The following is a 236,078-nucleotide window of genomic DNA, read 5'->3' on the forward strand; positions in this document are numbered from 1 at the left end:
AACTTAAGCCACAGAGTCAAGTCGAGCTTTATCGACTTCGTTAGACGAATATGGTGAAAAGGTTTTGTCAATCCGCAAATTGCATTAATGAGTCTCCTGCAGAACGGCCGCCCCAATGGAATCGCACGACAGCAAAAATTAAGCGACCCAATCAATGACTGCGTCCCCCTCAAGGTCGCAGATTTGTTTTTCAGTATGTCTTGAATGCATAATACTAATTTATCAATTTTATTTTGAGGAACTCGTACCACCATGTTTTTTGAATCTAGTTCTAAACCCAAAAATACTAATTTTTCCGTCGGGCCTTCGGTTTTCTCTTGCGCGAGTGGCACATTCAAATCTTGTAATATATTTTTTACGAAGAGCAAGAGTGCATTTGCTGACGCCAAATCTGTATCTCCCCCTAGATAGTCGTCTAGATAATGAATCAATTTCCCAGATGAGGACTTTGTTGTTACGCAATGTTCCAAGAACGTTGCGAAACGTTCGAATGTGGCACAACTTATAGATGCGCCAAACGGTAAGGTTTTGTCAAAGTAGTATTTATCTGCTAACTTAAAACCCAGTAATTCGAAATCATCTGGCCTGATTGGTATTAATTTGAATGCGTTATGTATGTCAAGTTTAAATAGTTTATAATTTCTGCCCAATTCTTGAATCATACGAATGGCTTCATCAAAACTAGTGTACTGAACTGATGCGTTTTTGGGATCTATCTGGTCATTGACGGACGAACCAGTCGGGAGGACAAATGATGGATCATTCTAAGTTGATTTGGCTCCTTTTTGGGTACCAAACCTATGGGTGATACTATCAGATTTTGAAAAGGTTTTTCAGTAAAAGGGCCTGCCGCGCGACCTGCCTCAACTTCTTTGTTTATTTTTTGTTTAATTATTTCGTGATTTTCGTTAGCGGATTTCATTTTTTTGATTCCCTAGCCTGTCGTGGGCCTTCATATTGTATGGAGAAACCGTACTTAAACCCTTGACTAAGAAATACAGCATTATGCTGTGAGTTATCCCTTAAATAAAATTGTAGCGCCTCTTGATTGATTGGGGAGGGCGCTATACTGTGAATGTTTGTGTTACATGGGACGTTTATTTCCGCGCCGGAAGTTGTTTGTGCGGTTGACTGACTGTAGGCCACGAAAGGGCTGATGCGTAGCATTAACTTGCTGAGGCTGTGCGGGAAGTGCACAAGAAATGGCTGCTGCGTGGCCCTAGCCACAGGATGAGCAAGCATGTTTGAATCTACAGTTTGGCCATGTACATTTACCATTATTAAAGAAATGACACGTTTTGGCGGGTCGATAGCTCTGCGCATTTGGCAAACCAGGGTTGTATTGGGCGGGTGTGGGCGCGATTTGCATACAACGCCACCATAAGTCATTATTTATGTGGCTCCACGATAGTTCCTACCTTTTCCTTACACACTTTTGGCCTAGTTTGCAGCTGACCGTCGGGTGTAATATGGAGGTTGGACCCTGTGCAGAATTCGGACAGCTCCATTGAGCCTTTTAACAAGAGAGAGAGATTGATGAACTCGCCCCGCCCGATTTGATTTCTCATTTGCTCGGGGATATGGGCGGCTATATCATCAGGGGAAAGTCTTATTGGACAAGGGCCACCAGGAGCTCTTTGAAGGGAAGATATTGAAACCTCGGTATTCACCGAAAATGCATTTTGAGACGGCGTGTGTTCTAAAAGGGGTTCCGCGCTGGGCGAAGCGTCTTGTCCACCACGCCCGTTAGAATCAGGCAGTAGATTAGACGCCCTGAAAATGTTTTCGAAGTCTATTACTTCGGTATGTTTAAGTTTTAAACTACGTTTATTACCCTTGTTCCCTTCTTCCAGGGGATTTACTGCCTTCCCTCGCCCTGGCATCTTAATTTCTCTTTGTTAAACTGATTAACCCGGATAAATATTAAGAGAAATTTCAGTAGGCCACGTCTCGTTAAATGATTCCGTAAAAAGGAAGCGGAAGTTACGACACGACTTCTTCCCAGAGTTCCATGCAAAGTTAGTTACGTCATTGTTTATGCGTATCTAGGAAGTTAACTCACGATAAGATATAGAACCTAACACAGTTATTTTTTATTTTCACGCAATAAATCAAATTATTTGCATACGAAAATAATTATTATTATTCTATTCCTGGCCGCCCTCAGTGTTCTGCCATGTGTTCTTTAATGACCCATTTTTCCGATAATCAAAAACATATCGCCCATTATGGAACAATAAAATTACTTCCAAATCGATACAATTAGGCAATAGAATGCCTTTTATGCCGTGTGTCTGTTGTTCCGATGCATCGTCAGTTGGTGTCATTTATTATGCACATTTATTGGTGTATCATGCCATCTCCATGCCTACCTACCACAGTGCGTAACAAAATACAACTGTGGGGAGAGTCTCTGATCCGGGCGAGAAAGTCGAACAAGGTGTCAGTATGTTAAACAAAAACGTAACTACGGCAGATTATAATTTCATCAATTTTAGAATATTTGGCCAAAACCCACCCATGTTTGCTATAAAAACGAGAAGCATGGTTTGAACAAACTTGGAAGAGTATCACTTCATTGGTTAGTGTTTTCTTCCCAGTATTTAAGGTCTGTGCCGCTTGGTTTCAAGTATGAATATTTGTTAATTTCTAATATCATTTTATATTCGGACAAAAGCAATGAGCCCCAGAATGGGACATAGCTGTAGGTACACTATCTGAGTGGTTTAGAAAAACAAAATGGGGATATAATATATTGTGACTACATAACAAACATGGTTCAAATATGAACGCAAGATTGAGAAGTGACTCTGAATTCCCTGTTTCGCTGACAATTTCAGGTAGTAATCAAACTATTTAGCAACACCTACAGCTATTAGATATCTAATGTATCATTCGAAATTTTTGACAAAGATGTTTGATTGCATATGTTATCTGTCTTTGCTGTATTTTGACGGTGTGTGTTTAACGATAAGTGTTTGTTATGGCATGACTGTATGCCTTTTAGCACGGTTAAAGTTTACATGTATTCTTCAGGGCTTGTCCCTGAAGATTCCGTCGCATTATAATTGTATTTTTAAGAATATTTCTTAAAAATAGAACATCAGGTTTTGTTTTTGGCTTTTCTAAATTATTGGTCATTTACTTTTTTTGCCGATTTCTACGTTCTTCCCAACGAAAACAAAAATATCAGTATGAAGTTCATGTTCTTAATCAATACACATCACCAATAAACTTTTCATTTATCATAATAAATGTCAATGCGGTGCAGCGCCAAAATAAACCAGTTTTCATTGCTTGTATCTGCTTTATAGTTCCACGCCAAATGCTTTAACAATAGCTTGCAGTTGTTATTGCATTAATGTTTGGATGATTGAGGACGATACACGATATAATGTGGCGTCCAAAAATGATCTATATTGATTTAAAAATGCGTGATTTAATATACTGTGAAACGAGTCCATCAATAGACGGCAGGCACGAACAATTTTTTTCGTGGTAAGAAAAATCACGTACTCTATAAGTATTTAAATTTGTTAAAAAATGATTCTAATATATAGTTCAGCACAATTTCACGATATGTATAAGTGCATATTCCTTGTTTAAAGACTGAACATAATAGCACTGTATTTAAAAAAATATATATCATAGACCCTGTGCATGGGAATCAAACGTAACAAAGGAGTGGTTGCGTAACGCTGGTTGTACTTCTACTTGTATGCAAGTAGAAATTTCCTCGTGATCTTGTAGATGACATTACCGATTATATCCCACGAGCGTGTTTTATACCTGTGCCAGATCACTACATTTGTCAAACAAGAATCTTAAGCCCTGCATGGATGTATATAGTAAAGGGGTTACGGAAACAATACGAGAGACACAAAACAGCACTAAGCAATAAAGACAAATTACTACATATGCATCAAAAGATATTTACTATAAATGTTGGAGTTTCCGCCGAAACATGGGTAAACTAGTTCATGGGTACTCAGCCTAACACTTCTCCCAAGTGTATTTATTAAAGTATTTTAAACGTCGAAATCAACCACATTAGGCACAGGAGCATCAATGCATGTTAATCACTTGGGGCGTAAACCAGTTTATGAAAACTTCTTTATAAAGCCAATAGCTAAACTGACAAGCCCACAAATTTTGAAGACGATCTACACGGTAAACATCAATAGCTACAATCGGCACGTGAGAAAATTACCCTTTGCTCTTATAACAGTCGAGCTAGGTTTGTGTCAAAAGATATGTCCATTTTGTTCTCTTAAACCAAGCAAATCGTCCATGAAGTAAGACTGTATGTATGATATTGTTTGAGAACACGTTAATTAAGTGTCAGTCATTATTGATTGAAACTTTTACTTAAGGGTCCCTGACAATATGAAATTGGATAAAGGCATCAGAGAAAGCACATGTATAGTTGCATACGCCGGGTATACGTCCCAAACAAGGTTTTTGTTAATATTTAGACCATTTGTGCTAACCGCCCCCACATCAAGAACTGTTTTGTCAATTGATTAGCCTGGCTAATTACTTCATACAATATTCAGCTGTTTATGCTTGCTCCATTCAAGTTCGATATCAAGATAAATTACATTATTGGAAATAGAGGCTGTTTTAAATGATACATTTACTATTTCCGGTGCTACATTTTCATCTACAGCTGACGTAAGCAGGACCCACATTCAAAGACGTCTAGACTTTGAATTTGAATTTCACATTTAGGCTCAAAAACATTCCTAAATGTTTCAAAATATCTATAATGAATTGGTGTGTGTCTGATTGTTGAACATATTGTTGTAATAAATGAAGCGATTTTGACTGCCAATGTTCATGTTATAACATTTTTATAACATTACTTACGGCGCATAAGTGATATAACCCCATGCAATAATTTTCATACATAACTAATGTAATAACTATGCAAATTAGGTAACCGCATCACAGAAAAATGTATTCATACGCGCTGTCAAAAATAAATAAAAACGAACATTAGAAACGATGTTTCAAAAGAAATCATGTTGGTGTCAACAAACTCAATTCCACGATGAAACAAATGGTGATGAAGGCTGGGCTTAATCCAAACAAACACCTCCCTGATCACAGCGCCAGATAATACCTCGTCTAGAAATTAAATGACAACAATGTTCCTGCAAACCAGATTATGCAAAAATTGGTAGACAAGAACATCGCATCTATAAATAACTATACCCACATCAATCCAAATCAAAACAAGGAAATGTCCAGCATCCTGTACTCAAGTGAAAATACCCCATCTACTTCCTTGCAAAATGCCCATTCTAGGCAGTTCACCAGCAATGCTCAAGTTCACACACTGTCACAGTCACTGATTCCACATCAAATCTATTTTTTTCTAGTGTTTTTTACATTTATGGTGCTCCAATTCACTGAGGTAACGTTCTTGAGCACATTCATCAAAATGACAAAAATCCAAGCTGTATTGACTACTCGACCAGCTACAAAGCGATTTTGCACTATTGAAACCGACTGTGACGCTGACTTATGTTCTTTTTTAAACTTCAACCGCTAAATGACATGTACACATTCGCGTGATTACTTATGACGTCACGCAGTTATGACATTGCTCTTTTTATTGATTTCTTTGATTTAAATGGATTGAAATATGTCTTTTTGTTGTTTCTAAGTAAATCCTTTGACTATCGGTTGATAATTGACCATGATTTATGTATTTTATTATTTATAAAAAGTTTTTAAGTCGGGCTATTTTCTTTCCTGCGAATGAAGCATCCTAATAACACACAATGTAAATACTTCGCACTATGGAAAGAGAAGTGTATTGAAGAAACTTTGACCTAGATTTCGACCGTAAATGAGTAATGTAAATAAAATCTTTAATTCGTATTTATTTTGTATCAAATTTATTAAACTCGTCATTTAAAAAACGATTAAAACTCGGCAGAGCCTCGTTTTCATCGTTTTTTAAATGAACTCGTTAAAATAATCACACATTTGAGATCCTCTATTTAAAACACTTGCCAAGTCTGAGTCTGAAACTCAAAATTCTAGACGTAAGTTTATATGGGCTCAACTGTAATTTCCCATTTGGCCTAGGCTTTCCTTTCATTTATGTTTATATCAATCAGTCAACATGAATATCTAGCTGGTTTGTATCGTTATCAGTACAGTTTGTAAACCGGAATCCTGGTAAAGAAACTAACATAGAATATTTGACTTCCCATGGCGTTATATTTTTTTCCAAAACTGCACGCAAATTTAAACAAACGAATAAAGATATGTATATATATCTAATGTAAATATTAATATATAGTAGTGTTTTCACACGAGAGTCCACGTGTTGAAATGTAAACACAATGTTGCTCATATGCATTGATACAATAACTTACCGCTGAATTGCACGTGGTATTGTAACAGCAGTGTCAAATGTATTGCTAATATAAGGCGATCGTTCTTTTCCAGACATGAGTCCCTGACGTAAAGAGCAACCGTGATCTTAATCAATATACTCAGACAATAAAACACTTCCATTTATCGTTATTACTGTCAATTCCTTACAATGTCAATGTAAACTGTTGTTTATTTCTCGATATCAGCTTTATATTGCTGAAGATCGACTTTGGAACGATCTGCAGGTTTATTGCATTCATTAAATATACTGACCGATTTTATATGCAATTGAGGAAGTCAGGAATGCTTCTGAGGAAACATTTTCAAATTATACTGTGGTGTTTTCGAAAATACAACCATTTTTTATAGAATTGCTTTGCATATATAGCTCATGTTAATTTGTAAATACATGAAAAGCTGCTGATAGTTCTTATGTTATACCTCTCCTCGACCGGCAGGAAACAAGTTTCAAGATAACACACAACTTTAAATACTCAAGACTCAGACATAATAAATTGTTGTTTAAAGCTTTCATAATAACAAAAACGATGACATGTTGAAAAATGCACAACAGTATTTTGCCTCGGACATTGTTTTCCTTACATCAATAACCAATCTATTCCGACTGTAAGTCTCTCTCTTTAGGGAGAAGTAGCAATAATATTAACTTATAAAACAAACTAACTTAATAATGAAACATACTTCTCGAGATACGAAATATTCTAGATTCCTTTTTTGGCTTGTAAAAGATGTCAAGAGATTATGGAAACATGAATATTTTCCATAAATAAAAGCGATAGACACGATTTTGTGCAGTCAGCATATCCAAATAAGCACTTGCGGTCAGTTTGAAAAAGCTAACAGTAAGACGCTTACAAGAGCGGTTCCGCGTGAATATCAAAAACGTTATACTTGTGTTTCATTTTTGAATTCGCCAAAACCCTTGAAATGGTTTTGGTTAACATGAGAAATATTTTATACAAAAATGAAACAAAGACAAATAGGGAAACTGAATTTAACTAATGTTCTACCAAGATGACTCCAAGTTAAATTTGATTGATTAGTTGCAATTTAATTCAGTTAACAAGAAGTGAATTTATTCGTAACTGATCCTAAGTCTCTCTTGTTGGTACGATGTTGCACTGGGGTGTGGTCTTGTGTTGTTGGGGATGGATAGGCTCGAGCGTTTTACAAACAAAAAAGCCGTCACTCTCAATTTTGCTCGTTTTCTAGTATATAAGTATGCAGAAAAATGTACTGAAAAACTATACCGATATAATCATGTAGATTTTTTCCGGACTCCAGAATTGTCGTCATTTTGTCTTTGAAAATGCAAAATACAGCGTAAATTGTCAACGGTTGGCCTTGATGTTTGTCTTTTAAAGAAGGTTCAGCCATTTCGATATTCCGTTACTCATCCGGTATCAAAAAATACGCAGAAGTAAGATCGGAAGTTAATAAGCTCTAATTACATAATGGTTTCGTTTCGAAGAGACTACAATTTCGTATTCCGTACAACTAATTTGATTAATTTTATTTGATTGCATGAGTATTTAAAAATGAAATAATCAATACAACAAATATTAACAGGTTATATAGCATTTGGAAAAAATACTAATCTATTATCAAACATGCTCTGGGTCTGGGGCCACAAGATATGCTAACATCTGTTACGGCCCTTTCCCAAAGCATCGAAATAATAACCAAGCAAAGGTGTTTTTATTGCAAATAGTTTATATCAAAACATATTGTTTATCTGCATATATGTTAAAAGAGTAAATGTAATGAGAACATTTAAGTGAAAGGTGTGAGATAAAAATATTGAAAGAAGAGCGAAATAGAGAAATGGTCTCCCGCTACTGATTTTGTAACTTAAAACGATGGGTATTTTTATGAAACATTGAACTTCTCTGAAGAAACAGACATTTTTTTTCTCATTTATTTTTCACATAGATACATATATCAGTACAGTTTTAAATTCTCAACATATACAACATATCTATGTATGTTGATAGGAAATACATATATTCAGAAACAATAATGCTCTCACACATGCACACGCACAAACACTCGCTCCCACACGCGCACACACGCACGCACACATACACATTTCATACACACCCGATCGTATGATGTTTATACGATCGGTGTCCCCTGTATTAGATTCCATTAATGTTGTTGTTGTTTTTTTAAGTCTAAGAGTTCTTTGTATGGCTAATTGTGTCTTTTTATTGTTGAATTATATTGTATGTTTAAGTACTTCCCATTTTTTGTTGTGGGTTTCAAGTTTGTCATTGTTCAACGCAATTTGTTCTTCTATTTTAATCCTTAATCTCAAATACGTCAAGTATGCATCAAAGGATAGTGTTCTTTTATTATACTTGGTTGAATGTATATATAATTTCATAAGAATAATAAGAAAGTTGCATATGTTGTTGTATTTGTTTTTTGTCACTGTTCCCAATAAAGCTTCGCGTTTACCTATAATTATGTTAATTGTTGTTGAAGCTATGAAGTTGTTTAATTTATTCCATAATTGTTGTGTCTTGTAACATTCCCAGTATAAATGTTCAATAGATTCAATACCCGAGTTACAGAATGTACATAAGCTACAATCGACAAGTTTCAATTTAAAAAGCAGTTTGTTGGTTGGTATTGTCCTTAAAAGAAATTTGTAGTAAAAGCTACGTAACGTAGTATCTATTGTAGATATGTATATATTACAGTATATTTTTTTCCACTCAATGTTTTCTTCCAGGGCTTCATTCCATTTTAATTCTGAAGCTGGCGATGAAATTGTTGCTTTGTTCAATATTAAGTACAGGATATTATTTCTTTGCCTAGATTCTACCATTTTTTCTCGAAGCGACGTGCCGTTTATGTGGTTAATTCCATCTTTTATCAGCTGTTGTTTCGTTTCTGCAGAAATAGATTTAATGAGGGTCTGATATCTTATGAAATCGGTGTTTACTATGCCGTATAGATATTCAATTTCATTAAAAACATAAAAATTATTGGTTCTATAATCGAAAATGTGTTCAAAAAGTTTTATACCCTTTTCATACCAATGTTTGTAGAAAAGTGTGTTTCCTAGGTTTTGGACGTTTTTGTTATTCCATATAACTGTTTTGGCTATTTTTATTTTATTTAGATCGTAAACTTGTTTTATTTTGCTCCATGCTTCAAGCACATTGTTCAGAAATGCACATTGTCCTGACACTTTATCAATGAAATATTTATCCATTTCACATTCAAATATTAGTTGGTTGCCATGTGCTTTCAGTTTATTTTTAAAGAAGATTTTCCATTGGCTTTTATTATTATTATCCAAGTATCGTTTAACCCATAACGCTTTTATTGAGTCAAGAAAATGTTCAATGTTTGTTAGTTTTAATCCTCCATATTCGTAATTTTGATACAGTATTTGTCTTTTTATTTTGTCTGGCTTCCCATCCCATATAAATTTGAAGATAGCCCTTTTAACATTTTCAATAACGGGTTTGCTTGGATTCGCCAGCACGGTAAATGGATATATTATCTTTGGTAGCGCATACGTTTTTACAACTGTTACTTTACCCAACAAAGTTAGTTTTCGATGTTCCCATTGTTTTAATGTCTTATGTAGTTCGTTTAGCTTTTTGTTGATATTTGTGTCGATTGTTTGTTGCTTGTTATTGTAGAATGTGATATTCTGTCGCATATTCTGAAGTCCATATAAAGGATTTAGATTGACATAATTTAATTGTAGTATTCTTTAACGTTCCCACTCTTAGGATTATACATTTATTAATGTTGAGGTTTAGGCCAGAGCATTTAGAAAAGGACTCTAATGATTTGATCAAGGATTCGAAAGATTTCTCAGAACCATCAATAAAGTAAGTTGCATCATCAGCAAAAAGCGATTGTTTGATTTCCGTATTGATAACTTTGATTCCCCTAATATTGGTATCTTGTTTTATATTGCTAGACAGTATTTGTAAGCAGATAATAAATAAAATCGATGAGAGTGGACATCCTTGTCTTACCCCTTTTTCAATTTGGAATGTTTCAGACAAATGACCATTGTTCGTTATAATGCTTTGTATATCGTTGTAGAAGAGTTTTGTCCATTGTATTATATCCGAGCCAAAATTCAAAGTTTTCAAACTGTCTAATATAAAAGAGTGGTCGACGCTGTCAAAGGCTTTTTGAAAGTCGGCGAAAAACAGGAGTCCGGGCATATTATTCTCTTTAAGGTATTGCATGACCTCAACTATTAGACGAACGTTTTCACCAATATATCTGCCTTTGATAAAGCCCGTTTGTTCGTTATCAATAAGTTCAGGTAAAACTTTTTTTATTCTGTTCGAAATTGCCTTCGTTGCTATCTTATAATCAGTGTTTAATAAGCTGATTGGTCTCCAGTTTGAAAGGTTTTCTAAGTCTTTATCTCGTTTTGGAATAAGAGAGATTATACCTTGTTTTTGAAGTGGTGTTAAATGACCATTTCTGAAGGAGTAATTTAAAGAGTCTATTAAAACTTTCTGAATATCGTTCCAAAAAATCTTATAGAATTCTGCTGTGAGACCATCCGAACCGGGGCTTTTATTATTTTTCATGTCTTTTAGTGCATTTCCACATTCATATATTGTAAGTAAGCCTTCGCAGGAGTTGCTGTTAGTTTCGGAAAGTTTGTTATTATTATCGTTAAGAAATAAGGCTCTGATATTCTCATCTAAGGTTGTGTCTTTTTTATATAGTTGTTTATAAAATTTGACTTCTTCTTTTAGTGTATTTGTTACGCCTGTGACTATTTCATTGTTTACCTTTAATTTATACACTGTTTTTTTCTCTGCATGTTTTTTCTCAAGGTTTGCGAAATATTTTGTGTTTTTCTCATTATTTTCAACGTGTATTGCTTTTGCCCTTAAAATATTTCCTTTTATTTGATTACTGCGAATATCTAGTTCTTTCTTTTTTTGTATCATTTCTTGCGTGATGATGTCGATATTGTCAGATGAACTTTTGTCTAGTTTTGATTCAATATAACTTATATCGCTTATTAGTTTTTTTTCTTTAGATTGTAATATTGATTTCTTATGTGATGCATATTTTATTGTTTCATTTCTGATTGAACCTTTTGTTATTTCCCATAGTGTATTTGGATTTGCTTCATTATTTAAGTTTATTGTTTCACGGATACAATTTCTTATTTTTGTTTGATATTCTATATCTAATAAAAGAGAGCTATTTAATTTAAAGTACCCTGGGCCTTTTTCACTTTTTAAATGATCTATCGTTAAAATAACAACGGAGTGGTCCGTTCTAAAACCTGGTTTTATATAACTATTCTTTATGTAGTTTAACATATTATCTGATATTAAGAAGTAATCAAGTCGACAGTGTATATGAGGTTTACTACTCGAATGCCAGGTATATTGCATTTTTGAGGGATGCGTTAAACGCCATATGTCGGTTAATTCGCAAGAATCTATCATATTTGTTAAAGTATTTCTGCATTTTTTGTGAGTGTCCATCTTACCGTTTTTTTTTGTCTAGTGTACAGTGTAGAACAGTATTGAAATCACCACCAATGATAAAGGTTTTTTCATCATTCTCTAGCAGAAATTTTTGTAAATTTTCAAAAGGGGTCGGGTCGTCGTTATTAGGTCCATATACATTTATTATGGTGTATTCCTTTTCATTTAAAATTATGTCTAAGGCTATGATTCTACCTTCTATAATTTCTGTGTATGTGTGTATGTCTATGTTAGCTTTTGGATTTATAAGAATTGAAACTCCTTTACTGTTTGTACTATTTCCACTGAAAAAACAGGGTCCCTTCCAATCATGTTTCCATTTTGAATTAGATAATTTGGAACAATGTACTTCTTGCAACAATATGATATCATAGTTATTATTAATAGTCCATTCGAATATTTGTTTTCGTTTCTCTATGTTACCTAAACCTCGAACGTTTAATGATACTATTTGTGTTTCCATTTAACCAATTTATAAAAAAGTCTTAGTCCTACGACACAATCTAGCCATAACAGAGAACAGGTTAATATGTAAAAAACAGATACTAATGACATTTGTAAAGAAATATAAATAGAATGGCAAACTCATTAGATCGATAGTTAAGTTGATTGTTAACACGTGCTATACATACATTTTGTTAGTATTGCAGTATGTTCTATGTGTAATGACATTCGTTTATGACATAGTACATTATAATAATGCATAATAGAGGTAATGCAATACAAAGTTACAGACATTATAATTGTTGTGGGTATCAACCCCATAGGGTAGTAGCAATATGTTTAAGAAGCAAACAACTAAAAACATCGTCAACTGTCAAACTAATAATTAAACCATCAACATCTCAAGGTAAAGTTAAATTGTACTGGAAAAGGCATTTTATAAAGTGACAGTGGTAATATTGCCTCTTGGCATTTAAGTATGAGCTTCGGAATCAACAACAAGGTAGTGATATAATATTGACGATGATTCATCAGCACTACATGACTTCGTCTTCATTTATAAGCACGTATTTAGTGAGTAATATTATATAACTGATGGTTCTGGTATTGTCGATGTCTTTAAAAAAGAAAGACTCTATTTTAGATTGTCAATATATAAAGGTGTAATACTCTGTCTGAGGGCATTTCCGAAAAAGACCAAAACGAAATAAAATGTCCCTCTGAAAGTATACAATTGTTAATTCATAATTTAATTAAGCTATCGAGACCTTGTCAGTACCAATCCCTTCAAGTAATTTCCTTATAAAGGTTTTCAAACCCTTGAATCATGATATGAAGAGACTGTACAAGGCCGTGAGAAAAATAAATACGCTTGTATTATGGTTGTGGTATTGTCGATGTCTTTAAAAGTGAAAGACTCTATTTTAGATTGTCAATATATGAAGATGTAATACTCTGTCTGAGGGCATTTCCGAAAAAACAAAACGAAATAAAATGTCCCTCTGAAAGTATACAATTGTTATTTCATAATTTATTTAAGTTATCGAGGCCTTTGTCAGTACCAATCCCTTCAAGTAATTTCCTTATAAAGGTTTTCAAACCCTTAAATCATAGTATGATGAGATTGTACAAGGCTGTGAGAATATATAAATACGCTTGTATCATTGACCAAGTCGTGATTTTCTCCGATGACCGACACGGTCATGCAGGCAGTTAACGAATTATTTTGATACAATGTGATGTAATCAAGCTATTACTTACTAATGTGCTGTCGCGTGAAAATATATATTGTTAAGTTGTTTTTGTTTTGTTTTTGTTTTTTTTCTGAAAGTAATGATAATAATCGTTTCGTGAGAAAACAACATGATTATAAGCAATGATCAGTCTTAACGCAGAAACAGACATGTTGATCTTCGGAAACGCTGCCAAGATCAAAAAGTAATTTAGTTTTGCTTACCGGGTGAAATTGTAATCTGTTTTGAAAAAGTTTTTATCGTTGCTCTGTGAATAGAAGAAATGCTCAATATTTTAGAGTACTTTACGCTCACCACAAAGATTAAAAGACGGTACAGCTGTTTGTTTAAATTTATTTTTAAATTATGCTTGAATCGCGAAAGAGTTGGTTATTGCTTTATATTAATATCAAGCAAATTCCGTAATAAAAAAGGCGACAGTAACGTTGAGCGGTTATATATTTCTAAACACTATAGGGTAAAAATTGTTTACAATTGGTAGGAAAAACTCTAATAAGTAGGTAATTCGCCGTGTGTTTGTTTAAATAATAAAAAAATCCATTTATCTTCTGTCCGAAAATGAAATCCATCCATTTCCGTCATAAGTCTAGCAATTAATACTGGACGTGTTAGTCCGGTAACAATTCGAGCAGCGTCGTATTGGGGTTTTTCTATTGTTTATTTCCGTATATTGTAATTTTATCCCTGTCGATTGAGATGTGTTAAGATAGGTTTTAGGTAGGATGAATAATTTTGATTAAGGATTTTATGATTATAATAATACAACGAAAACTAAAGGGATAAGACCAGTCGTCTAAAATTCAAAATATAGACTATTTATAGGCGCACAAGACAAGGGCCAAAACGATAACGCCTATACAGAAATTCATTTTACTCCTAGCAGTTCGTGTGCAAATCTGTACAAAACACTTCCTATATACCTGTTTGTGTGGAGTCTTTACTACAAATCTCTACATAACCACTCCTACATAGCTGGTCGTGTAGAGCCTGACATACAAATCTCTACATAACCAGTCCTATATACCTTTTTGTGTGGAGTCTTTACTAAAAATCTCTACATAACCAGTCCTATTTACCTGTTTGTGTGGAGTCTTTACTACACATCTCTACATAACCACCTCCATATAGCAGTTTGTATTGAACCTTACATACCAATCTCTACATAACCACTCCTATATAGCTGGTCGTGTGGAGCCTGACATACATATCTCTACATAACCACTCCTATATATCTGTTTGTGTGGAGTCTTTACTACCAATCTCTACATAACCGCTTCCATAATAATAGCAGTTTGTATTGAACCTTCATACCAATCTCTTCATAACCACTCCTATAAAGCAGTTTGTGTGCAACCTTACATACTAATCTTTACATTACCACTCCTATAAAGCAGTTTGTGTGCAACCTTACATACCAATCTCTACATAACCACTCCTATAAAGCAGTTTGTGTGCAAACTTACATACTAATCTCTACATTACCACTCCTGTTAAGCAGTTTGTGTGCAATCTTACATACTAATCTCTACATAACCACTCCTATAAAGCAGTTTGTGTGCAACCTTACATACCAATGTCTACATAACGACTCCTATAAAGCAGTTTGTGTGCAACCTTACATATCAATCTCTACATAACCACTCCTATAAAGCAGTTTGTCTGCAACCTTACATACTAATCTCTACATTATCACTCCTATAAAGCAGTTTGTGTGCAACCTTACATACCAATCTCTACATAACCACTCCTATAAAGCAGTTTGTGTGCAACCTTACATACCAATCTCAACATTCCTACTCATTTATAGCAGTTTGCATTGAAACTTACATACCAATCTTATCATTACTCTGATCATATTTATAGTGTGAGTTTCATCAAACATACAACCAACAACATAAGGCAGATACTTTAGAAATCTTCCGTAGTTTAACCAATCAAATATATATAGTCCAGTATGTGCAGCGATTTAATAAATGGCTAGAGGGGCATACTGCTTTAGTCTTACTGTCGCTTTCGAAAAAGACAGGAAAGCAGTATATTTGACGGAACATGCTGTGTTGTCTACTACGGAGTTAGCTAATTGCAGTTATTAATTTCTGGTATTTCGATGTCATTGAATAAAACTCAGTGACTCTTGAAAAAATCATTTCCGCTCAAAACAATTCAAGAAGGTATTTATTCTACCATTCCGGTTATCAGACCGAGATTTCCTCTGTGTGAATGTATTGACAAATTATTATTCTATTCCTGGCCGCTCTCAGTGTTCTGCCATGTGTTATTTAATGACCTATTTCCTGATAATCAAAAACATATCGCCCATTATGGAATAAGAAAATTAGTTCGAAATCGATACAATTAGGCAATAGAATGCCTTTTGTGCCGTGTGTCTGTTGTTCCGATGCATCGTCAGTTGGTGTCATTTATTACAGGGTATCATGCCATCTCCATGCCTACCTACCACAGTGCGTAACAAAATACAACTGTGGTGAGAGTCTCTGATCCGGGCGAGAAATTCGAACAAGGTGTCGGTGTGTTAAACGAAAACATAACTACGGCAGATTATAATTTCATACATTTTAGAATGTTTGGCCACCACTCACTCCTGTTTGCTATATAAATGAGAAGCATGGTTTGAACAAACTTGGAAGAGTATCACTCCATTAATTAGTGTTTTCATCTCAGTATTGATGTCTGTGCTGCTTGGTTTCAAGTATGAATGTTTGTTAATTTCTAATATCATTTTATACTCGGACAAAAGCAATGAGTCCCAGGATGAGACATAGCTCTAAGTACACTATCTGAATGGTTAAGAAAAACAAAATAGGGAAATAAAATATTGTGTCTACATAACAAACATGGTCCAAATATGAACGCAAGATCGAGAAGTGTCCTTGAATTCCCTGTTTTGCTGACCATTTCAAGGTGGTAACCAAACCACTAAGCAACATCTACAACAACTACAACAACCTTAAATGCTTTTACTCCATTACATCGTAACAGAGTGACAAATTGTACAATAGAGTAAGCATATGGAGATATCAAGTTATCGAATGTATCAATCGAAAATCTTGACAAAGATATTTGATTGCTTATGTTATCTGTCTTTGCTGTATTGTGACGGTGTGTGTTTCTCGATAAGTATTTGTTACGGCATGACTGTGTGCCTCTAGCAGGGTTAAAGTTTACATGTATTCTTCAGGGCTTGTTCCTGAAGATTCCGTCGCATTATAATTGTATTTTTAAGAATATTTCTTAAAAATAGAACATCAGGTTTTGTCTTAGGCTTTCCTAAATAATTGGTCATTTACTGTTTTGCCGTTCTGCATTTTCTTCCCAAAGAAAACAAAAATATCAGCATAAAGTTCATGTTCTTATTCAATACACATCACCAATACTCTTTTCATTTATCATGATTAATGTCAATGCGGTGCAGGGCCAAAATAAACCAGTCTTTATTGCTTGTATCTGCTTTATAGTTCCACACCAAAGGCCTTAACAATAGCTTGCAGTTGTTATTACATTAATGTTTGGATGATGAAGGACGATACATGATATAAAGTGGAGTCGAAAATGAACAATATTGAATTTAAAAGGTATGATTTAATATATTTTGAAACGAGTTCATCAATAGACGGCAGGCACGAACGATGTTTTCGTGATAAGAAAAACACTTACTCAGAACAACAATTATTTCAAAATCTTTAAAAGAAATATTGTTATACATTGTAGAGCACGATTTCACAATTTGTGTAAGAGCATATTCCTTAATAAAAGACTGAACATAATAGCATTGTATTTAAAAAAACACATCGTAGGCTCTGTGCATGGGGTTCAACAAATGAGTGGTTGCGTAACACCCGTTGAACTTCTACTTGTACGCAAGTAGACATTTCCTCGTGATATGGTAGATGACATTGTCGTTTATATTCCACGAACGTGTTTTATACCTGTGCCAGATCACAAAATTTGTCAAACAAGTATCTTAAACCCTGGGGGCATTTAGTAAAGGGGTTACGGAAACAATACGAGAGACACACAACATCACAAAACAATAAAGACGAATTACTACTGATTCATCAAAATATATTAACTATAACTTTTGGAGTTTCCACCGAAAGCTGGGTAAACTAGTTCATGGATACTCAGCCTAGGCATCAGAGAAAGCACATGTATAGTTGCATACGCCTGGTATACGTCGTCCCAAACAAGGTTTTTGTTAATGTTTCGACCATTTGGCTTGTTTCTGTAGATTATATTGTATTATAACAACGTAATTGTTGAACATTTCTGCTAACCGCCCCCACATCAAGAACTGTTTTGTCAATTGATTTGCCTGGCTAATGACTTCATACAATATTCAGCTGTTTGTGCTTGCTCCATTCAAGTTCGATATCAAGATCAATTACATTGTTGGAAATAGAGGCTGTTTTAAATGATACATTTACTATTTCAGGTGCTACATTTTCATCTACAGCTGATGTAAGCAGGACCCACATTCAAAAACGTCTAGATTTTGAATTTGAATTTCACATTTAGGCTCAAAAAACTTCATTCCTAAATGTTTCAAATATCTATAATGAATTGGTGTGTGTCTGATTGTTGAACACATTGTTGTAATAAATGAAGCGATTTTGACTGCCAATGTTCATGTTATAACATATTTAAAACACTGTCCAAATCTGAGTCTCCCATTCAAAATTCTAGACGTAAGTTATATGGGCTCAGCTGTAATTTCCTATTTGGCTTAGCCTTTCCTTTCATTTATGTTTATATCAATCAGAAAAAAATGATATCTAGCTTGTAAGGGCACAATTGCATTCCCGTGATCATAAGATCGGTCATACCTGTTAAGGTGTGTTTCTCTGACTACCAAGCTTGTCTGTCCTGTCACTTAGAATTCGGTTTTTTTATATTAACTTTAAAGGTTGTTAAGATACTGGCAAAGTTATTACAAGCAATTGTCGTGGTGTTGGTTGGATATGTCTCTTCGGTTTGTTAGTACAGCTAGTAAATCGGAATCCCGGTAAAGGCATTCGTATGAAATATTTGATTTCCCATGGCATTATATATTTTCTTCCACGCACGCAAAATTAAACAAACAAATAAAAAAATATATAATATAGTAGTGTTGTGCATATGAGCAAGTGTTTTTCTTTTACATTTCATAATTAAAAAATATTGCTCATATGCATTAAAAAAAATAGCTTATCGTTGAATTGCACGTCGACATGTTGCTGGTATTTTAACAGCAGTACCAAAATGTATTGCTTTATATATATAAGGCGATCGTTCTTTTCTAGACATGAGTCCCTGACGTAAAGAACAACCGTGATCTTAATCAATATACTCAGACAATAAAATACTTCTATTTATCGTTATTATTGTCAATTCCTTACAATGTCAATGTAAACTGTTGTTTATTTCTCGATATCAGCTTAATATTGCTGAAAATCGACATTGGAACGATCTGCTGGCTTATTGCATTCATTAAATATACTGACCGAGTTTATATATAATTGGTGAAGTCGGGTATACCTCTGAGAAAACATTTTCAAATCAACTGTGGTGTTTTCGAAGAAGAAGAAGAAGAAGAAGAAGAAGAAGAAGAAGAGGAAGAAGAAGAAGAAGGAGAAAACTCGGGCACTTAACCCCGTACCGTACATTGTCTTCCATATACATGCCCTAAAATAAATGTTAATTGAAATTTAACTAAATAGATTTAACTTAATGATTGTAAGAACTCAAATCAATATTACTACTAATTTCATAAGTGTACGGTATGGCTGGATATGGCTCGGTATGGCTCAACAGTATGCAACCCAAGTGATGTTTTTTTGGCGCCCGGGTTTAAAAAATAATATTTACGCAGAGGAGGCAGTGAATCGATTTGTTATTATCCTCCATATTCAATTTTGAATCTTTGTCTTTCATTTATCGTTTGTATGTTGCAAACAAAATGCGAAACGTAAATACTCAACTAACAATGCTGCGGTTTTATTCAATATTCATTTCCATGAGAAATAGAAAAACTGTTTTCCTAATAGAACATCATTCACAATATACAATGCCTTTTAAACGACTAATAAAAGACTGACCAATGAGGACTTATTTTACCTTTACCACAACGTCTATAAAGGTTTAAATCTATAGAGCTTTATTTCGAGGAGTGAACGAGAAAACGTTTTAAATGGCATCAAAACTAGAACCCCTTATAACTCTTTGGCTTTCAACCCACCGTGCTACTTTATGCTCTGTCGTCTGAGGTTTTCACAAAACTGGTAATCCAGAACGGACAACGTAAAGCTACCAGTATTGGCAGCTATACTATTTTAGGCATGCAGGTCTATATTTGGTGAATCTATGACCGTATATCAACAGACAGCAGCACTGAATATTCTCGATACATTTTGCTTCCGTTTCGCGAGTTCGTAGATATAGTACCAAGAATGCTAGATTCCGTTTTATTATCAGCGAGATACAATCTCATTGTATATAATGTAGACAATGCTTCAGAAACATTGCAAATAAAGCAAAATACCCAATGGATACGTTAATAGTAGACATTCGGAGAGATACTTCAAAACCTTTCTATTGAATTACAGTACTCCCAAGTGTATTTGATAATAATCATAACTGTTTGGTTAAATAGATATCAGACATTGAAAAAATAAAGCGCTGAGAGTTCCATCCTAGGATATGAAGACAGATCTATTATACTGGATTGTGTAACGTGAATAATAGAGAATCAAGCTTAATGTGTCTTTATCTTTGTATTGTTCTCTTAAAATGTGTTACTTATACCTCAAAAAGGTTACCATGCTATATTTCCCGAAAACGTTTAATGTAGGTTGCAAGCCGTCGGTATGTCTTCAAAGCCACATAGTCTACGAAATGTTGCATATATAACGTTAACCACATTAGAACGATTGCCTCCGTAAACAAGAGGATATGGTACCAACCAGCTAATCTAAGATCGTGAGTTCGTATCGCAGTGCAGGCAATTGTGTTATTTTGACTCCTGATTGTCTGCTGTTGTTTTATTGTCATTTGTATCAATAAATACGTCCGTTTCTAACGTAAATATTGAATGTAACCTTCCGTTGCCATTGTGGCTTTAATGCAGCATGATAATATTTAAAATCCTTGATTATTTATTTTCTTAAAAACCGACAAATAAATAAGTTATACAAAATATGACAGCGAGAATATTCAGAATGATTATCTCACACTTGACATAGTAATCTAGTTGTTTTCTCCATATGCACTGTTGCCAAGTTCGAAGATGTACGGTTCCGTGAGTTCGACTTCCCTTCGAACGCACCAAACGATCCTGTAGTAATCATAGTACGAACTAGCAAGTAATATATTACAACAGCCCACAATAGTATGCAATGATTAAATATAGTCTCAGTCAGACAAATTGATTGCCTCCTTAGCCGCCTACTCAGCCTTCCAGCATTTCTCCCAATAGCTGTTGTTCAGAGATCATTATCAAGGTATTGTGTACTGTAAGTCACTCTGGTCCCTAGTCTGAGGTCATAAAGATCTCCCAGTTTATAGTAGTTCTAAGTACGAGATACTTGGTTCATGTATAAAAATAAAAGCCAATATCTCCTATTGTGGGCTTAGTATCTCTGGTCATATACATTGTTGGGGGAGTTGTTACATTGTGGCATTTTTATACCCAACTTAATTTCAAAACTATCGTTTGTATCGCAAAATATTTGAACTCAAACCCGTTGTATATATTTTGATCACTCATTTGTTTATTAAATGACATATTTAGTTCAAACACTTATTTAACCTGTTAAAACTAATGAACTTTAAACCTACAGCAGAGAATGGATGCATATAGAGAATTAACCAATTTGTTTAAAATGTGTTCTTGGGGTTAGTATCTAGATCCCACTTAGCGGCTCGTTGCTTTAAAGTTGATTTCTAGAGGCAGTTAAAATACTTTAAATATCTTGATTGAAACCAAATGGGACAGAAATTAGATAGTTGGTATACTGCCATCGTGTCTAACACCAGAGCATATTAAGTTTATAGAATAAGTGCATAGAGGTCATTTAATGAGCACTGTTCCATGACATTTACCTGGTGTAAGGGTTGGTCCTGCACGGGAGCTATTATTTTTCTGTAAAAGTTTAAATAGAAAATATTAAAGCAAACTAGGTGAGTACCTACATCGGAACACTTTCGGCACTATTTTTGAAATAATTTTAGTTATACTTGCACCACAACAACTAATTTTCCTTCAGCATACTAGGATTCGGAGTACCTAAATGTGGAACAGTTTTAACTCGTTTTTTTTTTTTTTATCTATCCTTTAAAAAATATTTCTACATGTTTTGTTTTAGTACATTTATAATTTATTTTATTTCCAGCTTGTTATTTTTTGTCATTTTTGTCAGTTAAATATGACCATTTAAATAAAAAAAATACAGACTGTACCAGTATCCGGCGATTGAAGCAAGCATGAAGTCATTCCCCCACGTGCCATGTGAACATGAAAAACTTTGAATGAGGTATCGTGTTCTTTGGAACTTGTATCTAAGGCAGGCATCTTTATTGATTAAAATCGTAAGTAAGCCGATCGCGATCGGACAAACGCTTTTATAACGGGTGTTCCATATTTAGGTACTGTTCCGATTTAGGTACTCATCCAGTCCCACTTCTTCTCTGAGACTGCTTATCTCAGTGTGTATTATAATGTAATAGTGTGTCCTTAACCAGTTGTGTTTGAGTCATGCCCATGCAAATAATGTTGGTCCTGGAAAGTATGTGGGTCGCATATCCTATCCTATCGAAATCCTAAATCAGGATTTGGTTTAAGCATGCATACACCATGAGAAATAAGACCATTTAGATTTTGTTAATAACGCTTATATGGAGCATATTCAAAAAGAAAACTATGTGTTATAATACGAGATGGCCCTTTTGAGTGCGTCCAACTCCTCATGTGAATAAGGGAGTACTTGTTTCTTTATAAGGAGAGACCCGAAGGCCACACCATGTTTACAATTTTCAATGCACAAGTCAAATTTTAGACTGTAAGAATGGTCAAAACTTATCATTTCTTATAAATAATAAATCTATGTCGTAAAGGAACCGTTTTGATGTCCGTGAAAAGTTAAACAATCGATATATAACATGTTTTATAGAGAAATGTTAGCCAGACGGCTATATTAAACGAAAATTTACAAAATAATTCCCTGCCTTTTCATCAGAGTTGTTGCTGGTAAGACGCACAGGTTATTTCCCATTGTCAATAGAAACAACTGCGCTTGGAAAATTCGTTACATATGCACGCGCATGCCTGTCGGCATTTCTATCGATAAGAAAACCAATGTACAAATCTGTAGAGCTGTGTGAAGTTAGCTAAACATACGACATTGGACATTGGACATTCAAAATCGAATGTTGTGCTGGCACGACATTGGACATTGGACATTCAAAAGTGAAAGTCGTGCTAGCACGACATTGGACATTGGACATTCAAAATCGAATGTTGTGCTGGCACAACATTGGACATTGGACATTCAAAATCGAATGTCGTGCTAGCACGACATTGGACATTGGACATTCAAAAGTGAAAGTCGTGCTAGCACGACATTGGACATTGGACATTCAAAATCGAATGTTGTGCTGGCACGACATTGGACATTGGATATTCAAAAGTGAAAGTCGTGCTAGCACGACATTGGACATTCAAAATCGAATGTTGTGCTGGCACGACATTGGACATTGGACATTCAAAATCGAATGTTGTGCTGGCACGACATTGGACATTGGACATTCAAAAGTTAAAGTCGTGCTAGCACGACATTGGACATTGGACATTCAAAATCGAATGTTGTGCTGGCACGACATTGGACATTCAAAAGTGAAAGTCGTGCTAGCACGACATTGGACATTGGACATTCATAACCGAATGTTGTGCTGGCACGACATTGGACATTGGACATTCAAAAGTGAAAGTCGTGCTAGCACGAAATTGGACATTCAAAATCGAATGTTGTGCTGGCACGACATTGGACATTGGACATTCAAAATCGAATGTCGTGCTAGCACGACATTGGACATTGGACATTCAAAATCGAATGTTGTGCTGGCACGACATTGGACATTGGACATTCAAAATCGAATGTTGTGCTGGCACGACATTGGACATTGGACATTCAAAAGTGAAAGTCGTGCTAGCACGACATTGGACATTGGACATTCAAAATCGAATGTTGTGCTGGCACGACATTGGACATTGGACATTCAAAATCGAATGTTGTGCTGGCACGACATTGGACATTGGACATTCAAAAGTGAAAGTCGTGCTAGCACGACATTGGACATTGGACATTCAAAATCGAATGTTGTGCTGGCACGACATTGGGCATTGGACATTCAAAAGTGAAAGTCGTGCTAGCACGACATTTGACATTGGACATTCAAAATCGAATGTTGTGCTGGCACGACATTGGACATTGGACATTCAAAAGTGAAAGTCGTGCTAGCACGACATTGGACATTGGACATTCAAAATCGAATGTTGTGCTGGCACGACATTGGACATTGGACATTCAAAAACGATTGTCGTGCCGGCACGACATTGGACATTGGACATTCATAACCGAATGTTGTGCTGGCACGACATTGGACATTGGACATTCAAAAGTTCCTGGTTGTCATAGATATTCGGGCAGTGATTCAGATTATGTTAATAGTCAAATCGTTCTTTAAATAGTTCTGGATGCAGCAAAGTGAAGGCAATAAAAAAGAGTTCCATACGGGTACTTGTTTATCTTTGCCGTTGGGAAGATAAGAATTTCACGCATGGACAAATGTTTGAATCTACTTTTCTGAGGTGGCAGAAATATATATATCCGAAATCTTGGACTGGTGATAAGGCTGCAATTCTAATTTGTCCATTCAAATTATTGTGTTAAATAACGACATTCAACTTGGCTTTTATTTTTTAAAATATGGTTTATAATAACGTATATCTGTCTATTCATAGTGACCAAATATTATTTAGGCATCCAATGGAAATGGTAAATATTAAGAGAAAAAATATAATGAAACGACAACCAGTATACAAATAATAATTGTTGGACAACGGTCATTTTTACTCATTAATTATCTGTCAGGAGTACCCTTTAAAATAATACCAAAATTATATGGGATCCCCATGCATCAAAATGTAGCATTATCGCCAATGGTTTATGCATTGACAAGTTTAGCTGTGTGTGTATGTTGCCTTAAGTCACATCCATGTCCGACAATATTATACATTTGAGGTACCTAACACATATTTAACAAAGAAACTTGTATTTGAAAGTCCGCAACATTGTTATTGAGAGTTGTATTAAAACAATCCTTTCGATTGATATACATACATATTTCCATGTAAATGCAGACACATTCATTAATGTAATATAATTATTCTAAAGCTCTGTAGATAAACACATACTGAAGTGCACATTTGTTGGGTTTATATAATTATTTGCGCTTTGTTTCCTTTCAACCCTTTCAACCATTGTCAGTTCTGCCCAAGATGCCATTTCCAATGGCGCTGGTGTCACATTTTACATGTATAAATTGTATATTCTGTAAAACCTATAAGAGCTTATGTCGTATGTGATGAAGACGTCATTTTGAATTCTTTAATGTCGATGCGATTGATTATAAAACGCTTTGTGTAATTCTGTCGACTTATCAAAAAGGTTTATCGAACACAATTATTTCATATAAACTTTACCAAATGAAGACGACGTAGCATGTTCGACTAACTGAGTCGATAAAAAAACAAGTCGACAGGCAGGAATAGGTTACTTTATCGACTCATTGACAATATTTTTTTTGTGTTTACGTTAAACCAGATAAAAAAGATGTACGGACGATTACATTTATACTTGTAGGAATCATCAATGCATGTCTATATTTTCCATATGTCATTATATACTGTGGATATAATTATCTTCACTTCCTTTATAAATGGTACTAGATGTGTAGCAGTGATGTGTAAACAATTAAGCTTATTAAAAAAATGCCATTTTGAAAGCATTATCACTGTTTGTCTACATATAATCCACGACCATTCATAAGTATATTCATTTGAATCTTTCTCTGCATATGTGACATCATATATATCTGAATCATGCTTAAGTTTCAAATATTGCGATGGAATCGTCATGACAATGCTCTCTTGGTGTTAATAAATTTTATAATGGTTCATTGCTTTGTGATCTCTGACCCTTTTCAAATAATTTCAAGACAATATCTCAAATAAACAAAATATCCGGATAATGCATGCAATCAAAATTAATTTAAAGTCGGTAAAAAAAAAACATTCATTCATAAAACATGTCATACATTGATTTAAATGTGCTAACTGCTAGCACGACTTTCACTTTTGAATGTCCAATGTCCAATGTCGTGCTGGCACAACATTCGATTTTGAATGTCCAATGTCCAATGTCGTGCCAGCAAAACATTCGATTTTGAATGTCCAATGTCGTGCTAGCACGACATTCGATTTTGAATGTCCAATGTCCAATGTCGTGCCAGCACAACATTCGATTTTGAATGTCCAATGTCCAATGTCGTGCTAGCACAACATTCGATTTTGAATGTCCAATGTCCAATGTCGTGCCAGCACAACATTCGATTTTGAATGTCCAATGTCGTGCTAGCACGACTTTCACTTTTGAATGTCCAATGTCCAATGTCGTGTCAGCACAACATTCGATTTTGAATGTCCAATGTCCAATGTCGTGCCAGCACAACATTCGATTTTGAATGTCCAATGTCCAATGTCGTGCTAGCACGACATTCGATTTTGAATGTCCAATGTCCAATGTCGAGCCAGCACAACATTCGATTTTGAATGTCCAATGTCCAATGTCGTGCTAGCACGACTTTCACTTTTGAATGTCCAATGTCCAATGTCGTGCTAGCACGACATTCGATTTTGAATGTCCAATGTCCAATGTCGTGCCAGCACAACATTCGATTTTGAATGTCCAATGTCCAATGTCGTGCTAGCACGACTTTCACTTTTGAATGTCCAATGTCCAATGTCGTGCCAGCACAACATTCGATTTTGAATGTCCAATGTCCAATGTCGTGCTAGCACGACTTTCACTTTTGAATGTCCAATGTCCAATGTCGTATGTTTAGCTAACTTCACACAGCTAATCTGTAGGGTTTTTTTAAATAGCCGATTCATTCCAGGCGAGTACGCACGATGAAACATGTCTCCTTAATTTGTTCCGCAGACTTTTACTGCGGAATGACAAATTGGCTGCCATTTGTGGTTATGGTACATGTTTCGCTTAATCTTTAACTTCATTTCTGCTTATTTTAAATCACTTATTAGAATGTTTAAACGTATATTTATCCATACTTAAACCGGATCAGCCGCGTCTTCGCCTTGCGTATGTTTAACGAAGTACATTGACTTACTCCGCTGGCGGTCTAGGCCTCCTTTTCTATATGCAATAGTTCTACCACTAACGAACGTGTGTAAATGTTTCTACGATTTCAGTTTGGCAAATCACCACTACTGCAATTTATGTTTAACTTTTGTTTGACGCTAGTTTCATATTATGTGTATGGCAAACGATACAAAAAATTATGGCCAACAATTACGCCCCTTTCGTTTGTCAAGAAACCGGTTATAGTTGATGATTATGTTTGACACTAATTGTCTAATGTTGAACCTCTTGTACTCCTGATCTCGGAGTGGATGCACGTGTTGCCAAAAGCTTTTCGAATTTAAGGCGATGGATTGTCCCGGATGCGTGGTAGTGCCAACTTCAATAATGCTGATGAAATGTTTATTTTAACACGCTGGTTATTCCTGGAAACTTTAGGGAATGTTATGTTAAAGGATGCCAACGCTAAACACAATAAAACACGAGTTATGGAATAAGATCTTCCCGACGGTGCCTCATGTTAGCCATTTGTTTGCACACTGTGTATGCATTCCTGCAGCAAATGTTACTGACCGCAGTACAATGTAGCAAGAGCCAGGGTTTGTACCGTATATAGACCAGGTCTGGGTCTGTCTGTTAGCATTATAGAATCGCATGTAGCAAAGTAAGTCAGTCATGATATGTATTACTCGGATAAGAAATTCTCCAGACCACCTCGTAGCAATAAACGAGAATGGATGGCTTGCCATGCCAATTCTGAATAAAAGAAAAGTAAATGAAAACGGAAAGCTTAAGAAAATAATGCAATGGAGACGACAGAGAAAAGCCGATTTGCAAACACTGCATATTCATCCGTAGTTATTCAAACACTGCCTATCCATCCGTAGTTATTCAAACACTGCCTATCCATCCGTAGTTATTCAAACACTGCATATCCAGCCGTAGTTATTCAAACACTGCCTATCCATCCGTAGTTATTCAAACACTGCCTATCCATCTGTAGTTCTTCAAACACTGTCTATCCATCTGTATTCTTCAAACACTGCATATCCATCTGTAGTTCTTCAAACACTGCATATCCATCTGTAGTTCTTCAAACACTACATATACATCTATAGTTCTTCAAAGACTGCCTATCCATCCGTAGTTATTCAAACACTGCATATCCAGCCGTAGTTATTCAAACACTGCCTATCCATCCGTAGTTATTCAAACACTGCCTATCCATCTGTAGTTCTTCAAACACTGTCTATCCATCTGTATTCTTCAAACACTGCATAACCATCTGTAGTTCTTCAAACACTGCATATCCATCTGTAGTTCTTCAAACACTACATATACATCTGTAGTTCTTCAAAGACTGCCTATCCATTTGTAGTTCTTCAAACACTACATATACATCTGTAGTTCTTCAAACACTACATATACATCTGTAGTTCTTCAAAGACTGCCTATCCATCTGTAGTTCTCCAAACACTGCATATCCATCTGTAGTTCTTCAAACACTACATATACATCTGTAGTTCTTCAAAGACTGCCTATCCATTTGTAGTTCTTCAAACACTGCCTATCCATTTGTAGTTCTTCAAACACTGCCTATCCATCTGTAGTTCTTCAAACACAACATATATCTTTTTAATTCTTCAAACACTGCATATATTTTTTAAATTATTCCAATAGAGTTTTACATTTTCTTGCATGGGTGAAATAACGAAAACGCCAAGACTTCTTTCCCGCAAACAATTAACCTCATCTCGCCTGTACGTTACATATTCAAGTAACATGCATGAACATTTTAAACCTTTATGGATACGTACATTTACTTTATCAAAGGCAGTTTCAACATTTAACTGTAGAATGATTATTTGCATCAATTTTATTATGGTTTAAATAAACAAATACAAACATTTAATAAATGCGATGATTTCCTCATTTAACTATTTCAATCTGGAAACACTTCTACCGAAAAATGGGAACACTCCTTACCTTTGTTTTGCTGTACGATCATCTTGGTAAAAAAACATGACAAACGTAGGGCACGACGTAAATAGACACCCTTTACTGTGAAAACGTTGGTGAACACTTGCACACATTAAGGGCTTGTGACAGCGTTTTAAAACGCCTTACATTAGGAAATCACCGATATCATTAGACACGCTTGAATCATTCATATGTTTGATGACTATATAATCAGATCAAGACTGGAAACATATCTGACCAAGAATATGGTCGAAAATTACACCTTACAATGATGGAATCAAGATCTATATTTCGAGTAGTAAACAAAACATATTTAATCCACTAAGAATTTATTCCTCGAGTTACTTTAAGATCTGGCATCTGAGGTTTTCACAACATTAGTGATCCAAAGGGAGGGTGTGAAGTTACCAATAGAACTATGATTGGCTTGCACAAGGAGTTTATTTAAAAAAAATAAAAACATTATTATGTGTAAAATTTTGAAAAGAACATCTCATTTTAAGAACAGAAGTTTTCACATATTAATTCCATGATATGCATTAAGCATACCTCTTTTACCTCTGGAATAAGACAATTATGGCATTTGTTGAATTTAAGGGAAAGGGAATTTTTAACTTTAGATGATTCGTTAATACAGCCCCTGTCTATGTATTTGGTGTATCTGTGACCACATACAATACATAACAGCATTTACAATGTTCGATGCAATTCGGTTTCGTATGGGAATAAGTAGATATAGTACGCTGAGTGTCCGACTCCATTTCACACTCCGCGAGATACAATCCGTCTGTACTGGATGGCGACACTGCATCCGAAACAATGCAAATAAAACAAAATCTCCAATAGAAACGTAAGTAATACACATTCGGAGAAACTTCAAAACCTTTTTTATTGGATAACAGTGCTCTCACGAGTATTTGATAAAGATGATAACTGGTTTCATTGAACATAAAAAAATATATGAAGTGCTAAGATTTCAATCATATTTATGTGGGACGTGACTGATCCATATAATGACCGAAAATCGATGCAATGGGGTTACATGAATAATAAATAGATAACCAACAACAACAACAACAACAACAACAAATATCTTTATTACACTCAGGTCATACATACATGGCAACAAGAGGACAAATAAGTTTAGTCAGCAGTGTCAATAAAAGCTTAATTATACTAATACGAAGAACAATGGCTTTGTCTCGAGTGGCGGGGATAAAATGGTTTTGTATTTTTTTCATGGTCATACATGTATCGAATATATATCTTATCATGGAAAAGAGGGAGACAGTTATTTTAAATATATTTACAAAATATGAGGGATAAAGGGATATTCAATATAGTGCCAGATTTCAAAGGCTGTGCCTTGGACAAGCATATCGTATAAATAAATTACAAACGTTATTGGGGAACTCAGTATAAATAATTCAATTTAACAAAAAAACCTAGAGAAGTTACACTGGCTGACATGCGTTGCGTATTAAATGTTTCACAAATAAAGCTACTCTTGTCAATAGTTTAACGTTTGTGCAAGTTAACAGTTCCTTGTATTTAATTGTATTTGGTCTATTGAAATGATAGGTTGGTAGGTATTTTCTTCTGACATTTGAAAAGGATGGGCAAACTAGTAAGTAGTGGTATTCATCACCAAGGTCTGTCCTACAAATATGACAATATCTTTCTGCGTAGTCAACATTATTATACCTTCCTATTTCTATCGGGAATTTGTGGTTTGCCATACGGAATTTACTCATAAAGAGTTTCAAATTAGGAGCAAGATTTAAAAAGTATTTTTCTAATTTGAGGGTTTCCTTGAACAGTGAGTAGTTTTTGCCTTTAGACGAGTTATTCATTACAGGGTGCCAATCTTGTTTAAACTGGTCGATAAGGACTTGTTTAACACATTTATGTAAATTAGGGTTTATATTTGTAGATTGTTCAAACCAAACATTGGAAAACCCAGTACATGTATTATCTAAAATTGATTTGATGTGATCTGTCCATTTTAAAGATCTGGAATTATCAATTTGCATAGACTTATAGCAAATATGTGATAATTTAGTTTGTTTACCTCGAAGAATGGATATCCAGAATTTTATCATTTTACATTTAATGGTTATATCTTTTTCTGAGAAAACTAAGATGAACTTGCTCAATAATTTTTAAGTTTTCATAACCCCATACCTCAGCAGAGTATACTAGTATTGGCAATATTGTATGGTCAAATAATTGTAATTGTAAGTCTGTCGGTATATCTAGATTGTAAATACGTTTATATAGTAAGTGCATTGCCTTTTTGGCCTGTTCAACTAAATGGGGGTTTTTTGCGTTAAGAAAACTTCCAGAACTTGAAAAGAATACTCCTAGGTATTTATATTTAGTAACCATTTCTATTATATTTTCTCCTATTTTGAAATTTTAACGAGTCGGCCTATTAGTGCCAAAAACAACTACCTTTATTTTATCGATATTGACCTTTAAATCAAAAGTACTGCAATAATTATCAAAATCATCAATCATTTTTTGCAAATCTGTTTCAGTTTCGCTAAGTAGCGCTGTATCGTCAGCGTAAAGTAGGGCGAGTATTTTTAAATAGGTAACCAAATTTTGTTCGTTGCGTACACTTATTTCGACTCCTGTATTGTTTAGATTGAGAAGGTAGGATGCCAAATCATTTAGAAAAATTGCGCACATTACCGGTGACAAATTTTCTCCTTGTCGGACCCCCTTTTTACTTTCAAAGAATGGTGATAGTATGTTATTATCACCGGAAACACAGGATTTGATATCGCTGTACAAATTGTATATCATACGAATGAATTTGCCTGATATGCCATACTGGAGTAGTTTTCTCCACAAATAAACTCTGTTAATATTGTCAAATGCAGAGGAAAAATCGACATAACAGCAGTATTTATTTTCTTTCTAGCCCGTAGTAGATCTATAAGTTTATACAAAACAAAAATATGACCAGCCGTTGCATATTTTGCTCTGAAACCAGCTTGATTTTCTTCTAGTATAGAATTTTCTTCCAAATATTTATTTAATCTATTATTTAACAGTGATGTGAATAATTTTCCAAGATGACTTAGAATTGTTATTGGTCTGTAATTTTTACAATCTTGCGGGCTTCCTTTATTTTTATAAATGGGCCGAATAATACCCGCTGTCCAAACTTCGGATATATGACCGGTCTCCAAGATAATATTAAATAATTTTAAATAAATTGGCATAAGTGATGAGCACGTAGCTTTAATGTGTTCGTTAAGGATGCAATCAAATTGAGACGGGCATTTTCCGTTATTCAAATTGTTAATACATTTTTCAATTTCACAACGGGAGAACGGCCGATTTAGTATGTCATTATTTATTGTGCGGTCTAAGGGAGGCAACTCGAAAACTTCTTGATTGCTACTATCATTCAGATTTTTAAAATGGTTATACATATCTGATAAGGGGGGTAGAGCACTGCGAGTTTTTTATTCACTCTGTTAAGATACGACCAGTACTCTTTGGGTTTGTGGGTTTTTAAATTACGAAGTTTACGTGCTGTTATTTCTTTATGCTTACTTATAAATTTATTCATCGTACTTTTATAAGCATGACTAGCATTTCTTAAGGAAAGTTTATTGCGCAAAGAACGGTTTCCTTTATATTTCGATTTAGCCAATTATATGTACATCTTTCAATTTCAGTATGATAATATTATTGTTTTTACATATGTTTAATAGTCTATGTCCTATATTGTTCGTTCTCGAATCTTTTGATTTTCTTTTTTGTGTTAAACTTTTATGTTTATATTGAGAAAATGCGTTGAAAAAATTCAATGTCTCATAATCAAAATGAAAATAGTTTGTTAGAAAATCATCAACCATTAAATAATCGTCAAGGCACGCTGTCCTACCATTAGTATCTCCAATTAATAGGATGTATTTTTTATTCAATGAAAAGTTACTAATTTGATTTTCCATAAGGTCGAAAATTTCATGTGAAAAATAAGGCGAGCTTTCAGGTGGAATGTACATAGCTCTGACATATACATGTTCCTCAAATCGAGAACCTAACAGAGATTTATCAATATTAAACCAAAATATGTATTCAGATTCTGATTCAATGATTGTTACATATTGTGCTATAGAATCTTTAATCAAAATCGCAATACCACTTCAGAAGCATATAGTTTACGATACTATCGTTTTCCGCAAACTTCCAAGACAACCATCGTACATGTTTAAGTGGTAACATTAAAGTTTTGTCCCGTTGAAAAATGAACCAAGGGGTCATTTTTCCACGGATGCCGGATCCTTTTTAATGTTGAAAAAATGACCCCGACCGTTCATTAATGATCATTGCTGTATTAAAAGTTGATCATCGTTAAAAAGTTATCAAAGATGGTGGTTTTCAATACCAAACACAATCAATCGTATGGTGATATTCATGGAAATTGTGATTTGTATATGTTGGTTATATTTATACCACAAAATCCGATTGGCTACATCAATCTCAAATCCAATTAAGAACAATATTGAATATTGACCAGTCATTTTTCAACGTTGGAATTGGACCCTTATAATCGGATGCAAGATACAAATTTCATTTGATTAACAATTTTTATTAAAAGCAATACTTTTAAGTGAAAAGTATGCCCCAAGCTAAAAATAACATGGTTTTGCTTAGTCTATGGTTATATCTCTGCTGATCTCTGCAGATATTAGTCTTAAAAGTTGGATTTATGTAAGCACGTTTTTCGAATAGACACTCAAATATAGTATAAACGTTGTTTGATATGTTTGTTTGTTTTTGCTGTAGCTGAATAGATAAAACAATCGTTCTTTGTAAAAAAATGAATAAATCGTATAGTCCCATGGCCTAAAACATTCACTTTTTTGTATTCCCGGGTCCATACATCAAGACTTATACATCAAGATAACAGCTCGGACCAATATCACTGGATCGATTAGATGTGGAAAATCGGGTGCAGCAATTATGTACAAGAAATCATTATCTAATTGTATAAGGTTGAATGAGTATACTTCTAGTGAATTTCATAGGTATAGAAGTTATTTAAAATCCAAGAATGATTTACTTATTTAAACGTATCCAAATGTCTTGTTTTAACCCATGCCTGTTAATACAATGGTTTCTGCATACCATTTTGAAGACAATTAGTTTTCTCATTGTACATTACATTGTTGTTTGTTGTTGTTGTTTTTTATGTTCGGAAGGGTTCTCTTTTATCATCACTAATATAATACGGTTCTTTTTTATGTTCATTTTTTATATTCAATATTGTAACTTATTTCTTATATGTTTTTTTTTAGATATTTAAACGCAATCTTTCTTTAAACTGTGTTATTGATTTCATCATTTTGAAGCTGTTTTTCTGGAAGTGTGTATATTAATTATGTATCACGGAATGATACTTTTTTTGTATTTCGTACTTTCATGATATGGATTTCACATTAAGACTTGTAAACCCGTTTAAAATTGGCAGTTGGTACTGTTAAAAATTTAACACGCCTTATCAAAACTCAAAAAATATGTGTTATTTGGAAGCTATTTAATACAAATAAAAGCCAGCTTACATTGCGACGTAAAATGATATAAAAAGCAGAATTGATTTTTGGCTCATCGACCATAATTTTACCACTCAAGTATTCAAGACAGACATAAGGCCTGCAATTATACAAACAACAGACCATATGGCTATTTCACTTAAGACAAAATTCCAAATACACGTGATCCTGACTATTGGAAATTAAATAATTATCTTCTCGATAATAATTATTACAAAAGCAACACTAGAAATTAAGTTAAATGGGAATTTTGTAAATTAGAAATACGAGATCAAACAATTGAGTTTTCTATTAAGAAGACATACAAAAGAAAAAAATATCGTGTATATGAATTTCACGATCAAACTCTTAATGAAGAGATAACCATGAAAAGTAACTGAATTAAATCAGAAATAAAGGGTATGTATGATATAGAAGACTTCAATGAGAAGGGTAAAACTAACTCTTAATTAATCATTTCTGAGTCTAGAAGAAATAACGACATAGCAAAGAAGTTTTTCATTCATTAACAGTCGACTGGGCGAAAGTCTTTAAAACTATATTACAAGCAGTAATCATTTTGTACAGCCTTATACACTAATGAATTTAATGACGGCGAAGAATGTAACCAATATGAATAGTGCTAACCTAGAAACTACTTTAGAATCCAATTTAGCTGATAAATGCGAAGGAGAAATAACTTACGAATAAGCGACAACAGCACTCAATGAAATGAAACTTGATAAAAGTTCTGGGCTCGACCGCCTTACTGTAGAGTTTTATGAAGACTTTTGGAATATTATGCTCCACTTATACTAGCACTAAATAAAAGTTAGGACAAAAGTGAAATGTTCTTCATTCAAAAACAAGGAGTTCCCTGTTGTACAAAAAAAACGACACCGAAAACCTTGAAAATTGGCGTCCTATATCTATTTTAAATATCGATCATGATTTAGCAGCAAAAGTTATAGCAATACGTATGTAACTAGTTTTACCGAATATTATAAGTCTCGATCAACAAGGTTATGTAAAGAATATGAATATTGTTTTAACATCAGGGTAATCGATGTTTTTATCGAAACTACTGATCGTTTCAACCAAGAAGAAGCTTTTCTATTTTTAGGTTTAAAAAAGCATTTGATACAGTTGAATGGCCGTTTATGCTTGATATCTTTGGCTTTAGAGGTTCCTTTATAAAATGAACGAAAACCTTTTATTCTAATATAACATCCAAAATAGCAAATAATGGATGGATCTCTGATTACTATTTATCTGCAACGTGGTGTTCGTCAGGGTTGCCCACTCTCTGTTCTACTTATACTTATACTTAAAGTTGTTGAAGTGTTATCAACCCAACTGAAAGAAAGTAATGCATAAAATTATGAAGGTATAAAAATACACAAATAACACATTGAGCTTACCCAGCTCGCAGACGACACTATTTCTAAAATTAATCAACTAAAATCATAAGAAATTCCAGTTGTCTAAAAATAATAGTTATTTTTGGAAAACATTCAGGTCTCAAATTTGACAAGACAAAACACATGGCCAGGACAAGTTTCTCGAAAAACAAAGATAGAGCTATGATATATGAGTAAATTTGCAAATTAATACGTTAAATTTCTTGATGTTGATTTTGGCAAAGATAAAGTTGAATGTGGGAATCTTAAGCTGGTCTGACAAAATTGAAAACAGCTTATAAACGCATGGAATAAACTAAAGCTTACATTCTTTGGTAAGAAAGCTGTTATAAAAACCCTACTTTTTCCAAAAACTTGTATACCTAGCCCCAAATATTGTAACACCCGATTCAATAATTTAAAAAATAAAGTAATGAATTTGGAACGAAAAAGAGACGAAGTAAAGCGCACGACAATGACTCGAAACAAGCTTGAAGGCGGCTTAGAAATGCCAGATTTCGGGTTCTTTTCTGGGTAACGCACCTGAACAATACTGCCAACATCAGCTGGAAAACAATATCACCGTTACTATTTGACCAGTTCGGAAAGAACTTTCTTATCTTTAAAATGAACATAGATTCTATCGATCTACACCTCCAAATTTAAATAGACTAATGAAATTCTATAAACATCTTCTTTTAATATGGATTCATTTCACGTAAATGGCTGTCAATCAAAACAAAGTTTCTAACAACTTATGTAATATTAGGAAGGAAATTATTTGGGGTAAAACATTTTTAAAATACAATAGGAAAAGCTTCTTTTTTAAATTGGATTGACTCTGATCTTATATATATATAAGCGGCATTATTTATTTAATTATGTTAATATGAATTTAAGTCAAATTGGCTACTTTATCTATAAAACATATTTTATAAGTGATCAAAACACATTAATAATTTTAACAAGATAATAATGTGGTGTATATTATGATTTGCTTGCCATACAGATATTGAATGAATGTGTATTTTCGTTTTTTTGTATGATGTGTAATAAATGCATTATTGAATAGCATATACAAGAGCACTTATTATTCATAGACATGATATTTTTTATATCTTTGTATTATTTTGTTTATGTACACATTGTATGAAATCGTGTTTTTTTATGAAAAGGTAAACGGATTGTCAGCCTTTGGTAATTCCAAAAAAAACAAAAACTACAGTGATGATAAAGTTGTTCATGGCGTCCAAAATTACTTGATAATTTGAATATCCATTTTTACTAAATGATAAAGAACCACTTAACTGCGTAAATATTTTTGCCGCATACTAGCATTTAAACAACCCAAACTTTTCAGCAAACATTATATCTTAGGAAGTATGCCAAGTTGTACAAACCCTTAGTAAACAGAAATCGCCTGGAATATACAATGGTTACAATGAACACGTGAGTATGCGTGTATCAAGCAATAACGATAAAGTCTCAGAAGTATGGAAATCTAGCATAATTAATCCAATATACAAAGAAAAGGGTAAAACTAAAAACGATCCTTACAGTAAGAGACCAGTATTGTTCACGTTGTTACTTCCTTTCACCTGTAAAATATTTGAACGAATACTTCTGAGTGGAATTAACAACCATGTGACGACTTATAATTTACTACATCCGTCGCCACAGCAACACGAACTCCAGAAAGGACTAAGCTGCATTACAACTGCGTTCAACCTCCTGGAAACAGTCTACCCACAGATTGACAGCGGAAGTAATGGTACGCCGCTTGTCTCGACCAGAAAGCTGCGTTCGATTCGGTGTCACACGGTGGCATATTTTACAAACTTTGACTGTTAGGGATCTGTGGAAAACTCTTTCGCTTTTTATTAAACAATCATACGGCAGTCTAAAAGATGTAGTTCTCATAAACGGGTGTACATCAAAGGTCATAAATGTTAAACGCTCAGTTCGGCAGGGAGTAAAATTGTCGACTTGGTTCTATTTAGTGTACACCAATCAACTATTCGTCACACTAGTGTAGCACTGTCAAGTCAGTCTAGGCAGGTAACCCATCCTTCGGGGATGATATAGCGCTGATCGCAGTTACCCCCTTTTACCTCAATAAGTTAATAGACATTGTGTAGACGGGAAAATAAATATCAGCAAAGCCAAATTTAATGATGTGACTTTTACAAATACTCGTAAGAGGATTGTTCCAGTTTTAGGAATCCTATATGGTGTTATATTCATAGAACAAGAAGACAATGTTTACTACTTGGGTATTAGACAGGATTTCAATTTAAATTGTTCGCTAAGAATTCAGGAAAGATTACAAGAGGCTAAAAATGCCTTTTTTCCATGACTGCCCTGTCTACGCCTACGATGTTGACACTTTAGTAGGCGTTGATCTTTACAAGAATAATCAAGCCTGTAGCTCTTTATGGTTGTGAATTATGGTGTAACTACGCATAACTTGTATTTTTGCCAAATTACAGCATATCATTATTTAGTAATATAGGGTTTTCATATTTCGACAAGATTTGATATGTGTGAAGCAATGATTAGACTGCAAAAGCTTTCCTGCGATGTTATTATTAGGAAACTTGTGGGGGGGTTTTCACAAAATATTGAGCCTTGATTCTAAAAGTACATGTCGAAATAGTGTTATACGTAGATTTATGTCATTTATATCTTGTAACACTACCATAAAGTACGTTTTTATTCCATATATTCGTAACACACTCTGTAAATATGATCATCATACTGTTGTCAACAATGTTTAGGAGATGTGAGTAAATATGTAAGGAAAAGAACTGCCAAGCAATTCGTTTCCATGTATACATACGAGACAGAAATGTGGAGAAACAGCATTATGACAGCCGACTGACTTTACTCTTTCTATAATTGTACAACCAACTATATCTCTGCGTCAATTATGTACAGGACGTGTAGGCGTGTACTACTCAGAGAAACATTATGTACGAGGCTGCAAAACGAACCCCACTATCGGTGTCGCAGCTGCCGACAAGATTCTATATCACTTTGTCAAAACTGCAATGTCCCAATCACGGACAAAATTGTTCACCTCATCAATGGATGTGCCGCAACAACTATATTGCGGACTAAATATGTGTTAGATATTTAGTGTTTCGATATTGAGTTTTTATTAGAGGAACTTGAATTAGACGAAATAATGTTTACTATGCAGCTCATGGATGCACCCTTTAGCGCCACTGTTTGACAATAATGTCAATAAGGACTTTTTCCTTATCGGACATGAGCGCAATTAATCGATGGTCCAATGTTAAAAAGAGTTATAACTAACACATGGAGCTAGCAGAAGATTGGGGGGGGGGGGGTCTTCTAGTATTTTCTCAACAACGAATCAATTTAGACTAAATGATCCCATTTATGATGATTCTCCAGTGGATATTTTCGGAAAACACACTTATTCAGACATGCAGAGGGGTTGCAGAGGCGAGTCCATGAATTGAAATGTAGGCAGGAGTGTTAGGGTTTACTCCCAACATAATAAAATAACAATTCCTAGCCCGAAATGGTGCATTTTGACCGTATTTAATTACTTTTTACTCAGATATATACATAAAAACTGGATTTAGGGGGGGGGGGGGGGGGAATAACACTTAAACTTTCACTGATGTATCAAAAGAGGTTTTGTATCAATTTTGAAATACATTTTCTTGTGTATTTATGTATTTTTACAGAAAATCGAATCATCCGTATATAGAGCATATGTCACGGGGGGGGGGGGGGCGCCCGTCGGGTTCGAGGGGGGCCAACTCTCGCTGGTAGGGGAGAGCTGTACCGACGCGCAGTCTTTCGCTAAGACTAGGGTCGCAAGCCCGCTGACGCGGTCACAGGGGGTACTCCGAATGATTGGGGAAATTAGCTCGGTAGAGCCCCTGTGCCTCCTCGATTTCCGTCCCTGCTGACAGACACCGTTGGTCAGCCTAGAAGTAATTCTGTTTGGCTGATGTAGTTTCAACACAGAGACTTGTTCAAGTTTTCTGTTCGTTTATTTTGTGTATAAAGTTCCTTTCAACTCAGAGATAACAAATAACAAGTAACATTAATCAAATTGTAAATTCAGTGTAAAAGTTTGTTTCATGTACAGTTATATGAAATCTTCATATGTGGCTGGACAATTTAGAAGTCTCTTGTTATGCCACTGTGGCTACGGTTATGCCACTTAGAAGACTTCAGGTGTTTCCTAATTGAAAGTCAAAAATCCAGTCAAGTCCTTTTCTTTCTTTTTTAAAATTCTCTGTAAGTACCTATTTACAAAAATGTCCTCACCCAATGATAAAATGGTAGGAGGGGACATATTGAATTTAACTAATTAAAAGACATTTAACAAATGAGGAAAGGGCCCTATGGCCAAATTAAAACTTATAATGTACATGTGTAATTATGTATGTTTTGAACTTTGTAATTATGCAAATAAGACAAGAGAGTAAGACTTGTTTATTACTCTAAAATATTTGATGTCTAGGTGCCAGATGGCTTACTGCACCATATAAGGAAATGTGCTAAAAATACTGAATAAACAGTAAGCCAAAACAAGATTAAACAATTGCGAAAAACAGCAATAGTCCAGACTCAATTCATATTATCATGTGGCTTTTCACACTCCTAAAGAAACACCAAACAAAAAAACTAAAACTGCAACTCAAGAAATAATGTCAAGATGTCTTTTGAAAAATAAAAACAACAACTAATAACACAATAAAAATTAGCAAATTGAAGAATTATGCATTAAAAATATTCACAAATAATTAACGAGATTAAACAATTGCAAAAAACAACAATAGTCCAGACTCAATCCATATTATCATCTGGCTTTACACACTCCTAAAGAAACATCAAACAAAAATACTAAAACTGCATAGAAAGATGTCGGATCGAACTCAGGCTCGGCATTGTGCGTAAAGAAGCTTGCCATTACCAGTGCGGAATTCGTTGGTTCTTTTCAGAGACAACACTCTGGCGTTTATTTTAAATTTTATTAACTGATAAAAAATGACCCCATTACTTAGAAAAAACAACACTGATTTTGAGATGTTGTCTGAGTCAATTTTCTATGGGGTCAAAAATTGATGTTACACGGGGAGAGTTAAAGTTTCACTCTTGTTTGTCTATAATCAGTTTATTTTTTACTAATTGTCTTTGATTCTATTCTAAAGTTCGAAGTCAGTGTGGCTTAGTTTGGTCGACACCGAAAAACACGGTACTAGGTATACAGCATACAAGCATGTTGAACACAACCATATAGAATCCCCGCAAATTGTTATTGCCAGTATAGTTAAACATGCGTTTATATGTCAGAACAAATGCGTGCAGACGTTATTGTTATTAGCTATACCAACACCAAGATCTTAAAAGTTATTAATATGAAACGAACATATGAAGCCGACGAAGCGGACGACGACGGGGTCGGACAAAGTAGTCCCTATGCAGTTGCCATGCTTGGCAGGCAACAATAATATATATAGAACAGAACAGAACAGACATTTTATTCAGTATATAAATGCTGTTTCACTAACTGAACTAAACATTTATCAACAAATAATTGCAAGAGCAAAAGTATTATTAAAAAAGACTAATTTCATTGGCTTAAAATGTAGGTTGTATTCTAAGATTGGTTTTGTACCAGGCATATCATATACCGCCTAAAAGATAGCCTTAACGATTTCTTAGAATACAACCTACATTTTCAGCCAATGAGATTGCAGACAGGCAACCATTATAGTAGTAGTCTTAATCATTAAGAATTTCAACTTTCGCGCGTGTTTATAGATCCGCCTACTACCAAACATCCGATACACACTCCCTGCGTCAGATTTGGCGTCGACAAAGTGTCAGCCAATGGGTTGTATTCAAAGTCAGTTAGATGTCATGAAGTGAATTGTTAATGATTAAGAAGGAGTCGTTCGCTACGCTCACTCCGTCCATTCTTAATCATTAAGAATTCACTTCAGGTCATCTAACTATGACATATTGCATAATGTAGTACGTTCGAAGTCGAGCTGGAAATGCACTGTCCATTAAACCGTAAATCACACAGAATTTACTTTAAGGCACAAAAGACTTACAAGTGAAAGATACTTTCTACTGTTAAAAACTCCATGAACAAATTGAACCATGTGCTGTGTGGCAGTCCGCAAATAATCGCTCGGACGTGAAGCTTGCGCACTTTACTGTTAACTTGTGGCTAGACAAGCCCTTTTTATTGCACTCCGTGTTTTTTTTTAATTTGCAAACGCTTGTTCTCTGACAAAACCGAACATACTGTTTATGCTTGTCCGTAAACAGCTGCAGTGCGTGAAAGTCTTTATAGTGATCTAAATATGATATTTTGTCAACATGTCGGATTCGACTTTGCTTAAAAAATTACGACCATTTCAGAGATTTGGTTTTAGGAAACAATTACACAAATAATCAAAACTACAATACATTGTTTATGCAATCTCAGAAGTCGTTGTGTGCAAGACGCTATACAATACTTTCGCTTGTGTTTAGATAGTACTGAAACATGTACTATGTCAATTATAGAGTGTTTGAGTTGAAGCCATTGCATACGTGTATGTATTATTCTGATGTGTTACTTCATACTTGAAATCAAAGTGCTGAAAGCACTGATGGACTAGGGCTTCATTTAGGGGAATGTTGACAACCATGTTCTAAGCATTGAAAAAATCGGCTCACATCACAAGGGGTCACTGTTTAATGGGCTAGCTTAAACTTTTGACTTAAATTGCTTGCAAGCTGCAAAGGAAATTTGAAAAATCTCGTTAAGTGTGCGTAGAGTGAGGGGGGCGGGGTGTGGGGCTAAAGCGTTAAATCAGATAAATTCATAGTTCTTTTGAATTTCTCAAAGTCGTTTAATCAGACTTGTACAAATTTATTTACGCGTTTTGCGTATGTTAACCAAAGTACACATACTTCTTTAATTTGATCAAATCTTTTATATCAAAGGTCTGTTATTTGCAGTTTCAGAGAAGATTTTCAATGATGTAATTATATACTATATAGAAAACCTGTCACCTCTTTTTCAGGGGAGCTTTAAACCACAGGGTCATACTTTGAACAATCTTTGTAAAAGACATCTACATTGTACACGTATGTCAGACTGCATGCACAATGCTATTAGGAAGTAGTTTTTATTTGAAAAGTGAAGAATTATTTTCTCCCTCTTAATTAGTGCTTGGTATTCAATTAATATAAAATGTTACCATGATAACTTAGTGCTGTTGATAAATATTAGGCACTGCCTTCTGTCTCATGCTATTCTTATTACTGCTGCAGACTTTTGTACAAAGCAAGTTGAGTAGACTAAGATGAGATGAATATTGTTTATCAAGTATGAAATATTGAAATGTCTTTTAAATACATTGACCATCAAATTTCATAACATGGTGTCAGCAGTTCATCACACTGCTTGTGAGAATGGAATACCAAACATATTCTTTATTATATACCCATCATCAATCCACATGCAATACATATCACAAAATACACTAATCCATACTCCGCTCCAGTGCAATACGGCCATATACCACTCTTGTGATGTCACGTCATAACAAGTATGTTGCGCAATATTAAATTTACGTCATTAAACCAATGAGTGCATCCTTAAAATGCAATTTATTATGCAAAGATGTGGCTTCTAAGTGATTTAAACTCAAATGTATATAATAAAAGGATTATTAGTACTGCGTTTTGATCCGGATATGGCGGAATGTCATATTCGATTCTGGTAGTTTTTTGTAGATTTTGATTTTACTCGGCTTGTGCCTTGTGAAAACCGAATCTGCAAAAATCTACTTGAGTCGAATACAACCTCCTGGATCAAAACGCAGTACTTATAACCCTAGTATGTACAAAACCTGTTACCCCATGGACAGAGCATCTTTAATCCACAGGGCCATTGTAACTTTGAACAATCATTGTATGCAGTACTTATAACCCTATTATGTACAAAACCTGTTACCCCATGGACAGAGCATCTTTAACCCACAGGGCCATTGTAACTGTGAACAATCATTGTAAAAGACAACTACATGTCAGACTACATACAAGATGCTAAGGAAGTAGTTTGGAAAAATGAGAATTATTTTCTCCGTCTTAATTTGTATGCATTAGATAACTCAATAAATGCAACAGTTGACAATTCTTGTATTGTCCTCTGTCACTGTCCTGATAGCTCCCTCAATAGTTGCAAAAGGTTGTAGGTTCATGATTCCCTGGTCCAATATGTCATACAGAAAGAAGATGCTGAATGTAGAATCAAGAAGCTTTCTTTACAGGCACTTCGGATTGAATAGTACTGTAACATTTGGAGTGCCTAGAATTTGTTGGATTCGTAGGCAACATGTATCAGGTGTTGCAGTACATTTGGCAAATACTTTTCACCCGTCCTTGTAAATCTAAAAAAGCTTTCATTTTGCAAAAGTAGTTCATATAACTATAATAAGGTTGCTAAATCAGAGTTTGAATAATTCTGAAAACTAGATGTGCCTTTAATTGCAGCAATTTGAACTCCAACTCATAATGTCAATTAAGCTGGTTAAGCAATACTGCAGTTCCTTGGTATGGGGATTGCTTTATTTACTTGAATAAACAAACATTTCTCGCGTTGGATAGTACAATGTATCTTTGATTTGGATTGTAAAGTATAACTTATATAAATAAATATATATTCTTAACTTTTAATATGTAATTAGACAATTAGTTAATTTTTCAACTGCGCACCAAAACCCTGAATCTGAATACACAAGCTAATGCATCAGTCAATTGCGGGGCCTACTGAAAGGTAAAAACATGGCCCATTTCGACGGCTATCCCCGGTATACCCCCGGATGTGGGAGCCGTGGTTTCAATTGACTAGTGCATAATGATCCTTGTGATCCAATCTCATGCCAAGACGATTTCTGTTCTAACATTGCCAGGTTAGTTATTCTTAAGCATAAAAAAACTGGACAGTATTTGAGAAAGACTGTTGTGAGGTTAAATCTTCATTACTTCACTATTCCACAACATTGGGTGATAATGGAGCTTTATTGAATATTTTGATTTTAATATTGTTCCCTAAACGCCACAAGTCAACTGATAAATACAAATTAATTCATTTCTATCTCCACAATATTCGGCACTGCATTGTTAAATAAAACTCAAAAATTACACTTGAAAATTATATAACCAAATACCTTTCCCTCAAATATTTCACAAATTTATATTGATATATCAACAACAATGCATCACCATACTGTATCTCTGACTGATTATTGATTTTTATTCTTGGCTAGAAAACAAAAAGTGAGCACAAAGCGTCTTCAGAAAAAGAACTAGTAAAGTATGCACCTGTCAATTGTAACCACGCCCCCCCCCCCCGCAGGGCACAGCAGGTACTTTGACTTTCGGTCAAGCCAGTCCCCGGTAACGAACTGGTGGTAAAATCCCGTGAATAACCCCGCACCCCGGGGATCTAAGGTAAGAGCAATTCCCTGATATAATTTGCGGGAAGACAAAACCACCGCAATCTCCCGGCATTGTGAGGACACTAGTTCTGGCTTCCATAACTTTAATGTTGATATTTATTTTTTTATGTTTACAACACATTGAACAAGTCCAAAAAGGTAATATATAATGTGTTCGCTGAAGTTCTTTAGCTACGAGGACACCTGAAAGGTTAAAACACAGCCCTTCCCCTCACCGGTATATCCCCAAGGGACCGTGGTAACAATTGACTGGTGCATTATACGAGAGGAAATCAAAATTGAGCAGGCAAGATTGTTTTACCTACGGCGATGGTTTATCATAATGTCATTAAACAAAATGTACTTACACTGAGAGTGGCTCCAAGACTGTTCTATGCACATAGGTTAACAATCATCTTAATAATAAGCCAGATGCTGTGCACATATTCATTTATTTGGCTTCATTTAGAATTAAACTTCATAAATAAATATGCGCATATTTGATATTTTTTATCTCCATTATGCAAAATTGAAATCACATGATTTTATCAAACGAACTTGTATTGCTTGAAAATTTACGTGTCAAATTAAAAATGCTACCCACGGTAAGATGAAAATCCGTTTGATGGTGGTAATCATTCAATGGCGTCTTTATTGATAAATTTCTTAAATAAAACACGTATGAAATTCACATCATCAGCATCCGGAAGTAGTGATAACATACATGTCTGAATCATTCGGCCGCTCTGATCAGAGTAAATGAGGTCAATACAGTAGACTGGTACCCTGATTTACTTTTCCTCAAAAATATAAAGTTATACAGGTATGCGGCATATGGGTTTTAGTTAACATTAATAGTATTTGAACAATAAATACCAAAAATCATGTTGTGTTTGAAAAAGTGCTTAGTGCCATGCAATGATTAGTTAAAAAATAAACTTTGTATCGAAAAGAAAATATCACGGAAACATGCAAATTATTTCGAAAAAAAAAGAACAGGGACCGACTTCGGATTTTTGTTATTAACAATGGATATAGTTTTTATACATAAATACCAACATTCTATACAAAGGATATTAACAATACTTTTTTTAAAACTTTCCTGGTTGTTTTCTACTTAGACCGCACACTTTAGTCGCTTTACGTATGAATTCACAAGACATTTCGAATGCGGGATGGGCACCGCGGTTATCTGATACTGGTTTCTTTTCGGATAAAAGAGAAAGAGGGTACCAGTCTTTCAATACAGAGCATTGAACGGGAAAATTTCGATGCGTACTTTTCCAATATGTTCATATTCTTATTGCATATAATCTGACCGTATGCAAGAACATTCATGTAGTTAACACGATTAACTCACTAGCTACGTATGAATTTCTTGTGCTTCATTAAAAGAACATACGGTTAGCTTGAATTGTTAGGAGAATTTTTATTGGATTTTTTCATTGTAATCAGTTCTGTTACTACCTTGATTATTCAAATTCGCTAACGGCAATCCAATCAAAATACAGCGTATGAATACATTACGTCAGTGAACCCCCAGATGCGGCTTGAGAATGCAGATATCGTGAGTATCGCTATGAACTAGGCCACAAGTGTCCTAGTCCAAAAACTATGTCTTCTAATTTATTTAATCATGCTTATATCTAAGATAATGTGTTCAAATCTTCTTTGTGGAGGATATATAAAAATAAATGCTTTTAGATGCTTTTTAGAAATTTGGTTTGCCAATTTTAAGCATAGTTTGACCATGATGATCATTCGTTCAGATAAAACAAGTTTACAATGGTACCAGAAGCTGAATGATGCGTACCGTCATGCGCTTTCCACCATCGAGTGTGAAGAGCGCCGATGCGCAAAAAATAACATACTAGTATACAAAATATTAATATATTAACATTTATCTTCCGTACCATTACCATGAAAAGTATTTCCTTGGAACGAAGCTTTTTACATTCACTGCACAAATCTCTGGTGCGGTATGGTACTGTATTTTTTTATGTTTTTTGAACTGCGATGTGTTTTCTAGCAAAAGGAAAATGACAAAATAAAAAACAGTTAAATCAAGAGAAGACAAAGATTTATTAAATCGCAAAACAATCCTCCCAGATTAGGATGCAAGCTGAAATATCAAGTTTTACCTCTGCAATTCAAATGGATAACCCTCTAAATACAACATGACATTATGGTTACTTTTCTAAATGGCATGTCCAACGTTTGTTTATATGCTCATCGTGTAAAATGAAATTACATGTACAGTAAACAATTATGTACAAATTAGATGGCCATTCATTCAAACCTTGTTTTGATGCATGGATAAAGATATTACACAAGTACGCCAGGAATAAAGTAGAGTTATTTAAGGTGAAGCATTTGTCTTTGTACCTAGTATGTTAAACAGTTTGCTTTTATTTCTAGGTCACAAGCTCATTGTTATGTTTTGATATGTTATGTTTGAGTGTTATTCATGTCGGAAAATAGCTCATTGAGCTAATGTTTCTTGTTAACATATACCCGACTTTAAAAAAAATATTCTTGTATCTTGTAACATGATTCAATTAGGAAGCTCAAAAGAGTAGCCAAAGAGAATGAAGTCGAGCGTGTATATGTTACGTATGGCGGTAAGAGTTGTCTCGCTTACACCACGGTAAGCCTCCTTCAGATGTTTGCGCCTCTGCTGTTTGCTCAGGACGTTTGACAGCGGTTTCTTCTTGATGGCTGATAATACTTCAATTGTCACAACCTCTTTACTGAATTTGAACTTGGCACTCTTAAAAGCTACTGGAACTTCTAAGATGTCACTAATATACCCCTGTATTTGGAACGACTTCCAAAGTCTAGCAGCCGCCTCTTGGTCAGACATACACATTTTGGTCTGGATATTGTGTAGCCTGCTTTCTAAAACAGCAACAATACCCGGAATGGAATTTTCCACTCGATTTTCGTACAGTGATCTATGCAGCCAATCAATGTCGGTCAGGTTTATTCCGACTGAATTAAGTGTGTGTTCGACGTCGGGTGAAAACGATTCTTGTTTCACTATTTTGAATGTATTCAGTTTGCAAGGTCGACAAAGATGGGAAATAGGCGCCCAATGTGATTCTAGATGTTTATTTAGTTTAACTTGACCGATAATAAATTTCAAGAAATCTTCAAAAGTAGCATTATTTGCGCATATAGGAGATATTTTAAGTGTGACGTTTCTTTTAACAATCATCCCTTGTAGGCGTAATCGATCCATGTGCTTAATTAGCCTAGGACTTATTGGTCCATTTCTGGAAGTTTTAAGAAATTCCTTTGTTGTTGTTATATGCTTCGGCGGCAATCGTTTGGTCCCTTCCATTACCGCAAAATGTTCCCAAAACAAGGGTAGGTAAACTTTGTCGACGAAGGCAGAGAAGAGGCGCGTGAAGGGATTGCGCGAGACGACCACAGTCGGTACTTTCTTACGTAGCAGACGGGCGGGATTGACTCTGAGGGGTCGGGTCTTGGCGTGGATATCACCCCGGGACATGTTTTGGAGGGACTCGTAAACATCATTTCCCTTTGTCAGCATCTGTGAAGAATAAAACATATTAACGTTTATTTATTATAAATGTGCCGTTTGCAAAAATATTTACTTCATAATGTGAGAAATCAAAAGCTAACAGCAAAGCAGCGTTCAGAAGTATGGAACTTATTCATGATTAAAGGATAATTTTCCTGAATGTACACATGTTATACAATTGTTTGTAAGTTGTGATAGGCTGCGTAGATATGTAACGATGATGTCTTTTGTTATTTCAATTATTATAGAACTGTATCATGCATATTTTATGGGGTCTGTATCGAGTGTAGGACAAAATCCACCCCCGGGACAAATCCCCTCCCGCTCATTTTTGTATAGGTGGACATAATCCCCCCATCATTTTTTCAAGGCGGACATGATCCCTCCCGTCTGTATCAAATGCCCTGTCTGTATGCATTCAATAGCTTAATATAGATTCACCACAGTCATTCTGCCCACAACATAACAATCAAAATTCTGTACCGTTATTAAGGCACATAAGGTGAAATGACGTCAGCAACACAGACGAGCCACCCATATATAACATTCTATGGGTATATATAACTTGATTTTACATATAATCTACGGTACTTTATTAACAGTTCTTCATTTACCAAATTCTATTACGCCCCTTTACATCGTTTCGGGTGTTTTAAAATTCTTAACTTTAAGATATGGCGTGCAATTGGTTTGTATGTTGTTTTTCTCAGTTCCCCTTTAGACGGCTTCTGGCGTCACACAAAATGCAATTGTTGTACTTAAATGTGGATCTGAAACTGTATCGCTAAGACATGATTAACAATTATTTTCATTAAAGGTCATACCTTAATTATGAACTTGACGTAATATTAACTAAATAATCTCCATGTATGTACTAGTTATAAGCCAGATAACAAGATAAAAACAATACTTAAGACATTTTTCTCCAACAAACCAACACATCAGAGAGATCACAGCGCTAAATGCCAGCTGACATTTACACTCTAGAGAGAAGAGCCTATTGTCTTGTATATATTTGATATCACTCATGTCGATTTTATCGATACATGGCGATGAATAAATCACGTGTGTGCCCCTCATGGATGATATTTCCAATGGCGTTTCTAGGCAAAGATAATTGCCTATTATATCGTATACTATTTCCATTGTATACTACATCAATTCATATCAGTGATAAGCAGTGATGGCGATTTAAGTATCAAACCAAAGCAATGAATAAATCACGAGGATGATATTGCTGTCATTCGTTCTATTCATGTATAGTAGGCCCCTGGGATAAAATTAAAATAAAACAATAAAAGTTCACTGGAATGGGATGAAAAGTTTGAAAGAAAAATCAGCCGAGCGAAAAGCAGACAGGGGATGGAATATCATCGTTCTTAGTGTTTGGTTTTACATTTCGAAAACTATTCCAAAATAAGCTACCCGCCGCAAGACTTTCACACTCATTGAAGACATTCGCACTTATTGAAGACATTCGCACTAATTGAACACCTTCACACTTATTGAAGACATCCACACCCATTCACATACACACGCATTCCCAAAACCAAAGGCAAGATCATCACACTCATTGAAGACATCCACACCCATTCACATACACACGCATTCCCAAAACCAAAGGCAAGATCATCACACTCATTGAAGACATCCACACCCATTCACATACACACGCATTCCCAAAAACAAAGGCAAGATCATCACACTCATTGAAGACATCCACACCCATTCACATACACACGCATTCCCAAAACCAAAGGCAAGATCATCACACTCATTGGAGACCTTTACATCCGTTAAAGACCTTTACATTACCAATGCCAAAGGCAAAGTGAAACGTGTTCATAACAATTATATCTCTGACAAATATCTAAATACTATTCCAAAATACAGTAACATAAGGCACCAACCATGAAGACTTTCATCCAGAAGGTGCTACCGGACTTGGGCACCTTACAATAGGCGAAGTCATGTGATTGAGAATAGAAGAACTCCGTCAGGTTCGCCTTTTTCGTCTCCACAAGGCGCTCCTCCTCGGACGCCGCGCACGCAGTTTTCAGGTGGCTACAACGGGGAAATATAGTATTGTTTAGATATGTGTGTGCTGAAAAATAAGTTATTATGTAACAATGATGCAATGAAATAAAACACATATACTTTTATGTGTAAATTGTTGAAATTACGCAAAACATGGTGGTTTACATCATTAATTCAATTTAAACTGTATCTCTTCCTTAAAATCCTGCTCAATTGTGAAGACGTATGTTACCTTATTTGAAACATTTTAACGTCGTACTATGTTCCTTTTAAGCGGTACTCAAGTTTCAAGTTTCAAGTTTATTTGTATCAATGCGTATAATATGCACGTGCTATTATGACTGATAAACTACAAAGAAACAATTCAAACAACAAACAACAGTGCAATGTACTCAAACCATTGACATTATGGCATTTTAAAGAAACTATAAGAAATTCATTATGCAAAATCAACGATGCAGATTTAAGAGAGAATGAGAGTACTTGAAATTGGTCATGATGATCTTGGAAAATAAAGCTAATTTTAGAAGTTTACTGTTACTATTCATAAGATCACCAAGTGTATATGTATTGGGATGGTTGGAATAGTATCGAGACATAAATTTCGACCTATTGAAATAGTCACACTCAAACAAATAATGAATTTCATCACCTATTAAATCTTGAGTACATACTGTACATTTTATTTGGCTACGTTCAATATAAAATAACGCCCCTTTTCGATAGGTAAAGAATGATTCATTATTCTAAATTTACATAAAGCTTTGGCTATATTAATTCATAAGATATTCAATACTTCTTCAAAACAATATTCTTTCTCATACATTCGAATGATTCGATAGACTAAGTATTTTGGCGAAGTATGAACAGAAATAAACAATTGTTGTACAAATGAGTATATAAATTATTATGAAGAGATAATGCACCAGTCAATTGTAACCACGGCCCCCCAGGTCCGGGGAATAGTGGGGACTTTGGTTTTCGGTTCAGCCAACCCCGGCTAAAATCCTCGCCCTGCGGGAACAAACAGATGGTAAAATCCCCGCCAAATGCCCCCGCACGCCAGGGACCCTAGGTAAGGCCCATTCCCCGCTATATTTAAAGCGAAGACAAAACCACCGCATTCACCTGGCACTATGGGGCCACCTGAAAGGTAAAAACACGGCCCATTTCCCCGGCTATCCCCGGTATACCCCCGGACCTGGGGGGTGGGGGGCGTGACTGGTGCATAACATAGTATTATAAAACAGCTTACAAATTTTATCATTTTTAGCATTCAACACATGACTCCAATAATATAAAACTCTACATAAGACTTGGAGGGTGGCAGGTGTTTAATCCCCAATTCGCCATAAACCATACAGTTTGGTGTTAAGGATTTCAAATAAAGACCGATAATAAGTTTACAATATTTTAATTGAAATTGTTAAAAAAAAAGGTTGAACAGTTCGAAGTCGTAAATTAACACCGCTTAAAAGTACTCGGGGAACCCCGTATTGTTGCGGGCAGAATCTTAACAATAAAACGTTCTTACGATATTTTTATTGGAACGCAGTTCACGCCAAACACGTGAAATTTACGTGATGTCGTGGTGTAAGTGATGCCGTGGTGTAAGTGATGCCGTAGTGTAAGTGATGCCGTGGTTTAAGTGATGCCGTGGTGTAAGTGATGCCGTGGTGTAAGTGATGCAGTGGTGTAAGTGATACCGTGGTGTAAGTGTTGCCGTGGTGTAAATGATGCCGTGGTGTAAGTGATACCGTCGTGTAAGTGATGCCGTGGTGTAAGTGATACCGTGGTGTAAGTGATGTCGTGGTGTAAGTGATGCCGTGGTGTAAGTGATGCTGTGGTGTAAGTGATGCCGTGGCGTAAGTGATGCCGTGGCGTAAGTGATGCCGTGGCGTAAGTGATGCCGTGGTGTAAGTGATTCCGTGGCGTATTGTTGTCCTACCTTATCCTCAAGCCATGTTCAGTCTCTTGATCTGCTGGAGACAAAACCACGGTGGGTACTGGGATTGCCTGAGAGACAAACGCCCCACCCTCCACGTTTCCGCCGTCATTTGCAGTGTTCCCAACAACTGTTGTCAGGTTATTCCTGTGAGTATCTGGAGGAAGTTGTACAAAACGGCTCACTGCTGCTTTACTCTCATTCTGAATGACGTCGGGGGGTTCCGGTACGTGTTTTGATAACGTAAAATAAGTTGAAGCGGCTGCGGGGGCATTCGGTCCTTCAAAAGAGACAAAGACAAACTAATAAGACAGACCTAAGTCGCAACATTCAGCAAAACTTTCCGTAGTTAAAACTCTACATTCGAACTTGTAGACAGATATCGTCAATAGTCAAGTAGATCTCGCTTGTAAAGAATCATGCCAGGCTATATTAATCGGCAATTCAAGTGTTGCATGGATTCTGGGGCTAATAATAATAATTTAATACTGCTCCCAGATGGATTCTTCATCAACAAACGTTAATCGTAAATTTAAAAAAAAATCATTTATGACAAAAGAAAAACATTACCCAAATATTTGCATTTGCACACGCAGCCTACTTTTTAATTCATCGTTCAGAAGCAATTTCGGAAATTCTCGTTACTTGTTGAAAAAAGGCCTGTCTCAGTCTCGCCGTACAAATTCAACAAATACTTGGGCAGTTGCTATGGAAACTGATTATGGCGATATTGGTTATTTATGTTTAATCATAACGAACTACAGGACGCCAGACAATGAAAACACTAGAACGATCTTACATAGAAATGGACAGGCCATTAAGACAGAAACATGTTGAATCCTCTGGATTATAGTTACAAACAATATAGGCAAAATAAACTTTAATACTGACTTCCAGATTCGGATTTTATTATACCCCCCCCCCCCCCCACACACACACACACACATACTTTGATTAAAGATAATGTAAAACATAGAACGCTTTGGACTAGTTAATGTAAGGCAGCCCGAATTTCTTTAAAACATGTACGAGTATACGGTATATCAGGATGGTGTATATGTTTGCGTTTAAAGAAACTATATCCATGTCCATGGCATAAGCATCATTCGTAACAACATATCTGTACACCTTCTTCTATAAATATGCACCTCCTTGTAACTTATTTGTTAACAAAATTGTAATTAGGACATAAAAATAATTGCTCCGATAAACTGGGCCAAAGTACGGTACCAAACTCAGCAGACAAAGAAAAAAATGTACTAACCTCTGTTTTTAGTATCCACTACTAAACTTATATTATCTTGAACAATAAGAAAGCTAACAGTTAAAAGGAAACAAACAAGAAGCAGAGTTTTAGTTCTCCATGCCATGCCCTGCTTTGTGAAGCTGATAAACGCTGTTATGATACTATCATCAGCAACACGCTGTAAGCTGCTACGCGTAATCGCACTTGATAAGAGTCTGCTAGTCAGTGCCTCACTCTCACCGTATCCCTCGTGTTCAGATTTAGATTAAGCTGTGGTAGCATTTGATGCTCAATGCGGACTGTCAGATTGTGGCATTTCAGAAGATTTAGGAATTATTTGTGTACGAGATTCACATTACACCGGGAACATCTTCAAAGAAAACAGTTAAATGAAAATATCGATTTCATACCTTTGACCCTTTATATGTGTCTTACATTGACTCATAAAAATATGTTATATTGTAAACTTTGAAAATGTGTATATCGATCATCGAATTTAATTTAACAATGCTACTTTGGTATCGCTTTTCCGAAATAGATATATGCAGATTCAACATAATTTAGCAATCTGTAGTCGTTCAGTTCCTAAAAAGATACGTTCTTAAATCATCATGATCCAAACGCTAAAAATCTCGTTGCAAAGTCCGTATATGCAAGTGGGCAGGCCAGTCACATGCCAAGAAATCCTATCCAATTTTCGATTAAGAAGGAAACCCCTGTATGCCAGCATATACCTGGATTTTAGCAGCATATGCATTATGTTCCATTCAGTGAGTTTGTGCTAAGGGTTAAAGGGCTGACTTGGTTCTCCATGCAATTTTTATCAGTTATCTGCTGTAACAGCTAATTCATTTCATTTAATGGCCATTACGATCAGCATGAAATTCAGGGGAGCAATGATTTTGGTCATTTTTCGGGAAAATCTTTCTATAGTGCATGTTTCTTAGGTTTAACGCTTCATCTCATTTTGTTTATTACGACACTTGTCGAAAATAAAACAAAAATTTCAATGATAGTTTATTATAAAGTATTGACATGATTTTCTTAACTATAAAAAGTATAATTATTAATTAACTAAGCTAAGCATTACATCTTTGATATTGTTTATGAACAATCTCCTGGATAACAATATTTAACTATCTAAACCACACTCTTGAATTATGTTTAAAGATTGAAAACATCATGTACAAATGTACTAACTATATTTCTTAGTTCCCCAACAGCTAAATATTTTTCTCACGCCGGCCAAATCCTAATAGCCTCTTATAAAACAATACCGTAATCAAGTCGTTTAATTAAACAACTTGATTACGGTATTGTTCTATAAGAGGCTATTAGGATTTGGCCGGCGTGAGGATGTATTTTGACCCAAATAGAATCACGAACCCCAGTCAAACTTATCGACTACCGGCTCAAAATTTTATGACTCATGTATATTGTATAAAATGATACCGGGGAGTCGTTTATCTGTGGATGTCGAAAATATGCTTAAAGGGGCTGTACTCCGTATGATAAAATAGCGAAAAAAAAAATGTCGAAAACTGACATAAACTTGGTATCGATGTGAACAATGCATTGAAACTTACTAACTGAAGTACCACATACTTTACATTTTTTTAAGTTTAGCAGATATTTCGTATTTTTCCATTTAAAAGATTACTGGGTATGTATACCAGGTAGAATTCATTCCTTATGCGTGATTGGCTAGTCAGTGTTATCACGTGATATTACCGAGGTACGTGTATAGCTTAATTATGTAATTGATAGATTAAGCCGTCGTAGCTCAGTGGATACGACGCTGGACTGCAATTTTGGCGACACGGGTTCAAACCCGGTCTCAGACACAATTTTTTTTTACATTTTGGTACTTTTTTACAATTATGAAAACGTAACACATTCCATTAGATAATTGTCCTGAGATTCGTTACAGAAAAAAACTTTTTTGGTGCGAATTTGGTGTACAGTCCCTTTAAGGGTTAATTGTACTTTGCACTCATTGTAAATAGATAAATGAAGGGTCTTCGCATTGATACAAAAAGCTTAGTTCCTTCATTCACAGCAGCATATAGTTGATTAACGCGAGATTAGCAGCATCAGTAGTAGTTATATGATAGTTAGTAGAAGGAATAGTAGAAGCTGTTGTTGTAGAAGTGGTAACAACAACAATTCAGCAGGAGCGGCAGTAGTTCTAGGGGCATCATCATCATCATCATCATCATCATCGGTATTACACCATACGCTTAGTAAACCTATGAGACGGCCATATTCATATATAATGTAACATAGGTTACATTTTCATTCCAAATAAAACGGTTGGTTAAGCATACCATTTTCATTAACATCTGTCATATGTCTAAAAAAATATTGTTACTCATTAAAAACAACATATTTTTGTTTAAGAATAAGTAAATAATAAGTTTTACTAAATTAAGTACTCATGTAATTATGTCTAACACTTTATACATTCTTCCAAATCTTGACCCAAACTACAACAACTCCCTAGATATGATTACATGATTAAACACATGGTCAGATTTTCGGTTAATGTTGGGGTTAATGTGTAGCTGAAATTAACTCTCGTGTAGAAATGAAAAGTGGAAAAATTGGCTGGTATTTCTTGGCATGGGTCCATCCGGCTTACCCGGCCAAGAGGTTTGTATGCGCTTCCGGTCGACCTAGCCACACGTTGGCACGTGTCACCGGGGAGGCTTCTATGCACATCGGTACTTCCATCCGGTCTCAGTGACCTGATCACGAGTTTTTATGCAGATCAGCAGGTCCACGCGGTCAACATGGCCACGAGGCTTCCCTTCACTTCGACAGGTCTATCCGGTCGAATATTCATAAATATAGTCAATTAACAGCATGTGCAGACAGCCAGGGTCGACACATTTTCAGAAAACATCGGAAAAAAGTATCCTTTATGACATGCACCCGGACATCAAAAGTTCCACGCCTGCATACCATTTATTGTCGAGCCCCCTCGCGGAGAGCGATGCATTATTGTCACAATGGCGGTTTCGTGTATGTGCGTGCGTGAGTGTGTGCGTACGTGAGTGCGTATGTCGTCTTGACTGAATTTTTTACCATGCCTCATAGGATTTTCAAAAAAAAACTTGCCATGAAGGTTCACCATCAGGGCGGGTAATTGACCTGCACCTTATCATTCGAAATGTAAATAAAAAAAACGGGCATCTTGGATGTAAAAAGGTAAGTTTTTAACTATTACTCCGTTTTTAGAATAAACTGGAAGCTGAAATAAAGTTATGAACCTGCTCCTATTTTTTCCTCATCTTTTGGTACCTTCGTCGAGTAGAAACTCATTTTAGAACAAAAGTTACATGTGCATGGGAACTTGAAACGACGTGAAATGTCAACGATTTTACAGAGTAAAGTGCAGTGCATTTTGCTATTTCTCACTGCTTTTTGTCCAAGGAAGGAATTTTGTTGGTAAACTCTCCAGAAATGTAGTGTCATTTTAAATTTCAAGTTTAATGACAAAGTTTAAAATCAAACGAAGCACTATTATTCAGTTAATTGTCGCATTTTATGTATGATACGGCGCAGTGCTGGAAAATAAATGATAAAGTGCAGTGCATTTTGCTATTTCTCACTGCTTTTTGTCCAAGGAAGGAATTTTGTTGGTAAACTCTCCAGAAATGTAGTGTCATTTTAAATTTCAAGTTTAATGACAAAGTTTAAAATCAAACGAAGCACTATTATTCAGTTAATTGTCGCATTTTATGTATGATACGGCGCAGTGCTGGAAAATAAATGATTAAGTGCAGTGCATTTTGCTATTTTTCACTGTTTTTTGTCCAAGAAAGTAATTTTGTTGGTAAATACTCCGAATATGTAGTGCTATTATTCATTTTACGGCCAATGACAAAGTTAAGATCAAACGAAGCACTACTATTCAGTAAAATTGTCGCATTTCATTATGGGACGGCGCAGTGCTAGAAAATAAATGATAATGTGCAGTGAACTTTTCCCCCGTATAACCAAATGATATTGTCGTCTTTCAGACCGTTAATGTTATGTAAGCCAATGACATCTGGTATCTTGTCATTTAAGTAGCATAACAATAGTGACTCGCAGTTTTGCACACGAATTGAGTGTCAAAATGGAAATATATATCATAAATATTTGATCATAAAAGCTAAACTAAATTGATTTTTTGAGACAGGCTGCTACGATATGTTTATATTCAAAACAGACGGTCTAAAGAGAGTCACTGAAAACGTCAATATTAGCCCATGCAATTTTAAGGCCCTGTGAGATATAAAATAGTTTTAAACACGTAAAACCAAATTCGTACATAGTTAATAGAAGAAAGCTAATTTCGGGCAAAAGTATTCAGTCTGTTTTAAAAGGGTCATTACAACTTACATCAGAAACATACAAAGTAAAAGATTTTAAGTTTGTCCGAAAATACGCTAATCGTTTTTTATGTCTAGACTATGATATCTATATTTCTTGTGTGCTATTATTGCAGAAAATGACAAAACAGAGAAAGCGTTCCTCGATTGGCCGATACAGGCGCAGGACAGCACTCAAGAAACGCACCAGCTGCAGTACGTCGTTAACCGTGAGCAATAATTTCAAACGGAAACTACCCAAATCACCGCTTAAGTCGCCTTACAAGTCGCCGTTATACAAAGTATCGACATCTCCAGAAAAGAAAAGACACAATTTTTTTTTCGTACATACAGATACAGATCGAGTCGAGCAAGGTAATCGAAACGAAACACAAGAGGTGTTTAGTGTTTTATCTAGTACCTGGTGAGTTTCAGACGTTGAAAATGAAACTGTAGAAGATCTACCTTAAGACTCTAATGTTGAAGTACAATCTGCACAACCGGTTTCTGTAGAAAATGATAAAACCACCACACAAGAATCAGAGATTAACATTCAATAAATGAAATCGCTTTTACCGTTAGTAATAGAAAACTTATCTAAGTGTGGTATGGATAATGTGATGACCTCTTTCTTTGAGATAGTTGCTGCGGGGACATATCCATATGTCAATATCACTTTTCTTCTTTGGGCTGAAGTTGTTAAATGGTTCCAATTGTCAAATACTACACAAATGAGATACTCAAGTGAAGCAAAGATGTTTTGGAAATTAGGCTGGAGGCTGTTTGGCAAACGATTCCTGAACTATATGGGCGGGTTTTAGAGTCATGGGGTGATAGTGCTGATTTCGACAGACAAGGGCAAGTTTGATCCAAATTCATCCGAGATCAATTTCGCTGTACCTGGCGTGAATGTTCTTCGCAATTTTGACCCATACGACAACACTGGCGCAAGGTATCCTGGGATATATATCAAGACAACACTGGCGCAAGGTATCCTGGGATATATCAAGACAACACTGGTGCAAGGTATCCTGGGATATATCAAGACAACACTGGCGCAAGGTATCCTGGGATATATCAAGACAACACTGGTGCAAGGTATCCTGGGATATATCAAGACAACACTGGTGCAAGGTATCCTGGGATATATCAAGACAACACTGGTGCAAGGTATCCTGGGATATATCAAGACAACACTGGCGCAAGCTATCCTGGGATATATCAAGACACTATTAGTATGCTAAATCGAAATCTACAACACAGATTTGAAAACTGAAATATTGGCTATTTATTTAAAGCAGTATCTTTCTTTAATAACTATATTAAAAATGTTTCTGAATGTTTAAATCGTATATGTATGTTTATATGTACGGCAACTTACTGGAGATGTTAGCTAGTCTCTACGTTCTGTCTGTCTGAAAGAGACGACGACAATGTCATTTGGTTATACGTAGAAAAAAGTTCACTGCACTTTATCATTTATTTTCTTGCACCTCGCCGTACCATAATGAAATGCGACAATGTTACTGAATAATAGTGCTTCGTTTGATTTTAAACTTTGTCATTAACCATAAAATGAATAATAGCACTACATTTCTGGAGAGTTTACCAACAAAATTCCTTCCTTGGACAAAAAACAGTGAGAAATAGCAAAATGCACTGCACTTTACCCTGTAAAATCGTTGACATTTCACGTCGTTTCAATTTCCCATGCACATGTAACTTTTGTTCTAAAATGAGTTTCTACTCGACGAAGGTACCAAAAGATGAGGAAAAATTAGGAGCAGGTTCATAACTTTATTTCAGCTTCCAGTTTATTCTAAAAACGGTGTAATAGTTAAAAGCTTACCTTTTTACATCCAAGATGGCCGTTTTTTATTTACATTTCGAATGGTAAGGTGCAGGTCGATTGCCCGCCCTGATTAAGGATTTTCAAAATGCTTGCCATGAAGGTTTACCAAGACCCAGGTCTGAACCTCTAAGTTGAAATGATCTTTGTCCGGGCTGTATCTTGATCATGCATTATAGGCTGTTCAAAACAACTTGCCATGACGGTTCACCGTGATGAGGCGGCATGTCGCGCACAATACCCAGGTCTGTACCTCAAAGGTCAATGTCAATATTAGAGGTCGAAGGTGGAAATGATCCTTGTCCGGGCTGTATCTTGACAATACAGTATAGGATTTTCAAAACACTTGGCATGAAGTTTCACCTTGATTAGGCTGTGTGTCTGCACCTTGGTCACACTTACAGGTCAAAGGTTGACCTCAAGGGTCATGTTGTTCTGTCACGTACCTTTGACCTCAAGGGTCATGTTGTTCTGTCACGTACCTTTGACCTCAAGGGTCATGTTGTTCTGTCACGTACCTTTGACCTCAAGGGTCATGTTGTTCTGTCACGTATTTCAATTGCATACTGTTTGAGTCAAAGACTCTTTCAACGGGCTCGATATGCCGCCATTTGGCGTCTAGTTCTGTTGGTTTTTACTACGATGTGCATTATTACATTAAACCGAATATAATTTACTCATGTGTGTGCAATTTATCATATTTGATTCGTTTTAGATATAATTGCATAATTTTCTGTATTTCTGAATGATATAATTGTTAATGAAAATAGCATTTAATTATAGGTAATAGCTTAAATGACTGTAGCATATCTACGTGTAAAAGGCCAAGTAGATCAATTATTGTTAGCCTTTAAGTTCATTTTTGTTATCAAAAGTTTGGTCAGGCGATCTTTCTGGTCCCCGAGGTGATTTAATAAGGGGTGGGGCTACATACTTTAGAACTGACTCGGTTGTTTTAGCCGATCTTTTTTGTTTTTGTTTAATTCATATACAATAAAAAATCAATTAAATTAGTTATATAACCACACTTGGAAATTCAACGATAGGCAATCCCAAGTCCAATGTGTTTGTATATGTAGCTGCACTTCGGTCCGAACCTGGGACAATGGCTTATTTATCAGAGGCAAATTAAATGATAAAGCTATGTGCAGTAAAGTGATAGAGCGCATGCCTTTGCTTAGTAAAAAAGGATGTAATAACAAGGAAGTAAGGATAAACAAGAGCACATCCCGAGTGGCGACATGTTGACTCAGTTTCATGTGAATATCTTGAAGGGTTTTCTAGTAATCGCCAGGAGGATATTTTTCACGTTTCATAAAATCATAACTCAACAACCATGAACGCTGGAGTTATGGGCCTTGTAACATACTGTAAATAATCTAGTTAACCAGTTATTATGTAACTTTTTCAGTGGAATTATATATATATATATATATACCTAGATAACCTGTTAGTGTTGTAAAGCATGAAATGGTAACATATGGCTATTATGGGCATATTCAAGCCTGTTTTTAGTTTTATGCTATTTATATTACCGAAAAAAGTTCTCGAATAATAACTTGCTAGATAATTATCACAAAAATTAAGTGGTTAACAGGTAACATTTCGCGAACGTTATATGATTATACAATTATCATACGGCAGTAATATGCCTCCATAGTTATGATCAGGGTTTTGCTCAACATAACCAGAGTTATAGAACTTGCTACACATGTGCGTATTGCCATTGGCTACATGTGTGCTAAATTCTATGTGGAAACCATGCACGATTTTTGAATTATGGCCAATGGCATTCCTTTCAGATCTTTTTTGAAAGATCAAGGGACATCACTAAAGGAAGTATTTTAAGCCAGAGTTATTAACCTTCTTACCCATGTGCATGCTGTCACTGGCAGCAAGTGTTCTAAGTTTCATATATATACATATATATAAATATATATATATATTGAATCTAAGGGAAGAAGCTATTGCAGGAAGATAACTACAACACCAAGACTATGACCATCATACAGAGTTTTTTTTTCTTTTTTAAGAAAAAACACCAACAGACAAGCTAAATACAAATATTATATCATATTTATTTACAATATTGAAAAGTTGATCGAATTGTATAATATAATTAACCACAATGAAAAAAACATTGTTTTAATGAAAGAAAAATGTAGCACAATGCAAACAGGGAAATAAATGTCAACAAGATGGAAAAGCTGGCTGATACACTCGTCAGAAATAGACATTTAACATTGACAAACTTACATGTAACTTGAACAACATGCATAACTTCATGGCACTTCTTTCAATGTGAATGGTTCAACATATTTCAACATGTAATCTCGAATCACTGTGTACCTTTTTTATAAGAGCATAGTAAAGAGTTTACAGTAATACCTCCCCTTACACTTCCATTGTAAGTGTCAATGTCTATATTGTGGGACCAGCTAATAGGACCAACTGTCTTAGAACTGACCAGCTTTAGCCATTGACAAGTTGACAGCTATTGGTCAGTTAGCACATAATGGTACAGATCGCATGTCAGTTAGCACATGAAGCTACACATTTCTGGACAGCTGAGCGGAGATCTTAACTTGACTAGTGGACACTCCTTGCATCACAAGTTAAGGACAGCTGTACTGGTTGCCAAACTCTGCTGCTCTACTTTATTCTGAAACAATATACTGGTGAATTAAAACACAGTGGATGTATTACTACTCAAGTTTTTCATTTTTCATTAAATCAGTTTTAATCTCATCTTGGTATTATTTGCAATGAGACTCTCTCTGTGCAGGAATGTGTTCAAGAAGCGTGTACAAAACTACGTGGATCTTATCTAAATATATGCAGCAGTGGTATAAACCCTGATACTGTCAGTGCCAAAATCCTTAGGACATATTATCAGTCAGCGATCCTACCACGGGCCCTGAACGGGTGTGAACTATGGACTAATATATCAAAGAATGAAATTCAGAGACTAGAAGTTGCGCATAGGTTTTGTGTAAAACACATGCAAGGATTTCAAAGAAGTGTTGCTACTAAATTCGTTTTATCTACTTTGAACATTACATCTATTGAAGTACTTATCGATTGTAAAAAACGTCAAATTTTCGGTCAAATGTGCAGACTTCCGTTTCAATATTTAGCGAAGATCATCTTCAACAGTAGACTAATACGCTACATCAACTTTGACAGACAAACTGTAGGTTTTGTACCTGACATTTATCACTTGTGCCAAAAATACCTTTTAGTCGATTATATAACGCAATATATAAATACTGGGCAATTTCCATCCAAGTTATATGGAAAAAAACTATCAATAAAAGCATGTTACTCCCAGCTAGACAAACCACTTTTGAACGAACCATGAACGAAAATGGAGCAATGCAAAATACGATATATTTTAATAATTGTTCGCCACTATGGATTATTGCAAGAAATAAACCCAAACTGCGACCAATCTGTAAGCAGATTCTAAGTGATTTTGGACTATTTGTGTCACGCTCATATATACAAATTTGTAAATGCTGTAATTCAAGGACAGACAATATTATTGTTCATCTCTTACTTTATTGTCATGCGAAAGAAGAGTACCGTAATTCCCTTTGGGATACAATTTACCAACAGTGTGGGATCGACATTTTTAAGTCGATAATGACAATGACATGTACTGATCAATGTGTGCATTTATTTTCACTTAGTACCGATATTTATGATGAAAGCTTTGTCAACTAACCTGTCACAGTTGCAATAGTCAGACTCTTGCGGAGGGTGTAACTTTAGATTACTAAATAGCTTCAAAAACAGTTTTCACTATAAACTGTCTTAATTTTCGTTTTGTATAAGGCAACCATAGTGTTTACTTTGCTAGGCTATTACTAATCTGGACAAATGTGCTTCACTTGTATTTTACACAGAAAGCGCCATGTAGAGATTGTCTGTAATACATCTTGAGTAGATAACTCAGAATAATTATCGTTCATATATTTTGCTAATTTAGACTACATCTGACTATCTATACATAATTATATGTGCATGGAAGATGTTGGTTTTGTAAATGATTACTCGAAATGTTTAATGTTCGTAATGTCCATCTATATTATATCATAATGTTCTTTTGATGTTCGTGTATATCATATTATCGATGTGCGTATATATTCTTTGTTACATCTGTATATATGTTAATCTCTTCACTTATGGAGGAATAAAAAGTATCTATCTACATTACTGAAAATTTGAATGAAAACTCATTTACTATAGTTGAGAAATAAAGTCATGTGAGAGTTGAATATGACATTCCAGATCAAAATGCACAATAAATACCCCTTTTATTTTAAATTTGACTGGTTTAAATCACTAACAAGACTCATGAGTTCATAATATATGTCATTTTAATGACACAATAGATTGTTTCATTTCATTAATTTAGCATCGCACATTGATACTAAGATGTGAGGTCAGCTGATATGCATTTTGATTTATGTTTAGTATATAATAGAATCAAGTATTATTGATTATCCGTATTATCAAGGCCTAATTTATTTGGAGAAAATTAATTCAACCATGATACATCTTCATAGTTTATAACCCCACACTTCTCCTCCGCACCTTTTTCTTCTGCTGTTCCCTCATTTCCACCATGGCCTTCTTCAGGTTGGTCAGAATCTCAAAGTTCTTCTTTGTGTCCGCCTCCACCAGCTCAGGTACCTGTACAATCACAATCACATGGAAACATTACTGACTGGGAAGCTTCATCAGAGAACATGAACAAATGGAGGTAACTTAAACATTATTTTTGCAATAGTTTTAGAGTAAGATTGCTCCCTTTCAAGAATGACATATTGGCTCCATTCAGTAAAGAGAACAACCAATAATTTCAAAGAATTTTGATTTTGCAATGGACTAAAATTTGTTTGGTGCATGTGGGAGTGTGTGTGTGCATGTGTGTGTGTGCATGTGTGCCTGCATGTATGTGCGTGCATATGTATACATACCACAGGCTGGTAGTTGCCCTTTGGAGCGTAGTGGTACATGCGGAGGATAGCGGCCCAACTGGTAAGACTTGGATGGAGAAGCTGTAACATGGCCTGGGCTGCACGCTGCTTTGCCTCACGTTTGTTACCTGCCACAACCTACACAGAAGATGACCAGGTACATGTATATTTAAAAATGAAATTTAAACATATGAAGTAGCTACCAACTTGCAGAAATTACAACTACTGATAGTAATTTTATTCAAAAACCCTATATACAGTACACACTAAATGGTGAACTCCAAAGTGATTTAGTATGTGCTGCTGTGTCTTCTGCAATTTACAAGTAAACATTACCGATATATAAAGAAAATTTCATGACTTACTGAGCATTTGTGCTTGCCAACAGTCATAGTGAACTCTGTTTTCTGACTAGAAAGCTGCTTCTTGTCTATTTGCATAGAGGTGTCTCCTAGGCCATGGTTCCTGAAGCAGATGGCTTAATTATCTTACCACAGATTAATATATTACTTGACTTAATCTTTGTGATATCTTTACATCCTTTTTGTTACAGTAACAAGTATATATACATGAAGAGGAAATGGAACACATGTACAGAGAATAAGTACTAGTATCTGTATACATTTTCAACTGTTCACATTGCCACAATGGACCACACTTTTTACATTGCTTTTTTATGATTTAAAATCCCCATCAACCTGCTGAGGCAGTCTGAGAGTATCTGGTAGGGCTTGTTGACGGAGGCTTTCTCACAAAGGCTCCCCACTCGAGGGTCGTCTATTGCTACATTCTCAAAGTACTGAAAACACAAGAGAATACATCATGATCAAAATACACATTCTCTTACTAGTATACATCTTTTCCTGAAAACGAAATATACTAGGTTTATAAATATCTTTATATCTATGTGTAAGAGTGGCAGATCAAAATATCTGGATTTTTCAATCTGCTCCGCCAACATGTAAATGATAAAAAAAAAAATGCATACCTAAAACATTACATTTGAGTAAACATTGTACTGTGTACACACCATCTAATAGTGTGTGAGTATTTGTTTACTGACGTGAATGTCATAATTTGAAGTCAATGTCAAAAATTCTTTTAAGATTTTAAAATTATTTCTTTTTAATACATCTATTTTCATAAATTTATTCTAATTTGAATGTGCCCTTCTAGAACACATTAAATCGCATATTATTATTATTATTTATTCAAGTGTTATTTTATACGTGAAATAAACTGTAACAAACACCAGCTCTTATATCATATCATTTTATTGAGTTGCTACTTTTTAGACATGAGAGATATCATGGATGACATCATAATATACAGCAACAATGCACTCCTCATTGTAGTAAAATTCAAAACAAAAAGGCACTGTTGTTTTGTTTTTTTAAAAGTGGACATATGTAAATTTATGTATGTTATCCAGACGACGCACACGGAAAGGAAGAGCTATGACAGACTGGCTACTAATTTCTGCCTTAAATATTAATATCTCTGTACATTTGATCCCGGAATCGAAAGCAGTCGAAAGTCAACTGCAATTCTGGCTTTCAGAATGTGTCAACAAACTACAAAAGTTGCTTCAAAATTACCACTGTGTATACTGCCACTAGGTGAACAATGCTAACAGGACTAATTGGTTTATTCCGTAAAAATAAATGTTGTTATGCCTAAAACGTCATAACGAGTATTGTTTTGAAATGGCGCATTGTAGCTAGTGAGTGATCTTACCCAGGGTCGGGGAGACAGTGATTTCCAGGCTCTGTAAAAATACTGAAATTCTTATCTGTAATGCAAAAAACTAGCCACATCCAGCTAGAGCAAGACTTGCTTATTAGCAACAAATTCAGCCCCAGAGTCTCCACATTGTTTAACTTCATCAATGGTACCATGTTTCTTAAAACCACCCATACAATCTAGCTCGTATACATACAGAGTAGTCCTCCTCCTTGTCTTTGTCATCGCCCCACTGGTCCTTCATACACGGCAGGAACACGTTCAACACATTCTGGGCTGAAATAACAACAACAGGAATGTGTATAGTCAACTGGCAATCACAAATAAAGAATATATTCATTTATGTTACAACATTCTTTAAGTTGTATATAAAGCAAGACCTCAAAACATCATGCAATGCATTCACAGGTCATCTATCATTCAACATGTATTTTTACCTGACTTGTTTTTGGCCATTCTCTTGGAAACACCGATACCGCTCCCGTAACACATTTTGTTGATGATCACAGAGGCTTGGAATGGCATCTCAGCATTCTCTGTAATTAAGCACGTCAACATAAATACCTGTCAGTAAAACTATATATGAAACATTTCACTATATTGAGAAACTGATGCCACACAAGAGCACAAGAGTTTTTATCTCTCACTTGAATGCGAGGCATAATTGACAATAACTGAAGCCGGAGTTCTGACCTTGCTTTAAGCATAGCTCCAAGGCTATGAAAATACCATAAGAAAATAATATAAATGCACATAAACAAACAGAACTGAACCAAGCTCATACCCTCAAGTTCTGTTACAATTTAAAAACTTTTTAAAAAAGCATTCACTAATATAATGTACATTTGTGTTTCAATGGTAGAACATTTGCTTCTTTATTTTAATTAAATTTTTAAATTTTTAAGTCTAACTCAACACAACTCATTTTTTTGTAAATAAAGGCCTTCAGCCCAGAATACAGCATAAACCAATGTTAACAATAACAATATAATAGTCTAATGACTTGTAACAGATTTTCAAATTCATTACCTATTTCCTTAAAGACATATGTGGGCTGACTGTGTATCACATTCTGACAATACTCATGTAAAATGCACAGAGGAGTTTTCCCTTCCGGATTAAGCACAAATTCTGGAAAGTAAAAAGAAGTTTAAACTTAAATTTAACAAACAGATAAACTGTTCTACAATGTAATCAAGTTCTAGTTTTACCAATGAAAAACATCTTTTTCTATTATCCATATACAATATAGTGTTTTTTCATATGCTTTTCAGTGGTTTATGGATTTTTTTTCAGTGGTTTATGGAATTTATCAGTTAAATAAATTTGATACATCACGGTATGAAAAAGTGAAATGGTTCATTTGATATTTTTCTGTTTCGAAATTTAAGCCAACTCTCTTCCAAATCAAGTGTAAAATTACAATAGATTTCACCTCGAAGTAAACACCTAAAGCAAGTATATCACTTGTGGCTACAACACTCGTGAAATATTGTTTTTTGTGCCGGCTCGGTGTAATATATTGTGTTCATCTTACAATGAAACAGACCATTATCTTCAATTTATTATAACAAATACACAAACAGGTGAACATAAGAAACTGCGTGAAAACTCAAAAACTAATATTTCTTTCTTAACAACAAAATCACACTGAACATCAACATAATAAACAACAAGAGGCCCAAAAGGCAACAGACATATACTTTATGTTTTGGGTTACCTGAAAGCGTAGCACGTTCAACATCTGAGCCCAGAAAGTATTGTAAGCAGATTAGTTGCATGAACTATTTTAATATGTGACAAGTAAAAGTCATCTGCCAAAAAAAAATGCTTTCAAAACTGTACTCATAGTAAAAATTTCTGTAGTTTTAAAAGTTAAAAAAAGTTGGTCAAAAGGTCAAAGTCAAGGGCATCCTAGGACAACATTGATCAATTTGAACAAACATTCACAATCAATTGTGCTGAGATGGATGCACGAACACACAAAAAGATTTTCAAACCTTTCCAGATTTATGTTTACCAAACCTGTGAACCCTGGGTGTGGCCAGTAATGACACCAGGTGCATAACTTAAACATTCACAAACAATTTTGTTAAGATGAATGCGCAAACTACAGAACTTAAAGCTAAAAAATGGCCTTTGGGCTTTCAACAAGAAAAAGGCAGAGTAATTCACAAAATCAACAGCAGAAGCAAAAAGCAAATTGTCTCTCAAAATCCTAGACTTGCAAATTGTCTCCCTTAACTCTAGACTTGAATTTACATATACATGTAAACTTGGCTAAAAATAGAATTAGCTCATGCAGACCTGGCTAAAAATAGAAAGCATTTCTTTAAAACTTTCATGGCCCATAATCTAGGCATTTATGGGCGGATCTGGCTGGATTTCGAAAGGAACCGAGCTCTAATGGATATCTAGATACTGTACAAGTTTTATCGAGATACAATCAAAACTGAAGACTGTATCGTGTTCACAAGCAATTTTTTACAGACGCACGAACGCACGACCACACGGATGCACATACTACGTACACATTACCATCGCATAAGCTCTTCTGGCCTTTGGCCAGTAGAGCTAAAAACTCATTCAAGTCGCCAAAACGGCATTTTCTATTCAATTCTGACCTTTTTTGGTTGGTTTTCCATGGTCAACAGCCCTTTCATCAGTTGGAACTACACATTTAATCAACTTTGCACCAGCACCCTGAAATGTTAAACAAAACAATTTTGTTAAATAATTGCAATTAAAATATCTTGTTTCTTGCATTGACAAAATATTTTTTTTAATAATCTTATGGATATTCTGTGTGCCATTGTTGTCAAAAAGTACTGGAAGTTTTATTATATACTTTCCGGAGGTTTATAGAGATTTATCGGTGAAATAAAATTGATATTTCACTATTTCAAACCAATAGCAAAACCAATAGAATCATGTGTTATCTTATGAGGTTAATTGTTTCAAGAGTAAATACAACCATTACTTGACATTGACCTTATTCCCCCCTACTAGTTTAGTCTCAAACATTTTAACAAAAAATTATCATTTTTGGCTACAAATGTGTCATGTGATAAAAAGAATCTTAGATTTGTTGCCATTTAATACAACATTTTATGAAATTCATAACAGAAAAGTTAAGAATCTAACCATTGGCTCCCTTTATAACATTTTCAAAACTTGTTTCATATTTGTTTAAGTTAAATGGCAACTAATATAAGATATTTTGTATTTAAGATTATATTAGTTTCTTCAGTAATGGCCAACATTTGTATTTAAGATTATATTAGTTTCTTCAGTAATGGCCAACATAAAAGGCTTTTTTTAGAATAATACCTCAGCCTTTTCTATGAAGACAAACACCAGTATATACCAGACTAGGAACAGACTAAATTATACACCAGCCTTAAAACAGAGTACACAACATACAAGACTGGGAACAGACTATATCATATACCAGCCTTAAAACAGAGTACACTACATACAAGCCAGGGACCAGACTATATCATATACCAGCCTTAAAACATAGTACACTACATACAAGCCAGGGACCAGACTATATTATATACCAGCCTTAAAACAGAGTACACTACATACAAGCCAGGGACCAGACTATATCATATACCAGCCTTAAAACAGAGTACACTACATACAAGCCAGGGACCAGACTATATCATATACCAGCCTTAAAACAGAGTACACTACATACAAGCCAGGGACCAGACTATATCATATACCAGCCTTAAAACAGAGTACACTACATACAAGCCAGGGACCAGACTATATCATATACCAGCCTTAAAACAGAGTACACTACATACAAGCCAGGGACCAGACTATATCATATACCTACCTTAAAACAGAGTACACTACATACAAGCCAGGGACCAGACTATATCATATACCAGCCTTAAAACAGAGTACACTACATACAAGCCAGGGACCAGACTATATCATATACCTACCTTAAAACAGAGTACACTACATACAAGCCAGGGACCAGACTATATCATATACCAGCCTTAAAACATAGTACACTACATACAAGCCAGGGACCAGACTATATCATATACCAGCCTTAAAACAGAGTACACTACATACAAGCCAGGGACCAGACTATATCATATACCAGCCTTAAAACAGAGTACACTACATACAAGCCAGGGACCAGACTATATCATATACCAGCCTTAAAACAGAGTACACTACATACAAGCCAGGGACCAGACTATATCATATACCAGCCTTAAAACAGAGTACACTACATACAAGCCAGGGACCAGACTATATCATATACCAGCCTTAAAACAGAGTACACTACATACAAGCCAGGGACCAGACTATATCATATACCTACCTTAAACAGAGTACACTACATACAAGCCAGGGACCAGACTATATTGTATACCTGCCTTAAAACATAGTACACTACATACAAGCCAGGGACCAGACTATATCATATACCAGCCTTAAAACAGAGTACACTATATACCTACCTTAAACAGAGTACACTACATACAAGCCAGGGACCAGACTATATTATATACCAGCATTAAAACAGAGTAAACTACATACCTACCTTAAAACAGAGTACACAACATACAAGACTGGGACCAGACTATATCATATACCTGCCTTAAAACAGAGTACACTACATACAAGCCAGGGACCAGACTATATCATATAACAGCCTTAAAACAGAGTACACTACATACCTACCTTAAACAGAGTACACTACATACAAGCCAGGGACCAGACTATATTATATACCTGCCTTAAAACAGAGTACACTACATACCTACCTTAAACAGAGTACACTATATACAAGCCAGGGACCAGACTATATCATATACCAGCCTTAAAACAGAGTACACTACATACCTACCTTAAACAGAGTACACTACATACCTGCCTTAAAACAGAGTACACTACATACAAGCCAGGGACCAGACTATATCATATAACAGCCTTAAAACAGAGTACACTACATACCTACCTTAAAACAGAGTACACAACATACAAGACTGGGACCAGACTATATCATATACCTGCCTTAAAACAGAGTACACTACATACAAGCCAGGGACCAGACTATATCATATACCAGCCTTAAAACAGAGTACACTACATACCTACCTTAAAACAGAGTACACAACATACAAGACTGGGACCAGACTATATCATATACCTGCCTTAAAACAGAGTACACTACATACAAGCCAGGGACCAGACTATATCATATAACAGCCTTAAAACAGAGTAAACTACATACCTACCTTAAAACAGAGTACACAACATACAAGACTGGGACCAGACTATATCATATACCTGCCTTAAAACAGAGTACACTACATACCTGCCTTAAAACAGAGTACACTACATACAAGCCAGGGACCAGACTATATTATATACCAGCCTTAAAACAGAGTACACTACATACCTGCCTTATAACAGAGTACACTACATACAAGCCAGGGACCAGACTATATCATATACCAGCCTTTAACAGAGTACACTACATACAAACCAGGGACCAGACTATATCATATACCTGCCTTAAAACAGAGTACACTACATACCTACCTTAAACAGAGTACACTACATACAAGCCAGGGACCAGACTATATCATATACCAGCCTTAAAACAGAGTACACTACATACCTACCTTAAACAGAGTACACTACATACAAGCCAGGGACCAGACAATATCATATACCAGCCTTAAAACAGAGTACACTAACATACCTACCTTAAACAGAGTACACAACATACAAGCCAGGGACCAGACTATATCATATACCAGCCTTAAAACAGAGTACACTACATACAAGCCAGGGACCAGACTATATCATATACCAGCCTTAAAACAGAGTACACTACATACAAGCCAGGGACCAGACTATATCATATACCAGCCTTAAAACAGAGTACACTACATACAAGCCAGGGACCAGACTATATCATATACCAGCCTTAAAACAGAGTACACTACATACAAACCAGGGACCAGACTATATTATATACCAGCCTTAAAACAGAGTACACTACATACAAGCCAGGGACCAGACTATATCATATACCAGCCTTAAAACAGAGTACACTAACATACCTACCTTAAACAGAGTACACAACATACAAGCCAGGGACCAGACTATATCATATACCAGCCTTAAAACAGAGTACACTACATACAAGCCAGGGACCAGACTATATCATATACCAGCCTTAAAACAGAGTACACTACATACAAGCCAGGGACCAGACTATATCATATACCAGCCTTAAAACAGAGTACACTACATACAAGCCAGGGACCAGACTATATCATATACCAGCCTTAAAACAGAGTACACTACATACAAGCCAGGGACCAGACTATATCATATACCAGCCTTAAAACAGAGAACACTACATACCTACCTTAAACAGAGTACACTACATACAAGCCAGGGACCAGACTATATTATATACCAGCCTTAAAACAGAGTACACTATATACAAGCCAGGGACCAGACTATATCATATACCAGCCTTAAAACAGAGTACACTACATACAAGCCAGGGACCAGACTATATCATATACCAGCCTTAAAACAGAGTACACTATATACAAGCCAGGGACCAGACTATATCATATACCAGCCTTAAAACAGAGTACACTACATACAAACCAGGGACCAGACTATATCATATACCAGCCTTAAAACAGAGTACACTACATACAAGCCAGGGACCAGACTATATCATATAACAGCCTTAAAACAGAGTACACTACATACAAGCCAGGGACCAGACTATATCATATAACAGCCTTAAAACAGAGTACACTACATACAAGCCAGGGACCAGACTATATTATATACCAGCCTTAAAACAGAGTACACTACATACAAGCCAGGGACCAGACTATATCATATACCAGCCTTAAAACAGAGAACACTACATACCTACCTTAAACAGAGTACACTACATACAAACCAGGGACCAGACTATATCATATAACAGCCTTAAAACAGAGTACACTATATACAAGCCAGGGACCAGACTATATCATATAACAGCCTTAAAACAGAGTACACTACATACAAGCCAGGGACCAGACTATATCATATAACAGCCTTAAAACAGAGTACACTACATACAAGCCAGAGACCAGACTATATTATATACCAGCCTTAAAACAGAGTACACTACATACAAGCCAGGGACCAGACTATATCATATACCAGCCTTAAAACAGAGAACACTACATACCTACCTTAAACAGAGTACACTACATACAAACCAGGGACCAGACTATATTATATACCAGCCTTAAACAGAGTACACAACATACAAGCCAGGGGCCAGACTATATTATATACCAGCCTTAAAACAGAGTACACTACATACCTACCTTAAACAGAGTACACTATATACAAGCCAGGGACCAGACTATATTATATACCAGCCTTAAAACATAGTACACTACATACCTACCTTAAACAGAGTACACTACATACAAGCCAGGGACCAGACTATATTATATACCTGCCTTAAAACAGAGTACACTACATACCTACCTTAAACAGAGTACACTACATACAAGCCAGGGACCAGACTATATTAAATACCAGCCTTAAAACAGAGTACACTACATACAAGCCAGAGACCAGACTATATTATATACCAGCCTTAAAACAGAGTACACTACATACCTACCTTAAACAGAGTACACTACATACAAGCCAGGGACCAGACTATATTATATACCAGCCTTAAAACAGAGTACACTACATACCTACCTTAAACAGAGTACACTACATACAAGCCAGGGACCAGACTATTATCATATACCAGCTTAAAACAGAGTACACTACATACAAGCCAGAGACCAGACTATATTATATACCAGCCTTAAAACAGAGTACACTACATACCTACCTTAAACAGAGTACACTACATACAAGCCAGGGACCAGACTATATCATATACCAGCCTTAAAACAGGGTACACTAACATACCTACCTTAAACAGAGTACACTACATACAAACCAGGGACCAGACTATATCATATACCAGCCTTAAAACAGAGTACACTGCATACCTACCTTAAACAGAGTACACTACATACAAGCCAGGGACCAGACTATATCATATACCAGCCTTAAACAGAGTACACTACATACCTACCTTAAACGTAGTACACAACATACAAGACTGGGAACAGACTATATCATATACCAGCCTTAAAACAGAGTACACTACATACCTACCTTAAACAGAGTACACAACATACAAGACTGGAAACAGACTATATCATATACCAACCTTAAAACAGAGTACACTACATACAAGCCAGGGACCAGACTATATCATATACCTGCCTTAAAACAGAGTACACTACATACCTACCTTAAACAGAGTACACTACATACAAGCCAGGGACCAGACTATATCATATACCAGCCTTAAAACAGAGTACACTACATACCTACCTTAAACAGAGTACACTACATACAAGCCAGGGACCAGACTATATCATATACCAGCCTTAAAACAGAGTACACTACATACAAACCAGGGACCAGACTATATTATATACCAGCCTTAAAACAGAGTACACTACATACAAACCAGGGACCAGACTATATCATATAACAGCCTTAAAACAGAGTACACTAACATACCTACCTTAAACAGAGTACACAACATACAAGCCAGGGACCAGACTATATTATATACCAGCCTTAAAACAGAGTACACAACATACAAGACTGGGACCAGACTATATTATATACCAGCCTTAAAACAGAGTACACTACATACAAGCCAGGGACCAGACTATATCATATACCAGCCTTATAACAGAGTACACTACATACCTACCTTAAACGTAGTACACAACATACAAGACTGGGAACAGACTATATCATATACCAGCCTTAAAACAGAGTACACTACATACCTACCTTAAACAGAGTACACAACATACAAGACTGGAAACAGACTATATCATATACCAACCTTAAAACAGAGTACACTACATACCTACCTTAAACATAGTACACAACATACAAGACTGGGAACAGAAAACACAACATACCAGACTGGGAACAGAGTACACAACATACCATTCTGGGAACAGAGAACACTACATACAAGTCTAAGAACAGAGTACACAACATACCAGCCTGGGAACAGAGTACTCAACATACCAGACTAAGAACAGAGTACACAACACAACATACCAGACTCAGAACAGAGAACACAACATACCTGACTGGGAACAGAGTACACAATTTACCAGCCTGGGAACTGAGTACACCACATACCAGCCTGGGAACAGAGAACACCACATACCAGTCTGGGAACAGAGAACACCACATACCAGTCATGGCTCAGAGAACACCACATACCAGTCTTGAAACAGAGAACACTACACACTAGTCTGGGAACAGAGGACACTACACACCAGTCTAGGGACAGAGAACACTATACACCAGTCTGGGAACAGAGAACACTACACACCAGCCTAGGAACAGAGAACACTACACACCAGTCTAGGAACAGAGAACACTACAAACCAGCCTAGGAACAGAGAACACTACATACCAGTCTGGGAACAGAGTACACTACACACCAGTCTAGGGACAGATAACACCACATACCAGTCTGGGAACAGAGAACACTACACACCAGTCTAGGAACAGAGAACACTACACACCAGCCTAGGAACAGAGAACACTACATAACAGTCTGGGAACAGAGAACACTACACACCAGTCTAGGGACAGAAAACATGATACACCAGTCTAGGAACAGAGAACACTACACACCAGTCTAGGGACAGAGAACACTACACACCAGTCTGGGAACAGAGAACACTACACACCAGCCTAGGAACAGAGAACACTACACACCAGTCAATGAACAGAGAACACTTCACACCAGTCTTGGAACATAGGACACCACATACCAGTCTGGGAACAGAGAACACTACACACCAGTCCAGGAACAGAGAACACTACACACCAGTCTGGGAACAGAGAAACTACACACCAGTCTGGGAACAGAGAACACTACACACCAGCCTAGGAACAGAGAACACTACACACCAGTCTGGGAACAGAGAACACTACGTACCCATCTGGGAACAGAGAACACCACATACCAGTCTGGGAACAGAGAACACTACACACCAGTCAATGAACAGAGAACACTGCACACCAGTCTTGGAACATAGGACACCACATACCAGTCTGGGAACAGAGAACACTACACACCAGTCCAGGAACAGAGAACACTACACACCAGTCTGGGAACAGAGAAACTACACACCAGTCTGGGAACAGAGAACACTACACACCAGTCTGGGAACAGAGAACACTACGTACCCATCTGGGAACAGAGAACACCACATACCAGTCTGGGAACAGTGAACACTACACACTAGTCTGGGAATAGAGGACACCAAATACAAGTCTGGGAACAGAGAACACTACACACCAATCTGGGAACAGAGGACAGTATACCAGTCTTGGAACAGAGTACACCACGTACCAGTCTTGGAACTACCAATCTGGGAACAGAGTACACTACAAACAAGTCTGGGAACAGAGTACAGTACACACCAGTCTGGGAACAGAGTACACTACATACCAGTCTGGGAACAGAAAAAAGAATACTATATATACCAGTCTGGGAGGAGTTCACTGCATACAAGTCTTGGAACAAAGAACACCACGTTATAGTCTGGGAACAGAGTACACTACAAACAAGTCTGGGAACAGAGTACAGTACACTACATACCAGACTGGGAATAGAGTACAGTACACTACATACCAGTCTGGGAACAGATTACAGTACACTACATACCAGTCTTGGAACGGAGTACAGTTTCTTTTTAGCCTCAGCTACCATGTGCTTTCTTTTCTCCTTCCAAGTCCTGAAAAAAAAATCAAAAAAATAATAATTAAAATTGCTCAAGAAGCTGATGACTGCTACATAGATATATTTTATTGCTAAAAATAGGAGAGCACAAGACTTGTTTTTTTTAATTGTAACAATTTTTTTCGATAACTGAACAATTTTATTATTCGTTCTTACTTTAAACTTCATGGTATACTGAGTTTTTCTCAACATTTTGTACATAAATGAAAAAATACTGGTAGTTGTCATATTGTAGCTAGAATAATGTGTATGATATAATCTCGTTTTCCCTTCAAAGCATTGCAAATTAATGTCTGAGCATGGCCTACAAAACGGCATAGAATAACATCTTCGAAACTATCTCACAATCAGATGAAAATCATCGAACCATCAGCACCGGAACATAAAGACAGACAGTCATTTTCAACTTTTCCGTTACACAAAAATGCTTAGTCCCACTTACTTGAATTTTTTCACCTCAAGCTTGGTAAAAACAAACAGTTTGGAACAGTATTCTCGTAGCTCTTCAGAATCTAAAAAATAAGTCAGATGCAAATTTTTATGTTATTTTAAGAAATCAAAACTATGGATGTACCTTGCTAGATGCCAAATGGTGACATGTGGAGCCAGTTAAAGGAGCCTTTGACACAGACATAATACTCTTCCATGCAATTGAAACACAGAATTACATGGTGTTAAACAATACCAGTCAGCATGGTGAACCTCCATGGAAAGGTTTTTGAAAATTCTATAAAACCCTGATACCAGAACTCATTTTGACATTTAACCTCTCAGTGTGACCTTGTTCTTTGAGGTACTGTCTTTGGTCTTTTGCGTGACATGTCGCCTCATCATGGTGAACCCACATGTCAAGTTTTTTGAAAATCCTATAATGCATGGTCAAGATACAACCCAGACATGGATTATTTCTACCTTTGACCTATAAGTGTGACCTTGATCTTGGATGTGCAGATAAGGGTATTTTGCACGACACACCAACTGATCATGGTGAACTTTCATGGCAATTGTTTTGAAAATTCTTATTGAAAGCGAGGTCAAGATATAGCCCGAGCAAGGAACATTTACACCTTTGATTTCAAACCTTGACTTTTGAGGTAAAGACCAAGGTCTTGCTTGCTACACACCACCTCATCACCGTGAAATTTTAAAGCAAGTTTTTTTAAAATCCTATAATGCCTGTTCAAGATACAGACCAGACAAGGATCATTTCAATCATTGCCCTCTAACCTTAACCTTGACCTTTGAGGTACAGACCTTGGTCTTAAGCACTACATGCTGCCTCATCATGGTGAACCTTAATATGTTGTTTTTTTGAAAAACCTATGATGCTTGGTCGAGATACAGCCCAGACAAGAATCATTTCAACATTTGCCCTTTAATCTTGACCTTGACCTTTGATGTACAATCCTGGATCTTGTGTATGACACACAGCCTCATCATGGTGAACCTTCATGGTAAGTTTTTTGAAAATCCTACAATGCATGGTTAAGATACAGCCTGGACAAATTCACACACATACACAGAACAACTTTTGTGAAATTAATGTGTCGCTCACTGCAAGCAGGCTCAACAATAAAGGATAAACATTTTTTATAACAATTTGAATATTGCTATGAAAAAAATCTGCTATTCTTCAATCAACTGCTCGGAGGAATTGACTTGAAATGTTTTAATGATACTAACCAACGACCACCTTCTGTTGGAGATCCTTCACTTCCATTACATCTGCCACCAGACCACCTGCACATGTACACATGTATACAATTACAACTAATTATGAAAGTTAAAACATTGTAATAGTTTGCGCCTCATTTCATGTAGACCTTGAGCATCATTTATTACTTTCAAATTTCCCCAAAACATCTTAAGCATTTATAAGTAAGCTCTGGTAATGATGAAACGTCAAAATCATATTTAAAATCAAAACAAAGGTTTATTTCTTATCATGCTACATTAGTATGCATTTCTCTCCATTCTATTACCCACCGATTGGAGCCCCCTCTGTTGAGGCTACTCCTGTGCTGCCTGGCTTCCCTGCTTCACTGCCCTCTTCCATGGTATTTGTGGCCCCTGTTGTCCCCTCAGTCTGAGCTCCGGTTTCCAACCTCTGAATATCTGTGGCCCCTGCCTCTTCACCCGCCTCCTCAGTTTTCTTCTCATCTGCATTTTTCTTTGCTTCCTGTTCTGCAGCTAGAGCATTTCTGTACTGCAAGCAAGGCACAGCGCTCATGGGGATCGCATGGGCCTGGAAAACAGGATTTCAGAAAAGAGATGGATGTCTAATTGTCAAAGTTATTTTGGCAGGCAGCGATAAACAAGTGACAACTGTGCATAAGTTGCCCAATAGCACTTTATCTAATCCCACAATCCAATTAAAATGTGCAATACAAACCCCAATGGTATAAAACTTGTCCAATATTATCAGTTTAGGCTAGTTTCACATTTAAATGATTTATTGGTAAATGGAAATTACTGGGCAGATATTGACCAAAATGAAACTTTGGGATAAATATGATCAAACAAGAAAAGTAACCAGATTAAATATACAATTTGGTGCAGACAGTCCAAGGTTAAAATGAGCTGTGGCATAGGAAAGTGCACTCAACTATACACTGCTTTGTCTCACAGATGAATGCATAAATGATGTAATATTTATGTATCAGTGTGACTGTGTGAGGTATTATAGCACCTGAATGAAAGACATCAAGATGCTTGTCAGACAATGAGTTTGACTATTACGCTGCATTGTATGATGTACGTACCTTATCAGTATGTGCAATCGATCACATATTTTTTCTGTACATGTACTTCACATGTGCAAAATAGCATTGCTTTATTTCTATTGGTCAGAAATTATGTCACTTTGCATGCTTGTAAACAAATTAATTGGCAAAAAATAATTGCTGCATTGGCAATATTCAAGCAAGCCATACATTTATTTCTCATTTTGTATTCATTATGAAGATTTATTTGAATACATTAGTACATGTTCCATCTAAACCTTCAGAGGAAATTGAGGGATTTAGTCTTAAATTTGTGAAAATCATTTTTAAAAATGTTTAGTACTTATTTCGATAAAACCGGAAAAGATGTCATGAAGATATTACATATTATGAAATCATCTTACCGGATATGATGTCACTATTTGAAAGAAAGCAAATTTCGTTACTGGAAAAAGCATGTGTTAAAAAGCATGTGACACTAGTCATACCAGGAATATAATACACAATCTATTCAACTCATCCAGAAAATATGACAAAGGCTGGCTTACGAACAAATTTCCTGAACCAGTTGTGGATTAGTGTGAGTTATTGAATCCTATACATCAAAATTGTGACTCACCCGTAGACTGCCACTGCCCAAGAAATATGGTCGTGTTGTTGTGCACACCCGAGAAGCCCTGTGTAGGTAGACTGGCATACCGCTATTGTGGGACACACATATCCAGCCCTCGGGTAAAACATCAAATGGGTCTTTTGCCTTTTCTGTGAAACAAACATTTAAAATCATGAGTGATTACAGTACAAACTTGTAAGAACTTCTAACAAACGTTGCTCTTACAATTTGTTGGCCCAAAATATGGGATAAATATGATCAATTTCCTTTTCTTTAAAAGTTAAACTTCAATTTTTGTAGCCAAAACTTAATCTCAATATTCAGTAACACTAAACCTCCAGTATTTTATCTCCACAAAGTTCCTAATTTCACATATTTTTTGTATTAGGAAGAGTTAACAATACATATTTATGTTCACAAATTATGTATTGTACACAAGGTATGTGTGTGTGAATATAACATTAGACAAGAACATTTTTACCTTCCAATACATATTTCTCTGATGATATATACTCTCCATCTTTCAACTGTTTTCTTGCCATTTCCAAGTCTGACAGCTGCTTTGGTCTCTTTTTCAGCTCTGGTCTAGGTTCAACACCATCTTCAATCCAGGAATACAGCTCACTGTCATCCATTGGCTCACTGTCACTCACATTCATTAAATCATCATCATCATCGCCACTGATAAAATCATATTTCTCATCCTCATTACCGGCACTATTCTCTGTTTCACTTTTTTCTTCTTTAATGATAACATCATTCTTTTCAATACTTTCATTTGAAGTACCTTTTTTATCATTGTTTTCAGTCTGACAATTTTCTGTCACTGGTTTAACATGCTGCTGCTTTGTTCTCATATCACCGTTACCAATTTCTTTGGAATCACTGATGTCCATCTTTTCCTCATTCAAATTATCTTCAGTGATATCTTTATCAGAATTTTCTACTTTTGGATTGCCCTCTATAGGTTCAGCAAGATCATAATCTTCTTTTTTCTCCCTTTTAACTTCTGTAGAAGGTGTTATTAAATCAAAGTCAATGTCAATATCAGTGGCTATAGCGGTGTTCATTAGATCATCATCTGGACTTTTTAAACTTGCCATTACCTCTGAGACAATCTTTTGACTTTTTTTCATCTGCTTAGTTGGTTGAATATTTGTTTCTTCAGTTGCCATTTGTTTTCTTTTCCTATTTTTATAGTCACTTATGCTTAGTCTTTGCTTTGATTCTTGTTTCGTAACTTCTGTTGTCGATGTCTGGAGTGTAACAGAAGGTGGTTCATAAGGTTGTGAATCAGATCTTTTAAGAATGCTTTTTATAGGCCTTTGAGGCTTGTTCTCCACTACTGTAATTTTTCCACTATCTGAACTATCAGATTTCGTGCTTGGAGGACTTTTCATACTATTCTGGCTGCTAATATCAGTGTCTTTCTTAGATGAATTCTCAGTATTACTGACCGCAAATGTTTTGCTTTTGTCAACTATACTTTTCTTTGTTTCAGTAGTGCTTTCTAGCTTCGTGCTGTCAACTATTTTAGTGTTTAGTTTTCTTTCATCAACCTTTTTCTTGTCCTTATCTTTTGAAGATGACTTGTGTTTGTTTCTTCTTGTCTTCTCATCTACTGGAGCCTCTTGAAGTCTACTCCCTTCAGTGCTTTTCTTTTTCTGTTCATCAGTTTTACTTTCAACCTTTACTTTAGATATGCTTTCTTCTGTTCTTTTACTGTCTTTGACAAGAGCTGAGTTACCCTTAATTTCATCTTTATTTTGAGAACCCTTTGCTACTGAGACATCTTTATTACTTTCTGATTTTGTCCTTTTATCTTTTGAAGAAGATTTCTTCTCCTTGTGGCTTGATATTTTCTCCTTCTCATTTTGTTCTTCAATCTTAGGCTTCTGTTGTTCTTCTTTGGGTTTGTGTTCGTTGCTTTTAGACTTCACTTCTTTTTCCTTATGTTTATCTTTAACCTGTTTGTCCTTCTCAACAGTTTCCTGAATTTTAGCATCTTCTTTGTTTGAAGTTGGCAAGTTATTTGCAATTGTAATAGCAAAGCTAGTGCTTTTTGACTCTTTTAAAGATTGGAAATCCTTGCGGGATTTCTGGCTGTTTTCTGATTCCTGTTTCTTTATGATGTCTTTATCTGTGATGTCACCATCTTCCACCTTTTCACTTTTGCTTGATTTTCTTGAACTTCTGCTGCTCCTGATGGATTTGTTTTCTTTGAAAGGTTTTACCTCTTTTGCACTGTCAATTTCCGATTTGTCTTTTTCCTTTGTGTCACTGCTTTTATTACTGATATTGTTGGGGACAATGTTTTGCTTCCTTGGTTTGTCAACTTCAGCAATTTTCGTTGCTGATAGGTTTTCAAAGTTGTCCTTAGAGTCCATTGTATCAGACAAGTCTGAAGTACTTATATCAAGGCCGAGTTCTTTTAGAGTGCAATTATCTTGCTTTAATCCACTTTGGTCATCATTTGAATCCTTTTCCATGTCAGAGTAGACTTCAACACTAGCCTGACTACCTTCATTTGACACTCGTTTATTTTGATGCACATCATTCATGTCCATAAGCAATGCCTCGTCCATATCAAGATCCTGCATAACCCCCTGATCAGAGCTTGCCTCATCCACACTACAGTTCTGTAAACTTGGTGTACTCAGGCCTACATCAGAAGAATCTGCCATGTCGGTTATGAAACTCAGATCAGATGTTCCCTCCGTTATGTCCAAACCAGCAGGGGCCGACATCACATCTACTGGTGGCCTGAAATCCTCCGATTTCTCACTTGTATTACCAAACAATGTGTCTATGGTGCTGTCAAATCCAAATCCATCTATACTAAATAATGGCTCGTGCTCTTCATTATTTTCCATCTTATGGACAAATATGCTATCTGTTTGCAGTTCTTACTCATTCACCATTTGAAATCTGAAATGGAATGAATAAAATACAAAGTTTTATAAATCAAAAACAGAGACAAGACTTTTTAATTTGGTAAAAAAATAAATATTAACAGTGGCTAAAAGAATCAAACAAGAGCTCTTACAGAAATCAATAGCCTTATGTATGTAACATATATTTTCAGTAAAAGTTTTACATGAAACCCTTTATCATAACAAAAGTATTGATATGAAATTCTCAAATTACGTAAGTTTGACCATGCTCTCAAGCTGAGAGCATGATTATGTGTGACACTCTCTAATGAACTTTCAGTTGTGTATGTGAGGAATTCTTCGAAGTCACAATTCTAGTTGATAACAAGGTATTGTTTTCTAGAGCAATCATGTCTCCAATCCCCCTTTGCCAAGCCTACAGGCACATCACAAATATCACAAGTCATTGTGTCATCAGTAAGAATAAAGGGCCATAGACAGTATCCAACCTTTGTTTGACCTGGGACGTAATTATGTCACCAGTTTTTGGCTTCATCAAATCCCCATAACCATATAGGAAGGAAATAAAACATAATTATTTAAGTAAATATAAGTGTAGGATTGTAATATATGTCATCATGTGAGCACCAAAAGCTTTCATGAGTGGCAATGCCATGATTGAAATTTTTGCTTTAGGTGTTTATGAGGTGAAACAAATCGCTATCTTAAACTGAAACAAACATTTTTACTTTTTTATTTCAAGCTGATAATTTATCAAAAATAATAAATTAATATTTATTTCATAGGGGTAGAAGACATTAAGATGTTTTGCTTTCTGTTTGACTGTATGTATCTGGTATGAATGAATGTCAAAGTTTTTCCATTCAAAATCACCAAAATTGTTGGAAGGGTTTGATGAATGGAAATAACAGGCAACCGACAAGTTGTGCATTAGCATCAGGGAAAATTTTCACAGTTATGGCACTTTGAATTTTTACATACAATACAGAGATTAGTTGGTTATGCGAAATCTCCAAACCTCAGGAGATTTTGATGAAACTACACATGAATGAGAAGTACCAATACTACATGTGCATTAACATCATCCTGTTCTGTTAGTGAGTTTTCACCCAGTTATGCTCCTTTGATTTTATATATATATATATATATATATATTACATAAATAAATAGATACTGTTCAGAACATGATCGCAGGGATTTTTTCTATCTGTGCAGGCAAGAATCTATATGTGCATTTTATTCTATCTTGGCACAGTGACTCAACCTTATGAGTACATAAGCGTTTCAAAAAAGCTTTGAATGGATTAAAGATGGCCATATTTGATTTTTGTTCATTTGGTTTGTTTCAAAAAAATAAAAAATATTCCATCATCACCTACATTACCCAATTCTTATTTCAAGCAATTATTAACATTTAAAATGATTTTATCATTAGTTAATTTTGATTAATCTTTCTTTATTTCATGCTCTTGAGTGGTATATTGAAATGTACAAACTCACCGTTTGAAACAAACAAGTTATCAAAATATAAATTAACTGTTTCTCTCATTTTAGCCTATTTCGCTGTAGAAACAAAAAGTTGGAAGTAAAATCAACGACCTCACTTCCAAATGAAATCTATATTGTGGACCATTAACCTCAGAGTGTAACCTCGACTCCTGAGCACAAATTTTAGGCCTAACAGACCATCGGATCCCAATGCTGTTCTACAATTCTGTGAAGCATTACATGTAGTTAAAATGCATATTATGACTGAGATGAGCTCACAATATTTAAGCATGACACCACCTAATGCAGTTCTGCAATTCTGTGAATTGGAACGTTATTCATAGGAAATTGACTAACTTACAGCCTAGATGGACAGACAGTTCAAATATGACATGCCTTCAATTGTGGGCATACCAATTTAATGATTCAGAATATAATTTCTGAAGTTTTCATCAGTTTATCTAACCAACTTAAGTCATTTTCGTGTCTGATAATAGCTCATTGAGCTTAGTTTCTTGTCATCATATACTGGACTTTAATTAAAGATTCTTATGTAGGTTAGAGCCCCACACTGGATGCACTTTTCAGCCCAGGTCTACTGGAGAACCAGAACTTCAAGAATCTATGGGTTGTTTGACAAGAAAAATTATGTAAAATCCAACTTTCAGCTGTATTAAAATTATATCCAATTGCTTTATTTGTAAATTACTGAATGCATGCTTACAGTGTGAAGTGAAACAACATACACTACACTGTATTTGTTCATTCAGTAAAAAAAATCCACTTAGTGGAATGTAACCTTCCCGACCCCAAGTTACATCCCTTGAACTCATTGAATGATAGTGAAACTTCCAATATCCAAATATATTTAACAATGATATATACGCATCCCAAATAACCTTTCATCCGTTTTTGTTCTTAACAATCCACCTCAGCCAAATGCTTTATGACAAGGCACTTTCGCATATCAATCCACCATTTTCATGTTTGTGTTCAATGAAGATGCACCAAAACAAAACGCTTTATTTCTTCCGATGTTCAGTACGTGCAGTACTTGCAGCTTGTCCATACACAAACTGACAACATAGATATTGCAGTTTATGCACGTGAATTTGAAGATAATTCGATAGAACAAAATGCGCCTTTCTCTCAAGATGCCATCTTTATTTTTGAACCACGTGACTAATGCATTTTAAACCCAACGAGAAATAGACACAAACTTGGTTAAACACTACTCAACGATCTGCACATGCTGTACCATGAATGGACAAAACTCCATGGACATGACGGAATATTTATTTTAAAAATAAGTCGTGAGACACTGGTGATCCAAGGGTAATGAGGGTTAATATAATTTATTGTTCCTTGGGGAAGGACACCCAACCTTATATTCAAGATTTAGAGTCTTTATTTATGTAGGCAAAGGAGAAGCACGTTCAATTTAAATATACACCGAAGAGCTTATCCCTCCTTAAATGTCACATCCTGGACGCGCCTCAAGGATAGGTCCCATTGAATGAAAAATAGATAAATTTATAATAAAATACACATAGGTCATGTATGCAATTATTACAACTAAATCAGTGCATCATTTAAACTCGTGATTTGGCCTACAAATATTGAATTGCCCACCAGACCCTTCTGCAATGTTTATAGCCGCCAATGGTACACCCCTTAAGTCAAGCCCGTGCTCCTATAAGATGAAATCCTGGACCCGCCACTGGTATCACTATATATTGCTTCGGAAAGCTTACAATGTTGAAAAATTAAAGGAATAATACGGTGATTTTGAATTTATACGGTCGTATGCAGGGCAAGGTCGTGCATGAAATTGATATTTTGAGACAGTATGTAATAATTATATAATATATCGATTATAAACGCATAAGTCAGTTAAAAAACAAATTACCCATATTCCACTTTATACGAGATTTAATAATTATATCGTGGAGTCAGGTTTAAGGGGAGTGTCCCTTTTCAATACTGATTTAAAGGGACTCGCTCATGTTTTGTAATATGCACTTTTTTTAGGACGAAATAAAGTGTGGCAAATCGTCCAGGAAATACATTAGTACGCTCGCTAAAGGCTCGCTTACTTACATATTTCCTGAACTGTGTATTACATGACGACTCGTGACAGATCCTTTATGTCTAATAAGTGTAACGTCTAAAACGACGTTAATCTGTCTTTTTGTCCTAATAAGGACAGGATTACTTATAAGTATTTATTGTCGTTGTTAAATCGATTAAGATATGATCAACTAGGTAAATGGTTTACTTTCATTAAAAAGAAAAATAATTAACCAATCTGATATTAATGTTCATACGCATTTGCAATATATTAAACAATGGACATGAACGTGTGAAAATTACAATATAAAAACACGTACACTAAATGGACACTTTATAGTTTATTATAGACTGGTATCCTACGTTACTTTTTCTACAAAAAAAGAGGGCACCAGTCTAGTTTATTAAGCAAAAATAGTTAGACGTCGTTACGCTAGACATAACGTTAACGGACATTTTTAACACTAAAATCTAATTATCTCCCGTGTTTTTCAATTAAAACATCATATTTTTGCTGTGTTCCTGATTTATGATGAAAACGTCAGTTTTGTTAAATTCATCATGAAAATGTCGATTTTATTGGAAAAACACAATAACAACATTTGCACGTGAAATTCGACGCTTTGAAGACATGAAGACTTTTTAAACCGGTAATCTTATCCAGACTAACTAAACAATATACCCGAAACTATTAGAAAACGTATTTCAAGTTCAGCCGAAAGGAATCGAAAAACACTAACACTTTTGGAATAAGTTGGAATAATGACGTCATATCTGCTGATAAAGCAGTCGTAATTTCGCGCTAAAATAATGTTTTTGTCGTGTTCTTCGCACGTTCATATGTTACACGTCTTCTTCGTTGTTGTTTTTCATGGAAAATGTCAATTAAAAGATTTATTAATAATCTGCCGTTCAAAAATAGATTATATATATACACGGGCGGATGCACATTTTACTTCTAATTGCATGGACATGAAATAAATTTAGATGCGAACATTTTAATAATAATATGCGAAATTTCACTCGATTATGTGTGATGGTTTTCTAGTTAGACTGGCCTTTTGACGTTACGTTCTTAATCTTATTCACAGTTGATACCGTTAAAACATCATTTTGCCTTATTTTCATTGGACAGTTTCTCCCAAGTTATGGAAATGCTTGCAAGTGTGATACAAACTTACTTAGTGCAGGTATAATTCAAGCGTTATCAATATCCATCACATTGCATTAACCATTCGAATGGAAAATACACTACATTTAAAACATGTCTTAATAATTGATGGTAAGGGCAAGCGTTTATGAGGAGTTTATTTTGGATATTCACACATGTTTAATCAATCTAAATGTAGGTACATGGTCCAAAGGTACAGAGTATTCCCGGAGCCATAACCCTCCCTGCACGGTCTCCCCGCTCCCCTCGTCCTCCCAGACCCCCGGGGGCAGGTAAACGTTACGTGTCCGGGCCCCGCACTCCACCACCGGGGCCACCAGTAGCAAGTCGCCAACAACGAACTCGTCCTCGCACTCCAGGGCGTCAAGATCGTCAGGAGCTAACCACCATAGCGGCCGTATGATCGGATAACCTACAGTCCAAACAAGGAATGGGTATTTATATATATTACAAGTAAGTAATTTAAAATGAACACTAGAAGTTTGCATACTACATGAAAGCGCTTGTTTTGAGCACTACCTTTGCCGTAAAGTAAAAAAAAAATATCGCAATATTTAAACCTGTCTCCTGTGCCTCTTTCGCCTCCCTCAGGACGATGGGTGTGACGACGTCTTCGTGAATCTGCACATATTTCCGAGCGATGCGGACCACTTCTGCGTCGTACTGCCATGGCACAAAGGAAAACTGCATAGCGGGCAGGTAAGCCGTCACCTCTAGCCATCGGATGTATAGCTCCCGATCCGGAAGTTCGGTTGTCGTGAACGGATTTGTTCCATCTGCGGCATCGTAGTCATACCTATGGACAGAGAGTATACATGTATGGCAACTGCACAGTCATGTATTTATGACTTAACATACGACCTTGAGTCGTTGTTTGTAACAGAGACATGTCATCTACTACGCTCAATATCGCGGGCACTGTCAGTTCAGTATGTCTTAAAGTTGCATAAATGCTAGTATCGGTCATTATAAAAGTGAAAACATAACATTATACTTGCAACGGTAATTGTTTGTAGAACTTACAGATAAACATAACTATCTTGAGTGATCATAACATAATAAGACTGGTAATCTGGCACTCATTTGCATGTTCCAAAACGTTTGCGTACCCGTTGCCACCGATCATATCTGGAAGGATGTAGGGGTATCCTAGGATACCCATGGTGAGGACGGTGGGAACCAAAGACCGCAGCCCGTTGTCCCATCCCCACCGAGATTCCTTGTCCCCCATCCGAACAAACACCGGGAAACTCTGGCTTCGGTACCCGCAGCGCACCTGTCGAGCGGAAAGGAAGACTGAATAAACTACATGTAATACATAAACATGAAAATTACGATTAAGTAAAACCTCAAACTATTATTGTACTGTGTACAAGAGACATGATAAAATAATCTATATTTGAGGTAGGGTATATGATAACATAAACCATAAGCTCAATGAGCTAGTTTTCGTCATGAATAACAAACATACATAAATAACAATACATGGCAATGAATTGGTGACATGGAAATAAAACCATATGTTTAAAATAGGTAACACATGCAAATCAAGGTTTTTATTCAGGCAGACAAAAAGTGGGGTGAATTCAGCACTGTTTACAATGATAACATCAAGTTTTCGTGACGAGATGTACGGCCAATCCACACGTTCTCCGGCAGATGAAATATGTAAATTTTGATGTCAGTGGATCAAAGGTCTAGTTGGTGGTATCCTGAATCTGAAAATCGTTCCGATCGATATCTCAATAAGCTATGGTCCTCAAACTTTGTAGGCAGGTTGGTCATGATCAGCAGAGCCAATAACTTTTGATGTCAGTGGGTCAAAGGTAAGTTAATGGTAACCTTAAGCTGACCTCGGTTTCCGATCAATATCTCAAGAACGCTATGGTCCTCAAACTTTGTAGGCAGGTTGGTCATGACCGGCAGATGAAGCCAATAACATTTGAGGTCAGTGGGTCAAAGGTCAGGGTCGTTGTTACTGTAAGCTAAAAATACGCAGTTTACTATCAATAGTTAAAAAAACGCTTAGGCCTAGAGAAATTGGAAAAAAGTCCCTCAAACATGACCAGCATCCATACTTTTGACGTTAGTCGGTCAATGGTCAAGGTCGTGGAGACCTTGAGCTAAAAATCCGATTTCGTTCAATAACAAGAGTGTACCTCAAACTGGGCATGCTGGTAAACTGCATCTGCTATCTTTTAGGCATGTTTAAAAACATTCGATGGGTCGTTGATGATTTGCATCAAAATTAGTTATGTTATTTAATTTATCGAGGGAGCACACATATGAATCCATATAAGATCTGTCTTTCTAATCACTTAGTGGGCAGTTCAACTTCAAAGTTTAATATGTGTGTTTTTGTACTTCACCCTTTAAAGTTAATTTCAAAACCTAGGACAGCGCACGTCTCACGGTGACAACATTAAAATAACGCACCTCAATCATGTGTCCGAGCCTAGCGACGGCCTGTACGTACTTGGTGGTGTAACGTGTCGGGTCTGGCCACGCCCACATATGGCGTTGGAACGCGGGCACGTACGTCACCTCACCCGCATCAAACTTAAACGAGTCAACTCCGTACTTGCGTTTCATTTGCTCCAGACGGGATACGAACCTGGCAATGAAAGTAAGTTTATCATTCTTGCCAATATGTTTATATGAACACTTAGTGCTGAATGTCGTTTTTAATACATTGCCAGTTAAAGCATGTTTATACTTGCAACAGTGAGTGGTGTATCCGAACATGCAAACTACAGGCGAAAGAAAGTAGAAACTTAATATGAGCAATACTATTTCTAAAAGTGTGTGCTGTATATCAGTCTATTTTCAGTAATTACCAATCAACCGCCTCTTCGTTCTCCACATCCAGGGTTCCGCCTATCCCCTGCCACCACTTGACCAGGGCCGGCGCCTGTCCGTCCGCGTCCGTTAACCAGTAGCCGCCAACCATGCCTTCCGCGAACGAAGGAGAATCAGTGTTGGCGAATGGGGTCACCCATACCGTTACACGGAACCCCTTTCTTTTCAGAGTGGCTACCATGTGTTCTGGCTTTGGAAATTTCGCCGGACTAAAGTCGAACTCTCCGTAATGCGTAGAAAACATGTCATCTATTTCAATTTGAGAGTTGGAGAAACCATGCTCAATAATTTCTTCTGCGTACGTTAGAACCTTTTCCTGATCTATATCAACCTTAAACTTGGCCCATGTCGACCAGATTGGCGATTTGAACATCCTGGCATCCGGCTGCCCAACGGGGCGCGGAAAGAACTCTGAAGTCATCAGTTTGTGAGTTAGTAGTATGTTCTCGGTTTTACAGACAAGTATGTCAAGAGTCACAGGTTTGTTTACAAATCCACGAATATTTAAATCGTTTGCTCCAAGGAAACATAGTTCGTCCGATATGTTAGTATCGTTATTTTTACGTAGATGTTTGAAGTACACGGGACTGGTTTCGGGAATAAATATGCCAACTCCTTTGGAGCTCAACCAGTATCGTTCCAGAACATTCCCAACCGACATGTTCAATGGCACAATGTCGTTGGATACATACGGTTGCCAGGGTAATGTGAGGTCGCGGTATGGCCATCTCTGGTACTGCAACTCGCTGCCACCGTACCATAACCCTAATCCAACGTCAAGACATACACCAGCATGTATTCCCGGCTTAGAGGGGCTCAAATTCACATTCATACAATCTGTTTTGTATGCATTTGTATTTAGGGTAGTTGAAAATACTTCCGGTATACAGTTTGTAGCGGCGGTATCTATATCCTGACCTTGACAACCAGCATATGTTTCAAACACGTGACCATATAGCCACGCATCGTCCGGGGTCGCGCTGTAGAAGGACACTTGTCTCGAGTTTTCATCATACTTTAGCTGAACATTCTCGCTCGTAACCCCATAAACTAGCAATAATAAAGAACTACTTGCAACCACCCTGCCGAACAACGGAAACCATCGACGTTCCATTTCGATACCACGAGATGAATAAAACGTTATCAGCAAAGAAAAGACCCTAAGCAAATACGGTCGCTGAAGTAAACACGTTCGTATACAAAATATATCAGTTTGGCAGACTTGAATCAAAGGGTAGCAAATCTGTTAGTCGAGCAATGGCTATTTGGTAGTAAGGGGTGCAACCATATTTCAATCTTTTTTTTACGAATACAGTATGCAGAAACCAATGTCCACGATGTTAAATTTTTACGGTTCGACGAAACTGTCAATGGAAAGTCAATTCCAGACAAACAAGGAGTATACACAAGGAACAGTGTGTTTGTATCTCACTTTTTATTTCTCTCATGATGAATTACGGCCGACCGGCACACACGAGCAGAAAATGTGATAAAATATTTAACCATGACTTACACAGTGGTCTTTATTTAAAAATACACACAACATGTTTCTACACTATATATACATCTTGGCTTATATGTACATAACAAGGTGATATTTCATGCTCATAACATAAATGAGCTGCAACATGTAAATGATTATTCTAACAATTTTAACATCAATGGTTGTTTGGCTTGAAAAACAACAACAATACAACTGTTTGTTCAAGTAAGTACCTGTAACAACTGATTCTTTACTCGGATTTTTGAGATTTCAGGATGCATATAATTATTGTTATGATGTTTTTCAGAATATATTTGAAATAAGTGTTCATGTGCGTCTTTGGACAAAGTTACCCCACCAAATTGTTTACCGTAATGTATGTCCTTTGTAAATAATCAATGCCGTCAGAATGTACTTTGGTGTTTGCTTAAGTGGCTTACAAACAAATGCACTGCCGAGAAAATGCCAATGCTCGTCTGTTCTTGTGGTTTTATTTCAGTCAAAAAAGGGAAATAACTCAATTATTACTTAAGTCCTAGTTATGTGCCTTATTATACATGTGCATATCGTCGCTGGCAACATGAGAAACAAGTTGTATTTGAATATTTTTGATATCTTGGTTTTCAAGTTATGGCCAAGGTTAACATTTTTGCACGACACCAGGGCCATCAAATTCCCAATCTTTCTTTGTTCGAAAAACTAAAAAAATGCCTTAAATAGGTAAAGGTCCAAATCACAAAAATCTGAGCATAATATGTTTGGATTTGTTTTAATGAATACTAGAGTATATTCCTCATATAATTAAACACAAATGGGAACTTCACCCCGCCTGGTCACTTGTCGGGAGATTTTTTTCCTGCTTTGATCGAAGTAATTCATTGGATAATACAACCACTTACTATTCTTTGACAGAATCTAATCCATTTATTGTTCAAATCAATAGTTGAATGACAACCAGTGTCATGCTCAAATCTTAAGTAATGTCAAGTTAACCAACCATTGAACTGAATGTTTATTTTCTGAAGAAAACAAGAGTATTGTGCCTTGTTGCAAGTACAACCTTTAATAGAAAAAAAGATTAAACTTAACAAGAACAGCAAGGCAAGTAAGAATGTTATACAGTTCCTCATGTGTATTTACAAAATGAATCCTGGAAGAATGGGATTATGTATACAAAATAAACATAACTAAAAATAAAAATACTGTTCCATGGTTATTTCTGAAAATCAAATATAATTTTTTAGAAGAAACCTATTCTTTACTGACCAAAAAGATTTGACTTTTTGAAAATGCAATAGTAGCGAAATTAACAATTCTCTCAGACATATACATTGTTAATGTAAGACTCTGTGTAAAATCAATGAAATGGAAATTTGTCAATAATCAATTGCACCTAAAGTATAATTGCAAGAACATAAAAATATCTCAAACTTTCTGCCCTTCAATGCTTAGAACTGTAGGTTCCGGCCTACTGAACTTATATATCTCAATAACCATCACGTTATGTTTCATCTCAACTTCTTTCTTGAGAACTGTCCATATTTGATTTTCTCTTAATGATATTTTGTACAAAATTAACAAAAAAAAAAAATCAATAAATATATTCTGAAATCACAATCATTGCGTCAAATATGTTCAATTAATCAACAGTCATACATACAGACACAAAAATAGTTAGCACTTCGATAAATTATATTTGTCAACTGCTTAGTTGTACATGCATTTCAAAGAAAAAATATAGATTATATACAACAAAAATATTAATTCATTCCAAATAGTATTACTATTACTCATCAATTATTTTGTCTCAATATTGTATCACAAAATATATAAATGCTCTCCAAATAGCTTATTTTTCTACCCTGCATTCATGGTACATACATATACATGTTCTATGCAGTACTTGATATTTGATTCACAATTCAATATATACACAACAATACAGAGAAAAATGTCAATAAATACGACTATGAACATAAATAGAATCCAAATATCTACAGAAGATATCAAACAACGACTAAAGCTGCTCTATCAAAACTGTTGACTACAGTGAAATACATCAAAACATAGGTCACCACAAACATACAGAGTGGCTCGCTTCTTCAGGAATTTCATTGTACAATGGACTAAATAAACATTACTCATAATCAAATAATGATGAAAGCAAATAAAATGCCCTTTGTGTTATAAATCACATCACTAAGGAACTTTGATCCCTAATCCCTTCAATAATTCTAAAATGCATACTTATGTCTTAAATAATTGCAATATATAACTCTTCAAAAATATGGTTCTCACTCCTTAAAGTATTAAATTATTCATTAAATGTGACACAAGCTTCATTATATATTAAATCACCTTCTTAATGACTGTTTAAGAAGTAATTAATAAAGGGAGAAATTTACAATTCATTTACTATGTATATTCCAACACAACCGGAGATAAAAAGTTATTGCCTTCTATAACAATACTGAAAATAAAGTTTTCCTGCGTTTTAACATATTCAGCCGAAATGTATATGTATTGAATGGATACTTTATCAGCAAAGAGAGATTTTGTTTGACCTATTAAGGTGAATCATCGCAAACTATACAAATGTTTCTGATTTGATCGACTTGGACATGAGCTTATACGAGTCTGAAGGAATAAGGCAAGCATAAATGTTAAACATTTTACATCCTATGAAAACTGTCTTCGACAATAGATACCGGCAGTTGACTCTCTATATGTAAGAAAATGGAAGATCTGTTTTCTGCGGTAGATAAGAAATGTAGTAACTTGAAAATGGTGTGTGACTGATGAAAGCACCAATCAACTCCTCAAACGTAATAGAAATGGTGGGCAGGCATACGGGAATAAAGCCTATAAACATATGCTTAAAAAATAAAGATATGAGACATTGATGACTTAAACTGGAATACTCGATTGATGAATTCCCTTCCGTAGAATGTAGACAAAGGAAGCTTTCACATTGTGGCTGAAGGCGTGGCTGCCTGGCAGTGATGATCCCTACCAGAAGGTGGGCATGATTCCAGTCTTAGATGAAAGCATTCATAGCATGGTACAGCTGCATCAAGACAACCATATGTAAGGGGAGGCAGGACTGGCGGTCATTCTTCGCTGGGTCAAATGTCAGCCAGGACAGTGCGTTGTACTTCTCCAACACAAACCTGGGGAGGATAAACAATCACCATATTACATCCTTCCATGTTCAATGATTGTCACACAGTTTTAAAGTAGATCAACTTACAGGTCAAGAGGTCATATGTATGCATTTAATTATCAACTGATTAAATGTACTGACTTGTATGACAGCTAAGGACTTCTTTTAATTTGTCAATGATCCAATGTGATGATCCAATGTTTATAAAGGGTTATACAGAAACCTTACAGCAGGGAAGATCTACAGAAGGAATCCTACCTGAGGACGTCACATGTCAAATTAGAGTCAAGAGGATGGGAATTCCCAGGAGATGTCTGGTGCATGAAGTCATCTTGGTTGGTCGACACATGTACATGCAGTGCAGACTGAAATAACAAATAACACTATTTAGCTCAAGGTCTTAAATCAAATCACTTCTATTTTGGTAAAACTGCATTTTTGCTAAATAATGGGAAGCATTCAATAAAACCTAACATCTGTGTATAAATCAGTCGCTGGCATTATACTGTGCCTATCACTGGTTTAAAATGTCCAGTTTACAGACAGAACTATACTGGTCAAGTCTGGTACCAACCTTGAAGCACTTGACAGGGGCGTGTTCGTTATCTGGACATGCTGACCAGAACCAGCGTGGGAGGGGACCAGTCTGGGCAGTTGAGATGTAGTAGCCCATGGCCAGTGGCTGCTGGAGGAGGTTGGGGGCGTCATCCTGTGGGTCCTTCTCATGACCAGCTGAACTTGCCTACAAGAGGTAAACATTTTCATGTAATCATGTACAATTCAAGTTCGTGTCATGCTGTGAAATTAAAAACAAAACAGACGAAATAGCCTGTATAAATTATCTGCATGTATGTGAAATTTCCAAAATATTTACAAGACAGACCAGAAAATGTAATTTAAGAAACCACCAATCCAGTTTTTTGCAGGTACATGAACTACAAATAACTTGAATGCCTTCTTTAATTTGAGACAGAAAATACGTTTCAAAAGACTTTGTCACATAATGTTTTACAAAAGCTCACCATGGACACTCCATTCATTTTGTTGGGCGAGTTCCTGCCAAGGTCCAAGTGACCAGGAGAGCCAGGGTTGTCCTGTCGGGGAGATCCTGGCGGAGAGTTCTCCGTCATTGACACAAACACATCCATCAGGTTTGCAAACTCATCAGGAGTGTCAAAGTCATTGATAATGTTAGTGTCTGAGAGATCAACACCAAATTCTAGATTATGACCTCCAAGATCAATCCCTCCTGTCGAGTCCAGCTGATTTTGTTGAGTATTGGCTTGGGCAGTGGCAGATGTTGGAAACACAAGAATATGAGAGCAGGAAGCATCCCCAGGTGTCTGTAAAGGGCAGTTTCGTCTTTGTTTCTCCTCAGCCTTCACACAGTCAGGCGTGATAGAGAAGCTGCGATGTTGCTCAAAGGAGATGAGGCAGGCAGAGACGATGGTCGGGTGTTCACCCTCCACCTGATGCGAGCATGAGGAACACATCTCACGCATACGCTTGTTACAACGCTGGATGTTCTTCTTGCTCAACAACCCAGACCAACCTGAAAAATATCAAATTTTGAATTTTTGCACATAAAAGGATCAGATTGATGAATCAAATAAACATGTAGATTTATTTATACAAGCTGGATAAATAAGCAGTAAAATAAGATAAATTGAAATATAATTTAAATGATGATCTTTTCTTTCAAATGGTTTTGATAATCCACAAATTTACTGACCTTTAAGCTCCCCATGGCCTATCCGACCAAACCTGCCTATTACCAGCCTGCAGGGTTTGGCCGACATTGAGATCACACCAATGATAAAGTCCCACAATTTACCAAGACCAATTTTGCGGGCTGAAGTCTTCTTCCGCCTGTTCCTGTAATAATAAAACAAAGTGTTCACACCAAGTTAAAACTCTATCATGAAGTATAGACCTGTATAGACAAAATACCTGTGAAGTATCATCTTGTGGAACTGTCAAAAAGTGAAGAAATTGAACAGCCAGCAACTTGCAAATGCTTTAAATGATACTAATCTGCTTAATGTGAGGAGTACCTATTGGGTATGTCAATGTTGATGGTACTTGTCTCCACAGTTTCACCGTGCTCATCAGTGCAGCATGCCAGCAGCCAGCGCTGGTCCTCAGACAGGCAGTAGACACACATGAGGATGGTAGAGTTCTCCATTTTCTCACTGCATGACTCTGCTAACTGCTCCTGCTTGTCCTTGATTGGTGCCAGCACAAATGGAGGGTTATACAGCTTGCACAGAGTTGTGTCAACCTATAAAAAGAAGAAACATGTAAGAGTCCTTGACAGACCAGCTGCAAATCAAAATTCATGTTATTCAATACTAATGACTTTTTGCAAGTTAAAAGAACAAGTTTATGGGCAACCAATAAGAAAAACTAGTTTCTTGTCAAATTTAGACAGTTTACAAAATTAAAAGAACATGAGGCCATTACCTACTGTCATGGCCCTTTTGGTCATTTTCAATCCAGAGCATGTATAAGTTTGTTTATACAACGGACACCACACCATGGCATAAGGTCCAATGATGTTTGGCCAGTAGAGCTTAAAACTGCTTTTTTTTATATAGCATACACATGCAATACCTCCATTCATCTCGCTGTCAACTTACATTCCCTTGTCTCTTGAGTATGATATCAGCACCAGCAGCAGGACCAAACCCTGTGAGCGAGCGCCCCAAGATTGTGTGGGACAGGTTCCATCTACAGCTTGTGAACACAGAGAATGCTATATTCTTGAGGAGCTGGAACTGCATGGCACTTTCCTTGGCATCTATGATTGTCTGCACAGGTATGATCTGTGGACAAAATTTCATGATAATTAGTTCAGGCAAACTTGATTCAGGCATTGTACATCATATGGAAACACTTTGCTTTCTAATGATGAATAACAAAATAACAAAATGGTGTGTAATGGCAAAGGATATGCGTTTATGAATCAATCAATCCAAACAAAACACTTTGGTTACAAACCTGCAGGTAGACATTGTTTTGCATGAAGTCAGGGAGTTTGCTGATGGTTTCCTGGTAGCACCGGAGCAGACCCATCATTGCGAGCCGGTTAATCTCATCCCACTCCACACCAAACGTAAACGGGTTGATCATGTACACCACTAGGGCCGGAGTCTCCCCCTGACCAGTCCCATCACTAACATCATCATGGCTATCACGGTGATCTCCATCTATATATATATATATATAGATACAAAATTTAGGGTTTAACAGTGTTTCAGCTTCAAATTATGTAAAGGTTAGCAAAATTCTACTTGGTTGGTATGAAAATAAAGATATCCAATAAGATGGTTAAGAGAATTTTGTTCTGAATACTTTATGAAATAGAACTTGTGAGCTTGTAAGGTTTCTTTGATGATCCTGAAATAATTTGAGATCACAAGCTCAATACCTCTATCATCAGCTCCGTGAGATGAGGAGTATTCAGAGGTGCCATGGTCCGGCGGGCGCTGATGGGCATGTTTCTGACTAGATGTACTGGCGGCAAACATCATCTTGTAATCCTGCTGGTTCAACAGCTCAGCTTCAAACGAAGAAATAGAATGAGTACTAGATACATGTTATTTTACGGCAGCAAGTGTATTGAAATAAGTAAAGTTGTATCGGTAAATCTGTAAATGAGTGAGACACAAAATAGTTGCATACAAATTCATGGAAATCAAATGTTTGCAAACAGGGAAAGTATAATGTAATTATGTTTCAAAATTTTAAAACATTATTTTCTATTATAATAACTTTACACAGAATATCTAAGACCAAACATTATTTGCAATAAATGCAAAATACAAGATTTTCTTACCTAAATACATTTTGCAAGAGAGTGCGTAGAGTTTGAGGTTTGAAGACACATGATTGTTTGGGATATATTTGAACCACTCATCAAGGAAGCTTTCATCAACTTTCTGTTTCTGTTTGGGGCCAATTCGGAAGATACCGTCCCGGAGCTTATCAATGGGACTGTGTCGGCCAAGACGCAGCCACTCATACATAGTACTGAGCTCCTTGAAGAAAGGTTGGACTAGTTTGATGATGAAGTCGTTGTCTGGCGTCACAACCACGTAGGCAACATCTCGACGGTGGCCATATGGTTCTAGTAAGTTCTTGTCCTGGAAGGAAAACATTATTTTTAAATTCATCAAAATTAATCAGTAAATTTATTTACTGTCAGTGTAGTAAACCAATATGATTTCTGGATTTAAAATACATAATTGTTTCCAAAACATATTCCACAGGTTCAACATTATTTAAAGAAATCTTTAAAGTAAATACCCAGTATCTGAGAGCATAAGGTGAGACATTAGATGAGTCTTTGTCATAACCAACAAGGAGGGATGGAATGGGCTGAGTCTCACTGTTCTCATCTGAACCTGCAAATACAATCAACATGTAAATGATAATTGCTTAAACATAAAACAGAGTAATGCTAAAAAAATTGATTGAGTTGAAATTGGGATACAATATTCTACATTTTCAATTATGTGAACAAGTCCATTACAATTCCCATTCAATTTTGTGTAAATATCTTGTTTACAAGATAGTTTTGTTTTCAAGTGTTTATGTTAAAATCTTTAAAACCCAAATACTAGTAGTCTTTGCCTTTTGAATTGGGGAAAAATTGCGGATACCGGCCAAAAATCAAGAAAATTTGTTAGTTGTCAACGTAATTTTACCTCACAAAACCGGACAAATTTTTGTTCAGACATGTCAAAATGATTTTGTGTATTAGGAATTCGCGAATCGCGTGTCACTTTGTTTTGACAGCCAGTGCATCGTTAAATATTGCACCTGTGATGTTGTGTTAACTCGATAATCGTTGATTGGGCTGTGAATTGACTGCCGCGCAATAATCAAACGATAATCAAACTTGTGAAAAGAAAATTGATTGAAACATTAATTTTTTTGTTGCAGAAAATAAAGAACTAGAAACGATTATTAAGTGATCATTTTGGGGGGTTGTTTTATCTAAAGACTTCTATGACTGAATCAAATTAGAGTGGTGCGTTAATTAAAATATCAAACATACTTAACAAGCATTAAATCAACTTCGCTTTAAAGGTTAACTCAGTTAATATTTTGAGTAAACTTACATCATACATCATATCCTCACTAAACCGGAATCCTCACTAAACCGGAAATTTTGCCCAGTCCGGTTTAGTGAGTTTCCACTGTATTGTATTTAGAACAAAACAAATTGAGTACAAAACATTGGGATTCCTTAAAATATGCAAATCTATCATGCTTACTGAAGATTATTATCATTGACTAGGACACTAATTTTCATGTAAAATTCGTACCGGGTACATTACATTACAAAAAGCTGAAAATAAACTGAAATTAATACAGGAAAGAGACCAATAATGTTGCATCCTGCCAAATTATCTAAAAAAAGATGAAGCTATAAGCAATAAACCAGCTATTTTGCAGTTACTCAACCAAAATTTTTGCTTGCTAATGTCTTGAATGGAAATATGTTCAATAAAGATGCGAATTGGACTTCTAGGTAAAAAGAAATTTAGGTTGCAGGGGAAAAATGAATTTATTTTTAACGAGGGAAAAGAAGGCAATATTCAGCCCTAAAATTAGCAAAAAAAATCACCAGAAAGAGATAATAATTGTACCTCTGCCGGCAAGCTGGTGGAACTCTATCCAGGTGAGGGGTCCCTGGAGTTTGTAAGTGTGCTCCCAGAGACGTGTGACCCGCTTATTCTGTATGGCATCTTGCAGGAGGGGCTGCAGGCCCTTCAACAGTCTCACACTCTCCTGTGAGTTCTGCGGAAGCTGGCTCACACCTAGATCAAAACAGCATTTAAGCCAGTAAAAATCAGAAAAGTTCAGTTTGAGATTGCCCTTGATTTAATCAGAGACCTACAATAGATTGCTTCAAACTCAACACCAAATCAATTCATTTTCTAGGTTGGACTTAGCAGTACAATGCCATTGCCTTAAAATTATTTGGTACATGTGAATGTTGAGCATTGTAACACCTACCCTGCAGCAAGGTCCATCTATGGAGACAGGAAGCTTTGATTAGGTTGTCCTCCGGGAGTTTGTTGGGGCAGTGGTCCATTGCCTGCCGTCCCTGGTCCAAGGCATTGTAAGTTATCTCATTACCATCTGCAAATTAAACAACAACAAGAGATGTTTGTCAAACATTATGCCCCCTGAGCGCCAAGTTGCCAGAAATATTTGGACAATTGAATGAAATATGCATGGACTGAAATGACAGCTGATTTGTCATTGGATGCATATGAGGCAGGTCATCTACTGGTCATACCTAATCTTCATGTCAAGTTTGATGACCATAGGTCCGGGAATTGTTGAGTTATCACTCGGACAAGCTTTGGTCTTCCAACAGACCGACCGACATGTGCAAAGCAATTATATAACCCCTCTGCTTCGAAGGGGGGCATAATTAAACTAGATGTTCACTGAAAACTGATACTTCAACTCATGCATTTAGTGACATATAAATTTCTACTGTCTACTATATAAGAAAATAAAATATGGACAATCAGAAAACCTTTTTTCAGCTTACAGTCACACTGACCTTGACCTTTGACCCACTGACCTCAAAATCAATAGGGTTCATCTGCTGGTCATGACCAATAAGCCTACCTAGTATGAGGTTCCTGGGTCAAAGCGTTCTCAAGTTATTGATCGGAAACCGTTTTTCATGTTAAGGTCACACTGACCTTGACCTTTGACCCACTGACCTCAAAATCAATAGGGTTCATCTGCTGGTCATGACCAATACACCTACCAAGTATGAGGTTCCTGGGTCAAAGCGTTCTCAAGTTATTGATCGGAAACCGTTTTTCATGTAAAGGTCACACTGACCTTGACCTTTGACCCACTGACCTCAAAATCAATAGGGTTCATCTGCTGGTCATGACCAATAAGCCTACCTAGTATGAGGTCCCTGGGTCAAAGCGTTCTCAAGTTATTGATCGGAAACCGTTTTTCATGTTAAGGTCACACTGACCTTGACCTTTGACCCACTGACCTCAAAATCAATAGGGTTCATCTGCTGGTCATGACCAATACACCTACCAAGTATGAGGTTCCTGGGTCAAAGCGTTCTCAAGTTATTGATCGGAAACCGTTTTTCATGTAAAGGTCACACTGACCTTGACCTTTGACCCACTGACCTCAAAATCAATAGGGTTCATCTGCTGGTGATGACCAATACACATACCAAGTATGAGGTCCCTCGGTCAAAGCGTTCTCAAGTTATTGATCGGAAACCATTTGGTATTCCGACCGACCGACCGACCGACCGACCGACAGACAGACAGACCGACCGACCGACCGACCGACATGTGCAAAACAATATACCCCACTTTTTTCAAAAGGGGGCATAAATATTGGATTTTTTTTATAATTTTAGCAGCTTAAGCTGTCAGGAACCAAAATAAACATTCCTAAAAGATGGCACGATCCAAATTTTCACCTCAAAATAAAATAAATTAAATTGAACAAAACAAGGATAAGAGGTTTAGCTCATTGATTTAAAAAGATAGAACCAAAAATGGAAACGGAGTGCTTCTTACCTTGGTGCCAGATGCGGCTACAGTGCAGGCCTGTTTGAGTTTTGCAGTGCATGACGAGTCTGTCTCGTAGGGCTGCAGCTGTGCAGGTTGGGTATGGCACAGTAAACTGTCCCAGCAACAACAACATCACAGACTGGGACACCTCTTCCATAGGCGGAGTTACTGTTGCACTAGTCTCATCCACTTTGTTCAGACCTAGAGTCAACAGGTTGCGTTTACGCTTCTGTTCTAACCTATCATCTCGCATTCCTGTAATTTCAACTTCATCCTCATAAAATAAGCCAGCCTCATAGCCGTAACGTCTGTTCATGACTGCACTAAATCCACATGTACACTTGTATTCCTGTTCACCCGTAGGGTTAGGAATGTAAACACCCAGGTCAGAGCCCTTTATTGTCATATTACACACACATATATTACAACTATCAAAGTTCTGATCTTTGAACAAATTCAATATGGAGTCGGATAGCACTACATTCACCAGCAAACTATGAGCTTCTGGAATCTGATTGTTTGTACCGACATGGTGATTGAGGTTTGAGTTTGGAGTTTTGTTCAGGTAAGAGGAGGCATTGGATGCTGGAGACTGGAGCTCGTAGCTCATGGGTGTGCGCTGCTGGCCGACACTGTTCTGGAATGTGGCGGGAGAGGCCTCTATTGCACTGGAGGGCATGCGGGATGACGGGATACTGGGGAGATTCTCTATGGAAGGGATGTTGATGTACTGGCTGCAATGGAACATTGGCAAGTTATCTTAATTATATTATTTGGAATCTTCATCTCTACACCGAGATATTGAACAACAAAATGACAATTTCTTGTGTAAAGTTAATCACAAATACAATTATTTTTAGTGCATTACATTTAAATGCATATGTACATGTTTGGAATTTACCTGAAGGTGTATCTTACCTAACATGTTTGTCTGGTAGTGGTATATGTATGGGGTGGTGGAACCAGGAGGCTTTGTATTCTGGCACTGCAGGAGGTGGAGATAACTGGCTGCTGTACAGCTCAACGGGAGCATACTTGGTGGAGCTGGGGTACTTGGCCCGCACATCAGGCTGGTACACACCCTCCTGAAATTGGTATAATTATAAATCGAACCTATTCATTTTAGATTATCATAATATTGAATTCAATGGGAACTTATACACTTCAAATCATTAAAAACCTTTTACACATTATGAAATGAACCTAGGACTTATTTTTCAGCCTAATGATGGCCTGTTCAAGCTAACAATTTCAGTATTCTATTCTAGATCCGAGAATGAACAGAACACTTACCTTATTGAGGTCATCAGCAAGGGAAGTGCCGACAGTGACCTCTGTTTTCACGACAGCCATCGGAATGCCTTCTATGACAGATGGATGGGCCTCAATGTGGGCCTCATGGTGGGTCAATGGGGAACAGTCTGGGTTGGTTTCATGCGAAGGTGGGGTTGGGTACATTCTAGACAACTCTGCCGGTGCTGCAATTCAAAACATGATTTCATTAAATAATATTTAACTTCTTTTAAAGTGCTCAAATGTCAAGAGAAAACTGATAGATAAATATGAGGTTTTGTTCTAACGTCACCAGTATTAATTCTGACGGGGCCCTTAAAAAAAGTACATACCGGTACAGTTCTGTATACACAAAATAACATTCAAATGCATTTCAATTATATTTGACATGATTGTGTAAATAACTAGACAAAAAACAAACAAGCCATTTTTTCCGCGGCGCTTCTGTTTTGACAACTGTTTCTTTTTCTTCATTTGAACAAGAGACTTAATTCAACAATTATTAAAGACAGAGTTGTGGGCTCTGCTGTTCAAGTGCATATTGTCACTGGCAACTTGTTTTCCAACTTTCAGTTAAACCGCCTGAAAGGTTTCAAAATTAGGGCAAAGGCTAAAGATTTTGCATGAATACAAGAGCCAATGCAGCCAACCTCACTGCTAGCACAATACCCCAGACGAGCTAAAACTGTTTCACCATCCCTGACTGATGCTGCCACATATGATGGCAACAAGTGATTTTAATTACCAACTACTTATCAATTTGTTTGCCATAGTGAAACTACCAACCTATAACCCCAAGGGCGTCCACAGGACCGGTGTTGGGCAGTTTGGTAAGTTTAGGCTCCTCAACGCTCTTTGGTGGGCTTGGCTGCATAAACTGTGAAAAAAAAAAATGTTTATCATCTGCTGTATATGTCAATAGAATACCAAACAGAATGATTGAAACAATATTTTTATTAAATCTTTTATATTCAAAAAGGTTGATAACAACAAAAACATTTTCTATAACATGTACTTACAGCATCATCATTTGAATCAGAGTCTGAGTCAAATATTTTATCGAGATCACAGGCTTTTGGTTTCAGATCCTCCTCCCTGGTGAGGCTGCCCGACACCTGGGTGCCGGGTGTGGTTGGGGGAGACGTCAACGAACCAATGTCTGGAAACAATTCACTTTGTCAATTACATGACATTGTGGCAGCCAAATTTGTTTCTAGGGAGTTCCATTTAATTTAATTGCATTCAGTATAGACAATAAACATTACTATTTAAGGCTATATGAATTTGCCTGTGAATAAATATGAACAGTCAAATATGTGTGCAGGCCAATTTATGATTTCAACATGAAAGTTGGCTGAAAATATATATCATAAAGGCATAAAAATTGTTTATTTACCCATGTTGCGTTCATCTTTGAACCCAAAATTCTCTCCTGACTTTTCCTCTTCCTGCATTAAAATAAATATTAAATTACATATGGCTGTTATATCAACATAATTTAAACTTGGTAATATCTATATTTCAAAGACCTAGTGCAGTGATCGCAACAATAGATTAAACCACAATTAACATTCAAATAATAAAGTAAGCTTTAACAGCACCATTATCAATAATGTAAAAGCATATCATTAAATGACCACAAAAAACAATTCAAGGTGTACAAGGCAATTGAGCATCTATGAAAACACTAAAAACTTTTTCTTTTTTTACCCTTCCACTATATATCTACATTATGATTGACAAGGCAAATACAAGGAAAAACAGCCAGAAGAGTTCAGGGTTCTCAATAAGTTCCACTTGAACTATCTCAAATAGTTAAGTAACCAGTGCTTCTTATTCTACTTAAAAATCACTTATTTTTCCAAATTTGAACAGGCCCTATTGCTGTTTGAACTGTCCATTTTGGCTGGCAGCCGGTTCTTATTGAGAATACGGAGGGTTTGCAATCTAATTCAATAAATAAACATGATTTATTCTTATAAATCAAATGTAAGGATTCGTCACCCGTGAGAGTTAAATATTAACTTACTGTTGTTGTTTTAAAGTACTTGTTCTGAATAAAATATAAAAGTAAGAGCTTCAAATGCATATAATTGAGAAGCAAAATCATTCTGAAACCTTGACAATATACACACCTTGAAAGGTCTCTGAAAGATGTCATCCCTGCTGTTGCGCACAGACCGTGAGAGAGTAGCCGGTGTGCTGGACGCCTCATCAGAGAAGGCGTAAGGGTCAGGGGCGGGAGGTTGCAGGGGGGAGGCAGCCTTCATAGGCCGGTGGTTCTGGCCAAAATTGATGTGCGTATCCTGAATCCCATTCAACATCTCAGATGAGCGGTCAAGGCACATCTTTTTTAATGGGAATTCAGACCTGTAAAATAAGTAAGCAGGTTTTATTTTGACATCTTTTTTGTCCTTTTTTAAATTAAACCTTTGTATTATAAAGCATAAAATGTTATTTTGAAATATTATACATATCTACCTAAAACAGATTTAGATGACATTGAAAAACTTCAGTATAAAAACTGAACCATTACCAGTTTGAGACACTGTCAAAGTTGTAAAGAGAATCTGTTGCCAGTTGCTCAGTATCACCATCAACTGTAGGCAAACAAGGTCGTTTGAAGGTCTTATGGTCCGATTGCTTTTGCTGGGACCGAAGCCAGCTGTTAATATTTGCTTTGGTGCTCTCTAATGACTGTTGATTCCAGTTAATACTATTATTGATACCAGAATTAGGATCCAGTTTCAGCACGTTTGATAAAAGAGGTTTATGAAATGCATTATTATCTGAAGTCACACCATTTACCATAACACTGGTATTGTTTCCTATATTCACATTTTGGCTTGTACTTGGGTCAACACTTTGCACAGGTTTGTTTGCCCCACCCATCTCCTTGTCACCATGTTTCAAAGCTGGAGGGTGGGGACTAAGGGTAGGCATTGTGGGGTCCATTGCCACACCCCCTTCTAAATTTGCATGGTTATGAGAATCCTCCAGAGGTGATGGAACATTGGAGGCAGGAGATTCAATGTTCACAGTACCAACAGTGGTTGCACCTTCTGAGCCAGCTGAGGTGCTCCCTTGTGGTATGGGGGTAGAGGCAGAATTTGATGCTGAGACTCCCGAGTTTTGAGACATTCCCTGTGGAATCCTTGACACAAAAGCATCCATATCATACTGCACAAAGTCGTCCACTGTTTGGTTTCGCCTGTGGAAAGGAGCAGAACGGAACATGCGAGACTGTTGGCGCTCTGGTCCCCTATCACCTTTCTTTTTGTCAAGCTGTTTCCCAGGCATCCCTGAACTGGCCTTGTTCTTTGCACCTCGTAATCTGTAATGACATATTTCTATAATCATGAACAAATTCAGTGATCATTAATAATAATTCTTATGAGAGTTGGTTTCTTTCTTTATTTTTCCCCCCATCCCCATTGTTTACACAGTAGGTATATATTGCAAAGAATAATATCATTTTCAAAACAATAACAGCAGCTGAAGCAAATTAACATTTACCATGTACATGTAGCTTTTGTGCCAATTGTTAACTTTGAGATCACCCCTCGTATGGTAGCTGCCATGTTTGTTGTATCATTAAACTCTTTACATACATGACCTTTACATCTAACAAAGAATGAACTTATTTCTGTGTAACAGTGTTACATTGAAAACACAAGGTAGATAACCTTAGAACAGTTAGTACTGGAAATTCATGTTAGCTTAAAAGAACTAGGTAAAACCATAGTCTAAAATAATAGACGTGTTATACGGGATTCTTTCAATCCCTAATGTCTAAATGGGAATGTGCAAAAAACGGGGGTGTTTTAAAAATATTGAAATTGTTTTAAGTGAAGTATTTTATGGTTGAAATTGATCATAAAGAGTTAAATTCATATTTTACCATGTAAGTGAAATGTTATCTTGCACTAAACAAGCATTTTATGCATTAAAACGAGTTTTTTACCTTTCCAATAAAACGAAAGTTGACTGACACAGAAAACAATTATGCGAAGGGGAACAACTCGATACAATCGTAATAACTCGGCCTCCTCCGACAAAGCTTAGAGATAGACCTCGTTATACAATCGTAACAACTCGGCCATGGCCGAAATGTTCCCAGCGATTTAAAACTGTGCCCTGAAGCCTTGCAGGTGCCCTTCATGTATATATCGTTATGTTTTGACAGAATGAAATGAAGAAAAGCCGTCAAACTCATAATTATAAGTTGGATATTTATTTTTTGTGTACAGAACTAATATAAAATAACATTATCTGGTAATATTTCTTGTTTTTATGATATTTTATAGACTCTATATGCTTTAACCCGGAATCCTGATCGGAACAACTACCCACTTTTGATACTAAACAATTTGTACGTGAAGGATTTGCCATATCAAAAATCTAAAAAAAATCCGCCAACGTACAATTATTTGGACTAGGTAAAACCATTGATGCCTTTAGGTCATAATAAAAAAAACTGCAGTGTTTGCATACATGGGATAAAAAAATAATGTAAAGTGGAAACTCACTAAACCGGACAAGGTCCGGACTGGGCAAAATTTCCGGTTTAGTGAGGATTCCGGTTTAGTGAGGATTCGATGTACGGAGTAAGTTTAATCAAAATATTAACTGAGTTAACCTTTAAAGGCTTTTGTCCTCTAGGGACAGTTCAATTCTCCAACGTCTAGACGAAGGTTGAGACATGATTAAAGCACTTGCAAAAGTGATAAGCATAATTAAACATTTCTGCGTTTGTATAATCATCTTTTTTTCCAAGTCTTAAAATAAAACAACTCGCGTAATTTATTGCTTGTTTAGTATGTTTGATAGTTTAATTAACGCACCACTCTAATTTGATTCAATCATAGAAGTCTTTAGATAAAACAACCCTCCAAAATGATCACTAAATAACCGTTTCTGGTTCTTTATTTTCTGCAACAAACAAATTAATGTTTCAATCAATTTTCTTTTCACAAGTTTGATTATCGCGCGACAGTCAATCCACAGCGCAATCATCATTATCGATTATCGAGTTAACACAACATCACAGGTGTAATATTTAACGACGCACCGACTGTCAAAACAAAGTGACATGCGATTCGCGAATTCCTAATACACAAAATTATTTTGACATGTTTGAACAAATAAACGTCCGGTTTTGTGAGGTAAAATTATGTTGACAACTAACAAATTTTCTCAATTTTTTGTCCAGTATCCGGAATTCCAAGGTTTCAGTTTTGTAGGGATTTTTTTACATTGAAAATAGAAGGGGAAAACCGGGACTCTGAAAAAAGTCCGGTATCCAGAGGATTACGGTTTTGTGGAGATCCGGTTTAGTGAGTTTCCACTGTATTATAAACAAGACAAGGAAAATAATTGTTTAATATTATCAGTATACATGCATGTTGTTCATGATAAATATTGAGTATTTTTTATTAAATGAACATGACACGAATGGCAATTATTCACCCCTAGTCATTTGTTGGAGATTGTTTGTCAGATGTGGTCAAAATTATTCCACAATTAACACTTTATAGTCTAATCTATTGACATAACAAAATCCCTGTGCAGTTCAAAAATGGTGTCTTGAAAACTTAAATCATTTGATCAGGGTGTTCTTAATGTAATTCTGATTGGTTGACGTTCAATCGCTCCGCCTACGGGTGATGTTTCGATAATTGACTGATACTTGACCAAATGATCGGATTAGAAGATTACCGATTATAAATGGCCAATCGGATGTTTTTAATGTTGGAACAGTGGCTTATACTTGCTGATTGACAGATTTACTATTAGCTTAATTTTTTTGGCAAAGTCAATGTTTATGTTAGAAATTGGCGAAGTCTGGAAATTTAAGGCAACCAACCACTTAGCTCAATTCACCCCCTATGAGAGCCCTGAGGCAATTCTGGTGTACCATCAATCATGTGTAAAGTAACAGGCTTTGCGCGATATACATGTAACACCTGGATTGAAAGTGACATACATGCAACACCTGGACTGAAAGTGACATACATGCAACACATGGACTGAAAGTGACATACATGTTACACCTGGACTGAAAGTGACATACACGTAACACCTGGACTGAAAGTGACATACACGTAACATCTGGACTGAAAGTGACATACACTAACACCTGGACTGAAAGTGACATACATGTAACACCTGGACTGATAGTGACATACATGTAACACCTGGACTGAGAGTGACATATATGTAACACCTGGACTGAAAGTGACATACATGTTATACCTGGACTGATAGTGACATACATGTAACACCTGGACTGAGAGTGACATACATGTTACATCTGGACTGAGAGTGACATACATGTAACACCTGGACTGAAAGTGACATACATGTAACACCTGGACTGAAAGTGACATATATGTAACACCATGTCCTGGACTGGCATTAATAAACTTGAAATAGGTCTACTTATGAAAAGCAAGCAACATATAATGAAACAGTTTCTGATAAAAAGATCTAATTTAACACTGCAGTTGCATCATACTTGGATTAGTTAACATGCAAGGTCTAGTAAGTTGTATATTTATAAATACCTTGAACAGTTGCAGGCCGATTTTGAACATGGATCAGCGAAGTTCCATATCCCAGTTTGGCCATCTTCTGTGGTACTGTCAGCACATCTGGAATTGAATGGGAATTCTTCCATACATCTAATGGTCATCATTTATTAGTATATGAGCACTTGTGTACACAATTACACGGATAGTCTATATACTTTATACTATGTATCATTATAAACATTGTGTTAACTAAATAAAGTATGTAAATGCACCTTTTATATATTTGCGCAAAAACCATCCAGTCATAATTTTCTATAGTATAGATAATTAAATTACACCTAACGTGACTTTGCCTTTATAAAATGACCTATAGTTATCATTAGCTACTCGGTAATGCCTTGTGTGATAATTTTAATACTACACTCTCATGCAAGTCTAAAACATACATTACTGGCTTTCTCGAGCACCTTGGTGCAATGCTACTTCTAAAACATTGTTGAAAATCTGTGTGAGTCGATGCAAAAATTCAAACACAGAAATTCAAATGAACCTTAAACAGTTTATCAAATGACATCATAAAAACGAGGGGAAAATTCAATCACTTCATTGTTGTTCATATTGACTCCTTGTCAAATGAAACATCACAATTGGAGTCGTAACCATTGTAAACAATTTCAGCATAATAAAATAATTTCAGATGCCAGTGAAGGTGATAGAATATAATGTTTACCCTTTAAGTGTCAAAGTTAACCTTGGCGTACAATTTTTCAGGTTAACATCATGTGCTATCAACTTCCATGGCACCTGATATTCATATACTAATAACTGTTCACTGAACATTTAACTTTGTAATTGTAGGAAACAACATTGTCTCCAGTACCTTTTCGACATGCCTGCAGTAATACAACTATCCTGACTTATTCGCTCCACCATCTTTGAACTGAACAGGTGGTTGGTTTTTGCAGTGACTTCCGACATGGGCTCCATCCCACGTGCTCGGTGTTGGGCGTCGAGGAGAAGCCCCTCTTCCATGTGTCCATGGCCAAGGAGCCCAGCCCCGTGAAGAACCTGGCGGTGGGCCTCATAAGCTTCATCCACAAGTAACACATAACAGGATGGGTACTTCATGCGCACACCAGCTGCAAGATATAATATAGCACTATGATGCATGTCATAAGAAACATGCACAATTTGTTCTTAAAACAAATGTCGAGGAAATATACCTAGGGAGGTTCAGTTGTTTCCTATGAATTCAACTTATCATAAAAACTAAAATATAATAATGAAAGTGAATGTCATATATAATAAATGCATCAGTTCAAATACGTACGCCACCCAAAACATCCCCCACTTACCCACAATAACCTCAACCAGGTTTGGCAGTTTGCTGTGGTCTGTGTCCGCTCCTTCCACCACCCTAACTGGGTAGAATTGTTTCCAGTCATCCAGGTTTTTCCGGGTTGCGAGATCAGAGTCCCTGTAGGTCACACCTGTCAGGCTCCCATTCAAGCCATATGGAGCCAGAATTACTAAAACACAAAAATTAGTGTAGTCACCAGTTCTGTTTAAAGGTCTTTATCATTTAAACAACAATGGTGCGAAATAAGGTAACTTTTTTTCTCAGTCTTTTGTCCAATGGCATTCCAAGAATTTAAACCTTTTTTAAAGTCTGCATTGATAAGCATTATAGCCTTTATAAGGTATTCCTACCATTGAGCTGAGCGCCACTTTCCTGTGAGTGGTTGAGGTGTTCCACTGTAAGAAGGGTGACCGGAGCATGCTGCTTCACCTCGATACTGGCGCACACAGTGCTCTCCCCATGCAGAAAAAAGTTGAAGCAAAACGACAGGCTGGCACTGAAATACACACCTCAGTTTAGCTTATGTGCTAATAATAAATATAGATTCATTTACAACTGTAACAACAATTGGCCTATCTCAAACAACAAAGGAACAGGATATATATCTTTACAAACTGTTAATTAACCTTAACCTTGATAGGCTCAAAATGAGTCCACTTTACATTTAAAACAGTGCTGATAAACTTGATTTCCCAAAGTATACAATCCATTTACAGTTGATTCAAATCTAGTGCATATAACTAAACAAAGGCATCAGCTTTGAGTGCTGGACATTGGGACCATCTTGACAACAAACATGTCGTACAATCGCTTTTTGAAAATTTAGAAGTTTTATAAATTAATATATCTGAGTAGTTATCTACTTCTAAAAGAAAAGCTTTAGTCAGTTTAGGCAAAGTGCATGTTTTTGCAAGTACAACTTTCAACTTAAAATACTCTCTAATTAATGAACTGAAGATATTTTGACATATGAGTTGCAGTGTTCGAAATTCACAGTAGCCCGATAGCCCAAGGCCACAAAATTTCAGCTGGGGCTACCGATTTTCCATAGAATTTACACAACGCGTAACGCATCGTGTTTTTATACGCAAAACCTTATTATTTAAGAATGCGTCCTTCAAGACGACTGGAGCAACTAAGTCGCCTTGACAACGGCGAAGTCGGATTCGCCAAAATTTACGATGATAAAAAGCTAATTGCTCTGCGATTCAGGGCTCAAGCCATGTGCTGAATATTTGATTATTTAATCAATGAATATAAAATGTCAAAATTAATTAACGCCCGAAGTGACAACTAATTATCGATCAGTTTCTAACCAGTAGCTGTGTCTGTTAGCAGCAGTCAAACTCTATGACATCAATAACTCCGCCCATTATGTAAATTAACGGATAACGTCGGCAGTTTTCGACAACTACGATGGCTATGAAAATCAACAATGCTAAAGTAGCAATATGAACATTGATATTTTATTTATTTCGTTTAAATATATTTTATTTATTAGCTAAAATAAAAGAAAGATATTTAAGTTTTTAATGCGGACAGAAAATAATCATTCTACAAAAGTTAAATGTGCAGGAAACAGGTGCCTGTTTACTTCCTGACAAATTCAAAGTGAACGGACAACTGTTGGACAAAGTTAACTCGTTGTCAGTGTACAGTGCAGTAAGGTTCTATTTTACAACTTTGAATTGCTTTGCCATTTATTTTAAAGAACAATTATAGGACTATTGGCAATATAAACATCAGAACATTTTGTTGTAACTTCTGAAACTTGAAAGTTGAAAAGGGAAACATGTCATTGCACAATCGCTGGTGGATATCGGATTTGACAAGGATGCATTGGATAACAAAACTTATAGTACATAGTACATGCATAATTCTTTCCTTTAAATAAATGATATGTTCAGAAAATATTTCTCTCTTTTGATTACCTTTTTGAAAACTTTAACCTTTTGATGACTACTATTATACGTTATGACTATAATTTATTATTGACGCATTGTTCAGATTGGGAACATTTATTGAAACTGTATGAGCGTGCTTAATTAGATGATCAGAACCATTGCGGAATTGTATTCAAACCTCAAAAATTATTTCGAACGTGTTATACTTTATAGTGTTTTTTAGTTGGGCTAGTGAAATTGGGTTTGGGCTAGTAAAATTTCCTATCTGGTAGCCCGAATGGACTAGTGGATTCCAATCCGAATTTCGTACACTGGATCTGTGATAAGCCACCATTGTCTATGACATTTATCAGTAAATGCAAAACTTTTAACATTGACAACTGAAATGAGTGCATTAGGTTCCCTTTTTTCCATATAGCAGACACGCTTAAATCAAAATCAGATTTCTGAGACAGTTTTCCCACCTTTGCTCTGCAAGGGGATCTTGTGACTGAACAAACCACCGCCCTAGACGGACAAAGTTCTTGGCTAGCAGGCATCTGAAAGAAAATATTCAACTGTAAGCTTGTCTTATTCATCACATTGTTCTATACTTGCATACAATACACTGTTTAACAGTCTAGCAAACAAAAATCACATTGTTTATGGGAGCCAAGAATTATTAAGTTTTTGTTCCAAATTATTCCCAATGACAGAACAGGTACAAGTCATATCTACCTATTTGGGCTAACTGAGGAGTTGATGACAGATTATATCGTACATGTACTTACAAAGATAACATTAATTAGAAGGGAAATAACATCAAATCTTGATACATGTCTATTTCTTTGTATGCATTGGCTCCTTTTTCAGAACTGCTGTTTGATCTTGCCAGCCAGTGCAATGTTATTTCCCAGTCCTTTGAACTACAAGAATAAAAAGTAACGGAAGAGCTGTACAACACCATTAGTTTGATGAAATATTTTTCCACAAACCTTTCAATGAGGTTATGCAAGGCCTTGAAGAGAAGGGTTCTGCACTCGTAGGAGAGGACACTGTCTTTCTCCCAGGAACCATACTCGTGTTCTGAAAGCAGACAAATAGTAGTGTAATCAAAACCAAAATGTAATGAAGACCATGTTGCTAGCTTAATATAATGCAATAAATTCATAACATACATCACAATAACATGGACTTAATGTTCCTATTTTGCCATTTCGAAGGGCCTGCAGGCAATGCAAAATGTTTACTTCAAAGTTGCATTTTATAAAACAATTGTAGTTACCTGGAATAACAGTGCATTATAACTTCTGGTATTGTCTTAACTTAAAAAATGATAACCTTTTTTTAAATTAATTGATGACCTCCTATTTAAGATTTCGCACAAAAAACCTTTTATGAAAATAACCACTTTAAAAAAATGGAGTGATGTTACTTTGTACTTTTTTTAAATTTCAAATCAAAATTTAATGCAACGCCTTTAAAATCTATAGATCAATATAGATGTTACGTTCAAATAATAGTTGATCAGTTGTAAGCTATTGAGATTTGTAAGATTAATACTGCCTGTATAAATTGACCATAAATCAAGACCAGCCCCACTGTTTACCAACCGATGTGACAGGGTCATCAAATAAACAGTTGAACAAGTCAATGCTATCTCTGTAGTCTAAATGAATGTGTGCTAATGTTATAGTTTTTCTAAGGTTGCAGTTTCCTCCCTTTTAATATTAATTAGTATAAACCACAGGTTTTAATTGAAAGCACACAGACAAGTCAATGCATAATCATCTTGCTTTATAAGATTGAAAATACAACAATCAATGGTTAAGCATGATATGTCAAAGTGGTAATGCAATGCCTGATTCACTAGATTAAGGGAAAGTTACAAATTAAGTGGGCGGAAAAAGTTATGGTCACAATATGAGTGTACTCTCAATATAGCTCAGTTTCATGTTCTGCCACTCAGGTTATGACTGCTTGTTTTAGTAAGTCCTATTTGGTATACAACTTATTTGTTATATACAATATCTTGAACCTGGTTTAATGTCAATTGCTGTGAATATCTCACTTTTACCTTTTAGACTTAAATGTCAAAGATTGCCTTTATTACAGTCAATACATATTAAACACTAGCTTTTTATTAACACATACATGTATTTTGAAGTAATGAACAGCCAAAAACAACATATTACAGGTGTTTGTAAAAAGCAAGAAAAAGGCATACCATCTAACAAATGAAAGGTAGAAAGGGCATGTGTTTCATTGCTTACATAGTTAGGAATGTGATCTATTAAACCTGGGAGAATATAAGAGAAAATAATCTGCAACTTGAACATCACAAAACACTGTCTTGTTTGAAAAAAAGATAAGAATGTGCGAGCATTGAGCACAATGAATGAAAATGTTCAACTTAAACTCCGAAAATCAGTCAAAATAAACTTCAGGGATTTCATTAATATTTTAATTTATACACATTGAAGTTTAGTTTCGAATTACATTTCAAGCTGTTCCAAACTACTGTTTTGTTTATTAACATACAACAAACAGAATTGAAAGGGTTATAAAAACCAACACAGACATTTAATAGTAGCATGCTGTTTAATGTGCAGAAAACAAGACTTAATACAGAACTATTAACATGTGGAGAATCTGTTTATTGATTACAGGCAATGACAAGTGTTTTAACACAAGTCCTTCTCCACAATGGGCGAAAACTCAATAAGTAGCGCTAGCGATTGCAGCAACATAATCAGAATCTCCGGCTTCCAATCATGACAGGCCAGTAAATCATTTAAGAACTTGGAGTCCACAGTCCTGACAGTTTGTCAATGAACCAAATACAAGGACTGATCTCAATCCTTTATCAAACAAACACATTGTCCTCTTTATGTCCTACATACATTGTAAACCTGTAACATCACAACATTCGAAAAGTTGTAGGGTCAAAAAAGCTTAGCTTTAAGGTTCTTAACTTTAGTATGCTTTATCACATATACTGCATATAGCCATAAATAAATAAAGTAGTAAATCATTTGGACTGGCTAATGAAAGCAAACTAAAGATGATGAATGTTTGCATTAAACAAAGAGTTCTCTTTAAAGTCTACGACTGTTTTTTTTTTTTTACCTGATTTAACCAAGGTTGAGTATCAGGTTGAAGTGAGACTGCTAGATCAATGGTCAATGCTCTAAAACAGCACACTGCTGAAAGTTATGCCACTGTACAAGCAGTTTGTTACAATAAAACTTCTACCTTTATGTGTGCTGTGTCAGCAACAATAATTACACCAGTTATCCCAAAACCAGACAGGGATTTTTTAACAAAAATACAACACATTTAAGTCCTGCCTCCTGGAACTTTTGAAAGCACCCAACCCCCATTAGTTAACCAATGATACAGCTAACCTCAGCCACAAAAGGAGAAAGCGTAGTTTTGAGAGCACTTGTTAATCTATAAGACAACACATTGGTCACATGGGGATAGCTGAGGAATAAAACATGGCCTGCATCAATCAGCCAGCCTCAGGTTTCTGTGACAATCAATATAAACAGGGAAGTCCTTACATTGCTACATCAGTTAAATTCAGTTCAGATAATTCTTCTGATTTCTTATACATCCAAATTTCTTTGAGCTTATAAGAGAAAATCAAGCAGTTAGGCTTCTGATACTGTGACAATAACATACTATCCAGAGTGTTCAATCATAACTCAATAGTATTTTACTTTTATATGTTAAAAAGTGTTTTATAGAAAAGCAAAAGTTTTGAACCAGTGAGAAGTAATCCCACTAATTTGATTTGGCAGGTTGGCCAGTATTGGAGGCTGGTATTATCTCTGTAATTGATTGCTGGTAAACCAGGAGCCTTCTAACAACATGTTTTCACCCTGAACTGATACAATGAAAGGTAAACTTATCTTCATCTGTATAGCGCAAACTACATTCCTTAGGTACCAGAATGATGCACTTGTACTAAAAGTATTCATTATCTCATATGGTCTCCTCTTTAAGCATACTTCTTACTTCATACCTATCAATGCAAATGCTAACAAATTACATATTTTCATTTATGATGTAATACATTCAAATATTCATATTTTATTACTGATTTAGCTGACTGAGAATGAAATACAGCATGCAAGGGAAGACTGTTATTAGGTTGACATGAAATTGGTAGTTTAGTACAACTCTGAAACTCTATTTTCAATTAAACTTCTAGGTGGAATGTCACAGTAGCTGAGTTTAACAAGAGGACATTTAACCCAATGCAACAAAGAACCTCACATTCACCAAATGGTAAATCAATAGTATTCAAATCTCTATCAACATGAAGGATCAGTAGGATAGGCCGTTAATATTTAACTTAGAGAGTGAATGCATTTTTTAAATTTAAAAATACAAATATAAGATTACTTTTGATCATTATATACAAGTCAACAAAGAAACTTAACAGTAATTGATCAATGCCTAAAAATCATACTAATTAAATATGCTTACTCGTATAAACTATCTTCACCATTTAATATAGAAGTGGTACTAATAGTCATAAATATATAAGTTTTTCTATGAAAATTATTAATATAGAAGTGGTACTAATAGTCATAAATATATAAGTTTTTCTATGAAAATTACGCTAAGAGTTTTAACACCTATCGATGTATAGATGTTGCAATTTAAAAGTTTTAATTTCATTTTTTTGCAGTCAAAGCAATTAGACTTTTGAACGAACAAGCCCTAATCATTATTCAAGTGCTTGCCATACAAACAAGAGCTATCCCTAGGACAGAGTGCTCGACTTTTACGCCACTTTGTCTACAGGGTACAAAAAAAACAGATTTCAATGCATGTTACAAATATTCAGAGAGTTCATGACATTGTGTTTTCTAATCAGGGCAATTACTTGGTAAGCTATGGACTTGATGGAAATTTCTTGCAAAACTTTGAACAAGGGCCTTAATCCTACAGTTATCCAACTTGCTCACTGGGGTAGGTCTGTTGACTGTGTTGTTTTAAGGTTCAGTGAAACACTTCCGAGTTGTTAGGTAATATGGACTACACTCATGCAAATCTTAAACCAGATTAGGGCCATAGTTTGCATCATATTTAACCTAGAGTTGTTGTCCATGATTATTTTAATAAGGTTGAAGCCCGGGAAGTCCCATGTGAAGTATCAACCTAACTTTAACCAAGGTGTGACACCTACACAACAAAGAGTAGCATATTTCTTCTTCTTCCTTGAATACTTAAACTCACAAGAGCTGTCACAGAGACAGCGCGCTCGACTAATTCGCTGCAATTCATTGTAAAAATTGAATAGTATTGGTAAAACATGCATGGATCACTGAATTAAGTCTCAATTCAATAAACCAAATAGTTGGTGAGATATTGACTTAAATGTGCTTACATGCAAAACCTTAACCAGAATTTCTAAGTCGAATAATAAAGGGCAATTATTTGCATTCAATGCAAACTAGAGTTATCTTACTTGGTCAATTAAGTAGGATGGAGGATTGAGTACAATTGTACAAAATTTCAATCCAATACATCAAGTAATTGCTGAGATATTAACCTATGTGTGCTTACATGCAAAACCTTTACCAGAATTTTTAAGTCAAATAATAAAGGCCAATAATTTGCATTAAAATGATTATATTTAAATTAGTGTTATCTAACTGGATTAATTAAGTAGGTTGGATAGTTGGGAATTTATATCTAAAGTTTCAAAGCAATACATGATGCATTTGCTGAGATAATGACCTAAAGGTGCTTACATGCAAAACCTTAACCAAGGTGTGACACCAACCCCGGCGCTGACACTTGGGTGAGTAGTATAGCTCTCCTTATTCTTCTAATAGTCGAGCTAAAAATGAACAAGCCCTGCTATATCACATCAAGAAATTGAGCAAGCCCTTAAAGCATTATACAGGCTAGTGCTTATTTCACCCACCAGGGTTCGAATTTAGACTCGCATACTCGCAAAATGCGAGCGACATTTGCAAATTGCGAGTGACTTTTATTCAAGCTCGCAAAATTCTGCGAGTGGCTTTTTCTAGACCACAAAATGTTAAAAAGAGAGTAGAATAAATATGAACTTAATTCCGCTGCGTAGTCGAGTGTAAACACCCTATAAGTGGCATGTTTACACTACCAGTATAAAAAAGATAGTACGGAGTCACGCTCTAGTAAGTTTTCAAAAATAGAACATATACGGAAAAGGCCGAGTTTTATCTCGAATCTTTCCGAGGCGTGCATAATACAAAGTGAATACAAATGACGTAATCATCGCGCACTATATGTAAACCCCATCAACCTTTGATATATTTCCGCCGAACTGCCAAAGTGAATAGACTTCGTCGATCGATATATTTCATGGTCCAGAACATCCTCGCTAATTTAATTTTACTGTTTCTTTCATTTATTAAAATTTATAATGTTATTGCTTTTAATACTTATAGATTTAATGAAATCTGTACCGTGCTTGTCGAATGGATATTACCCGATGGTGAGGGTAAATATACAAAGTGAACAATGTCAAATTATTGGACAGCTTTGTAATCAAAAAGCGTCTAGCATCTGATGAGTCTTTCCGTACTCCCCAAAAAGAAAAAGCCATAAACAAGTTCTAGTAGTTGAGTTACTCAAGATTGATACGTTTTAATATTCATAATTTGTCTTAGGTGTAAATTTCTACTTAAATTAGACAATATTACAAGGGAATAAAGCAAATAATCAAATTGCAAGTTGATTTTTCATTTTGCGAGTTGCCTCAAAAAGCACTCGCAAAATTTTGCGAGTGCTCCTCAAAGTTAAATTCGAACCCTGCCCACTGTTTTTGCAAAGTTTTGGTAATGCATTTAATTTTAGCTAGATTGTAATGGCAGTTACAAGCTCATATGAATCAGTTCTGAACTTTTTCTTAAAATGCATTTCAGTTCTTAACAGGTTACTTTTTTCTATTTTCAATATAAATAAGCCATTATAATTTAGAAATTCTTTTTGAACAAACGCATCAAAGGACGATGTCAATCCTCATCAGTTGTTGGTTTTTATTTGGGCTTTACATTTAACACTTATTTAAGCCGGAGTTATTGGCCTTGCAACACATGCTTCTGGCAACATGTGTAGTAAGTTCCATTTGAATATCTTGAAAATATGTGAAATTATGGCCGATGTTCAAGATTTTACACACGGATGACAGCAAGGCTATTATGGATTTTTTCTGCCTTTCTTTGAACATAAGAGATGTTTTCAGCTGAAAAAGGCGCATTACTCAACAATTATTAAAACCAGACAAACACAGAGTTATAGGCCATGTGAAAATTTTCCCTGGCAACATGCGTACAAAGTTTTATTGAATATCTTGAATAGTTGAGCTTCAGATAATAATTTTTAATGAAATGGGCGTTATTGCTACTGGGTATTCAGATTTTGCATTGGGTGTTCATTTTGTACCCCGTTGGTTTGCTGTGAGCCAAATTGGTCAAAAGGTGAATATTAACTTGCATATTTTCATACCGCACTTTGTTTTCTAAGCAAAGTAAACGAACACTGACGTAATGATTAGTTTCGAACAAATTTCAAAAACCAATGCCAAACACTAAAAAGAAATCAAGATCAGCTACGTTCTGTCAACAATCCCATAAACCATCATTTTGAATTGATTTGAAATGTGCTTTCAGTAATCATGGAAATATGCTGCTTATCTGGAGCTCTGAACATGTTTTAAAGTTATGACCAAGGTTAAAAGTTTTTCATGCTGACAACGCCAAATGCAGTAACCCCCTCCCAGGTTCAGTCAGCTTGAAAACTCTGTAGGGTTCGATCTGAGTGTTTAACCACCTTTCTTTATTGAACAAAATATCAGCCTGTGGACAGCAACAACTTAACACAGGGTCTTCATAATAAAACAAAAATTGCCTAATATACTTCTACTTGTCACACTATACAATGGATACAAATCCTTCCCTATCAATGCTTATAAAAACATAAACCAGTCCAGTAGGTGAGTGCTCTTAGTAATGGCGAACAGACATCATTTAATTAATTTCATTTATGTATTTGAACCAGGCCCAAATGCCATTTTAACCTTCCATTTCTGCCAGCAGCTGGATCGTATTGACAACCCTGCATCATTTTAAGCAAAATGTATTTAAGTCATTGAATCATGTACAAAAGTTGTCACAGGAGTATGAAACATTTTTTCATGATCACCTACAGTAAGACTACCTTCCCATGAAGTTTGGAAATAATGATTTGAACCATTTTTAAAGAGCAAATTATGTACGTGGAAATGATACGTCATAGCAATATGGAGTATAAGTTCTTCAGTTATTGATTGGAGAAAGATTTTCGGATAGTTTTCAGCAAAACCTTGACCTTTGAGCTTCTGACCTAAGAATCAATAGATTCATCTGTTAGTCATTACCCACCTGCCTACCAAGATTGAGGTCTCTGGCCTAAGCATATTTCAGACAGTTACAGAAATAATTTTTCAGCTTGTGATCAACACAACTTTGATCTACTAACCTCAAAATCAGTAAGGTTCCTCTGCTAGTCATTCCAAACCTGCCAAGTTGAGGTCACTAGGCCATAGCATTCTCAAGTTACTGATCAGCTCTAGGTCACCACAACCACAATTTTGACCTTTGACCTACTGACCTCAAAATCAATAGGCTCCTCTGCTTGTAATAACATGCTTACATAGTTTGAGGTCAATAGGTCTAAGCGTTCTCCGTTGTTGATAAAAAAAAAACTGTGGATACAGACAGAGATACTGTCTGATTACCATGAGCCACCCTTTAGGGCACAGAATAATAATTACAAATTACTGTTGTTTAAAACATGTGTGTACAGATGAAATCAAGTCACATCAATATTGCCCTCAAAATTAGATAATGTTCATCAAATTTTATAACAAGATATATTGAGGACAAAAATTCAATATTTAAGTCCTTTAATGTTAACTTTTCTCGATTCCTGAAAATCTAACACTATTATCACATAAGCATTTTTTTTTTTAAATATATTTCATGTGAGATCTTTAAAGTTGAATTTGTTGTAGTGGGCCTGCACAATGACCCCAATCAAACAAACAGTGGCAAAAACAACCATGTCTGAGTAGGTTTGGGCTCTGTTTACCACTGCTAAGGAAATACCTCACTGCCTGTTCATCCAATTCATATTGTGTATATGTTCTCCATTGAGTTTTACCATGATATGCCAGTCACCCAAACTGTTATTTACAAAAAAGCAGCCAGAACGGTGCATAATTTGTCAATAATTGTCTAGTGAACAGGCACATTCAGGAAGGGGTAAAGGGTTCAACATAAACAGTAGTCAGAATGTCCTGGACAACAACATAGTTTGTCAGTACAAGTAAATTCTGATGCTGGTAGCCTGAAAATATCAATTAAAAAATATCTCAGAATCATTTGTTAGCGCTTGAAATTAAAAATAATAATCACATTGTTCTGTATAGTTTACAATTTATCTGAAGGTTGGGAAGAAGATGCAGCTGTTAAGAATGCATTTTTCTTAGATATTTGTTTAAATCAATTTTAATCAGTGGGTTTTTGCTTTTAAGAGATCGTTAATATATAGAAATCGTCAACATACTAGAACCGCAATATATGCCTAGAAAATTAACATATAAAATTTAGTTAATAAATGTTAGTGAAAATAATCGAATAATGTTTATAATAACTTGCTTCTGTTAAAAATCATTCATACTTTATATTTAAAATAAAAATGGTTGAATAATCAGTACAAATGCATGCTAGGTACTGGGATTTTAACAGGGTCTGAAAGTCAAGGACTTTTTGAGGTCTGATTTTCTAGAGTCAAAATCAGATTTTCAAGAGTCATGGTCTGTTTTTCTTATTTCATGGTCCTCGTTAATGATGTTTTTTATCTGTCATGAAAATTGCAAGGTACATAATTAAGAATACTTCCTTAAATAGTTTTCCAAAACTTTACGATTTCCAGTGTTTTATACAGATCTGCTGTATTAGTTCCACTTTTCAATCTGGAAAAATCTCAAGCAAGACGAAAATTGATCAAAATATCTTTGAAAAATATGTTCTGACATTGATGAAAGTATTATTTATTTAATGCATATTCAGTCACAAGAGGAATTCTGCATGTGCTTTTCGCTATGTAATCCAATGCATCATTGTCAAAATCCAATAGGCACCAGCAATTGTGCGAGTTGTAACGACATCTTTCTCGCTATTACTTTCACATTAGTATTTCCGGAAGAAAACGTTCAACGTTCAGACTTCCGATTGCCATATTGCATCATTGTTTTTTTTCCATAAATGGCATAGCAATAAAATTGTTATAAAATACAGCTGTACACTTCTAATAGATCCCTCTCAACTTTTTTTTAAAATTGACAGGAAGTAAGCATGCACTTGTTTCCCACGCTTTTAAGACCATGTGCTACAAAAAAAGTTAATTTTTCTGTTACACATTTAAAACTTGTAACATAAATTTTTAAATTTAAGCAGAGATAAAAACACTTTAAACAAAACACATTTTAGAATTGTTGACTTTCAAATCCATCATAATTAGCAAAAGCCAGGGTTCCCGCTGGCGATCGCCATTGTTGCCATTTGCGACAAAATCGCAAAAGTGGCGACAACTTTTCAAATTTGGCGAATTTATGGCGACAACGATTTTTTTCTAAAATATTTTCTTAAAATGACGTAAGTGGTGACCATGCGGCCTGCATGATAATCGATTCTGTCACTGTCATAAATCAAGCGCATCTGCTGGTGCGACAACAAAAATTAATCCGATAATTAGGGCAAGCAGTCACGGCCAAGTCAACACCTCGCTAATTATTGCAGAATTTTATTGCTTTCACCGATAAACAATGACATCCTTTAACTGTTATGTCTCTTATTAGCAAACAATTTTAATATTTAGCTCAACAGCCTTGTTGTTGCGTAATTATCGTGTTAGTTTTAAATATGCAAATCGTAGAATTTTATGTTGTCGGAAAGTCACGTGATATGCAAATTTCGTAATGACGTTTACGCGCTAAAAATAGACTTGCTTTCGGTTTTGTCGCAATTTGTAATTGCTATAAATGCAGCATTCTAAGAGTTCAAAAAGTGTCAAAAAGATTAACAGAAATCAAATAAATAGGATTAAACCCCATTTGATAAGGCTTCTAATATGTTGGCTGGAGTAAAGAGTAGGTAGACAAATTTCTATTAGGAAAGTTATGGCCCTAGTTTGACAATGTATATTTCTTTGAGTTTCCATTTATTTTAAATTTATCTCATAATTTCACAAATGTATTCTTTTATTGTATGCAGGCATTAGACTGAAATCAACATATTGATGTTTATGTCATATTTTTTGCAATATTTTTTTATTGATATACTAGTCCATATACAATGAATTTTGTCAACAGAATAACAATTTGCTTCTTGTGCTTCATGTACAACAAAATGTTATGATTTGCACGACAATGTGCTAATTAAATGCAATTTAAGGCTCTTAAAATGCTTAAACCCCATGAGCTTCAGGGGGCTTCGCCCCCTTGGCCCCCACAAGGGCGCTGCCCTGGACCCGTAAGGGGGCCCCCTTAACCCCCCGCGAAAAAGTGGCGACAACTTTTTAGAACCCAAGGGGAACCCTGCAAAAGCCAAAGGTATCTGTTAATTAACATAATGGGCAGAGTAACACGTCATTGAGTTTGACCGCAACTATTTGACATGGTTACTGTCAGATTCCAGATTGATAATCACTTGTCTCTTCGGGTGATAATTGCTCTTGACTTAATTTGATTAAATTAACATTCAGATAATGCCTTGTGGCTCCTTTCAAGTGATACTGACTCTTGTACTGAAATTCTCCAGGGTCAAAACTCGCTAATATGACAAATTTATGAAGTGTCAATAAGGGTCATTGACAATTTCAGTGTCAAAACCTGGGAGCTCGGGTCATTTGAAAGCCCTGATTTGGCTTGGACAAGTATTGTTTCCATCCCTTCCCTGGACTGGACAAGTCAATTAAAAAGTAAATGTAAAGCACCGAGTTAGTAAACCATATTCAATGTTGAAGCTGGAGGATATGTATACAAAAAATTGCCAAAAAATGAAGTTGAGCGAATAGCAAAAAATGCTTAATGCAAGTTATTTCTACAGTTGCTGGAAATACCTTTAAGTTCAGGAGCAAGGATTTCCTCCAGAACTGCTGGTTTATCGCCGTACCAAAAGATCCAAAGCTCCCTTCCAAATGAAAACTCTGTTGGTCTCTGATCGGAGTGTTTTACCACCCTTCTCCACACGCACAGAATATCAGCCTGTAGACAGCGTGCATAGGAACTTAATACAGGGTCTTCCAGAGGATCCAACCTTGTCTGTGTTGGGTCAATACATAGTTTCCTCCATTTGATGCCACAGATGTCAGTCTACAAACAAAATAGAACAGATTATTGATAATTTTGCACGAAAGTTAGGCTACATCTGTTTGAATGTGTCCATGGCTGGTAAACTCGTGACCGGATAAAAATCCACAATGTATAGAAGCATAAAGACTTTGATAATGCAGACTTTTTTGTCCATGTAATCATTTTAAAATAAGAGAAAGCAGAAAAATTATGTACATAACTAAAGCTTTTGAGATTGTACATGTAGCTAACTGAATCTGGCTCCAACAGGAAAAGTAATTTCTTTTTTGGTCATCATGATGGATTATGCCAGTCATGGCAATTAGACTTTTGCATGAAAAAGCCTTAATTTTTACAATAAAAGTCTGGCATCAAAACATTTTAACAAGCCCTGCTATATAAAATTCAGAATTTGAGCAACACTGGAGAGCATTATACTACAGCAAAGCTTGAGGACTGGTGCTAATTTTGACTTGTGCCATGCACTGTCCATTCTATGGAAGTCAATTCTGAGCTATTTTCTGCTTGCATGGAGGACTCATTTTGACAGATAAGACTAAATTAAGTCCATAATTGTATGCTTTTGTGGTGCTAGAAGATACCACTATATGGTTTGCATGTGTTTTTGTGCAGAATTCAGTGTTAATTAAAAAATACAGCACCATGTATTTAAATGGCACCTGTACATACTAGTCTAAAATAATAGACGTGTTATACGGGATTCTTCCAATCCCTAACGTCTAAACGGGAATGTGCAAAAAACGGGGGTGTTTTAAAAATATTGAAATTGTTTTAAGTGAAGTATTTTATGGTTGAAATTGATCATAAAGAGTTATATTCATATTTTACCATGTAAGTGAAATGTTATTTTGCACTAAACAAGCATTTAATGCATTAAAACAAGTTGTTTACCTTTCCAATAAAACAAAAGTTGACTGGCACAGACAACAATTATGCGAAGGGGAACAACTCCATACAATCGTAATAACTCGGCCTCCTCCGACAAAGCTTCGAGATAAACCTCGTTATACAATCGTAACAAATCGGCCATGGCCGAAATGTGCCCTTCATGTACATATCGTTATGTATTGACAGAATGAAATGAAGAAAAGCCGTCAAACTCATAATTATAAGTTGGATATTTATATTTTTGTGTACGGAACTAATATAAAATAACATTATCTGGTAATATTTCTTGTTTTTATGATATAACGCTATATGCTTTAACCCTGAATCCTGATCGGAACAACTACCCACTTTTGATACTAAACAATTTGTACGTAAAGGATTTGCCATATCAAAAATAAAAAAAATCTGTCAACGTACAATTATTTGGACTAATGTACATACCAGTATCAGGATTTTTTTTAAGTCACATTTATTATTAAATTGTGGTTGAAATGATGAACAATAACTTAGATCATGGTAACAACACAATTAATATTAATCATTTCAAAATAACAGGTCACTTACTCAAAATCACTGACCATCAGTATCATGATTATGTGACTAGAATATGCTGACCATAAATACTATTTGTTACAGTTATACCACAATAAATAAATACAATAAATATGCAAACATGTATCTGTTAAATACGGAAACTTCTATATGAAGTAGAGGTAACATGGTGTGAACAGCACTGACTTGCATTTGTAAGTGACACAGATTTGACATGTGTATCAAAATGAGGTCACGCCGGGTTCACGCTACGACTTTTCTAAACAACTTGCAATGAATTCTTTACTCAATATGGTTCAAATAACAGTTTTTTTGTGAACGAAACGTTACTTTCGAGTCATGTGTGTTGTGTCTGGCAAATTTGACAAAAAGTGTTATCGACTATCGTTTTCTAAAATCCTTACCAGGGCAAAAATATTGGTGTAACAGTCTTCTAACGAGCATCCATTGCCCGTTGGTATTGGCCCACTCATAATTACTCCATAGCTGCCGAACAAAAATATGAACCCTAGCCTATTATGGCTTGTACTTCAAAAATAATTGTCAATTTTCCATTTATTCTTCAAAATCATAACAATATGGCGACGAACATGGCCGACTTCTGTGAAACAACAAGGCGGCAAGGCAAGTGGCATTTGATTGGTCAATAAAGATCACATGCATCTTGACCTAATTATTTTGATCATGGTTGCTGACAGGTGCTTGCAGAGGGAGGAAAATATTATGAAAATGTCGTTTTTACCAAATGTACTTAATGTCTAAACACACGTTTTAAAGAAATGTTTATCCCTTCATTAATATGGACTGCAGCCTACGTGATATTCTCCTTATGGCTCTCTATGAGGTACTATTTTCATACTGTGTCAGTCAATGTTTTAAAAGGGATTGTTTCAAAAGTATTTTTGAAGGAAAAACCAGGCAAGCTAAAAATAGAATTCAAGACTAATTTCCAGTGTTTCCTTACAATGTCAAAAAACAAATGTATAAATATTTATTATAAATATTAATCCTTAACCGTTACCTTATGACCTATCCAGACAGTTATATTGCAGTTATAGCCAACATAAAGCCTTGATTGCCTTCTCCACCTGACAAATTATGTTGCCTTTTTAATGTTTGTATTTAATTTAGATCCATTTAATTAAATGTGTAGGCAAAACAGAATGTTATCTCAATTACCATATCAAATAGGTTTGACTATAAGGGATATATATTTTTAAAAAAGAATTTTAGAAAATTCCTATATCAAATAGGTTTGACTATAAGGGATATATATTTTTAAAAAAGAATTTTAGGAAATTCCTACGAAATACAGCCCCAGAACTTATTGTTGAAACTAATCGATCGAGTGTGTTTGGCTCTAAATTATTGAAGTTGGATATGTTTTAACCACTCCTGCATAGAAACCCATCTCACTCTGAACCAAATTTGCTCTTTGAGAACTATGAGTCATACGCCAGGGACACGGTGCAGAAAATGCACCAGTCAATTGTAACCACGCCCCCCCCCCCCCGGTCTGGGGAATAGCGGGGACTTTGACTATCCAGCCAACCTCGGGTAAAATTCCCGTCCTGCGGGGACGAACAGATGGTAAAATCCCTGCCAAATGCCCCCACACCCCAGGGACACTAGATTAGGCCCATTCCCTGCTATATTTTAGCGAACACAAAACCAACGCATTCACCCGGGCCTGCGGGGCCATCTGGAAGGTAAAAACACGGCCCATTTCCCAGGCTATCCCCAGTATACCTCCGAACATTGGGGGTCGTGGTTACGATTGACTGGTGCAAAACACACACTTTTGGACCATATATAGGGTTTTAGCTGAAGGGTTATGGAAGGGCGCAACTTGTCCTTTTTCTGTAGCGCCTTTCTTGGAGACCAGCATGGGCACCCTTCTACCTAAATATAATTAAATACTCAAGACTGTTAAACATTCCTTTTGTTTGTTTAAGATTATAAATACAATATATATACATACACAATTTTCATATCTGGCAGTTGAATCCAAATATTACTCCAATTAAACACAATTTCTAACGTTTTCTGCAAAATTCATAAAGATTGACTCATAGCTTGTGGTATAACTGTGTTTACAATATGTATATAGTGGCAATTATTGTATTGACCTTAGTCTCCGAAATTCAAGGACTAATTACAATAATATGTATATAGCGGAATTGACAACTAGTCTTGGTCAGGTTTTACCGATATGGATATATATTAACTACATATATATGGAAATACAGGAATAACATGTGACCAAAATGCCCTCTCCACATGGCAACTTTACTATGAGTTATCATGGAGAGAAATCGAGTTAAGTAATCCTTGAAGCTTGAGTGTGGCCAATTATATGTGCAAAGCCACTATGAAATCAATCTCTTTCTATAATTAATGACAATTTTGTCTTTAAACACTTAAAATTGTGAATATACTTTCAAAATAGAAAACAAAATTAATATAATCTTATTGTATTGACTTTTTTTCTTCAGAATCTTGGCTCTAATCCTGCATTTTTTAATTAAAAAGAAGACTGGAATACTTGTTAAAATATCCAGGGTTGGGTTGGGAGCCTTCCATAACATTCACATTGGCATCAAACAGGGACTGCAAGTGGTAAGTACAGTACCGTTATGTTGTCCTGTTGAACAAGAATTTCATTTTTGAATGTTATGGTGTCATTTATTATAAATTTAATTATTCTGCATTTAATTTTTGTAATGAATCACTGAATATTTAGCTTTGTTTAAAAAAAAAGTTATATGCAGGACATTTGTTTAATCTTATGTATATTTCAGGAAATTGATAAAGTCTGGCTATCCAGTAGTTACCTAAATGATGCAGTCCGGTATGTCATTAATCAGTTACTATACATTATTATGACATTATTATGCAGTTTTGTTTAGGATTAATTCATGCTTTCTAAATGCCTTCCAAATTTAAAGACTAGTTTCTCAACCTGTTGTAAAAACATTTTCTTATGTACATTTAAATTATGCTCAGCATCATAATCATTTAGACTAAAGACTGAATTTCCTTCCATAAATTGCGAGTCAGCACCTGTGGTTGTTTATGACAGAAATCCAGTATGTGCTGGAATATTTCCCTCAGACCCAGGTGTTGTGTATGAGGGAAATCCTTCCAGTATGTGCTTGCATTTTTCCAGTCAGCTGCTGGAGTTGTATATGGGAGAGGTCCTTACAGCATGTACTTGTATGTTTCCAGCTGCCCCTGGTGTTGTATATGGTGGAGATCTTTCCAGTATGTGCTTGAATATTCCAAGCAGCCGCTGGTCTTGTGTATTGGGAGGTATTGCCATTACTTGCTTGTATATTTCCAGTAAGCCACTGATGTTGTGTATGGGGGAGATCTTGCCATTTCGTGCCAGTATATGACCAGTCAGCGCCTGGTGTTGTGTATGGGGGAGAATTTTTTAGTTAGTGCTGATATATTTCCAGTCAGCCCCTGGTGATATGTATGGGTGAGATCCTTCCAGTATGTGCTTGTATATTTCGAGTTAGCCCCAGGTGTTGTGTAAAGGTGAGATCCTTCCAGTATGTGCTGGTATATTTCCAGACTGTCCCTGGTGTTGTGTATGGGAAAGATTTTTCCAGCATGTGCTGGTATATTTCCTGACTTTCCCTGGTGTTGTGTATGGGGGAGATTTTTCCAGTATGTGCTGGTATATTTCCAGTCAGCCGCTGGTGTTGTGTATGGGGAGATTTTTCCAGTATGTGCTGGTATATTTCCAGTCAGCCGCTGGTGTTGTGTATGGGGGAGATCCATTCAGTATGTGCTTGAATAGTGTTGTGTACGAGGGTGGTCCTTACTTTATGTGCTTGTATATTTCCAGACAGTCCCTGGTGGTGTGTGTGTGGTACTTTTTCCAGTATGTGGTGGTGTATTTCCCATCAGCCGATGGTTTTGTGTTTGGGGGATTTTCATACAGTATGTGCTTGTATATTTCGGGTCAGCCTCTGGTGTTGTGTCTTCAAGAGATTCTTCCATCATGTGCTTGTATAGTTTCAAGCAGGCCCCTGGCGTTGTGTATACAAAAGACTCTGGCTTGTATGGGGGAGATATATCTAGCATGTACTGGCATACTTCCCGTCAGCCGCTGGTGTTGTGTATGGGGGAGATATATCTAGCATGTACTGGTATACTTCCCGTCAGCCGCTGGTGTTGTGTATGGGGGAGATATATCTAGCATGTACTGGTATACTTCCCGTCAGCCGCTGGTGTTGTGTATGGGGGAGATATATCTAGCATGTACTGGTATACTTCCCGTCAGCCGCTGGTGTTGTGTATTGGGGAGATATATCTAGCATGTACTGGTATATTTACCATCAGCGGCTGGTGTTGTGTATGGGGGAAATCTAACCAGAATGTGCTTGAGTATTTACAGTTAGCTGCTGGTGTTGTGTATGAAGGAGATCTTTCCATTATGTGCTTGTATATTTCCAGTAAGTCTCTGGTGTTCTGTACAGGGGAGATCCTTCCAGTTTGTGCTGGTATATTTCCAGTCAGCCTCTGGTGTTGTGCATGAGGGATATCCTTACAGTTTGTGCTTGTATATTTCCAGTCAGCCTCTGGTTTTGTGTATGGGGGAGGTCCGTATCCAGGCTAACACTGAGGGGAGCCATGAGCGTGCCCAGCACCTCCCACCCACCAAACCTCGGGACCGCAATAAGATCTTTGCCCTACCAAAACTAGCTACATACCTTCAGGTAAGATTGGTGGCTGCTGCAGTTTATGCATTTTCAGTTAAGTAGAGAACAAGAAGTGTGTTTCCTTTGACTGATGATGTTTTTAGCATGACTTTTTTTCAAAGTATTCTATTAGCCATGTCTTCATTTTTGTAGTTGTTGGCATTGTGTGAAAACATCGATATTCACCCTTACTCAAAAACTGTAAGAAATATTCACATGCAACTTGGTATTCAATATAAACAATGACAGAGCACATATGTGTAACAAGTGCTGGCATCCTCATGTAAAGCTCTTGTCTTAGATATGGAACAAATCAATTCAGATATTTAGAAAATGACAACTTAAAAGATAAATTGTAACACCATTTTGTTTTCTATACCAATGCAATTTTTTTACCATCATTTGTTTCTTGTTGGCCAGCACTTTGGTATTCGTGTGGACAGCCTGACGGTGATGCTGCTAAAGACAATGATTGCAGACTGTCTCATCCACGTGGAGGGCCAGACACTTGGGCTCGATATATCATGTGTGGATGACAGGTCAGCTCTCTCATTGGTTGGATGTGTAATGATTATAAAAGTTGTTTTAAACAACAATTCTTTGCACCATATGACAAGTACATTTGATATTATGGTGCACTCAAAGAACAATTTACTTGTCAGGCTGAACAAAGGCTACATGCATCAGCGGAAACAGATGAACTGCTAGAACTTCTATAAATGTCATTAACCTTCCTAGCACTATGTAACATGTTATATTTCCTAGTTTTCATTATACTTTTAGGCATGGATATACATGGTGAACATACCACATGGTTAAAATGTCATACGATTTAATCGGGCAATATTGATTTACATGAATTTTTCATTGTGCATTGTGACAGTAGTAAATGCAAGATGACTGCATAGATATCAGGTGTACATATCCAGTATCTACAGCATGAATGTGTGACACATGTGCATATCCAGTATCTACAGCATGAATGTGTGACACATATGTACATACCCAGTATCTATAGCATGAATGTGTGACACATATGTGCATATCCAGTATCTACAGCATGAATGTGTGACACATATGTACATATCCAGTATCTACAGCATGAATGTGTGACACAAATGTACATACCCAGTATCTACAGCATGAACGTGTGACACATATGTACATATCCAGTATCTACAGCATGAACATGTGACACATATGTACATACCCAGTACCTACCGCATGAATGTGTGACACATATGTACATATCCAGTATCTGCAGCATGAATGTGTGACACATGTGTACATATCCACTATCTACAGCATGAATGTGTGACACATATGTACATATCCAGTATCTACAGCATGAATGTGTGACACATATGTACATATCCAATATCTACAGCATGAATATGTGACACATCTGTACATATCCAGTATCTGCAGCATGAATGTGTGACACATGTGTACATATCCACTATCTACAGCATGAATATGTGACACATATGTACATACATATCCACTATCTACAGTATGAATGTGTGACTGTTTTGCTTGTCCCTCTTTCTCGCTTGAGCCATCAAATAGATCTTAATTGGTTTTTGCATGCACATACCTTATCCTTATGCGGTCATCCTACGCTTGATGTTGTAGCATTGGTCATTTTTTAAAAATAATGATAAGTGAAAAACACTCATTTCCAGCTGAATAATGTCCAAAATATCCATCAAAATTCTGTTCACATTGTGTGCACATATGTTGTATGTACACATTGATTAAGGAAGCATTAAGATAAAGCTTTTCCTTTATATGCAGGTGACATGACCAATATGTCTTATGCATTTACCTCTGTTTTCTTTTTTGAAATGACAGTGTAATTATTCCATTTCTAGTGAAGGTAATGATTTTTTATATTAAGATATCTAAATTATTGTTTATATTTCAGCCTGCAGCTTATAGTGAATGCTGGAAGTGTGACCTGTCGAGCTCTCAGAAGTGTTGCCCAGGTAATTTGTTGCACTTGTTGAATTTGAAACCAGATATTCTTTATTTCAAGGGGTGTAGATAGCAGTACATGTAGACACAAATTAAGTGCAGTATATGTTGTTGATGAACGAAATATACAAATTCAAATACATTTTCAAAATAACAAGTACATTGTAAACTACCTAATAATGAGGCCTGAATGTTTGTACACAATGTTATAGCCACCTTGATATATATACATTTTAATGTTTAAACTGTTCTTTATTTAGATTTTTAATCTATTTGATGTATTGTAAAAAATAAGTAGATTTTTATTTCTTGTAAAAACATAATACAACATATAAAAGCTCTTTATATATCCATAATTAAATCCTTTTGTTAGTACATGTATAAGCAATACTGAGGTGTTACTTAATTGTTATTTCTGAGCAGACAGAGGAAGTGGGGAAGAAGGACAAGGGACCGTGTCTGGCCGAGATGTCCTTCAGTCTCTACACAGATCTCAGTGTATACAGGAACAATATACGCAGACTCAAGGTATGATTTGTACCTGCAGGATTGATTGGCACCTGGCCCTGGATTTTTTTCAAACAATCAAAGCACTGTATTTGTTTTGGTATGATTTATGTAATGTTCTCAATTTGAAGAGTTATGATACTAAAAAAAGAAATGTCATTCATATATAATATTAATATTTATGATAATTACAATAAACAAGATTGTAACCAGGTTCTCCAAAGGAATATCGGAAAGCCAAGTTATTAGATTGTGGTATGTCGTGCCTGTTCTGTAACTTTGTTGTACAAAATTGGGTTTTGAAATCATATAGTAGGAGTGGTAATCATAAAATTATCATGAAAAGGTGTTGGGTGCATGTCTGTAGGTCAAAGGTCAAGGTCAGGCTTGAGGGTCATTGGTAAAATTTTCTTGTAATAACTTGAGGTAGGAACCATGCTATTTATATTATATTTAATAGTAATAAGTGAAACATATTTTGTAAATCTTTATGATCAAGGGGGAAGGAGAGAGCAAAGTACGGATCAATAATTGACAGATACTCATTTCTATAGCTCATAAAGGGGTATGTTTTATTTCAGAGTTCAAGGCTGCTCATAAATAAACCAGAGATAATGCTCACGGAAGGTAAGTGATTATCTTGACTTGTATAGATGCGGCGTTTGCCAACACTTTTTGAAACAAAGTGCTTTAAATATTACATTATATTTCAGACAGGGTGAGAGTGGCCTAGTGGTGTTGGTGTCTGCCTCTCACCCAAGAGGTTGTGGGTTTGAATCCCCAACAGGAATAATTCTGCATGGCCTCTCAAAAATTGTACGCCAGTACTGGTTTCTTACCAGGAAACGGAATTGAGTGATTCTATTAGCTATCAGCTTTCATCACAATTGAGCTAAAAAAATCAGTATGAACTAAATATTTCAACGTTTGCTGTGAAGAAAGAGAATGTCAAAAATTACTGAAAATGAGAAAAGTTATTATGGCCTTTAAATATTGCAAACTAGCTCTTTTTGCATATGTTTTCAGTTGAAATAACGAGCAAATATAAAAACTGTAATAACTTTATGTTTATTAAAGGTTCTTTTCATCTTTTCTTTAACTTGTTAGTAACCAGCAAGCAACAACTTTTCAAATGATTATAAAATTTTATGGTGTCATCAGGCATCAACATTTTTACATTATAATTGTTAATTGAACTATCAGAGAACTTGCTTATTTGTTGGCTGGAATCATTCAATTATGATACTTTGTAAATTGTGTGAACATTAAATTGTAAACAATATCAGTATTGATGAACAATATAGTTCATCAAATCAAGTGTAATTTATGAATTGGATTAAACATAAAACCGAGAAAACCCTTAAAGAGCCTAAGAAACCAAGTGTTTATGGGACCACACTAATCTGCCTTAACATCTGTTTTGTGAAAATATCTGTAAAAGGCAATATTTTTTTTATATTATATTTCATGTCCAATATGTTACCATTTTCCATATTTCAGGCCTTTTGTCTGGAACCCATTACCTCAAGAAAGATCCAACAGAAATCATAACCAGTCATCCAAATACAGGTTTGCCGGATCCCAGCATGTCCTCTGTTGTTTTCTTTTTCAAATATTATGTAAAATATCTTCATGCAATGAAATACGATTAAAATTAATTAAATACAGGTTGGTAGCCACAGACCAGCAGTATTAGGTGTTTAAGATAAAAGAAGTGGCTGTGTGTTAAATACTTGACACTTGAATGTCCAAGCTCTGTTCAACGTACAGTGTGATAATTATTGGCCGCGAATCAAACCTGCTAGTGTATAATTAATTTGACAGCAATTTTAAGTATAACTTGAAGTTAGAAAGAAAGTACATGTACATTGTATATGATCAATGTTGCTTAGAAATCATTATATCTGACACATGTAGGTCAAACATTCTGTAATGAATGACTTAACAGTTGCCTGTTTTCATTAGAAGAGGCAGCACAAGTGACGTCATCTCGTCTAGACTTACTACCAGAGGAGTTTGGGATGGACGTAACTGAGGTGAATGTCACCATTGTCCGGGAAAACACACAGAGGTTGGTACGGCAATAGGGCAATAACACTCAACTCTTCAATGTGAATATCTTAGTTATTAATAACAGTGAACCTACACAGTGAATGAAATTAGTGATGTGTAATTTACCAGGTATTAGATATGCATGGTGGCATTTAAATTGTCTCGCTCTAGAGCTAACTTTTATAGTGATACAATAGAGATGAGATGTCCATTAGCAGAGTGAGAGGTCATGGGTTTAATTCCCTGATAGATGCTCTTAATAATTTGTGCAGTGTGTTACATTTGGTGCCCAACGTTACTATCTCATGTTGCACGATAAGCCTCAAGATTATTGCAAATTGACCTTACTCTTTGAAATTGGGGTCATTATAGACTCACATATAGAATACCAACCCAGAATGTTAAATTGTATTGTTCCAGATTGATTTTAGTGGATATCATGGGGCTTGTCCCCCTCCATTCTTGCTAACTGATCATTGCAATATTTAGATTAATGGTAATTCAGACTCAGGTTACCGTACCATATAAGTCTTAATGCTTTTAACCAAACAAACTATTTAAACCTGATAACTTCTTGGTTGTTATTTACTTTTGACATGAGATTGTACAATTTCAGATCACTAGGAGTTAAAATCAAGACATTTCACATTGATCTCTTCAATGAGTTCAAGGCAGATAGTTCTCATGAAATCTCCTGCACATTCCTTATTGAAGGTTAGTGGTTTTATCCAGGTACATGCATAATGTTTGTAATCAGATTTCATTTTTGGCTTGTCTTTTTTTTTTTAAGAAAGAATTCAAAGAAAAAGTCATGGGCACTGTTGGCGTCATGTTTTTTAAAAAAAAACACGACCTTGACCTAGGCCAGCTCGAAACCATTTAAGATTTTTAGTTGAAACTTGGTACGGTACACATGTTGCTAAAGCCATACACGCCAGTATAGCAAGGCACATAACTGTAGCTTTGTTAATTGTCAAGATATAGCCCTCTCAAGTGAAAAAAGAACAGATAAGTGTTGCTTCTGCTCTCTGGCACTTTTGTTTGTTACAAACTATTTGACTGCTGTTGAAATGAGAGATTTAAGTGACAATTAATGGCTGGTGAATAGTGAATTTACATTCATAAATTTAATGTTGTAGAACTCTTAATATACTTTTATATATCTGTTACTGTTGGGTTTCTTTAGTATGGATAATGTTAAAAGAATTCTTAAATATATTGATTCAAAAATTATAATCATATTTGCTTTTCTGTATTCTATATTTCGCACTTCTACTTACGACATTGTAGTTTTTTGCTGAATGTAAGAACATGGTATCTTAGGTCTTAATTTGTTTTTCAGATTTCACTACAAAATCTCAACAGGCTAGATTTGCAGAATTACTCAAGCTTGAATTCAAATCAATGGTAGGTGTATTATATAAATTGTTCCATTACCCCGTCTGTTGGTTTTGTTAAAAAATAGTTGCCATAGTTGTCTCATTGTCATATCCTTGGTGTCATTGGCATCAGCATTGTCATCATGCAAACTTTGCCATGACTCAAAAACTGTTGAAGATCTTTATATTCACATGAAAGTTTATTCACATGTTACTAGTTACAAAAACATATCCAGCAAGGACCATTACTCAGGCTTTAATAATTGTTCAGTTTTACACCTTGATGAACTGTGAAGAGCATATGAGTTGCTGTGCTCCTGAATACTTTTTCAGAGTGTTACAAAACATTAGTAATATTGTGTTTAAACCATGATCCAAGGTAAACAGTGAGGAGGTTCGTGTGCGGAGTCTTGTGGAGAGCGCATACTTCCACTATCACCATGATGAGGTGCAATACTGGATTCTTGTGATTGCACAATTCTTGCAGAAGGGAGACAACTCTCAGGTTAATGCAGTCAACACGCAGTCACCTCCCTTGAAAAGACAACAAAGCAGGTATGTGTTAAATTAAGTTGCTTAAGTTAACAAGATGTTTATGATTTCTTCAAATCAAAACTAGTTCATAGTTCATAAAAAATAGTTCATAAAAGTTCACTCCTACCCCCCAGTGGTTTGTCTCAGCTTGTGGAGGAGAAGCAGCTGACTGTGGATGTGGAGCTGTCAAACATCTCCACCGCATTCTCCACAGCCTCCTGTCCTGGCCTGGTACTCGGCGTTTCCAATGTCTCCAAACATATCACTGTCAAACCTGGAACCAGATCTACAGGTAATGTTTGTGAAATTCATGGGCGCAGCCATAATAAGTGAAAAAAAATGTCAGAATTAAGTAGGAAATGTAAATATGATCTCACATGTATATCTCTAATGGAAATATTTATGTATCTGCAAATTTAAAAAAAACATTAAACCAATTTTATATGACTTTTGCTTATTGGTATTCGATCGAATGCAAAATTGTGGATAAAACAAATATCTCCGCTTCTAGAATCCCCTGCATCCTGGCTCCAGTCACATGATGTCTCTATAGAGATGGAACTGAACACCCTGTATTGTACGAATGCTGAGAGCAAAACCTCTCTCTCAGATCTAAATGGCAAAACACACTTCTGGAAACATGTCGCATATGTTAACATGCTCATGATAAAGGTGTGGACTTTATTTTGTGTTATAATATGTTGTTTTTTTGTATGGTATAAAAATGATTAGAAACTGCCATCTTACTTACATATAACAGTTTGTTTTTTTCATTTAAAATAATTGTGTTGCTTGTTAAGCATGGCAGACACAAATGGATTTATTTGTCTGGCGTCATTGGCTTCATTGTCTTCCCTCTCTTTGTCACACTTTTGTTTCTGATCAGTTACTCAAGGATTAAAGGTCAGGGTCTCATGGTGACCTTTACTAGGAAAAGGATATGGGCTACTGACAGGTGACTCATCCGATTCTTTGAATTCTAGTTTTTGAATGAAGGTTGATATTGAAACATTCTCCTATTTTGTAATAATTAGCATGGTATAATTACATTGGTGCTGTTTGCCTGAATATACTGAAGTATTGGTTATGTAAATGAGAATTTAGGCATTCCTAGAGCTTGTTTTCATTTGCAGGTTAATAGACTGGGACAGGATTTGCGCATTCAAGGCATGGTGGACAATTTACACGTTGAATGGTCTTCAGAAACTGTAGGCATTATTATAGCCTTGCTTACTGCCCTGGCAAAGGCAAAAATCTCGGCCCCTCGTAGGCTCTCAAATGCAGCTTTCCGAAGCAGGCACGAGAACATGAACATCCCCGTGCAAGAAGACAGATGGTACCACAACCTCAACCTCATCATGAAGTTTGATATCTCAAACACAAACTTATTCATGTGCAATAATTATAACGGTAAGTCATTTTAAAATGTTTCAATATAGGATTTAAAAACATGAAACAATAGTAAACGCATGGACTTTATAATAACCATTTGTTATTTCAAATATATTTCATATTTATATGAGCTGTTCCTGACTTGATATCTTAGAATAACGGTCTCGTTCTTGTTCCCAATGAAAGCAAAGAGAATAATCTCATAGCTTTGAGACGTACATGCATAAAAGCTTGTTATCAACCCTGTGTTATAGATTTGCTTATTGTGTTTACAGTATGTCTGATGTTGAGGGTTGACAGTGCTGGTATGCAGTACAGACAGGGTCAGGCGCTGGTCACCATAGAGGGAACCAAACTCAAGTACCTGCCCATGGACAACCAGGTGGGCTTGCCTGTCATTTGTGTTTGTGCTACTTTGTAGTGGTGTAGTGTTATAATGAGTGGTTATGATCACACATTTGTAGGGATGGCAACGAGTAGTAAAATTGGTACTCGAGTACTCGGACAATCTTTCGATCGAGTACTCTATTGTGCTTTGGTCGTATTATTGGTCATTTTCATCTTTAAAGTAAACTTTCATTACATATTTTAACAAAAAATGAAATAAAAAGAAAACAAATGTTGTTTCAGGCTTTTAATTTGTCTTATTTGTTTCATTTTATATAATTGATATAAGTATGCACTGCAGAAAAGAATAACGATCAGAATTACAATGAACGAAAATTAATAGCATACATGAAAATAGTGAACGAAATGCAATACGAAATTCAATACATTACACACATCAAACTTCAAAATACAAATCACATATCCAAATAATAGCAAAAAGCACATTCGAATAACTAGCACTACGTTGTACATTCCATAATTGTTCTTGTTTCGTCCAGCACATCACTTTCAAACTCGGGGACAATGTTCATGTTCAGGAAAATGATGTTGTCTACTAAGGACGGTGACAGGCGGCTTCTCAACTTGCTTACGAGAAATCAGCCGTTGAGAACACTCGTTCCGATGGCACAGATGTTGCCGGGATGCAAAGGATCTGTTTTGTGACAACGGCAATCCGAGGATACTTGGACTCATTGTCCTTCCACCATGTGAGAGGGGACACATCAACGCATTTCTCCAGCAAATAGTCTTTTAGTTCGTTGTCACACTTGTCTTTCCCCGGTGAAGTAAACATGAGGAAATCCAAGTCATCGGTGCGAGCTTTCTTACACGGGGGCTCTCCGTTATCTTTGTCCTGTAGTTTTAACGGGATATCTTCGACACGGGACTCCAACGCACTTTCTGCTGCTAAACATAGTTGTGGTGTCAGGAACGGTAGTCGTTTATATCTGGGGTCCAGCAACGATGCCATTATTGGAAGTGATGAGGCTGTCTCAGCGGCAGTAGGGTGAAAGCGTCTACTCAGTTCACTGCTGATAATGGCCTTCACCTTGGAAACGGTGGTGCTGTCACTGGCATTGGGAAGAAGGCATTTGCAAGTCAGTCCGCACAATACAGGGTACACACTGCTAACAGTTACATTTTTCTCTTCACTCATGAATGTGGTAACCTTAGTAAACACTGTCAGGACGTCCGAAATATCAACCATTATGTCCCTTCCTTTCTCACTAGGAAAAAGATGCACATCACCCTTTTTGCTCACTTTCCTGTCTAACATGATATCCATCAACACACACCTCTGCTTAACCAACCGTTCCAGCATCATCTGGAAAGAATTCCATCTGGTGGTCACGTCCTGGATGAGCTCATGATTTGGAAGGTTAAGTTGCCCCTGGCGTTTCCTCATCTCGGCAGTCAATGTTGTCGAGTGCTTGAAATGACCGACTAGTTTGCGGGCTTTACTTAAAACACTGGCTACGCTTGGTAGTTCCAATGCAGGTTTTATGCACAACTGCAGCGTGTGTGCAAAGCACCCCAAATCTGCCCAGTCACACAAAGCACCAGCGCAGTCCATATTCCTTGCATTGTCATGCACGCAACACTCTATTTTCCCCTCTAATCCAAACTCCGAAACACAGTCAATAAGTTTGGTGGCAATGTCGACCCAGTGTGTCGCTCTGGCATCGCGCGTGTCATGAGGACATTACTTTTCATTTCCCATGAATTAGTAATGTGGTGCTTGGTGACGGTGATGTATGAGTGAGTCGCCGTTGACGTCCAAGTGTCTGTGGTTATTGAAGCTGATGTAACATGGTCCAGGTCGGTAAACAGGGCAGACTTCTGTTCCTCGTACTTCCTTGTAATCCTTGCACGCACGGTATTCCAGCAAGGCACTTTATAATCCGGGCACCCTGACTGCATAAGATTACGGAACCCCTGGCCTTCTACAATGCTCAGAGGAAAGTAGTCAGACACAACCATGTCTGCAATGGATTGTGTGACCACCTCACCCATGCTAGAAGGAAGCTTCCGTCTCAGAAAGCCAGTCATCTTTTGCTGGGGGCTCTTCTGTCTGCTTCTTTGGCATTGTTTCAGATTCATGCTTCAACCGCAGGTGGTTTAACATACTTGTAGTACCGCCATTATACGCTAACTCGACACCACACAGCATGAATTTACACGACTTGCTGTCGGCTGCTCGTTTGAAGTAATTCCACCGTGGACTTTGCGGGCGGCATTATTAATTGCTTAATTGCTATACGGTATGTTTAGTTATTCAGTTGTTTCCTCTACAATTATTTTTTTAAAATGATAGTTTTTTTGTACTGTGTAATTGTTGTTTACCTCATTAATATTCATAATTCTTGATTTAAAATATGAACCAATCAGTTGTGATAATCATAGCAAAAATAGTTAAAATATGCCCATTAAGAAAACAATTCTCGTAACGGTCGATACTCTTTCGCTCGTAAGCGTCAATTGTTTGGTGAAAGGTCTCTAATTGGTATACAATAGAATTGTGTAGGTGAAAGTACCGCTATCAAAATTTCGCTAATTGACATCAGTGCTAATTTGAAATAGGGGCCCTTTGTTGACAGTTTGCAACTATCACAACAACTGTCAACTAATTAGTTGAGGTCAATTGCAATTGTGTACACAGCGGGGATTAGAGGGACCGTAAATTGTCCTCTTGGCAACTAACCAGATCTGATATTTCGTCTGTAAATCGTATATTTGGTGATTTTTATAGATTTTTTTAAAAAAAAATTCGAGTATTTGGGTACTCGTTGCCATCCCTACATATTTGTAATACATTAAGGCTTGCTTTTGAGTATATTTACAAACAACATGTGATTAAGTTACATTTTGTTTACAGTTTGAATAAACATCATACAGGTATTCCATTTGTTCAAGTTTTCTGTTCTTGTTGGTTTTGTAGAAATATTTCACATATATACTTTGAAGATGTTTGATATTGAAACAACTGTTAGGGAGAGAATTTATTGTTTTTGTAGCATATAAGCCTTGTGCGCTCCTGTGATATAGTCTCCCCGGCCGCAAGCCTTCAGGAGATCCGGATCAAGTACCAAGTTTCACAAAAGGAGGGGACTGTGCAGCTATCCAAGGAACTGACTTTTGATTGGACAACAGCCTGTCACATGTGCATTATCCAGGCAATAGAAGATGTGGCAGAATTGAAAAATAAACTGAGTAAGTGATGACCATGTACATGTATTTTGATACAGGAAGACTTAATAAAATGTGGATGCCCTTCACATTAAAATCCCTTTTGATCAAATCCCAAACATCTCAAGGATTCATGCGTTTATGTAAATATGGACCTGTATAATTGTGTAACACTTCTCAATATACTACAGTCTCGAGGCTGGTAAGGAATGTATTCTACTCTCATTCCTAAACAATAAGTATTTTGCCACACATTTTTAGAACCTGAGCAGGGTTCATATAGAATTTGTAGTTATTGGGTACACTATGTAATTAATTATATTTATGTTAATTCAGGAGGTGAGGAAGTAGCTCCACCTACAGTCTCCCAGCCCCAGCTATCCAAGCAGAACAACAGCCTGGCCTTGACAATCATGGTGACTACAGAGGTCAAGGTCAAACTACAACTGTCATCCAACCACAGGTTTGATGTTCTTGTAACGGGAATGATTTTGTACTGCAATAAAGTATATCATGGTCCTACAATACAGAACATACCTTGGTCCTACAATACAGAATATATCATGGTCCTTCAATACAGAATATACCATGGTCCTACAATACAAAATATACCATGGTCCTACAAGAAAGAATACATCATGGTCCTACAATAAAGAATATATCATGGTTCTACAATACAGAATCGGAAGGTGGAATCTGATGAACTAGAATGGATGGAAGTTGAGCAAGGCCCTACAATAGAGAACAAACCATGGTCCTACACTACAGAATATATCATGATCCTACAATACAGAATATATCATGATCCTACAATACAGAATATATCATGGTCCTACAATACAGAATATAGCATGATCCTACAATACAGAATACATCATGATTCTACAATACAGAATATATCATGGTCCTACAATACAGAATATATCATGGTCCTACAATACAGAATATATCATGATCCTACAATACAGAATATATCATGATCCTACAATACAGAATATATCATGATTCTACAATACAGAATATATCATGGTCCTACAATACAGAATATATCATGGTCCTACAATACAGAATGTATCATGGTCCTACAATACAGAATATATCATGATCCTACAATACAGAATATATCATGATCCTACAATATAGAATATATCATGATCCTACAATACAGAATATGTCATGGTCCTACAATACAGAATATATCATGATCCTACAATACAGAATACATCATGGTCCTACAATACAGAATATGTCATGGTCCTACAATACAGAATATATCATGGTCCTACAATACAGAATATATCATGGTCCTACAATACAGAATATATCATGATTCTACAATACAGAATATATCATGGTCCTACAATACAGAATATATCATGGTCCTACAATACAGAATATATCATGATCCTACAATACAGAATATATCATGGTCCTACAATACAGAATATATCATGGTCCTACAATACAGAATATATCATGGTCCTACAATACAGAATATATCATGGTCCTACAATACAGAATATATCATGATCCTACAATACAGAATATGTCATGATTCTACAATACAGAATATATCATGATTCTACAATACAGAATGTATCATGGTCCTACAATACAGAATATATCATGATCCTACAATACAGAATATATCATGATTCTACAATACAGAATATATCATGATTCTACAATACAGAATATATCATGATTCTACAATAAAGAATATATCATGATCCTACAATACAGAATATATCATGGTCCTACAATACAGAATATATCATGATCCTACAATACAGAATATATCATGATCCTACAATACAGAATATATCATGGTCCTACAATACAGAATATATCATGGTCCTACAATACAGAATATATCATGGTCCTACAATTCAGAATATATCATGATCCTACAATACAGAATATATCATGGTCCTACAATACAGAATATATCATGGTCCTACAATACAGAATATATCATGATCCTACAATACAGAATATGTCATGGTCCTACAATACAGAATATATCATGATCCTACAATACAGAATATATCATGGTCCTACAATACAGAATATATCATGGTCCTACAATACAGAATATATCATGTTCCTACAATACAGAATGTATCATGATCCTACAATACAGAATATATCATGTTCCTACAATACAGAATATATCATGATCCTACAATACAGAATATATCATGGTCCTACAATACAGAATATATCATGGTCCTACAATACAGAATGTATCATGATCCTACAATACAGAATATATCATGATTCTACAATACAGAATGTATCATGATCCTACAATACAGAATGTATCATGGTCCTACAATACAGAATATATCATGGTCCTACAATACAGAATATATCATGTTCCTACAATACAGAATATATCATGGTCCTACAATACAGAATGTATCATGGTCCTACAATACAGAATATATCATGTTCCTACAATACAGAATATATCATGTTCCTACAATACAGAATGTATCATGGTCCTACAATACAGAATATATCATGGTCCTACAATACAGAATATATCATGATTCTACAATACAGAATATATCATGTTCCTACAATACAGAATATATCATGATCCTACAATACAGAATATATCATGATCCTACAATACAGAATATATCATGGTCCTACAATACAGAATATATCATGGTCCTACAATACAGAATATATCATGATCCTACAATACAGAATATATCATGGTCCTACAATACAGAATATATCATGGTCCTACAATACAGAATATATCATGGTCCTACAATACAGAATATATCATGTTCCTACAATACAGAATGTATCATGGTCCTACAATACAGAATATATCATGGTCCTACAATACAGAATATATCATGATACTACAATACAGAATATATCATGGTCCTACAATACAGAATATATCATGATCCTACAATACAGAATATATCATGTTCCTACAATACAGAATATATCATGGTCCTACAATACAGAATATATCATGTTCCTACAATACAGAATATATCATGGTCCTACAATACAGAATATATCATGGTCCTACAATACAGAATATATCATGATCCTACAATACAGAATATATCATGGTCCTACAATACAGAATATATCATGGTCCTACAATACAGAATATATCATGATCCTACAATACAGAATATATCATGGTCCTACAATACAGAATATATCATGGTCCTACAATACAGAATATATCATGGTCCTACAATACAGAATATATCATGTTCCTACAATACAGAATATATCATGGTCCTACAATACAGAATATATCATGATCCTACAATACAGAATATATCATGATCCTACAATACAGAATATATCATGGTCCTACAATACAGAATATATCATGATCCTACAATACAGAATGTATCATGGTCCTACAATACAGAATAAATTATATCATGGTCCTACAATACAGAATATATCATGGTCCTACAATACAGTATATATCATGGTCCTACAATTCAGAATGTATCATGATTCTACAATACAGAATACATCATGATTCTACAATACAGAATATATCATGATCCTACAATACAGAATATATCATGGTCCTACAATTCAGAATATATCATGGTCCTACAATACAGAATATATCATGATCCTACAATACAGAATACATCATGATTCTACAATACAGAATATATCATGATCCTACAATACAGAATGTATCATGATTCTACAATACAGAATATATCATGATCCTACAATACAGAATGTATCATGATCCTACAATACAGAATAAATTATATCATGGTCCTACAATACAGAATATATCACGGTCCTACAATACAAAATATATCATGGTCTTACAATACAGTATATGTCATGGTCCTACAATACAGAATATATCATGGTCTTACAATACAGAATATGTCATGGTCCTACAATACAAACTGTGTCATGGTTCTACAATACAGGATACATCATGTTCCTTAGGTGTAAATTTCTGGTAAATTTGATAAAAGACTCATCAGAAATAAGAAAATATAAGAAGGATACAATGATTTGCCTGTACAAATGATATTATTTTCATCTTGAGAAGAGCTTTTATCTTTTCTAGTTAACTGATATTGGTGTAAGAGGCTGAAGTGCCTGTACCTCATTGTTTATTATGTCCTCTGTATTCCAGTGTAACTATTGTTCTGGACAACATCCTGGCCTCCCTCAGCCAGGAGGAGCTGGTTACTGAGGTGACCACTCTTTCTATCTTCTGTGATGAGGAACGGGTCTTCTGCTTTCAGGTGATTCTGATTTTGATTATGGAAAATAATAATTTATAGGAAAGTTAGATTTTAAAGTTGTATAATGAACTAAATTTATAGACTGTCTATGAATATTGTAAGGCATATTGCCAATGATCTCATTATAAATATTGTGTTTTCAGGTTGCGAGAACTAATAAATGTGTTATCTTTTTCAGGGCCTGCTCTTTGGAACATTACCTGATGCTCACCTTAAACATGAGCGGAAAAACTTCAAAGACCTTACTCTACAAACCAACAGGGCATGGTATGTATTTGAATTACAATCAAAGTCATGACAACATTTAAGGATTCATGTACATGGTGCATATCAAACATGTAAGTGTGATCATATAATGTGAAGATAGTTTGACCACCTGTATCAATTTATCTTGAAAATATCCATTTCCATATCTGTTTTGATGCACAGTTCTCCTGTTTGTTACATTGTGTACATTTTTTACAGGAATATCTCCATTGATGTTCTCAACATCTTGTTTCCCTACAATTTTGACTTCTCTGCCGTATTTGAAGAGGTAGGAACATGTATGGTTTTTAATTAGCACTTTGTTTATAATATGTTAAAGCGATGTGAATTTCATACAGGCTTTTCAGTAGTGTTTCGGGTATATTTCATCCAACTTTTGCTGCTATACCGGTATTGTAAACACATATATACTTATAAAACAGAATAAAGTTAAGTTATGACCTTGACGCAAATATTCTATGATCTAAAACATTGGTGAAGGGGTTGCTTGTGATTTATAAATAATTTGTGGTCAAATTGTGGGAATACTAAGTATTTTGTTTTTGTGTATACAGTTTGTGAATTTCCAAAAGTGGTTGAAGCTGGTTCACAAGGTGAAGAAGCGACCTTTCACAGTGGACAGCAAACTGCCCCCTGACCTTCAGATCAAGGTCAAGGTCAGTTGTAACATGAGTTTATACTTTGTTCATGTAGTTTCCTACTATAATAAATAGTTTGTAGCCATTTTTGAAACTGTTATAAAATGCTCCATTTTATGAATACAGAACATTGTTGTTCATATCATTCAAATTTTAATACAACTTTAACTTGTATTTGCTGACAAGTATTTTGGTGCTTAATAGACTGAAAATGTTTGAAAAGTACGTAGAAAATCTCTTGTTAAGTAAATATTATTGCCTGCCTGTTATTCCCAGACATTCAAGTTGGAGATTGGAGATGACCCATTCGAGGTGAAGCTGGGAGACAACCATGAGCTCATGAAGGATGAGTATCTCGAGAGTGAGAAACGACGCACCGTCCTCGACCAGAAGGTCCAAAACCTCAAGAAGGGTTACGGCATAATTCCGGGTAAATCTTCTTCTGTACCTGTTTCTTGTTCAAAAGTTGTTTAAAAATTAAACCAAGTTGAGATGAATTGCTTTAGATGAAAATTAGGTACCTTCTCAACATTTAAGCTGTTTTTACAATGCACCTAAACAATTACCGGGTATTCTCAGTAATATTTTTACTAATCAAAGGTGGTAGGTGTATATCAGTCTCAAATCCTACATACAGATCTTTAAATATTGTCTTCAAGCTTACAATATGGTAGATGGACACTTAATTATCATTTCAAGAAGTTATTTTTGTGAGCAATTCACTATACAATAACAGCCCACAAGATAGAGGAGGTATATGCGTCGCTGGGGAAGACAGGCAGTGACATCTACATCCAGCGTTCCCGGCAGCTCTACCAGATAACACCGCTCCGTACCAAACTGTTCACATGGTGTATGGACTCTTTGGAGATTGTTGCCCTGGCGGACACGTCAATACATGGCAAGGAGAATGTGGTTGCCAACATGAGGGAAATTGATCCTGATAGGTGTGATGTGTTTTACATTTTGTAATTTATTTAACAGTGGCTGATAGTAGCCTTGTATTGTGGGAAAGTGTTATTTTCTTGAATGAGAATTGTAGTATACGTTAATTTGGATTTACATTAAACCACATCAAACAACTCTAGATATATCAAAAAGGCCCCTTGAAAACCATTTCTTTGCTTCAGAGCTTGTTCATAATCTGATTAACAGTTAAAATGGTTCACAGGTGTAGCAAAAATAGACCATTAAGACATAGGTAGATACTATGGTTGTCATTAACAGCCCATACCCTGATGAAGGCCTTGACTTTACGACCCTGTGGTGCCGATACGTGAATTTGAGTGTGAAAACATGGACGTTCCAGTTTCGGGACTACCCCCAGCTGGCGCTCGATATCAAGGACATGACGGTCTGGGGACGCCTCATTGGCTCGGAGATAGAGGGTGCTAGGAGAGGTTAGTTTGGCATTTGTGTGTTTCTGTTCTTTTCTTGCTAGATTTTTACTGTCTAACTGATATGTTTAATATCCTTTGAAAAGTAATTTGTGTTATTAAATGTAGGAATTAGAAGTTCACAAGCTTATGAGTCATTTCAAGTCAAAAGAATGTTAATGGCTGTATTGTTTCCAGCAAAGCGTCACTGTGTTGTGGAGGTGGCTGAGCCGTGGGGCAACACAACAGTAGAGAGAAACCTGCCTGCTCTCAAGTTCACACATGACTTCAGCTCCGGTTTGTTCTTTATAAAAATACCATTATGTAACAACTGAAGAATTTCTTTTAGAATAAGATGAATGTTAAATGCAGTAGTTCGGTAGGGTTACTTTCTGCAGTTTATTGACAGGTAAATGATTGTAAATGAATGCTTATTTTACATTTAAAATTGGTTTCTTCGCAAATCCTCTTACGTTTTTCATGCGATTTCTACCAAACTTTCACAAATTGATGACTATATAGTGATACAGCACATATTGTCTGGCTTTTGCGATTTGGCCATTTTTGAAAGAGTTATTGCCCCTTTTTTTACATTTAAAATTGGTTTCTTTGCAACTCCTCTTCTGTTTTTCATGCAATTTCTACCAAACTTTCACAGATTGATGACTATATAGTGACGCAGTGCATATTGTCGGGCTTTTGTGATTCGACCATTTTTGAAAGAGTTATTGCCCTTTGTTTATTTTACATTTAAAATTGGTTTCTTCGCAACTCCTCTTACGTTTTTCATGCGATTTCTACCAAACTTTCACAGTAAATGAATTCACTTCCCCTAGATACAAGTTTTTCTCCTAAAGTTCTTGAGAAGGGCAGGCTAGTTATACTTCTGTTGAATTCTGCCATATTTCAGATGTTGAATCATGTGAGATGACAAACGGTGCATGCTGGGAGCCAGTAGTGGCCCAGTACAACTTGGCCCTTGACCTGATCAACAAGGCATCTGTGGACCCATCCAACCCCATGCCGTGGTGGGACAAGATCCGACTCCTGCTCCATGGGAGACTCACAATGACTGTTGTGCATATGAGCTGGCTCTACCATGCATCGTTTGACCCATACAACACCACTGAACTCATGGACTGGACATGGTCAGATCTTGTCATGGACTGGACAAACAGTGAGTTTTTAAATGTTGTTAAGTCGGTTGTTTCAGCTGTTACAAGTTTTGAATATAAAGTGTGTTCAAAAATAATATTCTCATAGGTCTCTTCAACTATGATGAATGTTCAGCTCAGTAAGACTTGAATATAGACTAATAAACCAAAAATGCTTGACCGTTTACATGCACATATCAGAAGGGAACTGTTTGAATTATTGGTCTGTGAAGGGTATGCAAATATTCTATGATCTAAACACTAGTTTCTATCATGTTAATGTATTTTTCAGTGAAGTTCCTATTGAAGGGTGACCTGGACATCTATGCAAGGACTGCATCTAAGTATGACGACTGTAAACTGCTTCATCTCCCCAACCTCAAGTTCTGGTGAGATATAATGATGTAATTTAATTAAGCAACTTGTTCTAACTGAAGAAATGCTCAAGGTTGGCTCTTTTATATTACATGTTTATAGTGTACATGTACTCATATACTCATAAACACTGTTTATGTAGTTGATTAACATTTGTATATTTATTTGCTAAGTGATATGTAGAACTATGTTGTTTTTTAGCTTGACTATTCAAAGAATATGGAGAGCTATACTACTCACCCAAGCGTCGGCATCGGCGTCGGCGTCACACCTTGGTTAAGGTTTTGCATGCAAGCATACATAGGTTAATATCTCGGCAACAACTAGAGGTATTGCATTGAGACTCGATACAATGGTACTCAACCATCCAACCTACTTAATTAACCAAGTTAGATAACTCTAGTTTGCATTTGATGTAAAATAACTGCCCTTTATTATTCGACTTAGAAATTTTGGTTAAGGTTTTGCGTGTAAGCACACAAAGGTTAATATCTCAACAACTACTTGAGGTATTGCATTAAGACATTATACAATGATACTCAACCATCCAACCTACTTAATTAAGTTAGATAACTCTAGTTTGCATTAAATTCAAATAATGGCCCCTTTTTTGACATAGAAATTCTGGTTAAGGTTTTGCATTTAACCACTTTTAAGTCAATACCTCAGCAAATACATCATGTATTGCATTGAAACTTTACACACAGGCTCCCAACCATTTAACCTTCTTCTTTAATCAAGTAAGATAACTCATTCTGTCATATTTTATAATTTTTGCCCATTTATTATGCGACTTGAGGTATTCTGGTGAAGGTCTTGCATGTAAGCACACATAGGATAATATCTCAGCAACTACTTGATGTATCGCATTGAGACTTTATAAAATGGTATTCAACCACCCAACGTAATTGAATAACCAAGTTGAACTGTATTTTGCAAATAATGGCCCTTTATTATTAGACTTTAAAGTTCTGGTTAAATTTTTTCATGTAACCACATTTATGTTATTATCTCAGCACATCATGTATTGCATTGAAATCTAATCTAACAGTGATTCCATGCATGTTTCGCCAAAACTTTTCAATCCTTACACTGAAATGCGGCAGAATAGTCAAGCGCGCTGTCTCTGTGACAGCTCTTGTTTTTATTGTTGGTAACTCACAGTACTAGGTATGTTGTTACTGAAATATTAAATGTGAAACACATGTGAGTGAAGTTTAATAAAATGGAAATTTTTATCATCATGGGACATGTATTTTCTGATTCTCTCAAACTCAGTGCAAAGATAGACTGGTTATCCCTTGGAGACCCAAATGACCACCACCTGGTGATGCCGTGTGCCCCGGACAAGGTGCCAGACTATTCACTTGAGGAACATGACTCATACAGGGCTTTCAGGTGAGCCTTTGAACAGTCACTAAAATGCTCAAGTAAAATCTCAATCCCAACTTGTATTACCACATAAAACCTATGATTCAAATCTTGTATATTTTTAGCTCTACAGGCCAAAGGCCAGAAGAGCTTATGCGATGGTAATGTGTACGTAGTATGTGCGTCCGTGTGTCTGTAAACAATTCCTTGTTAACATGATACAGCCTTCAGTTTTGATTGTATCTTGCTGAAACTTGTACAGTATCTAGATATCCATTAGAGCTTGGTTCCTTTCGAAAACCAGATCTGCCTATGCATGCCTAGATTATGGGCCTTGATAGTATAAAAAAATGCTATTGTGTAAACAATTGCTTGTTAACACGATACAGTCTTCAGTTTTGATTGTATCTCAATGAAACTTGTACAGTATTTGGATATCCATTAGAGCTCGGTTCCTTTCGAAAACCAGATAGATCTGCCCATGCATGCCTGAATTATGGGCCTTGAAATGATTAGATTATGGGTTTGATAGTATAAAAAAATGCTATTGTGTTAAAAATGCTTGTGAACATGATACAGTCTTCAGTTTTGATTGTATCTCGATGAAACTTGTACAGTATTCAGATATCCATAAGAGGTTGGTTTTTTTCGAACACAGTGATGTTGACCACACAAACCCAGCCTGTAGAGCATATGCCCTTTTGGGCCTCTTGTTACACTTCTTCAAGATGTATTTTTGAAAAGAAATGTTTGAATTCCGAAGATTATTCTGGAGTAAAAAATTGACATTAATAATTGTTAAAAAACTATGAGCTGTGGAATAATTTTGCTTTGAAATCTTGAAGTTTTTAATCAACATGTTCCAGTAGAAAATGTACTTTTAAAAAGTATAAAAACATGTATATGCTGTTGAATAACTTTTGATGTTATGTGGTAAAATGAAATGAGATTGAGATTTGACTTAAGTATTTTTATGCCCCCGAAGGTGGGCATATTAAAATCGCACCGTCCGTCCGTCCGTCCGTCCGTCCGGCTCTATAACTTTCCCTTGTATGGACAGATTTTAAAATAACTTGCCACATGTGTTCCACATACCAACACGACGTGTGGCGTGCAAGACTCGTGTCCCTACCTCAAAGGTCAAGGTCACACTTAGTGTTTATTCACAATGGAGTGCTGCATATAAGGACATAGAGTATAGGTTGTCGTGTCCGGGCTGTAACTTTCTCTTGTATGGACAGATTTTAAAATAACTTGCCACATGTGTTCCACATACCAAGACGACGTGTCGCGTGCAAGACCCGTGTCCCTACCTTAAAGGTCAAGGTCACACTTAGTGTTTATTTACAATGGAGTGCTGCATATAAGGACATAGAGTATAGGTTGTCGTGTCCGGGCTGTAACTTCCCCTTGTATGGACAGATTTTAAAATAACTTGCCACATGTGTTCCACATACCAAGACGACGTGTCGCGTGCAAGACCCGTGTCCCTACCTCAAAGGTCAAGGTCACACTAAGTGTTTATTCACAATGGAGTGCTGCATATAAGGACATAGAGTATAGGTTGTCGTGTCTGGGCTGTAACTTTCCCTTGTATGGACAGATTTTACAATAACTTGCCATATGTGTTCCACATACCAAGACGGCGTGTCGCGTGCAAGACCCGTGTCCCTACCTCAAAGGTCAAGGTCACACTTAGTGTTTATTTACAATGGAGTGCTGCATATAAGGACATAGAGTATAGGTTGTCGTGTCCAGGCTGTAACTTTCTCTTGTATGGACAGATTTTAAAATAACTTGCCACATGTGTTCCACATACCAAGACGACGTGTCGCGTGCAAGACCCGTGTCCCTGCCTCAAAGGTCAAGGTCGCACATAGTGTTTATTCACAATGGAGTGCTGCATATAAGGACATAGAGTATAGGTTGTCGTGTCCGGGCTGTAACTTTCCCTTGTATGGACAGATTTTAAAATAACCTGCCACATGTGTTCCACATACCAAGACGACGTGTCGCGTGCAAGACCCGTTTCCCTACCTCAAAGGTCAAGGTCACACTTAGTGTTTATTCACAATGGAGTGCTGCATATAAGGACATAGAGTTTAGGTTGTCGTGTCTGGGCTGTTACTTTCCCTTGTATGGACAGATTTTAAAATCACTTGCTACATGTGTTCCACATACCAAGACGACGTGTCGTGTGCAAGACCCATGTCCATACCTCTAAGGTGAAAGATACACTAAGTGTTTATTCACAAGAGAATTCTGAACATAAGGACATAACAGTGTAGGTTGTCAAGTATGGGTGGTATTTTTTTATGTTCAGAGGCAATTTAAAATAACTTGCCATATGTATTTGACACTTAAAGGCAAGATCAACTTTTCTTGTACTGACCTTGTTCGTAGGTCCATGTCACATTCGGGGGCATTCGTCACATACTCTGACAGCTCTTGTTTTATTCTTGTACAAGTACTTTAAAATGATTTCCTTGCCATACATTGTTATACTGAATTAATTTCAATGTATATTTGTGTTTGCTGAGAGGTACATGTAGCTTTTATAACAGCAAGCATTTTCAAAAACATGATTTTATGTCTTAAAAAGCAAGCCTTGTTTATTTGTATTTAATGTTTCTTACTTTTCTATCATGCGTCATTGTGTTATTTCAGATCTCAAAACCTGAACTTGAGCATCTCGTTAGAGACATCTCGCAGGAGAGATCCGCGGGGCGGGAAACCAATTGGACTCTTCTACGCTAGCACTCTCAGGTTCATGGAGAAGATTGGGGTAGGTTGAAAATATTTTCTCATAGTCTTCTATATTAATAAAGGATTTGCTTATCTAGCCAAGTACATGTAAAGTGCGTGGTTACGTTGGAATTTACTAAAAAGATTTTGTACATTGTTAACTTAGGAATTGAAAGTTGTAAATGTAGTGGTGAATTTTAATCTTTTTGTATAGAACAAAAGTGTAATGCACTTGTACACAATTAATGCAACACACATAGTAATGATGGAATTTTTGTTTTGCATACCTTTTGTCAGTTTCTATTAGCTCACGTAGATTCCGTATCCACAGGCTCCGATGCATGTGCCCTTGTTCTCTTGACCCCCTTTTCTCTCCTGGACATGATGTTAAAGGGTCAAAGTATTTTCAATATGCAACGTTAATACTATGATTTCTGGAGTGGCCGTTCCTTTGAAATTTGAAAGGAAAAGGAATCTCGTGAGACAAACACACTAATTCTTGTGAGATGTAAACGCATGGTTAAGGATATCCAAGTGCCTTTGAAACAGTGTTGAGATACCCGAAGCTATTTGTAAGGCAAATAACTGAAAATATTTCTATTAGAAAAATAATTGTTATTCTATGCTGTTATCCCCAGCTGTGCCTGGCTAGTGTCACACGGCCAGTGAGGCGTGGGAAGATGTTTGACAATACGAAGATTCGCAAGCCTACACTGAGTCGCCATTACAAGTATGCCCAGATGTCTGTCAACTTCCACCAGTTTGACGTCCACTACTGGATGTCCTTCTCCCGCCAGCATGGAGCCAAGTTTTCCACCAATTCCTTCGTGCTAGAATTGCGGAATGAGCTGACGCTGCGGCCAGTAGAGGATGGGTTGATACACCGGCCAAGCGCTGACTGGAGTGTGATATACCTTAACTGTCTCCTCTCTGGCACCAAGACATGGCTGTGCAGCTCTCAAGTCCGACACCAGGACGAGGTACAGGGATACGTGTTAGAGTTTTTATGTCTCATATGTGATGTGAAGTTTGATTAAAATTTAATTGATGTGCATTTCAAATATCAATAACTCTTGACAATTTGCACTCAAATGGTTCAAACATTTCTTTTATTTGAAGCATTATTGGAAGGTAAAAACTGAATTTAGATCATTTGAAATACTTGTACATTTTATGTGATGGATATATTTAAAGCTGCACTCTCTCAGATTGACCGTTTTGACAACCTTATTTTTTTGTATTGGAAGGAACCAGATGTTGCATAAATGATTGTATTCTGGTGATATAAGATGAAGCCTGCTGATAAAAGATCAGATCTCAGTTTTTAATATTTACGCTGGAAAATTGATGTTTTGTGACTAAAAGCTTACGAATGCTTTAAAAAAAAAATGAAATTTGGCAGTTTTCCAAACGATTGAGATCTGTTCTATTGTGTGTTATCCTATATGACTGATATGAAAACACTGATGCCAAAATCAGCTGATTCTGAGACAAAAAATTAAAAAATTGTCAAATCGTTCAATTTGTGCGAGTGCAGCTTCATTACTTGCACATTGCATTGAAATATAAAGGTGACTGTACATAAATTATACAATGTTTAAACATTTCAGCTGGACATGTCAACTGCAGGCCGGCCTGTCATGGAAAGCTTCTTCCTCAGTGTTTCCAAGTAAGATACTTCTGTTGAATTGTGATCTTACTATACAAAGTAGTTGCAAATTCTATTCAGGAAACATACGTCAAATCTCTGCATTCAATTTTACTTGTTAATCATTCTATTACTATATTTCTTCAATAACAGGGTTTCATACCAAAGGTCATCAACAGATAAAAGTGAAATCCCTGACCTTCAAGCCACAGTAGGTGCTTAAATGTTTTCCTTTAATGTTTAATACACTTACATTATGGTAATTTTGTATCAAACAATTAATGTTTAAATTGTGTTTGAACATTTCTTTGAATGTGTTTCTGCTTTGTAGCTTATAATTGTCACAAACAGCTTTGAAAAGAAATATGTTAAAATACTAATGTAAATTTATATTTCCTTTTAAATATGTTCCTTATAACTTACTCTTGCCTACATATTGTATAACTTTACACAGAAGACCCCCACCCACAACCTGCAGGTGTATGACATGCGGGGCTTGTGGAACAAGGAGAACCGTACCGTGCTCATTGGGCTCTACGACAGCTACATGAAAGCCCAGTCGCTCAAGCGGAACCTCTCAGCTGAGGCCCTCAAAGGATTCAAGATCGAGGGTAGTGGAAGTGCATCTAATGTAAGGAACATTGAAATATAGGTATTCAAAAATAGAATCTAGATTGAATTTTTAACCATTTGATTCAAAATTTTGTTAATTTTTAGCTCTACTGGCCAAAGGCCAGAAGAGCTTATGCGATGGTAATGTGTACGTAGTATGTGCATCCGTGCAGTCGTGCGTCCGTGCGGTCGTGCTTCTGTAAACAATTGATTGTGAACACGATACAGTCTTCAGTTTTGATTGTATCTCGATGAAACTTGTACAGTATCTAGGTATTAGAGCTCGGTTCCTTTCGAAAACCAGCAAGATCCGCCCATGAATGCCTAGATTATGGGCCATGAAAGTTTTAAAGATATGCTTTCTATTTTTAGCCAGGTCTGCATGAGCAAATTCTATTTTTAGCCAAGTTTACATGTACATGTAAATTCAAGTCTAGAGTTAAGGGAGACAATTTGCAAGTCTAGGATTTTGAGAGACAATTTGCTTTTTGCTTCTGCAGTTGATTTTGTGAATTACTCTGCCTTGTTCTTGTTGAAAGCCCAAAGGCCGTTTTTTAGCTTGAAGTTCTGTAGTTTGCGCATTCATCTTAACAAAATTGGTTGTGAATGTTTAAGTTATGCACCTGGTGTCATTACTGGCCACACCCAGGGTTCACAGGTTTGGTAAACATAAATCTGGACAGGTTTGAAAATCTTTTTGTGTGTTCGTGCATCCATCTCAGCACAATTGATTGTGAATGTTTGTTTAAATTGATCAATGTTGTCCTAGGATGCCCTTGACTTTGACCTTTTGACCAACTTTTTTTAACTTTTAAAACTATAGAAATTTTTACTATGAGTACAGTTTTGAAAGCATTTTTTTTTTGTCAGATGACTTTTACTTGGCACATATTAAAATAGTTCATGCAACTAATCTGCTTACAATACTTTCTGGGCTCAGATGTTGAACATGCTACGTTTTCAGGTAACCCAAACACAAAACATAAACTATATGTCTGTTGCCTTTTACCCATACATACATGCTCTGGATTGATATGACCACAAAAGCCATGCCAGTAGAGCATAGGCCCTTTTGGGCCTCTTGTTTAAATTTTGTTTCTTTAAGGAAAGATCAAGAGAAATAGGCGAAAATGTTTGTGAAGTATTGATTTTAAAGTTTCTTTTAAAGAGATTATCTTATCATACTTGCAGGCAAAGTTTCCCCAACGTGGGTCAAACCTGCACCTGGATGAGATGGAAGTTGCCACGCCCAGCCCCTCCAGCAAGATGCAGGCCGGACACGCCCACTCCATGCTCATGAAACTAGTTGCAGAGTCTGATAGCAAGTCTGTAGCCTTTACTGAGGAGGTACATCTATGATTTAAGTCTATTCCAGACTCATTGGAATATAAAACTAAATTAATTATTACATTTTTAGTGACAAATGCTGTATAAGTACTGAAAGAATATTTAATAGTGTTCTAGATTGTAGACAGTGATTAGTTAGTCAGGAAATATGTTAATACTTATGACAATATCATTTACATTTACTTTAATCTTCTATCTGTAGCCATCCAGTACAAACATGGACCAGCTCCAGGGTGTAGCTGCCTGTCAGGGAGACGACATTGTGCAGAAAAACTGGCTTAGTGAGTAAAAAATTTGTTTGCCTAGTTGAAAGATGTTCTTTAAATAAAACTACAATTTTACAAACTAAACCCTATGATAACAATATACAGTGTATACCATGTGCATGTATGTACATTGTTTTGTATTTTACAGTTGAGTTGCACAACAGCCAGATCTTTGTGAAGGGTTGTGAGACGCAGGGGTTTTTGATTGTGAGTGCGGCAAAGGCCAAGGTGCTCTCATGCAGCCACATGCCTGTCTGGGTGCGTGACAACCAGCTCCGCAGTAAAGACACATGGTCAGGATCGTTGGATTGCATGCAGGTGGGTGTAAATTATTTTCACTTCAGCGTAAAGCTTGTTTCCAAGGTATCATTATTTTCAGTTACGAATAAGTACATTTGCCCTCTAACATTTATTCATATTCTGAGAACTCCAGCTGCTTTTTTTTTTATAAAATATTCAGTCTATATACCATTTTTTACAGTTAATAGACAATCATGGTAAATGTTATAGATATTTTAATGCAAATATTTGAAAGCTGAAATTAATATACATGTATTTCCAGTACTATGCTACAGTTGACCCTGGCCCAGAGTTTACAGATGACACAATCCCATGGTTGTCAAAAGCTCATGTGGAGGACCGCTCTGAGCCAGATCCAACCAGTCTGCAGGAGATGGCAGGCAGCGGCCACAGTGTGGGCGGCATCATCAACACATGTTATGCAGGGGCACATGTGAGTATGGGACCAGACTGTGTTAGTTAACAGCTCTATACACTTAGCTGGTCAAGAAAGTGGAATTATACTTATAACTTATAATAAGGATGACTTTATTCACTGGTTGTCCATGGAAATGAAAATTGTGAAAAACAGCTGATCAAATTTTGTACAGATGTATCATATTCAGATTTAAATGTTTATGCCAACACCAGTAGACTGGAATAGTTAGAAACCCATTGCATTAAATGTAATAATTCCTGAAACTCTATTTCAGAAGTCCAAGTCCATCCAGATGCAGAGGATCATCTCCCGGTGCAAGTGCCAGTTTTTCTACGTGAACTACGGGGAGGCAGACCCACTGTTGCTTCAGGAGGTTCCCCCACCGGTACGGCATTGGCATTCATTGTCATTATAAATTATGGGTAAAACTAGTATTCAATTTTACTATAAGAGGTTCCCCAACGGTTAAAGGGAAAACTAGCATTCATTGTCATTGAAGCGGGTTCCCCCACAGGTAGAGGGAAAACTTGCATTCATTGTCATTATAAGAGGTTTCCCCAACCGGTAAAGGGAAATCTAGCATTGTCATTGAAGCGGGTTTCCCCACAGGTAGAGGGAGAACTAGCATTCATTGTCATTATAAGGGTATCCCTGCCTGTAAAGGGAAAACTAGCATTCCTTGTCATTATAAGGGGTTCCCCACTGGTAAAGGGAAAACTAGCATTCATTGTCATTAGAAGGGGTTCCCCCACTGGTAGGGGCAATACTAGCATTCATTGTCATTATAAGGGGTTCCCCCACTGGTAGGGAAAATACTAGCATTCATTGTCATTATAAGGGGTTCCCCCACTGGTAGGGGCAATACTAGCATTCATTGTCATTAGAAGGGGTTCCCCCACTGGTAGGGGCAATACTAGCATTCATTGTCATTATAAGGGGTTCCCCAGTGGTAAAGGGAAAATACTAGCATTCATTGTCATTATAAGGGGTTCCCCCACTGGTAGGGAAAATACTAGCATTCATTGCCATTATAAGGGGTTCCCCCACTGGTAGGGAAAATACTAGCATTCATTGTCATTAGAATGGGTTCCCCCACTGGTAGGGGCAATACTAGCATTCATTGTCATTATAAGGGGTTCCCCCACTGGTAGGGGCAATACTAGCATTCATTGTCATTATAAGGGGTTCCCCCAACCGGTAAAGGGAAATCTAGCATTGTCATTGAAGCGGGTTTCCCCACAGGTAGAGGGAGAACTAGCATTCATTGTCATTATAAGGGGTTCCCTGCCTGTAAAGGGAAAACTAGCATTCATTGTCATTATAAGGGGTTCCCCACTGGTAAAGGGAAAACTAGCATTCATTGTCATTAGAAGGGGTTCCCCCACTGGTAGGGGCAATACTAGCATTCATTGTCATTATAAGGGGTTCCCCCACTGGTAGGGAAAATACTAGCATTCATTGTCATTATAAGGGGTTCCCCCACTGGTAGGGGCAATACTAGCATTCATTGTCATTATAAGAGGTTTCCCCATCCGGTAAAGGGAAATCTAGCATTGTCATTGAAGCGGGTTTCCCCACAGGTAGAGGGAGAACTAGCATTCATTGTCATTATAAGGGGTTCCCTGCCTGTAAAGGGAAAACTAGCATTCATTGTCATTAGAAGGGGTTCCCCCACTGGTAGGGGCAATACTAGCATTCATTGCCATTATAAGGGGTTCCCCCACTGGTAGGGAAAATACTAGCATTCATTGCCATTATAAGGGGTTCCCCCACTGGTAGGGAAAATACTAACATTCATTGTCATTATAAGGGGTTCCCCCACTGGTAGGGGCAATACTAGCATTCATTGTCATTAGAAGGGGTTCCCCCACTGGTAGGGGCAATACTAGCATTCATTGTCATTATAAGGGGTTCCCCCACTGGTAGGGAAAATACTAGCATTCATTGCCATTATAAGGGGTTCCCCCACTGGTAGGGAAAATACTAGCATTCATTGTCATTATAAGGGGTTCCCCCACTGGTAGGGGCAATACTAGCATTCATTGCCATTATAAGGGGTTCCCCAGTGGTAAAGGGAAAACTAGCATTCATTGTCATTAGAATGGGTTCCCCCACTGGTAGGGGCAATACTAGCATTCATTGTCATTATAAGGGGTTCCCCCACTGGTAGGGAAAATACTAGCATTCATTGTCATTAGAAGGGTTCCCCCACTGGTAGGGAAAATACTAGCATTCATTGTCATTATAAGGGGTTCCCCCACTGGTAGGGAAAATACTAGCATTCATTGTCATTAGAAGGGGTTCCCCCACTGGTAGGGAAAATACTAGCATTCATTGTCATTATAAGGGGTTCCCCCACTGGTAGGGGCAATACTAGCATTCATTGCCATTATAAGGGGTTCCCCAGTGGTAAAGGGAAAACTAGCATTCAAACTAGCATTCATTGTCATTAGAATGGGTTCCCCCACTGGTAGGGGCAATACTAGCATTCATTGTCATTATAAGGGGTTCCCCCACTGGTAGGGAAAATACTAGCATTCATTGTCATTATAAGGGGTTCCCCCACTGGTAGGGAAAATACTAGCATTCATTGTCATTATAAGGGGTTCCCCAGTGGTAAAGAAAACTAGCATTCATTGTCATTATAGGGGGTCCCCCACAGGTAGAGGGAAAACTAGCATTCATTGTCATTATAGGGGGTCCCCCACAGGTAGAGGGAAAACTAGCATTCATTGTCATTATAAGGGGTTCCCCAATCAGTACAGGTAGAACTAGCATAAAATGATAGCAGACTTTATGTTTGAAAATTAATGAACATACGTATTGTGTTTCTTTCAACATAGGTGTTTTTTAGCTATTTGATGGACAATTTTGTCATTATCTGAATGATCAGTTTTATTTTGCAGATGCCCTCTAATAAACACCCTGTCAGTCCATCTGTCTGTCTATCGGTTCTCACATATCAATCTTTGTTGGCTACTTTCCAATAACTCCCCATTATAAAAATATACTCAACAAGACCTAACTAACCCTAAGCAACAAGTGCTACCTAACAAATGTATGTTCTATATGGAAAGAAATAATTAGTATCAATACATACCCATTTGTGTGTGTGGACATCTGTCTGTCTTTTTTTGTTTTGTTAATAACTCAGCAGCTGTTCAAGATATCAGATTGATTATTTTCTTTGCCCTAAGAAATTATGACCATTTCTATGGTTTTGTTAATAACTAATAAATAATCAGTCATTCAAGATAAGTTCAAACTTTCGTTTCTAAAACATCACAGAAAAAATAGCTCTTTTGTGACAAGTTATGTAACTTATGCTTATATATTGTCACATTTATGGCCCTTTGTATAGAAATTATAACATTTTTATGGTATTGTATATAAAGTTCAAATTTTCCTTACCTGCTCACAGTAAGTATTATTCCTTATTGTAATCAATAGTTTAACGAAAGTGTATTGTTATTTTACCAAATTTTCAGCCATCAGATGATGCTGACATGATGCAGAGAGATGAGGGCGTTGACACGCTGACACTGCTTCACCATGATCTTAATGTCTGTACAAACCATGTAAGTACATCCCTATATACATGTCAAGTAAACAACATCTCATACATGTATATAACTAAGGCTGCAACAATACACCAGAAAACATATTGTTATATATTGCAGTATGCAGAGCCCATATTTCAATATATTGTACAATGAGTACAAGGTATTCAAGACCCTTCGTCATAAAATTCATACTTTAAAATTAATCATTAAATGAATGTAGAATGAGCTGTTAAACAGGGTACGTTCATGTATTACAATTATTTTTTTCATCAAAGGTTGAACATATTGATTATGAATAATTAACCTCTGTCATCTTTCAGCTGCAGCATGACATGATCATCGACATTGTGAACAACCTTTTACTGCATGTAGAACTGAAGAAAAAGGTAGTAGAATTATGACAGTATATATTTTTTTTAGGGAAACACAAGTTTAATTATAAAAATGATTTATATTATCATGGTTTTCAGTCTGTAACTAAGTTTAAAAATTATTGGTACTTATGTAAGCTACTCAGTATATACAATCTACAGGCACTGTAACTGCTATTTGTTACTGTAGGAGGTGACAGAGAAGTTACAGAGCATGAGGTTCCAGCTACAGCTCTCCCGAGTGGAGGATCAAAAGACTCCTATCCTCTCTCTGCAGGAGAGTGTCAGGTAAAGTGTTATGCAACTTACATGTTTAAACATGTGAGGCAGTCTAGCAGTCACTCTTGTGGTATCTCTCTAGTTTAACCAGGTTCTTCAGAGAGAAGGACTGAAACAAACCCACTTTCTCGCAGCAGGAGAGTGTACGTTAGTGTAGAGTGTAGGGAATTGCAGCATACCTGTATCAACATGCCATGTAACTAATCACTTGTGGCAGCTCTTGTTTATTCAGGTTCCATATTATGTTTGGTACTAGTTGATGGATCAAAAGAAATGTTCATAATCCATTTAAATACCTGTATACCATTCAATATTAGAAAGACCCAATTGAATCATTTATAAATAATTGAACTGAATGTGTTTCAGGCAGCACAGTGAGAGGTACCGGTTCTATGAGAAGGAGCTGTTTCTTGTGCTCAAGGCCCTTGAAGAGGAGGAAAATGAAAAGTATGAAACACTCAAATTCTTTTCTGATTATTTTGTAATATATCCCACAAATAATATGTTGCCCTCATCATTATCAACATACTTTGTAAATTACAACAGTATTCTACATATAGAGCTGTGTGTGTGTATATTCCAGTTACCTTGAAGAGTTGAAGGAAGACCAGGAGACGCTGCAGATGCGGCTGCGACAGTGCAAGGACAAGATGACCATGCTTAACGAGGAACTGTCCATCCGCATCAGCTGCTTCAAGGAGAGCCAGCTGCAGGGTCAGGCTTCCACACAGAAGGCCCAGACCCAGCAGGCGTACGTCATACGCAGGAACGAGGTCTGCTTCAAGTTCGCCCAGTGGAGGCTCACAGAGCCAGACGGTCAGGTCGGGATTTCAGATCTGGCCTTGAGGAACTTTGTGTACACGAAGGTGAACAGGGACAATGATACATGGAGCCACCAGGTGGAGCTTGGCTGGGTCAAGGTCACCAACCTTCTGCCCAATACAATCTACAAGGATGTGATAGTGCCGCGGGAACTGCCGAGTGGGGATGACAACAGGAGAATGACACTCAGGGTGCTGTGTACAGAGAGGCCTCCTGGTAAGTATAAACAATTATGCAAAGTGAAAGTAGAAAGATGTTTTTATAGTACAAAATAGGTAAAATGAAAAGTTTTTTTTCATTAATCTGGTTGATTATTTATGAGAATTGCCTGTTTAGAGCCTGTTAAGTGCTGTAAACACAAAATTATCATCGTTTTTGATGAAGTAAGTTCTATATTTAACCCACTTCTCTTCCCTCGTTATACAGTTGGTGGTATAGCGGTGAAAGAACACTTTGAGGTGAACCTAGTGCCCCTGCAGATTCAGATGACCCACCAGTACTTCAAAAAGATCATGGAGTTCTTCTTCCCAGACAAGGACATAGACAAGGAGGATGCAGGTACTGAAGACGCTGCTGTTGCAGGATTTAACAATTTAATTTCAAGCTAGAGTAACTACAAAAAATAACCCCAAACAGTGAATTTTCCTTTTTCTTTTGTAAAAATAAAATGCAGAAATTATGACAAATTTGCCCAAACAATTAATGAACATTAAAACGATTATATTCATATTGGTGAGTATCAATCATACACTGTTTATCGTTGAACATGTGATTAATATGATATATATGCTAGAAAATAATTGGACTACAAATTAGAAGTATTATTACCAACAGATGATGACATGGATGGGGCGAGTTCAAGCAAATCATTTACTCGTTCGGACAAGAGAGCGTCCCAGCGAAGCAGTAAGGAGCTGAAACGTTCACCGTCCATCACAGCTACTGACGACATTGACAAGATGAAGGTACATGTACACTGAAGTATGGATGTTTATTTTTTGCATGAAAGCAATAACATGATTTAAGGTATTTAAGTTCTCATAATTATTACAATAACACTTTTACCTTTAAAAGACAATGCCCAACACCTCATATTGTGAAAGAAATTACTCTGAGAGGATGGTTCTGTTAGCACTGAAATCTTCTTTAATTTCTTAGTAACTAGCTATGTGACTTTGTAACAAATCTTTGTGCAATTCTACTATCTATTACTATTTTGTGTATCATATCAGCGAAAGCCCTCAGTTAATTCATTGCGTCGAAATGCTTCATACGTGGGACTAGATAGCGTGTGGTACATCAAAACAATGAAGGTTTGACATCACCCAAAATGTAATGAATGAACAACTGTAACATAATAATGACCCAACTTCACTCAAATACCTGCGCATGCTAACAAGTGAAAAATATTGATTCTTCATTTGATTATGAAAATGCTGTTTCACTTTATTTTATGTGTTAACGATTTTTTAAGTTTAAAAACATCACAATTAAAGTTTCCCACTCATATGACCATTAAATCACAAACATATGTATACATGTATACACAGCATGATTTAAAGCATGATAAATGTATGAAATGTAGCTTATGTCTTTCAGTGTACTGTCAGAAGTTCACAAATAATAATTCTAATTACAATTATAAAACTGAGAGTTATAAGAATTATGTCTAATTGCTGAAGGATATATAGTGGAACAGTCAAGTCAGTGCTTTATTTAGTAGTCAATGCACAATTTACAAAACCTGTCTTAGATATTACACCAGCGAAAGTTGGTTAAGGAGGTTTAATGGTATAGATGTCCAGTTCTTAGCCTAGAAGTCATGGGTTCAAGCTCCACCAGGAAAACATTTTCTCCCACCTCAGATAAGTAGATCCAATAATTTAACCATGCTAGATATTCTTATCTTGCCCACGGGCGAAGATAAAATGCCCGTATGGAACTCCTTTTTGAATGGTCACAACATTGTAGCTACCTCCCTTGTTGAAGACTGTCGTCAGTAGCATCAAGGAAATCTTGTCTTATGGTAATATTTAGAATGCTAAATAATTATTTCTCGCTTCAAATGTCACCATAAAACAGTTTTCAAGCACCATTCAAGAAATAATGCTTCATTCTCCTTAGAACTATTTAAAAAGACCGATTTGACTATTAACATTAACTGGATCATTGCGCGCATATCCATGACAACCACGTGCTATCGCATATCCATACGCAATTATTTTCACTAAGCACAAAAGAGTTCCAGCAAAAAATACATTTTTACTTAATTTTGTTTAACTGAGGTGGGAGAAAAAGCATCTACCATAGCCGCTCGTGTAAGATGGGTTCATCCCGACCCTCGCGCATGGTGTTTTGCGAAAACTCGGTAAACCTCGTTTCCGCAAAACACCCTACGCTCGGGTCGGAATGAACCTATCTTACACTCTCGGCCATGAAAGATACTTATACTCATGGCCTGTTTTCTACCCAAGAGAAGACTCGAATGTGATTCTTTAATTTATCATCTTTCATCAAAGATAAACTGAAACAAATATATATATGTTTGTGTTTTAGGAGAGAGCTGCAAACAACAACACTTTCCTGTATATCAAGGTTCCAGAGGTCCAGACACGCTTCTCATATAAGGTAAAGGCATGCATGCTTTTAGTATGAACATTTCTTTTGGTTTTTAAATTTATCAACCGCAATATCTTTTCAATTAATTGTTGCCAATGAATGACTGGACCGGCCAAACAACTTTATGAGTGTTTTTCCAGAATAGATCACTGTGTAGTGATAACCTTGGTTGTCAACATGAACAAATTAACAGGACAAACATGTTTCTGAATTATTTCAATATAAACATGAACCTAATTATATTTCCATAAAATTACAATGGGCATAAGTCTAGCAAGTTCAATACATTTGTTTATATTTACTCTGGCCAACTAAGCAAAATGGATGAGCATAGGCATTTACTTGCGATGGTCTTGTTTAAATCATGTTATATTTTCTAGGGAGAGAAGGAGAAGAATATTATAGATGTACACGACTTCAGCCTGGTGCTGCCCACCCTGGAGTACCACAACTGTATCTGGACATGGTTCGACCTCCTCATGGCCATGAAGAACGACAGCAAGAAAGTCCTTATCTCACAGGTGTGTAAACACTTCGGCGTTCGGACAAATGCATATTGAGCATTATTTAGTCATAGAATTATTTGTTTTAATGTTGATGAATGCCGTAAAAATGGTCAAGAAATATGGGCATATAGCATCTGTGCTGTTTATTTATATTTCTTTACAATTTCATTCTTCTAGAATTTGTAGGAAAACTTGCATCGAGATTGTGTGACATTATCTTCAGATACATTGGTTTAAAATATCTAACATATTTAATTATCCTAGTTAAAAGGACTGGCAAAATCCTGTTCAGATTTAAAATGTTATGATGAAATCAATGCTTACATCGCTCCCATTTCATACATTGCAGGCCATCAAGCAGAAGCTGCACATGCGTACACGTATCGGGGAGGAGGCGCCGGTCACAGATGTTCAGCAGGAGGAAGACAAGGCCAAGATGCTGCTTGGAGCCAAACTACTGGTACCCAGCGCTCCTTAATGACAGTTACACTCATCTGGCATATTTTTTATACCGTGTTATATACATCATCATTTAACTGGTTTCCTCTGGTTTTGTATTAAAACATTTTTATATATGTGTCCTTCTTTGCATGTTAGTGCGCTACTTGGCAATAATGTTTCTTGATTAATTGCTGGCTATCTATATTGCTAATTATGTCATACTAAAGACAAGGATTTATTTTTTATTTATCTTTTACCAATATATCGTAGTTAATAAAATTTTAATATAAAACATAATTTCACCAATAACTGCAGTCAACACTGGTAATTTAGTGTATTCATTTTGGATTACATGTATACTGTTGTGAAAGGATTTTTCTATTGTAATCAGCTTTAAAGGATAAATAATTCTTTTTTCAGACCCCACAAGAAAAGCCTGCTAAGAAGACTTTGTTTGGAAAACTTCAGAAGTAATGGTGGTAACTTCACTAGCGAGAGAGTGTTCAGTGAGCTTACAGATCTCTTGGTGCTTCATAATAGTCTTCAGGAATGCAAAAGCTTACAGTAAATGCATAATCTATCAGGACATAAAGACAAAGGGTACAATGAAATGAAGCTGCTTTTTAAAATAAAAAAAATAAAATAAAAAAAGAGAGAATAGTTTGGTGTATGAGGAAAAAACAAAAGGCATTACTGTAAAATTCTAAAGAGATTCTATGAAGAGTTTGTTTTATGTAAATAATTGCCATGTAACCACTGCTTGTGTTATACATGTATGTGTTAGTCAATAAATTACAGTAACATAATAATTAAGTGCAATAATTTTCTTACATACTTATATGTTATGGGGGTTTGCTATTTTATAATCCTGATAGTGCTTATCATTGTGTGTGTAATTATTTTGTTAACAGTGCTCTCTTATAGATTGGCAACAATATTATTTCAAGGACAATGAAGAGTTCAAGATTTACTATGAATTCAAATATTAAACATAAAAACATGACTTTATTTCAAGAAAACGGTGGAGAGCTACAGCTGAAAAACTCGATTTGGGGATTTATGAATTTGCAACCATATAAAGAAATTACATTTAATTTCAGCTAACTTTGTAAGTTTTTAACAAAGTGCTAAAGTTTACTGTTCAGATTTCTTTTAAAAAAAATTCTGCTATCTACTCTTCTGCTGGTAAATGTTTTCTTGGATACTTTACCTTGGCATAAATATTTATTATTATTTGAGTCAAGTTGCCTGTTAACCTTATCAGCACTGATGGGGTGATTTATTTCAACTATAGCAGGAGCACCTGCAGGATTGTCATGTGATAGCAACAATTTATTGTCAGCTGAACATAACTAATGCAGTTCAAAGTTGAAGACTTCAAAAACAAAAAATGTATTTAATGTAAAATATTTATAGAAAACATTCTTCTAAAAAGTTGCTGTTTGCCAATCTGTGAGTGAGTTTTATGTTTGATATTCCATGATATTTTTTATTATTTTAGCTTCATAGACTCAAAGCTTAAAGGTGCACACTTCCCAAAAAGATCTAACACATTCAATACAAATGTTTAAATATTCCAAAATAGATAAATAAATGTCAAAAGCAATGGTTATTATGGAGGATACCGAGTTTAATTTGAAAGAAATGTGTATAAAACACAGTGTTTCTACTTTATGAGATGATAGTGGATCATAAAAAATCTTTTAGCATTCACCAATCATTTAATATACGGTATTTGCGTTTCTTTCTATTTAATACACGGTTTCAATCTTGTTATCAGTAATTAATGTTTTCTATAAATGCATAATTTAGTAAGAAGTTAAAGGTTTAGCACTCAAAATTTATGTTTGTTATACATGTGTATGTATTGATTTTGAATAAGAGTCTCACTTTAACCTGTATCAAGTTTTGTGTTTTAACATCATACAATAATTTATTTTATAGACTAGCAGATAGCTACTCCGAAAATTTTAAATGTGTGTGTTGTCTATTTATTTTCCCACAGTTTGTAAATATGTGTTCTGATATTTCTATTACCTGGTCCGAAGATATTTCTCTGTTTCTGTGTTAAATTGTTTATTTATTTATTAATTGCATATAAATTTTACCATTAATTTTCAATTGTGCAACTGTCAGATATTAATAAAATTCAATGCAAAATATCTTTGTGGATCATATTTGAATGCTATTTATCCTGTAATAGGCCCGTTTTCTCATATGTCTTTTACTTTAACATATGCCTATGGGGCACCACCCTGGGTTGACGAACATGCCTTAGTGAGCATCACTGAATATTTATCAATGATTAAGGACACAACTGTTGAACAACTTACATGGTGTGGCTTTAAATAGCCATAATTGATGTTTAAGGGCACTGTTAAAAAATATAGTAATTACTGTAAATTTAAATAATTGTCCAGTAACATTAGAAGTAACCGTTGTGTAGCTCATAAATGTGTGCTCTTTATCTCAAATAAAAAAGTCAGATATATAAATTTAAAGTTCTGAAGTGAAATTTCAGGAAATAAGTGCACTTGGAAATATGTGTAGCACTAGGAAATATATATGCCCAAATGCACCTCCAACCATCTAACTGATAAGACTTCCCCATGCCCCAAGACCCACATAGAAATCGGCCTTCACATCACTTTTGGCCAAATGAAGGATTCTTGTTCTATTTTGACCAAAACTACGCCTCTTAGAAAGCATAGTGAAACAAAATTTAATGATGTTTATAAACCATCAGGCCCCTGAGCACAGCTTCTAGTATGTTAGATAGAAACATGCTAGGTTATATAAAAGTGTTTAAAGAAAACAATCCTGTTCCTACACCAGTCCAGTTTAAATTTGTGTGGACAATATTTATGTTGCATGCATAGCAACAGGGATCATGTCTTGTGTCATCATCCCTGTAGTCAAACTTTCACATAAATTATGCTCTCTAATGTAAACATCAAAGTATGTTATCCAATCTTTATTGTACTTTGTAAGAATGTTTATTTTAATACTATCTTGACTGAGTTCAATCAACAGAATGTTCAAGCAATTAAATTTGACCACATTCACTTTGACTGCTCTATAAATTGAGCAGCTGTTTTCCAATCTTGACTACACTGGGTGGCAATGTTTCAGGTGACAGGGGTCAAATCATGATTGTTTTTACACTTTTTCAGCAATTAATGACTATAATACCATTATATTTACTTCTTTAAACATAATTAAGTCACTTCTCATGACAACTAGGATATTTGTAAAGATTTTCATTTCAACTGTTAATAAACTGGGCTGTTTAACATATCAGTAACACCTCGCATGGACAAAATGGGAGCCTTTAGATGGACAGTTTTCTCTTGTGCTATACATGTCTGACCTTCAATTACAATCAAATTATTGCAACCACTTCAGTGCCCTCGGGAGTAAATGGCCTTTTAAAGGGCTGTTGAAAATTGGCAATGATTTTGTGAAAAGAAAAATATATGTCAAATTTTAACTTGTGCATATAAGATATTTGTTGGTTAATACATGTGTCATGATTCACTAAATTCTATCTCATTTGCAACCATTGGATACTCAAAAGTTTATTTCATTAGCTAGAATTGAAATGGGTGTAAACTCGGTTAAAATGGGTGTTAAAGAACCAATTTTCTGGTAAATACCGAAATAAAAGTGGATTTTCTGAAAAGAAACAATTCCGTTCTGTAAAAGATTCAAAGTGATTCAACTCATTGATTTAAGACCAAAGCAAACATTTCTCGTTTATCTATGAAGAATGAACTGTAGTGGAAAACATAGAAGTCCAACTGCTCATACACTTATTTCAAACACTTTCACAGATGATCAGGAATTATGTGCAGATGTTTGTTAAGAATTTGTGCTGCAAACATTTTATTGAGAAATATGGCCCTTTATTTTTTCACTAACATAGTGAAATAATTTTGTGTGTTGAACTCTTCATACCCATTTTGAAGGATTCACTTTAACCTTTAGATGATAAGGCATCATGTGCAGTAAACAAGTCTTTTTCCTGCTAACATTTTACAAGATTTATGGCCCTTGGTTTATTTTGTCTTGATGAATCAAAAGAAAAGTGTGTGTCAAATGCTCATTCACATTTTCAGGGATGATAACTGACCAAAAACTCAAATCCTGTAAAAATTAGTTTGAATATAAGGGATTCAGGCCATAAAAAGCGTAAAAGGGATTAGACACCTGTTGAAAGGTTTTTAAAACCATTTATTATTTTATATTCATCTTTAAGGGTACTTCTTTCTATTTTTAATGCAAGGGTCCATCAAAATCTAACTAAATACAATTGTACAATAGTCTGAAACTGAAAGCTTTCAATCCTGATTTCAAGATTAATCCTGAACTTTGTCATCCCTGCATTTTCCATAACTTGGAAAGGCACTTAGAAAATAATTCCCTTTTAGGAATACTTTTAAATATGTGACACATTTTTTTATGTATACAATTAAAAACAGCAAAATGATCTAAGAAATGTTTTCATTTTACTCATCAACGCATTAAATCATCATTCAATAACAAATATGAACAATCTAAAATCAACAACAATTAAAAATGAACATCATTATTTTTCTGCCGAAATTCACACATTTAATAATGACCAATAAATATCTGCTTTGTATATTTATGGATACCTTGGCCTTTTCTGTTTTAGTATGGGGCATTTTGCAAACACGTGTTGTTTCTTCATATAATCAATTAAATATGCAGTTATATTAAATTTTACTCAATTTGCAATGTACTCTTATTTGAAAGCAAAATAAATGTACATAATGCATACAGGTGTGTTAAACATGTAGGTTCAAGCCCCTGCTTTGACCTCTATATGTACACTGTATATCTAAAGAATATCTATTGCATTAATCCATACATATTTTTCCTTGCATGGTAAAGGTTTATCAAAGAAACATTGTTCCCTTTGACCAAACTATGTTTGTTAATCTTTGTCTGTTTCATGTGCCGAAAAGTATCTTTTTATGCTTGAACTGCAATTACACTGTGCTTCACACCTGCTCTACACAAGTTACAAAAATTCCCTCCAATGACAACAACATCAGCATATTGATGTACATGTAAGTTTCTGCTTGGACAATGACTGTATACAAAATGCTTCATCATAAAACTCCCCACTTTTCTTCAAATGCTGTACACAACTTGGCACAGGTGAGAGCGCCTGACAGAGGGTAGTTGCTGATGGAGTATTGGTCTTCTGTGTAGTCAACCTTTACCTGGAATACAGGATGGGATGCATTAATAAATCCCTCGGTCAACAACAGCTTAAATGCTGCAAACATTCTATGTGTCACCTGTTAGGAGCACCCATCATTATCAAACCCCATTAATGATTAACCTTTTTGTCAAAAGGTCACTCTGACCTTGAACTCTGACCTTAAAATGATCAGTATTCCTACAAAGTTTGTTTGAAAATGTATAAACAGTTGTTATAGAATTTTATTTTTTTTTAAATAACAATTGTGACCTTTGACCTAAAAATAAACGCTCACTTACTGGGTATTGCTACCAAATTTAAGACTATAGGATGAAGTGTTCTGGATATGTAAAGCAAGAAATGTTTTATTAAACTAAAAGTCACCTTGACCCCAAAATCAATCGGGTCAACTATTGACCATAACCAATGTGCATAAAAAGTTCAGGAATTTTAGGCAAATTATTTCAAATAATCAAATGGAAATGATTATTCTAGTAAAGATCTTAAAACCTTGACCTATTGACCTCAGGGATCAACTTATGACTATGACCGATGTACATACAAAGTCTGAGGACCATACAACAAATCAATTAAAAGTTATTCATCAGAAACAGTTTTTCTTGTAAAGATAATTGACATTGACCTTTGACCAAAAATATATTGAGGTAGGGGCACCTAATGTCCCTGACCAATGCACATACTAAGTTTGCAGACCTTATACCAAGTCAATAGTGCGATGCGCACGAAGACGGACATAGCCAAGCTTCACAGGTAACACAATAATTAAGTAACAACATCTTAATTCATCATGAATTACATATTTGGTACAGATTCAAATTCACAACACAATAAACAATACAATCTAGAGATACAACAAATCACCAATAGATTTAAAGTCTTACACTGCCATGGGCCATAGCCCCAATGACGATCACGATTGGTTCCTTCTCTGGCACAAGAGTGCGGGGATCCACACATGATTCTGCCTGGAAAGACATTGCGATCTTCTTACAGCCAATAGGCAGGTGGTCTGTAACTGGGTTTTTCACTACCTGAAGCACAAATGGTTGAAACTTATAAATCAAAAGAAGCCAGTTTTATTAATATTGACTGAACACACTTCCATAATAATTATGTGTTCGGTAAAATGAAAATTAAAGAAGGCAAAGAAATCTTTTGTAGTTCATGAAAAACATTGACTGCACGAACTGCTCAGAATTGCAAACATTCAAATACCATTATTCATGTTGAAATAAAATTTGTTAAATATTAAGATTTATCATACTTTCAGTAACTTCTGTGGGCCATCTGCTGCGTGAATGCTGAGCTTATGAAGAAGCTGGACTAAAAAAGAAAAATTCAGTTACAGTATGTCTTATGACATCAAACAACCTGACCAGTAGCAATATAGTACTAAGCCATAAATATGCCATGTTGGGTGCATATTCTAGCAATCTAGTTTAAATTTAGTGCTAGTGGTAATCTTAGATTTCAAATGCATATGTTTAAAGACATAAGTAACACACATGTTCAGACAAAATGCAATTACTATTACAATTTAGACATTCAAAAAGCCATGAAACACACTACAATGCTGTTTACCCATGAGACCACAGAACCTGTCAAATGTTCTGGGAATGCGTGTCTGGGGGTTGACCTCAATAAGCACATTCTTCTCTGTGTGAATGTATACCTGGAGCAGACCGGCACGGTTCAAGGGGCTGTCCATCAGCATCAACAGGCACTGCACACACAGGTGGACAATGTTAGAGGACACAGGTAACATACTAGTTTGTTCATGTCATGAGAAAGTCATACATTATTTCTGGAGAGTTTTCATAACAGCATTTATGTTCCTGAATTTTGTTAATCATTTTATTTAGAAAAAGAGAAGCTACACAGGTACTTGTATTTAACACTATAAATTTCATATTTGTTTTTAAATAAGCTGTATATCATAATGAGTAACAAAAACACCTAAACAGAAGAATGGCTTAGGAGTCATAGAATAAGATTGAAATTACAACTGGTAAACACAATCAAAGAATGACCAACCTGATGTGTAATGTCTGGTCGACATGAAGCTATGTCCTTCTTGAACTTTTTCGCAATGTGTTTGTGTTTGTCACAATTCAGCAACTCAAATGTCTTCCCATTCTGTGGTAAGAAGAAAGTTACATTTTACTATTACTTTGTACCTATTGCGAAAACAGAACAGTAAATTGTTTGTTACTTTTCTTATGTTCTACATTTGTACAAACATGTATCATTTCTAACTGGTTTGACGTTGCATTTGAAGTCACCGCCACACGTAAGCATTCACAGTTATGCATGTTAATGGCAAAACAAAATTTTAGTCTTAGCATAGTCTGGCCAATTTATGGGTTTTGTCACATGCTACATTTACATGAATTACCTGCGGTCTTTTGATGTTCCTTCAAAAGGCAATCATGGATTTGAGGCTGTATTTCAAAACCTTGAAATGCTACCACGACCACTAATACCGTTTGCCAACAGTAGCAACATTGTTTGATTACTCATTTTCTAAAGACACTGTATACCCTTGACCAGAAGAATAGTGTTCTTTGAAAAAATTAATAAGAATTGGTATGTTGTATGTGGACTATAAAGAGGACATTTAGAAGGACCTGCTAAGTAGAGTGTCCCCGTGACAGAGCTCTACTGATACAATATAATGTAACATCTTACAGGTAACCTACAAGTTCATGTAGGCAATACTGTTTTTGTCACTATGTATTTTTTTTTCTACTGTTATTCGCAACATTTTAGTCAGCCTTCAAAAAAATATATGAGTATATAACACATTTTCATGACCACCTCCCTATGCAGTTTCGAATATAAATGGCTAACATTTTTAAAGAGTAAAGTATGAACACAAAGATGATAAGTCACTGCATGATGGGAGTAGGTGTCAACTCATGTCTGTTGTACTTTTAAATCAAATTGTTGGGCATCATTTAACATGTATATGTATGTGATCACCTTATGTCAGAGATTTTTTTTCCAATTTTTTCATGCAAACCTAGAATAGAACAAGAGCTGTCACAAGAACATGACAAATGCCCCTGAACAGCCCCGTTGGTAAGCTAGCTATCAGTAGTTTGGCCTGTTTGACCAGATTGCCTTCAAGATCTAACATATTTTCATGATTTTAAGTGTATATTTCGCACTTTGGATAACCCTCTCCTTATTGTTTTTTAAAGAAACTTTGTTATTTACAAGTGTTTATCATTTTCATTTGAAACAAATTTTGATTTTAAGTTCTATTCCAAGAAGAACTTTCACACTGACAGCGTGCCTGACTATTCCGCCGCATTCATTTAAAATTGGGAGATGTTGTCTAAAGTTTCAATGCTGTACATCAAGTATACTGACACTGGATCAAAATCTAAATAAGTCTAGGAGTCGAGCACCACTGCCTGTCCCAAATACACAAATAATGTGCAAAACATGATTACCTTGTGGTCATTATTTCACGTATTTTCCTGAAAACATGTTTACAAAGTTGTATAAATTTGAAAATGTGTGAAAAACCGATTTTCAACATTTGACTGCTAATACTTGTTAAGGGCATTTGAGAATATAATTTTGAAATATATATGATGAGAAATTAATCGTATTCTTATGCTTTTTTAATTTTGTGGAAATAAACTTTGCTAATTATTCAGTTATTGTTTTTTTTTAACATTTTGACATTAAGTAAACAACAGCCTTTGAACATATGAGCGTTTTCTACAATGCAATACATAATCGGTGCCGAAGTAAACTTACAACTTCAAATTTTGAAAATACATTGTAAGACATTTCATAACAGATTAAAATGGAACTTTGGGTCGTTCGAAACATCGGATCACTTGAGGTTTTAGTTCAGTCCCTGGTGTCCTCGAGCAATCACAGCTTTACTGTACATGGAGAACCTTAACCAAGGTGTGACACGTCTGAGCATTGACAATTTATCACTAGGACAACCTTTTCCCATTCAAGGTCTATGTGACCTTGACCTCCAACCTTCATGTCAAGTTTGATGACCCTGGGTCCACAAATTGTTGAGTTTGCATTCAAGGTCACTGTGACCCCTTAAATCGATAGGGGTCATCTACTTGTCAGGCCAAACCTCCTAGTCAAGTTTCAGGGTCATAAGTGCAAGCATCATCCAGTTATTACTTGCACAATCTTTTAGTATTCAAGGTCACTGTGACCTTGACCTTTGAACCCTAAAATTGATAGGGGTCATCTACTGGTCAAGACAAGCCGCCATGTCAAGTTTGATGACCAGAGTTCAAGCATTCTTGAGTTATCAATTGGACCAGCTTTAACAACCTTTTCCCGTTCAAGGTCACTGTGACCTTGACCATTGACCTGATGGGCCCAACCTGACAGTGGTGTAACATTAAATGGTAATTATAGTGTGTGTAACAGATTTACATTTCCTTTTAACTGGTATTTATAATGTATTGAGAAATAAACTGAGGCATTTCTCTTCCAATTTTTTCTGCAATCATCCAGTAGAAATTTTTCAGAGCTAAAGCAATCCCTATAGGCCTACAAAATCTTGATCATCGATGTGAAGTTTGTTTGTTTGGTTTAAGAATATAACATTGATTATTTAAACATGCACTATGAATTATGCTTCTGAAAGTATGTGTTATTAATCAAGGAAAGATAAGACAAATTCAAAAAGACAACTTGTCTTACAATGTATAAAATGAAAAACAAAATTGGCAATCTATTAAATGACATTTTTCATTCAATACAAACAAAATTAGCAATCTATAAAATGATATAAAAGAAAATGAACAAAGTGCATTCTATCATAAATGGTATGTAAAAGGTATCAAATTCGTCCAACATTTCTTTTGATTACAGATCGATACAGATCTATACACTTGACGAGCTAAAACATCTTTAAATCATAGGCAATTCTGATTTCCTCAAGTATTACGGCTAGTATATCGAGCAAGATAAAACATGAATTGAAAAAGGAATCAGTTGTAAATCATGACATAGTCTCACTTGTTCAAAAGGTTGAAAATACTAAGCAAAAACCGAATAAAATTCTGTATACAAAACAAATAAAAACCCTTAGTAAAGAAGATAAATGGAATCAAATTCTAGTAACAAATTTCATGACAAATATGAGGAATAAATATTTACATTGCCATTAATATGCACCATCGATACAACAATAAGAACCTTCCAGTACAATTACATTTATATTCTTATACCAACAAACTCCCCTTTTTCTTTTTTATTTTCCCTCCTTTTTATCAGTTTGTTTAACAATCTTAACATGTCTTATTTTTTTTCTGTTTGGGCACAACTCTCACTTCTTAAATAAGCATTACATGATAAACACCACATGTTTTACATTATGTGTATGTGATTGTGTTGTGTTATGTGGAATGTTTAATAATAATAAAAACAAAATGACATTTTATATACAATCTTTAGATATGAAATTTTATTGTACCATTTTTTCATACAATCTTTAAAATGATATTTTTTTTCCTACCATCTTTAAAATGAACATTTTTCTTACAACTTTTAAAATGGCCATTTTTCTAACAACCTTTATGTTGCAATTTTTCATACAATCTGTGAAATGGCAATTTTTCCTAACGATACAGTCTAACAAAGATTATGAATATTTCTATTTATTTACATGTAGGATATACAATTATATATTTTAAGATACAAGCAGCTATGCAAAAGGCAATTCCTTTATTACTTCCCCATAACATGAAAAGTTACAATTAGTATTCTACCTTTAAGTTTTAAGTTGACATTTCAGATTTAAACACCCCATTATCTCCAGTGAAAATGATTGCCTGACACTTTAGTTTTCCATATATATATGTTTTTTTCATGTATACGTATGTCCACTTTATAAGTTGTATAAAAGTATTCTTGAATGCAGGTTTGAAATGCATCAAGGATTTTATATGTGGTGTTTCAATACCTCATTTTGCAAAATACTAGTTCCAGTATATAAAATTTAAAGTTTTGCAAAGCATTAGATCCCTGTAGACAAACTTAGCCTTTGCAAATTGTTATTCCCTGTAGACCACTTTCACCTTTTGCAAAATATAAATTCCTGTAGACAATGTTAACCTTATGCAAATTACTAATCCCAGAAGACAAATTGCACCACTTGCAAAATGTTAATAGCAAGACAAATTTCATGTTTTGCAAAATGTTAGTTCCAGGAGATGAAATGTAATGTTTTGCAAAAATATTAATCCCTGATGACGATTTTTACCTTTGCAAACTGTTAATCCCTGACGACAAATTTTTACAAAATATAGATCCATTTCACCCTTTGAAATTTTTTAGTCCCATAAGACATATTTCACCTCCTCTGGTGTGTCAAAAAGATCCTTTACCCCAATGAAGATTAGTTCGTTGATGAGAAAGCACAAATGCCATTTTGCTGCATTGTTTTCTGGGACTAAGGCAAGTGAGGTCGCATACCACTCATATGCTTGTCTAATGCAACCGCTTTTCTGAAAGCAGTGTGCAATCATATTGCATGTCGTTTCGTAATGTCCATATATGAAGAAATTATCTTCCTTCATGTACTTCAACAGTAAATGTAGATATTTCAGTGTTTTCTCATGTTTGCCCATGTCGTGGTATGTGTGAAATAGCAGGTAGTATGTGAATGGGACTGGGTCTACCATTGTCGTATCCATCCATGTGTTATGAAGAGACCTTGTTTTCTGCTCCAACTTTGTGAAGGTTCGGTACATCTCATAAGTCAAGAATTGTGGAATACAGTTTTTCTCAAACCTAAGGAATTGCAGGCATGGAGGCCGAAGTTTCAAAATGCTATTATCATCCATGTCTTTAATTTTCTGTTTAAAGCCTCTCTTAGGATTCTTGAGTCTAGTTTCTCGGTTGTATTTGTCTTTTGCATGTAAGCATGAGCATATCTGCGCACACTCATTTTCATCCTTGATTTTCTCAAAAACCTCCAACAGATATGTCAAGGCTTTTTCATGCAGGTTGTTTGTATAACACAACGATGCAAGTCTGAGACGACTGAGAATAAACTCTATCTTGGATGGGCTCTCAAAGGCATTCAGGGTGTCCAAAGTGAAATGTTCTTGTGACGGCATTTGGGATGCATCTATGGTTGCAGATACTTCGATTGATGTCAGAATTGATTTAAGTCTTGCTCCAAAGAGTTTGTAAAGGTATAACCATTCTGGACGACATGTCGACTCAGCATGTTCCATCTCCTGTTTCCTTTTTTGGAGGAATTTGATTGCTCCAGCCTGGTCAAAGTCTATCTGAGACTTCTCAATCATAACTGACAAATAGCTGTAACACATGTATGAAAAATTGTTTGTAAAAAAATGCACTAGATCCCCCTCAATAAAGTCTATTGAGTTGCCCTTCAAACAAGCGTCCATGCCAGATTTTTCCTTCAGCCGTTCCCCAAATTCGTCAGATTCTATTTCAAACAAACACTGCAAATTTGTTTCCAGTTTATCTTCAATAATTTTGGTCATGCTCAATCTTTCGTTTGAAGATAGTTTGCCTGTGAACAGATTGACATTTTCAATTGTAAAGCTCGGACAGAACCCTTTCCTCATCCAAGACAGGAGTCGTTGAAGACACATACGGACACAAGCAAGCAGGTTGTCTTCCCTCCAGAAATCTTCAGGTGTGTTTTCTATGGTGAAAAGCAGCGCTGTTTTACAATGGTAGCTACTAAACCTGCCCTTTTTTTCTTTGCCTTTTCCACTGTTTTTTTCTTTCCCTTTTCCATTCCCATTTTCTTTGTCTTCTCCGCTCCCATTTTCTTTGCCTTTTCCACTCCCATTTATGCTCCCATTTTCTTTGCCTTTTCCACCCCCATTTTCTATGCCTTTTCCGCTCCCATTTTCTTTGCCTTTTCCACTCCCATTTATGCTCCCATTTTCTTTGCCTTTTCCACCCCCATTTTCTATGCCTTTTCCGCTCCCATTTCCTTTGCTTTTTCCATTCATGTTTACTATGCACTTGCTTGAAAGTTTGAAGAATTCTTTCTTCAAATATTTCAGTATAACGTACGTTTTAATCTGAGCCATATTGCAAGAGAACATGATTTTTCGTTCTACCATTGATGTAGAGAATCTCCATTCTATTATTGCATGTTCGCTGCCGGGATAGCCAATGGGAACAATGAATACCCCATCTGAAGTACAAGATTCAAGTACAGACCTTGCAGGCCAATGGCCAGGCCGTGGCCTCACTTTCCAGAATAGGCATTCCCTTGGAAATTCCTTACATTTGACTGCCACTACATAGTCATATTTTTTATTTATACTGATAGCAGGTCCTGTTTTATCAGCTTTATATCCGGCCACACGGATGTTATTGAAACTGACATTGTCAATATAATTGTTTTGAAGAAAGACATTATGGTGTTCATCAACTACAATGTCGTTCAGTTGCGACTTTGCATGGTCGTTATCATACTTGACTGGTGCCGGCCTCTCACGAAGGTACAGTTGAAGATGGCAGTGCTGCGGAGGCAGCTCAAGACACGGAACTTTTGTTATCAAATAATTATTCAACCCTGGTTCCCATTTTGAAGCATGTAGAATTGCAGGATTTGCTTGACACTGCATTTCATTGACATCAGAGTTCATACCCATTGTTGTTGTTCCCTCAGTTTGCGATCCAAATGTATGGCACTTGATGCGTAAGCCCAGTTGTTCCCTTTTTAAGAACGTTGCAAGTTTTTCATACTTTAAGAATGTGTTTCGCCGACGCATCACCATTTTATGGGACACCCCAATGTCGTCCAACACACTAGAGAGACGTAGCGATAGTGCCCGTTCTGCATTTCTATCCATTGTTTTATACTTTACGATGTAAAGGCCTCTGAATTCCAGTAACTCCTTGCTCTTTCATTAAATCTAAGCAGAACTTCCTCTATTGACTGACAAATTTGTCTTCCCATTTTTTTGGACCATCATTATGGAGTATGATTTTACATAGCTAAAGCAATCAATATACACCTACTTAAATTCAAAACCTTGATCATGCTGTGACATTTGTTTGTTTGGTTAAAGAATATAACATTGATTATTTAAACATGCACTATGAGTCATGCTTCTGAAAGTATGTGTTATTAATCAAGGAAAGATAAGACAAATTCAAAAAGACAACTTGTCTTACAATCTATAAAATGGAAAAAACAAAATTCGCACAATCTATAAAAAGACATTTTTTCATACCGTTTTAAACATGGCAATTTTTCATACAATCTTTAAAGCCTCAGTGCCACTAAGGATTAAATTATTAGAGAGAAAATATAAAAGTGAGGCTCAAGTTTTTGTAAAATGCACTTTTTGTGTATGCTGAAATAAAAAGTGGTAAATCATTATGAGTCTTCAAACTAAGATCCTAAAAGCTTGGACCCTTCAGCAAATGCTGATATTTGCTCAAATATCGTCTTTGAAGACAAGTTTCCATGCTTTGTTGTTGCGTGATTGGTTGATTTACATAATCACTTGATGTTATGAATGTATGTTCAAGATAAAATAGATTAAAAGATATAAATATCGCCAATATGTATTGAAGTCCTCATGGTGCAGTGGGTCAGATGTTGATGAATCTGCCAGTTCTTGACTTTACTATTAACTATTTTTCTTGACTTAACTATTACTATATCTGTATTTTTTCTACAATTTCGATATCATAGAGTCAAATAATGTGTTATTACAATATTATTACCAGGAAAACTGTTTAAACCAAAATTTCCTTAAAAATGCAGATTATTAATATTTAAAGCTACATAAAATTTATGGTATTCAGAAAGCCATGTATTATGCAATTTTCGTAATGACATAGTGCATGCTAAATTTGGATTATACTTTTAAGTTTTGTTGCATTTTATAATTGCATTTTTTTTTTTCATTCTGGGGGTTAAAAATGTCAAAAAAGTGAAGGGAAGCCATTTGGATATACATACATAGTCCAAGAAAAGCCAGCACTTGAAATTATTTACAATACTGAAAACAAACTAAAATAACATTAATAACAGCTATGAAATAGTCAATGCTAGGATATTCCATGTTTGTTGTGATTAAATGATCAGACACCTTAACCGTTGACCATGGAGCTTGCAGAACGATTTTCCCTGCGTGAACTGCGTTAAGCGATTTTCAAGTTTTTTGGAAACAACCTCCCAACTTTCATAGAGAAAGAAAACTTATAAAAAGAGCTACTTCTACAGTTCCTGAATGAAGTTTATGTACTTGGTTAGTCCTAAAAAAATAATACATTTGGTTCGGGTTACCCGACCCTACATACGAAATAGGGGCCGACCCTACCGTTCTTAGTCAGTTAAAAATGTGCTTTAATATGTAGTTGAAAACCTTAATAAAAAACGTTTACACATTTCCCCAATGATGACAATAACATTCTTATATAAAGCCAAACCAAAAAATAAAATTGATAACTGTTTACTTGGTGTATTAAACGCACTAATGTTATTTTGATTAGTGCATTTGACGCCTTGGTTTCATTCAATAAAGTATTTAATGTTGATTGTTATAGTCTACTGGCACATCGAAATGCAATTAATTGAAACATACATGTATTTTAAATAGTTTTAATCCTAAATGCAGAACTTAATCAATTAAAATACACACCAATTACTCCCCTTCGCATAATAAAACACAACACTCCTAACTGAATAATTTAACGAAGGAGCTGAACCGATTCTACACAGGTTTAGCGTGCATCTTTAAGTTTAAAGCTACACTCTCACAGATTGAATGCTTTAACAACTTTTTTTATATTTTGTCCTGGAAAGAGCCAATTTATGCAAAAATACATGGAAACTAGTGATATAAGACTGATGACAAAAATCAGATCACAGATTTTTATAATTAAGGTCAAAAATGATATTTTATGCATTTTTTCTTAAACCGTTATGCACCAGTCAATTGTAAACATGCCCCCCCCCCCACGTCCGGGGAATAGCAGGGACTTTGACTTTTGGTCCAGCCAACCACGGGTAAAATCCCCGCCCTGTGGAGATGAACTGATGGTAAAATCCCCGCCAAATGCCGCCACACCAGGGACCCTAGGTAAGGCTCATTACCCGCTATATTTTGCGCGAAGACAAAACCACCGCATTCACCTGAAAGGTAAAAATATGGCCCATTTCCCTGGCTATCCCCGGTATACACCCAGACCTGGGGGGGGGGGCATGGTTACAATTGACTTGTGCATTAGTAACGCTTTTAGACATAAAACATTAGTTTTTGAATGAAGTATGAAAAATTGCGATCTGATCTTTGGTCTGCAGTTTTATATTACTGGTTTGCAGAGATTTTCACAAAAATTGACTCATTCCAAAACAAAAAAGTAGTCAAAACGGTAAATCTGTGGGAGTGCAGCTTTTAATTTAGTAAGAACGGTTGTTCCAGAAACTAATGATCTGGTTAACAAGAACTGAGCTTTGATTTAATATCGTAGCTGGAGCATTTTGAAGCGTATTTACGCCAATAACAACCCTTATCTGTACCTCTGGAAAATACATTGGCCTGTACAAAAGTCGCGAAAACATGTGATTTTCTGAGATACGCACTTTTACTGATTCAAGTGAAGCATGCTCTAGGATGACGATGAGGCGCTTCTCGCTTGATGTTTTAAGAACACTCTTGATGACTTTTTCTTTTTCTGGTGGTTGTTCTGATGCCATTTCTATTTTTACTGGAAATTTCACGTGTTTACAAATTGGATAAAATCCGAGGAGGCCAATTGTTGGCGGTGTGAGCATAACATTCGTCATAGTCAACAAACATAACATCAAAAACGAAATTTTGTAATAATATATATTTTTAGAAGAGAAGCTACATAATAATCATACCTCATTAATTATATCGTTTTTTTTTATTTCGAATATCGTGAATATGGATGACTGACATTTGATTACAGTATGGCTGTAGAATTGTATTATTATATTTATAGTATACTATTCGGATATTCATCATTTGGATGCTGGCATTGCTGGTACCTATTTTTTTGCATGACAGCTAGACCTAATGCACAGTCAATTGTAACCATGATCCCCCAGGTCCGGTTGTATACAGGGGATAGTGGGGGAAATGGGCTGTGTTCTTACCTTTCAGGTGGCCTAGTCCAAATAATTGTATGTTGACAGATTTTTTTTACAATTTGGGTATGGCAAACCCTTTATGTACAAATTGTTTTGTACCAAAAGTGGGTAGTTATTCTGATCGAGATTCCAGGTTAAAGCATATTGTGTCTATAATATATCACAAAAACAAGAAATATTACCAGATAATGTTATTTTATACTGGTTCTGTACAAAAAAGAAAGAAATATCCAACAAATTATTATGAGTTTGATGTGTTTTTATTCATGTCATACTGTCAAAACATAATGATATATACATGAAAGGCAACTGCAAGGCTGTGGTTCACAGTTTTATAACAATCGGAATACTTCGGCCATGGCCAAGTTGTTACGACTGTATTTAAGAGATCTATCTCGAAGCTTGCCGGAGATGGTCGAGTTGTTACGGTTGGCATAATTGTTGTCTGTGTCAGTCAAGTTTTTTTTTATTGGAAAGGTAAATCCTGTGTTATTACAAAAGCATTTATGCTTATTTTGTGCAATATATCTTTGTACTTACATGGTTAAATATGAAATGACACCTTTATTATCTATTTCAAACATAAAATACTTCTCTAAATACAATTTCAATATTTTTCAAAACCTCCCTGTTTTTGCACAAACCAGTTTGGACGTTAGGGATTGGCAGAATCCCATATAACATGTCTATCATTTTAGACTGTCAGGTGGCCCTGCAGTGCCGAGTGAATGTGGTGGATTTGTTTTCAATCCAAATATAGCGGGGAATGGGCCTTACCTAGGTATCCCGGGGTGCGGGGCCATTTGGCGGGGATTTTACCTGCAGTTTGTCACCGCAGAGCGGGGATTTTACCCAGGATTGGCTGGACCAAATTTCAAAGTCCCCGCTTTTCCACGGACCTGGGGGGCCGTGGTTACAATTGACTTGTGCATAATATTGTTACGATATTTTCTGTATTTTTGTGCATTGCTTCGGAATATGGTTTATTAAAATTATACATACATATACTGTTTAAAGCTGTTCATGCATGGTACATGACATTTACCGGTATACAGAAGATACAGGCCCATTCCAGATATCACCTAAATGATACAGCCAATATTCAAAGACCATACAGTCTTGAATGAAAGACAATACAGCTCCAATTGAAAGATTTTGAAGCCCCAATTAAGACACCATTCTGCCCAGATTCTGAGACCTGGATACTGCCCTGGATCTGCTCATATGTACCATATTGTTTATCATGTACCACCCACAAATGAAAGTAATAACATCTGGGCCATATGAGAATGGGCCCCGTTGTCCCTATTTATGCTGTTGATTATTTATTTGAGTTTATCAAGGTCTATTCGCCGCATTATGACTTAAATTGTGTTTTAAAAAATGCCATTATTGACATGAGATAAAAGTGACTGAAATCCCAAAATCAAATCTAGACAAAATCAAATCTAGATATAAGAAGATTTAAAGAAACAGAGTGATATACAAGAGATTAAGGTGCTATACCGTAGCTCTTTGCCAAGAGACTTCTTGGTTCTTAATGTGCTCGATGTTAAGCACCGATACAAAGGATACAACTTTTCTGGGTTTAACCAGTACTGAGTACATCATTTTCCCAATACTACCTTTTGAATGCCTAGCGGTAGGCATGGATTCTATTGTGTGACCTTCCGCACCCAAAGTGAACCCCCATTCAACCATGCTATCAGGGCACTGTTCATATTATGTAATTTGTATTGATAAGTGTTAAATGATAATGGTGTAATATTGGTTACGTTTCTTGTTTTAGATAGTAAAGGCTGAACAATATGGATGGTGAAAATGACGTCACACAGGTAAAGATGGCTACCGGTACAGTTGTATAGAGAGGTCCATGTATATTTATACTAGTCTCAATTTTTTACTTGATAAGTATACATATACAATGTATAATAATGATTGAGTTTTGGAATATGTACTCTTCCTCACTCACTTATTACAGACTCAAAATATCATAGTTTGATTTATAAAGTTATAATAGATAATCTTACATAGGTAAACTATTTGAAAACTGTCAGTGACTGTTGAAAGGAGACACAATTTTAGAACAATTGTAGCCACATAAATGTTGTAAGATGGACTGCACTAGATAGCTTTTACCTGATTACTACACTCTCATATCATACCGGTACACTGAATTTTAAGTCCAACCTTTAATTTAAAATTGGCCTGTGATGTTGAATACATAATGCTGCAGGTCGAAGATAAAGTTCCAAGAGAGAAGAAGTCAATACCCGTGGGACGGTCTTCTACATTGTTTGCTGAGTACCTAGAGAAGACAGGCGTGGAGAAGGCATTTAGAGAGAATCTTCACCTGCTACTACTCCAACCTGAACTGCCTTACAATCCTTACCATTCCTTCAGCTCCAGGATGAAAACCTATCAGGAGAAGTTTGTTGCTTTGTACAATCTTGATATCATTTACATGATGTTGGCTTATGTATTTAGGTACTAGTCCTTGGATACATTAATAAACTGGTAAATGTTACCATGATGTTCAGTTGGAAAAAGTTCAATAGCATTTTCAAATGAAGTAGATTTCTGCATGTAATACTAATTTTGTTGATTTTTCTCCTTGTTGAACAGATTTCATCTTCACAGACTAGATGGTGCTGACATAAGAAGACTGTTGGGTAGGTTATACTTTCAAATATTCTGTTTGACATCTGCATAATTTAATATGTTTTATTATTATTTGATTTTCTAAATAACATATTTGTATCCACTGTCGAAAGTATATACATGTTGTACCATATCCTATTTTATTGCTGTTTGTTTTTGTACTATGTAACAATTTTTCTGTCAACTTTTGTTAAATTAAAAACATTTCTTGAAAACATAACCAGTTTCTTGCTTTGTCTGAAAACATCACTCACACCTTGTCTCAGATAACGAGTTAGAAGAGGGGTATATAGACAACCTTTACACAGTGAAGCACTACAGGAATGTGTGGGGGACAGGCAGCATACTGAAAGTGATCAACCCGGATGCCCTCGAGAAATACAGGTGGCTCATCAATGACATCACACCACAGTTAGATCAACTACCAATAGTCCAAGGATACTCGGTAGGGCAGTAAAATAGTATTACTGGGTACATTTCTCTTGTATCTGAGATTTTGTTTCTTAAACATAGTCTACGGTTATTGGGTTTACAGTGATGCAAGTTTTTTGAAGGTAAGATGACAGCCTGCAATATATAAAAATGTATAAAACATATGTAAGGGTACTGAAAACATCTGCTGTGAATGTTTTTGAGCATCTGAGTATTGAATTTCAAAAGGAATATAAAAATGGCCAGGCTGTGGGACCTCATGCACTGGAAGCAGATGCTGTATCAAATAGTAACATAGGCAGTCGACACATATATATATATATAAATATATATATATATATAAAAACTTATACAATCTTTCATAGAACCAGTGTTTGGTATCCCTGATTGGACCGGCTGTGTTTGATGGCTCATTCTATCCCAGTGTGAGGACTGTGCAGGTCAGAGTGGAGTACATTGTGTCAGGGGAAGATGTAGCTCAGGTATGTACACATGGTATACTTGCTTTCTTCTCTCTATGCTTGATTATTTTCATTTTGTTTTAACTCTTTTAGTTTATTTTAGCTAAACTGTAAATTCTTTAGTATAACTAATGATTTAGTTCTATTCTTAAAAAAAACATTAGGAGAAGCGATTTGAAAGTTTCCTGGCTAGATGTCAAACCTAAGACCTCTTGAGTGGGAGAAAAGTTTAACCTTACCTCTTGACATACTCATTCTCCTTTAATTTGTGTGCACTGTCAAGTAGTGTACTTGTTTAAGTTCTCTAGAGTATGACTAATTATTAGTTTTTGTGATTGTTTACTATGATATGAAATGGAAATTTTGACTGTTTTTGTTTGCTCTTTTATTTCTTAGGGTGTTGAATTGTATGTGTCCAGTGTGTTGACTGACATTGGTAACCTGTATCAGAGTGGTCATCACTTTATGATCGCAGTGACGATCCCCAAGCGGTCAGCAACCAACACCTGGTCATCCACTACATGGAACTCTCACAACATACAGAACAACCTGGTGAATTTCACCTCTCAAGATTTCAATAATTAAGTTCATAATTAAGTACAATAGATGTATAGAAAAGGATCTTATAAAGAAAGATGAACCAAGATGAAAATTCCGAATTTAAGGTCCTTAAAAACTCTATCCCACATATACCTTATACATGTTCAAGTTGATAAGCATCATACTAAAAACAAAAGTTTTAAAAGTGCAGTTTTAGTGCATCTTTCAGTTTTATGTGTGAATTAATTTTATTTCAATTATAAGTAAAACACAGTATCAATTTAATGTCAAACATGAACATGTATTCATTTAGTTACTTTTATATTCTGTTGTCTTTTGTATAGAACAAATTTAATTCATATATATCACACCATGAGTTACGACGTCATTGTTTATTTAAGATTTCGCTCTGATTGGTTTAGCGCGACGTCATTTAACCAGTGATATACAATGTTACAAATATCGGCTGTACTTTTATATAAACATATGCTGTCAGTTATAATTTTTTAGGAACAAGAATTTAATTGTAATTAATAATTGTTCAAAATTTAAATATAAGTATTGATCACATTTTTTCTTGTGTTTATGGTAGCACTCTTCATGGAATTTGCTTGCATGCCCTACCGCGTTCATACAGCATAAACGCAAGAAAAAATGTGATCAATCCTAAGGAATGAAATGGAATCTTTATACCTTTTTTATGATAATAATATTTCAGGATGGACTTAAACAGGCAATCAGACAGAGTGTTAAAGATTACAAATATATCACTGTAAAGGTATGTACACTCGGACACAGTCATATAACTGGTGATTGGATTTTTAAAAAAAGTTTTCATTTGTCTGTTTTGCCATAAAGTGATTTTTTGGTTGTAAATATTGTTTTTACTTTACCTTGGCTATTTCATGCATAAGGAGGGCTATACTACTCACCCCAGCATCAACACTTAAGTGCGAGAGAATACACTTCATTCAATTCACTTTATGCTTAGCACAGTTGTTCAGGACCATCACACAATTAGGTTACATAACTACATAACATCCTAAATACAATGATTCCCCCTGATTGACTTAGGTACTTAGGTTAAAGTTTTAGGGCACATTGTGTTCAGGTCAAGTTTTAGGGCAAGTTTGGATTTTCACTTATAATATCTATAGCCTTAATTCAAATTAAGGACTTCATACTCCACACAATTGTAAATGGTCATCATACAACTAGGTTCCATACTCCATGTTGTACTGAATACAATGGCCCTTGACTGACTTGGTTAAAATGGTTAAATTTTTAGGGCAACATGGGGTTTAAGCTTAGATTTCAAATACCATTCATGCAATGAATTTCATTCTTTACACAGTTGATAAAGGCCATCTCACAATAAGCTAACAGCTTACAAAACTCCATTTTAGCATTAATACATATTATGGCCCTTGATTGACTATTTTATCCTTTTTTATTTGACTTTTTATGGCTTTTTTATTGTTTCTGACAGGCACATATTACATTATTATTGCATTTCATTTCTAAGACAAAGTGGTGTATAGTCGAGGGTTTTGACCTACAACATCTCTTGTTGGTCTGCTCTTAGTTAAATTCTGCTGAAGGCATTTAGATAACATTTAGAATGTAGATTGATGCATGTATTTTAGAGTGTATTTCTGTTGGACCCTGCCTCAGATGTATATTTACGTGGAGATAAACAATATGGCCTCAACTTTATAGACATAAAAGATGATGGGTAAGACATTATTGAAACTTCTTTTCTAAATACCTTATAAATGAGAGTACTGTTATTTCTTGCTCAGATATAACTATTACTTGTTAATTAAGATTTGTATGTAAGCAGTTTTCTACTGAAAATGAAACCCAGCATTTATATCTGTGTAGGCTGGAGAGCTATTGTGAGTTTCCAATGTCAAGTCTTCATGAGGGTGTGTTTTTTGAGAGGTCACATGCTGAGGCTTTCTTCTCCATTTTCCTTCCTCAGCGAGGAGCCTCAAAGTCTCCAGAACAACAAATTCCTGGTAAGCCTATATTGCCGACTTTTGATATACATAAATTATAGACTTTGAAAAAGATTTACCTCTAAAATAAAGACTGTAGCATTGAGTGTGTTTTGAATGTATTGAGTGCTTCCAAATTATTAATTGTCTGAATTGAGGTATAACATCATGAAATATGACGTAATCTTTTGCAAAAATCATCAAATTTAAGCAAAATCTAGAAAGTCTTTGGGCTATGTAGCCATTAAAATAAAGTAACTGTTATTTACATGTAGATGAAGGTCAAGGTGCAACATCTGCAAACAAGGATAAAGATGGATCTAAGGGCAAAACAGATGAGAAGGTTTTGATAGATGGTTTTCAACAGGTGGACAAACACTCTTCTGGACCATTTGATTGGAGGTTTACAACTCCTTTAAGGTATTGCTACCATATTGTTGGTACTGTTCCAATACTGGGTTTTGAGCTTTGGTCATAGTCTTGATGTCACCGAAGGTGGTGCCAATGGCAGCTTAAGCATAGTTGTTTTCATCACATAAGAACTAATGTAAGCCATAGCTTGTGTAGCAAATTTATAACTCTGGCAAAAATATTTGTTTAGTTATGCCACTCAACCTACTAGGAAAAAACAATATCCTATATAATGCAGGGGGAGTTACCAGGTAAAGATTGCCAGGGCAGTGAGGGATGTGGAATTGTTTGATGTCCTATACAACATCATCATCCTCACACTCATGGACAGGTGAGCTTATACTTACAGGGTTCAGTAAGTTCACACTCATGGACAGTTGAGCTTATAACTGCATGGTTCAGTGAGTTCAAACTCATGGACAGCTGAGCTTATACTTAAAAGTTCAGCGAGTTCACACTCATGGACAGCTGAGCTTATACTTACCGGGTTCAGTAAGTTTACACTTATAGACAGTTGAGCTTATACTTAATATTTCAGTAAGTTCACACTAATGGACAGTTGAGCTTATACTTACAGGGTTCAGTAGGTTCACACTCATGGACAGTTGAGCTTATACTACATGGTTCAGTAACTTCACACTCATGGACAGTTGAGCTATTGCTTACAGGGTCTAGCAAATTCACACATTCATGGACATGTGAGCTGGTACTTACAGGAATAAGAAACTTAACAGGATTCATGGCTTAAAACTTTTTCTTTAATTGATGTGTACATAGTCTTGCATTTTTAACTCAACTATTCGAAGAATAAGTAGAGCTATAATACTCACCTTTACTTCGCTGGTTTTGGTGGTGTTGGTGTCACAACTTAGCACCCTTAAGTCATTATCTCAGCAAATAAATCATGTATTGCATTTGAACTCTACCCAACTATCCAATCTACTGAATTAAAGAAGTGAGATCTGGAATAATACACCATTTTGAAAAGGATTAAAGTTATGGGCCTTTATTATTCAAATTAGAAATTATTTTTAATTAAAGTTTTGCATGTAAGCTGGCAATTACTAATATATCTCAGCAACTACTTGATGTATTGCATTGAGATTTTATACAATGGTACTCAACCATCCAACCTACCTAAATCACCAAGTAAGATAACTCTGTTTTGCATAAAATGCAAATTATGGCCTTTTATTATTCTACTTACAAATTATGGTTAAGTTTATACATGTGACCACATTTAAGTCAATATCTCAGCAAATACATCATACATTGCATTGAACTTGCTAAGGGCTCCCATCGACCAAACTACTTAATTAATCAAGTTAGATAACTCGATGATACATATACTATAAATTTTGCCCCTTTATTATCAGACTTAAAAATTCTGGTTAAGGTTTTGCATGTAACAACATATAAGTCAATAACTACCGACTACTTGATGTATTGCATTGAAGTATTATACATCTAATCAAGTATGATAAATCTTTCTTGTATACAATGCAAATTTTGCCCTTTCTGCATAGTTTGACTTAGTAATTCTGGCTAAGGTTTTGTATATAATCTAATTTTACAGTGATCCATGCATATGTCACCAAAACTTTGCAATCCTTAAACTTGAAATAGTCAAGCGCATTGTCTCTGTGACAGCTCTTGTTTTAAGATGATGATTAAGTTAGATGTTTTGTTGTAGATTACAACAATATTAAAATAACATTAAAAGGAATTATAAAAAAAGCTAGCTTAAAATACTAGCTTTATTCTCCAGATTTGGGTGTTTTTTAACACCAGTAAAGTGGAATATCCATTGTATTTCCTGAAAATATATATGTAATGTAATAACTATTGAAAATAATAATATTACACTCTTAATAATACACACTTTTCATGTATATGGTTCTATAAAGAGAGTTATTTAGCTTTAAAAGGGGGTAGAAATGGGAAATTGAATGAAAAATTATTTTCCTTGAAAATGTGATCTACTTCACCAAGTTTTGATAATTAAAACATGTAAAGGAATAATTGCTAAATTATTAGCCAAAATATTCATTAATTTCTTGGTCAGAATATGAGATATTGATAGTTTTAGGGAGGGGAGATAAGTCTGGATTAGACAGACATGTCTCCCTTAAATATGTGCATTACACATATAGGTATTTGAAATATAGTAATACTATAAACAGACCATATTGTTTCAGGGACTTTGTAGAGGGCAGTGAAGGGGTGTTGGTGGAGGTATGGCGGTTGTTACATGGCACATACGGGGCTTTCTACACCCTTATGGAGCATAATAAGGCACTCCGGGCTCTTATCACAGGAGTCGCCAAGGTCAAGTAGAATAAGCTGGATAGAAATTATGTTAAGCTTTATATTTTAGTTAAATGAGGCTAGAAATCCCAAAATGCTATTGTATGTACATAAAGATGCTTCTCTTTGATTTTGAATGCTCTTTTTGTTTACCTTTACAGGAGCAGGTTTATCCACATTTGGAACCCTTTCTGGGAAAATATTTAGAAGAAATCCATTCAACACTGCTTAATTCATTGTAAGTTGAATGTAAAGTACCAGGTATGATTGTTGTAGTTTGAAAATAATTGGCACACATAATGACCCATATGTCTTTAGTTCTTAATATGGAATACCTTCTTGTCCCTAGCTCAAAGGTTAAGGCCAAACTTGTCATATGAATGACATTCTTGTCCCTAGCTCAAAGGTTAAGGCCAAACTTGTCATATGAATGACATTCTTGTCCCTAGCTCAAAGGTTAAGGCCACACTTGTCATATGAATGACCTTCTTGTCCCTAGCTCTAAGGTTAAGTCCACACTTGTCATATGAATGACCTTCTTGTCCCTAGCTTAAAGGTTAAGTCCACACTTGTCATATGAATGACCTTCAAGTCCCTAGCTCAAAGGTTAAGTCCACACTTGTCATATGAATGACCTTCTTGACCCTAGCTCATAGATCAAGACCACACTTGACATTTTGTCATCCTAATCGTGTTTTGAAACAATAACAGCACTAATGCAGGTGACCCATATATTCTGAGATTGTTGTATAGATATTGCTCTTTTGTGATCGGGAAGTACACAAGACTGACTTTATGATCATGTAGGTTGGAGCGAAGTGAGGACCACAGGGGAGCTGGGAAGGTAGTGGTGTCCAGGGTAGAGGACATGATCCTACAGATGCACTCCCACCCTCACTATATAGAACAGGTCCGTCACATTAAGTTCATTATTGTTTCAACGTACATGCTCTAAAATGAAAGCTAGTAAATCCATTGGTCTTGACTCAACTCAACATCGTGCTAATGAGAATGGTTAATATAACATTTTGTCTTAAAGAAACAAAAAAGACTGTTGGCAATGATCTGTCTTTATAAATGCTGACTTTAAAGTTATGTAACTGACAGTTTGATTTTTTTCTATATGACCATATGTATTTGCTATGAAACTATGTAAATCTGTTCCCCTGCCATGGTCCTAGATACTGAAGGATCTAAGGGCAATCAACCTGTACCTGGTGCCGCTCATGATGGAGTTGGCCGCCTCTAGCCTGCAGGAGAAAAACTCACCTACCATAAGGGTAATAACACAGCCTCATGTGTACCAGCATAACCTAGCATACTGATAACAATACTGTGTCAGCATAACCTAGCATATGTGTGACAATACACTCTCATGTGTAACAGCAAAATCTAGCATACGGGTAATAACACAGCCTCATGTGTACCTGCATAACCTATCATACTGGTAACAACACACTCTCATGTGTACCAGCATAAATTAGCATATGTGTAACAACACAACCTCATGTGTTCCAGCATAACCTAGCATAATTGTGACAACACAGTCACATGTCTACCAGCAGACAGGTAACAACACAGTCCCATGTGTACCAGTATAACCTAGCATATTGGTATCAACACAGTCTCATTTCTGCTAGCATAACTAGCATACTGGTAACAACATGTTCTCCTGTTTACCAGCATAACCTAGCATATGGGTAACAACACTCTCATGTGTACCAGCAAAACCTAGCATACCTGTAACAACACACTCTTGTGTTAACCAGCATAATCTAGCATATGTGTTACAAAACAGCCTCATGTATACCAGCAAAACCTAGCATACGAGTTATAACACAATCTCATATCTACCAGCATAACTTAGCATACTGGTTACAACACACTCTCAAGTGTACCAGCATAACCTAGCATACTGGCAACAGCACGTTCACCTGTTAACCAGAATAATCTAGCATAACAAAACACTCTCATGTCTACCAGCATAACCTAGCATACAGTTAATAACACATTCTCATGTCTACCAGCATAACCTTGCACACAGTTAAAAACACATTCTCATGTCTACCAGCATAACCTAGCATACAGTTAACAACACACTCTCATGTGTACAGCATAACCTTGCACACAGTTAAGAACACACTCTCATGTCTACCAGCATAACCTAGCACACTGATATCAACACACCCTCATGTGTACCAGCATAACCTAGCACACAGTTAACAACACAATTTCATGTCTACCAGCATAACCTAGCATACAGTTAAGAACACATTCTCATGTCTACCAGCATAACCTAGCACAGGGGTAAGAACACAGTCTCATGTCTACCAGCATAACCTAGCATTCGGATATCAACACACTCTCATGTGTACCAGCATAACCTAGCATACAGTTAACAACACACTCCCATGTCTACCAGCATAACCTAGCATATGGACAACAACCTTCTCTCATGTCTACCAGCATGACCTAGCATACAGTTAAGAACACACACCCATGTGTACCAGCATAACCTAGCATACAGTTAACAACACACTCTCATATCTACCAGCATAACCTTGCACACAGTTAACAACACATTCTCATGTCTACCAGCATAACCTAGCATACAGTTAAGAACACATTCTCATGTCTACCAGCATAATCTAGCATACAGTTGAGAACACATTCTCATGTCTACCAGCATAACCTAGCATACAGTTGAGAACACACTTTCATGTGTACCAGCATAACCTAGCATACATTTAACAACACACTCTCATGTCTACCATTATAATCTAGCATACAGTTAAGAACACACTCTCATGTCTACCACCATAACCTGGCATATAGTTAAGAACACACTCTCATGTGTACCAGCGTAACCTAGCATACAGTTAATAACACACTCTCATGTGTACCAGCGTAACCTAGCATGCAGTTAACAACACACTCTCATATCTACCAGCATAACATACCACACAGTTAACAACTCACTCTCATGTGTACCAGCATTACCTAGCATACAGGTAACAACACATTCTCATGTGTACCAGCATAACCTAACACAGGGGTAAGAACACAGTCTCATGTGCATCAGCAATGTCTAAGTATATGTGCGCTTAGGTTCAATTTCTTGTATTTTTTCTAGTCTCAAACTACAGATTGCATGCTGTGATTCTGGTTGGTCAGTGCAGAATTCATTTGAATTTTACAATCACATTGCTATTTTAAACTTTTGATTTGGTATTAAATGAATTAATAATGTTTCAAATTGTGATGGTTTATATGAGTTCCTGTTACATGTACCTAACAATTACAAACTGATTCATATTAATTTTATCACAAATACCCATCATATGTTTCCAGTCATTCATCCAGGATTTAAAAGAGAAACTGCAGGACAGGATACCAGAAATCCCAGTGCGAGTGAAGAAACGTCCAAAACCTAAACCTATAGTAACTTCAATTTTCTAAATTTAGCTTACCATATCATATATAGAGCATGGTTTCTTTTTATTTATAATATGTCTGTTTTGGCAACCCCACTTGTTTATGCTTAGTAGCCTGCTCAAAAGTCATTGTAAGAGATATGTTAACATCCAAAAGGAGGTATAGTAGCCACTCTGTCGTCTCTGTGTCTGTTTGCCCATATCCATATATTTCTATTTTGTCTCATCTGTTACTTGAATAGTTAATTTCACTCAAGTTTTAATAAATAAACAGAAGCATAGTAAAATATGGTGCACATAGCATCCCTGATTCGCCTTAAAGATCAAGGTCGCACTTAGAGGTCAATTGGCTGTTTCTCTGACAAGGGCATTTGTCTTGTACTGGTGACAGCTCATGTTTTCTGAATGTTTTTAAGCAACTAATAAATAAGTATTGACACTAAGTGACACCAGGAAACATGACCATATAACTTGTTGTAAAAAAGTCTATGTGAATCAATTAATAGGAATGAGAGTAATCTAGGAGTATATGTGTCAACCTCTCACCCAATATGTTGTGAATTCAATCCCCACTCTGGGAGACTTCTTTTGTCTCTGTAAAATGATGCAGTACTGGTTTCTGCTATTAAAAGGAAGCAGACTCAAGAGTGATACTATGTCTTCATAATCAAGATAAACTAAATTTGCATAAACCAACTAGTAATCATTAAATTTTATGTAATACATTATCTACTTGCAGAAAGGCAAGAAAGGGAAAAAAGAGAAGAAACCTCCACCTGAAAAGAATGAGGTAAGCAAACACTTTCTGATTACAGTGGAAACTCACTAAACCGGATCTCCACAAAACCGGACTCCTCGGCATACCGGACTTTTTCAGAGACTGAGTCCCGTTTTTCCCCTTCTATTTTCAATGTAAAAAAATCCCTACAAAACCGGAAGCCCGGAATTTCGGATACCGGACAAAAAATTGAGAAAATTTGTTAGTTGTCAACATAATTTTACCTCACAAAACTGGACGTTTATTTGTTCAAACATGTCAAAATAATTTTGTGTATTAGGAATTCGCGAATCGCGTGTCACTTTGTTTTGACAGCCTGTGCGTCATTAAATATTACACCTGTAATGTTGTGTTAACTCGATAATGATGATTGTGCTGTGGATTGACTGTCTCGCGATAATCAAACGATAATCAAACTTGTGAAAAGAAAATTGATTGAAACATTAATTTGTTTGTTGCAGAAAATAAAGAACTATAAACGGATATTTAGTGATCATTTTGAAGGGTTGTTTTATTTAAAGACTTCTGTGATTGAATCAAATTAGAGCGGTGCGTTAATTAAATCACAAACATACTAAACAAGCATTAAATTACGCGAGTTGTTTTATTTCAAGACTTGGAAAAAAGATGATTATAAAAACGCAGAAATGTTTAATTATGCTTATCACTTTTGCAAGTGCTTTAATCATGTCTCAACCTCCGTTTAAACGTCGGAGAATTGAACTGTCCCTAGAGGACAAAAGACTTTAAAGGTTAACTCAGTTAATATTTTGAGTAAACTTACTCCGTACATCAAATCCCCACTAAACCGGAATCCTCACTAAACGGGAAATTTTGCCCAGTCCGGACCTTGTCCGGTTTAGTGAGTTTCCACTGTACTAGTTTGATTTATTGAGTCAGGGTAGAATGTGTTTCATGCATTGTAATGTTCATATCTTTTTTAAGTACTACAACAAACTGTCATTTTGTACATCATCATCATCATCATCATCATCATATATACTGTGAAATCGTTTTTAGCTCGACTATTCGAAGAATAAGGAGGGCTTTACTACTCGCGTCGTCGTCAGTGTCCGGTTAAAGTTTTAGGACAATTTGGCATTTTCACCTATAACTTCAATACCATTCATCCAATTCACTAAATACTTCACCCAGTTGTTCAGGCCCATCACATAATGAGGTTAGATAACTCCATATTATCTTTTATACAAATTATGGCCCCTGATTGACTTAAAGTTTTAGGGCAAGTTGGGATATTTATTAATAACTTCTATAACCTTCATTCAATGGACTTAATACTTCACACAGTTTTTCAGGACCATCACACAAAGAGTTTATTTAACTCCATATCCTTATTCAAGTAATGGCCCCTAAATGACTTAGAAACTTAGGTTAAAGTTTGAGGGCAGGTTAATGTTTAAAGTCAAGTTAGGATTTTAATAAAAAAACCTTCTATACACTTCATTCAATGCAGTTAATACTTCGCACAATTAATGATGACCATCTTACAATAAGGTCACATAACTCCATTTTAACCTTAAATACAAATTATGGCACTTGATTGATTTTTTTATTTCTTTTAATTTCTTTTGACACACACTTTTTATATTCTTAACCAGGTTTTCATAAAGGAAAAACAATTTATTAGAATGACTAGCGTCATTGTTCGGGCTGGTGGAGGGCTTCAAAGTCACCTTATGTATCGAATAATTTTAGCTAGGTTTGACTTAAAGTAATCAATCTTGGTATATACGAAGAGTTTATGGAGACCTTTCATGGGAATTTCTTTGAGGCCCCTAGGATCAAGGTCAAGGTCAAAGTAACTATTAATAGAAAAATGGTTGGTATTGAATAAATTTCTTTAATAATACCCAGTAAGTAAGGGTCCACATATTGTGACCAAACTTGGTATATACAAAGAGTTTATAGAGACCTTTCTGAGATGGTGTTTTGGGCTCGAGAGTAATGGTTTAGTTCAAGGTCACTGTTGCTATAAATAGAAATATGGTTAGTACTGAATAACTCAAGTAAGGGCTGACATAGTGTGACCAAACTTGGTATTTAGGAAAAGTTTATGCAGAGCTTTCATTGGATTGCCCCCTAGGGTCTAGGTCACTGTTACTAAAACTAGATTACTGTTTGGTACTGAATAACTTTAGTTATGGTTGACATACTGTGATCAAACTTGATATGTAAGAAGTGATTATGGAGGACTTCGATGGAATTGTGTTTGGGACCCCAGGGTCAAGGTCACTGTTACAAAAAATAGAAGAAAGCATGATTCTTGTTCAATTTTTACATGGTTTTTATATTCACTTCTAAGTCAAAGCAGCGTTGTCAAGCACGCTGTCTTACAACAGCTCTTACTATTCGCGGGCTTGAAATTTTATGATTTTTCACAAAAAGGAAAAAAATTGGGTTGTTAAATTTGTGGATTTTCATTTTTTTTTAGAATCAAAAACACCAAATGATCAAAACTGTGATCCCAAATTGTCTGCAAAATCACCAGGCGCTTATCTCGTGCTATGTTTCACCTGCATCACGTAGTTTATGACACCATTGAATGTCAATGTTTTTTCAAATTGTGAAAACACTGTAAGGGTGTTTAATTCTTAATAAACAATCATAGGAGATACCAGTAACCGGATACAGGGAGGCCTTAACGGAAACATCAACTGTTCTCATTTTCATACTGATCCATATTTATTCCTTGTTGAGAATTACTCATGTTAATGTTTAGCTCATATCATTTCCATATTTATTTCATCTTTATTTCATTTTATAACTTATTATTTTACATTCACTCGTTATCTGCTCATTTAATATAAATGCAGCTCAGAAATAATTGACTTAATATTTGGTAAAAAACACAAAGTGGCTACGATGATGTGTAATAAGCATGTTTGCATGTACCATACAAAAGGTTGATAATCAGTTTGTTTTTATGTTCCGGCAATGTCATATTAAAAACTGAACGCAAGTACTAATAATTGATATTAATTTATTATCATTGAGGTTAAATAATGTATAATATAAAACATAATAATAGTAATATGAACAATGCTTTAGGTACTTACAAGTTGTATACTGCGACCATGTATATTTATGTTAATACATGTGTACCCTTTTACATAGAGAGTTTGATTTCAGAATTGAAGATCAAAATTGTGTTGGGATCTTGAATACATGGATAAGCCAACCCAGGAAATCCCAGGAAATCAACAAAATTTTATATACATATACATGTATCTTCCTGAACTTAAAATTCATAGCTTTGTTACATGTACTTTTTGTTTAAATATAAATAAACATTCATACAATTGTCATGTATTATACAGCCCAGATGTAATGTATCCTATTGTATTGATTGAGAGTTTGTGTGTTGTCTAGGCACCTGTGGTGGAGGAGGGAGAGTATGAACATGGGAAGGAGGACAGCCACATCCATGGCCACCGCACATCAGGTATAGAGACAGTTAACAGGTACCATTGATTGGCCAGAAACTTGCACTTATATTGATAAATGTGATGAAAGATGTGTGACTTTTTTCTCTTGTGCTACATACTTTAAAATTAAAAATGAAACCTCAGATTATAATGAACGTTTTTATCGCTCTGTACCCTGTACACTTCAGTGCTGCCAGTTGCTACCCTCATTGACAGGGATGATTCTCCCCCAGCTGTTGTCAGAGAAGCTGTTCTCATGAAGGTACACAATGCTGTTTTTAGCTTGCCTGTTGTTGTTTTGTGTGTGTGTTTTGAATTCTAGAACTTGGCAACAAATTATGGCCATTGATTATTCAGCTAAAACTTGTCAATGTTTTACCAAATGTTTGCAATCCTTAAACTTAAAAGCAACGAAATAGTTGAGCACGCTGTCTCTGTGACAGTTCTTGTTTAATCTTTTGTTATAACTCAGAAACTACCAAGTTATTGAAATGAGATTTAGTACACATTACAAAAGGCAAAACGCACATATGTAACATGATCAATCAATATGTCTCAGTCATTATGTTAGTTTTCTCCTTGGCCACCTGTAATTGGTTTGTTATTTTTGTATGTTAAGATACCAATAGACCTTTTAAGAAATTTTGAAATTTGTTTTAGATACCGGTAACAATTAATGCATATTTTCAGTACATGTTGGACTGCCACTTTGATGATATGTGGAACAGTTTCCTCATAGAGTTGGCTGGAGGAGATGTTTTTCCTCCAAACCCTTTCCCTAGGCTAACTTCAATACTCAGACAATTAGCTATGAAGTAAGTACATATGTTCCAAATACCTAGAACCAAAGGTTCTAATTATTTTAGGAACTATGCTCTATTGATTAGGTCCGTTAGTAATTGATGATTTTTTGCACATGTTTACCTTATATTTATTTATATATTATACTAATTTTCTTTCATGAAAAATTGTGGAATATTTTTTTAAATGACATATATTCACTATTTTGACCAAAATAAATAATAAAAAAAATTAATAAAAAAATATTTAAAAAAAAAATGTATTACTGTATCCAGGCAATGTGACGAGCACATTTGCCTAGAACAGTCTCCTTGTACAAAGATGTCATGGTATTTGAGTTTTACACAGTATTAAGAATTTGCTGTCAAAAGTTATATAAGTTATGCTCTTGAAGAGCGTTGGACAAATGGTTTTTAGAATTTAATAAGTGCTGTTTGTTTTAAGGATGGAACTGTTCTATGAAAAGACTTCACATCTGGTCGGTACGCTTTTCAACACGGGGGTTACACTGGAGGATGAGAGAAACCATGTGTATCACATCCAGGGCCTCAATGTGCATGGTTATTGTTTTTTTCTTAAACAACATACCTAAATTAATGATTTTACAAAACAATGTTTTAATTACAGCTGAACTAAGTTCATATAAAATTATTTTATGCAGATTTTGTTTATATTGAATTATTACAGTATATTTTATGATGCTTTAACTGGTTCTCAATAACTATGTTTATGTTGAAGAATATTAAACAAAATTAAAGGTTTTCCTGTCTGATTCAATACAGTCATCCGATTTTGTAGGTATAAAACCAGCCATGCAGATGTTAGATACAGGGAGTTACACAGATCTAGCTGATCTTCCGCAAGTGTTTGCCAAGCTCCAGCAGAAGTCATACATCCAGAAGAAAGGCCCGTACCGTGTGGGCATTTGCCTCGCCCTTAGTGGCCCGGGTGTCTGGTACGGGAGGATGCAGCCTTACCTGACTGAGATAGAGTTTCACGAGCACTACTACATACAGGGGCCGTCAGGATGCTCTGGAGAGGCCATACAACTGTTCTCCAGTATAGGTAGTTTGTGACTTATTTTTAAATAAGTATTGTAATGAAGAAATTTCAGTTCATTTTGCTTATTGTGATATCTGATATCGTGACTGACACACAAAGGTCACTTTGACCAATCAACAATGAAAGGCTTACTTGTATTACCTATCAAGATGTTAAGGCTATATATTGAGGTCAAATACAGTGTAGCTGAATGAACATGACACAATATCTCTGTCAGGTGTAAAAGAGTTTTGAATTAATTTGCCTCTTCTTAATCTGCATGTGAAGTCATAAGTAACAGAATATACACATGTTATCTGTATTATACCCCTGCTTCACAATGTAAAGTTTGGGCTAAAAAGGAATCATGAGTTTCGTCACTTCTGTCTCACTGGCCTTCCCGCTTTTTTGTCCCGTCCTTTAATCTTTTTTTATTTATGGTTGCATTTTGAAATAATTTGGCAGAATAAGCCACCATAAGATGATGTCATGTCCAAGACCGTGTCCCTTGCTTCAAGGTCAAGGTCACTGTGCACCTCAAAACTTAGTCAGTTTTGTTATATAAGCCTTTAATACTGATTATGTGTCGCCTGCAAGACCCATGACACTACCGTAAAGTTCAAGGTAAGTCATTATGGAATACTTAATATATTGGCATATATATAGTTGGTTGTGTTTGGGCATGGAGGGATTTGAAATTATTTGGCACATGTGTTCAGTACATAAAGGTGATGTGTTGCATGCATGACCCAGAAACCAAATTTCAAAGTTCAAGGTCACACTTAAGAGTTAAATCATTTTGGAATGCATCATATCTGCTCATATATAGAGTATCTGTGTCCAGGCTGTAACTTGCATGGAGGGACTTTAATATTAATTGGCACATGTGTTTGGTACATAAAGGTATGCAAGCCCCTAGATCCTACCTCTAAGTTCAAGGTCACACTTAAAGTTAAATCATTATGGAATGGTACATATTTGCACATACCCATATATAGAGTCTCTATGTCCAGGCTTTGTGATGCCACAGGGACTTTAATAATAATAATTGACACATGTGTTCAGTACATAAAGGTGATATGTCGTTTGCAAGACCCTCAACCCTACCTTAAAGTTCATAGTCACACTTAAGAGTTTAATCATTATGAAATGCTGCATATATGCATATAGACGGAGACGTTTCTGGGCTGTATCTTTGTTATGCACTAAAATATTTTAAAATTACTTGGCACATGTGTTCCATACATAAAAGTGGTGTGTAACATGCAAGACCTACGTCAATACAACTTACTTCTTCACTCATCTACACTTGAGGTCAACCATAAGTATTACCTAAATGAAGACATATTGATTATTGAATAATCCATTCAACTGGATGGCATTTCAGGGGCATTTGTCACTTACTGTGGCAGCCCTTGTTCTTTCAATTTTTGCCTGAGACAATTAATAACATTCTGTGGCGAGGTGGAATGCGGGGGGGTAGTCATCACATCAGTGAAAGGTTTAGTTTTATACTGATACCAGTGAGCATAAAACACAGATTGTTCAATCTTTTATTCAAATGGTACAGTTCTAAATTTTTCTCCAGTTTACTCCCACCTGGAGGAGCTAATTACCACCTCCGGCCTTCCTGTTGGAGGGGTTTACTTTGGCCAGCAAGCTCCTGATCACTGGTCAAGCAAGGACATCTTGAACAAAATGGCAGGCTTTAGTGCCGTATTTGCCCAAACTTGTATGAAGAAACAACCCATTTATGCCAAGGTAGGTTTTATTATTATCATTTTGTTTTTAAAGCTAGTATTTAGTAAAAGGCACTCTTTTTTAAATTGTTCTAGAAAGTTACACTATTGTATATCTGCTCTTCAAGCAGCAATAGGTCTGATGGTAAAACTGACATAAGTAGGAAAAATGATGTCATTTTTGCCCTCTTTTACATGTCAAAAGACCTTATGCTTACAACTAACCATTTCAACTATTGTTATAAGGTCCTATTTTGCTTCTCATGGTTCAAATTTGCCATAAGGTTGAAGGTTGTATTGTTGTCATTTTTTTGGTCTCTAATAATGGACACCAGTATTGATTTAATTTCATAAAGAGACTGGAGTATGTCTCTAGCAATATGTCTCAATATAATATAATTAGAAATGTAAATGGGTTGAAATTAAACTTGTCTGTAATAGTGTAAATCTTTTGTATGAGATTCATGAACAAGGCAGTGTCACATTTTCGAGAGATTCACATACAAATGGACAATTAGTAGTTTTTTTACTTGAGATTGTTCCAATCTGTTGTATTTATCTATATTTTAGGCATACATTTCTCTTGGAGACTGGCGCTTTGTCACAGTGACAAAATATTTCAAATTGCATTTCCTCAGTCTCGAGTCAGAGTATGAGTGTTGATGTGATTAAAGTGGTGCAGTCAAGTAATGCTTTTAAAACATAACACAGGCCCCAATTTCTTGATACATTTTAAGTCTCTTATAACAGGATTAAGTTAAGATGATTTTTATGTTTTAGTATTATTTGTGTATGAGTTTTTGGCCTTTAAAAGGATTTGTTTATGTCAATCATGATAAACGGCTTTTAATTTAGTAAAATCAAGATCTGCAATCAATACGATAGTACAAAATATGGCTCAATGAAATGAGCTTCTTAAGCTTGTTGCCCGTAAGCATTTTGGAGAAAATGGAGCCTGGATTAACCTTTGAGATTAGACTTTCAGTATGTCTCATACTTGCACTAGGTTATACTTACCAATGTGTTGCCTCATTTGTAATAGAAACAATTAATTGCCTTAAGAATTGGTATTTGTATTTGTAGTCTTACATTCAATGCTAATAAGTTAATAACAATTGGTGAAATGTAACAGGAATATTGATGTTAATGTTAGTTTTGAGAAATTAACCAGGTGTGTACATGTATGTCTGAATAATATTATATACAATTAAAAGGACTTGACACCAGATGATACAAATGAATAAAAAAAATGAGAAAGAAACTTATATAAAATTTCTATCATTGTGTACAACGCATTGAATATTACTTACTGGTGTATCACATTCTTTACGACACATGCATCACAGTTGTTGCGCATTTTACCAGTTTGAAATTTACTGGGCTTGTCTCCCCCATAAAATCCTAATAAGTTTAAAAATAGCGTCAGTATATTAACTGTACTCAGCACGTGACTTTCACATGCTTTATTTACACACCTTATGGTTTCCCAGAAAAAGCGCATTGTAATACTGCTGCAAAACAAAGTACCAGTTGACACAGAACCTGACAGATCAACATTGGTGTTGAAATGAATTGATGGAAACTTTTTGAAAGATTTTAACTCTGCTGAAAACGACGACAAGGTTGCTAAAACGCTTACTGACAGTTTAGTGTGTGAAACAATCACATGACTTGCAAGGTGTTTGGAAAAAACATTCCGGGCTGTTTTAAACTCAACTGAGATTGTGTCAAGATTGTTGCGTTTATTCTTTTAATCATGTGAAATGATGTATTATCGGCCTCAAGGTTATTACCAATTTTGGGGCCGTCTGGTGTCTAGTCCCTTTAACAATTCTGCAAAAGCTTTTACTTAAATATAAAAAAAAGTCAGAACAACTTGTTTATTTCGAATATTTTATGAAATGTTGATAATTTTGTGTGTAGGCTTTTATCATTAATCAACATATTTTCCAAGCTTTGACATTTTCCTTATCACATCTTCATTTTTGTTGAGCTAGACATATTCACCACAATATTGGTTCAGTGTATTTGTGTATATCAGTCAGTTTGTGCATGCCTCTGTCTGGTTTTGACCTGTATGGACTGTAACTTTGTCATGCGTAGTGGAATTTAAAATTACTTGGTACGAGTGTTCACCATGTGAAGATGTGTCATGTACAAGACCCATGTCCATAGGTCAAATATCACAGTAAAGGGTCATTTCAACGAAATTCTTAGTAATTTGACTTGTCTGAGCTGTAACATGGCCATGCATAGGGGGATTTTCGAATAGCTTGGTGCAAATGTTCACCATGTTAAGATGGTGTACTGTGCACAAGCATGTTAATAGGTCAAAGGTCATGGCCTCACTTAAGGGTCATTGGTCAAAATCCTTTGAATTTTGGCTTGTCTTGACAGGAACCTGGCCATGCTATGGGGGATTTCTAAATACCTTGGCACAAATGTTTACCTTGGAAGCTGGCATGGTGCTTGCATGACCCATGCCTGAAGTCAAACTCAAGAGTTATTGGTCAAAATCTCTTGTATTTTGGTTGATCGGGTTGTAAGGTCAAGGCCTCACTTAAGGGTCATTGGTCAAAATCCTTTGAATTTTGGCTTGTCTTGACTGGAACTTGGCCATTCATTGGGATATTTAAAAATACTATGGCACAAATGTTCACCATGGAAAGATCCATGTCTGTAGGTCAAGATTGCATTCCAGGATCTCTGGTCACCTATTAAAAAACATTTTTTGACTTGTTCGACATTACTGTCATGCATATATAGCCATCAACTTTCCAGCATTTATATTTCCGCCAACAAACATCTAGTTTTACCATAGTTTGTTAATTCAGCTTTGATAGCATTATATACTTTTCCAGACCCGAGCTGTTTTATGAAGAAAACCCAGCTGCTTTATACCAGTCTGTCTTTTCATCCAAGGAAAGGGTAAGACAAAATAAATGAAAATCTCACTTAACTTCATTAACGAAGACTGCATGAGTCTCCTTAACTATGATGGTGACTGTATGATGATGATTAATGTATGGAAAGCATTTGAAATTAAACCTCTAATCTAAATCTTATCAGGTGACCTTTCACTGTCAGAGGAGTGGTTTAGCTGGGGCAGGTAGTTATTGTGACCCCCTGAGTGCAGCGAAGGTGGGGAAAGTGGTGGCGTATATTGAGGGGTGTATGGGGGAGTGTGAGAGGAGAGGGGACTGGCTCTACTTCTACAGGCATCTACTGCTGAGGGACCTTGTTATGCAGGTAGGATAAGGGAGCATTTAATATGTTTAAGATTTGCAGGTTAGAGCAAGTGTTTACAAGTTTCAAATAAATGCTGATACAATTGATAAAACACCAGTAGATGTAAAAATCAAAGTAAAAGATGGTGAAAATGGCAATTTTAATAGTAAAATTGAAAAGAAGTTTTCTACCTTATCACATTTGCAGTAGTATAAAGAATATATCTATGGTCTGTTCAGTGATGCAGTGATGATCTGTGCTTTTTTGAGAAGAAAAATACTGGTTATTTGGTTGGGGTATGTTGTTGGTACGGCAGTCAGCCAGGTAAGTATGCGGTTGGCATGCAGTTGTAAGGGATGGTATCAAACAGGTTGTTTCTGTTGAACTTTAGTTAGCATTGATGTGTAGTGCTGAAACTTGTTTGTAGGTTGCTTATGTGAAGATATAGCTAGGGATTGGTCAGAATCAAAATGGTGTTTTGGGGGGTCAGTAGGTTCTAGATCAAAGTTGGTGTTTGTTAAAATAAATGATTTAACTCAAAAACTTGAATTAGGAATAATAATTCTTGGTATAATTACAAAGCTTATGTGAAGGCTTACACAGTGATTGCATTTGGGATCAAGGTCAAGGTCGCTGTTACTTAAAGTAGAAAAGTTGTGTCTGTTCAATAACTTGGAAGAATTGGCAAAAAAAATAAACTTGTTTTGTAGAAAGCTCATGTTAAGACATACCATGGAGTTGTTTTATTCGTTGGTAGGGTCAATGTCACTGTTTCTAAAATATATTTTTTTGTTACACTCTATTTTATATAAAATCAATATATTGTGATGAAACTTGTTGTGTTAATACATTGTGCAAAGACATACCTTGAGATTGTTTTTTTAAATTGGTGGTGTCATGGTCAAAGTAGCACTTACTTAATATTGAAAATGGTTTCTGCTCAATAACTTTAGTAAGTATTGATGGATCGTGGTGTTGTTTAGAAGCTTATGTGTGGACATACTTTGAAACTGCTTAAAGTATTACTCAATAACTGAGATAAGAGTAACATGTAGATGTATGAAACTTAGTCTAAAGGAGGCTCATTTGATACATACCCTGGGGTTCAATTTAGGTCAGCTTACAGAAAATTAGAAAATGGTTTTGGCCCAATAACTTTAGTGAAGAAAGATGTGCAGTGATTAAACTTGGAACCTAGCAAGCTCTATAAAGTATTTTTGTTTGATTTGAACATGGTGCTTGTATCTAGATACCCAAAATTTAAATGTTTTCAAGGTCCTGATTGCACAAAATAAGACCTGCCTCATCGCATTGCGGCATTTCTATTATTGTATATAACAGATTATATTTACTTCCAGGAAGATGGTCATGTCGCCGATTGCTGGAGAATGTTTCACTCCATTGTAGGAGAACTGGAATACCTCATTGGTAGATATTATAGTTTGATAGCTTTGAGGGTAACTGTGAAAAAGATATTAAAATAAGGAGGTATCTGGACTATAAAGCAGTTTCATCCATCATGTTCCATCACTGAAACTTCTTGTGTCACATGTAGCTCCAAAAGTATTGCACCTTCATGCTTGAAACTTCCTAGGAGTGTAAATCAGCCGGGGAAGTTGTGCACCAATGGTTTTTTTTTACATTTCACTTTGTTGAAAAATAATTAATGCCCCTTGATATTTGCAAAATGGTCTGAAAACTATTGTGCCACATGTAGATTCACAAGTATTGCACCTTGTACACAAATGAAACTTCATAGGAATGTTGATGATGTTTTTTTTTCGACACTTATGCTCTTACTATAGGTATTGCCATAGACAGAACTATAATGACATCACAAAAAGTGTTTAATTTATTTCATTACAGGTTGCATAAGAAACATGTGGCTAAGCATGTTAAATTTCACATAAACCACCGTAACCACTCATAATCACAAGGCCTGTTTAAGGCTAATTTTTCATGCAAAATTAAAATCAGCTTTGTTGAAATGCATTAAATTGTATTATGATAATAACGCACATGCTTATGTTGTTAATTCCTAACATTAACCTGTGTTTAAGGATCATATGTGGGAATTCATCCCGTCTCTAATGGCTCTAGTTTTTCTTTTCTTATTTGGCTAATTTTTCTGTATAGATGAGCTACTGGTACATATTAAAACCTGATTTCATATAACAAAGGGTGGGATGGGAGGGTTGGATCGCCAAGCAACAGGTACTTATTCAGAGTGGTAACGCCCTTACCGGTAAGTTGAAAGGTGTGACACCCTTTCACAAAGAACATTAAGAAGTTAACACAGTAAATGTAAAAATTGAACAAAAGTAAATGTAGTGGTGTTAGGTCATTATTAGTCTGAATAATATATCTTAACATTTTTGGGGATATTGACACCTACTTACAAATACAAATTTGCTGATATGTGTTAAGGTCTGGTGAGCACTATGCAGGGCTTGGTGGAGATCAACATGCTGTACGGGGAGGAAGAGCAGTCAGGGGCAGACAATCCTAATACACCAGAGCATTTAGAGGCAGGTTCACATGCAAAGGTTAGGGGCCTTTCTTCTGCAATCAATGGTTTAGTTTGATTTATATAAAGTTTTACTTAATTGGATAGGATAGGAATATTCATTGGATCGTTTAGGAGTTTCGTTTATTTTGCAGTGTTTCTATAGACTTATATAGAACCCTTCCCTAAAATATCTGCTTTATGTCTACCGGTAAAATGTAAGGGTTGTTCGGAACTTGTTTGTCACTGATAGATATAATCCCAACAATAAATGCTGCTTTGGCATGACCTTGTTGATTTCCACTTTGACCGTTTTTTAAGTTTGGTGAGTGTAATTTTAGCTTCAATATTAAAGTGGTTGTAGTACATTACATTATTATGAATATATTTGACCTTGACCTTCACATCAGTTTGCCATGAGGTCATTGTGGCCATCTTGTTAATGTTTAATAACTCAATCCTATCTGGGAACATGCCAAACTTTATCACAATGTATGTGCATAATATCTTGGCCAAATTTTATACATGTACCACCCTTATTGTTAAGTAACTTCTGTGTCAAGGCACATCAAATGTCCAACTTTGACCAAAATGATCTCCAACTTAACCATTTATTATCCAATCTTTTTCTCACAATGTTTATTGCCATAAAATCTAAGACAAATTTGATCATAAGTATGATCATGCCATCTTTCATAACTAGCCTGATCGTTTCAATAACTCCGCCTAAAACTTAGTCTAGTCTGCTCTCTTATTTTACCATTTCTACAGAAATTGATTATGATATAGTCTGACATTAAATCTCAAGTAAGTTTGATATATATTCCCTTGAATTGTCTGTTATATAAACTCTGTGACTTGCATTTATGTATTGCTCCACATTGCAGCACTTATGTTTCCTTTAGGAAGTAATTTTTCAGTATTTTGTTGAAGAATCAAAGTTTGCATATATACATACAGAGAAATGGTTTGTGAATATGACTCCCACATATAATTTGAATGAAGTTTAATTGCATGATTTAACATTTACACAATAGAATAAGAAAAGAAACAGGAAACAAACAATACACCCAGTAATGGTTTAAGTTTATATCAAATACTAGAAAAGGGCCAGTCACACCTAGTCGATTTGGCCTGCTAGAGCTATACCACAGCACAAAATTAGCGATTTTCAGAGATCATACAGAAGGCCAACAGTATCGCATTGCTAAACTGGTAGTACATTGTCAGAACAAGAAATTAGCAATGCCGGCAAAAGTATAACTTTTTGAACATGCTAAAAAAATTCTGCCGTTGCGCTGCCAGAGCGAGCAATGGCACTTCAATGGCAGTACTTCTTTAATGTCGGCAGACCACCAGTAGCACCCCGTAATGGATCGGCAGCTCTGTGGTGGACTCAATGTGTACCATACTGGTATAAATTTTGAACATGTTCTTAACTCCGGTTTAGTCAAGGCAGGTACACCAGTAATGTGTGACAGGCCCTTAAGACATGTATAGCGATTGGGTCGTGAGGTTTTTCAATTCCCCTCTATATGAATACTTTCATGATCAAAAGTGTTTAGACCACCCTGATTATAATATCAGAAGGAGGTACATTTATACCACATATTTTAAACTTTATTTTAGTGATTACATCAAATTTTCATTTGTGCAAACTAAAACCAAATCTTGCATCGAAGAAATACTCTCTAATAATCTTGATAAAAATATTTTTTTTAAACAATTGTTTCAGAACCGTGTTGATCAGAAAGCCTTCTCTTCTATGATTGTTGCCTTTGAGCAGAAGTTGAGATCTGTGTGTTCATCGAAAATCACCATGGTAGCCCCGTCTCTCCCAGAATACATCATTGACAGGAAGTTCAAGTCTGCTGTAGAATATGATGAGCTTACACAAGAGCCTAGTCTTGCTGTTGAACAACAGGTACCACATTTTTTAATAAACTGAAATACAGAGACAACTTGCTGGTAAGCGTATTGTCATAATTGTTTAAAAAACAACAACAAAATGAATTCCATTAGTTTCTTAGTTGAAGCCAATGTGTATTTAATATGAGGCTTTTATGAGCTTGACAGTTTGTTACTCACACAGGATTGAAAAATTGCATTACAAATGAATATTATAATGATGCAAGTAATGAAAAAAAACTGAATTGATTGATTGATTGATTGCCAGCCACTAAAGGTTTTTTTAAATGTTAATGTCAGACTATCCAGACACTGGAAGAGCTGAAGAGCATGCTGCAGTACCTACAGGACGTGTTGAGCAGTGATGTACACAGTGTGCTACCAGCCGTCACATACCACACTAACAGGCTCACACAGAGGCCCGTCCTGGAGTCTCGGGCAAGCAAAACTCCGGAATACCCTACTCAAAGGGCAGTTCTGGAATCTCCTGTTAAAACTCCTGACCCAACTCAGAGGGCCTACCTGGTATCCAGAGAGACCAAATCCCCGGAATCACTGGCTCGGTCAAGCAGTCAACATGTTGGTACTCACAGGAGGTAAAGCTACAGTGAGGTTTAATATTAGAAATTAGTTTTAAGCACATTTTAACAGCGGCCATTCTATCGTTTGTACACATATGTCTATCGCCATAGTTAGGTTGAAAGAGCAATTCCTACATCCATTGTCATTACTTCATTATTATGTTAATGTGTAGTTTTTATGACTTTACAGCTTATTGTAAGTATATTTTTTTCATTCAGCAATGATAATTCAAACTGTGTCATTTGTGCTTCACTACTTCCTGAAATATATTTATTTATTTTGTCCAATAACATATATTCAGATTAGTTAAGCAAGTCATTATATAAATACAATCTTTCTGTTTTGTAATAACAACATGTTGGTTTCAGACGGGAGAAAAGACCAGGCCTCTTTCTGGGACCTGGCGAGGAGAGATCCAGGCCAGACAGTGTTGTGTCCCTGACCTTCAGTGAAGGTCATTTCAGGAGAACTGCTGTACACAGCATGACCATTGGAGAAAATGATGATGATGAGGAGGAAATCTGAAAGCTACAATGATTAAACTCTGTCTGTGATGTTAAAAGTGATATGTCATTGACACAAGATGCCTTTGAGGCAGTTTTAAGATTATAACCATTCAAAATTTGAGGATAGTTAGTACATTTTTTAATCATGTTAAGTTGATGACTGATATTTGCTGATAAGCATGTATCCTCTTAGCAGCAGGGAGTATGTAAATGACATAATTTCAATGACTAATATGAGTAGTGACCTTGACCTTTGACTCCATGACCTCAAAATTCATATGGGTCATCTACTGGTCACCCTAACCTAACTGTTAAGTTTGAACCCCATGGGTGCAAGCATTGTCAAGTTATCACACAGACAAGCTTTTTGGGTTTATGGTCACTGTGACCTTGACCTTTAACCCGATGTCCCATAAATCAATATCTACTGGTCAGGCCCAACCTCCAAGTCAAGTTTGAGGGCTATGAGTGAAGGCATTATCGAGTTAACACTCTGACAACTTTTTCACATACAAGATCACTGATCTTGACCTTTGACCCGAGGACCCCTAAAATCAATATAAAAACTCGAGCAGCCGCTCATGTCATGTATTTCCGTTACAGATAGAAAAATCCGACCTGAGGGCAAGCACATAAGCCAGAAAAGAGGCTTGCGGAGTAACCGGTCATGCAGCGTGCCCGAGGTTTGGATATTTCGATCCAAAACATGATTGATATTTTTTCTGGCATACTGTATCTAAAGTTATCAATTTGTCAAAAAAATGACGTAGAAAACTCACTTTTGTACATTTTACTAAAAGCGCGAGCGACGTTGTCAGTAAATCAGTAAATTTAAATCACTATTGACGTCAAAAAGTTCCTTTAAAAATCACGTTTTTAAGATTATTTATTTTCAATTTTAATTTAATATCTTGCATACTTATATCTTTGATACTTCATAAACCATACAATAAAAGAAATAAGAAGAAGCCGTTGTTGCATGTGACTCATCTTAGATGGGTGCGTAAGACCAGGTTTTTCCAGCACTGGTCACATGACCGGAAACACATGTCTGGTATGCAAGAAAATTGATTGATGACACTTTTTAAAATAGTTAAAGTCTGTTGAAAATGACGAGTTGCTTAAATGCATATTGACAGTTTAGTGTGTGAAACAATCACCAGACTTGCAAGGTGTTCAGAAAAAACATTTCACACTTTTTTTAAACAGGGAAACCATTATGCGCTATTTTTAAACGGCGAAACTCAGCTGAGATAGTGACATTATTGTTGCGTTTATTCTTTTAATCATGTAAAATGGAATATTCTCTGCCTCATACTAGCTCGCATTGACAATTTGAGGCTTGTTCGGGGAAATACTGTATTTTAGGACCATCTGGTGTCTAGTCCCTTTAACAATTGTGCAGAAGCTTTTATTTAAATATAAAACACAGAGCAGAACAACATGTAAATTACACATATTATATGAAATATTAATAAGTTTGTGTGTAGACTTTTATCATCAATCAACATATTTTTCCATGCTTTGACACTTTCTTATTGCACATCTTCATTGTTGTCGAGCTTGATCACAGTGAGCTAGTCTTAGGCGCCACAATGGTGGTTTGGTGTATGTGTGTATGACCATCAGTTTTTGCATGTGTCTGTTGGGTTTTGGTTTGTATATTCTGTAATTGCGGCCTTGCATAGGGGAATTTAAAATGACTTGGTACAAGTGTTCACAATGATAAGACGTGAGTCATGCACAAGACCCATGTCTATAGGTCATATATCACAATAGAAGGTCATTTGTCAAAATTCCTTGTATTTCGGCATGTCTGAGCAGTAACTTGGCCTTGTATTTGGGAACTTTAAAATAACTTGCTGCAAATGTTCACCATGTTTACATGGTATGTTTTTTCATACCATGTTGTGCACAAGCATGTCAATAGGTTAAAGGTCAAGGCCTCACCCAAGGGTCATTAATCACAATTCTTTGTCTTTTGGCTTGTCTTGGCTGTAACTTGGAAATGTAATAGGAGATTTCTAAAACACTTAGCACAAATGTTCACCTTGGAAGACGGTATGGCTTTTGCAAGACCCATGTCTATAGGTCAATCTAAAAGGTCATTGGTCATAATCGCTTGTATTTTGGCTTGATCGGTTCGTAACTTGGGTATGCATTGTGAGAGGTGTTGTTTTTTAACTCTCATAATGAGTTTTAAATAGTCAAGCTGGAATTGGGGAATTATACTACTATCCTTACATCCCCAGACCTCAGAACCATTAAATAAAATACATGAAGGTGCAATCATTGTATTAAATAATTGTAGTTGGAGATCTATACCAAGAAACAATGACCTTGATTTCTTGAGAATATAATACATGGCTTTGCGAGCTGGATCACATACGAGTTGCTTGGTTTTACTAAACTTGGTATTATAATTAAAGCAAATTCCCAAGTAAATAAAGGTATCAACAATATCCAGTTTATTATAGTTATAATAAAAGTCTGGCAGATTTCTACATTTTCCTTTGGAAAATATGACAACTTTTGTTATATTGGCATTAACTTTTAATTTCCATAGTTCACAATAAGAACACATAGTGTTTTAAAAGTGCATGCTGCAAATCAGAGGCTGATAAAATAGCTGTGTCATCAGCATATAATATCAAGTTCAGTTTTAAATACCTTCATTTGTATCATCGATGAAATAGTTTTGAATAGACTCCGAAAGAACTTCCAGGCCCTTATGATGCTTAGACATATTTGCTACTAAGTCATAGAAAAATTGAAAATAAAATCGGAGATAAGTTTTCTCCTTGCCTGACATTTAAGATGAACTGGCAAGGAAACTAGACAGGTCATTATTACTCTTAACACGTTGAATTATTATAAATAGAGTATATAATTTTGAATACTTTACCATTAATATCAGTGCTTAAAAGTTTTTGCCAAAGTGACACTTGATCAACAGAGACGAACGCCTTACGATAATCCACAAATGCATAAATTACGTTAATAGTAATTTACACATACATATAGTTTCTATGAATAAAAATGTTTCTTTCACTGGACAGTTTTTTTTTTATTAAGAGTGTAAGTATTAACAAATACTTACACAAAATAAATGCTTATGCGACTAACAGCCATTAACCATTACTAAATGCATATTATACACTTTTGCAATTAGAATCAAAGCGCTTAAAGAGTTTACATGTTTTGTCTTGCTACGTCTTGTGAGTTTTGATACATAAAACTAGTTTAATGAAACATTCAGATAGTAATTATGTTTCTGTTCTCACATGCGCATACAATCTAAACATCTCCCTTAAGAATCAAAGATTTATGGTACCTTGTGTAATTTTCATAAATCTGGTGGATGAGTGACACGCTGATTAGAGTTGTATTGAAATTGTTTCCATCTGGATTGATAACCCATTTTTTTTATAAAACTTATCACCACCTATATAACCACTTATAGTTGTTTTGTGTTAAATACTAAAAGTAAGAACGTTTGTTTCATTAATCAACTGAAATCGAAGTGTCTTTGATAAGATCTAATCAATACCTTTAAAAAAAATAACATTCGCCAGTGATAAGAGATTTTATTGACAATCTGTTCGATGGCAAGCAAAAAGGACCCTTGAATGAAGTATATTGATATGAAAAACTGCAGTAACGAAAGTTTAAACATAAATATTGATATTGTGTATGTATGCAATTATGCATGAATATTGTTGAGCATCGTATTAATTGTGCACCTGAGGTTTTGTTGCCTTCTGCATTTAGGAAAAAAAACAACAGAGTTATGTCCCTTGAATTAGCAAAAAATGATATTTCTGGGTGTGTGTCGCTTAAAACTCCAAAATTATATTACCTGGAGTCATAAACCCTAAGGGGGATGTTAATTTAGCATTGATGTTGTGCACATGTGGATTTGTTTCCAGCTGCATGCAGTAAAATTAGAGTTATTGGATTTGTGTCACACAAATTTTACCAAGGCATATAACCTTGGAGGAATGTTGTTTATGCAATGAAGTTGTGCACCTGGAGTTTTGTTTCCAGCTGGAAATTGTTCAATCTGTTTGGGCCTTGAATGAGCAAAAATGGCATTTTTTAACTTGTTGAACTCGCTCTGAACTATTAAATTATTAGTCATACACTCATAAACTCTTTCAGGACGGTATTTGATGTTATTATGTTGTGGAACTCATAATTTTGATGCACATTGATGGAAAATGGACAAAATAACGGCCCTTGCTTTTGTGACAAACGTGGGATATGCGGGCTTTCGTGTCCTATGGACACATTTCTAGTTTGAAGTTAATGAATGCTTCCTCTAGTTAAGGCTCAAATGATAACAAATGTGTGACTAGTCAATATATAAACTTAGCTAATGACTGTATTTTCATTTAGTATAAGCTTAAGGTTGTCAATTCTTAGGTTATGACTGCATTTGGATGACAGATTGTCATTCAATTCAATGGTGTATTTTTTAATAAAAAGCAGTTTACAAAATGGGATTTGCAGCCAGCAAACAGGTGACAGAGGAATGTGAACAAAATGAAGATCTTCAACATGAAAAAGATGTTAAAAAGTTTCAAGATGCATTTGAAAGTGGTGGTTACTCTGATCTGCACAAAATTGTTAGTGATAACTTAGATGAATGGAAGAAGATTGAGCTGAACATAGCTGTTACTGGCAAATCAGGTTCAGGAAAATCATCTTTTATAAATGCATTCATGAACAAAAAACCTGGAGACGAGGGTGCAGCAGAAGTGGGTGGTTTTGAAGAAACCACAATGAAAATCAAGAAGTATAAGCATGAAAAATATAACATGTGTCTCTGGGATTTGCCAGGAATTGGAACGGCTAGGTTTCCTAGAGATGAGTACCTTCGAAAAACTTCTTTCACACAGTTTGACTTTTTCTTGATTGTTACTGCGACCAGATTATCAGAGAATGACGTATACTTGGCCAAGGAAGTCCATGAGAAAATGGAACGAAAAAGGTTTTTCCTTCTTAGAACTAAACTAGATGATGTGTCAAAGGAAAAGAAACGGTCCGAAGAAGAACTTGAAAAAATAAGGTATAGCATCAGAAGAAGTTTGTTGGATAACAAACTTACAAATGACAATGTTTACCTTATTGATTCATACAACACACAAGCTTATGACTTTCAGAAATTGGTGAGTAAGATGATCGATACTGCACCAAGGGAAAAAAAAGAAACTTTTTTACTAGCTTTGAGCTCCAGTACAGAAAGGGTTTTGAAAGCAAGAAAAGATGCTTTGGCAAAACGTATATGGAAAGTGGCAATTCCTGCTGCACTTGGGTCTGCTGTTCCAATACCTTTAGTTGGTGCTACAATTGGGGCTGGTTGTTTGTTAACCGAAGGAAAACTTTACAGTCAATGTTTTGGCTTGGACTTCAAATCAAGAGAAAAAATGGCTGGAACAATGAAAATGAATGTGAAAGATTTTGATAGCTTTATGGATTTAAAGAGTGTTGCTATTTTAGGGTCTGTTGAGGCATTCGCAGCCTACATTGGACAGTCGACAATATCTGAGGGTATTGAGAATGTCATGAAAATATCCATGCCAGTTCTAGGAAGCGCACTAGCTGGAGGCATTTCTTATCCCATTTGTGTATACGCCCTGAAACAACTGCTAAATTTGGTGTTTGAAGAAGCTGTGTTAGTGAACAAAAAAATTGTTAATTGGGTAAATTCCAAGTCAAAAATAGAATAAACACTCGTACAATGGTATAGAATTATGTTGAATCACTTTGTAATAGACAGATACAGTGCACTCTTAAATTGACCTCAAATGTTGAAAGAGTTTTGTCATCTTTCTTTGTGATAACTGTAGAATTTTTGTAAATTTTGACTTGCTGCTTTTACAGGCAATCTTTTTCAAATAGGCAGAAAACCATGAACCATGGCTGCTTTTAAGATTGCCAATCAAAATTGTGCTTTTATAAAGTACATGTATCAGATCTTTTTCTTGTAAGAGTTATTTTGTGTTTTAAACCATTTGTTATGAAATTTAAAATCATACAATTTGTATTCATGCAATTAAGCGCAATCTTGAAATGAGACAAGAATTTGAGACATTCATTAACTGGCGCGACATGAATTTTGCAATTGCATAATAACTGTGAAGTTTCTGCCTGGCGTTCATCCAATAAAGGTTGATACAGATAAAACATATTATTGTAAAAATGCTTTCAATATTGAAAATATGTTCCATTATGTTTTAGATTCCTTTAATTTAAAACATGTTAGTGGTTTTGGGGTGAATCTTAATTGATAACTGATTTCTTTTTTATCATATATTATAATTTATTGTTTCTTTTTCTACTTGTTAAGTTTATATTATACAATGCATGTCCATTGATACCAAAGCCAAGTATTCACAATAGATGTCCATTGGTACTAGAGCCAGGTATTCACAATGCATGTCCATTGATACCAGAGCCAAGTATCCGCATTGCATGTCCATTGATACCAGAGCCAAGTATTCACAATGCATGTCAATTGATACCAGAGCCAAGTATCCACAATGTGTGTGTCCATTGATACCAGAGCCAAGTATTCACATTGCATGTCCATTGATACCAGAGCCAGGTATTCACAATGCATGTCCATTGATACCAGAGCCAAGTATCCACATTGCATGTCCATTGATACCAGAGCCAGGTATTCACAATGCTTGTCCATTGATACCAGAGCCGAGTATCCACATTGCATGTCCATTGATACCAGAGCCAAGTATCCACATTGCATGTCCATTGATACCAGAGCCAGGTATTCACAATGCATGTCCATTGATACCAGAGCAAGGTATTCACAATGCATGTCCATTGATACCAGAGCAAGGTATTCACAATGCATGTCCATTGATACCAGAGCCAGGTATTCACAATGCATGTCCATTGATACCAGAGCCAGGTATTCACAATGCATGTCCATTGATACCAGAGCCAGGTATTCACAATGCATGTCCATTGATACCATAGCCAGGTATTCACAATGCATGTCCATTGATACCAGAGCCAAGTATTCACAATGCATGTCCATTGATACCAGAGCAAGGTATTCACAATGCATGCCCATTGATACCAGAGCAAGGTATTCACAATGCATGTCCATCGATACCAGAGCAAGGTATTCACAATGCATGTCCATTGATACCAGAGCCAAGTATTCACAATGCATGTCCATTGATACCAGAGCCAGGTAATCACAATGCATGTCCATTGATACCAGAGCAAGGTATTCACAATGCATGTCCATCGATACCAGAGCAAGGTATTCACAATGCATGTCCATTGATACCATGACCAGGTATTCACAATGCATGTCCATTGATACCAGAGCCAGGTAATCACAATGCATGTCCATTGATACCAGAGCAAGGTATTCACAATGCATGTCCATTGATACCAGAGCCATGTATTCACAATGCATGTCCATTGATACCAGAGCCAGGTATTCACAATGTGTGTCCATCGATACCAGAGCCAGGTATTCACAATGCATGTCCATTGATACCAGAGCCAGGTATTCACAATGCATGTCCATTGATACCATAGCCAGGTATTCACAATGCATGTCCATTGATACCAGAGCCAAGTATTCACAATGCATGTCCATTGATACCAGAGCAAGGTATTCACAATGCCTGTCCATTGATACCAGAGCAAGGTATTCACAATGCATGTCCATCGATACCAGAGCAAGGTATTCACAATGCATGTCCATTGATACCAGAGCCAAGTATTCACAATGCATGTCCATTGATACCAGAGCCAGGTAATCACAATGCATGTCCATTGATACCAGAGCAAGGTATTCACAATGCATGTCCATCGATACCAGAGCAAGGTATTCACAATGCATGTCCATTGATACCATGACCAGGTATTCACAATGCATGTCCATTGATACCAGAGCCAGGTAATCACAATGCATGTCCATTGATACCAGAGCAAGGTATTCACAATGCATGTCCATTGATACCAGAGCCATGTATTCACAATGCATGTCCATTGATACCAGAGCCAGGTATTCACAATGTGTGTCCATCGATACCAGAGCCAGGTATTCACATTGCATGTCCATTGATACCATGGCCAGGTATTCACAATGCATGTCCATTGATACCAGAGCAAGGTATTCACAATGCATGAACATTGATACCAGAGCCAGGTATTCACAATGCATGTCCATTGATACCAGAGCAAGGTATTCACAATGCATGTCCATTGATACCAGAGCCAGGTATTCACAATGTGTGTCCATTGATACCAGAGCCAGGTATTCACAATGCATGTCCATTGATACCATGGCCAGGTATTCACAATGCATGTCCATTGATACCAGAGCCAAGTATTCACAATGCATGTCCATTGATACCAGAGCCAGGTATTCACAATGCATGTCCATTGATACCAGAGCCAGGTATTCACAATGCATGTCCATTGATACCAGAGCCAGGTATTCACAATGCATGTCCATTGATACCAGAGCCAAGTATTCACAATACATGTCCATTGATACCATAGCAAGGTATTCACAATGCATGTCCATTGATACCATGGCCAGGTATTCACAATGCATGTCCATTGATACTAGAGCAAGTTATTCACAATGCATGTCCATTGATACCAGAGCAAGGTATTCACAATGCATGTCCATTGATACCAGAACCAAGTATTCACAATGCATGTCCATTGATACCAGAGCCAGGTATTCACAATGCATGTCCATTGATACCAGAGCCAGGTATTCACAATGCATGTCCATTGATACCAGAGCCAGGTATTCACAATGCATGTCCATTGATACCAGAGCCAGGTATTCACAATGCATGTCCATTGATACCAGAGCCAGGTATTCACAATGCATGTCCATTGATACCAGAGCAAGTTATTCACAATGCATGTCCATTGATACCAGAGCAAGGTATTCACAATGCATGTCCATTGATACCAGAACCAAGTATTCACAATGCATGTCCATTGATACCAGAGCCAGGTATTCACAATGCATGTCCATTGATACCAGAGCCAGGTATTCACAATGCATGTCCATTGATACCAGAGCCAGGTATTCACAATGCATGTCCATTGATACCAGAGCCAGGTATTCACAATGCATGTCCATTGATACCAGAGCAAGGTATTCACAATGCATGTCCATTGATACCATGGCCAGGTATTCACAATGCATGTCCATTGATACCAGAGCCAGGTTTGCACAATGCATGTCCATTGATACCAGAGCCAGGTATTCACAATGCATGTCCATTGATACCAGAGCCAAGTATCCACAATGCATGTCCATTGATACCAGAGCCAAGTATTCACATTGTGTGTGTCCATTGATACCAGGGCCAAGTATTCACATTATATGTCCATTGATACCAGAGGCAGGTATTCACAATGCATGTCCATTGATACCAGAGCTAAGTATCCACCATGCAGGTCCATTGCTACCAGAGTCAAGTATCCACAATGCATGTCCATTGATACCAGAGCCAAGTATTCACAATGCATGTCCATTGATACCAGAGCCAGGTATTCACAATGCATGGCCATTGATACCAGAGCAAAGTATTCACAATAGATGTCCATTGGTACCAGAGCCAAGTATCCACAATAGATGTCCATTGATACCAGAGCCAAGTATTCACAATGCATGTCTATTGATACCAGAGCCAAGTTTTCACAATAGATGTCCATTGATACCAGAGCCAGGTATTCACAATGCATGTCCATTGATACCAGAGCCAGGTATTCACAATGCATGTCCATTGATACCAGAGCCAAGTATTCACAATGCATGTCCATTGGTACCAGAGCCAAGTATCCACAATAGATGTCCATTGATACCAGAGCCAAGTATTCACAATGCATGTCCATTGATACCAGAGCCATGTATTCACAATGCATGTCCATTGATACCAGAGCCAGGTATTCACAATGCATGTCCATTGATACCAGAGCCAGGTATTCACAATGCATGTCCATTGATACCAGAGCCAGGTATTCACAATGCATGTCCATTGATACCAGCGCCAGGTATTCACAATGCATGTCCATTGATACCAGAGCCAGGTATTCACAATGCATGTCCATTGATACCAGCGCCAGGTATTCACAATGCATGTCCATTGATACCAGGGCCAGGTATTCACAATGCATGTACATTGATATCATGGCCAAGTATTCACAATGCATGGACATTGATACCAGAGCCAAGTTTCAATCATGCATGTACATTGATACCAGAGCCAAGTATCCACCATGCATGTCCATTGATACCAGAGCCAAGTATCCACATTACATGTCCATTGATACCAGAGCCAAGTATTGACATTGCATATACATTGATACGAGAGCCAAGTATTCACAATGCATGTCCATTGATACCAGAGCCAAGTATTCACAATGTGTGTGTCCATTGATACCAGAGCCAAGTATTCACATTACATGTCCATTGATACCAGAGCCAAGTTTCACAATGCATGTCCATTAATACCAGAGCCAAGTATTCACAATGCATGTCCATTGTTACCAGAGCCAAGTATCCAGCATGCATGTCCATTGATACCAGAGCCAAGTATTCACAATGTGTGTGTCCATTGATACCAGGGCCAAGTATTCACATTACATGTCCATTGATACCAGAGCCAGGTATTCACAATGCATGTCCATTGATACCAGAGCTAAGTATTCACAATGCATGTCCATTGATACCAGAGCTAAGTATTCACAATGCATGTCCATTGATACCAGAGCCAGGTATTCACAATGCATGTCCATTGATACCAGGGCCAAGTATTCACATTACATGTCCATTGATACCAGAGCCAGGTATTCACATTACATGTCCATTGATACCAGAGCAAGGTATTCACAATAGATGTCCATTGATACCAGAGCAAGGTATTCACAATGCATGTCCATTGCTACCAGAGCCAAGTATTCACAATGCATGTCCATTGATACCAGAGCCAAGTATTCACAATGTGTGTGTCCATTGATACCAGGGCCAAGTATTCACATTACATGTCCATTGATACCAGAGCCAGGTATTCACAATAGATGTCCATTGATACCAGAGCCAAGTATTCACAATGTGTGTGTCCATTGATACCAGGGCCAAGTATTCACATTACATGTCCATTGATACCAGAGCCAGGTATTCACAATAGATGTCCATTGATACCAGAGCCAAGTATTCACAATGTGTGTGTCCATTGATACCAGGGCCAAGTATTCACATTACATGTCCATTGATACCAGAGCCAGGTATTCACATTACATGTCCATTGATACCAGAGCCATGTATTCACAATAGATGTCCATTGATACCAGAGCAAGGTATTCACAATGCATGTCCATTGATACCAGAGCCAAGTATTCACAATGCATGTCCATTGTTACCAGAGCCAAGTATCCAGCATGCATGTCCATTGATACCAGAGCCAGGTATTCACAATGCATGTCCATTGATACCAGAGCCAAGTATCCACAATGCATGTCCATTGATACCAGAGCCAAGTATTCACATTGCATGCCCATTGATACCAGAGCCAAGTATCCACAATGCATGTCCATTGATACCAGAGCCAAGTATCCACAATGCATGTCCATTGATACCAGAGCCAAGTATCCACATTGCATGTCCATTGATACCAGAGCCAAGTATCCACAATGCATGTCCATTGATACCAGAGCCAAGTATCCACAATAGATGTCCATTGATACCAGAGCCAAGTATCCACAATAGATGTCCATTGATACCAGAGCCAAGTATCCACAATGCATGTCCATTGATACCAGAGCCAAGTATCCACAATGCATGTCCATTGATACCAGAGCCAAGTATCCACATTGCATGTCCATTGATACCAGAGCCAAGTATCCACAATGCATGTCCATTGATACCAGAGCCAAGTATCAACAATAGATGTCCATTGATACCAGAGCCAAGTATCCACAATGCATGTCCGTTGATACCAGAGCCAAGTATCCACAATGCATGTCCATTGATACCAGAGCCAAGTATCCACAATGCATGTCCATTGATACCAGAGCCAAGTATCCACAATAGATGTCCATTGATACCAGAGCCAAGTATCCACAATGCATGTCTATTGATACCAGAGCCAGGTATTCACAATGCATGTCCATTGATACCAGAGCCAGGTATTCACAATGCATGTCCATTGATACCAGAGCCAAGTATCCACATTACATGTCCATTGATACCAGAGCCAAGTATTCACATTACATGTCCATTGATACCAGAGCCAAGTATTCACATTACATGTCCATTGATACCAGAGCCAAGTATCCGCATTGCATGTCCATTGATACCAGAGCCACGTATTCACATTGCATGTCCATTGATACCAGAGCCAAGTATCCACCACGCATGTACATTGATACCAGAGCCAAGTATCCACCATGCATGTCCATTGATACCAGAGCCAAGTATCCACAATGCATGGACATTGATACCAGAGCCAGGTATTCACAATGCATGGACATTGATACCAGAGCCAAGTATTCACAATGCATGGACATTGATACCAGAGCCAAGTATCCACCATGCATGTCCATTGATTACAGAGCCAAGAATCCACAATGCATGTCCATTGATACCAGAGCCAAGTATCCACAATGCATGTCCATTGATACCAGAGCCAAGTATCCACAATGCATGTCCATTGATAACAGAGCCAAGTATTCACAATGCATGAACGTTGATACCTGAGCCAAGTATTCGCAATGCATGTCTATCGATAAAAGAAACAAGATTTTATCGAGGCAAACATTCTGATTAAGTTTCATGGAAATTTTGGCAGATATTTTGCATCCTATGTGTTCCCAAGATTTCTGTAAGATATAACCTAGTGACTTAGTTTTTGACCCCAATTAACCAATTTTAAAACTCTTATAAGAATTCATTAAGGCAAACATTCTGACCAAATTTGAACATAACTGACTATTCAATACCACTTTTTGGTTTGGGACACAATTCTTCAAAGATTTCACCTACTGACCTGGTTTCTTACCCTATGTGATCCAGTTTCGAACTATTCAACAACAATCAAGGAAATCAGTCTGATTAAGTTTCATGAATATTAGATTGCCTTTAGTGTGTTCCAAAGATTTGACCTATTGGCATTGTTTTTGACCCATATAACCCACTTTAAAAACGCAGTCGAAATTTAACCCAAGAGAAAATTCTGACCATGTTTGAACATAATCCGACCAATTACCACCAGAAAATAGTTTCGGACAAGATTTTTGAAAGATTTGACCTAGTGATCTATTTTTTATCAAAAGTGACCCAGTTTAAAACATGTCCAAAAGTTCATCAAGGAAAACATTCTGATCAAGTTTCATGAATATTAGACCACACATAATGCCTCTAATGCGTTTCAAAGATTTTTCTAAGATTTTACCTACTGACCTAGTTTTTGGCCCCATGTGTCTCACTTTTACAAGCAGTCATTAAGGGGTACATCATGACCTAATTTGAACATAATCCGACCAATCATTTCCATTCCGGACAAATTATTTCTAAGATTTGACCTAGTGACCTAATTTTCGATCATGTGTGACCCAGTTTTAAATAAGTCCAAGATTTCATCAAGGCAAACATTCTGATGAAGGTTTATGAATATTTGACCATGTATAATGCCTGTAGTATGTTCCAATGATTTTTCTAAGATTTGACCAAGTGTCCTTGTTTTGACCCCATGTGACCCACTTTTTTAAGTGGTCAATATTTCATCAAGGGGTACATCACGACCAATTTTGAAAATAACTCAACCAATTATTATCATGATATGGTTCCGGACAAGATTTTACTAAGATTTGACCTACTGACCTAATTTTCGATCATATGTGACCCAGTTTTATTTACGACCAATAGTTCACCAAGGAAAACATTCTGATTGAGTTTCATGTATATTTGATCTTTTATAATGCCTCTAATATGTTCCAAAGATTTTTCTAAGATTTAACCTAGTGACCTAGTTTTTACCCATATTACCCAAGTGGTCGAGATTTGATCAAAAGGAATATTCTGACCAAGTTAGAACAACGCCAAAACAATACACCCCTCCCGAAACCTTCGATTCGGCGGGGGATAATAACAGCCTTGTTCCCACTTAAATAGTCGTAGTTTATTGTCGTTGTAAAATGAAATTATTTTTTTTGCTACATGTTTGTGTGAATTGAACATCAGCCTGTAAAAGAAGTGCACACAAACTTCAACAAATAAAACCAATGCTGCCATTTATGCCATAAATACTGATTAAACAAATACAACTCTTTAACGAAACATTCCCCTTGGGCAATTTCAAACGAGATCTTAGTCGTAAATTAAGATAACTTAGTGCCACAGTTCTATTAATTTGCTGCATATTAGAGTGAATTGAACTTAAGTCAACATTGAAAATAAACATGTAAATGAAATAAAAAATATATGATGCGTTACCAATTGTGACATTATACAAATTTAGGATAATAGAAGATTAAAATACTTTTGAAATAGCTCCCCCCCTCCTCGAGTTTAATGAATTATACTTTTGATTACAAAAAGCTAAACTGGCCGGGTTTCATTGGTTATAAGTTGCGCCAGCGTTTTGGAGGATCATAAGTAATTACTTACTGTCAGAATTTGTCTGATGAAACATAATGAGATTCCTTTCAAAGACCATGTTTGCATATGTAACTTGCGACGCCAACAAACACCAACAGATCCCTTCAGAGAAAAGCATGCTCGACCATAGAGGGGTCCACTGGTCTTTATATACACTAAATTCTCTATTTTCACAGACCTCGGGCTTTGCTAATTTGCATATTACCAACCAAGTTAACATCCATTCTATGAACGTACTTCCGTTTATAACGGAATGTTATTATGAACGCACATCCGCCGCCTACAGCGAACCGTTACACTATGAACGCATATCCGCCGCCTACAGCGGACTGTTAGACATACAGGGGCTAAAGTTCAGTGGCAAAATGCATAATTGGTGAGTTTCTTGTGGCACTTCATACGGACGTTACAAAATAAGTCTCCACCTTAATTGGTATAATAAAACACACCAAGGAGATCCTTGAGGATTGGTTCAGCTGTATTTGCCAATGTTTTGGTTTCTATATATATGGTGGACAGAACTTGCTTTTTAAAGTGGCCATTTCCTTGTGCATCATTGTCTTTTTAGGCTGGCATCTTTTATCTCGACTACTGAATAAAGAGGCTATACTACTCGCCCCGTTGTCGGCTTCTGTGTCGGCGTCGGCGTCCCATTAGCATTTTCCAATACCCTCCATTCAATTCACGAAGTACCTCACACAGTTGCTCAGGTCAATCACACAATGAGGTAATATAAGTCCATTTATTCCTTATATACTCATACTCCGATAGGCCTGACGTTGACGTAGAATAAACAAAATAACACATTGTATTTTGTTGGAATAAGCCAATGGGAGCAATGACCTACCAACCGTGTATTATACATATACCCAACATATATAGCATCCTTTTTATACTTCAAAACATAATACGCATTCAGTTTAACTGTAGTTAAACAAACCTAAAATTATATACAATTCCGATACTGCAAGATTATTACTCAAATAAAATTCTAAATATCAAGCTTACGCCATAGCCCTTACATTTGAAGTTTTCCTTCGTAAAAATTAAATTCGTTTGTTGTCGCCTACAAGTCCCAATGCTGAATGAAATACGCGGCTAGCATGCACGAAAACCTCGTGCAATTAATAATAGTACTTATTTAACATCCCTGTAACGAAATTGGTCTCGTGTCCAGGGGCAGTCAAAGTAAAGTCGAAATGTTTCGTGAAGTCAAAGTCATGTTATTTGACTTATTTCTCCTTCTTTATCGAAAAACGGCTTTCGAGAAATTCATTTGCACACAACTCCACGGCCTCTAAACGCCAGCTCCACCACTTTACGGTGGTGCAAAGAAAAAGAGCTGTCGACACTTCCGTGGTGGAGCTGTGCCATATATTTACATAAACAAACGTGAGTATGATTGATATTTTATTTGATAATTTCATTTAGCGGACATATTTCGAAAATCGGAGAATGTGGTACCGTGTAAGAACACTTCTACTGTAGGCTGTTTATTATTTAGTTTCAATATTGTGCAAACTGTGGTGTCAGGAGCTTTTCTCCCGAATCGAACTGGTGCATATTTTGTGATCTGATTGCATAGCAAGTACATTTCGATGCTTACACACCCCGTAAGAACATTCTCACGCATACAAACATAACCGTTATGTATAGTACTTATGCCAGAACACAACAAAACTGATAAGCACTTCTTAAAAAGGAAAAATGCACATATTTATAAAAGTGGTGGCGCTGTTGCACTAGTGGTGGCGCTATCGAGTATGTTTTGCGCTTGAAGTAATATAAAATGTAAACGCTTTTGGAATGAATACAAAAGTTGCTATTTTTATTATTCATTGAACATTATGCTGGTTATGCATACTGCTTTGAATGAAATTCAAAACTGTTCTAACAAGCAACATATACATGTCCTACAGTGGGAGTTAGAAGTGATCATAGTCATTATAAATGCACAGGTTTATACAGTAATGTGCGTCATTTACGAAGATGATTTTGTTTTATCTATACTTTTTGTGACCTTTAGCTATATGATATTAGATCTTTTATCTAAATTTAATAAAAATATATAACTCAAATCAACTGAATTGTCTTTTTTACTAACCGTATAACCAAACAAACTTACAAGCAAATGTAGTCTTTCCATTACTCAGTTTATACTTTACTTCACCCTAATATCTATACTTAAATCAACAACTCAACAAATATATCTGTTTGGCCGATAGCGTGCACAAATGCTAAGGACATTTTATTCAGCAAGCATGTTTGTCAATATCAGAATATGTATAGATAATAAATATATAGATTTATGAGAGTTTCACAGTTGCATACAAATCATGAAACATGCTCCTTGACAATATGACAAAGTAGGTTTAGTCCAAATTTTCTTGTACACATATCACTGTTATCTTGAAAGCATATATAATCAAATGAAAGCTTTTCTTATAAAATAGGCCAGAGTAAAAACCAGAGATAAAAATTCACACAAATAGTATGGTGTAAAAATGCTCTGGAAAACTGCACCCGTTTATTCTTATTAACACTTCTAATCAATATTATTCTAATATATCTAAGGCATCCTTTCTTAAACAATTATACTACATGTATTTATCAAAAACAGAAAACCCCAAACATATGTAAAGCTATCAATATAACATACATTTTTCAATAAAATCAATTTTGAAAATTAAAGAAAACCGAAATGTCCAGACTACTGTGCATGCTAGAACTGAATAAATTTTCGTCTTCAAAATCACGGTCTATACAGATAATCCTTCCTATTGGATAACTCGACCCTTCATAACAAAACTCAATCACCTATTGGTCATCTGTGGTCAAACTGACCGTACAGTAAAGACAATACTTTCCAGCTATACTACGAAACGCTGTAAAGTAATAATATGCTTGGGGTTTAAAACTTTACGCACAAGAATGAGAAAAAAAATCAAAATCAAAATAAATCGCAAGATACCATGTACGGTCACATTAAGAATTTTGAGGGTTGAAATAGTCTACTGAAAGGTCACTTTGTTATCAAACAAATGCCGACTACATCGCAGACAAGTCGTGCAGAGCTCGCAAGGAAGTTGGACGTACCTCGTATACGATGCATGTGTATTCGTATGGCGCTGGTACGGTGTCCGCGCTGTGTCCGTTGTTCGACAAAAATAAGCCAGCAATGTTTATAATACATTTTTAAGAATGGTCCTCAGGGCACCTCGTTGGTTGATAGTAAATATGCACTTGCAGCTTTGTCAATGCACCTTTTCTTAAGATAGTGTCATGTAAGAAAGAAGGTAAGGAAACAGTTTAATTATTCATTCATGGATAATAGGCATATCTTTTATTAATGATATCCTTTCTACATGAATGAATAATTAAACTGTTTCTTAATCATCCAATGCAAACTCAAGGCACCCATCCAGTTGTAAAAAAACTTAAAGCTAAAGCACTGTATAAAGGCATGTGCATGGTTAAGGCCCGAAATACATGTACACTTAAGGAGAGACATTACACCTACACACAAACACCACACGCATCAACATGGGTGAGAGACACTTCCCATACAAACAAACAGGGCATGCATCAACATGGATGAGAGACACTTCACGTACAAACAAACACCACATGCATCAGCATGGATGAGAGACACGTATAAACAAACGCCACACGCATTAACATGGACGAGAGACACTTCACGTACAAACAAACACCACATGCATCAACATGGATGAGAGACACTTCACGTACAAACAAACGCCACATGAATCAACATAGATGAGAAACACTTCACGTACAAACAAACACCACACGCATCAACATGGGTGAGAGACACTTCACATACAAACAAACACCACATGCATCAACATGGATGAGAGACACTTCACATACACACAAACACCACATGCATCAACATGGATGAGAGACACTTCACGTACAAACAAACACCACATGTATCAACGTGGATGAGAGACACTTCACATACAAACAAACACCACATGCATTGACATGGATGAAAGACACTTCACGTACAAACAAACACCACATGTATCAACATAGATGAGAAACACTTCACGTACAAACAAACACCACATGCATCAACATGGATGAGAGACACTTCACGTACAAACAAACACCACATGCATCAACGTGGATGAGAGACACTTCACATACAAACAAACACCACATGCATTGACATGGATGAGAGACACTCAGTCACGTACACAAAAACACCACATGCATCAACATAGATGAGAGACACTTCACGTACAAAAAACACAACATGCATCAACATGGATGAGAGACACTTCACGTACAAACAAACACCACATGCATCAACGTGGATGAGAGACACTTAACATACAAACAAACACCACCTGCATTGACATGGATGAGAGACACTCAGTCACGTACACAAAAACACCACATGCATCAACATAGATGAGAGACACTTTACGTACAAAAAACACCACATGCATCAACATGGATGAGAGACACTTCACGTACAAACAAACACCACATGCATCAACATGGGTGAGAGACACTTCACGTACAAACAAACACCACATGCATCAACATAGATGAGAAACACTTCACGTACAAACAAACACCACACGTATCAACATGGGTGAGAGACACT

At 36.1% G+C, this 236,078-nt stretch overlaps 8 protein-coding genes across 12 annotated transcripts; 3 read left to right on the forward strand and 5 right to left on the reverse strand.

The window, feature by feature from the left end:
• Positions 1-47,533: 47,533 nt before the first annotated feature.
• On the reverse strand, positions 47,534-54,414 carry LOC128230038 (uncharacterized). Its single transcript, XM_052942021.1, has 4 exons — positions 54,262-54,414; positions 53,001-53,277; positions 50,926-51,079; positions 47,534-49,024 (listed from the first exon to the last, which is right to left on the reverse strand). The coding sequence occupies exons 1-4, from the start codon at positions 54,365-54,367 to the stop codon at positions 48,023-48,025; spliced, it is 1,539 nt and encodes a 512-aa protein (XP_052797981.1). The 5' UTR covers positions 54,368-54,414; the 3' UTR covers positions 47,534-48,022.
• An 8,094-nt stretch (positions 54,415-62,508) lies between these two features.
• On the reverse strand, positions 62,509-86,978 carry LOC128231916 (uncharacterized). 3 transcript variants are annotated; one of them, XM_052945164.1, is made up of 16 exons: positions 86,723-86,978; positions 81,923-84,369; positions 81,448-81,590; positions 80,092-80,350; positions 79,789-79,845; positions 78,548-78,617; positions 78,031-78,100; positions 69,803-69,881; positions 68,208-68,309; positions 67,616-67,714; positions 67,375-67,454; positions 66,134-66,234; positions 65,801-65,900; positions 65,436-65,573; positions 65,050-65,148; positions 62,509-63,112 (listed from the first exon to the last, which is right to left on the reverse strand). In XM_052945164.1, the coding sequence occupies exons 2-16, from the start codon at positions 84,312-84,314 to the stop codon at positions 63,059-63,061; spliced, it is 3,843 nt and encodes a 1,280-aa protein (XP_052801124.1). In that variant the 5' UTR covers positions 84,315-84,369; positions 86,723-86,978; the 3' UTR covers positions 62,509-63,058. The 3 variants fall into 3 exon arrangements, 2 of the variants coding, with proteins under 2 accessions (XP_052801124.1, XP_052801126.1); XM_052945166.1 differs by lacking the exon at positions 86,723-86,978 and adding an exon at positions 86,548-86,619; XR_008260465.1 differs by lacking the exons at positions 62,509-63,112; positions 65,050-65,148; positions 65,436-65,573; ... (1 more) ...; positions 66,134-66,234; positions 67,375-67,454 and having other exon boundaries at positions 68,208-68,311; positions 69,804-69,881.
• Positions 86,979-88,381: 1,403 nt separating this feature from the next.
• On the reverse strand, positions 88,382-93,115 carry LOC128232128 (myogenesis-regulating glycosidase-like). Its single transcript, XM_052945506.1, has 5 exons — positions 91,902-93,115; positions 91,501-91,678; positions 90,174-90,340; positions 89,625-89,860; positions 88,382-89,476 (listed from the first exon to the last, which is right to left on the reverse strand). The coding sequence occupies exons 1-5, from the start codon at positions 93,035-93,037 to the stop codon at positions 89,214-89,216; spliced, it is 1,980 nt and encodes a 659-aa protein (XP_052801466.1). The 5' UTR covers positions 93,038-93,115; the 3' UTR covers positions 88,382-89,213.
• A 228-nt stretch (positions 93,116-93,343) lies between these two features.
• Positions 93,344-129,692, reverse strand: LOC128231134 (mediator of RNA polymerase II transcription subunit 13-like). Its single transcript, XM_052943563.1, has 29 exons — positions 129,490-129,692; positions 127,393-127,645; positions 116,217-116,307; positions 115,707-115,781; positions 113,689-113,834; positions 113,334-113,507; positions 112,859-113,117; positions 112,012-112,098; positions 107,982-108,779; positions 107,581-107,815; positions 106,842-106,893; positions 106,465-106,604; positions 106,232-106,322; positions 105,446-105,630; positions 105,071-105,237; positions 104,159-104,886; positions 102,597-102,722; positions 102,227-102,397; positions 100,878-100,975; positions 100,408-100,714; positions 100,000-100,131; positions 99,570-99,778; positions 99,209-99,394; positions 98,624-98,850; positions 98,302-98,444; positions 97,592-98,121; positions 97,144-97,311; positions 96,828-96,934; positions 93,344-96,576 (listed from the first exon to the last, which is right to left on the reverse strand). Exons 1-29 carry the CDS (start codon positions 129,556-129,558, stop codon positions 96,444-96,446), a joined length of 6,087 nt encoding a protein of 2,028 aa, XP_052799523.1. The 5' UTR covers positions 129,559-129,692; the 3' UTR covers positions 93,344-96,443.
• A 75-nt stretch (positions 129,693-129,767) lies between these two features.
• Positions 129,768-172,769, forward strand: LOC128231673 (protein hobbit-like). Its single transcript, XM_052944733.1, has 51 exons — positions 129,768-129,929; positions 131,581-131,704; positions 131,887-131,936; positions 133,671-133,815; positions 134,218-134,336; positions 135,725-135,785; positions 136,198-136,302; positions 136,863-136,908; positions 137,782-137,850; positions 138,247-138,352; positions 138,950-139,047; positions 139,676-139,740; positions 140,092-140,267; positions 140,381-140,538; positions 140,758-140,918; positions 141,380-141,656; positions 141,914-142,020; positions 145,043-145,238; positions 145,551-145,677; positions 149,380-149,491; positions 149,670-149,758; positions 149,957-150,026; positions 150,313-150,414; positions 150,673-150,826; positions 151,133-151,343; positions 151,624-151,796; positions 151,971-152,069; positions 152,683-152,949; positions 153,219-153,315; positions 154,580-154,699; positions 157,340-157,457; positions 158,056-158,397; positions 159,028-159,086; positions 159,219-159,276; positions 159,520-159,696; positions 160,869-161,024; positions 161,227-161,305; positions 161,439-161,608; positions 161,853-162,023; positions 162,283-162,393; positions 165,497-165,586; positions 165,892-165,957; positions 166,133-166,230; positions 166,588-166,668; positions 166,805-167,259; positions 167,470-167,601; positions 167,878-168,008; positions 169,600-169,671; positions 170,043-170,183; positions 170,518-170,628; positions 171,030-172,769. Exons 1-51 carry the CDS (start codon positions 129,865-129,867, stop codon positions 171,081-171,083), a joined length of 6,621 nt encoding a protein of 2,206 aa, XP_052800693.1. The 5' UTR covers positions 129,768-129,864; the 3' UTR covers positions 171,084-172,769.
• Positions 172,770-175,095: 2,326 nt separating this feature from the next.
• On the reverse strand, positions 175,096-187,615 carry LOC128232902 (ribosomal RNA small subunit methyltransferase NEP1-like). Its single transcript, XM_052946698.1, has 6 exons — positions 187,457-187,615; positions 177,898-177,999; positions 177,445-177,586; positions 177,128-177,186; positions 176,745-176,894; positions 175,096-175,861 (listed from the first exon to the last, which is right to left on the reverse strand). Exons 1-6 carry the CDS (start codon positions 187,568-187,570, stop codon positions 175,748-175,750), a joined length of 681 nt encoding a protein of 226 aa, XP_052802658.1. The 5' UTR covers positions 187,571-187,615; the 3' UTR covers positions 175,096-175,747.
• A 29-nt stretch (positions 187,616-187,644) lies between these two features.
• Positions 187,645-218,621, forward strand: LOC128229669 (uncharacterized). Of its 3 annotated transcripts, none has more exons than XM_052941449.1 (32): positions 187,645-187,693; positions 189,777-189,822; positions 190,224-190,417; positions 190,613-190,659; positions 190,915-191,093; positions 191,446-191,562; positions 191,938-192,093; positions 192,800-192,859; positions 193,728-193,816; positions 193,966-194,102; positions 194,357-194,501; positions 194,731-194,823; positions 196,691-196,820; positions 196,961-197,037; positions 197,607-197,709; positions 197,981-198,079; positions 200,151-200,240; positions 200,973-201,023; positions 204,402-204,474; positions 204,646-204,719; positions 205,148-205,272; positions 205,703-205,818; positions 206,057-206,323; positions 207,888-208,060; positions 208,609-208,688; positions 210,900-210,966; positions 211,108-211,287; positions 212,625-212,694; positions 213,694-213,812; positions 215,508-215,696; positions 215,981-216,276; positions 216,631-218,621. In XM_052941449.1, exons 2-32 carry the CDS (start codon positions 189,796-189,798, stop codon positions 216,785-216,787), a joined length of 3,780 nt encoding a protein of 1,259 aa, XP_052797409.1. In that variant the 5' UTR covers positions 187,645-187,693; positions 189,777-189,795; the 3' UTR covers positions 216,788-218,621. The 3 variants fall into 3 exon arrangements, with proteins under 3 accessions (XP_052797409.1, XP_052797406.1, XP_052797407.1); XM_052941446.1 differs by having other exon boundaries at positions 187,662-187,881; XM_052941447.1 differs by having other exon boundaries at positions 187,662-187,805.
• A 2,646-nt stretch (positions 218,622-221,267) lies between these two features.
• On the forward strand, positions 221,268-223,021 carry LOC128231044 (interferon-inducible GTPase 1-like). The gene is made up of 2 exons (XM_052943465.1): positions 221,268-221,839; positions 223,012-223,021. The coding sequence occupies exons 1-2, from the start codon at positions 221,268-221,270 to the stop codon at positions 223,019-223,021; spliced, it is 582 nt and encodes a 193-aa protein (XP_052799425.1).
• The last annotated feature ends 13,057 nt before the right edge of the window (positions 223,022-236,078 follow it).

This window comes from Mya arenaria, chromosome 4 (genome assembly GCF_026914265.1).
Source record: "Mya arenaria isolate MELC-2E11 chromosome 4, ASM2691426v1".
Taxonomy (NCBI): Eukaryota; Metazoa; Mollusca; class Bivalvia; order Myida; family Myidae; genus Mya; species Mya arenaria.

Bases quoted from the DNA above. Each gene is read 5' to 3' on its own strand.
- LOC128229669 (XM_052941449.1), top strand. From the start codon at position 189,796: ATGGATGGTGAAAATGACGTCACACAG. The intron at 193,817-193,965 runs GTAAGACATTAT...ATATCTGTGTAG, and splicing joins ATAGACATAAAAGATGATGG to GCTGGAGAGCTATTGTGAGT. The intron at 200,241-200,972 runs GTAACTTCAATT...ATCTACTTGCAG, and splicing joins GTCCAAAACCTAAACCTATA to AAAGGCAAGAAAGGGAAAAA.
- LOC128231673 (XM_052944733.1), top strand. From the start codon at position 129,865: ATGTTTATCCCTTCATTAATATGGACTGCAGCCTACGTGATATTCTCC. The intron at 131,937-133,670 runs GTATGTCATTAA...GTATATTTCCAG, and splicing joins TACCTAAATGATGCAGTCCG to TCAGCCTCTGGTTTTGTGTA. The intron at 149,492-149,669 runs GTGATTCTGATT...TATCTTTTTCAG, and splicing joins AACGGGTCTTCTGCTTTCAG to GGCCTGCTCTTTGGAACATT.
- LOC128231134 (XM_052943563.1), bottom strand. From the start codon at position 129,558: ATGAGTGGGCCAATACCAACGGGCAATGGATGCTCGTTAGAAGACTGT. The intron at 100,976-102,226 runs GTACAATTATTA...TTGTATTTGCAG, and splicing joins CCACCAGCTTGCCGGCAGAG to GTTCAGATGAGAACAGTGAG. The intron at 98,851-99,208 runs GTAAGTTGACAG...TTCTTTTTATAG, and splicing joins TACTCAAGAGACAAGGGAAT to GTTGACACAACTCTGTGCAA.
- LOC128230038 (XM_052942021.1), bottom strand. From the start codon at position 54,367: ATGGCATGGAGAACTAAAACTCTGCTTCTTGTTTGTTTCCTTTTAACT. The intron at 53,278-54,261 runs GTTAGTACATTT...TCTCTTTTGAAG, and splicing joins AGTGGATACTAAAAACAGAG to GACCGAATGCCCCCGCAGCC. The intron at 49,025-50,925 runs GTTGGTGCCTTA...TATTCTTCACAG, and splicing joins TCTGGATGAAAGTCTTCATG to ATGCTGACAAAGGGAAATGA.
- LOC128232128 (XM_052945506.1), bottom strand. From the start codon at position 93,037: ATGGAACGTCGATGGTTTCCGTTGTTCGGCAGGGTGGTTGCAAGTAGT. The intron at 91,679-91,901 runs GTAATTACTGAA...TTTCATTGCCAG, and splicing joins AACGAAGAGGCGGTTGATTG to GTTCGTATCCCGTCTGGAGC. The intron at 90,341-91,500 runs GTGCGTTATTTT...TCCGCTCGACAG, and splicing joins GGCTCGGACACATGATTGAG to GTGCGCTGCGGGTACCGAAG.
- LOC128231044 (XM_052943465.1), top strand. From the start codon at position 221,268: ATGGGATTTGCAGCCAGCAAACAGGTGACAGAGGAATGTGAACAAAAT.
- LOC128231916 (XM_052945164.1), bottom strand. From the start codon at position 84,314: ATGGAAAATAATGAAGAGCACGAGCCATTATTTAGTATAGATGGATTT. The intron at 81,591-81,922 runs GTAAAAATGTTC...TTTGTTTCACAG, and splicing joins AGAGAAATATGTATTGGAAG to AAAAGGCAAAAGACCCATTT. The intron at 66,235-67,374 runs GTATGTATACGA...TTGTGTTTTCAG, and splicing joins ACAAGGAGGAGGACTACTCT to TACTTTGAGAATGTAGCAAT.
- LOC128232902 (XM_052946698.1), bottom strand. From the start codon at position 187,570: ATGGCATCAGAACAACCACCAGAAAAAGAAAAAGTCATCAAGAGTGTT. The intron at 177,587-177,897 runs GTTGGTCATTCT...CTGTGTGTGCAG, and splicing joins GACCAGACATTACACATCAG to TGCCTGTTGATGCTGATGGA. The intron at 175,862-176,744 runs GTAAGACTTTAA...CCTGTATTCCAG, and splicing joins GGGCTATGGCCCATGGCAGT to GTAAAGGTTGACTACACAGA.